The sequence below is a fragment of the Lissotriton helveticus genome (assembly GCF_964261635.1).
Source record: "Lissotriton helveticus chromosome 1_1 unlocalized genomic scaffold, aLisHel1.1 SUPER_1_unloc_85, whole genome shotgun sequence".
In the NCBI taxonomy this organism is placed as follows: Eukaryota; Metazoa; Chordata; class Amphibia; order Caudata; family Salamandridae; genus Lissotriton; species Lissotriton helveticus.
This window is the reverse complement of record NW_027611731.1, coordinates 362226-650583: the sequence shown is the minus strand read 5'-3', so window position 1 is coordinate 650583 and position 288358 is coordinate 362226. Positions and strand designations below refer to the sequence as shown.

The window sequence follows — 288358 nt, the reverse complement described above, 5'->3', positions numbered from 1 at the left end:
CGCTCACCCAGCAGTCTCCTACATGTGCTGCTGAGGAGAGTGTAAATGAGGTTGGGTTTATTAGAGAGCGCCTCACGATCACCCATCAGTCTCCTACATGTGCTGCTGAGGAGAGTGTTAATGAGGTTGGGTTTATTAGAGAGCGCCTCACGCTCACCCAGCAGTCTCCTACATGTGCTGCTGAGGAGAGTGTAAATGAGATTGGGTTCATTAGAGCGCCTCACGCTCACCCATCAGTCTCCTACTTGTGCTGCTGAGGAGAGTGTAAATGAGGTTGGGTTTATTAGAGAGCGCCTCACGCTCACCCAGCAGTCTCCTACATGTGCTGCTGGAGCGTGTAAATGAGGTTGAGTTTATTAGAGAGTGCCTCACGCTTACCCAGCAGTCTTCTACATGTGCTGCTGAGGAGAGTCTAAAAGACTTTGGGTTTATTAGAGAGTGCCTCACGCTTACCCAGCAGTCTCCTACATGTGCTGCTGAGGAGAGTGTAAATGAGGTTGGGTTTATTAGAGAGCGCCTCACACTCACCCAGCAGTCTCCTACATGTGCTGCTGAAGAGAGTGTAAATGAGGTTGGGTTTATTAGAGAGCGCCTGACCCTTACCCAGCAGTCTCCTACATGTGCTGCTGAGGAGAGTGTAAATGAGGTTGGGTTTATTAGAGAGTGTCTCACGCTTACCCAGCAGCCTCCTACATGTGCTGCTGAGGAGAGTGTAACTGAGGTTGGGTTTATTAGAGAACGCCTCACGCTCACCCAGCAGTCTCCTACATGTGCTGCTGAGGAGAGTGTAAATAAGGTTGGGTTTATTAGAGAGCACCTCACGCTCACCCAGCAGTCTCCTACATGTGCTGCTGAGGAGAGTGTAAAAGACTTTGGGTTTATTAGAGGGTGCCTCACGTTCACCCATCAGTCTCCTACATGTGCTGCTGCGGAGAGTGTAAAAGACTTTGGGTTTATTAGAGAGTGCCTCACGTTCACCCATCAGTCTCCTACATGTGCTGCTGAGGAGAGTGTAAATGAGGTTGGGTTTATTAGAGAGCGTCTCACGCTCACCCAGCAGTCTCCTACATGTGCTGCTGAGGAGAGTGTAAATGAGGTTGGGTTTATTAGAGAGCGCCTCACGATCACCCATCAGTCTCCTACATGTGCTGCTGAGGAGAGTGTTAATAAGGTTGGGTTTATTAGAGAGCGCCTCACGCTCACCCAGCAGTCTCGTACATGTGCTGCTGAGGAGAGTGTAAATGAGATTTTGTTCATTAGAGCGCCTCACGCTCACCCATCAGTCTCCTACATGTGCTGCTGAGGAGAGTGTAAATGAGGTTGGGTTTATTAGAGAGCGCCTCACGCTCACCCAGCAGTCTCCTACATGTGCTGCTGGAGCGTGTAAATGAGGTTGAGTTTATTAGAGAGCACCTCACGCTCACCGAGCAGTCTCCTACATGTGCTGCTGCGGAGAGTGTAAAAGACTTTGGGTTTATTAGAGAGTGCCTCACGTTCACCCATCAGTCTCCTACATGTGCTGCTGAGGAGAGTGTAAATGAGGTTGGGTTTATTAGAGAGCGCCTCACGCTTACCCAGCAGTCTCCTACATGTGCTGCTGAGGAGAGTGTAAATGAGGTTGGTTTATTAGAGAGCACCTCACGCTTACCCAGCAGTCTCCTACATGTGCTGCTGAGGAGAGTGTTAATGAGGTTGGGTTTATTAGAGAGCGCCTCACGCTCACCCAGCAGTCTCGTACATGTGCTGCTGAGGAGAGTGTAAATGAGATTGGGTTCATTAGAGCACCTCACGCTTACCCAGCAGTCTCCTACATGTGCTGCTGAGGAGAGTGTAAAAGACTTTGGGTTTATTAGAGGGTGCCTCACGTTCACCCATCAGTCTCCTACATGTGCTGCTGCGGAGAGTGTAAAAGACTTTGGGTTTATTAGAGAGTGCCTCACGTTCACCCATCAGTCTCCTACATGTGCTGCTGCGGAGAGTGTAAAAGAGTTCGGGTTTATTAGAGAGCACCTCGTGCTTACCCAGGAGTCTCCTACATGTGCTGCTGAGGAGAGTGTAAATGAGGTTGGGTTTCTTAGAGAGCGCCTCACGCTCACCCAGCAGTCTCCTACATGTGCTGCTGAGGAGAGTGTAAATGAGGTTGGGTTTATTAGAGAGCGCCTCACGATCACCCATCAGTCTCCTACATGTGCTGCTGAGGAGAGTGTTAATGAGGTTGGGTTTATTAGAGAGCGCCTCACGCTCACCCAGCAGTCTCCTACATGTGCTGCTGAGGAGAGTGTAAATGAGATTGGGTTCATTAGAGCGCCTCACGCTCACCCATCAGTCTCCTACATGTGCTGCTGAGGAGAGTGTAAATGAGGTTGGGTTTATTAGAGAGCGCCTCACGCTCACCCAGCAGTCTCCTACATGTGCTGCTGGAGCGTGTAAATGAGGTTGAGTTTATTAGAGAGTGCCTCACGCTTACCCAGCAGTCTTCTACATGTGCTGCTGAGGAGAGTCTAAAAGACTTTGGGTTTATTAGAGAGTGCCTCACGCTTACCCAGCAGTCTCCTACATGTGCTGCTGAGGAGAGTGTAAATGAGGTTGGGTTTATTAGAGAGCGCCTCACACTCACCCAGCAGTCTCCTACATGTGCTGCTGAAGAGAGTGTAAATGAGGTTGGGTTTATTAGAGAGCGCCTCACCCTTACCCAGCAGTCTCCTACATGTGCTGCTGGAGCGTGTAAATGAGGTTGAGTTTATTAGAGAGTGCCTCACGCTTACCCAGCAGTCTTCTACATGTGCTGCTGAGGAGAGTCTAAAAGACTTTGGGTTTATTAGAGAGTGCCTCACGCTTACCCAGCAGTCTCCTACATGTGCTGCTGAGGAGAGTGTAAATGAGGTTGGGTTTATTAGAGAGCGCCTCACACTCACCCAGCAGTCTCCTACATGTGCTGCTGAAGAGAGTGTAAATGAGGTTGGGTTTATTAGAGAGCGCCTCACCCTTACCCAGCAGTCTCCTACATGTGCTGCTGAGGAGAGTGTAAATGAGGTTGGGTTTATTAGAGAGTGTCTCACGCTTACCCAGCAGCCTCCTACATGTGCTGCTGAGGAGAGTGTAACTGAGGTTGGGTTTATTAGAGAACGCCTCACGCTCACCCAGCAGTCTCCTACATGTGCTGCTGAGGAGAGTGTAAATAAGGTTGGGTTTATTAGAGAGCACCTCACGCTCACCCAGCAGTCTCCTACATGTGCTGCTGAGGAGAGTGTAAAAGACTTTGGGTTTATTAGAGGGTGCCTCACGTTCACCCATCAGTCTCCTACATGTGCTGCTGCGGAGAGTGTAAAAGACTTTGGGTTTATTAGAGAGTGCCTCACGCTTACCCAGCAGTCTTCTACATGTGCTGCTGAGGAGAGTCTAAAAGACTTTGGGTTTATTAGAGAGTGCCTCACGCTTACCCAGCAGTCTCCTACATGTGCTGCTGAGGAGAGTGTAAATGAGGTTGGGTTTATTAGAGAGCGCCTCACACTCACCCAGCAGTCTCCTACATGTGCTGCTGAAGAGAGTGTAAATGAGGTTGGGTTTATTAGAGAGCGCCTCACCCTTACCCAGCAGTCTCCTACATGTGCTGCTGGAGCGTGTAAATGAGGTTGAGTTTATTAGAGAGTGCCTCACGCTTACCCAGCAGTCTTCTACATGTGCTGCTGAGGAGAGTCTAAAAGACTTTGGGTTTATTAGAGAGTGCCTCACGCTTACCCAGCAGTCTCCTACATGTGCTGCTGAGGAGAGTGTAAATGAGGTTGGGTTTATTAGAGAGCGCCTCACACTCACCCAGCAGTCTCCTACATGTGCTGCTGAAGAGAGTGTAAATGAGGTTGGGTTTATTAGAGAGCGCCTCACCCTTACCCAGCAGTCTCCTACATGTGCTGCTGAGGAGAGTGTAAATGAGGTTGGGTTTATTAGAGAGTGTCTCACGCTTACCCAGCAGCCTCCTACATGTGCTGCTGAGGAGAGTGTAACTGAGGTTGGGTTTATTAGAGAACGCCTCACGCTCACCCAGCAGTCTCCTACATGTGCTGCTGAGGAGAGTGTAAATAAGGTTGGGTTTATTAGAGAGCACCTCACGCTCACCCAGCAGTCTCCTACATGTGCTGCTGAGGAGAGTGTAACTGAGGTTGGGTTTATTAGAGAACGCCTCACGCTCACCCAGCAGTCTCCTACATGTGCTGCTGAGGAGAGTGTAAATAAGGTTGGGTTTATTAGAGAGCACCTCACGCTCACCCAGCAGTCTCCTACATGTGCTGCTGAGGAGAGTGTAAAAGACTTTGGGTTTATTAGAGGGTGCCTCACGTTCACCCATCAGTCTCCTACATGTGCTGCTGCGGAGAGTGTAAAAGACTTTGGGTTTATTAGAGAGTGCCTCACGTTCACCCATCAGTCTCCTACATGTGCTGCTGAGGAGAGTGTAAATGAGGTTGGGTTTATTAGAGAGCGCCTCACGCTCACCCAGCAGTCTCCTACATGTGCTGCTGAGGAGAGTGTAAATGAGGTTGGGTTTATTAGAGAGCGCCTCACGATCACCCATCAGTCTCCTACATGTGCTGCTGAGGAGAGTGTTAATAAGGTTGGGTTTATTAGAGAGCGCCTCACGCTCACCCAGCAGTCTCGTACATGTGCTGCTGAGGAGAGTGTAAATGAGATTTTGTTCATTAGAGCGCCTCACGCTCACCCATCAGTCTCCTACATGTGCTGCTGAGGAGAGTGTAAATGAGGTTGGGTTTATTAGAGAGCGCCTCACGCTCACCCAGCAGTCTCCTACATGTGCTGCTGGAGCGTGTAAATGAGGTTGAGTTTATTAGAGAGCACCTCACGCTCACCGAGCAGTCTCCTACATGTGCTGCTGCGGAGAGTGTAAAAGACTTTGGGTTTATTAGAGAGTGCCTCACGTTCACCCATCAGTCTCCTACATGTGCTGCTGAGGAGAGTGTAAATGAGGTTGGGTTTATTAGAGAGCGCCTCACGCTTACCCAGCAGTCTCCTACATGTGCTGCTGAGGAGAGTGTAAATGAGGTTGGTTTATTAGAGAGCACCTCACGCTTACCCAGCAGTCTCCTACATGTGCTGCTGAGGAGAGTGTTAATGAGGTTGGGTTTATTAGAGAGCGCCTCACGCTCACCCAGCAGTCTCGTACATGTGCTGCTGAGGAGAGTGTAAATGAGATTGGGTTCATTAGAGCACCTCACGCTTACCCAGCAGTCTCCTACATGTGCTGCTGAGGAGAGTGTAAAAGACTTTGGGTTTATTAGAGGGTGCCTCACGTTCACCCATCAGTCTCCTACATGTGCTGCTGCGGAGAGTGTAAAAGACTTTGGGTTTATTAGAGAGTGCCTCACGTTCACCCATCAGTCTCCTACATGTGCTGCTGCGGAGAGTGTAAAAGAGTTCGGGTTTATTAGAGAGCACCTCGTGCTTACCCAGGAGTCTCCTACATGTGCTGCTGAGGAGAGTGTAAATGAGGTTGGGTTTCTTAGAGAGCGCCTCACGCTCACCCAGCAGTCTCCTACATGTGCTGCTGAGGAGAGTGTAAATGAGGTTGGGTTTATTAGAGAGCGCCTCACGATCACCCATCAGTCTCCTACATGTGCTGCTGAGGAGAGTGTTAATGAGGTTGGGTTTATTAGAGAGCGCCTCACGCTCACCCAGCAGTCTCCTACATGTGCTGCTGAGGAGAGTGTAAATGAGATTGGGTTCATTAGAGCGCCTCACGCTCACCCATCAGTCTCCTACATGTGCTGCTGAGGAGAGTGTAAATGAGGTTGGGTTTATTAGAGAGCGCCTCACGCTCACCCAGCAGTCTCCTACATGTGCTGCTGGAGCGTGTAAATGAGGTTGAGTTTATTAGAGAGTGCCTCACGCTTACCCAGCAGTCTTCTACATGTGCTGCTGAGGAGAGTCTAAAAGACTTTGGGTTTATTAGAGAGTGCCTCACGCTTACCCAGCAGTCTCCTACATGTGCTGCTGAGGAGAGTGTAAATGAGGTTGGGTTTATTAGAGAGCGCCTCACACTCACCCAGCAGTCTCCTACATGTGCTGCTGAAGAGAGTGTAAATGAGGTTGGGTTTATTAGAGAGCGCCTCACCCTTACCCAGCAGTCTCCTACATGTGCTGCTGGAGCGTGTAAATGAGGTTGAGTTTATTAGAGAGTGCCTCACGCTTACCCAGCAGTCTTCTACATGTGCTGCTGAGGAGAGTCTAAAAGACTTTGGGTTTATTAGAGAGTGCCTCACGCTTACCCAGCAGTCTCCTACATGTGCTGCTGAGGAGAGTGTAAATGAGGTTGGGTTTATTAGAGAGCGCCTCACACTCACCCAGCAGTCTCCTACATGTGCTGCTGAAGAGAGTGTAAATGAGGTTGGGTTTATTAGAGAGCGCCTCACCCTTACCCAGCAGTCTCCTACATGTGCTGCTGAGGAGAGTGTAAATGAGGTTGGGTTTATTAGAGAGTGTCTCACGCTTACCCAGCAGCCTCCTACATGTGCTGCTGAGGAGAGTGTAACTGAGGTTGGGTTTATTAGAGAACGCCTCACGCTCACCCAGCAGTCTCCTACATGTGCTGCTGAGGAGAGTGTAAATAAGGTTGGGTTTATTAGAGAGCACCTCACGCTCACCCAGCAGTCTCCTACATGTGCTGCTGAGGAGAGTGTAAAAGACTTTGGGTTTATTAGAGGGTGCCTCACGTTCACCCATCAGTCTCCTACATGTGCTGCTGCGGAGAGTGTAAAAGACTTTGGGTTTATTAGAGAGTGCCTCACGCTTACCCAGCAGTCTTCTACATGTGCTGCTGAGGAGAGTCTAAAAGACTTTGGGTTTATTAGAGAGTGCCTCACGCTTACCCAGCAGTCTCCTACATGTGCTGCTGAGGAGAGTGTAAATGAGGTTGGGTTTATTAGAGAGCGCCTCACACTCACCCAGCAGTCTCCTACATGTGCTGCTGAAGAGAGTGTAAATGAGGTTGGGTTTATTAGAGAGCGCCTCACCCTTACCCAGCAGTCTCCTACATGTGCTGCTGGAGCGTGTAAATGAGGTTGAGTTTATTAGAGAGTGCCTCACGCTTACCCAGCAGTCTTCTACATGTGCTGCTGAGGAGAGTCTAAAAGACTTTGGGTTTATTAGAGAGTGCCTCACGCTTACCCAGCAGTCTCCTACATGTGCTGCTGAGGAGAGTGTAAATGAGGTTGGGTTTATTAGAGAGCGCCTCACACTCACCCAGCAGTCTCCTACATGTGCTGCTGAAGAGAGTGTAAATGAGGTTGGGTTTATTAGAGAGCGCCTCACCCTTACCCAGCAGTCTCCTACATGTGCTGCTGAGGAGAGTGTAAATGAGGTTGGGTTTATTAGAGAGTGTCTCACGCTTACCCAGCAGCCTCCTACATGTGCTGCTGAGGAGAGTGTAACTGAGGTTGGGTTTATTAGAGAACGCCTCACGCTCACCCAGCAGTCTCCTACATGTGCTGCTGAGGAGAGTGTAAATAAGGTTGGGTTTATTAGAGAGCACCTCACGCTCACCCAGCAGTCTCCTACATGTGCTGCTGAGGAGAGTGTAAAAGACTTTGGGTTTATTAGAGGGTGCCTCACGTTCACCCATCAGTCTCCTACATGTGCTGCTGCGGAGAGTGTAAAAGACTTTGGGTTTATTAGAGAGTGCCTCACGTTCACCCATCAGTCTCCTACATGTGCTGCTGAGGAGAGTGTAAATGAGGTTGGGTTTATTAGAGAGCGCCTCACGCTCACCCAGCAGTCTCCTACATGTGCTGCTGAGGAGAGTGTAAATGAGGTTGGGTTTATTAGAGAGCGCCTCACGATCACCCATCAGTCTCCTACATGTGCTGCTGAGGAGAGTGTTAATAAGGTTGGGTTTATTAGAGAGCGCCTCACGCTCACCCAGCAGTCTCGTACATGTGCTGCTGAGGAGAGTGTAAATGAGATTGGGTTCATTAGAGCGCCTCACGCTCACCCATCAGTCTCCTACATGTGCTGCTGAGGAGAGTGTAAATGAGATTTTGTTCATTAGAGCGCCTCACGCTCACCCATCAGTCTCCTACATGTGCTGCTGAGGAGAGTGTAAATGAGGTTGGGTTTATTAGAGAGCGCCTCACGCTCACCCAGCAGTCTCCTACATGTGCTGCTGGAGCGTGTAAATGAGGTTGAGTTTATTAGAGAGCACCTCACGCTCACCCAGCAGTCTCCTACATGTGCTGCTGCGGAGAGTGTAAAAGACTTTGGGTTTATTAGAGAGTGCCTCACGTTCACCCATCAGTCTCCTACATGTGCTGCTGAGGAGAGTGTAAATGAGGTTGGGTTTATTAGAGAGCACCTCACGCTTACCCAGGAGTCTCCTACATGTGCTGCTGAGGAGAGTGTAAATGAGGTTGGGTTTATTAGAGAGCGCCTCACGCTTACCCAGCAGTCTCGTACATGTGCTGCTGAGGAGAGTGTAAATGAGATTGGGTTCATTAGAGCGCCTCACGCTCACCCATCAGTCTCCTACATGTGCTGCTGAGGAGAGTGTAAATGAGGTTGGGTTTATTAGAGAGCGCCTCACGCTCACCCAGCAGTCTCCTACATGTGCTGCTGGAGCGTGTAAATGAGGTTGAGTTTATTAGAGAGTGCCTCACGCTTACCCAGCAGTCTTCTACATGTGCTGCTGAGGAGAGTCTAAAAGACTTTGGGTTTATTAGAGAGTGCCTCACGCTTACCCAGCAGTCTCCTACATGTGCTGCTGAGGAGAGTGTAAATGAGGTTGGGTTTATTAGAGAGCGTCTCACACTCACCCAGCAGTCTCCTACATGTGCTGCTGAAGAGAGTGTAAATGAGGTTGGGTTTATTAGAGATCACCTCATGCTTACCCAGGAGTCTCCTACATGTGCTGCTGAGGAAAGTGTTAATGAGGTTGGGTTTATTAGAGAGCGCCTCACGTTCACCCAGCAGTCTCCTACATGTGCTGCTGAGGAGAGTGTAAATGAGGTTGGGTTTATTAGAGAGCGCCTCACACTTACCCAGGAGTCTCCTACATGTGCTGCTGAGAAGAGTGTAAATGAGGTTGGGTTTATTAGAGAGCACCTCACGCTTACCCAGCAGTCTTCTACATGTGCTGCTGAGGAGAGTGTAAATGAGGTTGGGTTTATTAGAGAGCGCCTCACGCTTACCCAGGAGTCTCCTACATGTGCTGCTGAGGAGAGTGTAAATGAGTTTGGGTTTATTAGAGAGCACCTCACGCTTACACAGCAGTCTCCTACATGTGCTGCTGAGGAGAGTGTAAATGAGGTTGGGCTTATTAGAGAGCACCTCACGCTTACCCAGCAGTGTTCTACATGTGCTGCTGAGGAGAGTGTAAAAGAGTTTGGGTTTATTAGAGAGCACCTCCCGCTTACCCAGCAGTCTCCTACATGTGCTGCTGAGGAGAGTGTAAATGAGGTTGGGTTTATTAGAGAGCACCTCACGCTTACCCAGCAGTCTCCTACATGTGCTGCTGAGGAGAGTGTAAATGAGGTTGCTTTATTAGAGAGCGCCCCACGCTTACCCAGCAGCCTCCTACATGTGCTGCTGAGGAGAGTGTAAATGAGGTTGGGTTTATTAGAGAGCGCCTCACCCTTACCCAGCAGTCTCCTACATGTGCTGCTGAGGAGAGTGTAAATGAGGTTGGGTTTATTAGAGAGTGTCTCACGCTTACCCAGCAGCCTCCTACATGTGCTGCTGAGGAGAGTGTAACTGAGGTTGGGTTTATTAGAGAGTGCCTCACGCTCACCCATCAGTCTTCTACATGTGCTGCTGAGGAGAGTGTAAAAGACTTTGGGTTTATTAGAGGGTGCCTCACGTTCACCCATCAGTCTCCTACATGTGCTGCTGAGAAGAGTGTAAATGAGGTTGGGTTTATTTGAGAACGCCTCACGCTCACCCAGCAGTCTCCTACATGTGCTGCTGAGGAGAGTGTAAATAAGGTTGGGTTTATTAGAGAGCACCTCACGCTCACCCAGCAGTCTCCTACATGTGCTGCTGAGGAGAGTGTAAAAGACTTTGGGTTTATTAGAGGGTGCCTCACGTTCACCCATCAGTCTCCTACATGTGCTGCTGCGGAGAGTGTAAAAGACTTTGGGTTTATTAGAGAGTGCCTCACGTTCACCCATCAGTCTCCTACATGTGCTGCTGAGGAGAGTGTAAATGAGGTTGGGTTTATTAGAGAGCGCCTCACGCTCACCCAGCAGTCTCCTACATGTGCTGCTGAGGAGAGTGTAAATGAGGTTGGGTTTATTAGAGAGCGCCTCACCATCACCCATCAGTCTCCTACATGTGCTGCTGAGGAGAGTGTTAATGAGGTTGGGTTTATTAGAGAGCGCCTCACGCTCACCCAGCAGTCTCGTACATGTGCTGCTGAGGAGAGTGTAAATGAGATTGGGTTAATTAGAGCGCCTCACGCTCACCCATCAGTCTCCTACATGTGCTGCTGAGGAGAGTGTAAATGAGGTTGGGTTTATTAGAGAGCGCCTCACGCTCACCCAGCAGTCTCCTACATGTGCTGCTGAGGAGAGTGTAAATGAGGTTGGGTTTATTAGAGAGCGCCTCACGCTTACCCAGCAGTCTCCTACATGTGCTGCTGAGGAGAGTGTAAATGAGGTTGGTTTATTAGAGAGCACCTCACGCTTAACCAGCAGTCTCCTACATGTGCTGCTGAGGAGAGTGTAAATGAGGTTGGGTTTATTAGAGAGCGCCTCACGCTCACCCAGCAGTCTCCTACATGTGCTGCTGAGGAGAGTGTAAAAGAGTTCGGGTTTATTAGAGAGCACCTCACGCTTACCCAGCAGTCTTCTACATGTGCTGCTGAGGAGTGTGTAAAAGAGTTCTGGTTTATTAGAGAGCACCTCACGCTTACCCAGCAGTCTTCTACATGTGCTGCTGAGGAGAGTGTAAAAGAGTTCGGGTTTATTAGAGAGCACCTCACGCTTACCCAGCAGTCTCCTACATGTGCTGCTGAGGAGAGTGTATATGAGGTTGGGTTTATTAGAGAGCACCTCACGCTTACCCAGCAGTCTCCTACATGTGCTGCTGAGGAGAGTGTAAATGAGGTTGGGTTTATTAGAGAGCACCTCACGCTTACCCAGCAGTCTCCTACATGTGCTGCTGAGGAGAGTGTAAAAGACTTTGGGTTTATTAGAGGGTGCCTCACGTTCACCCATCAGTCTCCTACATGTGCTGCTGTGGAGAGTGTAAAAGACTTTGGGTTTATTAGAGAGTGCCTCACCTTCACCCATCAGTCTCCTACATGTGCTGCTGCGGAGAGTGTAAAAGAGTTCGGGTTTATTAGAGAGCACCTCACGCTTACCCAGGAGTCTCCTACATGTGCTGCTGAGGAGAGTGTAAATGAGGTTGGGTTTATTAGAGAGCGCCTCACGCTCACCCAGCAGTCTCCTACATGTGCTGCTGAGGAGAGTGTAAATGAGATTGGGTTCATTAGAGCGCCTCACGCTCACCCATCAGTCTCCTACATGTGCTGCTGAGGAGAGTGTAAATGAGGTTGGGTTTATTAGAGAGCGCCTCACGCTCACCCAGCAGTCTCCTACATGTGCTGCTGGAGCGTGTAAATGAGGTTGAGTTTATTAGAGAGCGCCTCACGCTTACCCAGCAGTCTTCTACATGTGCTGCTGAGGAGAGTCTAAAAGACTTTGGGTTTATTAGAGAGTCAAGTCAAGTCAAGTCATAAAATTTGTATAGCGCACTACATACCCAGAGGGTTTCAAGGCGCTTAGGAAGGGGAGGAGGATTATTTGTCAAATATCCACGTTTTAAGCTGCTTTCTGAACGCTAGGTGATTCTGGGTGAGGCGAAGGTAAGCGGGGAGTGAGTTCCATGTTTTGGCAGCCAGGTATGAAAAGGATCTGCCTCCCATGGTGGTCTTGTTGATGCGAGGTACAGTGGCGAAGGCTTGGCTGGAAGAGCGAAGTTGGCGGGAGGGGGTGTAGAAGGACAGTCGGGAGTTGAGGCAATCTGGTCCGATGTCGTAGAGTGATTTGTGTGCGTGGGTAAGCAGTCGGAAAGTGATCCTCTTATTGACGGGCAGCCAGTGGAGGTCTTTAAGGTGACCAGAGATGTGTTCGTTGCGTGGGATGTCTAATATGAGCCTGGCTGAGGCGTTTTGGATTCGTTGTAGTTTCTTCTGGAGTTTAGCGGTGGTACCTGCGTAGAGGGTGTTTCCGTAGTCCAGTCGGCTCGTGATTAGAGCGTGGGTGACTGTTTTCCTTGTTTCGGAGGGGATCCAGCGAAATGTTTTTCTGAGCATGCGAAGAATGTTAAAGCAGGAAGAGGATACGGCGCTGACTTGTCTGTTCATTGAGAGTGAAGAATCCAGGATGACGCCAAGGTTCCGTGCGTGGTCTGTCGGGATGGGTGCTTTTCCGAGGGCTTCCGGCCACCAGGAGTCGTCCCATGCAGATGGGGATGTACCTAAGATGAGGACTTCTGTTTTGTCTGAGTTCAGTTTCAGACAGCTTTGTTTCATCCAATCGGCGACTTCTTTCATTCCTTCGTGTAGGTTAGTTTTGGCGGTGCTGGGGTCCTTGGTGAGAGAAAGGATCAGTTGAGTGTCATCCGCGTAAGAGATGATGTTGAGGTTGTGATGGCGTGCGATGGCCGCGAGGGGGCTCATATATACGTTGAAGAGGGTGGGACTGAGAGAGGATCCTTGAGGTACGCCGCAGATGATTTCAGAGGCCTCGGACTTGAATGGTGGGAGGCGGACCTTCTGGGTTCTTCCGGTGAGGAACGAGGTGATCCATTCCAGTGCTTTTCCTTGGATTCCGATGTTTCTGAGGCGTTGTAAAAGGGTGCTGTGGCAGACTGTGTCGAAGGCTGCAGAGAGGTCGAGGAGGATGAGGGCGACTGTGTCTCCATTGTCCAGTAGAGTTCGAATGTCGTCTGTTGCTGCGATGAGGGCGGTCTCAGTGCTGTGTTTGGCTCGGAAGCCAGATTGTGAGGGGTCGAGTGATTTGTTGGCTTCGAGGAAGGCGGCGAGCTGGTTGTTGACAGCTTTCTCGATGACTTTGGCCGGGAATGGGAGAAGCGAGATGGGGCGGTAGTTTTTGAGTTCGGTGGGGTCTGCTGTTGGTTTTTTCAGAAGGGCGGTGAGTTCAGCGTGTTTCCAGTCTTCCGGGAAGGTAGCGGAGTTGAAGGAGCAGTTGATGACGTCTCGGAGGTGCGGAGCTATGACGGAGTCTGCTTTGTTGAAGATGTGGTGAGGGCATGGGTCTGTGGGGGATCCAGAGTGGATGGAATTCATCAGGCGGATGGTGTCCTCAGTGGAGATTGGGTTCCAGGCGTTAAGGGTGTTTACGGGGGGAAGATGGTCAGCAGATGGTAGGGTGGGTTGGCTTCCGGGTTGGTTGTCAAAGCTGTTGTGGATGTCAGCAATCTTGTTGTGGAAAAAAGAGGCTAGGGAGTCGCAGAGGGTTTGAGAGGGGGTGATGTCGTTGGAATTGGCCGAGGGGTTGGAAAATTCCTTGACGATGTTGAAAAGTTCCTTGCTGTTGTGGGCGTTGTTGTCAAGTCGATCCTTGAATGCTGTTTTCTTGGCTTTTCTGATCAGTTGGTGGTGAGTACGGGTGGCGCTTTTGAAGGCGTCCTTGTTGCTGGTGGATGAGTCTTTTTTCCAGGCCTTTTCAAGGGAGCGGCATAGTTTCTTGGACTTCTTGAGATCATCGTTGAACCATGAGGCCTTCTTGTTGCCAAGTTTGTGTTGACGTTTTTTCAGTGGTGCTAGGGTGTCGGCGGTGTTGGATAACCAAAGGGTGAGGTTGGAGGCGGCTTCGTTGGCGTTAGAGGAGAGGGCTGGGGAGGTTTGAAGGAGCGATGTGGAGATCTGTTCTGTGGTGATTTTGTTCCAGTTTCTTTGTAGAGTTGGTTGGAGGTGGATGATGGGTTTCGGCTTGTTGTAGGTGAAGTGAACACAGCTGTGGTCAGTCCAGAGGAGATCCGTAGTGTGGCTGAAGGAGACATGGTTGCTGGAGGTGAAGATGGGGTCGAGAGTGTGACCTGCGATGTGGGTGGGGGCAGTGACCAGTTGTTTAAGTCCGAGGTTGGAGAGGTTGTCTAAGAGGGTGGCGGTGTTGCGGTCGTTGATGTTTTCAAGGTGGAAGTTGAGGTCTCCCAGAAGGATGTAGTCTTTGGAGGGGAGCGCGTGTGGGGTGATGAAGTCCGTGATGTCTTCACTGAATTTTGCGCGGGGTCCTGGTGGCCTGTAGAGGAGGGTGCCTCTAAGAGTTGTCTTGGGGTCGGTGTGGATCTGGAAGTGAAGGTGTTCGGAGTTAGCGAGGTTGGCGTCAGAGCTGGTTGAGATGCGGATGGATTTCTTATGGACGATAGCGATTCCTCCTCCTGTATGGTCGGTGCGGTCCTTGCGTGTGATCTTATAGTCATCAGGGATAGAGATGGCGATGTCAGGGGCGGAGGAAGCGTTCATCCATGTTTCCGTTAGGAAGGCGACGTCTGGAGAGATGGCGTCTAGTAGGTTCCAAAGGTCGATGGCGTGCCTGTGGACCGAGCGAGTGTTGAGAAGGATGCATTGTAGGTGGTTGGGGTCGGGAATCTGTGGTGTGGTCGTAGCGGAGATGTTATCGGTGCCGCTAAATTTGCAGGAGTAGCAGGAGAACGGTCCATGGGTGCGACCAGGAGCGGCTTGGACGCAGGTGGGGGCGCGACCGGGGTTAAGGGCTAGGAGGGTGGCGGCAGCGTAGGTAATGCGAGAGGGCTGGACAGCGCGCGGGGCAGGGGGTATGGCGCTGGGCGCGGTCCAGGCGCGGACGGGCGTAGACGGGCTTACCTTTGGCGCACCTTCGGCGCGGATTGGGCGCGGTCGCTGCGCGTGAACGCTGCGCGCGGGAACTACTGTCATATATGGATGGTGGAGGGGGAGGGGCGAGGGCGGCTCAGCTGGGAGGCGGGGCGGGTTCACTGTGAGCACAACAACAAGTAAAATGGCAGCGGAGCGCTGGGGGATAAACAGACGCGCAAACAGATACAATACAATGGCAGATAAAGTACAAAGCAAAACAGAGCTAAAGCTGCTTATTTAAATTATACAGAGCACAAAGCGGCAAGCGAGGGCAGAAGGCAGATTGCAGGCAACGATACCAAACGCTGGGGAGCGACCACTCGGCTCGAGAGCTGAGAGCGAGTCACAGCGCTTAGAGGAGATCGAGCGCTGGAAGTAGTTTGTGGGAGGGCGGCTCAGCTGGGAGGCGGGGCGGGTTCACTGTGAGCACAACAACAAGTAAAATGGCAGCGGAGCGCTGGGGGATAAACAGACGCGCAAACAGATACAATACAATGGCAGATAAAGTACAAAGCAAAACAGAGCTAAAGCTGCTTATTTAAATTATACAGAGCACAAAGCGGCAAGCGAGGGCAGAAGGCAGATTGCAGGCAACGATACCAAACGCTGGGGAGCGACCACTCGGCTCGAGAGCTGAGAGCGAGTCACAGCGCTTAGAGGAGATCGAGCGCTGGAAGTAGTTTGTGGGAGGGCGGCTCAGCTGGGAGGCGGGGCGGGTTCACTGTGAGCACAACAACAAGTAAAATGGCAGCGGAGCGCTGGGGGATAAACAGACGCGCAAACAGATACAATACAATGGCAGATAAAGTACAAAGCAAAACAGAGCTAAAGCTGCTTATTTAAATTATACAGAGCACAAAGCGGCAAGCGAGGGCAGAAGGCAGATTGCAGGCAACGATACCAAACGCTGGGGAGCGACCACTCGGCTCGAGAGCTGAGAGCGAGTCACAGCGCTTAGAGGAGATCGAGCGCTGGAAGTAGTTTGTGGGAGGGCGGCTCAGCTGGGAGGCGGGGCGGGTTCACTGTGAGCACAACAACAAGTAAAATGGCAGCGGAGCGCTGGGGGATAAACAGACGCGCAAACAGATACAATACAATGGCAGATAAAGTACAAAGCAAAACAGAGCTAAAGCTGCTTATTTAAATTATACAGAGCACAAAGCGGCAAGCGAGGGCAGAAGGCAGATTGCAGGCAACGATACCAAACGCTGGGGAGCGACCACTCGGCTCGAGAGCTGAGAGCGAGTCACAGCGCTTAGAGGAGATCGAGCGCTGGAAGTAGTTTGTGGGAGGGCGGCTCAGCTGGGAGGCGGGGCGGGTTCACTGTGAGCACAACAACAAGTAAAATGGCAGCGGAGCGCTGGGGGATAAACAGACGCGCAAACAGATACAATACAATGGCAGATAAAGTACAAAGCAAAACAGAGCTAAAGCTGCTTATTTAAATTATACAGAGCACAAAGCGGCAAGCGAGGGCAGAAGGCAGATTGCAGGCAACGATACCAAACGCTGGGGAGCGACCACTCGGCTCGAGAGCTGAGAGCGAGCTGAGAGAGTGCCTCACGCTTACCCAGCAGTCTCCTACATGTGCTGCTGAGGAGAGTGTAAATGAGGTTGGGTTTATTAGAGAGCGCCTCACACTCACCCAGCAGTCTCCTACATGTGCTGCTGAGGAGAGTGTAAATGAGGTTGGGTTTATTAGAGAGCGCCTCACGCTCACCCATCAGTCCCCTACATTGACTGCTGAGGAGAGTGTAAATGAGGTTGGGTTTATTAGAGAGCGCCTCACGTTCACCCATCAGTCTCCTACATGTGTTGCTGAGGAGAGTTTAAATGAGGTTGGGATTATTAGAGAGTGCCTCACACTCACCCAGCAGTCTACTACATGTGCTGCTGGAGCGTGTAAATGAGGTCGAGTTTATTAGAGAGTGCCTCACGCTTACCCAGGAGTCTCCTATTTGTGCTGCTAGAGCGTGTAAATGAGGTCGAGTTTATTAGAGAGTGCCTCACACTCACCCATAAGTCTCCTCCAGATGCTCCAGGGGGTGTAAAAGTAGTTGAGATTACTATAAAGCGCCTCATTCTCACCTGTCAGTCTCCTACAGGTGATGCTGAAGAGCGTGTAAATGTGGTTGAGTTTAAATGAGTGCCTCACCCTCAGCTGGCAGTCTTCTACAGGTGCTGCAGGGAAGTGTGTAAAAGGGGTTTGGCTTTATTAGAGAGTATCTGACGCTCACCCAATAGTCTACTACAGGTGCTATGGGGGACATTGTAGAATAGGTTGGGTTTATTAGGAAGCGTCTCACACTCACCCCAGCAGTCTCCTACATGTGCTGCTGGAGCGTGTAAAAGAAGTTGGGTTTATTAAAGAGTGCCTCACCTGGCAGTCTCCTACTGGCACTGCTCCGGAGGTTGTAGAATAGGTGGTGTATGACTGAGAGAGTGTCTAGTGTTCATCTTCCAGGTGCTGCTGGAAAGGACGTTGAATCAGGTGGGTTTAACAGAGATTCAAGGCACAGATTACCTCTTTCATGAAGGGCACTCTTAGTGTATAAGTGTTTGAACTCCTGTTTAAAGTTCTTAATTATGAGGAGTCACACAGGACTTGGTGTTTTCCCCTTTCCTTTTTAATGCTTACTTGACTCTCCTAGCTAAACAACAAGAACTAGCTCTGTCAGTGTGCTATGTGTCTGTGTGGGAAACCATTTGTTTTTTTATGAAGGCCCTCACCCACCAAACTAGTTGGTGGCATGCTTCATCATCGGGCCCCACCCGAAGGCACCGAGTGTGCCTCAGATGTGCTGCGACGCCAGATTACTGTGGAGCGGGTTTTATTGAGTCTTGAGTGTGCTATGGATGTGTGTTGCGTGAGATTTTAAAATACTGTCCTTGGGATCCCAAAGATTGCTTTATTGGGGGGCCCCAGGGAGTAATTAAAAACAAAGACTTTGGACGTGCATGGTAGACATAGTTCAAGTTCAAGTTCAAGCATTTGTATAGCGCACTACTCACCCAGAGGGTCTCAAGGCGCTAGGGGAAGGGGTTCAATATTTGTCGAATAGCCAGGTTTCAAGTTCTTTTCGGAAGGAGAAGTGGTTCTGAGTAAGGCGGAGGTGTGTGGGGAGTGAGTTCCAGGTCTTGGCAGCTAGGAAGGAGAAGGATCTGCCCCCCAAGGTGGATTTCCTGATGCACGGGACTGCGGCGAGGGCTTGATTGGATGATCTTAGTTGGCGGGTGGGTTTGTAGAAGGACAGTCGAGTGTTGAGGCATTCGGGTCCTAGATTGTAGAGGGCCTTGTGTGCGTGGGTGAGAAGGCGGAAAGTAATTCTTTTGTTGACGGGAAGCCAGTGGAGGTCTTTTAGATGTCCGGTGATGTGATCTTGGCGCGGGATGTCTAATATGAGTCTCGCTGGCGCGTTTTGGATGCGCTGGAGTTTTTTCTGTAATTTTGTTGTGATTCCGGCGTAAAGTGTGTTGCCATAGTCCAGTCGGCTCGTGACCAATGCGTGGGTGACAGTCTTTCTTGTCTCGAGGGGGATCCAGCGGAAGATCTTTTTGAGAATACGAAGTACGTTGAAGCAGGAGGATGAGACGGCGTTGACTTGTCTGGACATCGAGAGAGAGGAGTCTAGGATGAAGCCAAGGTTACGTGCATGATCTGTGGGTGTGGGTGCTGTGCCCAGAGCGGGGGGCCACCAAGAGTCGTCCCAGGCTGAGGGGGAAGATCCTAGGATGAGCACCTCCGTTTTATCTGAGTTGAGTTTTAGGCGGCTTTGTTTCATCCATTCGGCTACTTCTTTCATGCCTTCGTGAAGATTGGATTTGGCGGTGTTGGGGTCTTTGGTGAGGGAGAGGATTAGTTGCGTGTCGTCGGCGTAAGAGATGACGTTGAGGTTGTGTTGATGCGCGATGGAGGCGAGAGGACTCATGTAGACGTTGAAGAGGGTGGGACTGAGTGAGGATCCTTGAGGTATGCCGCAGATGACTTCAGTGGCCTCTGAGTAGAATGGGGGAAGTCGGACTCCTTGAGTTCTCCTAGCGAGGAATGAGATGTTCCAGTCCAAGGCTTTTCCTTGTATGCCGATGTTGCTGAGGCGTTGTGTAAGGGTGCTGTGGCATACTGGGTCGAAAGCGGCGGAAAGGTCGAGTAGGATGAGGGCCACTGTTTCTCCGTTGTCCAGGAGTGCTCGGATGTCGTCGGTCGCTGCAATGAGGGCGGTTTCGGTGCTGTGTTTGGCTCGAATCCCGGATTGAGATGGATCAAGGGAGTTGTTGGATTCAAGGAAGGCGGTGAGCTGGCTGTTGACGGCTTTCTCGATGACTTTGGCCGGGAAAGGGAGAAGGGATATGGGTCAGTAGTTTTTCAGTTCTGAGGGGTCTGCTGTGGGTTTCTTCAGAAGGGCGCTGAGTTCGGCGTGTTTCCAGCTTTCTGGAAAGGTGGCAGAGTTGGAAGAGCAGTTGATGACATCACGGAGTTGGGGTGCGATGATGGAGTCAGCTTTGTTGAAGATGTGGTGGGGATGTGGTGGGGTCCGAAGGCGAGCCAGAGTGGAGTGGATGAAGCGAGTGGTGTCTTCAGTGGTGATTGAGTTCCAGGCACTGAGGTAGTTAGTTGGAGGAATAGGATCTGAGGGGGGTGGGGCGGGTTGATCGCTGGGAGAATTCTCGAAGCTGTTGTGGATGTCGGCGACTTTGTTGTAGAAAAAGGAGGATAGCGCATTGCAGAGGCCTTGGGAGGGAGTGATGTCGTTAGAAGCTGCGGTGGGATTGGTGAATTCTTTGACGATATTGAAGAGTTCCTTGCTGTTATGAGTGCTGTTGTCGAGACGATCCTTAAATGCTGATATCTTGGCGGAACGAATCAGTTGGTGGTGTTTGCGGGTGACTGTCTTGAGGGAGGCCATGTTGTCTGAGGTTGGGTTTTTTCTCCAATTCTTCTCCATGGTGCGGCATAGCTTCTTGGATTTCTTAAGTTCATCATTGAACCAGGGAGCCTTTTTGATGGTTGATTTCATCTGGTGCTTTTTCAGGGGTGCTAATTCGTTCGCACTGTGGGTAATCCATTGCCTGAGGTTGGTGGCTGCTTGGTCTGGGTCCAATGAGAGGGTGGGAGGGTTTTGGTTGAGTGATGTGAGGAGTTGGTCGGTTGTGATTTTGTTCCAGTTTCTCCGAGGAATAGGTAGTGGACGGTTGTGGGTCAGGGTGGTTTTGTAGCTGAAGTGAACACAACTGTGATCCGTCCAGTGGAGAGCTGTAGTGCGATCGAAGGAGATGTGCTTGCTGGAGGTGAAGATAGGGTCGAGCGTGTGTCCGGCTGTGTGAGTGGGGGTGTCAACAAGTTGTTTGAGTCCGAGATTGGCCAGGTTATCCAGAAGGGTGGTGGTGTTGCTGTCGTGTTTGTTATCAAGGTGGTAGTTGAGGTCTCCTAGAAGAATGTAGTTCTCGGAGGCGAGGGCGTGTGGGCTGACGAAGTCTGTGATATCATCGCTGAATTGAGTGCGGGTACCTGGGGGCCTGTAGATGAGGGTGCCTCTGAGTGTGGTCCTGGGGTCGGTGTGGATCTGGAAGTGGAGATGTTCGGCGGTTTTAAGATTGTCGTCGGAGCTGGTTGTGATTTTTATGGTGTTTCTGTGGACAATGGCGATGCCTCCTCCTTTTTGATTGGTGCGGTCTTTACGGATAATCTTGTAAGCGTCCGGTATGGCTATGGCGATGTCAGGGGCTGATGATGTGTTCATCCATGTTTCAGTAAGGAAGGCGATGTCAGGTGACGTAGTGTCGATTATGTCCCAGAGTTCTGTTGCGTGTCTGTGGATCGAGCGGGTGTTGAGCAGGATGCAATTAAGGTGGCTAGAGTTGGAGTTGTGTTTGGAGGACGTGGATTTGGTGAGTGTTCTGAAGCAGTTGAACTTGCAAGGGAGGCAGGCGAAAGGGCCGTGGGTGCGTCCTGGAGTAGCTTCGCAGCATAGTGGTGTACGTCCGGGGTTGAGGGCTAGGAGAGTAGCGGCATCATATGTGACACTAGTGGGCTGGGTATGGCGGGGACCAGGGGGTCTGGCGCTGGGCGCGGTCCATGCGCGGACGGGCGCAGACGGGCTTACCTTTGGCGCACCTTCGGCACGCATGGGGCGGAAGTGCATCAGTCATAAACAGATAGTGGGGGGAGGGGCGAGGGCGGAGCAGCTGGGAGGCGGGGTGGATATCCGGGGAGGGGAGGCTAAACAACAACAAGGTAGTATACAAGATGGCAGTCGGGGCACAGACTTACAATCACACGCTAAGAAACTACTATTTGGGCACAGGGAGATACAATGGTGAAAGCAAGGCAGCACACACAGAGCTCAGCGTTACAGCGCGCTATGCTAGTATGCTAATTAGTCCGATATGGACTAGCGCTACTCTTCTAAAATAAGCTGCTCAGGCGAACTGCACAACAGCTAATTTGAAGGAGCGCTATGTAATGAAATAAGTAATCAAATTGGGCGCAGCACAAAGCAGCAAAGCAGCTGAATGAACATATGGTCTCCAATGTCCAGGGCGGTCGACTAGTTTCAGTCTGGCTTTTTCTTCTACTGGCTTTCTTCAGGACCTATTATGTGTAAGGTTTTACAGGGATGTATATGTTTGTCAGTGCCCTGTGTGTAAAGCACGCGCTAAGGTGCTTGTATATGCAAGAGGTATTTCCTCTCAGTTTGTACCTTTTAGGGATTTAAAAGAGAGACGGACAAAAAACACATAATGTAAAGGCACATAGTATTCGGCCATATACACGAAGTGAGTCAGCGCCAGGTGCCTAAACGTGTCAGCGAATAAGGCGGTAGTGTTGGCGCTGGTGGCGGATCGTGGCATGTACCCGATCTCATTATATATGCGATATGGGTGCTAGTGCCTAAATGCGGTCAAACATTGCTGTGAAGGATTTATGAAGCACTGCTTACACCTATACTCAGGGGCCAAAGCTCCATGGACCACTGCCGGGGGCCGGGACCTTTTTGTGTTGTTCTACCGTAACATTAGAAGACGTATTTACATGAGAAACTGGAAAATACAGGTAAAACGCATAACTGGTGCAGGAAATCATAATACTGAGAAATAATATGAAACATAGAAAAACGATACATCGGATTGAGTTTTGACTAACTCTCTCACTATGGGGGTCTATTTTATACATGTCAGAAACAGTCTAACCGTTTCACCTAGGGGAGGACTTAGACAATCAAACTGGCTGACTTATTTTACTAGACCGGAGTTTGAGTTTATACTCCTGTTGCGGAGTTTTCTCTAACTGGGAAGGGTTCGTAGCAATGTCTTTTGCGGGACAGTCCTTAAAAATAATACTTTGGCAGTCCTTTGAATCCTGGGAAATGTTCTTTGAGACTGGTTTCAGTCCATAAAACTTCTTTATGTGCGAAAGGTGCACCCAGCCTTTGCGTCCCTCCAACTTCACGGCTGTACGGGTGGCGAGGAGGACCTGTCGGGGCTCCTTCCAGCGAGGCTCCAGCGGACTTGAGCGGTCGAAATTCCGGACAAGGACCATGGATCCTGGAACGATTTCATGCGGTGCCACCTCGGTATTGTCTGGAAATGCGGCGGCAACCTGTGAACGACAAGAGTTGAGGGCAGACATCAAGGAAGCTAGGTAATCTGTCAGCATATTACTTGAAACATCGGTAATACTTCGGGGTCTGGGTGTACCCCACATGTTAGGGGGGCGGCCGAAAACGACCTCATACGGGGACAGACCTGATCTGGAATGTGCGACCATGCGCATATAGAACAAAGCGACTGGCAGAGCTACGAGCCAGTCCACACCTTTCTCTTTACATACTTTGGCGATGCGAATTTTCAGGGTCTGGTTATGTCTCTCTACGAGACCTGCTGCTTCAGGATGGCGTACACAATGGAACTTCCACTGGTACCCTAACAACAGGGAAACATGCTTCATGAGTTCAGATGAGAATGGCTGGCCGTTATCAGAATATACGACCCTAGGGAGTCCATAACGGGGGAAGAACTCACGAACCAACTGCTTGGCAGTGGTCGCGGCTGTGTAATCTGGGACTGGATATGCTTCTGTCCACCTGGACAAAGCGCATACAACTACAAGGACATACTTGAAACCTCGACATCGCTCCATCTGAATATAATCCATCTGGAGGACTTCAAAAGGGTGGTCAGGGGGTTGGAATCCACCTTGTTCCACCGGGACACTTTTACCTGGATTAAACTGACAACATATCATACAGGTACGGACTTTCTGCTTGGCTGCAGCTCGTAAATGCTTGTTGAACCAAATGTTCTGGATACTGTCTAACATGGCTTTTTCTCCTAAATGTGCTGGACTATGTGCGGTATTGATAATGACTTGAACCATAGAGTCGGGGAGAAACCAAGTGGCTTTTCCTTTCGTTAACCATCCTTGATCTGTCTGGACCCCTCCTTGTTCGGACCATTTCTTGATTTCTTCGGGAGTAGCATGTAACTGGATATCTATGACATCTTGAGTAGGGTCTTTAACTGTCATACATGTAGTCGGATCTGGAGTGTGTGTCATGTTAACTGGAATGTCTGGAGTCTGTGCTGTAAGCTTGGCTGTGCGATCTGCTAGATCGTTACCCTGGGAAATAATGTCAGTAACTTTCGTGTGTTCTTTGCATTTCATGATAGCAATGGATGTCGGTAAATGTATGGCATCTAACAGAGCTTGAATAAGGAGACCATGCTGAATCTTGGTTCCATGAGAAGTCATGAAACCTCTCTCCTGCCAGAGCACTCCAAAGTCGTGTACGACTCCAAATGCGTAGCGTGAATCTGTGTAAACATTAACTTTCCGGTTCTTGGCGTGTATGCAGGCTTGAGTCAGAGCAACTAGCTCTGCTGCTTGAGCAGACAGGGTGTCAATACGGTGTGTTTCAATAACTTCAGTGTCAGTAGTCACTGCATACGCGGCGACTAGTTCTCCTGTACTAGTTCTCATACATGAACCATCCACATAAAGTGTCAGGTCGGGATCTGGTAATGGAATATCTGTCAGATCTTGTCTTGGCTTTGTCATAATATTAACTACTTCCACACAGTCGTGTGTGTCCGGACTTAAAGTAACTGATGGTAACAGTGTAGCAGGGTTCAGGATGTTGCAGCGTCTGATTTCTATGTGTGGCTGGAACAGTGTCAATTCATAACCTGTTAAACGTGCAATTGTCAAGTGCTGAGTCTGTGTTCGGTTTAAAAGAACTTCCACGGAGTGTGGAACTTGTACTGTCAGGGAGTGTCCTAATACTATGGAATCACTTTGTCTGATAGCTAGTGCTGTGGCTGCAACTGACTTGAGGCACGCAGGCAGAGCCTGGGCTACAGGATCTAATGTGCTCGAAAAATAAGCACAAGGCTTGTATTGTCCTGCTTGATCTTGTGTGAGAACAGATAATGCGGTACCTTCGCGTTCAGTGACGAAAAGTGTAAAAGGCTTATTGTAGTTTGGTGTAGCTAGAACTGGAGCTTGACATAGGGCTTTCTTTAGCTCATTGAAACTAAGTGTATGTTCAGATGTCCAAGGGAGGACAGTCGATACGGCTGCCTCCTGTGTCGTTAACTGTATCAGTGGTTTAGCTAGAAATGCATACTGAGGAATCCATTGTCTGCAATAAGAAGTAAGGCCGATAAAAGCACGTACCTCCTTCTGGGTCTTGGGCTGAGGAAGACTCGCTATTAACTGGATACGGTCTGGTGTCAACTGCCTACCCCTCTTGGACAGTAAGTGTCCTAAGTAGACCACTTGCTGGACACAGAATTGAAGCTTCGAAGGGGACACCTTGTGCCCCATCTCGGCTAGGAAATACAGAACTGTGAGTGATGCTCGCTCGCAAGCACGTTCAGAACGGGCTGTGATCAGGAGGTCATCGACATACTGGAGCAGGGCAGTGTCAGTTGGCATGTGAATGTTGTCTAGTTGTCTCTTAAGTGCTTGACTGTAAATACTAGGACTTTCTGTGAAACCTTGAGGAGCTCGTGTGAACATATAGCTCCTTCCATTTAAACAAAATCCGAAAAGGAACTGGCTGTCTGGATGAATGGGGACACTGAAAAATGCATTCTTGAGGTCTATGACAGTGAAAAATGAAGCTTCGGAATCAATGGCTGTTAATAGGGAAGAGATATCTGGGACAACTGGATACTGGGGAATAATACATTTATTAAGCTCTCGGAGATCAATCACTAATCGATATACTGGGGGTGCATTTGGATCAGTACGTTTCATGACTGGAATGATCGGAGAATTGCATACATTGGAGTCAGTTTCTACAACCACTCCTTGAGCGATGAGCTCGTCAATAATTTTGGATAAGGCTGCTACAGCCTCAGGTGGCAATCTGTACTGTCTGATTCGTGGTAACACTACACCTGGCTTGAGAGTCACACGATGGGGTGTGATTTGCATATAGCCAACATCAGTTGGACCTTGCGCCCATAGATGCTGCGGGACATTGGACAATCTTGGATCAAAATCTCGTAATACATAGTGACCCTTGAAGTCACGTAGGAACAATCGTATTCCCTCTGGGGAACAGCATATAACTGCACCTAACTCTTTCAGTGTTTTAATACCTAACAGATTTTCTGGACATGACTTAGTAAGTAACAGATCAGTAGTGCGGGACAATGGACCTACTTCTAGAGTAACTGGCTTTGATATTTCATTTACAATGGGTTATCCTGAAAATCCAAGGGAAACATTTCTTGAGCCTGAGAGCGGAGCCCCTGGAACTTCGGCGTGGCTAATTGTGGTCCTACTTGCCCCTGTATCAATCAAAAACTTTCTATCTTTCCCTAGTACTTGACTGTGAACATAGGGACCTTCTTGATCTACAGGTATCTCGATGAGAGGCAAGCCTACCTCCCTCTCTAGGCTGTTTCATGAATATGGCTGATACTCTGGATACTCAGACTGTGCATACTGGTACATCTGCTGTGTAACGTGCTGTGTTGCAGCGATGGGCTGCGGTGCTGTAACTGTCTGTGGTGCATTCTGTGGCTGAGGAATCTGTGAAACTTGTTCTTGTCTAGGCGGACGTGGTCTTTCTTTAGTCTTACCAGTAGCTATGTTGTGTTTCAGAACTGCACACTCGTTTATAAAATGACCTGGCTGTTTACAATAATTGCAGTTCCCTTTAACGGGAGCTGCAGGATGACTGGCTTGATTTAGACCCCTCTTCTGACTGTCTTGAGGAACAGATTGTGCAACTAGTACTTTCATTTTCGTGTCTTTCATACGTTTTCTCTCGTGTTCCTGCTCTTCTCTAATTCTATTCTGGTGGTATTGGAGCATCTGTAACATCTGGGACGGGGTATTAGCTTGCCAGGTACTTTCGACTTTCAAAACTCGATTTTTAATTTGTTGACTTGAATTCTCGACTAATTTAGTAACAAAAAGGTGAGGGTATGACTCACTACTTGTCTTGAGGCCACTATTGATGCTAAAACATTTCTCAAATCTAGAATAAAAATCACTAATGTCTTCGTCTTGTTTCTGTTTACAGGCTGAGATTGCATCCCAGTCTTCTTTTCTGGTTGTCAATAACCTAGGCAAAACTTGTATTAACAATTCTGGTAATTCTTTACATTTCGCTCCAAGACCGGTACCTGGTACTCGTGCCTTGTCTTCAGCTTCTAGAACTGCCCAATCGATCTTTTTCTCTCCCACCTCCCATTCTTTTTCCTTGAGCTTTTCATACACCCCTGCGGGCAACAGGACCTTTAACATTTTAATTATATCTGGGTACGTGTATTCTCCCATACGGAGCATGTCTTTTAATTCTCGATGGAACCCTGCTGGATCTTTATCATGACAGGGGATTAATTTTTTCATCTCTAAGAGTTCCATCTTTGTGATCGGGGTGTAAACAAACACTCGTTCTATTTTGCCACCCGTTCCTCTAACTGGGTGGACTTCTCGTAACGGATTCTGTCTCTCCATGTAAAATGGTTTACTTTCTGGGGGTGAGACATGAACAAAATGCGGGTTCAAAAACGTTCTATATTTGTGACGCTGTTCTAGAATGACACTAATTAAATCGGTACCTAAACCTTTCCATCTATACTGGAGTAACTCGTTCAGGATATCATGTAACGGGCCTGGATCAGAGTGTTGACCCTCATACAATGTAATGAGGTGCTAAATCATATACATACCCGCCAGTCGTTGCTCGGCTGGGGGCATTTTCAGAAACATTTGTGCCACTATTTCGTCTGGAAAAGTGGTAGAATCAGTAATCCATCGGACTGCTGATCGGGCTAGTTCTTGTTCATGCATAGTACTTAACTCGCTATAACCGATTCGTGATTTCAGAATGTGATCGGTAGCTTGAAACACTTGTTCTAGAGAACCTTGTTCTGGTGCTGGATGATGGAAAGTTGACTTGTGTTCTAGGCGTAAATGGCGATCTGGAAATCTAGATTTTCCTACATACGCTATTCTGTCGGGATTCTCGTCATCTACCTCTTCAGTATCAGAGTTACTTTCTTTCTCGCTTACTTGTGCTGCTTTACGTTGATCGTGTAACCTTATTATTTCTTTACGGATTTTCTTGTACATACTTTCCATAGCACTGATGGTCCTGTGCTTACCCTCGGCTATATTATCACTCCACTTTGTCAGGGTTCTCATTTCGGCTTGATCTTTGGACGGGTAATCTTGTTCTCTTATTAAACAATTAATCAAAAACTTTAGTATCATGAGCTGGATCTCGGCTTTTCTTTGAGACATGACTTCGCCAATGCTTTCTGGATCATCCCCTGTACGGATGAAACGATATATTCTGTCTAGATCTTCTTTCATATTCGGTAGGGTGACTAGATACTCGGTCACCTTTCTTACACGTAATGAATATAAAACCATATTATCCTCGCCTGGGACTGGATCATAGCCGCATTCATTAAGGGCTTTTCTTATTTCTGCTACAGACTGATGTCTGGGCGTACGCTGTGACGCTTGTGCATGTAATTCGGCTGTCGTTAAACGCTTATGTGGCGGCGGGGTCTGAGGAGGACCTCCTCCTGCGGCCCCTAAACTAGAATCATCGACTGATGCTCTTCGTCCTGGCAGAGTGGGAAATGGAAATGCAGGCTGGACTTGTATGGCGGGCTGGACCGGGGGTACCATAACAGGTACTCCGGTGTCTGGAGGAGCGGGAAGTGCCTGATTTACAGGGACTGGCGGAGCGCGAACAGGATTTGCATATTCTGGGACTGTGTCGTCCAAATAGGACGAAATGAAAATATCAGCTGCGGTCTGTTTGTGACGTAGCTTGGTCGGAACTAATGGTGGCGGAAAGTTACTGGATGCCTCCGGGGTCGCTTTTGGCAAGCCCTCGGCAAGAAGAGGATACATACCCTTAATAAGAGCATGCCTCTGTCTGTCTGACTGTTCGGTTTTAACTCGTTCACCAATCTCGATCAATTCCTTTTCTTGGGCTCGTTCCAAGGATTCTCTACTTAATTCTGACTTTCTGATTTCTTTTTCGGTTCTTTTATGAGATTCTTTGCGCCATAACTCGATGGCATCTTTCTGTGACTGTCTGGCTTTCTTTTTCCATAATGCTTCTTCTACTCGCATGATGCACTCGGCATCCCATGTGCCTGATACAGGCCATCTATACTTTTCCTCTAACTGTTTGGTATACTCTACCCATAAATCTAGATACAATATGGCGCTTATGCCATGCTTCTGATACATAAAATGACCTGGACTGTCCCTAGGCGGGACAGGAACTGCTGCTTCCAGCAGACCTTTTCTAGTTCTCAATTGACGCAGTTTTGAAAAGAGCGGCATGACTGAACTATGATCTGGACACAATACGATACACAATAAACACGATAACTACTTCACACTCATTCCACGACATCAAGATACATGAATAACATTCAGAATAACAGTTCGAACAGAATACTACCTGGAATACGGAAAACAGAATACATGAATTTTCTCGAGAACAGAACTGACTAGAACAGAAACTAGATGCACTGCTGAAACAGTACGAAACTTACCGGTCTCATACAGAGACACGTCAGGACCCGTATCCACCGGAGTGGACACTTCGTTTGTGGGACTGTGTACCACCAACCCACGGACCAGAGTCAATTAAATTGACCCTGTCTAGATACTACCCCAGTAACGGTACTCACCGGGCAGCAAGAACGGAAAGCCTCAGACTGGACTGGACTGCTACGACGACGGACGACGAACTTCGGACTTCAGTTACGGGTGGACCTCCGGATACCTCGGACCTTGGACTCTCGGCTTGGGCTCTGGTCGGGACTCGCCGCGTTCCTCCACCGTCTCGTCTGGATGCTGGACCGCCTCCTCCGTCTCCTCCGTGGGCCTGAGGGATACTTGAAGCAGAAATATCTGCCGGTGCGCAGAAGAGTTCCGTCACGACTGCAGAGGGTCAGGGGGTCGGCGTGGCTTCACCGACGCGTGGGGAAAGGGCAAGTGCCTATTCGGGCGCCATTATGTGGTAATTAAATAAATAATACCTCTATTTTTGGATGAATAAATGAATAACAGATAGCTCAATAAATAAGAGTCAAGATTCGAGGTAGTAGGAGTTTTGCAGGTTTATTACAGCATAAAGGACAGGAACAGGACAACCTGCATAGGAATAGGATGGCAGGGCCCAGCAGCTGCTGGGGCTGGATCTGGAATGAGCGCGCTAACATTTAATAACAATACACGATCATATATACTAAAACAGTTGCATTACAATACATACGATAGGCGTAGCAGTGGGTGGAGCAATAGGCGTGACGCGTAGCAGTCGCGAAAGATAAGGGTGAAAGTAGGTGTAACAGAGGCGTATACATAGACATGTGATGCAAACGTAACAGAATATGTCATGAATGGGGCGAAAACATGGAGGGGGCTACCTAAGGAGCCGGGACCTCTAACCTAATGGTGCGCGCAAACTGGCAATGACGTGTTACTAGGAGAAGCTGGGGGCTTCGAACTCTGTGCTAGGAGCAGAGACTGAAGTCTGGAGAGTCAGGGCGACATGTACCTAAGCAGTATCTAGTATCTGATGTTTAGAGAACATGTTGATAGAATCCAAATGTTATCGGGGTAAAGGCGAACAGACTCTAAGACTGGAGCATGCATTATTCTACATGTAGTGCGTGATGAAGAATATTGAATGACCATTAATACAGTATTTCTCTAACGTGGAGACGTAAAGGCTAGACAATGACGGAAACTATTGATGCGATTCAGTAGCTTTAGGAATGCAGAGAAGGAGGGCTGTACTGATAACTCGAATCATAACATACTCTTGGCAGACTCAGAGGCAGAGCCAAGCTGAGCCGGGCACTGCGAGGCAGGAAGTAGGTGAAGGGTCGAGGATACAGGTGGGGGCTGTATCGCTCCTCAGCGAGGCTCAGGAGACAGGAGCTGAATCTGATGTCCAGGCCCTTTTGAGGCCTAGAAACGGGGACTTTACAATGGAATAACGTGCACACTGAGAAACGTGGCAACGTAGCTTTACATAGGCCTGATATTCGTAGTATTCACGAGAACTGGAAACTGACATACTAGAGGTGGACACAACTGTAATTGCGTCATTAATCGAACATGGGGAATAACATATGCATATTAATCATGCACAGATAACATATGATGGAGGACGCGTAGGGACACAGAACATGGCAAAATTTACTTTTCCACACCTCGGGTGGGGCCCGATGATGAAGCATGTCACCAACTAGGTTGGTGGGTGAGGACCTTCATAAATAACCAAATGTTTTCCCACACAGACACATAGCACACTGACAGAGCTAGTTCTTGTTGTTTAGCTACGATACCCTAGGGGAAACAAACTAGCGTCTCTGGTTTTTCTCTCTCTCCTTTGATCATAAAACCTGCGTGATTCTCTTGCCTTTATTGGAAGTATGGGCGAAATCCGCGAGTTCGCAAATTTTCCCGCAAACTCACAGATTTTTGTGTCATTTGCACAAATATGTGACCACGGGTGCCTGTAACTTTGCCAGCGCGCCAAAAGGCGTCGAGGTCCCTTGAGTGAGCTGGACATTACAGTGGGGACGGGCGGGAAGACGTTTCATACCGCTAGTGTGGTGGACGGAACCAAACGGGCGGGGCTTCTATGCGAGTTCACATGCATCTTTTTTATAAAGGGTCAGAGACCGAGCAGAGCAGCAGATCGGGAGAAAGCAGCCTCGTGGTCACAGGAGCTACACAGGGATGGCGCTCGGGAAACTCATGGATGCAAAAATACATTTGGCACAGGACCCCAGAATCCTTCAGATGTCTAAGATAGCTCTGCTGCACGTGTTGGTACAAAGCCATTCTGATCCTGCTCAGTGAGTTCAGGCGCATGCAGCTGCTGCTGCTGGACAATGTCCCATCTCATACTAAACTGCCCCGTACAGACATATGCTGGCGCTGGGCAGTAGGGTGCAGTGGCATGCAGGTGCTCCAAGCCTGGTACATGCGCATACCGGTGCCAGGGGTGACACCTGTTTATTGGTGCTGTGTAGCAAGTTATGACTTTACATTTTGACTGCACCAGACGGTGGTACCACCTACACGGATCAGGAGCATCCAGGCACCAGACTTCATGGTGTAAGAGCACAATGGTGCTGTGCGGTATGGGTATATATGTACTGGGGAAAGGGGGCACTTAGCACAATGTGTGCTCACACCCAGAGGGCTCCCAGGCAATTGAGCACAAATGATTTTCACACTGAAAGGGCTCCGGGGCAGTTCAGTAGCACGTGGGCTCACAATCCCTGGCCGGCTCAGCAGCGCGGGGGCTCACTCCCACAGGGCTCCCAGGCAGTTTAGCAGCGCCACCCTCTGGCTCATCACTGCCACCCTCTGGTTCATCACTGCCACCCTCTGGTTCACCACTGCCACCCTCTGGTTCATCACTGCCACCCTCTGGTTTGCCACTGCCACCCTCTGGATCATCACTGTCACCCTCTGGTTCATCACTGCCACACTCTGGTTCATCACAGCACCCTCTGGTTCACCACTGCTACCCTCTGGTTCACCACTGCTACCCTCTGGTTCACCACTGCCACCCTCTGGTCCATCACTGTCACCCTCTGGTTCATCACTGCCACCCTCTGGTTCGCCACTGCCACCCTCTGGATCATCACTGTCACCCTCTGGTTCACCACTGTCACCCTCTGGTTCACCACTGTCACCCTCTGGTTCATCATTGCCACCCTCTGGTTCATCACTGCCACCCTCTGTTTCATCACTGCCACCCTCTGGTTCACCCCTGCCACCCTCTGGTTCATCACTGCCACCCTCTGGTTCATCACTGCCACCCTCTGGTTCACCACTGCCCCCTCTGGTTCATCACAGCACCATCTAGTTCACCACTGCCACCCTCTGGTTCACCCCTGCCATCTGGTTCATCACTTCCACCCTCTGGTTCATCACTGCCACCCTCTGGTTCACCACTGCCACCCTCTGATTCATCACTGCCACCCTCTGGTTCACCACTGCCACCCTCTGGTTCATCACTGTCACCCTCTGGTTCACCACTGCCACCCTCTGGTTCATCACTGCCACCCTGTGGTTCACCACTGCCACCCTCTGGTTAATCACAGTCCCCCTCTGGTTCATCACTGCCACCCTCTTGTTCATCACAGCACCCTCTGGTTCACCTCTGCCACCCTCTGGTTCACTACTGCCACCCTCTGGTTCATCACTGTCAACCTATGGTTCATCACTGCCACCCTCTGGTTCATCACAGCACCCTCTGGTTCACCACTGTAGATTATGGTCAGAAAGCACACCTGCCCAGCCTCAACCGGTGGCTGGTTAATGTGTTACTGAATTTGAGCTTCAAGTCCGGCACCTGCTTCCTTATCTGTAAATGCTTTCTGTTGTGCTTTAATTTTTGTGACAGCCTGGAGCATTGTGTCATACTTGTAACTATTCTCTGACCCTGCTTCGAGGGTCAGAGCAGGGTCAGAGAATAGTTGCAAGTAGGCAACAACTCTGGAGGCGCCGCTCAGGAAGCACTCACAGGGTTACAGCAGGTGCCCAAGTTGAAGTTAATTTCTTTGTAACCATTTTGTAAATGGTTACAAAGAAATTAGCTTCAACTTGGGCACCTGCTATACCCTGTAAGTGCTTCCTGTACTTCAGTTTTAAAAAATCAGTCCCGCATGCGATTTCGCTGATTTTTCTGCAATTTCACGAGATTCGCGGACCGCGAAATTGCAGAAAATCCGCAAATTCCGCAAACGGAACGGATTTTACGCCATTGCTTTCTTTATTGTTTACATCATGAAAACTGGATTTTCCAATGTATGCTGAACACCGCCAGCTAGTGGACAAGGGAGGAGGGATCCAGATCCAGTCACTTATTTCAATCAGTGAGGATGAGTAGCATTGATAAACAGGTATGAGACTAAACGCCCCCCCCAAGCTAGTGGACAAGGGAGGAGGGAATCAGCTCCAGTCACTTATTTCAATCAGTGAGGATGAGTAGTATTGATAAACAGGTATGATACTGACCCCGCCCCCCAGCTAGTGGACCAGGGAGGAGGTGACCAGACCCAGTCACTTATTTCAATCAGTGAGGATGAGTAGTATTGATAAGCAGGCATGAGACTGACCCCCTTCCCAGCTAATGGACCAGGGAGGAGAGAACCAGATCCAGTCACTTATTTCAATCAGTGAGGATGAGTAGTATTGATAAACAGGTATGAGACCGAACCCCCCTAGCTAGTGGACAAGGGAGGAGGAAACCAGATCCAGTCACTTCTTTCAATCAGTGAGGATGAGTTGTATTGATAAACAGGTATGAGACTGAACACCCCCTCCCCCCGCTAGTGGACAAGGAAGGTGGGAACCAGATCCAGTCACTTATTTCAATCAGTGAGAATGAGTAGTATTGATAAACAGGTAGGACCCAGCTAGTGGACAAAGGAGGAGGTGACCAGGAGGAGGAGGAGGTGACCAGATCTAGTCACTTCTTTCAATCAGTGAGAATGAGTAGTATTGATAAACAGGTATGAGACTGAACCCCCCCCCCCAGCTAGTGGACAAGGGAGGAGGGAACCAGATCCAGTCACTTGTTTCAATCAGTGAGGATGAGTGCTTGAGAGAGACCAGTTACGCGAGATTGCCTGAGACTGCCGAGATCAAGGGAGGAGCTACGCGCCGCTGCTATGAGCAGCGCTGGAAGCCGCTGCGAGCTGCAGCCCCTCTTAGCCCTGAAAATTGAACAGAGCCGAGCCGAGCCTGCCCTGGCCAAGGTTGCCAATTCTGCTGTGTCGCTGTCGGGCCACCAGGTGGCCAGCTCCGAATACCAGGCTGCCGCACTGCCGCATCACCGCTACCTGTTGGCCGACGGCTGCCCTCCCCTCCCCTGACGGCTGCTGCTCCAGTGTCCGACCGCCGCATCCCTGCCCGTATCGCCTTGCACCGCTTTGTTTGAGGTTGGCGGCGGCTGGCATTTTGGAGGTGCGGGCGGCTCCTTTGTGCACAGCAGGAGCAGACAGGCCGGGAGGTAAGCCATAGCGCTGCAGCGCTTTTGTTGTTGGGACAGTGAAATGCAGCGGTGGCAGGGGGAAGGATGACAGGAAAAGGGAAAAGGAGCCCCAAGGAGCCCCTAGAACATAGAGGTTTTTGACTCCAGTCCACAGTTTTCTAGTTCCTGTGAGCCAGCCCGTGTGTCGACGTGCCCAGCAGAGCGAGGTGTGCCAGAGGTGTTGTAGGCAGCTCCGCTGTGCTGATCGGGACCGGAACGGCGGGGGTTGGGGCCGGCTGAGGGCATGTGCTCTGCAAAGGAGAAGGAGTAGGGGAAGGAGTGAGGCGGGGAGATAGACGTGGGCATGCCAGGCTGCCCTCCCGCCCGCTCTCAGTGAATGGCTGTACTCGACCGCCGGCTTTCTCTTTGCCGCCCCGTCCCGTGCCTGGACTGGTGGCGGCGAGAGTGGCTGGAGTCGCCTAGCGGGAGCCCGGAAATCCAGCAGCAGTGGCATTGGGGGGCCAAGCAGCCAAGCAGTACCATAGAAACATCCCGCACTGCCTCGCACCACCCCGAGCCAGGGGGCCGCGCTGCCAGGTGCCTCGGTGAGGAGAGAAACAGGTGAGGCAGTTTCACCGTAGGCATTTAAGCTGTCGCTCCCAGGGCCACAGAGAAAGAGACCATCTGGCCCCGGGCAACCCAAGCGCAGAGCCCTAAGCCCCAAGCTCCAAAGCACTGTTTTCCGATATCTAAACTGCAGCAAGCCCTCCCCCCGAGCCCCCTTAAGCAATCTACTCCAGTAGCGGTGAATAGGGTGGCAAGGGAGGGAGCTGGGGGCATGTGCTCTGCAAAGGAGAAGGAGTAGGGGAAGGAGTGAGGCGGGGAGATAGACGTGGGCGAAACGACCAGCGGCGTAAATCCCACCACCGGTTGCTTGCAGCAGTGGTGGTACAGCTAAGACCGTATGGGGATGAAAGCAGGGGCCCAAGTAAACGCCTCAAACCCTCAAATCCTTCAGCCCACCAATCCTACAATCTGCTACGGAGCCCCCCGAGCCTTCAAGAAAACTGTATCAGGGATCCGCATAAATGATATCAGGAACAGTCGGTCAGGTGGCGACAGAAAAAAACCCAGGAAAAAAAGGAAATAAAAATAAAAAATCCAAACTTAAACCATCAAAAGAGGAGGACTCCCTAACCAATAATACACTAAACGGAGCGGGCCAAAGGGAGAGGCTGATTTCAGCACCCAGCCCAACATTAAAGACAAAGCCAACCCCGAATAATCAAACAGGGATTCGAAAAAAAATAATTCTAAAAGATCTAATGGCGGCAATTTATGCTTCCTCAAAAGAATCCTACATGCTACCAAGCCCATTGCAGCCTGACAAACCACAAGCCACTGTCCCGGGCACCCCTGCAATTTCTGCCATCGCATCACAGTATGAATCATTGTCGGAGAAAAAGTCGGTTCATACAGGTGCTAGGAAATCAGTGACAGTAACAGCTCAGGTCCATCAGATTGCACCCGAAACTCCAGTCATAACCCGCATCACAAAAACTGAAGCGACTGCTGAAGGTCTTAATGTGATAGGAATAAAAACAATTACAATCAGAGAACTAGCGGAACAAACTGAGTCTGAGACCCCACAGGGGGAAACAGAGATCGTGAAAAACTCAACTGCAGCTTTGAAGTAGCAAAAGCTGCATTGAAGGGACCAACATCCGCCGCAAATCCCAAGGTCGGCAAACCACCCTCTGGTCCCAAGGAAGAGTGCCGATCAAACACAAGATGGACCAAGGAGAAAAAAGTCAATCTAATTAAATCTGCAGTAAACGCAGCGCCTAAGGAAGCAGTGTGTAGTAAATCTTTCTCTAACATGAGTGACGCTAATCTGATTAAAACCCTGGAATCACTAGAAAGGAAAGGTCAGGAAAATGAATGCCAAACCCCCAGCTCAAGGAAAAGAACATCACAAAGGAGATCCAAATTGGTTTCATCTACTCCCCTAAGATATCCAGTACACAGATCTAGCGGAGGCTGGTCATAGCCCCATAAGAATCGAGCAACCAATTCTTTCCTCACCAATAACCATCTCCTCTGAAATCGGGTCAAGCTCTGGGTCGGCGGCCCCGGCGCAGTACATTGAAGAGAACTCCAACATGCAATGGGCCCAAACACTGATCCATACCCTTGAACAATCTATAAGGGTTTTAAATTTTCAGTCAGAGAAAATGGACGTCCAAATTGATCTTATAAATCTTATCGCCAGTCACATCTCTGGCGTAAATAGTAAATTAGATTTAATAACATCACTATTAACAAAAAGCGAACGTTTGGATCAGCAAAGATACAAAACAATCAATTATCCTCCTGCTGCTGCAGCCCCATAATTGAGAAACTGGCAACCCTTCAGGAAATTTTAGAAGACGTCCTAGGGGCATCAAAACAATCTTATAATAGCAAGTGGCACGTAAGACCCTAAAAATATATCGATCAAGAGGCAAGTGCAAATCGCACCAAAGCTAATACCGAAGGAACAAATGATACCAACGAAGCATTAGCGAAAACAGAATACGAGGCACAACTAAACCTAAGTGACCCCCAACCAGTGGCCCCTCATCTACCAGCAGTGGTGGGAGTCAAACCCACAAAACGGGAAAGAAAGCGCACAAGGAAGGCCCAGCTCAAATACAATAAACAGTCCAGCCTCGCCCCGGATAAAATGTTTCCTATTTTTACAGTAAAAACACCCAGGGAAAAGAAAAAAATACTCCCCCCCGTCCGAGGTGGCAAACCCTGCAAGAGACCAATCCCAAACCATTCAGCCCTCCATCTCAAAACAACAGGGCCCCAACCATGCCGCTAATTTTCATACTTCTCCCCAATCCAATCAAGGGGTTGGAAGCCTACCTTTAGAGGACAAAGTCACTCAAAAAGAATCCCAGGCAGCGCAACAACAAGGAAGAAAGACATCATCAAATAATGAAGTGGGTGAAGAAGAAAGTACAACAATCTGGTACACAGTGGGCAATAGAAGCCCAGGGAGCTGCAATGGTGCGAGTACACAACAATGTGTTTTTCAACAAGTAGCAACAAACAAGGGGTCAGATTTAGAAAAGCACAATCCTCCCTTAGTGAATATGTCAGAGGCCCCAACTCCATTCAACTCTCAAAACCTCCCCAAATTTATTGCTGTAATAATAAGGGGAAAGGATCGCCACTGTAAGCTCTTGAACCAGGATCAAGCGGAGCCGCGAACTGGGAAATCAGTCCAAAAATCCCCAGGGTTACCTAATGCGAGTTCAGAGGTGCCAACCACACACATCGCTGAGCATGATCAAGAACGTGGACAAAACATCTCATTAACTTCAACATTAAACGGTGGAAGAAAGGAAAACGAACCCTCTTCATATAAAGACCAAGCCCAACCGGATGAGTTCGAACTGAAATTGTCTTTCATCCCCGAATACTCGACAAAAGGTATACAAGATACATTAAATAGAGGAAACCTTTTGAGAATGTTTTATGAAATCCCAGAACTAAAAGGAATCCGCTTGTGTGACCTAACATCGGTGGAATTTAAAGGGGAGTTGAGGAGAACCTGACAACCTGGTCGTCTAAGGACCTGGTGGACAAAATAGTAGCAACGAGTGGAAGGTTTAGAGCATGGGGAATCAAGCTAAAGGCTCACCAATGCCCAAGGTACCCACACCCCCTCCATAAAAAGCCAAACAAAGCGAAAAGCTCTGGAAAAAGCCAGTCCACATGTGTACGTGGTGCGCTTTCCAACTCACCAGTAGCTCCCTCCAGCAAGAACAGGCACTCCATAAGAGAAAGCCCCGGTAAAACTGAGGGCAGTTCACAGGAAATAAGGGACTGGTCTTGGATCCCCAGAACACTAAACAATAATTATTCCTAACCAAGCAAAGAAAAGCAAAATAATAGCAATGGAGACAGCCCCCATAGTAGAAGATGTTCATAAAACCAACATCTTGCTCTGCTCGTGGAACGTGCACGGATTTAAGGACATGGGGCAAGACCACGAAACCGTATCGTTCTTCATGCAACAACACATAATCCTGCTCCAGAAAACCTGGAACCTGGGCGCAAGCCCAATTCCTGGTTTTATAGACTATCACTGCCTGGCAGAAAGGCATTCAAGCTATGGTCATCCGAGAGGGGGCCTATCAACTTTTATCACACAAAAATAGAATTGGGCAATGAAAGAACTAGACACGGGGGGCCAACTGGATCCAAGTGACCAAGGTAAGCAGCAAGGAATCAACGAGACAACTCCTATTAATTAACATTTACATCCACCCAGAGAGAAAAAAGCAGAAGGGAAAACATCTAACCCTAACAAAGTTATTAACATCATTGCAGAGAAGCCACGCGAATTGCCAAATAGTGATTTCAGGCGATTTTAACAGTGATCGTTTAATGACTCAACTGGTAAGTAATAGTAAAGCCACCCAGGGTGCGAGTGAGTTAGTGTGTAAACTAGCAGCCCTCGACTTGACAATCATGAATGGCAACGCTCCGGGGGATATGCCTGCCGCAGCAACATATCTGAGCGGAAAAGTCTCCTCAACAATTGACTTTACAATTATCAGCAACAACCTGCTCCCACAAATTAACAACTTTAGAATCATTCCACGAGCCGAAAGTGATCACCTCAAGCTTATCCTGAACATGAATAACAAAGTCAAGAGCGCTCAAAAAATCAATACCATCATGCAGCCGCCCGAAACGTTCAATCTTCGCAAGTTAAAATGGCGAGGAGTGGCTTCCCAATCCATTCAGGAGACAGTCAAGGTTTTCCAGGAAAATCAAGGCCCCCTACCAGAGAACGATCACAGCAGTTTCCCGGGGATGGATTTCAAAAATAGTTACCAGAAGGGACCTGTGGTTCAACCAAGATCTTAGAAAGCAAAAACGAGAGATTGCGAGAGAAGTGCGACGTCAATTTCAAGCAGGAAAAAAGGGTCTAAAACAAGAAAAAATAAAGTTGTACGCACTAAGGCGCACTTACAGGAGGAACCTGGGGAGAGCAAAAACAGCGCATAAAGGGTCCATCTGGCTGCAACTATTATCTGCCAGCAAAAAGCCCAATAGTAGAGATTTCTGGGGCATAATAAACAAATTAACATCCGGCCCAATACTTCGGCAAGAAGCAGGAATTTGTACAGATACATGGATTGCCCATGTGAAAACCCTGTATAATAAGGCAGAGACAGGTCCCGAAGGAACGCCCTACGGGCAAGACCTCGAACAGAAAGAAACTCAAGCCTTCTCCACCCCGGATCCTGCAGAAGGCAGCTCATTCCAATCATATTCACTCACAAACGAGCCAAACTCCCTGACGAACGTGAAAGAGCTAAGTGGACTTATAGCGAAACTAAAGTCTGAGGGAGCGGCTGGGCCAAATGGCATCCCCAACGCAATTTTTAAGTATAACCCAGAGCTGTGGTTTTCCATCCTCACCCCACTCTTCAATGCGATTTACACTCAGTCCAACATCCCGGCTTCCTGGAGGGTGAACATCGTCCATCCCATATTCAAAAAGGGAGTTCACCATAAGCCGGGAAACTATAGACTAATCTCACTGATAGACGTTGAAGCAAACCTGTATGCTTCGTGCCTGTTAATCCAGCTGCAAGGTTGGATGGAAGAAAAGAACATTATCCCAAAATTCCAGACAGGATTTAGGCAAGGCATGGGTACAATATCCAACCTTGCCATCCTATCACTTTCAACGGAAAAAGAACAAAAAAGGAAACTCCGTCTGTTCGCCTGCTTTGTGGACATTAAATCCGCTTTCGACAGAGTGAGCAGTAATCAGCTCTGGAAGAAACTAAACGCATGGGGTCTGCCAAGCATAATGCTTAACGCCATAATCTCTCTGTATACAGACACCTGGGCAAGAGTCAAGCTGGGTGATGGGTTGAGTACCACCGCAAGCATTCACACTCAAAGAGGCCTGAAACAAGGCTGTGTCCTTGCCCCCAGCCTATTCACCCTGTTCTTATCTGATATTGCACCATATATAGAAAAACCAGACTCCCACCCCCCGAAATTCGCCAACGAATCAGTTGCTATCCTACAATATGCAGATGAAATATTCTTGCAGAGCCAAACCCCTATTGGGTTACAGAGATCAATAAACAATCTCGTAGCCTACTTGGACAATCAACAGCTGGAGCTAAATAAAGAGAAAACAAAAATCGTCCGTCTAGTAGACTGCAAAAAATCAAAGTTCAAATGGATGGCCAAAGGGGTAAATGTTGAAGAACACAGCTCATATAAGTACCTGGGCATAATAATCGGGCAGGGTGCAGCTCATAAAGAACACAAACTGGCACTCAAAGCCAAGGCACAATCATTGATTTACGCTTATATATTAATACGCAAAAAAAATGGACTGCCCGAACCATTCCCACTGGCTAAAAGTAATGGCCGCCCAAATCCACCCCAGCTTGTCCTACGGCTTGGCCCCTTGGTGTGGCAAAGATGCGCACTTATTGAACGAGTTGCAGTCAAAGATTTACAAAGCTGTCTTTGATCTGCCAAAATGTGCCTCGCCCTCCCAGGTCAGATTGGAATTCGGCCCCAGCATCAGAAGTACCGGGGAATGAGCAGCTTTTTAAAACTTTGCCACACATTCTGCTCCTCAGACCCGGGCACCCTGAACAGTTTATGCTGGGACAAAATCAAGCTCCAAAGGGAGCAGGAAACGGCCAACTCCCGGGGAAGCTTTTTGAGTAACTCTCTGGTTAAGATGGAACTACAAACAGCATGGGACAAAGGGATGGATAGAGGAAGGTTCGTCAAAATAATAAACGTCGCAGCCAAAAAGAAATCTCTGCTGGAGGACAAAATGGCTCTCACCAAGAGGCGGCACGGGTGGACAGTTCTAAACTCGTACAGGTACTCAAAGCCACAAGCTTACTTATCCGCCCATTTCAGCTCTCAGCTAAAAATGAGCTTCATAAAGATTTGAATGGGCTTGCATGACTCAAAGTACTTATACCCTTCGTGGAAACAGGCCTTTAAATCAGAGTCCTGTCGACTATGCGGCTTCAAAAAAGAAACCCTAATCCATCTATTTTGCGCCTGTCCAGCCGTCCAAGACCAAAGGAGAAAGTACTTGAAATCAATCTTTAATAAACTGAACATCCGGTCCAGCAGGAAAGCAGTGATACGCTGGTTAGAGGGCTCGTCGTACATCCTGGCCTGCCGTGGAGTTAAATTCATGAAATCAGTTAATAGCCTCCTACTGCACGCCGACGTAGATCAAATATAAATTCGTGTAAATTCACCCCAACACACTCTTTAAGGGGCTCACATTTTGTTAAATTTGCTATTCGAGTTTAAAAATCGTCAAAGCGAGTTTTATTACTAATTGAATTGTATTGCTATGTATTTTTTATAACAAAAAACAGTGATGCGTATCCATTCTTTTATTGCACGATAACGCTATTCGCCTATGTTTTTATTCTTTTCTCCAGGGGGGTTTGTAATGATTTTAATTAATCAAACAATAAAATTTGAACGTGAGTAGTATTGATAAACAGGTATGAGACTGAACCCCCCCAGCTAGTGGACAAGGTAGGAGGGAACCAGATCCAGTCACTTATTTCAATCAGTGAGGATGAGTAGTATTGATAAACAGGTATGAGACTGAACCCCCTCCCCCCCCAGCTAGTGGACAAGGGAGGAGGGAACCACCAGATCCAGTCACTTATTTCAATCAGTGAGGATGAGTAGTATTGATAAACAGGTATGAGATTGAACCCCCCCCCCCCAGCTAGTGGACCACGGAGGAGGTGACCAGCTCCAGTCACTTATTTCAGTCAGTGAGGATGAGTAGTATTGATAAATAGGTATGATACTGAACCCCCACAGCTAGTGGACAAGGGAGGAGGGAACCAGATCCAGTCACTTATTTCAGTCAGTGAGGATGAGTAGTATTGATAAACAGGTATGACACTGAACATCCGAAGCTAGTGGACAAGGGAGGAGGGAACCAGATACAGTCACTTATTTCAATCAGTGAGAATGAGTAGTGTTGATAAACAGGTATGAGACCGAACCCCTCTAGCTAGTGGACAAGGGAGGAGGGAACAAGATCCAGTCACTTATTTCAATCAGTGAGAATGAGTAGTATTGATAAACAGGTATGATACTGAACCCCCCCAGCTAGTGGACAAGGGAGGAGGGAACCAGATCCAGTCACTTATTTCAATCAGTGAGGATGAGTAGTATTGATAAACAGGTATGATACTGAACCCCCCAGCTAGTGGACAAGGGAGGAGGTGACCAGATCCAGTTACTTATTTCAATCAGTGAGGATGAGTAGTAATGATAAACAGGTATGAGACTGAACCCCCACAGCTAGTGGACAAGGGAGGAGGGAACCAGATCCAGTCCCTTATTTCAATCAGTGAGGATGAGTAGTATTGATAAACAGGTATGAGACTGAACTCCCGAAGCTAGTGGACAAGGGAGGAGGGAACCAGATCCAGTCACTTATTTCAATCAGTGAGAATGAGTAGTATTGATAAACAGGTATGAGACTGAACTCCCGAAGCTAGTGGACAAGGGAGGAGGGAACCAGATCCAGTCCCTTATTTCAATCAGTGAGGATGAGTAGTATTGATAAACAGGTATGAGACTGAACTCCCGAAGCTAGTGGACAAGGGAGGAGGGAACCAGATCCAGTCACTTATTTCAATCAGTGAGGATGAGTAGTATTGATAAACAGGTATGAGACTGAACCCACCCAGCTAGAGGACAAGGGAGGAGGGAACCAGATCCAGTCCCTTATTTCAATCAGTGAGGATGAGTAGTATTGATAAACAGGTATGAGACTGAACCCCCCCAGCTAGTGGACAAAGGAGGAGGGAACCAGATCCAGTAACCTATTTCAATCAGTGAGGATGAGTAGTGTTAGAAATGTGGGTTTCTCTTTGGCACAGGTAAGTACTTGTGACAAGCAGGGACCCTCTCCTCTAGTCAGGGCAAGGGACTTACTCTTTAAAATAACCCCTGCTCACCCTCTAGGTTGTGTGGCGCGAGCAGACAAGGCAAATCTCAGAGCGTTATGGGTTAAGCATTTGTGAACACATACAGTAACTCAGTGACAACACCACAAAAGGATACCACACTAGGTTTTTATATCAAAAATAAGTATTTTATATAGGGCTTAACACAAGATCCAATAACGTCCAAAATATCCACAATACTATTTGCAGTTCTTTAAAAATGCGTATCTTAAACAGGCTGTGCGAGTCGTATTCCTTCAGTTCGACTCGTACGGTGATGAAATAACCAGCAGAGTCTCACATGAGCAGCGGACGCTTTGTGTCCAATGCGCTGCACACAAGGTGCGAGTCGTATACAGTACCTTGAATGGGGAAGTGCGTCATGGATGATGCGGTGAAGAACCAAGCGCCTCACGCGGCGGTGTCCTCCTTTTGCATTGCAAGCCACGGCTCGTAGGGCTCCAGGTCACGTTACTCAAGGGGACGATGCTTTGTTAATCCGGGTGCACTTCATTGCAGCGTCTGCGCCGGACCTGGAGAGGGGGGCGCCTGAGAGCAGTGCGAGGCGTCCCCGTGAAAGGACTGGCCTCTCGGCTGGTACTGCTAGGACTGTTTTTGTTGCCCATGCTGTGTCTGGGTGTCTGCCTGGTGGGCCTGTTGGAATGCCTGGTCTCCCGTTAGGTCTCCGTGACGGGGTGCCTCTTTTAGTACACCTGAACTGCAATGCCCCCATGGATCTTGCAGTCTCGTTGTCCTTCTTCAGCTGGCTGAGCTTCTCATCTACCGGGGCCCCGGACAATGTTTCTCTGTTGAGCGGGGTGTTGAGGATGCTGTGTTGTACCTCTGGCTTGAAGCCTGAAATCTTGAGCCAGGCTTTGTCTCCTCTCCGTGATTCCCATAATCACGAGCCTGCTGGCGGTGTCTGCTCCGTCCAGGGCTGTCTTGATGCAGGAGTTTGCCACATTCTTCCCTTCCTCGCCCAGGTTTTCAGCTCTCTCCTTGAATTCCTGAGGCATGTCCTTAATTAACTGGCCTAGTTCTTCCAGGATCTGGTACTGGTGTCTGTTGAGCAGCGCATTGGAATTTGCCATGCGCCAGTGCATTGCGGCATTCTGTTCAATACTCCTCCCCACGAGGTCCATTCTCTTGCTCTCCCTGTCTGGAGGTGGCCCTGAAGTAGTAGGCACATTGGCCTCTTTCTTGCCGTGGCTGCAATGATGGAGTCTGCTGAGACCGAGCCCTGGATGTAGGGTGGGTCCTTTGATGAATGTTTATACTTTTTCTCCGTCCTGGGAGTGACTGCTTTGCAGGTTGCAGTAGCTTGAAAGCCTCCTTTCCCGGTGCCATGAGGCTTTCGAGCATGGGCAGGTACTGGCTCCTGGTTTCCGTGGGGAGCATTGTCTCTGGAAGGAAGTCTGCCTTCTGCTTGTCTTCATCGAGTTTTACCTTGAAAACTGCAGCTGCATTCCTGATGACCGTGTTGTAAGCCCCAATGTCATCGGGCGGCGAAGGCCTCGAAGGGTACGTGTCGACGCTTTCCTCAGGGCTCTCGGTGTCGACGTCTTGTCATTCTATCTCCTAAGTCTCCGAGGATGCAGACCCGAGGAGCGTCCTGCGGCCGTCGTCCCCTTCATAGTCGTAGTAGGAGGCCTCTTCATCTTCTGCATCGTTGAAAATCTCGACGTTCTCCGACTGTCCTTTGACGTCGTACTCCTCCTCCTCCGTTATCTCGACCACCTGTTGCTTGGGCTTCACAGGGATTACGAAGCCTTTCATCCTGGCGTCGAACTCCTTCTTCCGCTGCAGGATATTTTCCATCTCGGCCTCGAGCCGTCTCTTCTTTTTCGACATTTCGGCAGCATGGTATGCGTCGAATGGTTCGGCCGGTCTTTTCGGCGGACAGGTCGGCTCCGAGCCGACTTTCGGCGTCGAAGGTTTCGGTGCCGAGCTGGCTTTCGGGTCCTTCGTCGGCGCCGAAGATCTCTTCGGGTCTTTTTCCCTCGGCATCGAACGCTCCTTTTCGGGGACGTTTTTCAACGTCTTTTGCTGTTCTTCAGCTCTCGGTGTCGGGGACTCCTGCTCAGAGGATCCGCTGGGCCTGGGTTTAGCAGTGGGCGATGAAGTCTTCGGCGTCGGCGCTTTCGAGCCACTGTGATAGAGAGGGAAATGAGCTGTGTAAGCCTAGTGTACGTATGTACATCGTGTCAAAAACCGTACCAACCAGCGAACCTTATCTTCTTGGGCTTAAAATCATCCATAATCATTTTCAATGACCCGGTTTCAGCTCAACCTCATACGCTTTACGTTTTACGGTTCGCTGTTAGACTCAGGTCAAGCTGCGATTAACTTCTGCACTGTAATTCATGAATTTTTATCTTGTGTTTTGATTAACTTGTACATATAATATTTGTCAATCTGTACCTTGGAAAATGTTTTATCATTTTATGTATGACTTTTATGGTTTTCTTTTATAAAACCGAATAAAGTTTGTTGATAATAATCACTAGGGGATTCATTTACAGGGTAGCACGGTATCCCTCACAATAACTCCAGGAGTCACAGTCCACACAATGTACATGCGTTGTTCCCCCTACTTCCAACTTTACATGTATCCCCAATCACCTGCCCAAACCTCTCCTTCCTGATGCCAATGTGGTCTTCCGTCAACCCACAGACCATATTTTTGGCCCCTTTGCAAGTGCCCATACAATTAAAATGCTGCAGTTGTAAATACATATCAACTACCATTTGTTGTGTTTGAAACATTTTATTGAATAATAAAACCTAATAAACATAAGCTGATTATTAAAGCAAAACAGAACATCAGTTGCCATACACATAAGAGACGAAAGCTGTACATAAAAATCAACAAACTGTAACACAGCCAAGTTATGTAGAGCACAATTCTTAATTTCGGGCAGTCTTTAAAGTTCAACAATAGAAACATTCATAAAGAACAGGAAAGGAAAGAAAGAAGGTGGGATACAGTGGTTTCATTAATGTAATGATTCCTATATAGCAATAAAGTCCTCACATTAAAATACTAAGAGAAATATATTGAACAATGAACATTTCATGTGTAATTAGAATTCAATTTGAATATTTTAACCTCCTCAGCATTATTTGACTCATGATTACAACCTGAATACTTTCTGGAAAGGAACCGCCTCATGGGGTTCAAAATCACATCTTTCCAACAATAGGATTCAAATGATAAACTTGAATTTCAATTTGATTTATTGATTTAGGCCTTTTTGGAGATCAACAATTTTAAATATATACAAAAGCCATACACTTTTGTAAAATTGTCACCTAAACTTGAATTCAATCCACCTTTTGATTAAACACTTCCCATTCCAGTAAGCATCACAGGACCACTTGTTGTTATCTTCCCAATTAGTGATAATGTGTCAGATGACAACAACAATAAATATGTTTAGAATTTTACCTCCGAAAAGCAAAAACATGCCATTTCTGAATCATGGTGCACAATAAAATGTAGGAACAGAAGGACATCTTTAGGTATAGCATTCATTAAGGTTTGACCAGGCTTGAAACTAGAATTTCTGAACTTTTGGACATTTAAATGTCATATTTTAAAAGAATTCACACAGACCTAGCACGAGCTCCGTGAAAAATTGAAGATGAGTGAATTGTACTTAGACAACAAATTGCTGATTAGCAATCTATTGCTGTAAAATACAGTGGTCAGGCAATGCTTGTGGATCTAATCTTTTCCAATTTTAACTCCACAGTTTGTTCAATAAATTGACTGAGCATAATACTTGAAGGTCCATCTCTCAGATCAGTTCTATTACAGTTTTATTTGCGATAAGACTAAAAGAGATCAATGATAAATTGGTTTTAAAAGCCATGGGTGGAATGGATCCTTGGTCTAAATCTAGATCATTCTCTGCAATAGAAACCAGTACAAACAGATCAAATCTAAAAGCATTGAATATGTTTATTATAGTGGTTTAGAGTAAACACAGATGACACACATTGTTCCTGAAACTTAGAAAATGTATCGAAAGATTATGATTACAACCTATTTTATGTCCAGAGACCAGTTTAGATTCTTTCCTGTTTTAGTGACAACATTTGCAAATATATTTAACAAAACATTAAAGACGGATGTCAGAAATTCTGTCTTTAAGCATTGTGTAAGAGTTATGTGTGATGGTTTTTATTTGATCTGAAGCAACACCAACACTAAATAGGTACGTGCACCGGTTATCATTCAACTAACATTATTAGCAAACTTAATTTGGAGGGAATTGAGAAAAATGGACTCATGTATGTTCTTTTTGAATCAATTGATATACTAGGTTTGTCTGACACCTGGGAATCATCTATAGATCTCCAGTCCTTTAAAAAACTGGCTAAAAAATCAGCACGCATTATCTCAGTGATTGAAGATAAGAAAGACCTTGCAAACAGAGCGCATGGATGGACAACCCTGAGTGATTATGGTAAAAAACCGCCAAAAGCATACCTTAACATCGGGATGAAAATACAAGTCAAAGAAAAGTTTCTAAAACTACGCCTGGGCGTAATCCCGCAATCCCGATACTGCCGCACCTGCCCCCTTGGGAGAGAACACCCGCCTCGCAACAGTGTCGCTTGTGTAAGTCCGGCAAAGAGGACATTGTCCACGTGATTTGTATATGCCCTAGACTGAGGGACTTGAGGCGCAATCTTCTGCTTCCATCCTTTAAGTCATATGCTGTTCGGACCTGCAGGCAGGCAGTTAAACTATGCTTTACCGCTAGTAATACAAAATTCAACGGCCAGGTCGTGAAGTTCTTTGACTCAATAAGAAAAAGACTTGATATCGTTTGAAGTTCCTCATTAGTACCTGAGGACAGCCTTGATCTGACCACTGTAATCTTTGTTCTTTTAAATCCTAACTACAGATTGGTTTTAATGTCTCTATTGGTGTTATATACTTTTGTAAGGATTTTAATTAATCGTATACAAATAAAATATTACTTACTTACTGACTAATGTACCAAGGGTTTTAATATTCAAAAATCCACTGGTTCGGTAATTCACAGAGTTTGCAAATGCTAAACCTCTTTTTGAAATGTACTAAGCCCATTTAACAATTACGAATTTGGAAGGGGAATGTTAATAGTGTCCCTTCTAAATACGTAATACATCCTTAAGGTATGTATTAAGCTTTGAAACCATACGTGGGCTGAAAAACAGTAACAGGAGGTAGTAACCAAAGGGGACATTCGTGAATCTGAAAGTAAAATGGGGTGCATTAAAAATGCCTTTATTTAAAAGCCATGGATGTGTACGGGTGCTGCACTCACTTAATCAATGCTTTAAATGTTTATCCTGTACGTGTGTTGCGCTAGACTAGTGCCTGCCCACTGTATAATAACAAAATATATGGCCTGGTACAGAAGGTAACCAGGACTCTAGCAGGCACAAACAAAAATTCAAATTCTCCAATAGTAAATTCAAGTTGGATTTTATCCCATCATCAAAGGTATAGCATCACAAATTCATTTAATTATCATTCAGTGTTATATGTTCAATAGACAAATTAAATATTTCATTGTATCATCAAATACATAAATCATATTCAATGGTTAACACAGTGGAATAAAAACCCAATGCATTTCGGGGCTAAAGCCCCTTCGTCAGGGGTCTGTTGCAAAAGAAAGAAATGAAAAAAGAGAATGAAAACTCAGTTACTCTTGATGCTTATGAGGAAAATAACTTTTCTACATGTCGAGTTACTTAATGGTTCTTACCACGAATATGGAGTCTCACGACCAATCATAGATTGGATAATTATGTTTCATGCGGCTGCGGATCATCTAAAGAATGGATATTAAAAGAATCAACATACCACCACTTGTGTTTAAGTAGACACAAGCAACCATGGGTGCTTAAATTAAAGAAATGCAGTTTACCTGAATTTTCACTTGTATGTAAACTGCAATGGAAAATATATAGTGTTCAAGGTTAGAGGAAAAACCAACCTAAGAAATCATACTCTACGAGGTGCTTACAGAGGCATGTTATATTGCTCACCTGAATTGAAATTGTTGGGAGCAGTAGATCCTGTGAGATTTAAAGAAAACTAATGAGCGTTGTTTAATACATTGAAGGAGTATTAGCTGCTAGGCTCTCTTGAATTGAGAAATGGGGTTTACCTGCGAGCCTTTAGACAGCGTGTGTCTCTCGCGTTTGATCAATCTACACGTTGCGCTGTAGATAGAAAAATAAATAAAGGCTTTCAAAAAATGGTTCCCGAGTACTTGGAATTCTTAAAAAGAAACGGATCTGATATCTGCTCTAAAGTTAGAGCTTACCGTTATACGCGGAAGCGTCTCCGGAAATACAATCTCCTCGGGCGTCTACATCGACCGGGTTCAGTCCTTTTCCTCTAACCTTGAACACTATATATTTTTCCATTGCAGTTTACATACAAGTGAAAATTCAGGTAAACTGCATTTCTTTAATTTAAGCACCCATGGTTGCTTGTGTCTACTTAAACACAAGTGGTGGTATGTTGATTCTTTTAATATCCATTCTTTAGATGATCCGCAGCCGCATGAAACATAATTATCCAATCTATGATTGGCCGTGAGACTCCATATTCGTGGTAAGAACCATTAAGTAACTCGACATGTAGAAAAGTTATTTTCCTCATAAGCATCAAGAGTAACTGAGTTTTCTTTCTCTTTTTTCATTTCTTTCTTTTGCAACAGACCCCCGACGAAGGGGCTCTAGCCCCGAAATGCATTGGGTTTTTATTCCACTGTGTTATCCATTGAATATGATTTATGTATTTGATGATGCAATGAAATATTTAATTTGTCTATTGAACATATAACACTGAATGATAATTAAATGAATTTGTGATGCTATACCTTTGATGATGGGATAAAATCAAACTTGAATTTACTATTGGAGAATTTGAATTTTTGTTTGTGCGTGCTAGAGTCCTGGTTACCTTCTGTACCAGGCCATATATTTTGTTTATTTAAAAGCCATCACAGACACAGTAGTGTGCTGACTCCACAAGCAACCACTTTTAACAAATGGATTATTAATACATGAACCTCAGTATTTCCTACATATTGCTGAAATGTAGTCTCTAATATTTTTGTCATGTGGTGTAAATATTTGTTTCTATTATTTTATTTTCTATTTCAATATTGTCATGAAATGTACCTATTCTTTTTATCAAGCATATTGAAATATCTTTGTCATAATTTTTGGTGCATTCTAAAAAGTATTTTCACTCTCTACCTTAAAGCTTCCTAAGAAAAATACTGACGCGCAGTCCTGGTTTCTCCTAGATCATTTAGCTTTCTCACTAAACCAAGTACAATATTGATTTGAGAGAGGTGGTTGTTGTAGTCATACGCACTGGGGTTAGTTTAGAAAAGACAAATATAGAACTTCCTTTATCTTTAGAAATAATACTTGTAAAAGTTTATGTCCAATAATTTGAGATAATTTACTGATAAAGATATCAGATAAAGATCCCCTAATTTCTTATACCTTGTGGTATCAAAAATCTGCTAGAATTAACAGACTTCTCTTCTAGATAAATCCAGGTATGAGAAGTTATTAAATGTGATTATCAATTTTCCGTTATTTTAACACATTTTCTCAGTGCACAGAGTATTTTTCCTACATTGATCACAACATTTCAAGCAACGGTCTGTGCTTAAACGTACAATGAAGGGGTAAAAATGTATTTCTACCACAATCAAGAAACCCTTGTGTCTATGAGGATTACTGCTGCAAATGAAGACCTAGCTAAGATGAAATATCCCTTTAAAGGGAAGATTTCCCTCACCCACCATAGTTGGCATGCTTCCTCATTCGGAATCTCCTCCCACCATTATACCTAGTTACAGTACAGGGTACAGCCCCCTCACTGAGAGGGAGGAGTTCAGGCATGTTTTGTTATAGAGAATGGTATACAAAATACCACAAAAATGAGCTCAGGGTAGTGGGGGCAGCAGAGTGAAAGTTAATAAGAGGTAAACATGTTTTAGCCTATTAACCCTCCAAAGAGGTGTTTGCGGCTTTCTTCAGGACCTAATCAAAAGTGCTGCTACTCATTGTACTCAATCAATAACAAGCATTGGCATAGCCAATAGGTCTCGCCTTTGGGACCTTATAAGTGTTTAGCCATGCAGATCCAGTAACAATGTGAAATAATTTCTCTTAAAAAAGAATACTATAAACTAACTAAGCTAGACGTGACTTTATAACTGGTTAATCAAATGTTTCTGGAGGTTTAGTATATATAAAAACCTCCTTTTTTCTATGGTGTGTCATATAAAATTGATGCTCTAAATTTTGGTAAGAGTACACAATGTCAAAAAATTCAATACTGCTTTTATATCAATTTACTTTTGAAAGCTTGAAGTAAAAGAGAATTCTAAATGTCATTTGCTTATGAGTAGGCGCTAATAACTATTTCCGGATGACAATGTAGTTAGCATTGTTTTGTAAAAGATATGTTAGAAGTATGGGTAGGGAAAATGGCTATTTTGGCCAAAGGCGCCCCTTTTTTATGCATGCTAGTTTTAATTTGTACACAGAATCACAATTTTTTTATGTGGTACACTGTAATGTTAGATGAATTTGTTTTACCCTTTTGATAAGCAAGAGATCACGATGAACCGTTTTTTCGTCCCTGGTTTTAAATGGATTCAGGTTGGAACAGACAAGGTGTTGGTTGACTGCCTCAGAAAATAGTTGTTTCCCGCATGCTGCTTTCATGCGACTTAAATCCCTTCCGTCGAAGAGGCGGCTGCATGCCTGCATATATGGCCTGATCAGTACTTGGCTGGTTCAGTTCACCAGTGGGGCTAGAATAGAAGCTGTTAAGAGCAGGGGCTTAGCTTCCTATTAGTGCAGCAGGGGCAGTGGCACCAGGTCCCAGACGCCTTAAAGGCCCACTGAACCCTGATAACTGCAGTTTGTCACAGTTCAAACAAAGGCATGAGGGGCCCACAGAACAATTATTGCTGTTTTCCACAGTCCAAACAGAGGGCAGGTGTCACATTTCCTTTCTTGCCTTAGGGCCCAGGGCACACTGGCTAGGCCACTGGTTAAGGATGCATTGGGGAAGAGGTGGGGAGACAGGTGGATATTTAAACAGCTCGACAATGACTTCATGCCTGGGTATTAAAGTATTCATTGCAATTAAGGACTGAAGCAGGAATAGATCTCATAATATCGGAAGGCCTACTTACAAATGCAGCTCGATAAGCGGCTGCCTTTTAACATCTCACTTATCACCTCTCCTAATTTTCAGTTTTATTTTAGATGCAGACTTAAATCGTGACCTATGAATATGTTTATCTATCTTTAGGTTCCAAATGGCCCATCTTTTCCATATGCAAGTATCAGACAGGTCGGGAACACCCAATGGCATTGAACTTCATAAAGCCACATTAATCACTGGTCTTGAAATGCAAATGGCAGCATTAGGCACACAGAGGTGTAATCTACGTAATCTCATTATGTACCTTAGTATACAAGTAGTACCACATTCTTTGTATAACTGAATCAAATAGGCACACAAAATAGTACCGTATTTAAAGGCCCAGTCCAGAATTACAGGGAAGGTGCACTGTCCCAGACTACACAACGGTGCAGTCTTCAGTGGGTGCTGTCATGTCCCACAGGGGGGGTACACCAGATTATGCTGGAAAAAGCATGTGGTGCCCCAATGTAGGCGCAGTTGTAAACCACCTGTCTGCTTACAAAGTAAAGCGTCTGGCAGCTATTAAGTGAGGTGGCACGTTTCCCCTGCAGGTGGTTGGGGTCTGTCACCATCCTGTCAGGTGGGGGTATACAATCAGTGCGCCTCCTAACTGCTTGTTTGCCCTTTCGCCCCTGTCAATAATACAGTGCAGTTAAATACAAGAGATTCGCCTATCCTTCATAACTTTTGTTTTTTGCAATTACTGAAAGCAACAATGATAAACACGTTTCTTCTGTTTACCATGGAAATTTAATTATCATTCCATTCATTATTTTCATTTTTTTGAACATATATTTGTACGTGAAAAAGATTACCATTGGCTTATCAACTTCTACTCACATACCACAATCTCATAGTTAATAAAAGAAATTATATCTATAACAAACAATTAACATACAGTGATGAAATGATAATTGTCAAAACACATATGCAGGTTGATAGAGTTCAATTCAACAATGCATATAGTAGATTTACAACAATAAAGTTCTTTTAGAAAAAAAGAGACCAGCTTGTCGATTCAAAATGAATATGAATAAATGCGCCTTGTTGTACAAGCCTCGTAGTACAACAAGGCGCATTGATTCATATTCATTTCGAATCGACAAGCTGGTCTCTTTTTTTCTAAAAGAACTTTATTGTTCAAAATGTATTAATGTTGTAAATCTACTATATGTATAAGGCTTTAGTCCAGTGTGAATTCTCTCATGTGAAGTGACATTGTATTCGTGATTAAACCTTATCTGACATTCAGAACACACATAAGGCTTTTTTCTCCCGTGTGAGTTTGCTCATGACAAGTGAGAAGTAATTTGTGACCAAACCTTTGCTTGCATTTCGAGCACTCATAAGGTTTTTCCCCAGAGTGGGATCTCTCATGAAGCATAACTCTGTCTTTCAGATTCAAGCTTTTATGGTATAAGGATTTTCTGCAGTGTGGAGTTTCTCATGGTGAGATAGCGTTTTTCTCAGCATCTTTTCTGGCATTCAGAGCACTCGTAAGGTTTTCATCAGTATGGAGTTGATTATGGGTAGTGAGGTTGTGCCTATCAAAAAATAGGAATTTCTGCCATTCACAGCATAGGCAATGTTTTTTTCCCTATGTGCGTCTGCTCATGTAGAGTGAGATTGCATTTAAAATTGATGCTTTTCTGGCACTTGGAGCACTGAAGTATTTTTGATGGTGTGTTTTCTTATGGTGCATGTAACCATCACTACCTCTGAATCTTTTCTGACATTTTGAGCACTGATAATGTTTTTCCTCCAGTGTGGATTCTCACATGTGCAGTGAGATCAAATTTACGGCTGAAACATTTTTGGCATTCGGAGCACTGATAAGGTTTTTCCCCAGTGTGGGTTCTTATATGGTGAGTGAGATTGATTTTTTCACTGAAACATTTGTGGCATTCAATGCACTGATAAGGTTTTTCCCCAGTGTGGGTTCTTGTATGCCGAGTGAGTATTCTTTTTTCACTGAAACATTTCTGACATTCAATGCACTGATAAGGTTTTTCCCCAGTGTGGGTCCTTGTATGTACAGTAAGGTCTCTTTTGTCACTGAAATATTTCTGGCATTCAGAGCACTGGTAAGGTTTTTTCACAGAGTGGGTTATTACATGTCGAGAAAGACTTTGTTTGTTATAAAACCTTTCCTGGCATTCAGAGCACTGATAAGGTTTTTCCCCAGTGTGGATTCTTATATGTTCAGTGAGATAAAATTTACTGCTGAAACATTTTTGGCATTCAGAGCACTGATAAGGTTTTTCCCCAGTGTGGATTCTTATGTGCCGTATGAGACTACTTTTTATACTGAAACATTTCTGGCATTCAGAGCACTGATAAGGATGTTCCACAGAATGGGTTATTGAATGTTGAGAAAGACTTTGTTGGTTACAAAACCTTTCCTGGCTTTCAGAGCACTGATAAGGTTTTTCCCCAGTGTGGCATCTCACATGTGCAGTTAGAAGTGATTTACGGTTGAAACATTTCTGGCATTTAGAGCACTGGTAAGGTTTTTCACCAGAGTGGGTTATTACATGTTGAGAAAGACTTTGTTTGTTACAAAACCTTTTCTGGCATTCAGAGCACTGATAAGTGTTTTCCCCAGTGTGGATTCTTATGTGCTGTGTGAGACTACTTTTTACACTGAAACATTTCTGGCATTCAGAGCACTGATAAGGTTTTTCCCCAGTGTGGGTTCTTATATGCACCGTGAGATGGCGTTTTTCATTGAAACATTTCTGGCATTCAGAGCACCGATAAGGTTGTTCCACAGAATGGGTCATTGCATGTTGAGAAAGACTTTGTTTGTTACGAAACCTTTTCTGGCATTCAGAGCACTGATAAGGTTTTTCCCCAGTGTGGATTCTTGTATGTTCAGTGAGTCTGATTTTTACACTGAAACATTTCTGGCATTCAGAGCACTGAAAAGGTTTCTCCCCAGTGTGGGTTCTTATATGATGAGTGAGACTGTTTTTGTCAATGAAACATTTCTGGCATTCCGGGCACTGATAAGGTTTCTCTCCAGTGTGGGTTCTTCTATGCCGAGTGAGATCGGTTTGGGTACTGAAACATTTCTGGCAATCCGTGCACTGATAAGGTTTTTCCCCAGTGTGGGTCCTTGTATGTATAATAAGTCCTATTTTTTTAATGAAATATTTCTGACATTCAGAGCACTGGTAAGGTTTTTCCCCAGTGTGGGTTAATACATGTAGAGAAAGACTTTGTTTTTTACAAAACCTTTTCTGGCATTCAGAGCACTGATAAGGTTTTTCCCCAGTGTGGGTCCTTGTATGTACAGTAAGGTCTCTTTTTTTACTGAAATATTTCTGGCATTCAGAGCACTGGTAAGGTTTTCCCCCAGTGTGGCTTAATACATGTAGAGAAAGACTATTTTTTTGTGACTGAAGTTTTTCTCAAATCTATTTTTATAGGTTCTTAGCAATGCAGTGATAAGGTCTTAGTCTGATATTTAATGATTAAACTGAGAAGTACCTTTTTGCACTGGCGTAATGGCAGTAACTGAGAACATTAGAACATGCACAGTAATATTGTGGCTCATCAGTCGCAGAACATCAGTTCCTTTTACCCGTTCTGTGTTTGGTGTAAGGTTAAGGATTGTAGATCTGAAGAGAAGGATTTATTTACATTAGCTAGCGCAACGGTGCTCATTTAATCCATTTTGATATTTAACAGTTTTAAATATCACTCCTGCACAACAGATAAGGTTGAGGCGATTTACATAGAATTACGGAACAGTACACAATAAAAAGGAAACAATCTGAGATGGTCATGAACACAATAAAGTGGTGAATTTTTAAGGTTTTCGCCAGAGTGAGCAGTGTGGGTCGAGGTGTTCTATCCCGAGGCAGATAGTCTAAAACTTGCATAACTGGTTAAAAACGGTTGTTGAACAAAGGTGATTTTCCAATCTTTTGGTTGTTAGCGTGTCAGCTTCGGAGTCTTCTTTCAGTGTCTTTTCTTTGATGATTTGCAGAAGAAACCTTGTGTTATATCTTTCTTTTATGCAGTGTGTGCTTCCACTCTGGAATTACATGATGCTTTAGATGATGCATGCTTTAGATGAACGTTATTCTGTCATGCTGAGGCAATTTGTCTTTCTGATAATATTTCAGATGAGGAAGTTGTGATTGGTCTTTCTGGCATTATTTCTGATGCTGTGTGGACAGATATGACTTTGCTCTGGGTTAATGAAATGCAAAATTAGAGACTTCACTTACAGGTATAGTACTTTCCTCAGCTCTCGCAACACCGAGATTTTGAAAATTGTTTAAACTTAGAATGCTGGATGTCCTTCAGTTTTTCAAAATAATCCTTCTTATAGCACTTACATTCAGTTGGCTGGTGCTAAATCTTGCTTTCTTTGTCCGTAATCACCTATAGTATTAAAATTAAATAGTTAATACATGTGAATATCCCCAAAAATAATTTACAAGCCATATCAATGCAGAATTGCAGAATTTTGAAAGTGTTGAGCTGTTCTTCAGACAGAGCAGAGTGTAGAATGGTAGCCTGAGAGCACTTGGATGTAGGGGTGAGTATTTGTAGAATTTGCAACATTTTATTCAGCTCAGAAAGGATACATGTACCCTATGGACTTGTAACAAAGAATCCCAAAAGCAGAAATTAAAGTCATATGGACTGGCACCAAACAGATATTTAAAATAGAATACTATTAATTAATTTTTAATGTAGATTTCTAGGATGGGAATTTCCCCTCCACGGACAACAGGTGTTTTCCCCTGCCCTGAGTTACCACCTACTTGTATCTGGTATCCTGACTTTTGAGCTCTGGCCTCTGCCGCACGCAAATCTATTGTGTATTGCGAGGACTATGCCTAGACATATCCCTCAACTATGGTCCAGAGTATGAATCAAGGGCAATGAAATTAAGGAGTACTTTCATGTGTTCATTTTATTCCACCTGATTATCAGTTGTTAGGCTTTTCTGCACCTGGATTTACCGGGTGCAGAAAAACGGGACATCATTTTTTCCAGACAGAAAAATTAGACTGAAAAGACCCACAAGACTCTGGGTGCAGCAGAAGCAGCCAAGACTTATGCTGTTTTTTTACTAACTGGGGGAAACACACAATTCTTCCCTCTGTTGGAAAATGCTTTCCTTTTCCCTCCCCTGCTTCACCCATCTCCCCCCAACCAAACACATGCATATATCTACCACCTGCTTAAAACAAGTGGTAAATACAAGCAGAAAAACACTATGAAATAGTGAATGGCATGTGGTTTGACAGGCAGAAGAATCCGTTCCTCGTGGCAACTCCCCAGTACATGGCGTCAAACTTGTAACTGCATGTTACTGGGATAAATCTACCACAAAACAATTACATGAGATTTTTCTGCCACCCCAGTACTGTGCAACCTCGAACAAGGGACTAAGAGAACTTGGACCGCCCTTGTGACCTGGAGGGTCACACCAAGTGTGCCCTCATTTAAGGCAGAGGACGGTCATGGGTTTAACAGCTACAGCGTTGATGGCAATACACCCTGTTGTAAGGATCAATAGCCTGATGAGATCTTTCCATCATGGTCAGTGGAGTGGCTTTCTACTGACACACCCATGTAATGCTCCATTTATATACCTGTGCCCAGACTTTGCGCTAACATCAAGTGCGTGTTTAGGGTGTCGGTGTGCGTAGCATAAATGCAATGTGAGAGTGCGACAGAGTAAACCGCATCTCCTGCCTTCCAGTTGTGTATGCAAGTGGGACTATCTATCCCTCTTTTATACCCCGTTCAAAGTCCTCTGTTACCAAGGAATAAAGTGCTCTACAAAGTACTCAGGTGCCTGCTGTGACACCAGGGATGGTGTCAGCCTGACAGTTTATCTAAGTTGAAGGGACATCACCTGCAGGCTGACTTACTTAATGGAGAGCCTAGAAGCCTGCCTGTCTGGTAAGAAAGGGAAGGGAGTTTGACTGTCCAGCAGGAGGACAAGTGTGAGAAGTTGGCCTGGTAGGGGATGTTTCCAATTCTGGAACCACCTACTACCTGACCAAACAATCCCTTATGGTGTCTGGTTGTAAGTCAACCTTATTAGACAAGCTATCCTAGGGGTAGCATGGACCAAGCAGCCTAAAGGCTTAACTTAAGAGGTCGTGTTAAGCGAGCTGTTTTACCACATACAATCCTGTAATACCAAATGAAAGGACACCACACAAGTATATATTATAAAAATATATGTGTTTATTACTAAAAACAATCCCCAGTATTCTTTATGAATAAAGGGGCACAAGCGTTAAATCAAAAGCACTGTTTAAACATACAAGTTGCACAATTATGGATGAGGGCGGGTGGCCACTCAAACCATATACTAAACAAGTGGTATAAGAGAGGCCACTCGAACAGTGGTTAGGCCTAGGGCCTAGGGAATCGCTGGGAGCAGTCAGGACAAGCAATGCTGAAGTCGGGAATGGCCCTCGGGATTCGGGAGATGTGCGGAAAGCGCACGCATGCACCAATGTTAACCAATGGTGCGTAAAAGTCATAGAGTTAAAGTTTAAGGACACTTCCGCTGAACCTAGAGGAACAAAACTTAACACACAGACCCTAGAGGTGTGCACCAGTGTGGGAACACCGGCGGAGCAAAGTTACCTCACCCACAGGAAGTGGGTGCACAGGGTCGAAGTGGCGTCGTGTTTTGACACGCAGGCTCTTGGTGCTTGAAGCTGAAAGGGCTGCAGGCGGGTTAAAGATGAAGTGTCCGGTGGAGTCCAAGGGTGGACTCAAGTTGTAGAGTACCTGAAAGCAGAGGGGACAGAGTCTGGGTCACTCAGCAGTGACCAGGGTGGAACCAGGACGGAACCAGGCAATGTCGGGCGCAATCAGGTGGTCGTCGAGGAGCTTCTCTCCGCTGTCACGTGGGCTCTGGGGCATCTGCGACGTCCAGGAGCAGGTCACGATCTGTCCCACGCAGGCTCTCACCGTCGGTGCAGTCGGCTTCAAGTTTGGAGCAAACAAGCCTTGGCAAGAGCAATCCACGCGGGATCGGAAGATTGCTTCTCACTCGGACCAGGAAGGTCAGAGTCGGGGCTCCTTTTCAGGGGAGCTGGTGTGGATCTGGAGCAACCAGATTCACGAGTCTTCTTAGGTAGTTCGTCGGCACAGGGACCACTAGCCAGCTGGCAAGTGACCGGGCCAACGCGTTGAGCCAAATAGAGCCAAAGGGCCCCACGCAGCACTCGTCGAGTGTGGAGGGCTGAACTTCGGCTCAGGAGCAGCTCAGGGTGGGGGCTTCTCAAACCCCGGTGCACAGCTTCGAGGGTTACTCGTGGGCTGCACGGTCAGCGTCTCGTGGTCAATTCAAGATGGCGTGCCCCACGCTTCCGGTCGCCTCCACGGGTCTCAGCTCTGCAGGGACTGTGGATCGGGCTGTTGGAAGGCAGGCAAGCTTGATCTCGTCGATCTCAGTCGCTCGAGTTCCGGCGGGAACTGCAACTAAGTAGACGTCGAGGGCTGGATGGTGCCTGCTGCTGCAGGGTGGTCACTCCTTGACCACAAGGGAGATTCTTCGGGCTTCCACGTTGAGATGGAGGTCCAAGGGTCCAGAGTTTCATTTCTAATGTTTCTTCCAGGAAATCTGATGTGCATTGGCACTGCTCCCACTCTTATTCCAATCTGGGGGGCGTGATTACCTGCTAGGTCCCTCCCTATGGGTGGGACCCAGGAAGGGGGTGGATACACCCCTTTCCTTTGATCCAGGCCGCCCTGGCACGAGGGCTGGAGTGCCCCAGAACCGGTTTGGCCGGATTATGCAAGGGGCAGCCTTGTGCGCCCCAGGCAGTGTCTGGTTTCTTTCAAACCTCCCTGCTACAATCCACTATCTCCTGTCTGGAGGGTGGTGACACCCTCCTGTGACAGGAAACCCTTTGTCCAGGCCCCATCTGCTGAGTTTCGGTCAACTGCAGGGGTCCAGACATTTGTCTGTGGCAGAGGCATCCATTTTGTGGATCTTAAGGTCTTTGGAGAAATTAACCGCATTTAGTAAAGGAACATGTCTTACCCCTCTAGAGGGGTGGAATGCCATCCCCGTCGCCAGAACTGGCGAGGGGATGGTATTCCAAATCGTATGACACCTTACACGACATGTTTTGATAAAGCCAAACCAAAGTTGCTATTTAACCGCGAGGATTATAAGGCACTTAAGAGTATATGGTATGGCATTATCCTGAAACAGCTTAGGGAGTTGTTCCCGACAGCTGCAGACAGGCTCAGCTCATGCTAGAGCTCCATCTCACATAAAACCACGCACCCTGCCTCCAGGATTGATGAGGCCTTCCATAGGAGTGGCTCACAGGTTAATATGTGTCCAGATATAGGTTTAGCTATAGGTATACTATATCTAAGCAAGGGGTGATTACACCACCTTACCCCAGCTGAGTGATCAGCCAGTTGTGTCAATTTAAGAACCAGCCAGGGGTGGCAAAAGATATGCTGCAGCCCCTGGTAGGCCTTGGTGGCTCCTATGCCCTGGGCACCTATAGTGCATTATACAGGGGCTGACAAGGAGTCCATTTCCAATTGTGGTATGTACCTAGGGTACATGGAATCCATTTTACAGAGAGAGCAGATGGCCTGGGGCCCTGATTAGCAGGGAACCAGGTCAACTAAGTCAAAAAACCAGCTAAACACAGGCAAAAAATCTGGGGTAACCATAGTCAGGTAGCCACCTTCCTACAACAAGGCTATCTGTAGGGCGGGCCGGAAAGCCATCCAGCAGGACCAGCTAGTCTGAGGGATGCCCCCCCGCCCCAAGACTCTCCCAACAGCTCAAGGCAGAAAATAAAACTCTACAACAACATGATTGTTGAGGCCCAGTAGGACGATTGTGTGCTGCCAACAGGCCGGTTCAAGGTTGCATTTGCCAAATTCCTAACACAACAGAGTCTGACTCTACTGACTTCCTGGAGAGCCTGTGTTGGGCTTTTAGCTGCAGAATTTCTGACTACTCTGTGTTAGAGGCCCATGAGGGACGACAACTACTCCAGTGTCGAACACCCTGTCTGAGCTTATACCTGTGGTCCAGCCGGCCAGGTGTGACTGCTACCTTGGGACTGCTGATCTTCTGGCAACTGCAATGAAAAGACAGAGTGGGTGCCCTACTGAATGCAGCACTATATCCAGGACAAAAGCGCTCCACAAAAGACTGCTGGTGGGTCACTGCTCTCTCGAGTCTTCGGGCGTGCCATTCAAGTGTCGGGAAACAGGAAAGAGACCCAGACAAGACTGACTCATCCGGTCAAAGGGTAAGACGCTTATGACAGATCATACACGCATTGGGGAAACTGGACTGACCCTATACTATATTCATGATACTCCTAAATGCCCATATAGGAGAAGAGGGTATCAGAACCGGACGCACCTGTCTGCAGCACATGGTAGTCTGGCATGCCTGCACTATCTTTTCACCCAGACATTCCATAAAGATGATTTTAGTGCCGCTACGCACATAGCAGGGGGAATCTCAGACCGTTCGCTGGTGGAGGTGCAACTCGATGGTCCGGTTGTGGACTTCATCCTACCCCCAAGGGTTGATCCGTGATATTTAAAAGACAAGACGTTCAAAGCAGGTATGAGAGATAGAGCAGAATTCTATTTTAAGGAGAACGGGTGGACTGTTGAATCAGCTTGCGTACTATAGGGTGAATTCAAGGCAGTGATTCGAGGCCAGACACAAGTCTTGATTGGGAGAATGTCAAAGGAACGTAAATTGAAGTGCGAGGCTCAGGACAAGGAATGTGCTTTCCTGGAGGTTCGGTTGGCAAGTGGGGAATCAGTTTCTCTCCCATTACACCATCAACTGAAGCAGCACACATTAAGAGCAGTAATGGAAAATAGCGTGCACTCATGCGCTGGCTACCCAGCATTGTCTATGATGTGGGTGATAAAGCCAATGAGTTGCTTACATGGTTAGAGAGACAAGACAAAGAACGGAACTGGATCCTTGAGGACACTGACAACAGGGGGACGGAAATACTGGGAGACACTTCCTGAAAGACCTGACCCTGCCAATGCTAACAAATAAGGACCTAGACGCACTAGACCAAGACCTGATAGAAGACTAAATAAATAAGACAATAGGAACCTTGGAAACAGGGCAAGCGACGGGGCCTGATGAGCTCCTGTTAGAATTATATAAAAGCATAATGGATAAAATCAGGGAGTACCTCCAGAGTATGTTTCAGACTGCCTGAAAATAGGGGTGTCTCCTGGAAGACCAAAAAACGTCTGAGGTGGCGGTCATCCCAAAAAGGCCGAACCAGCAACTGAGTGTGGGTCTTATAGATCTATCTCCCCGCTTAATATTGAGACTAAGGTCCTTGCGAACACCCTGGCGATCTGCCTTCGGACAGTAATTGCAACAGTGGTTCATCCTGATCAATCGGGCTTTATGCCACACCAGGGAACGCGCTTAAATCTCTGACACATTAATGGAGTACCATATGCAATATGGGATTCCTTTGCTGAACCAGTGACGCTGCTGTTAAGCTCTTGAATGAGGCCCCTCTAGCGAGCATGCGCGTCAATAATACAGCCTACCGAGTCTTTGCTGTCCGAAAGGGATGCTCCTTGTCTCCAATGCTCTTCACATATGTTTGAGTTCACCAGGACCTCTCTAATATAGGGTATTCCAGTTGATCAGGAGTGGGATGTGAGAATCTCCGTCTACTCTGACGTTTTGTTATATGACACGCAACCAGCCTTCTCGAGTGAACGAATCCTACACATTTTTCACATACTTGGAGATTATTCAGGATATAAGATCAACTGGAAGATGTCCTTAATATTCCTGCTGCAGGCAGTGACCCTGCGGCTGCACTCTAGGTACACAGTTCGAGTGGCACTACATGGCTTTAAATATTTGGTTGTGTTCATTACAAGAGAGCACAGGCAGGAACATACTCCCCAAATTAGACCATCTTCTCTGTGATGCCCCACACTTGCGGGCGCTCCTGCTCTCCTCACTGGGCCGGGTAGCCCTATTTAAATTGATGACCCTCCAGGGTCTCCTGTACATTGGGCAAAAAATGTCCTTTAAGATCCCACCAGACATTTTTTTTCAAAAGGTAGTCTGAGAACTTCGGCTCCTGTTGTGGGATGGCGGCACGTCACGCTGAGTAAGTTGCAGAGGGGAGTTTATTAAGATGGACTGGCAGTCAGGAGTATTCACAAGTTTTACTGGGCCACGCAGCTGGTGGCAGTCAACAACTGGGGTTTTGCGGACTGCGAGGATCCTGCTTACCGGGTAGATAGATTGGCCATGGGCAAGAGAGGTTACCCCACCCCGGTGCTTCATCGAAGAAAGTATGAGTGAACTCTACCTACTCATACCCAAACATTGGTAAGGGTGTGGAAAGAGGCTACCAAGTGTTTGGCTGAAAAGGTAAGCTGACTGAATTTACTCCACTGTATGATGGTGATCTCTTAAGTGCAGTAGGAGGATTGCAGGGCTTCCCAAAATGGGGATTGATTAGCTTAGAACGGCAGGGCGATGTGTGGAGGGGACAGGCGCTTGTGTCCTTCACGATCCTACAACAAAAGTATAAATTAGGTGACTTAAAAATGGTTCTGACATTTGCAGGTGGCCACGCTCTGCAAAGTCACATCCGGGAAGGGGGGCAGTTGCCTGATGCATCCCTACTGGAGGACCTGCTGCTAACTAATCCCCTGACCGAAAAAGCAATCTCAACCATCTATAGGAAATTGATCTACAATTCTCTGGATCCCTTCAGGACGCGGAGAGCGGTGCGGGAGAGGGATCTAGGCACGCTTGGCGATGGCGATTGGATTGAGGCCATTCAGGGTGTAACGGAGTTGGCAATTAGAACTCATGTCTAATTTAACTAAAGATTCTGATACTGCCAAATCAATTATTACCCTGTTTACATTGAAGGAAAGCTTGAACTCAGAGCTCAACAACAGACTCGAGTGAATAAATCACCAGCACACTGCTTATCTTGCCAAGATACAGGTACTTTGTAAAACTCCTTTTATTGAACTAGTGCTCAATCGATAGTGTTGACTCCGAAAATACGGTGCACTTTAGTGAGAGTGATTAGACCAAAAACGCAAAGTCTGCAAATATAGAGTGAGTGAGCAACATAGCTTGGCTTGTCCTGACACTCCCTGGCCAAATCCCACTACATAAAACTAGATTGCCCTTTATCGAAGGCAGGTAGTCCTCCCAAGGTTCTGGAGGTCGCTGGGCTGCAAGACAACTTGCCTTTTGGTTCGGGATCTTCCAAGGATGCAGACAGGCCAGTAGGACTGGGACAAAGTCAATAGATCTCTACAGATCCTCACCAGCAGAGAAGGCTGCAGTGCTCGGCTCTTCTTAGGTCGCCAAGAACTGAAATTCAGGGTCTGGGAATGCCACCTAAAATCTTGATTTAAGGGTGTTACAAGGGAGTGACATGTAGAGGCTAATGGGCCCCTTTCCTGGGGTGTCTATACCCTCTATCATGCCCACCTCCTGTGGGAAGGGGACACAGTCCTAGCCCTGATTGGATTAGTCCCACCATCTTCAAGATGGTGGGCACTAAAAAGTGTACTTCACCTCGCCTCCAGCATCTGAGGGGTGGAGTTGAAAGAGGGGGCGGGGGGCGTACCTCCTGTTCTATCTAAGGTTTCCCACCTGTCTTTGCGCGAAAAAGGGTTGAGGACAGGAAGATCACTTGCTCCCTCTAACAGGAGAGGCTGGGGTCGCATTACAAAGGCGGCAAGGTCTTTGAAAATCCCTGCCACAGATAGCTCTTCCTGACCAAGGGAGGTGAAAGGCATTGTTATCAACCTCAAAGTGCACAGGCACTCTACCCATGTGGTCAGAACACGGTCTGGTGGTAGCAGGCTGGCTTAGGACAGTCGATGATCACACTAAGGATTGGTAGATCTTAGGGGACCCCTCTAAGGGGCACTCTGTGTGCAATTTTTAATAAATCGGACACTGCAATCAATGCAGGTTTAATATGCTGAGATGTTTGGTAGCAAATATCCCATATTTCAGAGAAACCTTCATGGAGCTGTGGAACTCGTAATGACAAGTGTGCAGCCAATGTACTTACTATAGAGCTTCCCTGGTCACTTGCAATATCCCGGAATAGACAAGGATATTGATGGGGCATATCTGCTCAAGCAGATATGCCCTCAGAGGAGATATCCCTAAAGCAGCGTGCACTATAAGGCCTGCTAGAGGCGTGTCTTACCTATATCTCAGGTCAATGTTAACACAATAACATAATTGAACTTCAGTTATTTAATTCATATACTGATTCATTCATAATCATCACAATGTTATAACCAAATACAGTCCAAATTCAATTGAACACATTATCTTATAGTACTCAATGCTTTAAAGAAAACCAACATTTTTTGTTCATGTTATAACCACACAAAATTCATAGCACTTAATTTTCATATTCATGCCCAATGCATTTCGGCACAACATTGTGCCTTCATCAGGGGATGATCTCTGATAGAAGTAAGTCTGTTCAGTGAACTAAGTATATCTGAGACTTGGTACCCTGATCTGTGTGGAATGTTCCGATCTTAAGAGTACTATTTCCTGTCCTGAAGATAACGTCGCCAATATTTTAAACAGTAGGGTCAAACCCGCGTTCTCCTGCTTACAATCGGGTGCTCTAGATCACCCGATTGTAAGCAGGAGAACGCGGGTTGAATTTGGACTGTATTTGGTTATAACATTGTGATGATTATGAATGAATCAGTATATGAATTAAATAACTGAAGTTCAATTATGTTATTGTGTTAACATTGATTATGATTTAAAGTGTTGGATAACACGTGGTGAACAGTGCGCAACTAGATGAGATTAATCTCACCCAAACTAGCATTCGAGATATACGGGTCTGACACACCTGATTAGTTGCAGCACCGATTGAATAGGCTGAATATTCAGTTTAAAACGGAGTGCTCCCTACAAACCCTTTAAACTTTACCTATATCTCAGACAGTCCCTATGGGCATCGCATATAGGGATGTGTGCCACGTCGACTCTTCATTTTTGTCTGCACCAAGACACACAGCTGCAGTGGCAGTATGTATGTATGTATGTGTATGTATGTATGTATGTGCTTGGTGAAGGGTCCCTTAGGGTGGCATAATGTGTGCTGCAGCTTTAGAGACCCTCTTCAACAACAAGTCCCTTGGTACCAGAGGTATCTTTTACAAGGGACTTATAAGTGAGCTAATGCGGTGACAACCGTGGAAACAACAGGTGCACTTAAGGGAAGGAGATCGGGCTATGGGGACCTAGTTGGCAGGGACCCTGTGTACGTCCAGTAAATACTACATTTTCCAGGTAAAAAGTGAAGGCTAACCATGTCCAAAACAGGCCTTTTCCTACATTGAGACATTTTTCCTAGGACATCGAAAACTCTACAGCAGGTCTTGCTCACAGTCCTTATACTGTGACTGCCACTACTGAACATTAATCTTGAATTGTTAAAGCAGTGCCAGGGTCTGGACAGGAGCCAATGAACAGGAGGGCAACTCACCAGATAACAGAAGTCTTCTGTCTTCACACTCACTTAGAGAGAACAATGTCATCCCATGTATTGCATGAATAAGAGGCCACAACCCTCAGTGAAACACTCACCTCTCAGATGGGATTCCTTAACCACTTGGATGCTAAGCCTCTACTTAGACTTTCAATGTAATTTCCATTTAAATGAATGGGCACTCCATGGGGAGCTGAGCTCGTCATGAGCGTCCAAGGGGTTAATAAGAATAAAATGAACATAACGCGTCTCTGGGGACCCCACAGATACACCGTTCCTAACAGTACCATAAATGCTTGGGGTCCCGCAGGTAAACCTAACAGTGCTACAAAGGCTTAGGGGCCCTACAGGTAAACCTTTCCTTACCCAGTGCTACAAATGCTATGTGCTCACTGCAGCAGGACTGGGCGATCTAGGGCAGCAATTAAGTTGCTTGGCATTTATCTACCCTTAGCAAAGCCATGTGATAAAGGCAGTAGATCAGGATGATTATCCTCGATCAGGAATAGCTCTCACTATCGAAAAGGTGAAGACCCTGGTATAACACAAACGCAGACATGCGGTTAGGCTCTACCACGACATGTAGTAAACTATTAATTTATGTATCTGTAGGATTAGATTGCAATGCAAGTTAATTCTTATTTCACTATTTTCCGCACACAACATACAACATAGGTTCCTCACATGCATCCCCTGATGAAGGGAGAACCCCCAAAATGAATTGGGGCAGACTGAATTAGAATTTACTTGCGGAACAGTGGATTTTGAAAGTGATTCTATGAGAATAAATATGCTTAAACTGGAATACAAGTGGATTTGCATCCAAGGGAAGGAGACATTGATGCACTTTTACGGGTAAAAGCCGTGGAGCAGGAGACACAGAACAGATCTGGTCTGGCGCTATATAAACAACTGTAGCCACCCACATCTCCCTTCTGGCACGCGATGAGTGGATTACATAAACACGACAATAATGAATGAAAAATGGTTGTATGATGTTATAACGTGATCAAAATGATCGCTGTACATCACAACACATCTTTTACAATGCAAGTCGTTACCACAACTTGCGCTGTAGGGCGCTGGACTTAGGAATAGTAAGATTTACTATTCCAACTCCAGCCTACATACAGTAGGGAAGGTGTCGGAATAGTAAATCTACTATTCCTTAGTTTAGAGCACCCTCCAGCGCAAGTCGTGGTAACGACTTGCGTTGTAAAAGACGCATCGTAATAGCACCGCTGTGTTTTGACCGCGTTGTAAAGGATGTTTACCATGAAAAATACACGGCATGCATAGACAAGGTTTGCTATGCAACCTCTGGACTCCTGTAAACCTAAACAAACACCGGTAATCAGACACTAGGAACATCACCTGAAGCTCCTAAGATTCTCCTTTTGTTTTGTATCTTGTTTTTGGAAGGTGGGTTTTTAGGATAAGCTATTTTTAGGTGTGTCTTCTTTTATTCCAGGATGGGCACTAGTTTTAGCATTGTCAGCTTTTATACTCTGCATACCAAGTTGCTGACTTTCTTTCACGCAGCCCTCATTTCCCCGAACGGGAAACGTCTGGGGGTGGGGTGTGTCAGGTAGCCCATGTGGTAGACGATGGGATAGAGGATAAGGAGTGCCATGCCATCCCTTCATATATTTCTCCCCTCCTATATTCACAGTCCCCTTTTTACCAGTTGTCCGCTTTGCTGTCATCAAGAAGTGGAGGGAGGGGAATCAGCAGGCGGCCCCTTTAAGCCGGAGCTGAGGAGGGACATCAGAGAATAAACGCTTGAAGAAGGCGGGGTGGAGAGCGCGTCAGGTTGGTCAGTAGTTGGTCCAGCTACACGCGGCATGGGAACGCGATGCGGAGAAACCAGCGGGGGAAGACCGGAAAGACAGAGAAGGACTAACAGCCTTATGAGAGAGAGAACCGGCGCCCAGGGGAGGTCACAGCTTGTCGGCGAGCAGAACACCCGAACCTGGCGGAGGGAAAGCCGAAGCAGAAGACCAGACCTCACTGAAGGACGCGGAGTCACCACGCCACGTCCCCGGAGTGACGTGGCTCTTCCAGGTGCGTGGGCGTCTACGGGGCTTTCGGAAAGGGGCTGAGTAAGAGAGGGACGGGAGGGGAGGCTGAGGGGTGAAAGGGACCCAAGGAAAAGGAAATAAGTGAGACGGAAAAGAAAGGCATGAGCAGAAATCATCGGCTACTCTTTTTCTTTTGGTTGCTCCAACCTCTACCCCCTCCCTTCACATTTATGCATAGCTATTATTTATCCCTCACATCCTCCCTTGATTAAACCATAAAGCAAAAACACTTACCAGAGTCTTTTCCTTCTGTCTGAGAGACGGCGGCGGCCAAAGATCACCTAAGGGACTGAAGTGGAAGACCCTGTCGGAAAGAAGAATATAACAGAGACAATCAATCATTGTGATTTCCTGTAATACTAATAAAAAGTGCATACCAAGAAATTATTCAATGCAGTGTGCTCCCTCTTGACCGACTCTTCTACAATGGGGAGCTACAAACTCTCCCTACAGGGAATGGGAGACAGAAACACAGACACACACAGACAGACACAGACACACACTGGAAAGCATAGTAGGAAAACGCTACATAGTTTTTATATGCTTGCATATGTACATTGTTTTAGAAAGATGGTGGAACTATTTATTCTGTTCAATGTGCTTATTTTGCTCATTATTTTTATCTGCTTCTATTATCATTGCAGTTCGGGTTGGACTGTTCCCATTAGGTACAGGGTCAAGACTGATTTGCATATGGCCATGTCTGAACTGGGGTGGCATGGTGATCAAAATAATGATGGATTTAACCCAGATCTCTTGACTGAGGAAGAATGTTTTGATTTGTTCTGCATTCCGTCCATCAATTGTGTGTCTTTTGCTCTATTATCATTGCAGCACATAAAGTCTATACAAGAATTACGATGGTTCAATAAATAATGAAAATGCTAATGTTATGTTATTTTAATTTGATATCGCACATGAATTACCCCTAAGCAGAAACTACTTCAAGGAGAAATTTAGGATTGGTACGTAGAACCTTACCTTGTGACTGGAACGACTTCTTCAAAGAAAAACAACTTGCAAACATCCGGACCCAACACAAGATGGCAGGAGTATGAAAAGCATGTGCATCTACAGCACACATGCGTCGAACAGAGGATTAATGGTCCCAAATCCCTGCCGTGGTATCTTGTCATGTTGTAACTGAGTGTGCCATGTGATGTGGCAGGCTATAGTGCTTGGTGTGATTTAGTCATTTTTGACAAGGTGGAGTGCTGAATGGTTAGGCAATTTTTGATTTTCTTTGTTTTTGTGATCGGGGATATAGTGCGATACCTACCGTAAGTAAATAAATTACATTGCTATTATACGGTAAGGATGTGGGGGTGAGTGTTATTAGGGCCGAAGCCTTGCTGATTATATGCAGAATAAGAGGTCTGGGAGGTCACTACTGTCTAGGGCAGTTTAGCAGCTGCACAGGCCTTGGGCATTGATCCTATTGAGGATAATATGTGACTGGCCAATGGTGACTGGAGTTGGCTAGCAACAACGCTGGCCTCTGGTATTCATTACAAGCAGGGTAACAATACATGTCAATATTGACTGGAACTGGTTGGCAGCAGAGTTGACCTCTGGTTTTGAATATTTGCAGGATTTAAGGTACAAGGGTCACATCTTATGACACAACATCCTCTGTCCTACTATGCTCATCCGGCGTACTTAATAAAAGATCTGCGACAAAGTGCTTTCTTGTGGTACCCGCCAGGCATTGTAGCTCCGGCCTGGTGAGGAGTATAGCCCAATGATGAAGCATGTCACCTTCAGGTGAGTGAACGCAACTTGCCTTAAAAGCACATGCTTCCTAGGGTGTCTGCGTTCATTTACAGATAATGTCCCTGGGCTGAACCTCCGGAACAGTATACTGTGAATTGACTGTGTTTTATTTTAACAAATGTACATAGCAGATAATGGCGCTTACTCGTTTCACAAAAATGATCGGATACCTGCCTCGGAGCGCACTTCTTACAGACGAGTATGGGGCTATCATGTTGCTTCTAAAAGCTCCTTACCTTTGCGAGTTATCGGGAACGATGCAGGAGGCAGACCCAAACCAGCCACATGTGGAGATCAATGACAAATACTGAAGAATTAACAGAGCTTCCAAGCTGGTGACCATTACGTAATTGACCTTAAAAATTAAAGACACGTTTTTAGTATTCTGATGACTCATGACCATAAAAAACAAAGGTTATAAATTAAATATTGTGTCAAATACTTAAAAAATGGAACTGGATGTGCTGAATCGTATGTTGCCCCAGGTCATGCGTGACACCTTCCGCCACTATTGCTTATGGGACTTGTAGTTTTGTTTTTCTCATTAAAGGATGGGCTCTAAAGTCCCAGTATTCTAAGGGATGTTGGTCAAAATCAGAGGCCTGACGGAGGATGAAGCATGACACTGCTCTGCTTAGCAGTGAGATGAATGACAGTTCCCCAGCCCTTCCATTCTTTGACCTACAGAGGCTCGTCGGCCATTCATACTTTTTTTGCAATGAGAAAGAAACCTTTATTGCAGCTTGTGTCAACTAAAGAGATAAAACGCTTGGGCGTGTTTAATCAACTACTGACAAACATGAACAATCAAGATCATGAGTTTCTGGAAAACTATCAAGCACCCGATCAGAATCAGCCGCCCTTCACACCCAGGAATTCTTGAGGCTTTGGAGAGGGTGAATTGCATGTGGTATAAGAGGAACACTACATTGACTCAAAGCTCACTTCTCAGGGATGTACTGAACTGCCAGCTTCACCACACACTTAGCCAGCTCTTCACCTCCTCCTCCTCCAACTGTTGACCAGCTATCAGGGCAAATGAGCCTGCAGCAAAGCATCGCTGGCTTGGTTCCACACCGGACCAGGCAAGGTGGTCAACTTCATACTCCTCCAAGTCAGCAAGCACTCTGGTCGTGCCAGTCCTAACCCCACATGGATGTTCCCCATCACAACTATTTTAATGGTACTAAGTTATGTTTCTGCTAAATGTAGAAGTCAAAAATTGAAAGGTTTTACTATGAAGTGCTGAAAGAGAAATCATGACGTTTTTCAATATTTCTGAGTCTGCCACAGTACACAGGAGCGTTATTTCTCTACAGCAGCAAATCATGTATGCGCCCTGTAGAAAGCATGTTTGAATGAAACATGGAATGCATTGCAGCCAAAAAGCCATACAACAACATAGAGTGTAAGATAACTTGTGTTATTATTCCAGCAGAACGAAATGCCATTCCTAATGTGTATGTCATTTTAAAGACAAACCCAGAAAAATGTATGGTCAGTGTTGTTCTTCTGCCTGTTAAAAGACAATCTCCATTAATGTGTCAGGAAATAAAACACTATGAGAAATCCTACTCTATGGCAGGGTGCTGCCTGCCACTATATTGCAGGTTACTTCCAACATAATCTGATCTATACATACATATTCCAGGGTGCTGCCAGCTATCGGGTCTGCACACAGCAGACTGGAGCCACTCAGGAAGGAGGTAAGCTCTACATTTCATCTTAAGCCCTTAGGTTACATTCACAGCCTGATGGGTCTGAAGAACTTTATCCTCGCTCTAATTGCGCCGAGCAGATGGACTTAGCCCAACATAGGCTTTGTTGTAGGCTGGGTGATGCCTGGCATCTTATTATCGTTGGCGGGAGGATGAAGCTCTAATGGGAGCTGCTACAAGAAGAGCAGAGAAACAGGACCACAGATCGCCACAGAGCGACAACTGTCCAGAAGCTGAAGAAAGAACTCTTGAACAGCAAACCTCCTACACCTTGGAGATTCTCTAGGGTAAGAAAATGATTGTAATGAAATGCAAACTGCAGCATTAAGGTCACACACTACAACATCATTCCCTTTAAACCGAAGATAACAGCATACAATAAAAAACGAAACAAAAAGCAACAAAACTAGAAAATGCTTTTCCAAATGCTGCAAAAGAGAAACAGTTAATACAAATTAACAATATTAAACTTTGTTGGTACCTTGGTAATGTGCTTACTTCTTGGCTTCACTCCATCTGCAGCATTAACGCTCTGAAAGGAGAAATTACTGTTGTGAGTCTCAGAGTCTTCAGTATTACTGGTCTCAGTCACGAAGACTGCGGTGACGGAAGATAACTTTCTCTTATTTGGCTTTATAGTTCCACCAATCACGCCATCGCTTTTAGCAGACACACTACTGTCGGCAGCATCATAACTTCAGGCAGATCAGCAAAGCGGATATCACCACTCACATTGGGTGAACAGACTCGTCTCTGCTACATACATCCAATCTGTTCTCAAATTTGCTTGGAGCTGCCAAAATGCAAAGAGCTGCAATATATTTGCCACACTTTCCTGACTACCTTGTTTTTAAAAGGTGTGACATTCAAGCAGGATTCTTGGTTCATCTGCAAGCTGAAGTTTTTTAGAGGTTCTATTGCCACACAATACTCGTTCCATATTCCAATTTGTCCACAGGGTGCTTCAACCCTGGTAGGTTATCAACTGCCTGTTTTGCAGATAATTTTAGATAGTTTCTGTAAGAAACTGAATTATTATTTGCGGTAGATGAGGAACAATCACAACCGTTGTCAGAGTGAACTTTCAAAGCCATTCAATTAACCTAGTATCAACCCCCTGGTACCTAAGCACCGAAAAGGCAGGCTTAACTTAAGGTAATATGTCAAATATTTATGCAGAAACCAAACAAGTAAAAGTTAAAATGCAAAACAATAAAAAACCCAAACTGAAATTGAAAAATAATAAAGTAAAACGTATTGAACAAAATGACACTAAAATGACAAAATCCAATAAGGGGAATGAGATATGAACTGTAACGCTGTAAGAATCACCAGGTGCCAATGGGTGAGGGGCCCGGGCATGGATTAGTCTCTCTGGAGCTGACTGACAAGTCAGAGGAAACCGGAGACCATGGCCTGCAAGCACATAATGCAGGAATTAGCCGCAGTGGTACTAGAAAACATCTAGTGCTCCAGGATCAGATAGGGCTGCTGGCCTACAGGGGGATTCACGGCAGGTTCGGGCACAAAGTGCTTAGAGTACTGAGAACAAGCAGCAGATGCCCAGCAGGGCAATAGCAGACGGTCGAAGGCAGCAAGGCCCGGACGAGACTGAAAGGGAGTGACACCTCTGGCCCTGTCCATCATGCAATAGCGTAGTGGAGCTCAGCAGGAGGACAACCCGGTGACAGCCACCCACTGGGGCTGGGACCCCACGACAAGGCAGGCCAGTCTGGTGATGTGGTAAGAAATATAGCAGCCATGTCCTCAGCGAGAAGCAAGAAGGATCAGAATCTAAAAAAGATGCTGACCAAGCTCCCGATGACCGGCAGCGGAGTAGGGAGGCTCTCCCCAATGACACGAATCAGCCAAGATGCGGACACCTCTGAAGCCCCAGTTACCCACGCCTATTGAGAGTCGCTGTTCGGTGCATTACGAGGCGACTTGCCGATGCTCAAAAGGGAAATAGCGGGGGAGATGAGGAGATAACCGATGGAGGCAACACGTTCCCAAACTGCATCGACGTCCCGCCTTATGATAAGGCGGGTCGTCGATGCCGTTGGGGACCGTGTGGCCTCCATCGAGGATCAGGAGCAAGCCTGGGAAGAGGAGGTGGAGCATCTACAGCAAGAGATACTTCAGCTCAAGGCTCAACAGAGCGATCTCCAGGCACACACAGAAGACCTGGAGAATCAGGCGAAACAACATCCGCGTTAAGGGAGTTCCACCTAAAGAAGAAGGGCCAGACATCACGCAATACCTGAAGGGTCTCTTCAGGAGCATACTGGGCGCCCCCACCGGATATTTTGGCTTACATTCCAGACTTTCAACTAAAAGAGTGTATACTACGTGCTGCCAGGGACAAGCAACCACTAAGATATCAGGACCACTCCATAGCTTTGTACCAGGACCTGGCTCTAATACCCCTTCAAAAGTGTTGGGGGTTCCGAGTGGCAACCACACGTCTTCGAAATCAAGGAATACCGAATTCTTGGGGTCACCCTTTCCGGCTGATTTCCATATGGCAGGGCAAACTCCTCCAGCTCAGATCCATGCAGGACACTTGCCAGGTGCTGGGCATCGAGAATCCAATCCAGGAGGAGACAGAGGGCCCACAGACCAAAACTCCTCGAGGAAGATGGCATAAGGTCTACGGGAGGCGAAGCACAGAGCGAGCGACGAGACCGGACCCCAAGACCATGGCACAAGAAAGACTGGCAGTGCTGGAGACACTGTTGAAGGAGACATTCCCCCATGATGACACAGTGAACGACTGAGGGACAGATAAGTGACATTTGCAAGGCTGGGTGGGCGGCGAAGAAGTCTGCGGGGAGCGTAGAGACACAGGGAGTTTAGAGACACGGGGAACTGGCCACACACGTTCCCAACTATTCCGACTTCCAAGGACGCGCACGCACGAATGGCGGGCCATGGACAATTTGAGGTTAATGGGTTTCTAAGTTGGGGTTAGGGAGGGGAGGGAGGAGAACTGGTATGCAGGTTAAAGGCGTTGAAGAGAGGATCAAAGGGCAATGGAGGCCGGGCAGACGTTGGGAGCTCAGGGTGAAGAGGGATCACAGGGACCCAAATACTGGCCAAAGCTGGTGAACTCACTATGACATGCTATTTCCCAGCCCACACTGAAAATTCCCACTCTCAATGCGAGAGGTTTCAACAATCCCAATAAAAGGAGATCCATCCTTTCCTACCTGGATAACATGGAGGCAGATGTGTGCCTCCTCCAGGAGACACAGCTCCTCTCCAAAGATTGGCATAGAATGAGGTCACGCTCTTTCCCAAGCAGTTCTTTTCATCTAACCTGGATAAGAAGGCGGGTGGCTATTTTAGTAGCCAAACGTTTTAAGGGGGCAATGGGGGAAAAGGTGGCCGAAATCAAAGAGGTTGATGGGAGTAGGGCCATCGATAGTGTAGGTGTTGGTATGAGTATTTTAGATGCCGAAATTGTGTCGCAAACCGCCAGAGTTACTGCTCCCGCAATCCCCCTTCACCCGATATACGATCAATCCAGGGGCTGCGTCAATTGCCTTGTGGAAAAGTAAATTTTGCCATGTTCTGTGTCCCTACGTGTCCTCCATCTTATGTTATGTGTGCATGATTAAATATGCATATGTATCCCCATGTTTGATTAAAGACGCAATTACAGTTGTGTCCATCTCTAGTATGCCAGTTTCCAGTTCTCGTGAAAGCTACGAGTATTAGGCCTATGTAAAGTTACGTTGCCACGTTTCTCAGTGTGCACGTTATTTTATTGTAAAGTCCCCGTTTCTAGGCCTCAAAAGGGCCCGGACACCAGATTCAGCTCCTGTCTTCTGAATCCTCGCTGAGGAGCGATACAGCCCCCACCTGTATCCTCGACCCTTCACTTACTTCCTGCCTCGCAGTGCCCGGCTCAGCCTGGCTCTGCCTGTTAGTCTGCCAAGAGTATGTTATGATTCTAGTTATCAGTCCAGCCCTCCTTCTTTGCATTCCTAAGCTACTGAATCGCATCAATAGTTTCCGTCATTGTCTAGCCTTTACGTCTCCATGTAAGAGAAAATACTGCATTTAATGGTCATTTAATATTCTTCATCACGCACTACATGTAGAATAATGCATGCTCCAGTCTTAGAGTCCGTTAGCCTTTACCCCGATAACTTTTGGATTCTATCAACATGTTCTCTAAACATCAGATACTAGATACTGTTTAGGTACATGTCGCCCTGACTCTCCAGACTTCAGTCTCTGCTCCTAGCACAGAGTTCATAGCCCCCAGCTTCTCCTAGTAACACGTCATTGTCAGTTTGCGCGCACCATTAGGTTAGAGGTCCCGGCTCCTTAGGTAGCCCCCTCCATGTTTCCGCCCCATTTATGACATATTCTGCTACGTTTGCATCACATGTCTATGTATACGCCCCTGTTACACCCATTTTCACCCTTATCTTTCGCGACTGTTATTGACCACACCCACTGCTCCGCCTACTGTATTCATTGTAATGCAACTGTTTTAATATATATATTTGTGCACTGTTATTAAATGTTACGCCGATTCTGATCCTGCCCCCGGCAGCGCTGCCATCCCATTCCTGTGCAGGTTGTCCTGTTCCTGTCCCTTATGCTGTATTAAACCTGCAAACTCCTACTACCTCAAATCTTGACTCTTATTTATTGAGCTATCTGTTATTACTATGTGCAGTAAAACCTAGATCCGGTATTATTTATTTATATACCACATAATGGCGCCCGAATAGGGACTTGCCCTTTCCCCACGCGCCGGTGAAGCCACGCCGGCCCCCTGACCCTCTGCAGCCGTGACGGAACCATACCGTGCACGTGCAGATATTTCTGCTTCAAGTATCCCTCAGGCCCACGGAGGAGACGGAGGTGGCGGTCCAGCATCCAGACGAGGCGGTGGAGGAACGCGGCGAGTCCCGACCAGAGCCCAAGCCGAGAGTCCAAGGTCCGAGGTATCCGGAGGCCCACCCGTAACTGAAGTCCGAAGTTCGTCCGTCCGGCGTCAAAACAGTCCAGTCCAGTCTGAGGCCTTCCGTTCTTGCTGCCCGGTGAGTACCATTGCTGGGGTAGTATCTAGACAGGGTCAATTTAATTGACTCTGGTCCGTGGGTTGGTGGTACACAGACCCAAAAACGAAGTGTCCACTTCGGTGGATGCGGGTCCTGACGTGTCTCTTTATGAGACCGGTAAGTTTCGTACTGTTTTAGCAGTACATCTAGTCTCTGTTCTAGTCAGTTCTGTTCTCGAGAAAATTCATGTATTCTGTTTGAACTGTTATTTTAAATGTTCTTCATGTATTTTAATGTCGTGGTATGAATGTGGAGTAATTATCGTGTTCATTGTGTATTGTACTGTGTCTAGATTACAGTTCCGTCATGCCGTTATTTTCCAGACTACGTCAGTTAAGAACTAGAAAAGGTCTGTTAGAAGAAGCAGTTCCTGTCCCGCCTAGGGACAGTCCAGGTCATTTTATGTATCAGAAGCATGGCATAAGTGCCATATTATATCTAGATTTATGGGTAGAGTATACCAAACAGTTAGAAGAAAAGTATAGATGGCCCGTATCGGGTACATGGGATGCCGAGTGCATCATGCGAGTAGAAGAAGCATTATGGAAAAAAAAAGCCAGACAGTCACAGAAAGATGCCATCGAGTTATGGCGCAAAGAATCTCATAAAAGAACCGAAAAAGAAATCAGAAGGTCAGAATTAAGTAGGGAATCCTTAGAACGAGCCCAAGAAAGGGAACTAATCGAGATAGGTGAACGAGTTAAAACAGAACAGTCAGACAGACAGAGGAATGCCCTCATCAAGGGTATGTATCCTCTTCTTGCCGAGGGCTTGCCAAAAGCGACCCCGGAGGCATCCAGTAATTTTCCGCCACCACTAGTTCCGACTAAGCTACGTCACAAACCGACCGCAGCTGATATTTTCATCTCGTCCTATTTGGACGACACAGTCCCAGAATATGCGAATCCTGTTCCGCCAGTCCCTGTAAATAATGTAAATCTAGCTCCTCCAGACACCGGGGCACCTTTTGCAGTACCTGCTACGGTACCCCCGGTCCAGCCTACATTACAACTTCCCACTCTGCCAGCACGAAGAGTATCAGTCGACGATTCCAGTTTAGGGGCCGCAGGAGGAGGTCCTCCTGGTACCCCGCCACCACACCAACGTAGAACGTTGGCCGAGTTACATGAATGTGCGTTACAACGTACGCCCAAATATAAGTCCGTTGCAGAAATCCGACGAGCTCTTACTGAATGCCGCTATGATCCAGTTGCAGGTGATGATAGTACAGTAATATATTCCATCCGTGTAAGACGGGTGACCGGGTATTTAGACACCCTACCAGATATGAAAGGAGATCTAGACCGAATATATCGTTTCATCCGTACAGGGGATGATCCAGAAAGTATTGGCGAAGCCATGTCTCAAAGGAAAGCTGAGATCCAGCTCATGTTATTAAAGTTTCTGATTAATTGTCTAATAAGAGAACAAGACTACCCGACCAAAGATCAGGCCGAAATGAGAATCCTGACAAGGTGGAGTGATAATATAGCCGAGGGTAAGCACAAGACTATCAGTAGTATAGAGAGTATGTACAAGAAAATTCGTAAGGAAATACTAAAGTTACACGAACAACGTAAAGCAGCACAAGTAAGCGAGAAAGAAAATGACTCTACTGAAGAGGTAGAGGACGAGAATCCCACTAGAATAGCGTATGTAGGAAAATCTAGATTTCCAGATCACCATTTGCGCCTAGAACACAAGTCAGTTTTACATCATCCAGCACCAGAACAAGGTTCTCTGGAACAAGTATTTCAAGCTACCGATCACATTCTGAAATCACGAATCGGTTACAGTGAGTTAAGTACTATGCATGAACAAGAACTAGCCCGATCAGCAGTCCGATGGATTACTGATTCTACCACTTTTCCAGACGAAATAGTGGCACAAATGTTTCTGAAATTGCCCCCAGCCGAGCAACGACTGGTGTGTATGTATATGATCCAGCACCTCATTACTCTGTATGAGGGTCAACATTCTGATCCAGGTCCGTTACACGATGTCCTGAACGAGTTACTCCAGTATAGATGGAAAGGTTTAGGTACCGATTTAATTAGTGTCATTCTAGAACAGCGCCACAAATATAGAACGTTTCTGAACCCGCATTTTGTTCATGTCTCACCCCCAGAAAGTAAACCGTTTTACATAGATAGACAGAACCCGTTACGAGAAGTACACCCAGTCAGGACAACAGATGGTGAAATGCAACGAGTGTTTGTTTACACCCCGATTACAAAGATGGAACTCTTAGAGATGAAGAAATTAATTCCCTGTCATGACAAAGATCCAGCAGGGTTCCACCGAGAATTAAAAGACATGCTCCGTATGGGAGAATACACGTATCCAGATATTATTAAAATGTTAAAGGTCCTGTTGCCCGCAGGGGTATATGAAAAACTCAAGGAAAAAGATTGGGAGGTGGGAGAGAAAAAGATCGATTGGGCAGTTCTAGAAGCTGAAGATAAGATACGAGTACCAGGTACCGGTCTAGGAGAAAAATGTAAAGAATTACCAGAACTGTTAATACAAGTTTTGCCAAGATTATTAGCCACTAAAAAGGAAGACTGGGATGCAATCTCAGCCTGTAAACAGAAACAAGACGAAGACACTAGTGATTTTTATTCTAGATTCGAGAAATGCTTTAGTATAAACAGTGGCCTCAAGACAAGTAGTGAGTCATATCCTCATCTTTTTGTTACTAAATTAGTCGAGAATTCAAGTCCACAAGTGAAGAATCGAGTTTTGAAAGTCGAAAGTACCTGGCAAGCTAATACCCCGTCCCAGATGTTACAGATGCTTCAATACCACCAGAATAGAATCAGAGAAGAACAAGATCATGAAAGAAAACGTATGAAAGACACGAAAATGAAAGTACTAGTTGCACAATCTGTTCCACAAGACAGTCAGAAGAGGGGTACGAATCAAGCCAGTCATCCTGCAGTTCCCGTTAAAGGGACCTGCAATTATTGTAAACAGCCAGGTCATTATATAAACGAGTGTGCAGTTCTGAAACACAACATAGCTACCGGTAAGACTAAAGAAAGACCACGTCCGCCTAGACAAGAACAAGTTTCACAGACTTCTCAGCCACAGAATGCACAACAGACAGTTACAGCACCGCAGCCTATTGCTGCAACACAACATGTTACACAGCAGATGTACCAGTATGCGCAGTCCGAGTATCCAGAGTATCAGCCATATTCATGAAACAGCCTAGAGAGGGAGGTAGGCTTGCCTCTCATCGAGATACCTGTAGATCAAGAGGGTCCCTATGTTCATAGTCAAGTACTAGGGAAAGACAGAAAGTTTCTGATTGATACAGGGGCAAGTAGGACCACCATCAGTCACGCCGAAGTTCCAGGGGCTCCGCTCTCAGGCTCTAGAAATGTTTCCCTTGGATTTTCAGGAAAGCCTATTGTAAACGAGATATCTAAGCCAGTTACTCTAGAAGTAGGTCCATTGTCCCGCACTACTGATCTGTTACTTACAAAGTCATGTCCAGAAAATCTGTTAGGTATTAAAACACTGAAAGAATTAGGTGCAGTTATTTGCTGCTCCCCAGAGGGAATACGACTGTTTCTACGTGACTTCAAGGGTCACTATGTATTACGAGATTTTGATCCGAGATTGTCTAATGTTCCGCAGCATCTATGGGCGCAAGGTCCAACTGATGTAGGTTATATGCAAATCACACCCCATCGTGTGACTCTCAAGCCAGGTGTAGTGTTACCACGAATCAGACAGTACAGATTGCCACCTGAGGCTGTAGCAGCCTTATCCAAAATTATTGACGAGCTCATGGCTCAAGGAGTAGTTGTAGAAACTGACTCCAATGTATGTAATTCTCCGATCATTCCAGTCATGAAACGTACTGATCCAAATGCACCCCCAGTATATCGATTAGTGATTGACCTACGAGAACTCAATAAATGTATTATTCCCCAGTACCCAGTTGTCCCAGATATCTCTTCCCTATTGACAGCCATTGATTCCGAAGCCTCATTTTTTACAGTCATAGACCTCAAGAACGCGTTTTTTAGTGTCCCCATTCATCCAGACAGCCAGTTCCTTTTCGGATTTTGTTTAAATGGAAGGAGCTATAAATTCACACGAGCTCCTCAAGGTTTCACAGAAAGTCCTAGCATTTACAGTCAAGCAGTTAAGAGACAACTAGACAACATTCACATGCCAACAGACACTGCCCTGCTCCAGTATGTCGATGATCTACTGATCACAGCCCGTTCTGAACGTGCTTGCGAGCGAGCATCACTTACAGTCTTATATTTCCTTGCCGAGATGGGGCACAAGGTGTCCCCTTCGAAGCTTCAATTCTGTGTCCAGCAAGTGATCTATTTAGGCCACTTACTGTCCAAGAGGGGTAGGCAGTTGACACCAGACCGTATTCAGTTAATAGCGAGTCTTCCTCAGCCCAAGACCCAGAAGGAGGTACGTGCTTTTATCGGCCTTACTTCTTACTGCAGACAATGGATTCCTCAGTATGCATTTCTAGCTAAGCCACTGATACAGTTAACGACACAGGAGGTAGCCGTATCGACTGTCCTCCCTTGGACATCTGAACATACACTTAGTTTCAATGAGTTAAAGAAAGCTTTATGCCAAGCTCCAGTTCTAGCTACACCGAACTACAGTAAGCCTTTTACACTTTTCGTCACAGAACGCGAAGGTACAGCATTATCTGTTCTCACACAAGATCAAGCAGGACAATACAAGCCCTGTGCTTATTTTTCGAGCACATTAGATCCTGTAGCCCAGGCTCTGCCTGCGTGCCTCAAGTCAGTTGCAGCCACAGCACTAGCTATCAGACAAAGTGATTCCATAGTATTAGGACATTCCTTGACAGTACAAGTTCCACACTCCGTGGAAGTTCTTGTAAACCGAACCCAGACTCAGCACTTGACAATTGCACGTTTAACAGGTTATGAACTGACACTGTTCCAGCCACACATAGAAATCAGACGCTGCAACGTTTTAAATCCTGCTACACTGTTACCGTCAGTTAATTCAAATCCTGCCACACACGACTGTGTGGAAGTGGTTAACATTATGACAAAGCCAAGACAAGATCTGACAGATATTCCATTACCAGATCCCGACCTGACACTTTATGTGGATGGTTCATGTATGAGAACAAGTATAGGAGAACTAGTAGCCGCGTATGCAGTGACTACTGACACTGAAGTTATTGAAACACACCGTATTGACACCCTGTCTGCTCAAGCAGCAGAGCTAGTTGCTCTGACACAAGCCTGCATACACGCTAAGAACCTGAAGGTTAATGTTTACACAGATTCACGCTACGCATTTGGAGTCGTACACGACTTTGGAGCGCTCTGGCAGGAGAGAGGTTTCATGACTTCTCATGGAACCAAGATTCAGCATGGTCTCCTTATTCAGGCTCTGTTAGATGCCATACACTTACCGACATCTATTGCTATCATGAAGTGCAAAGCACATACGAAAATTACAGACATTATTTCTCAAGGTAATGATCTAGCAGATCGCACAGCCAAGCTTACAGCACAGACTCCAGACATTCCAGTTAATCCGACACAGACACATACTCCAGATCCGACTACCTGTATGACAGTTAAGGACCCCACTCAAGATGTCATAGATATCCAGTTACATGCTACTCCCGAGGAAATCAAGAAATGGTCCGAACAAGGAGGGGTCCAGACAGACCAGGGATGGGTAACGAAGGGTAAAGCCACATGGTTTCTCCCCGACTCTATGGTTCAAGTCATTATCAATACCGCACATAGTCCAGCACATTTAGGAGAAAAAGCTATGTTAGATAGTATCCAGAACATTTGGTTCAACAAGCATTTACGAGCTGCAGCCAAACAGAAAGTCCGTACCTGTATGATATGTTGTCAGTTTAATCCAGGTAAAAGTGTCCCGGTGGAACAAGGTGGATTCCAGCCCCCTGACCACCCTTTTGAAGTCCTCCAGATGGATTATATTCAGATGGAGCGATGTCGAGGTTTCAAGTATGTCCTTGTAGTTGTATGCGCTTTGTCCAGGTGGACAGAAGCATATCCAGTCCCAGATTACACAGCCGCGACCACTGCCAAGCAGTTGGTTCGTGAATTCTTCCCCCGCTACGGACTCCCAAGAGTCGTATATTCTGACAACGGCCAGCCATTCTCATCTGAGCTCATGAAACATATTTCCCTTTTGTTAGGGTACCAGTGGAAGTTCCATTGTGTACGCCATCCAGAAGCAGCCGGTCTCGTAGAGAGACATAATCAGACCCTGAAAATCCGAATTGCAAAAGTATGTAAAGAGAAAGGGTGTAGACTGGCTAGTAGCTCTGCCAGTTGCCCTATTTTATATGCGCATGGTCGCACATTCCAGATCAGGTCTGTCCCCTTATGAGGTCGTATTCGGCCGCCCCCCTAACATGTGGGGTACACCTAGACCCCGAAGTATTACCGATGTTTCAAGTAATATGCTGACAGATTACCTAGCTTCCTTGATGTCTGCCCTCAACTCTTGTCGTTCACAGGTTGCTGCCGCATTTCCAGACAATACCGAGGTGGCACCGCATGAAATCGTTCCCGGATCCATGGTTCTTGTCCGGAATTTTGATCGTTCAAGTCCGCTGGAGCCTCGCTGGAAGGAACCCCGACAGGTCCTCCTGGCCACCCGTACTGCCGTCAAGCTGGAAGGCAGGAAGGGCTGGGTCCACCTGTCACATGTGAAAAGATTTTTTGGACTAAAGCCTGTTTCAAAGAACATTTCCGAGGATCTTAAAGACTGCCAAAGTACTATTCTTAAGGACTGTCCCGCAAAAGACATTGCTACGAACCCTTCCCTGTTAGAGAAAACTCCGCAACAGGAGTATAAGCTTAAACTAAGGTCTAGTAAAATAAGTCAGCCAGTTTGATTGTCTAAGTCCTCCCCTAGGTGAAACGGTTAGACCGGTTTCTGACATGTATATAATAGACCCCCACAGAGAGAGAGTTAGTGAGAACTCTAGAAGTTGCACTATTATTTTATGTTTTCTGCTATATTTCAGCATTATGATTTCCTGCACCAGTTATGCATTTTATTTGTATTTTCCAGTTTCTCATGTAAATAAGTCTGCTAATGCTACAGTAGAGCACACGTTTAGTGATCTGCCTCCTCATGAACTCTCATATCGTCTCGCTATGCGAAATAATTCTTTTATCCGCATGTTACATTATTCACACCAGACCAGCAATGCCACAAATTGTTGGGTGTGTGGTCGACTCCCCCCTTTCCAGACACCGAAGGGAGTTCTGCCACTCTTTCCTTATCCATTTTCACTTAACGGTTCGTGTGGAGCATGGTCCACGTTAACGTCATCCTCAACAGATATGTCTTTTCTGAACAGTACATGTTTCCCAGACAAGCAAGGTCTTCCCCACAGAACAGGGTTAGATCTAGAAAATGAAGTTTATAATTTGGGTAATTATTCTTCGAATTTTATGGTCCTGAATGTTCAGTCTGATTCTACTCCAGACTTACCTGCTATGTCAGTACTACCAGTCAAAGGTGAATTATGTGTCCGAAATAATGGTTCCGTACATGTAGGCCATAGTGATTGTACTACTATTGTCAAGTATAGTGACAGTGGGAAATCTATTTTCAAAGCTTCACGTCACTCTTATTTTGTTTGTGGTCAGACCGCATATGTTCGTCTGCCCCTTGATTGGGATGGTACATGTTACATTGCCTTCCTACTGCCACCAGTTTTCCTAGCCCCACCTGACTATCATAGGAATTCCCACCTAGTACATACTAGACACAAGAGAAACCTCCCGATTGTCGATTATACTGAAACTGCTCTAGAACAATATATAGATATCAATAAAGGTGTCTTCCCCTACTTAGGTACTGTTGTAAATAGTAAACTGATACGTAGATTAACCAGAACCCTTGAAGCAGTAGTGATTGAGACTACTTCTGCTCTAAGTAACTTAACCGAAGAGCAATCCTTTATGAGAATTGTCGTGCTCCAGAATCGTCTCGTCCTTGACGTCATACTGGCCGATAGGGGCGGGGCATGTAGAGTCATCGGATCTAGTTGCTGCATTTTCATTCCTCATAACGCACCGTCTGTTTATTCAGCTATTACCAGACTCCATAAAATTGCCCATATGTTACACCAAGATCCAGGCACCTGGACGTGGTCCGGTTGGTTCTGGAATATAATTTCCGCCTGGGGATGGAAAGTATTGTCATTTCTAGGTATTGCAGTAGCGATCATATTCAGTTGCTGCCTCTGTTTACAATGTGGCCCTGCGATTTGCGGCATTTGTGCTACCTCTTGTATTCCTAGTCCCAAGTCCCGTTCTAAATCCCGTTCCAAGAAAATTCGAGACGAGCAAATGATACTGTATGAAATGATAGATGGTATCATGAATATTGATGTTTCCTGATGGAAACGTAGTGACAAGGAGGGAATGTGGAAAAGTAAATTTTGCCATGTTCTGTGTCCCTACGTGTCCTCCATCTTATGTTATGTGTGCATGATTAAATATGCATATGTATCCCCATGTTTGATTAAAGACGCAATTACAGTTGTGTCCATCTCTAGTATGCCAGTTTCCAGTTCTCGTGAAAGCTACGAGTATTAGGCCTATGTAAAGTTACGTTGCCACGTTTCTCAGTGTGCACGTTATTTTATTGTAAAGTCCCCGTTTCTAGGCCTCAAAAGGGCCCGGACACCAGATTCAGCTCCTGTCTTCTGAATCCTCGCTGAGGAGCGATACAGCCCCCACCTGTATCCTCGACCCTTCACTTACTTCCTGCCTCGCAGTGCCCGGCTCAGCCTGGCTCTGCCTGTTAGTCTGCCAAGAGTATGTTATGATTCTAGTTATCAGTCCAGCCCTCCTTCTTTGCATTCCTAAGCTACTGAATCGCATCAATAGTTTCCGTCATTGTCTAGCCTTTACGTCTCCATGTAAGAGAAAATACTGCATTTAATGGTCATTAAATATTCTTCATCACGCACTACATGTAGAATAATGCATGCTCCAGTCTTAGAGTCCGTTAGCCTTTACCCCGATAACTTTTGGATTCTATCAACATGTTCTCTAAACATCAGATACTAGATACTGTTTAGGTACATGTCGCCCTGACTCTCCAGACTTCAGTCTCTGCTCCTAGCACAGAGTTCATAGCCCCCAGCTTCTCCTAGTAACACGTCATTGTCAGTTTGCGCGCACCATTAGGTTAGAGGTCCCGGCTCCTTAGGTAGCCCCCTCCATGTTTCCGCCCCATTTATGACATATTCTGCTACGTTTGCATCACATGTCTATGTATACGCCCCTGTTACACCCATTTTCACCCTTATCTTTCGCGACTGTTATTGACCACACCCACTGCTCCGCCTACTGTATTCATTGTAATGCAACTGTTTTAATATATATATTTGTGCACTGTTATTAAATGTTACGCCGATTCTGATCCTGCCCCCGGCAGCGCTGCCATCCCATTCCTGTGCAGGTTGTCCTGTTCCTGTCCCTTATGCTGTATTAAACCTGCAAACTCCTACTACCTCGAATCTTGACTCTTATTTATTGAGCTATCTGTTATTACTATGTCCAGTAAAACCTAGATCCGGTATTATTTATTTATATACCACAGCCTATAGATAGAAACGGCTCCCCCCCCACAACCCCCTATACCAATAACCATTTCAAATACCAACCCCACCAGGGATGGTGCTACTAGGTTAAACAAGTCCAGGGGCTCGAATCAGAACAGGTTGTCTAGTACCTCGTGCATTAATGTTCCTGCCGCCCCAAGTATGAATGGCTAATCAGCATGTCCTGAATCTGCCGCCCGCTGCTTGCCCTTATGTGTTGGTACTAGCAGGGGTACCTACTTTAAAGAGGGATCAGCATGAGTCATGGGACCAGCTATGCAATAAATGTACGGACTGGCTATCAAGGCATAGAAGCTTCCATGTATCCGAAATAAAGGATATTATTATGGCACGCAGGGTTGGGTGAGTTGGTGCATCTACAAAAAATTTCAAAGGGGGCAGTATTATAATTAACTTCCGCCGACCTTCTTTGGTGAGATACCTACTAAGGGGTTGTGAATTCATAACATCTAATAGCACTAACATATGCGCACTACCCCATGGTTATTTCTACAAACCAAATCATGCTCCTTTCACCAATAATTCCTCTTGAATTACTACCTCTAATAGGTTTAAATACCGAACGGCATCATAGTGAATGTGCTGGAGTTTTTCGAGCGAATCGATATACACAACCCTTTTCGAAATATATGGTAAAACTGATAAAGGTGTGTTCTTTCATATAAAACTCTCCCTGACTATGGCCAACAGAACAAAGAAGTGAATTATGAAGATAGAATAGAGCCCAAATTTACACAAAATATAAGAAAATTCGTGCTGAAGAGGAAAAGTGGTTCAAAAGCTGAATAAGTGAAGTCGCTCGTTAAATAGCTTGGTTTAAAAATTACAGCTGTGATATGTGGAGCCCAACTTAATATGAGGTCTCCCTGGAAAGATTACGTAGTTCACAATCACATGAATTGGAGGATATCCTGTATCCACCCGATAAGCAGAAAGTGATTCTGTCAAGGTCCTGAGGAAGGTGGTAAAAGCCCACCGAAACGCGCGTCGACCTAGCGTGTAAAACTGATAAAGGTGTGTTCCTTCATATAAAACTCTCCCTGACTATGGCCAACAGAACAAAGAAGTGAATTATGAAGATAGAATAGAGCCCAAATTTACACAAAATATAAGAAAATTCGTGCTGAAGAGGAAAAGTGGTTCAAAATCTGAATAAGTGAAGTCGCTCGTTAAATAGCTTGGATTAAAGATTACAGCTGTGATATGTGGAGCCCAACTTAATATGAGGTCTCCCTGGAAAGATTACGTAGTTCACAGTCACATGAATTGGAGGATATCCTGTATCCACCCGATAAGCAGAAAGTGATTCTATCAAGGTCCTGAGGAAGGTGGTATAAGCCCACTGAAACGCGCGTCGACCTAGCGTGTAATCCTACATAACACTCTGTGGTTGTTACTCAGTCAGAGTTGTTCTCTGTTAAACCTTATGCACAGAAGGAGAAGTTGGTTGTTAAATGGTTTGTATGCAAGTATATGTATGAATGACTGGTGAATTTGGTGTGGGTATCGGGGTAGTTTTATTAAGTTTTTTGTATTGTATAAAAAAAATGAAAAAAACGTATCATGATGATGATGTATGTTTTTATATCTGTCCTAATTGACTAAAAAGAATACAATGAATTTGTAAGAAAAGAAATGTTGCTATATGAAAAGTTCTTGTGATATATATACTCACTTTTTACCCCAAAAAAAGAAATACATTTTGATAAATACATAAACACTTGTTATTGGCATATCTTGTAGGACATGTAATATGTATATGAACTAAGATACTATGTTTAAAATATGAAAGCCACAAGGGAAATTCGTTATTTTTTGTGTATTGATATTTTCCCCTCTTTTCCCTGGCTCTAAGTAAATTGAGAGGGGGTCCCCATTTTCATACTACCTCTAATAGGTTCCAGGTCTTGTCTGTATTAGAGACCCAAGACTGACTATCAACTTTTGGGGAAAATACTGATCCTGCTATTAGGTTACCTCATGCCCTGCCAGAAACTGAGGGTACTATTCCCACAAACCACTTATCCCCCCTATGTAAACGAAGGCCTCAGCAAGTTCAGACCTCAGTATCTTAAGCTGGAATGTTGCAAGGTTGTTCTCTAAACTTCACCAGCCAGATTGGGTACAACTTATTAAAGACCAAGATATCCTTTTATTTCAGGAAACATGGGTCACAAAAGAATTGCATATTGAGGGGTTTGAATGCCATAATATCCTATCAACAACCCCAAAGCAGGGTCGACCATTTGGGGGTTTATCAATCTGGGTCAATATTAAGACAGGGGGATGCATAAAAACTGTACATACAGATAACAATAATTTTCTAGGCATATTATTTAATAGTGGAATTTCCTTTTGGATAATTAATGTTTATAACAATGATTTTCATTCTGTTCCAAATATGCATTTTATAAATGTGATTAATTTTATTGCATCTATTGGAAAATCCAAAGACTCTTTCAAGTCAGTAGGAATCTGTCTGGGGCGATTTTAATGCTAAGCTATCTTACTCATGGTCAAGCGAATATTCACACAGCAGCAGACAAACATGCAATGGGGTAGAGAGCTAATGGACTATTTGAACACTCTTAACTTAATTAATGTTATAGAAATTGATGCAACTACAAAAGATAATGCCCCCCCTGAACCGACATTCAGAGGAAGGGGCTGTTCATCTACAATTGATAATGTTTTTATCTCCCCCGCTTTTGAAGCAGCTAACTTAAAGCCGAAATTATGGCCACAATCTTTGGGGAGCATAACCCAATACAAATAACGTTACGGATGTCTCCAGTTCCAACGCCTCAGACAGAATGTGGTGCTGGAGATCTATCACCATCCACAGATAATTGCAGGCATTAATAACGCAGAACGATTCAGTTCGATTCAGTTCTATGGTTAGTGGAAACATGAATCTTATTAACATCTGCTTAAAGGCCCTGTTGCACACCCAGTGGCTATCAGCGCTTTTACCGAACTCAGTAGAGCCATTAAATCCTTGCTGTCTAAACCCATTTGTACAGTACTGCGCGAACCTAGATGGTTCAATCAGGAGTGCTCAATTGTCAACAGGAAGCTCCGCAAGGCCCGATCTCAAAGCCCTAGGTGTAATGATTTGGTCAAGTCCTTAAGGTTGACATATAAGCAGGCTATTGCTAATAGAAGGAACAGTTATTAGATGTGTACTGGGATGCGCTCATTAATGCTCCCAGCTTAAATAATGGGAATATATTTTGGACTACCATTAAAGAGTTAAGATCAATGGGACAACCGTTAACTCCCATCAGCTGCAACATAATGAGCGCTACCTGGGAGAGTCACTTTTCCACTATTTACCAAGAGCCTGCTTTTTAATCCGACCCTTTTATTAACAGGGTGCCACCTGGAGTCTCATTATCAATAAACGAGGTTGAAGAGGCTATACGTCAGAGTGCGGGCAATAAAACTCCAGGCCCTTATGGGTTGCCCATCAATCTTATTAAATATAAACCAGATTTTTGGGCCCCACTGTAGTTAAATATTTTTAATATTCTAACCAAAGCCCCACTGCCTAACACATGGTCTACTAGCACGATCGTTCTCATTTTAAAAAGGGCGATTGTACACAACTTTGTTGCTGTAGACCACGGGTACTCATAAGCAGCAGCCCAGCAAGCCTTCCCTGGCGGCCCAGGGACCTTGCAGATTATTTAACTGTGTTTTTAAAAAATAAAACAATTAATGTGTCCTGCGTGCCGCGACTCTGAGACTCTGCAGCTCTGTGGGGGCCCGGGCATTCCAGTGATAGTCAGAGTGCAGCTGCAGGGGCCTAAGAGGTGAAATAAAAAAGCCTCATTAACATACAAATGGTCTTTTAAAAGACCTGTGAATTGCTCGAGTGTGACTGTGTGTGTGTGCCCGGAAGCTGTCTCAGCCCGGGCACACTCAGGCAGGGTCAGATGAAGAGGGTGATAGAGGGAGGTAGAGGTAGAGGGAGAGGGAGAGAGTGAAGGGGGGAGAGGGAGGGAGAGCAAGGGAGGGAGGGAAAGGGAGGGAGAGCGATGGATAGCGAGGGAGGGAAAGGGAGGCAGACAGAGGGAGAGCGAGGGAGGGAGGGAAAGGGAGGGAGAGCGAGGGAGAGCGAGGGAAAGGGAGGCAGACAGAGGGAGAGCGAGGGAGGGAGGGAAATGGAGGGAGAGCAAGGGAGGGAAGGAAACGGAAGCAGACAGAGGGAGGGAGGGGAAAGGGAGGCAGACAGAGGGAGAGCGAGGGAAGGAGGGAACGGGAGGGAACGGGAGGGAGAGCGAGGGAGGGAGGGAGGGAAAGGGAGGCAGACAGAAGGAGAGCGAGTGAGGGAGGGAAAGGGAGGCAGACAAAGGGAGAGCGAGGGAGGGAGACAGGGATGAAGGGAAAGGGAGGGGGAGGGAGAGCGAGGGAGACAGAGGAAGGGAGTGAAAGGGAGGGAAAGCGAGGGAGGGAGGGAGGGAAAGGGATGGAGAGCGAGGGAGGGAGGGAAAGGGAGGCAGACAGAGGGAGAGCGAGGGAGGAAGGGAGAGCGAGGGAGAGCAAGGGAGGGAGAGAAAGGGAGGCAGACAGAGGGAGAGCGAGGGAGGGAGACAGGGAGGGAGGGAAAGAGAGGGAGAGTGAGGGAGGGAGGGAAAGGGAGGCAGACAGAGGGAGAGCGAGGGAGGGAAGGAAAGGGAGGCAGTCAGAGGGAGAGGGAGGGAGGGAAAGGGAGGGAGAGCGAGGGAGGGCGGGAAAGGGAGGCAGACAGAGGAAGGGCGAGGGATGGAAGGAAAGGAGGGAGAGAAAGGGAGCCAGACAGAGGGAGAGCGAGAGAGGGAAGGAAAGGAGGGAGGGAAAGGGAGGCAGACAGAGGGAGAGTGAGGGAGGGAGGGAAAGGGAGGCAGAGAGAGGGAGACAGAGAAAGGGAGACAGAAAGAGGGAGACAAAGAGAGGGGGAGACAGACAGAGGGAGACAAAGAGAGGAAGAGGGAGGGAAACAGAGGGAGACAGAGGGAGACAAAGAGAGGGAGAGGGAGGGAAACAGAGGGAGACAGAGGGAGACAAAGAGAGGGAGAGGGAGGGAGACAGAGAAAGGGAGAGGGAGACAAAGAGAGGGAGAGGGAATGAAACAGAGAAAGGGAGAGGGAGGAAGACAGAGGGTGACAGTCAGAGGGAGGGAGGAGGGTGACAGTCAAGAGGGAGGAGGGTGACTGACAGAGGGAGGAGGGTGACAGACAGAAGGAGGGAGGAGGGTGACAGAGGGAGGAGAGTGACAGACAGAGGGAGGGTGGGAGGAGGGTGATAGACAGAGGGAGGGAGGGAGGAGGGTGATAGACAGAGGGAGGGAGGAGAGAGGGAGGCGGGTGACAGACAGAGGGAGGGATGAGGGTGACAGACAGAGGGAGGGAGGCGGGAGGGCGACAGAGTGAGGAGGGCGACAGAGAGGGAGAAGGAAGGAGAGAGAGGAAGACAGAGAGGGAGAGGGAAGGAGAGAGAGGGAGACAGAGAGGGAGAGACAGCGAGAGAGAGGGAGTGAGACAGTCAGAGTGAGTGAGACACAGGGAGTCAGGGAGGGAGATAGAGGGAGTGAGAGGGAGTGAGACAGTCTGAGTGAGAGAGAGAGGGAGGGAGAGAAGAAGAGAGAGGGAGAGAGAGAGATGTGTGTATGCTGGGTCTGGTGGCTCAGTGGACGAAGGCGTCCTCTGCAGGGACCTGTGTTCAACCTCACAGTTTTTTTGTTTCTCTAGCCCCGCCCCCTCCCCCACTGACCCCGCCCCCCCAGTGCGGCCCTCGGACACAAACCACACTGTAAATTTGGCCCCCGAGAGAAAGTTTGTGAGTACCCATGCTGTAGACCGATCTCCCTCATAGATAACACCCTTAAAATTTTAGGCAGAGTTTTATACACAAAAATTTTAACCTGGACAGAGGACAATCAGATTTTAGCACAATGCCAACTAGGTTTCATGGGTAAAGTTGGCACAAACGAGCAAAGTCTTAATCTTAATTTGATCATAGGGAAGTACACTATTGCCCAGCACTCGCCACTTAACTTAGCTTTTATGGACCTGTCCTCATCTTTTGATTTTGTCAATAGGTCCCGTCTAAGGTTCATCCTTTTAGAATATGGACTGGATGAGGCCCTTGTTCATTTTTTAGCCTATCTCCATACGGACCAGAAAGCACGGGTCAGGATTGGTGGTGGGGGAGAAGTTTCCAATTACATCAGTGTAGATAGAGGGGTCAGACAGGGGTGTGCTCTGACCTCTTTTCTATTTATCATATATATATAAACAATTTACATAAATCACTGATCACGCAAACTAATGATGTTCCCAGAATTCAAGGCAAACCTCTCCCAGTGCTTTTATACACAGATGATGCGGTTTTAATTGGTCGCACACCAAATGCACTACGCACTTTAGTTCGAGGTTTCACAGATTTTATGTCCGGCCTAGATTTATGCACAAATTTTAAGAAATCTTTTATAATGCCTTGTGGGCCAAGGAAATATCCTTTAAATGTTATCTCTGTGGGCGACCAAAAATTAACTTGCACTGCTACTTTCCCTTATCTGGGAAAGGTCTTCGCTGTGAACGGCACCTGGTGTGAACACTTGGCATATTGTAAAAGTAAGATCTCGAGGGCCTTTAACTCAATCCTTAGTCTCCTCCGCCCTAAAAGATCGGGAACAATTCCAGCCTTTTTAAAGATTTTTAAGATCCAGTGTGTACCAATAGCTACCCATGGGGCAGAGGTATGGGGTGTTGCCAAATGCTCTTGCGTCCCATCAGAGGAAAATATTTTGTAGAAAACTCTTGGGCGCTCCAATCTCCACCTCTTTGTACATATGCCAAGGCGAACTGAAATTTGGATATATTGAAGACATCACAAGGGCCTGCCCCACACTATTTTGGCTATCCATAATGAAGAATCCCGAGGCTTGTCTCACAAGGGACATAATAGATGATAGTCTTCACTGTAAGAAAGGGATGGCTATTCAATGGCTTCCTGGGGTAGTTAAGAGTCTGGAAAGTGTTAACCTTGGTAGACTGTTTGCCAATTCGAACACAGCTGTAACAATGAACAAAAAAGTTTTAACCCCTTCGCTGCGGCGGCAATTCCGCCGCAGCGCTAAGGGGCAGGGGGGGCCGCGCGGTGCTCCCATGCTCGTGACGGAACCGCTCCGTCACGTGCCTCGGGCAAGCGCTGTGCTTGTGATGGAGCGGTTCCGTCATGGCCCCGCCCGCTCAATAGAACGCGCCGCGCAGGTGCGAAATCAGCGCCGCGCAGGTGCGCCGAGCGGGCCGTGAGGGAACCGCTCCATCATCAGCACAGCGCATCCGAGGCTGGTGACGGAGCGGTTCCGTCACTAGCATAGGAGGGGTGAAAGACAGCATTGTACGTACTTTATAGTGCAGAAATACTAGAAAGGGAATTGAATAAACAAACTGTTGCAAAATGTATATCCATTGCGTACCCTGAGCATTGTCTACCAAGTTATATTGCACTACCCATGTCCCAATGGGAGAGAGGCCTCCTATTCCGTCTAAGAGCTGGGACAGTAAGATATTTGCTTTGTTTTCCCTATGGGTATAACGCAAAACTTGCCTCCCTGCCATGTCCATGTGATGGTCACAGCGGTCAAACACTTTTACACTTTTTATTCTTTAGTAGATACTATATGAAATATGCACAATGGTTGCTAATTCCGTATTTTCACCTATTAATTTAACAGACGCTCTTGACTGCAAATTTAAATTGGACAATGTTGAATTGATCTGGAGCATTGGCACCTTTTTGAGAGTAGCTACGGGTGCCCGGAAATCTATGTGTGATCTATGAAGTCATTCGTATAGTACTATTCACAATATGCACTTGACCTAGGTTTACTGTATTTTGCTACATTATGGATTGGTTATTGCTATCTATTTAATCTATTTATTTTTCTAATGTTTTTTATCCTGTACATGTGTTACTTTTATGGATACGTTGCTATCTGAATAAAGTCTTCTGGATTAGGAACGGATTGGCTACTCTCAGTCCTCTCACTCTTGAATGGGATTAGAAGTGTTTCTTTAAGTTAGCTGCTGCTTATGGCTTTCCCTGACAGTGCTCTGTGGATAACTCATGTTCCTGCAGCTAGCAGATAATTAATTTCCAAGTTCGGGGGCTCTCTGAGAGGCACAGTGACAAGAGCTGACACACAACGTTTTGTGTATTAAGTTTATGTGCAGGTCAGTAATGTAACAAAACTTGAGCCATCCCCCCACTCCTCCCTGCAAAAAACATGGACGCCCTCCTTCCCCCAGACTGTTAGGACCCCTCAGGCCAAAATGAACCAAGTGCTTGAAGGACCTTCCTCCCCATCTTGCTCTTTTTATTCTGCCCTGTTGCATAAGAAGATCCTCTGATGAGCTTATAGTCCTACTCGGATTTCCCCTATCCAGACTTAACACCCCCGCTGGCATCAGTGCGGCCCTCGGTCACACCATAAACCAAACTTTGCGGCCCCCGGGAAAATGTGAGTACCCGTGATCTAGATCAACAAAAGGCGGGAGTAGTTAGACGCTAGGACGAAACAGAAGCATGCATCTCTAAAAGGCACAAACAGGAACCAATGAAAACAAGCATTGGCATAGCCAATAGGTCTTGCCTTTGGGACCTTATAAGTGTTTAACCATGCAACAGTTGATGTTGTTGCACCAAGGATATTGTGCTGGATAACTAAACACTTTAAGGTCCCAAAGGCGAGCCCTACTCGCTATGCCAATGCTTGTTTACCTGATGGGCATTGGCTGACCGCTACCTGGTTACTGAGGTCCTAGTGAGGTTGAGACATATTTGAGGGAGTTTTAGCCAAATCAGATTCTGCCGTGCACGCCCAAGCCTAGGTAGCAATGAAGTGCAGTTGTTAGTGCTGACTGTGAGTGTGTTCTTTCACTGTGGGGAGAGGAGTTGGCCTAACGGCTAGGGCGCTTGACCTCGGATCTGGGTTCGAGTCTCGGTAATGACGCCAAACATCCTGTGATTCTGGGCAAATCACTTAATCTCCCCGTGCCTAACAAAAATGAATGTGTGTCCACATGTAACGTAACTGGTGCTATGTAAAGCGCTCTGATACCCGATTTGGGTCAAGTTTGTGCTATATAAAACTCTGCAAAACCCCCCAAAAAATCTGAGCTACTTTCAATCGACGTTTACTCTGGTGAAAGCCAAAAACGGAATTCAAGTCGATCTTCTCATCAGACAGACTTTTCAGGCGAAAAAAAAATGTCCCCGTTTGCTGAGGCCTTCAAAATAGTTACCCAACTCCAGCAGTGAGGGCCAATGAGCATTGTTGATACAAAATAATCATGTCTAATGATCGATGCAGACAACAAAAAATAAAAAAATGAATGCCGTGACAGCACGCTTGAGACCCTACCAGCACCAGACAATCGTTCTCAGGTAATGCGGCGAGAATCTGGAACTCGCTTCCTCCTTCGCTCCGTGCCATCTCCTCCATCCAGATCTTCAAAGCGGACCTCAAATCTCTTCTATTCCAGACACTTTCAGAACTAATTCTCTCCTCCAGACCCCGCCAGGAAGTTCTTTAGTCTTTGTAAATTTGTCACATATATTTATATTTTTGTTTGTACATCCTGTGCTTGCTGTGCTTGAGATTGTGTTCCTTTTGTCTGCGTAGTTTTGATTCTATGGCCTTCTATTTTTGTTTGTTCCATCCTGTAACAGTTCTCTCATGTAACGTCACTGGTTCTATTGGTTCTATTGTACGGTGCTGTGACACCTTCGGGTAAGGCCCCCGCTTTATAAGAATGCATTAAATAAATGACCTCACCTGGGGTTTCATGTGGGTGCTGTGCTCTCTGTTGTGAGTCGCGTTCAAAGGCCTGCGGATAAACAACTGCGCATGCGCCAAGGACAGACAGGCTTCCCACAGCGCAGGCTAAAGATACCTTGGATTAACTGCGCATGCGCTGAGGACAGATACAGTATCTTGTAGCGACGCGCGGGTTTAAAGAGGGCCTGTGGATGAACAACTGCGCATGCGCGGACGACGGACATCGATGTTACTACAATCCAACTCCAGATGTCGATGCAAGAAAGATTCACAGCCCAGGCCCCGACAGCACGGAGCAGCACAGGCCCCGACAGCACGGAGAGCAGTAAAGGGCGACAGTTCAGTGCCAGCACAGGTAGGACGGGGTCCGCGCAGGGACTCAAAGAAGCACAAGAATGAGGGACACAATGAATGAGATACAACTGAGATGTATTTAAGCGGAAAGCAAATCGGTTCGGCTCCTCTATGGGGGGTGTCTTTGCTGTGCGCAGGCGCAGTGAGACCGATATCTATCGTCCGCGCAGGCGCAGTGAGACCTAGCGCCCACTGCTCAGAGCAGAACACACTCCTCTATCTGGGGGTATGTGTCTTTCGTGTGCGCATGCGCACTAAGACCGAGCGCCATCTGTCCAGGGCAGTCACTGTCCGTACTCGACTCCTCTATGGGGGGGGTGTCTCTCCTCTGCGCAGGCGCTTGATGATGAGCAGATGATCCTATGGCCAAATCTGTGAGTTGTTATCTCTTGTGCAGCGGCACCACCAGAGTGGAGCTCTGGCGTATCCAGGGTGCCTTCGTGGGCGTGCAGCACCACCGCAGCCATCTGCCTTCTTCCCGCTTGATATAAGGATATGGTTCAGCAGTATGTTTTTATTTAAATACAACAATTGCAACTGCCAAGTCCCCCATGCCGGAATGCCAGTGGACAACTTAATTTATGGCCTTCTCGACACGTGCTGCCCTCTTTGTATGTGTGTGGAAGGTCACCTGTTTGTGTCCAGTGGTCGGTGAGAGCTTGCTGTATCTTTAAAAGGCACACAGCACGGGCCTGCCCTGAACTCCAGTGTGCAAAGACAAGAGCTCTCAGGATAACTTCTACAGTACTTCAGACAGAGATGAGAATCCGCAACTGAACGCTCCTATCTTCATCAGCAATTGGCCTGGGCATCTGTCGGCTGTGAGCATGTGCGATTCCACAGACTGCTGCTTGGATAGCATCAGTATGATGCAGTAATTATTTTTCAAGGCACTGCCTTTGTTGAGGGAGTTGGTAAGTGAAAGGAAACTCATGATTCATGTTATCGCTTTTGTCTAGTAGCAGTTGCCATAAAGTAACTCAGAGGATTAATGTAGGTGCTGCAAAGAACGTGTACTATGCATATAATGTGGATAGCTCAATGGGTTACTGCTTTTGTCACATAAATCCTTTTATTGCTTGGTGATCAGCCCCACCTGACGCTGAGCTGTGGTGAGGTGCTGTGCTTACAATATATGGGTTTAAAAGCACCAGCTGCATAGTTACTTATGTGTCTATCACTTTTCTAGGCAACAATAAACATTTCAAAGATAACTGATGATAAATGTGCCTGTTGCAAAGAAATCACAGTTTTGTCCACTGGCAGTTTGACTCCTCATAAAGCAGCACAGAGGGTTAATATGCCTGCTTCAAAGAAAGTGTACCACCAGCTAATATGGATAATTTCATGGGTTACTGCATTTATCACAAGGGACTAAGTTAGCGCCCTTCCATTTTAACTGCTTTGCAACAGCTTTAAGATCTATTTAGAGTCTCTTGTTGCTCAAATGGGTGTTATTTCTGCTATGTATCTTATTTCCATTGCTTGATTTTGCTTATGCGTAAGTGTCACTTAAAGTGTCACACATTTGGCCTTGAATGTCACTCATAAGTACACTAAATCATGAAAATGTCACACATAAGCAATCTGAAACCTTGGCAGCTATGTTACTGTTTTTGCTGCCCTTTGTTCAGTGTTGCTGCTGGGCAGGACACTGATTGGGCAATTTGGACACTTCAAACCTCAATGGAGATCTATATGAAGTGCTGACATTCTGTGAAACAAAGAGATCGCCCTTTCAAGTGGGGATAGCATGTAATCCTGACCTAAAAAAGTTAAAAGGCATCTCCTTTTCAACATTGTCTCTCTTAACATTCCTTTGTGATACGGACTGTAGAGCACCCAGTACTTGTAACTGTCATGCTGCTTTACTTCAGCCACTATCTTGCATTAAAGCTCCCATATTGCATCTATCCAGGATCCGCTAAATGAACCTTTGCCACCATGTGCTAATTTTCTGGTACATGAGTCAGAAGTGCCTGTTGAGGATGTGGGTGGGGCATCTAGAGTAAGTGGGTGGAGCCGATGAAAGTGGGTGTGGCCTCCCCCCCAAAAATTGAGCACCTGCACTTCATATTTTACAAATTAAGCACTGGTTATGTGGAATCAGAATGAATGGCAATTTGGTTGGGAGAATTATTTAAGGATTAAACGGCATGCAGGAAGATTTCAAAACAGAAATTAATTGAGATTTTTATGCGGAGGGCTCAGTATCTTCAGAGGGAAAGGAATTACAGAAAAAGACGGTCCTCGCATATCATTTGATTCCCCCGGGCAAGAGGGCGGATAATCCTATCGAGCAAGAACCACTACGTGCTGGATAGGAACTACTGAGATTTTGTCTGACTCTCCTCCCCTTGAGGTTAGGTTATACGGAGAGAAGATTCAAACACTCAGATTTGATCCTGTGCCCCTGTGACAACCATTCCCCCCAATGTGACCTGTACCTAGTCTTGTTTTGTGGGTTTTATAAGACAGGAAGAGAACTTTAGAGTAGTGATTGCAACAACAGTGAAAGCATTCCCTAGCGCACTGCTCAACGTTCTCCTGGACCACCCAGGATTCCTTATATGAATAATCCAAAAGGTCAATAGTTCAAATTATCCAGTACTCTTATTTTATTCATGAAGTGTTCGGATATTACTATTCAATTCTTTTGGCTTTAAATTTTAATTTCATCTCTGTTCACAATTTACATCGTCAGTCCAATGCATTTCGGGCATCTTGGCCCTTCATCTGGGACAATAAAGCTGAAAACAATGTACAGTAAACGTATAATCAATACCCATGAAAGTAAAGTATTAACCAAAGAATAATATATCATGCACACTTGGTGTGAAAACAGTTGTGTACATCAGTGAAATCCCCAAGTGACTCTGTGCACAAGTGTGGATAAAAACGGTAAACAGAAAAGATAGCCCTCAGTCACTCACACGTATATAAATTTCAAGTGAATGTTGTCTTAGACGCGAACAAATTACAAAGCTGTGAAATGCAAAATGTTGTTAGTTCATCTCCTGTTCCTATAATCGCATTCACTAACTATCGTTTACTGCACAGTTAAGCAAACTTACTTGTTAGATGCGAAAGCGTCTCCTTCAAAGTCTCTCCCGCCATACGGCCAGTGTGTAATGTTTCAAAAGCGACCGCGGTAGCTGCCACTCATCGTGTTTAATGCATTGTGTGCGTGTGCGAGGTTTGTAAGCTGTCCAGTAATTGGTCTAGCACCGATCACATGATCGGATGGCGGCCAATCAAATCTTAATGGACATTTCTCATAACACTACAGTGTGTGTGAAAACTCGGTCTAAATAAAGTTCTGTGATATCTAAACAAAGAGAATTGGAGTGCTAAAAAAACCGAATCAACGCAAACTCTCGAGAGAAACCCAATGATTCTCAGGGTATTAAACAAAAGGATAGAGTTCACATCCTACATACAGGTTCAAGGCTTGTTCAAAAAGTCATCAGTTATAAATAACAAGTAAATTCGGTCCGGTCATTCAGACCGAATGGCTTATGGGAATTTAGTAAATACATCCAGTTATTTTCTCGTTGTAATAAAAAACAGTTAACGTCCTTCTATCCTTTTGATTTTAAAGCGCCACAATTTTAAACAATGCCAGGTGGCACGTTACTTCTTAAAATCTCTTTCTGATCCCTTTGTCTGTTTTTCGGTAGCCACCTTTTTGTGGGCCTGTATGAAAAGGAGAAAATCGCGAGGTTGGTTTTAACTAACAATTATATGCAGAAATGAGTAATTTGATGTAAACTAACTGGATTCGGTCTATGAGGCACATGATGCACTTTATGGGATAAAATGTCCTGTACAAATTATTTGATGTTCTTTTTAGATAATTCTACTTGCTGTAGGATTTTAACTTGTTATGACTGGGGCTGGTTGTTGATCACTGATTTAAATTGTGCTTTTATGATCTGTATTTAAGAGATCGAATACAGATTTTATTGATTGATTGTTTGCATGTGTGTCTCAGAGTCTCACCCCTCTGTGCTCCCTCTACCTGCTGCTTGGAGCTGCTGCTGCAGTGTCCCTGGCATGGCAGTGAGGAGCTCATGGTAATCCAAGGCCCGGGAGCAGTGTCTGTCCTCAGCGCATGCGCAGCTGTTAATACAAGGCCCTCTTGAAGGTGTCTGTCCTCAGCGCATGCGCAGCTGTTAATACAAGGCCCTCTTGAAGGTGTCTGTTCTCAGCGCATGCGCAGTTGTTAATCCAAGGCCCTTCTTAGCTCGTGCTCCGCTGCGGGACGCAGTGTCTGTCACTAGCGCATGCGCAGTTGTTAACCCATCAAGACCTCTTTAACCCGCGCTCTTAGTTAAGTCCTGGGGTTTTCAGTTTTTCTGAATGGAAGACAGTGTGGACGTTCCCAGTTGCTTCCCCTCTCGGTTGGACTCTCCAGGCCGTGCTTCCCTGCGGGCTGCTCAATTACACACTCTTTATGTTTCATGGGCTCCGCTATTCTCAGCGCATGCGCGGCCACAACGAGCAGACATCCCGCGCATGCGCACGTGTGACAAAGTGAGTGTCCTGCGCATGCGCAGCTACAGATCATCAGGGCGGCCCTTGTCCAGCGCGCGCTTTGTTGTCACGTGAGGCCCTTGGTGTGTCCTCTCCACCAGGCCGACACTGCCCCCTCGAAAGGACTCGAGGCAGTGGTGGTAGATCATTAACTTATGATTCCTGAGAGGGGGCGGGGCCTGTGGGTGTCAAGGCGGGGCCTGTGGCAGTGGGGGCGGGGCCTGTGGGTGTGGATGCTCCGTCTCTGCCGGGGGCGGGGTCAGTAAATATGGGGGCGGGGCCTGTGTGTGGGGCGGGGCCTGTGTGTGGGGCGGGGCCTGTGGGTGTGAATGCTCCTACTCGGGCGGGGGCAGTGAATGTGGGGGCGGGGCTTGTGGGTGTGGTGTCTGTGTGGGCGGGGCCTGTGGCAGTGGGGCGGGGGCCTGTGAGTTTGGGGCGGGGCACGTGGGCGTGGTCAGTGGATGTGGGGGCGGGGTCAAAACAATACACCTACACAGCCTGGAGGCATTGACTGTTTCGTGTTCCTCACTGGAGACTAGTTTGTCCTTACGCTTCAACTCTGGAATGTGTTTTTTTGGAACCCTAATCGCTCCAACTTTAGTTTGTATTGTGTAATTTTTGGTGGATTTATACTCTGTAAATATGTTACCATAATATCTAATCCTATATACTTCGCTCTATTGTAAAGCGCTCTGACTCCGCTGGGTAAAGTATGCGCTATAAAAAATGCCTAAATAAATCCAATGCCCTACGACCAGGCAGTTGGAGGCTCGTCGAGGCCTTGGGGCTCCCAGTCACACGTCCTCAGGCCTGTAGAGTTAAGACTGTTGCAGCTTTCAACTCAGAACTGGCAATTTCTCAGGCCCCGGCGGCCTGCTTTTGGAGGCTTCAGGCATGATTCTGAATGCCGCCGTAGTCCGCGAATCTCAAGTTGCACATTCTTACCTTTCTTCTGAGCCACCGCAACCACAGACTTTACCCACTTGCTGACCGCATCTATAAAATACGTTTTTGACACAAGTGTGTCCACATGAGTATCTTTTAATTTGGCTGATCTGGAGTTTGCAGCAAATATTTTTTTTAACCCTTGCGTGCGTGCGTTGGACAACAGCCGTCGCAAGCACTACCTCAGTAGTGCTGCGCACGTCCGTTAGCCGACACGGCCCCGCCTGCGCATTCGAACGCCCACACCGCAGCGGAATTGCCGCTGCAATAAACGGGTTAAAGCCATGCTCTTGTATTTACAATCAACAGAAGCTTGTGCCGTGAGGGCTGGTGCTGTTCCTGACCTCCCATTCATTTTGTGGAAGTGCCTGGACCAGTCTTCAGCGCGTTCCTTGCTCCCAAAAGGTGCTTCTCAGGCCCTAGACCCTTGCTGTGGTTCGGTGGGCTCCTAAATCAAGCTTTTGAACTCTTCATGAGTGGAAATGAGCCCATTCGCACCGGAATCCCACTGCTCGCACGGAACTTCAGCACAAGCCCCTGCCGCCTATCTCCTTGCACGGAGAGCATCAATCGATCTGGAAGACCAACAACATAAAGCTCCAGCCCAATCTTCTGCGACACCTGGCCTGCTCTTTGTGCCATGTCCACCACCGCCATCAACTCTCTCCTTACTCCTTACTCCCTGCGACCCTCTCCAAACTTGGCTCAAAACTTGAGAAGGTAAACCTTCAGCTGAACTAATCTGGGGCTCTATCTAATTCGCGCTCCATCGTGATCAGCGTGAATTTTTGACTTTAACCTGGCCCAGCATGACCAGATTGCCTCGGTTGACGCTTTATGTTTTTACGTGCTATATAGAAGTTTATACTTTAAAAATTCATATCTCCGGTTATACTGATTGGATCTTTGTCTTTTGGGTTTCGATTTGTTGATTAAACTGAACTCTATTTTTCTAACCTGGTGTTGATTTTGTGTGCTGTTTACGCTGTTTTACTGTTTGAAGTGTTGCACAAATACTTACACATTGCCTCTAAATTAAGCCTGACTGCTCTGTGCTAAGCTACCAGGGGGTTGACCACAGTTTAATTTGTGGTTTGCTTGTGCCTTATCCTGACACGGATTGTCGAATTCTGAAAAGGAGCATACAGTTATTACTAGATTATTTCATCTATTATGCTCAACCATGTAATTAACCCTGATGGATTTAGGGTCGATTTTTTTAAGAGAGGTTTTACAGTGGCTTTTTTCCAGATTGAGGGGTAGTTCCCTGTCCGAAACATGGCATTACAGATGTTAGTGAGCACCGGGGCTATCAGATTGGATAATGGTTTGAGGATGAATGGGGGACATGGATCCAAAGGTGATCCTGACTTAATAGTGTTCATAAGTTCTTTCATAGCCTGTTGGGATAGTGGGGAAAAAGCCTCAAAGGTTGGCTTAGGAGACGTGAGAGGGATCTCCAAGCAGGCTGAATCAGTGATAGTTCTTTTAGTAAAGTTGTTAAAGATGTCTTTGACCTTTGCCTTAAAAAATTCCGCTACCTTATTGTAGAAAATTTGAGATGGCTCTATGGTGGCAAGAGCTGGTGGATTGGCTAATTTTTTAACCACCTGATATAGCTGTTTGCTCGAATTTTGAGCTAGTTCTATCTGTGTACTATAAAAGTTACATTTTTCTGCAATTATGAGTTTTTTGTAGCTTGACAAAGCTTTCTTGTATGTATCTCTGTCATTGTTGTCGTATTTTATACGCCAACGCCTCTCCAGATTTCGGCATCGTTGTCTTTCAAGCCTTAGTGGTTCCGAGAACCACGGCCCGGAGGGTTTAGTGTGGTTTGGCCGCATCTTTATGTTAGGTGCTAAGCGGTTAAAGGCATTGTTCAGCCAATGTCCAAAGTTATTAGATGCTTTATGTGGATCAGATATGTCTTCTGGTCTCGTAGACTCCAAAGTATTATGTAAAACGGTGGAATCAAGGTTTTTCCAGTCGTAACATTTAATCTGGGGGCGGATGGGAGGGGATAAATGTTTATGATTCCTGACTAAGATCGTGAATTTCACTGCCGAGTGATCCGTCCATATAAGCGGGAACACTGTAGGGTAAGTCATATGAGAATTGTTTGTAAATAAGCCATCCAGAATGTGGCCTTCTTGATGAGTGGCTAAGGAGACCCGCTGTTCTAAGCCAGCGGCCGAGAAGTCCGAGATAAGAGTGGACGAGTCTTTATCTGCAAGATTTTCTAAATGAAAATTAAAGTCTCCCAATATTGTGTAGTCCGAATTGGCGGCTACTGGTTCTAATAGGAAATTGAGGGATTTCAGGAAGGGTATGCGTGAGGTAGGTGGTCGATACAACAGAGTTCCCTTAAAGGTTTGTGTAGGGGAGAGAGTAATAGTGAAACCTAAAACTTCAGCAAAATCGCAATCTAATGGTTCTGTTTTTATAGCTAAATTGGCTCGGTGTATAATGGCTAGACCACCGGCCCTTTTGCCGGATGATCTGTCTAGTCTAATCACATGATAGCCGTCGGGGTGGCTATACTAAAATCTGGGCCAGATGCTAGATCTGCCCAGGTCTCAGTTATAAACAGAACGTCTATATTTTGGTTAGCTATGAGTTCCGCCACGTCTTACCTATGTTTTATAAGAGAACGTGCATTTATAAGTGTGCAGATTGTGTTTATCTTCGTTTCTAGGGACCAGGAGGGATGCTTGCTGTAAGTAAGGTAACGTAATCTTAAATGAGCAGTTCAGACAGGCGTTAGAAAGTAAGTTACAAAAGGAATCAGTTTCAAAGTGAGTACAGCTCTTGTAATTTACAGTGTTTCCTATACTCAGAAGCTGCGCTCTGGAATAGGTTGTTACCTTCGTTGTGTAGTGGGTTCTGCGGGGGCTAGGGGATGTGGCGCACAGCGCGATCCCAACGTGGACTGGCGCAGACTGGCACCCCTTTGGCGCGTCTTCGGCGCGGTAGCGGCGCTCCCGCTGCGCTCGACCGCTGCGCTCGACCGCTGCGCTTCCGTGTAGCCATTTTTAAGGTCTAAGCCCCCTCCCCCAGCTGGAACGCTAACTCCGTTCTGGTCGGGGAGCCGGCCCTGAGGCACAATGGAGCTCTACCCTGCCCTCCACACAAACGGCACGGAGCCGCGGTGGAATGGGGCTAGGGGTACAGAGTAATCACAGTATTGCTAGTAGGTTAAAATAAATTTTAAAATAACAGTTGTTACATCAATTGCATCGGATTGCAGAAGGTGCGCTTTTAACAGGGGGAATTTTAAAAATACTGCGTTTAGCACTGGGCTTAACAAGCATGCAGAGGAGGATCCCCTCGCAAACTGCACGAGCTCTTCACAACAAACACACAAGGAGCTGCCACCACCTTGCTAGTCGCCCGAACCCCCAGTCACGCTTCTTCTTAAGGTCTAAGCCCCGCCCCCAGCTGGAACGTTAACTCCGTTCTGGTCGGGGAGCCGGCCCTGAGGCACAATGGAGCTCTACCCTGCCCTCCACACAAACGGCACGGATCCACGGTGGAACGGGGCTAGGGGTACTGTAGACACTTGTTCCCAGTTTCCGCCTTCTGAAGAGAAAACTGGGGATTAGTGGGTCCGTGGCTAAAATGAACAACAGAGGCGACAACGGGCAGCCCTGTCTCGTGCCACGTGAAAGTGAGAAGGGAGCCGTCAATGTACCATTTAGTTGGAGTCGGGCCAGCGGTTGACTGTATAGCAGGGCAGTCGTGGCAATGAAACCAAACGGCATCCCCATGCTCTCCATGATGGATAAAATAAAAGGCGATTCAAGGGAGTCAAATGCCTTTTCTGTATCAAATAGGATTGCCGCAGCAGGGATTTCCGGGTTGATTCTATGCAGAGTGTTCAATAATGTGCGTAGATTGAAGGCTGTCGAGCGATGGGTTATAAAACCAGACTGGGCCGGGGAAATGATAGATTCTATTAAGAGAGACAGGCGACATGCCAGACCCTTTGCCATTATTTTGTAGTCTAGGTTTAAGAGTGATAACGGTCGATAACAACCACATAGCAGGGGGTCCTTGCCATGTTTGGGGAGAAGAATGACGGCTGCCTCACGCAGGGTGGGAGGTAATATCTGCCTCTCCAGGGCTTCTGCATATACTTTAAGGAGATGGGGAATCAATAAATCTTTATAGGCCTTATAAAAATCCGCCGTGAAACCGTCAAGCCCCGGGACCGAGGAACTCTTCAGGGCAGAGATGCCTCATCAATGCTGTCCTAAGAGATAGGCTCAGCGAGAAAGTCCTGCATAAACTTCTCGAGATAAACTAAAGCGACCTCGGACAAATAACTCTTCTGCTGCGCCCTGTCTTGACCCAATCTAGTGGTGTAATGTTTTAAAATAGGACATAAATTCCCCCTGGATATCCAGTTGGTCAGTGATCTGCTGCCCCGACGAAGTTCTCAACTCGGGGATGTATGCCTTACAATAGGGAGGTCTAATCATCTGTCCTAGGACTCGTCCCGGCCACTCGCCTTCGCCGTATTTCCTGGCATTGTAGTATTTCCGCATAAAAAAGGATCTCCCTCTCAGCGGTATCTTTGAATTCTGTGAGCAGGGACAAACGTTGCTTGTCTATTTTGGGACCTGTCACCTGGCGTTGTTCAGAGTCTAACGGCCCTAGGTTCTTTTCCAGGCGGGCTAACTTACTGCACAAATCCCGCACTACACCGGCATTTTTGGATATACACACGCCCCTCATGTATGCTTTAAAACCCTCCCATAACATTGCCACAGTGTCTACTGAACCAGTGTTAATGACGAAGTAGTCCTCTGTCGCTTCTCGTTATTCCTGTCTAAAAACATCATCATCTAATGCGCGGCTGGGGAATCGCGGGACCTGCAATATTAATAATACCGGGGAGTGATCCGAATATGTGCAAGGAAGCGTCCAGATCACATGACACCAGCTGATAAGTTCTGGGGATGCCAGCCAAAAGTCGAGCCTCGTCCATGTGGTATGACTGCCAGTGTAGTGAGTATAGTCAGTGCTATGCGGGTTTTGCATACGACCTATGTCAATTAAGGAGAATTGATCGCAAAGCAAGCTCAATGCCTTTCGTGCTCACGGTTTGGGATCTAGTGCTCTCGAAGTGGTGTCAAGTGACTGTCCCTGGACTATATTAAAATCACCCCCCAGTAAAAGGGGAACTGGGCCTAGCTGTGCCAGTTTAGAGAGTAGGGTATAAAAGTCCAGGGAGTCGCTATTGGGGCCATACACACAGACCAATGCCACCCTGTGACCCATTAACGTGCCCAGGACATTGATATACCTGCCTTCACTGTCACGTATTACAGAATGTAAATGGAAGGGGAGTCATTTATGTATAAGAATGGCAGTGCCCCCTGCGAAGTTGCTGAAGTTGGCAAAATATCGATGTGTTCCCCAATTTGCGGCAAAGTGGGCCTGATCACTAGGAGGCAGGTGAGTTTCTTGTAAGAAAGCTACATCTACCCTGTGACGTAGTAAATACTGTGTTATCTTCCTTTTCTTGCGAGTGTTGTTCAGGCCGCGGACGTTCCATGTCACCAGAACCACCTCTGAGGGTACAGAATTACGCCCTAACTGAGCCATGGTGGTGGTAAAAATTAGTGCTTAATGAAAATCAACCGTGCGTACTTGCCAGTTACATCTAAGTGTGTACCTAAGAACGTCTCAGTGTAGCTAAACAATGTCCCAGCCTCACCCCGCACCCAGCCTCTGTGGAAAAGTAAATTCTGCCATGTTCTGTGTCCCTACGCCTCCTCCATCATATGTTATGTGTGCATGATTAATATGCATATGTATTCCCTATGTTTGATTAAAGACGCAATTATAGTTGTGTCCACCTCTAGTATGCCAGTTTCCAGTCCTCGTGAATACTAGGAATATCAGGCCTATGTAAAGCTACGTTGCCACGTTTCCCAGTGTGCACGTTATTTCATTATAAAGTCCCCGTTTCTAGGCCTCAAAAGGGCCCGGACATCAGATTCAGCTCCTGTCTCCTGAGCCCTCGCTGAGGAGCCATCCAGCCCCCACCTGTATCCTCGACCCTTCACTTACTTCCTGCCTCGCAGTGCCCGGTTCAGCCTGGCTCTGCCTCTGAACCTGCCAAGAGTGTGTTATGGTTCCAGTTATCAGTTCAGTCCTCCTTCTCTGCATTCCTAAGCTACTGAACCGCATCAATAGTTTCCGTCATTGTCTAGCCTTCCCGTCTCCATGTAAGAGAAATACTGTATTTAATGGTCATTTAATATTCCTCATCACGCACTACATGTAGAATAATGCATGGTCCAGTCTTAGAGTCTGTTAGCCTTTCCCCTCCTGACTTCTAGTTTATATCAACATGTTCTCTAAACATCAGATACTAGATACTGCTTAGGTACATGTCGCCCTGACTCTCCAGACTTCAGTCTCTGCTCCTAGCACAGAGTTCATAGCCCCCAGCTTCTCCTAGTGATACGTCATTGCCAGTTTGCGCGCACCACCAGGTTAGAGGTCCCGGCTCCTTAGGTAGCCCCCTCCACGGTTTCCGCCCCATTCATGACATATTCTGTTACGTTTGCATCACATGTCTATGTATACGCCCTGTTACACCTCTTTTCACCCTTATCTTTCGCGACTGCTACGCGCCACGCCTTTTGCTCCACCCACTGCTACGCCTATTGCAATGTAATGCTATGTGTTTGCGTTATGTATATATGCTCATGCACTGTTATTAAAAAGTTATCCTGCCGTCATTCCCGATCCTGTCCCCGGCAGCTGCCATCCTATTCCCGTGCAGGTCGTCCTGTTCCTGTCCTTATGCTGTATTAAACCTGCAAAACTCCTACTACCTCGAATCTTGACTCTTATTTATTGAGCTATCTGTTATTCATTTATTCATTCAAAAATAGGGTATTATTTATTTATTTACCACATAATGGCGCCCGAATAGGGACTTGCCCTTTCCCCACGCGTCGGTGAAGCCACGCCGACCCCCTGACCCTCTGCAGTCGTGACGGAACTCTTCTGCGCACCGGCAGATATTTCTGCTTCAAGTATCCCTCAGGCCCACGGAGGAGACGGAGGAGGCGGTCCAGCATCCAAACGAGACGGTGGACGAACGCGGCGAGTCCCGACCAGAGCCCAAGCCGAGAGTCCAAGGTCCGAGGTATCCGGAGGCCCACCCGTAACAGAAGTCCGAAGTTCGTCCGTCCGACGTCGAGGCAGTCCAGTCCAGTCTGAGGCCTTCCGTTCTTGCTGCCCGGTGAGTACCGTTACTGGGGTAGTATCTAGACAGGGTCAATTTAATTGACTCTGGTCCGTGGGTTGGTGGTACACAGACCCACAAACGAAGTGTCCACTTCGGTGGATGCGGGTCCTGACGTGTCTCTTTATGAGACCGGTAAGTTTCGTACTGTTTCAGCAGTGCATCTAGTTCCTGTTCTAGTCAGTTCTGTTCTCGAGAAAATTCATGTATTCTGTGTTCCGTATTCCAGGTAGTATTCTGTTCGAACTGTTATTTTTAAATGTTCTTCATGTATTTTAATGTCGTGGTATGAATGGGGAATAAGTATCGTGTTCATTGTGTATTGTATTGTGTCTAGATTACAGTCCAGTCATGCCCTTGTTTTCCAAGTTACGTCAGTTAAAAACTAGAAAGGGTCTGCTGGAAGCAGCAGTTCCAGTTCCGCCTAGGGACAGTCCAGGTCATTTTATGTATCAGAAGCATGGCATAAGCGCCATACTGTATCTAGATTTATGGGTAGAGTATACCAAACAGTTAGAAGAAAAGTATAGATGGCCCGTATCGGGTACATGGGATGCCGAGTGCATCATGCGAGTAGAAGAGGCATTATGGAAAAAGAAAGCCAGACAGTCACAGAAAGATGCCATCGAGTTATGGCGCAAAGAAGCTCATAAAAGAACTGAAAAGGAAATCAGAAAGTCAGAATTAAGTAGAGAATCCTTAGAACGAGCACAAGAAAAAGAACTAATCGAGATAGGTGAACAAGTCAAAGCCGAACAGTCAGACAGACAGAGGCATGCCCTTATTAGGGGTATGTATCCTCTCCTTGCCGAGGGCTTGCCAAAAGCGACCCCAGAGGCATCCAGTAATTTCCCGCCACCATTAGTTCCGACCAAGCTACGTCACAAACAGACCGCAGCTGATATTTTTATTTCGTCCTATTTGGACGACACAGTCCCAGAATATGCAAATCCTGTTCGCGCTCCGCCAGTCCCTGTAAATCAGGCACTTCCCGCTCCTCCAGACACCGGAGTACCTGTTACGGTACCCCCGGTCCAGCCCGCCATACAAGTCCAGCCTACATTTCCATTTCCCACTCTGCCAGGACGAAGAGCCTCAGTAGACGACTCTAGTTTAGGGGCCGCAGGGGGAGGTACTCCTCAAACCCCGCCGCCACACAAGCGTTTAACGACAGCCGAATTACATATACAAGCATCACAGCGTACGCCCAGACATCAGACTGTAGCAGAAATAAGAAAATCCCTTGCCGAATGCGGCTATGATCCAGTCCCAGGCGAGGATAATATGGTTTTATATTCATTCCGCGTAAGAAAGGTGGCCGAGTATCTAGTCACCTTACCGAATATGAAAGAAGATCTAGACAGAATATATTGTTTCATCCGTACAGGGGATGATCCAGAAAGTATTAGCGAGGCCATGTCTCAAAGGAAAGCTGAGACCCAGCTCATGATATTAAAGTTTCTGATCAATTGTCTAATAAGAGAACAAGATTACCCGTCTAAAGATCCGGCTGAAATGAAAACCCTGACAAGGTGGAGTGATAATATAGCCGAGGGTAAGCACAAGACCGTCGGTGCTATGGAGAGTATGTACAAGAAAATCCGTAAAGAAATAATAAAATTACACGAACAGCGTAAAGCAGCACAAGTAAGCGAGAAAGAAAGTAACTCTGATCCTGAAGAGGTAGAGGACGAGAATCCCGACAGAATAGCGTATGTAGGAAAATCTAGATTTCCAGATCGCCATTTACGCCTAGAACACAAGTCTATTTTTCATCATCCAGCACCAGAACAAGGTTCTCTAGAACAAGTGTTTCAAGCTACCGATCACATTCTGAAATCACGAATCGGTTACAGTGAGTTAAGTACCATGCATGAACAAGAACTAGCCCGATCAGCAGTCCGATGGATTACTGATTCTACCACTTTTCCAGACGAAATAGTGGCACAAATGTTTCTAAAAATGCCCCCAGCCGAGCAGCGACTGGTGGGTATGTATATGATTCAGCACCTCATTACATTGTATGAGGGTCAGCACTCTGATCCAGGCCCGTTACATGATGTCCTGAACGAGTTACTCCAGTATAGATGGAAAGGTTTAGGTACCGACTTAATTAGTGTCATTCTAGAACAGCGTCACAAATATAGAACGTTTCTGAACCCGCATTTTGTTCATGTCTCACCCCCAGAAGGTAAACCATTTTACATGGAGAGACAGAATCCGTTACGAGAAGTCCACCCAGTTAGAGGAACGGGTGGCGAACTAGAACGAGTGTTTGTTTACACTCCGATTACAAAGATGGAACTCCTAGAGATGAAGAAATTAATTCCCTGTCATGATAAAGATCCAGCAGGGTTCCATAGAGAATTAAAAGACATGCTCCGTATGGGAGAATACACGTATCCAGATATAATTAAAATGTTAAAGGTTCTGCTGCCCGCAGGGGTGTATGAAAAGCTCAAGGAAAAAGAATGGGAGGTGGGAGAGAAAAAGATCGATTGGGCAGTTCTAGAAGCTGAAGATAAGGCACGAGTACCAGGTACCGGTCTTGGAGCGAAATGTAAAGAATTACCAGAATTATTAATACAAGTTTTACCTAGATTATTGACAACTAGAAAAGAAGACTGGGATGCAATCTCAGCCTGTAAACAGAAACAAGACGAAGATATTAGTGATTTTTATTCTAGATTTGAGAAATGTTTTAGCATTAACAGTGGTCTCAAGACAAGTAGTGAGTCATACCCTCACCTTTTTGTTACTAAATTAGTCGAGAATTCAAGCCCACAAATTAAAAATCGAGTTTTGAAAGTCGAAAGACCTGGCAAGCTAATACCCCGTCCCAGATGTTGCAGATGCTCCAATACCACCAGAATAGAATCAGGGAAGAGCAAGAACACGAGAGAAAACGTATGAAAGACACGAAAATGAAAGTACTAGTTGCACAATCTGTTCCTCAAGACAGTCAGAAGAGGGGTCCAAATCAAGCCAGTCATCCTGCAGCTCCCGTTAAAGGGAACTGCAATTATTGTAAACAGCCAGGTCATTTTATAAACGAGTGTGCAGTTCTGAAACATAACATAGCTACTGGTAAGACTAAAGAAAGACCACGTCCGCCTAGACAAGAACAAGTTTTACAGATTCCTCAGCCACAGAATGCACCACAGACAGTTACAGCTCCGCAGCCTATTGCTGCAACACAGCACGTTACACAGCAGATGTACCAGTATGCACAGTCTGAGTATCCAGAGTACCAACCGTATTCATGAAACAGCCTAGAGAGGGAGGTAGGCTTGCCTCTCATCGAGATACCTGTAGATCAAGAAGGTCCCTATGTTCATAGTCAAGTATTAGGGAAAGACAGAAAGTTTTTGATTGATACAGGGGCAAGTAGGACCACAATTAGTCACGCCGAAGTTCCAGGGGCTCCGCTCTCAGGCTCAAGAAATGTTTCCCTTGGATTTTCAGGAAAACCTATCGTAAATGAGATCTCAAAGCCAGTTACTCTAGAAGTAGGTCCATTGTCCCGTACTACTGATCTGTTACTTACTAAGTCATGTCCAGAAAACCTATTAGGCATTAAAACACTGAAAGAGTTAGGTGCAGTTATATGCTGTTCCCCAGAGGGAATACGTCTGTTCCTACGTGACTTTAAGGGTCACTATGTATTACGAGATTTTGATCCCAGATTGTCTAATGTTCCGCAGTATTTATGGGCGCAAGGTCCAACTGATGTAGGTTACATGCAAATCACACCCTATTGTGTGACTCTCAAGCCAGGTGTAGTGTTACCACGAATCAGACAGTACAGATTGCCACCTGAGGCTGTAGCAGCCTTATCCAAAATTATTGACGAGCTCATGGCTCAAGGAGTGGTTGTAGAAACTGACTCCAATGTATGTAATTCTCCGATCATTCCTGTTATGAAACGTACTGATCCAAATGCACCCCCAGTATATCGATTAGTGATTGACCTACGGGAACTTAATAAATGTATCATTCCTCAGTACCCAGTTGTCCCAGACATTTCATCACTATTAACAGCCATTGATTCCGAAGCAACGTTCTTTACTGTAATCGACCTCAAGAATGCATTTTTTAGTGTTCCAATTCATCCAGACAGCCAGTTTCTTTTCGGATTCTGTTTAAATGGAAGAAGCTATATGTTCACACGAGCTCCTCAAGGTTTCACAGAAAGTCCTAGTATTTACAGTCAAGCACTCAAGAGACAACTAGACAACATTCACATGCCAACTGACACTGCCCTGCTCCAGTATGTCGATGATCTACTGATCACAGCCCGTTCTGAACGTGCTTGCGAGCGAGCATCCCTTACAGTCTTGTATTTCCTAGCCGAGATGGGGCACAAGGTGTCCCCTTCGAAGCTTCAATTCTGTGTCCAGCAAGTGGTATACTTAGGACACTTACTGTCCAAGAGGGGTAGGCAGTTGACACCAGACCGTATCCAGTTAATAGCGAGTCTTCCTCAGCCCAAGACCCAGAAGGAGGTACGTGCTTTTATCGGCCTTACTTCTTACTGCAGACAATGGATTCCTCAGTATGCATTTCTAGCCAAGCCACTGATACAGTTGACGACACAGGAGGCAGCCGTACCGACTGTCCTCCCTTGGACATCTGAACATACACTTAGTTTCAATGAGTTAAAGAAAGCCCTATGCCAAGCTCCAGTTCTAGCGACACCGAACTACAGTAAGCCTTTTACACTTTTCGTCACAGAACGTGAAGGTACAGCATTATCTGTTCTCACACAAGATCAAGCAGGACAATACAAGCCCTGTGCTTATTTTTCGAGCACATTAGATCCTGTAGCCCAGGCTCTGCCTGCGTGCCTCAAGTCAGTTGCAGCCACAGCACTAGCTATCAGACAAAGTGATTCCATAGTCTTAGGACATACCTTGACAGTACAAGTTCCACATTCCGTGGAAGTTCTTTTAAACCGAACACAAACTCAGCACTTGACAATTGCACGTTTAACAGGTTATGAATTGACACTGTTCCAGCCACACATAGAAATCAGACGCTGCAACATCCTGAACCCTGCTACACTGTTACCATCAGTTACTTCGAATTCTGCCACACATGACTGTGTGGAAGTAGTTAACATTACGACAAAGCCAAGACAAGATCTGACAGATACTCCGTTACCAGACCCCGACCTGACACTTTATGTGGATGGTTCATGTATGAGAACAAGTACAGGAGAACTAGTCGCCGCGTATGCAGTGACTACTGACACCGAAGTTATTGAAACACACCATATTGACACCCTGTCCGCTCAAGCAGCAGAGCTAGTTGCTCTGACACAAGCCTGCATACACGCCAAGAACTTGAAAGTTAATGTTTACACAGATTCACGCTACGCATTTGGAGTTGTACACGACTTCGGAGTGCTCTGGCAGGAGAGAGGTTTCATGACTTCTCATGGAACCAAGATTCAGCATGGTCTCCTTATTCAAGCTCTGTTAGATGCCATACATTTACCGACATCTATCGCTATCATGAAGTGCAAAGCACATACGAAAGTTACTGACATTATTTCTCAAGGTAACGATTTAGCAGATCGCACAGCCAAGCTCACAGCACAGACTCTAGACATTCCAGTTAACATGACACACACTCCAGATCCGATTACATGCATGACAGTTAAGGACCCTACACAAGATGTCATAGATATCCAGTTACATGCTACTCCCGAAGAAATCAAGAAATGGTCCGAACAAGGAGGGGTCCAGACAGATCAAGGATGGTTAACGAAGGGTAGAGCCACATGGTTTCTCCCCGACTCTATGGTTCAAGTCATTATTAATACCGCACATAGTCCAGCACATTTAGGAGAAAAAGCTATGTTAGACAGTATCCAGAACATTTGGTTCAACAAGCATTTACGAGCTGCAGCCAAGCAGAAAGTCCGTACCTGTATGATATGTTGTCAGTTTAATCCAGGTAAAAGTGTCCCGGTGGAACAAGGGGGATTCCAGCCTCCTGACCACCCTTTTGAAGTCCTCCAGATGGATTATATTCAGATGGAGCGATGTCGAGGTTTCAAGTATGTCCTTGTAGTTGTATGCGCTTTGTCCAGGTGGACAGAAGCATATCCAGTCCCAGATTACACAGCCGCGACCACTGCCAAGCAGCTGGTTCGTGAGTTCTTCCCTCGTTATGGACTCCCTAGAGTCGTATATTCTGATAACGGTCAGCCATTCTCATCCGAGTTAATGAAGCATGTTTCTCTGTTGTTAGGGTACCAGTGGAAGTTTCATTGTGTACGCCATCCTGAAGCAGCCGGTCTCGTAGAGAGACATAACCAGACCCTGAAAATTCGCATCGCAAAAATTTGTAAAGAGAAAGGTGTGGACTGGCTAGTAGCTCTGCCAGTCGCCTTGTTCTATATGCGCATGGTCGCACATTCCAGATCAGGTCTGTCCCCGTATGAGGTCGTTTTCGGCCGCCCCCCTAACATGTGGGGTACTCCTAGACCCCGAAGTATTACCGATGTTTCAAGTAATATGCTGACAGATTACCTAGCTTCCTTGATGTCTGCCCTCAACTCTTGTCGTTCACAGGTTGCCGCCGCATTTCCAGACAATACCGAGGTGGCACCGCATGAAATCGTTCCAGGATCCATGGTCCTTGTCCGGAATTTTGACCGCTCAAGTCCGCTGGAGCCACGCTGGAAGGAGCCCCGACAGGTCCTCCTCGCCACCCGTACAGCCGTGAAGTTGGAAGGTCGCAAAGGCTGGGTGCACCTTTCTCATATAAAAAAGTTTTATGGACTGAAACCCGTCTTAAAGAACATTTCCCAGGATTTGAAGGATTGCCAAAGCACCATTTTTAAGGACTGTCCCGCAAAAGACAATGCTACGAACCCTCCCCTGTTAGAGAAAACTCCGCAACAGGAGTATAAGTCGAAACTCCGGTCTAGTAAAATAAGTCAGTCAGTTTGATTGTCTAAGTCCTCCCCTAGGTGAAACGGTTAGACTGTTTCTGACATGTATAAAATAGACCCCCATAGTGAGAGAGTCAGTCAAAACTCAATCCGATGTATCGTTTTTCTAAGTTTCATATTATTTCTCAGCATTATGATTTCCTGCACCAGTTATGCATTTTACCTGTATCTTCCAGTTCCTCATGTAAATATGTCTTCTAATGCTACTGTAGAACACACGTTTAGTGATCTGCCTCCTCATGAACTCTCTTACCGCCTCGCTATGCGAAATAATTCCTTTATCCGCATGTTACATTACTCACACCAGACCAGCAATGCCACTAATTGTTGGGTGTGTGGTCGACTCCCCCCTTTCCAGACGTCGAAGGGAGTTCTGCCACTCTTTCCTTATCCTTTTTCACATAATGGTTTGTGTGGAGCATGGTCCACGTTAACGTCATCCTCAACAGATATGTCTTTTCTTAACAGTACATGTTTCCCAGACAAGCAAGGTCTCCCCCACAGAACAGGTTTAGATCTAGAAAATGAAGTATACAATTTAGGTAATTATTCGTCGAATTTCATGGTCTTGAATGTCCAGTCTGATACTACTCCAGACTCACCTGCTATTTCAGTATTACCAGTCAAAGGTGAATTATGTGTCCGAAATTATGGTTCTGTACATGTAGGACATAGTGATTGTACTACTATTGTCAAGTATAGTGACAGTGGGAAATTCATTTTCAAAGCTTCACGTCATTCTTATTTTATTTGTGGTCAAACTGCATATGTTCGTCTGCCCCTCGATTGGGAGGGAACCTGTTACATTGCCTTCCTACTGCCACCAGTTTTCCTAGCCCCACCTGATTATCATAGAAACACACATCTAGTACACATTAGACATAGAAGGGAGTCCCCAATTGTCGATTATACTGAAACTGCTCTAGAACAGTATACAGATTTCAATAGAGGTTTCTTCTTCTTTATAGGACCTATCCAGAATAGTAAACTGATCCGTAGGTTAACAAGAACCCTTGAAGCTGTAGTAAATGAGACTGCCTCTGCTCTAGGTAATTTAACTGAAGAGCAATCTGCTATGAGATTTGTCGTTTTACAGAATCGTCTCGTCCTTGACGTCATACTGGCCGATAGGGGCGGGGCCTGTAGAGTCATCGGATCTAGTTGCTGCATTTTCATTCCAAATAACGCACCGTCTGTTTATTCAGCTATAACCAGACTCCATAAAATTGCCCATCTGTTACACCAAGATCCAGGCACCTGGACATGGTCCGGTTGGTTCTGGAATATAATTTCCGCCTGGGTATGGAAAGTCTTGTCCTTTCTAGGTATTGCAGTAGCGATCATATTCAGCTGCTGCCTCTGTATACAATGTGGCCCTGCGATTTGCGGCATTTGTGCTACCTCTTGTATTCCTAGTCCCAAGCCCTGTTCTAAATCCCGTTCCAGGATAATTCGAGACGAGCAAATGATACTGTATGAAATGATAGATGGTATCATGAATATTGATGTTTCCTGATGGAAACGTAGTGACAAGGAGGGAATGTGGAAAAGTAAATTCTGCCATGTTCTGTGTCCCTACGCCTCCTCCATCATATGTTATGTGTGCATGATTAATATGCATATGTATTCCCTATGTTTGATTAAAGACGCAATTATAGTTGTGTCCACCTCTAGTATGCCAGTTTCCAGTCCTCGTGAATACTACGAATATCAGGCCTATGTAAAGCTACGTTGCCACGTTTCCCAGTGTGCACGTTATTTCATTATAAAGTCCCCGTTTCTAGGCCTCAAAAGGGCCCGGACATCAGATTCAGCTCCTGTCTCCTGAGCCCTCGCTGAGGAGCCATCCAGCCCCCACCTGTATCCTCGACCCTTCACTTACTTCCTGCCTCGCAGTGCCCGGTTCAGCCTGGCTCTGCCTCTGAACCTGCCAAGAGTGTGTTATGGTTCCAGTTATCAGTTCAGTCCTCCTTCTCTGCATTCCTAAGCTACTGAACCGCATCAATAGTTTCCGTCATTGTCTAGCCTTCCCGTCTCCATGTAAGAGAAATACTGTATTTAATGGTCATTTAATATTCCTCATCACGCACTACATGTAGAATAATGCATGGTCCAGTCTTAGAGTCTGTTAGCCTTTCCCCTCCTGACTTCTAGTTTATATCAACATGTTCTCTAAACATCAGATACTAGATACTGCTTAGGTACATGTCGCCCTGACTCTCCAGACTTCAGTCTCTGCTCCTAGCACAGAGTTCATAGCCCCCAGCTTCTCCTAGTGATACGTCATTGCCAGTTTGCGCGCACCACCAGGTTAGAGGTCCCGGCTCCTTAGGTAGCCCCCTCCACGGTTTCCGCCCCATTCATGACATATTCTGTTACGTTTGCATCACATGTCTATGTATACGCCCTGTTACACCTCTTTTCACCCTTATCTTTCGCGACTGCTACGCGCCACGCCTTTTGCTCCACCCACTGCTACGCCTATTGCAATGTAATGCTATGTGTTTGCGTTATGTATATATGCTCATGCACTGTTATTAAAAAGTTATCCTGCCGTCATTCCCGATCCTGTCCCCGGCAGCTGCCATCCTATTCCCGTGCAGGTCGTCCTGTTCCTGTCCTTATGCTGTATTAAACCTGCAAAACTCCTACTACCTCGAATCTTGACTCTTATTTATTGAGCTATCTGTTATTCATTTATTCATTCAAAAATAGGGTATTATTTATTTATTTACCACACCTCCCCACCCTACCAGAGAGGCAAAGCCATTACTATCCAAAAACAGTGCAGTACTAATAGTTCCTCTGCATCGCTGAAAAACAACCATAAATAGTACTTACTAAATTCACACAACAATTATAAGGTGAACACCATTAGGGGTGGTGGCAGCGGCCCTACAGCTACGTGGCAATAAAAAATGATACTATAAAGTGATCGAATGAAATCCCAACTTATTAAATTCTCCATGTAAAGGAAGGCCATATTAACAGTTTAGCTATGCCCAGATCCCGAGAATAGTTCCATTCTGTCATCTGAACCACTCTGCTGAGGGGGAAGTCTTTTGTCCTCAGCTGGGCGTTTGTTGTTAAGTTTGTAAGTGTGACAGAACTCCTGCACCTCCATAGGATTGTCAAAGACACGGGCTCTCCCATTGATTCCAACACGTAACCGAGCTGGATAGAGCAGTCCTAGATTTCTGAGTGTTGCCTTAACTCCAGTGTATTTCTGCCTGGCCTCCTGTACCATGATTGTAAAGTCTGGGTATAGGGACAGCTTGGAGCCCTGCCATACCATTTTGCCCGGTTCTCGTGCCAGGCGCAGGGCCGTGTCTCGATCCCTAAAGTTCATGACACGGGCAGTGATGGGTCTGGGCGGGCATCCAGGATTGGGCCTTGGACCTAGTGATCTATTAGCGGGTCCTAATACAAAGCCCATAGTGAAGACTTCTCTACAAAACAAGTCTATCAGGATTGTTTCTACCAAGGTGTCCATGCGACCAGTGGCTGTCGATTCCGGAACACCCAAAATGTGCACGCTATTTTGGCGACTGCGTACCTCTACGTCCTCTTTCTTGATCACGACGTCTTTGAGGTAATGTTCCATTCGGCCAAGCCTTTTCAAGGATTGCGCCATTCCATCTCCTAGATCTGATGTATGCGATTCCACCACGTCGAGTTTTCTGTCGTGAACTTGGATCTTCTATCTCAGTTCCGCCATGTCTAGGGCATCAAAGCGCACATCTAGGGCTCTGAACCCCGCTCTCATCTCTGGTAGCAGGGAACCTAATTGGTTGGTATCACCCTCTAGTGTTGTGTCTTTCTGGCCACCTTCTGCCATGTTGTCAGGGGCTTCTTGGGCTACTTCGGTGACCTTTTCGAAGGGGAGAAGATGCTGTTTGGGGTCTTTGCGGCCCATACCGCAGTTCCACGCGCCAAGTATTAATTAAGCCCAATGCCAGAGTATTCTGGTTATGACCGCAGAGCAGGTGCAAGTAGCTGGCAAAGAGAGATTAGGCAAGCAGAACTGATCAGCAAGGAATGGGCATCCAACCCGTGTTTGTATTTTCTTGGCAACAGGGGAGGTTTTGGGTATTTCACTATTGTCTCCCACAATGGAGCTTGTGGCGCAGCAGTGGTCGAGGCACAGTACTTCCACGGAGCAGGTTGTTTGAAGACAAGGCAATGTGCAGTGGGCAGTTAATGTTTCAAGTTTGCTGCAGCATAAATTGGTGGCTGGGGCGGAGACACTGCTGAGGTTTGGATTCCGTTTTTCGCTCCGGGATCAGCGCAGCCACGCCAGGAAGCGTTACAGCAATGGAGAACTGTGGGGGAAGAGAGGGAGAACAGCGCAGGCCGCGGCCGAGCGAGTGCATATGCGGGGAGGAGATCCCCAAGGGCGCTTTGGAAATGCTGTACCAGGTGTCGACGGGGGAGCATCCCTGTGTGCCCCCGCGATCAGCGCAGACATAAGAGTGCCGCGCTTGGACCGTCAGAGGTCAAACGGACCTCCCGCCAGTACCGAGCGCCGCTTTGCCCACAATGCGGCCGCTCAACGCTCTGGCCCGTGGCCCGGTGACTCACAGCACCCCAGCTGCTGGCTCAGTCCCTCCTCCGCCGCACCCGGAGTCTCCTCATATCGTCGATTCCGCCATCTTGAAAGTCGTCCGTCCGCCTGGAGTCGCCGATTTCTGCCGTTCCGGTGGTTTTCTCGCAGCACCGCAGGGAGACTTTTAATCAGGATCCCTTCCGCTGCATTTAGGCGTCTTTTCCCTGCCTGGTAGCCTCGCTGGATAGCGGGACATCACGTTGTTTCAACGACTGCTGGCAGAGCTTCAAAGCCGAGCGACCATCTTGGTCTCTGCCTTGGCCTCGCCTCTTACCTCTTCTTCAGCCCTAGTGCCACTGTGCCTGCTGCACTAACAATAGATGTGCCTATGTTCTCTGTCCTAGGAGCATTTTGAACTTTGACCCCTAGCCTTCGGTGCCCTGAGAGTTGGTTGCACTGGGCTGTTTACATTTATGTGCCCTCATGTGACTCCATCTGCCCTCATATGAACCATACATTAGATAAGACCCTTTCAACTCTGCGACCTGGAAGGACCTCTCTGAAACCTGATATGCAGAGAATAGATAGAAGAAACTAAAGCAAGAGAGAAAATGGGGATATATAAAAGAGTGAATGTTGTAGAAAAACAGAACGGAAAACAGCAAAGGAGAAACAAAGGTTATGAAGTGCATGTGTGATTAGGGTGACCAGGTGCCCCGGATTTACCAGGACAACCCCAGTTTTTCAAATTTCAAGAAATTTGTCTTGTGTCCCTGTTTTCATAGAGGGCTAACTGAAAGAGGCACATTTTTATGTATTCCATTGGAGGACTGGCTAGTTTCTGTTATCAGAAAGCAATTTAATTAGCAGGTATGAAACGGTGTTTAAAATGGCCTTTTATTTATTTCCTTGGCGTTTCGATGTTGATAAGCACTGTCTTCCCATACCCCTCAGTTAACGTAAAATAGTCATTCTTCTTTTAGATTTTTTAAAATATACAGTTTTTTTGTTGTTTTCAAAATCTGGTAGTCTTATGTGTGACCGAAATAGCAAAAGAGATAGAAAGATAGAATAAGAGAATGTGAAATCGAAGTAAGAAATAGCATGAGAGAATGACATAGGGTAAGAACCAGAGCAAAAGAGAAACAAATTAACATGAAAGTGACTGCAAAATCAAGGGAATTATAGAATAGAGTGAAAAAGTCAAAGGTTAGCATTTAGAATTTGTGAGATGATGGATATCAGCCAGAGATTGTCAGATATGATGTCCCCCTTATTCAGAGTGCTTAAAGGTGCACACTCTGCAAGTAGGGTGGAGAGAGAGAAAGATGAGAATGGAGAGCAAGAGGAAACCCAAAGGTATCAGAGAACAGAGTGAAAAAGAGGAAAGAAAGAGGGTGATGCAGACAATGGTTGAGAAGAAGATCAAATAAGGCAAAAATAAAGAGAGATAAAAGGAGACAAAGATGAGGATGAGAGAAGAACAGAGGGATAAAAAGAGCAGCAGAGCTAGCAGAAGAGAACAAGATTAAGAGAGCGAAAATACAACAGACAGTGAGACATAAAAAGTAAATGCAAGAAAAAAAGAGTGAGAAAAAAACAAGATTGAAAGAATAAAAGGCTGTTGAAAAAGAGGAAGAGAGTTAAAAGAAAACAGTGAGATAATACGGGAAAAAGAAAGTGAGAAGCTAGAAAGAGAAAGTAAGTGATAAAGTAAGAGCATGAAGGACCACTAGAGTGAGGGAATGAGAGGCTGAAAAGGACCACATTTGTGAGAGACATGTAAGGAGAGAAAGTAAAGTGGACTGAGAAAAAAGGCTGCAGAGAAAGAATTTGTGATGTTAAAGGTTTTTATCTCATCAATTGACGTACTTTTCATAAATACTATAACCAGGCGCAGGTAGCAATGTCTTTTGCACGGGAATTTACTAATGAAAATCAAAACAATTACACCACTTGTAGGTGGTGGGAATATTGATCCATTAAAAAAATTCATGATAAACAGTTTTGAAGTTAACTCACAATAGAATGGTACATCGACTTTCAATGCCACCTAGTTTTCACAGGGAAATACTGTCTGTAGACTGCTGTTTTAGGGAAAAAGTATGCCACAGAGTAATCGCAGGCACATCTGTGAAGTATAAATAGTCCAGTAATCATAATCTATACAAGACTTTGATTGCCAACGTGCCGCACTCCAAAGAGTAGGCAGTCGAAGCAGTTACAAATGGAGGCTGCATAGATTGAGAGAGAGAGAATTTACTAACTAGCCTATGTCTTAACTGGAAGATCCTATTATAAATTGATATCTTTGAGCGTAGAGGTAAGGGCTGAGGAGCACATTGGGTGTCAGTGAGTACCCGAAAGTGGATAGGATCACTCATCAGTGAGGCAGTAAAGCCAGAGTCTCAGAAAATGCAGACCAGTGCCATTGATCACATGTGAGTTTTAAATGCGACAGTGCCCTGTCCCTCAGGGCCAACTAGCCCTCCTGTTACCTCCAGTAAGCCCCATACAGCTGGACTGCTGAGAGTGTTCAAAGGCCACGCCACCTTTTTACACCATTCTGCAAACGTGACTCCTGGCACACTGCTGCTCAGGGGATGAAGTTCACTTTAGTGCTGAGGGCCTCAGGGCACAACAGGACCTCATTGCCCCATCAGCAATGCGCCACAAGGCGCGTTTGCAAAGTGGTGTAAAAAAGGGAGTGGCCTCGGACCAACTCTCAGCAATCCCACTGTGTGGTGCTTGCTGCAGGTACCTAGTGGGCTAGTTGGCCCCTAAGGACCCATAAGATGCGAGGGGACTTCATCCCCCTACCCAAAACGCGCCAGAAGGCGTGTTTTCAAGTGGTACAGGGAGGGGGCGGGCCTACGGCGAGATCCAGATTCGGTTTTCTTTTTCGTTTTTTAGGAGGGGGCTGTGTGGCCCGCCTTCTCTTAATATTTGTTTTTTATTTCAAATCTTTTTTTATTAAAGTACAAAAACATAACAGTACAAAGAAAAGGAAGGACGTCATGCAATAATTAGCTCGCAAGATAGGTACAATGAACAATGCCTGGATAATTACATTCAATGTGGTCAGCAGGAAATAAGAAGATGCAAGTAACATAACACATCCGTGGGAAATACACCATCGAGTCATATAATTGTCAAGCAGAAGAAGCATTGTTTCAGATATCCAAACATACCTCTCTGTCTCTTGGAGCGGAAGGAACTAAGAAGACAAAGAAGACAAAGAGGGAAGAAGAGGGGGAGAGGTTAGACAAGGAGAAAGGAATGACCGCAACAAGGTTTGTAGAAATTGCTTGTGTCCGGACATCCGTCATACCTGTCGGGAGTAATGCCCAATGTAGCAGCAGCGGTCATGTAGAGACATAGCAAGCCCTTTGTCAGTGCATCTAAGGTGGGTCATAACAGAGTTCCAAGGAGTCAAGCAAACTCCAGAGTTTGGCGTGAGGCTTTTGCCAGGGGGAGGAATGTAAAACGTCGTTATCCGCACCCCTCAATGAAGCTAGCCATTCTTGCCAGTGCACAAAGGAGACGTCAGAAGCGTTCTTCCACTTGCTCAGGATAATTTTGCTAGCCAGCGTTGGCATAAGGTCTAGGAGGTATCTGTCATGTTCCCTAGTAATATTCGGATCAATCGCGCCTAGGAGAATATATGAGAAGTCCCTAGGTGGACTGAAGTGGAAGGTGCGATGGATGTAGGCATAGATCTTATCCCAGAATGTTTGGAGCAACGGACAATAAAAGAACATATGCGCCATGTTACCCGCGTGTGCTTTACAGTGCCAGCAAAGGGGACTGTCCAGAAGTTTGAGCTTGAAGAGTTTCTCAGGTGTCCAGTAGGATCTATTTATCAACATATGTTTGGTCTGGGATAATATCGGGGATATTTTATTGTAGAAAGGGGTGAGAGGAATCTTGTCCCAATCAAAAACCAGGTTAGAGGAGTTTGTTTCGTTTTCCCAATCCCTCTCACACTTTCTATGTATTTTCTGTGGTGACGGTGATATGAGTTTATATATTTTTGATACCATGTGGCCTTGTGACATAAGATGAGCTAGCTTGGTGCATAGAGTGGGTTGCTGCGGGACAATGGCTCTGGCAGAGACAAGTGCTTTAAGGCGTAGAAACCTGTAAAAGTTGAGCGGTTGGAGATCAAATTGCGATTGTAAGGTGGCAAAAGGTAGCAGGGAAGTTCTGTCGTAAAGGTCCCGCATCAAATTCAGACCCTTGTTAGCCCAGTCCTCCCAAAAGACAATTCCGCACTCATCCTTTATAGCCGGGTTAAACCAGAACGATGCTAGGTTTGATTTGGAGAATTTTATTTTAGCTTTACAGTGTCTCTTAAGGCTAAGTAGAGCCCGCCTAGTGTTGAGAAATATATATTTTGATTGAGTAAAGGCTGAAGAGTCCATAGTCATTATAGCGGAGAGAGGCAGGTTGTGAATGATGGATTTTTCAACATGAACCCACACAGGAGTGTATTCTTGTTGGTTAAGGAACCAATTTGCTCCTTGTTTGCACAAGAATGCCGTTTGGTAGCATCTAAAGTTAGGTAGACCTACACCCCCTTTGTCTTTTGGCAGTTGAAGTTTTTTCAGGGAAATTCTCGGTTCCTTATCCTGCCAAATAAAATTATTAAAGAGTTTATGTACCTTGGAGAGGAAATCCACAATCCCTGGGCCACTATTGGCCCCGGCGACCCCATCCCCCGGAGCCTGGTTTTGTTTTATTTATTTTTTTGCAGGGAGGGGGTCCCCATGCCCCTGGGTCATTTCTGACCCCGGGGACCCAATCCCCCAGGACCTGGCCTTGTGGTAAAAAATGTTGCCGGTAGGGGGACAGCGTGGCCTCAGTCCCCTGGGCCACCTCTAGCCCCCGGGGACCACATCCCCCAGGGCTGCCCTTCCATTTAAAAAAAAGCAATAAACTAAAGGGGAGGCGGCTTTGTGGCCCCCCTCCCATGCCATTTGTTAAAGTTCAAGTTCAGTAATTTATATAGCGCACTACTCACCCAGGGGGTCTCAAGGCGTTTAAGGGAGGGTGGGTGCATTACTTATCGAAAAGCCTGGTTTTGAGCTGCTTTCTGAAGGAGAGGTGGTTCTGTGTAAGGCGGAGGTGATTGGGGAGGGAATTCCAGGTTTTGGCCGCTAAGTAGGAGAATGATCTTCCTCCCATGGTGGATCTATGGATGCGCGGAATTACGGCGAGGGCTTGATTGGACGATCGTAGTTGGCGGGTGGGTGTGTAGAAGGACAGACGTGTGTTGAGGCATTCGGGTCCTAGGTCGTAGAGGGCTTTGTGTGCGTGGGTGAGGAGGCAGAACGTTATTCTCTTGTTGACGGGGAGCCAGTGGAGGTCTTTCAGGTGACTGGAGATGTGAGCTTGACGGGGGATGTCCAGTATGAGGCTGGCTGAGGCGTTTTGTATGCGCTGGAGTTTTTTTTGTAGTTTGGCTGTGGTTCCGGCGTAAAGGGTATTTCCATAATCCAGTCGGCTAGTGACCAGTGCGTGGGTGACTGTCTTTCTTGTATCGGTGGGGATCCAACGGAAGATTTTTTTGAGCATGCGTAGGATGTTGAAGCAAGAAGATGAGACAGCGTTGACTTGTCTGGTCATTGAGAGGGAGGAGTCTAGGATGAAGCCCAGGTTGCGTGGTGGTCTGTAGGTAAGGGTGCTGTACCCAGGGCCGGTGGCCACCATGAGTCGTCCCAAGCAGAGGGGGATGATCCTAAGATAAGAACTTCTGTTTTGTCAGAGTTTAGTTTTAGACGACTGTTCTTCATCCATTCGGCTACTTCTTTCATTCCTTCGTGTAGGTTTGTTTTGGCAGTGTTTGGGTCTTTGGTGAGGGAGAGGATCAGCTGGGTGTCGTCTGCGTAGGAGATGATGTTGAGGTTGTGTTGTCGCGCGATGGATGCGAGGTGACTCATGTAGACGTTGAAGAGGGTGGGGCTGAGTGATGATCCTTGTGGTACGCCGCAGATGACTTTGGTGGCTTCTGATCTAAAAGGGGGAGGCGGACTCTCTGGGTTCTTCCATCGAGGAACGAGATGATCCAGTCCAAAGCTTTTCCTTGTATTCCGACGTTGCTGAGGCGTTGTATGAGGGTGCTATGGCAGACTGTGTCGAAGGCGGCGGAGAGGTCAAGTAGGATAAGGGCAACTGTTTCTCCGTTGTCCAGTAGCGTTCTGATGTTGTCTGTAGCAGCGATGAGGGCGGTTTCAGTGCTGTGTTTGGCTCGGAAGCCGGACTGAGAGGGGTCGAGGGAGTTGTTGGATTCAAGGAAGGTGGTGAGCTGGTTATTGACGGCTTTCTCAATGACATTAGCAGGGAATGGAAGGAGTGAGATGGGGCGGTAGTTCTTAAGTTCAGAGGGGTCTGCTGTGGGTTTCTTCAGAAGGGCGCTGAGTTCGGCATGTTTCCAGCTTTCCGGGAAGGTTGCGGAGTTGAAGGAACAGTTGATGACATCGCGGAGATGGGGTGCGATGATGGAATCTGCTTTGTTGAAGATGTGGTGGGGACATGGGTCGGTTGGTGAGCCAGAGTGGATGGAGTTCATCAGGCGGATGGTGTCTTCGGTAGTGATTGGGTTCCAGGCGCAGAGGTTGTGAGAGTGTTCTTTTGGTTCGGAGGTGGGTGGAATGGACTGTTCTTCGGAATGGTTTTCAAAGCTGTTATGTATGTCGGCGATTTTGTTGTGGAAGAAAGAGGCTAAAGAGTCGCAGAGATCTTGGGAGGGAGTGATGTCGTTGGTGCTGGCGGTGGGGTTGGTAAATTCATTGACGATGTTGAATAATTCCTTGCTGTTGTGGGCGTTGTTGTTGAGTCGATCCTTGAATGCTGATTTCTTTGTGGATCGGATCAATTGGTGGTGTTTGCGGGTGGCGTCCTTGAAGGTGGTCATGTTATCAGTGGTTGGGTTTTTTTCTCCAGCTTTTCTCGAGAGTACGACATAATTTCTTGGATTTCTTAAGGTCATCATTGAACCAGGGGGCCTTTTTGCTGCCTTGTTTGATCTGGAGGTTTTTCAAGGGTGTTAGTTTGTCAGCGCTGTGGGTGATCCAATGTGTGAGTTTGTTAGCAGCTAGGTTTGGGTCCTATGATATGGTAGGAGGGTTTTGGTTAAGTGATGTGAAGAGTTGGTCGGTGGTGATTTTGTTCCAGTTTCTTCGAGGAATAGGTTGTGGGGGATTGTGGGACGTGGTCTTTTTGTAGCTGAAGTGAACGCAGCTGTGGTCCGTCCAATGGAGAGCTGTGGTGAGATCGAAGGAGATGTGCTTGCTGGAGGTGAAGATGGGGTCGAGCGTGTGTCCGGCCAGGTGGGTGGGGGTGTCAACGAGTTGTTTGAGTCCGAGATTGGCGAGATTGTCCAGAAGGTTGGTGGTGTTTCTGTCGTTATTCTTTTCCAGGTGGAAGTTGAGGTCTCCCAGTAGTATGTAGTTCTCGGAGGCAAGGGCAAGTGGGCTGATGAAGTCAATGATGTCTTCGCTGAATTGCGTGCGTGTTCCTGGTGGTCTGTATATGAGGGTGCCTCTAAGTGTGGTCCTGGGGTCGGGGTGGATCTGGAAGTGAAGGTGTTCGGCGGTCCCGAGCTTGTCGTTAGAGCTGGTCGTGATTCGTATGGTGTTCTTATGGACGATGGCGATGCCTCCTCCTGTTTGGTTGATGCGGTCTTTTCCGATGATCTTATAAGTGTCCGGGATGGCTATGGCGATGTCGGGCGCTGAAGAGGCGTTCATCCAGGTTTCTGTAAGGAAGGCGACGTCCGGCGAAGTGGTGTCGAGTAGGTTCCAGAGTTCAATGGCGTGTCTGTGGACCGAGCGGGTGTTGAGTAGGATGCACTTCAGGTGGTTAGTGTTGGAGCTCTGTTTGGAGGATGTGGATTTAGGGTTGGTCCTGATGCAGTCGAGTTTGCAGGAGTGGCAGGTGAAGGGTCCATGGGTGATTCCAGGGGCGGCTTGGTAGCAGTCGTGGAGTCGGCCGGGATTGAGTGCTGAGAGGGATGCGGAATCGTACGTAATGCGGGAGGAGTGGGTTTTGCGAGGACCAGGGGGTATGGCGCTGGGCGCGGTCCAGGCACGGACGGGCTTAGACGGGCTTACCTTTGGCGCGCCTTCAGCGCGCATGGTGCGTGACCGCTGCGCGTAAACGCTGTGCGCAAAAGCATCTGTCATAAGTGAATAGTGGAGGGGGGGTGGGTGGGGCGGTGTAGGATCAGCTGGGAGGTGGGGGCGGGGTGGAGGGGCGGGCTGGGGGGCAAACAAACAACAAAATGGATGAGACAAAAGCGAAACCAGGTGAGTGACTAAGGCAATGCGATGTAGCGCTACGATATAGCGCTACGATGTGGCACACTTTAAATGCTAATAATGAAGCTGACCAGCACAGTGCTACGATAACAAAATGCTCACTATGTATGCAGGCAATTTACACAGTTCTGCGCAGTAGTACTAAAATAAATTGTCACAATTTTGAATGTGATCAGTGTCTGGCGCAGCAGCGCTACGATACCAATCTGCCTTGAGGGAAGAGCCCGCTGTGAAGGAAACCAGCACTGCGGTGGCGGGGATCGTGGGGAGCGACCTCCTCAACAGGAGTCAGGATGGTCACAGCGCGAGTGCAGGCAGGGTGATTCCTATACTATCTGTGGGGGGAAGGATCAGCTGGGAGGCGGGGGCGGGGTGGAGGGGCGGGCTGGGGGCCAAACAAACAACAAAATGGATGAGACAAAAGCGAAACCAGGCGAGTGACTAAGGCAATGCGATGTAGCGCTACGATATAGCGCTACGATGTGGCACACTTTAAATGCTACTAATGAAGCTGACCAGCGCAGTGCTACGATAACAAAATGCTCACTATGTAAGCAGGCAATGTACACAGTTCTGCGCAGTAGTACTAAAATAAATCGCCACAATTTTAAATGTGATCAGTGTCTGGCGCAGCAGCGCTAGGATACCAATCTGCCTTGAGGGAAGAGCCCGCTGTGAAGGAAACCAGCACCCCGGGGGCCGACCCTCAATTTAGGGGGAGCCCCAATGCCCCCACGGTCCCTGCCGGCTCCTCGCCTCCTGCGGGAGCCATAATTGCTTTTGGGCAAGGGGAGCTGCTAACATGCAGCTCCCCTTGCCCAAAAGCAATTTTGCTTTGCTTCTTGAAAGCGAGAGCAGGTTTCCTGCTCTCGCTTCCAAGAAGCAAAGCAGAGTTTTCTATGGCATGGCAGGAGACATTGCAGCTGGCCCTAGGGGGTGATATTCCCCAGGCCATCAAGGGCTCTAGAATGGGGGCTGTGCGGCCCCCCCTCCCAACGAGTACAAAGCCCCTTGGAGGTGGTGGTCCCTGGGGCCCATGGTGTCACGAATTCACCCGCCTGTACTCCGGTTTGTTCCTTCCTTGATGCTTCTATTACCCAACTCACTCTGAACTCCACCAGAGAGGCAAGGATAGGATTCACTTGCTGCCCTGATCGAACACCGGGGGAGGGGGGAATAGGGACGCGAGAAAAGAGAAGACACACTGGATTCTTGTAGACCGACTTGACAATTCAGTCGTGTAGAATGTCTCTCGAGAAAGGCAAAGTGTTACTGGGCTTCAGTTTTCAGCTCGTGTATAATCTGATAAATGTACCCGATTAATCTGAACACCCTAAATCACTTTTTTAGGTCAAACATCTGCTTTGGAACTATTAATTAGGTATACCTGAATTACCCTTGACCTTTTCTCAAAAGGATTCTTGAAACTAAAAGAAAGAATAAACAAAAAAAACACTACAGGTGCACTAATAATCTGTGATTGCTCAAATTATCTCAAGAGTTACTGATTTCCTTTACAATATTTGCTCCGTAATTTCACATTAAATATATATAAATAATAACAACAATCGAGCTCTCTGTTTCCTTTCAGTCTTCTAATCAGACTCAAGGTATTTACACAAATGTCTGTTTTACTTTAACATTCTTCACTTACTCAATGTCCTTAAAGTCCTTGGATTGTTTCAGGAAGAGTTTCAAAACGTTCTCTTGATTTATAGAAGGTCAAGAGGTCTGCCACAGTTTTCATAAAGTTTAAATTCTTACTGGTATGTGTTCAAGCATGCTAACGCTTTACCATTCAGAGCGAGGTGTTGCTTGGCATCCCTTTGTTGTTTCTCTTTTCTTTTCTCTTTTGCAGGAAATCGGAAACAGTGCCGGGAGAGGATCTGGAGCCGGAAATTCAGAAACAGGAAGGAATGTCTGAAATGTGCTCCGGGGAGCAAGAACACAGCCGAAGACACTGAGTGAAGACAGGGAAGGAAGCAGGGTGGAGCGCTAAAGAGCTTCGGAGTATTTGCCACCAAGGTCCGGAGTCAGGTGAGTGTTTAGGCACGAAGCGAAGCATCGGGAACCAAGTGGGTGGGGTTTAAATTGCTTTGGGTCTCAGGTTTTCTCACGTGTGCATGTGAAGGTGATTTGGGCCTTAGATCTTTCCCAAGTAATTCACGTGTACATGCCAAGAACGTTTACACATGCAGGAAATGCCTCCTGCCCCCCCAAAGGTCTTCGTATGTGACAGGGTTTTTCCGGATGCAAGGCATGGAAAGATCTGACCAATCTTGTAGTATGTACATGTGTTCCTGTTTCCAGGATCTTTCTGACGCATCATAACCCTTCCAGTTAATTAAATACTGTAATCGACCATGTTTACGTTTTGCATCTATAATGCGATTTTCTTCATATGCAATATTGTCTCCAACTACAACAGGTAGAGGAGGGTTGTCTTTTCATGTGGACTGATGTAATGACTGATATTTTCCTACTTTTCTGGTGTTTCAGCTAGTTAGCTATAAAGTAATTACTCATCACAGTCCCTTCCCAGAATGCCTTACAACAAAACACCACATTCAGACTACCTATCTGAGAGAGGAGTAACATAAATAACTAAAGATACTATAGATCAAAGCTCAGAGGGTATGTATAGCAACGTCCTCCGACGAATCAGAATCAAATATCAAATCAGGTCAGCAACGTCTTCCGACGATCAACGCGCACTTACGCGAGCAACGCACCCTGGTGTGAATCGATATCAAATCAGCAACGTCTTCCGACGAATCAATATCAAATCAGCAACGTCCTCCGACGAATCAATATCAAATCAGCAACGTCTTCCGACGAATCAAATATCAAATCAAGTCAGCAACGTCTTCCGACGTTCAACGCGCACTTATGCGAGCAACGCGCCCTGGTGCGAATCAGCAACACCTTCCGGTGAAAATCAGTACATACTCCCAAGACCTCTGCGATGCGCTATCCTCCTTCTTCTACAACAAAATTGCAGACATCCACAACAGCTTCAAGAACACTCCCAATGACCAACTCACCCCACCCACCTCAGATCCCACCCCTCCAACTAACTACCTCAACTCCTGGAACCCAATCACCATTGAAGACACCATTCGCCTCATGAACTCAATCCACTCTGGCTCACCTTCTGACCCCTGCCCCCACTTCATCTTCAACAAAGCTGACTCCATCATCGCTCCCCAACTCCGCGATGTCATCAACTGCTCCTTCGACTCCGCCACCTTTCCAGAAATATGGAAACACGCCGAACTCAGCGCCCTTCTGAAAAACCAACAGCAGACCCCTCAGATCTGAAAAACTACCGACCCATTTCCCTCCTCCCTTTCCCGGCCAAAGTCATCGAGAAAGCCGTCAATAGCCAACTAGCAGCCTTCCTTGAATCCAAGAACTCCCTGGATCCCTCACAGAACGGCTTTCGAGCCAAACACAGCACCGAAACCGCCCTCATTGCGGCGACCGATGACATCCGAGCACTCCTGGACAACGGTGAAACAGTGGCCCTCATCCTACTCGACCTCTCCGCCGCCTTCGACACTGTCTGTCACAACACCCTCATACAACGCCTCAACAACATCGGCATACAAGGAAAAGCCTTGGACTGGATCATCTCATTCCTAGCCGGGAGAACACAGAGAGTCCGACTCCCCCCATTCTACTCAGAGCCCACCGAAGTCATCTGTGGCGTACCTCAAGGCTCCTCACTCAGTCCCACCCTCTACAACGTCTACATGAGTCCCCTCGCCTCCATCGCACGTCAACACAACCTCAACATCATCTCCTACGCCGACGACACCCAGCTAATCCTTTCCCTCACCAAAGACCCCCAACACCGCCAAAAACAACCTTCACGAAGGTATGAAAGAAGTAGCCGAATGGATGAAACAGAGCCGCTTAAAACTCAACTCAGACAAGACGGAGGTGCTCATCCTAGGATCCTCCCCCTCAGCTTGGGACGACTCCTGGTGGCCTTCCGCTTTGGGATCTGCGCCCACACCCACAGACCATGCACGTAACCTTGGCTTCATTCTAGACTCCTCCCTCTCAATGTCCAGACAAGTCAAGGCCGTATCGTCCTCCTGCTTCAACGTCCTTCGCATTCTCAAAAAGATCTTCCGCTGGATCCCCCTCGAAACAAGAAAGACTGTCACCCATGCACTGGTCACGAGTCGACTGGACTATGGCAACACACTCTACGCCGGAATTACAACAAAATTGCAGAAAAAACTCCAGCGCATCCAAAACGCATCAGCGAGACTCATATTAGACATCCCGCGCCAAGAGCACATCACCGGTCACTTAAAAAACCTCCACTGGCTTCCCGTCAACAAAAGAATTACTTTCCGCCTTCTTACCCATGCACACAAGGCCCTTTATAATCTAGGACCCGAATGCCTCAACACCCGACTGTCCTTCTATTATCCCACCCGCCAACTAAGATCATCCAATCAAGCCCTCGCCGCAGTCCCGCGCATCTGAAAAACCACCATGGGTGGCAGATCCTTCTCCTTCCTGGCTGCCAAGACCTGGAACTCACTCCCCACCCACCTCCGCCTTACTCAGAATCACATCTCCTTCAGAAAAGAACTGAAAACATGGCTATTCGATAAAAAGTAAACCCCTCCCTCCAGCGCCTTGAGACCCTCTGGGTGAGTAGTGCGCTTTATAAATACATGAACTTGAACTTGAACTTGAACCTCTTACGCTATGTTGGGTTGGTCTACCAGCAATTTAGGTATTCCTGCTTAGGAGCCGATTTCCCTTCCGTATCTACAAGTACTCATTAGAGGGGAACTAGCACATCCCTCTGTAAGCACTTGGTAAAAAAGGGGCCCGACCATCCTCCACAGAGAATAAGGACAAATTATATATTCTCCCATGTAGTCATCCCTAATTATGAGCAGCACACCTTCCCATCATCAGTTACCTGTAAGAAGGGAATCACTCCTCCTTCTATATTACAGCACCTGGTTAAGAAGAACCCACACTCTCTCTTAGTGACAACAAACAAATGGAATTAATGCAAATTGGGGTCTTTTATTAGACAATGATGAAAGGACATAGAAAGAAATGACTTATTAATATTCATACACACATATAGAACCTGAAAATAAAGGAATAATTAGATGAAATGAGTCATACATGGAACACCTCACCATATTATTAGACATCTGCAATCTGAAGACAGGTCCGTCTCTCTTTCCCTCTTCGGTTGGGTCAGGACTCTCTGTTCCACAAACACGACTGCACGTCTGCACTGTGATGCTTCACCAGACCGCCAAAACCACCAGACAATCCTCTCACCCTCACTTGGACCCGCTTTCACTAATATAGAATGTAGCTCTCTCTCGAAGCTTCTAGAAGAGCCCGCCTACCGTTCTCATGAGATTCCTGTACCTTTCCGTACCTGGCACACAACAGCAGCTGGCCAAGCTTTTGTTATGGCTCCAGCGCGAAGAGAGTACATTTCTCCGACAAGAACCGGTGCTTGCTGGTTCACTACTAGCGAACAACACATTTAAACTAAAACATTGCCTTTCACCTAAAGAGGCTTAGCAGGATGGTGTCAGAAAAGAACATAGCATCGCTCGAGCATAGGCCTTTAGGCCCGAAAAAGAGCAAAAAGCAGCATATAAGGGGACATAAAGCTGTCAAAGTCTATAGGCAAGCCCTACCAACTAGGTGAAATAAAGGTCGGGAATGGACAAAACACCATACATGTTCGATTGACAGCAGCATATATTGAGATGGTGGTGGGCAACGGTCATAACCGAGCCAAAAAAGCACCAATACCTCAGTCACTACACCGGATCATGTGGTTTGAGCAAAGATACACGAAAAACTGGGTGATTGGCATATTCCGAGGGCAAAGTTAATCTCATTGAAACTGGATTCAAAATGTTATTTATGGGAAAGGGGCCAATGAACCTAGGTTTTAGTTTCTTGGGGCCTTCAATCTGGATATTTCTGGTTGATAACCAGACGAGATCCCCTACTTTATAGGGTGATGCTGGTGTTTTGTGTTTATCGACTGATAATTTGACCTTTTTGTTTATTGTTGGCTAAACTACGCTTGGCTTGTTCTTGAAATTCCCCCAATTCTGTTAATCTTTTGGTCACAGCAGGCATAAATCTGGAAGGATGGCAGGAATAGATCGTGGATGTAAGCCAGTTATAAAAAAGAAAGGGGAACAGCCTAAAGCTGCATGATAGCTATTGTTGTATGAAAACTCTGCCAATGGTAGGACCTCATCCCAATGAGCCGATATAATGGAGGTTAGGCACCGTAGACTTTGTTTAAGGTATTGATTAACTTTTTCTGTCTGGCTGTCAGTCTGTGGGTGAGAAGCGGAGGATAATGCTATTTCAATTCCTAAATGTGTGCACAACCGACTCCAGAATTTTGAAACAAATTGAGGGCCCCTGTCGGAAATTATTTTACTGGGAAGGCCATGTAGTTTTCCAATATGGTTTCAGAACCCTTCACTAAATTCTGTAGCTCTTGGTAGTTTTTGTAAGGGAATAAAGTGCCCCATTTTAGACAAAAGATCCACAACTACTAAAATTGCAGTGAAGTTGTGGGATTTAGGCAAATCTGTGATGAAGTCCAAACTGATAGTATGCCAGGGAAGCAGCGGTATGGGCAATGGTTGTAGAAGTCCTTTAGGGGATGAATGGGAGGACTTTTGTCGTGCGCACACTGGGCAGGCTTTTATATATTTTTGGACGTCCTTGGTGTTTATTCCCTGTGTGTTAGCTTCTTTATTTGTCTGAATGCAGAGAACTGTTGTCTGAAGGCCAGTATTAAGGGCTACATAAAATAACTGGACCCTGCTGTAGCGCCTGGAAGCACCTAGATATGGGTGTGTAGGTGTGACCAGAATCACCTAACCCTCTGAAACTTTGTCTCTTTTAAATACCCAAGAAATTATTGGCATACCTTCCTGTACCATGTAGAAGCGATACAAAGCTTACCTTCGAGGGCCCCTTGGAATGACTGAAGGCATGAGTCACATAAGTGTACATTGAATGTGTGAATGAGTGTGCCTTACGGCTGAAAAGAACTGACTATAGTATCAAGCCTCTTGGGAGGACTTTCGATTTGCTTTTATCACAGTTTATCCCTTAAGCCTTATCGCCTGCTTCTGAGGGCATTAACAAACAAGATTAACGCCCTGCAAAGGATGTTAACTGCTGTTAAGTGAAAGAGCCAAAGGCGAGGGAATGCAACGAGGGGACAGACAATTAACAACTGTTAATGCCAGACGGCATGTTAAAAACAAGTTTATATCCTTTCTCCCTCATCATACCACACCCAGATAGGCACACTCTTACTTTCCGGTCGATGTCCATACTTCTCACTCTCACAGGGCCTATAATGCAGACAAATGACAGTATTAGTGGCAGCTTTCTAAGCATGCTGATTGGTTGAGCCGATCTCTTCACAGTGATGGCTGAAGAGCACGTGCTGATTGGTTGAGCCGATCTCTTCACAGTGATGACTGAAGAGCACGTGCTGATTGGTTGAGCCGATCTCTTCACAGTGATGACTGAAGAGCACGTGCTGATTGGTTGAGCCGATCTATTCACAGTGATGACTGAAGAGCACGTGCTGATTGGTTGAGCCGATCTCTTCCCAGTGATGGTGATTGCTGAAGAGTGCGTGCACTGTGATTATGCTTCTAGGTGCAGGAGAATCGGGGATAAGTTATCAAGTGAAGTACAGGTGTTATTTCAGCTACGTTTTCATTATATAAAATGAAAATATAATTATGTAAAAATAAGTTTTTCAGTAGGCTAGTTTTAGGGACCCCAAAGTTCTTTATTCTTCCCCAGAATCAGGACCTTAGTTTTCTCTCCACTGAGTTTGAGAAAATTGGCCTGCATCCAGTATGCAATTTTACTCAACCCCATCTGGAGAGCAGATGTCTCAGACACCCTCTCCATAGAGAGAGAGAAGACTATCTGGGTGTCGTCAGCATAGGAGAACAGGGTCAGCCCGCCTCCTCTGCAATGTCAGCCAGAAGTCTGACACTCATGTTAAATAACAAAGGGCTAAGAATGGAGCCATAGGGTTCCCCGCAGGGAGAGGAATGAGTAACAGAACTGGCCGTTGGGGCGAAGACCTGGAACGTTCAGTCGGTGAGAAAAGAGATAAGCCAGTTGAGTGCCGGCCTGGTAACACCCAAAGATCGTAAGGCTTTCACTAACACGGTGTCAGACACCGTGCCGAAAGCTGCTCTCAAATCAAGTAATATGAGGGCCATCGTGTCTCCAGAATCTAAACGATGTTGCAGCCTTTCCGTAACTCCAAGAAGGGTAGTTTCAGTTGAAAAGCTGGCTCTAAAGCCCGACTGAGATGAGTGTACAAAATGTTGTGACTCGACAAACTGAGATAGCTGTGAATTAATGTGTCTTTCTGGGATTTTCAAGAAGGCCAGGAGCAATGAAATAAAAAATAAAGACACACAATTGATGGACAGAATGCAGAACAAATCAAACGTTCACCCCCAGTCAAGAGATCTGGGTTAAATCCATCATTCTTTTGCTCACCATGCCACCCCAGTTTAGACCTGGCCATATGCAAATCAGTCTTGACCCTGTGCCTCATGGGAGGCCAAGTCATGTCCTCCCTGGACCAGAAACAAGCATCCTAGGACCGGTTTTGGGCTTTCAACCCCCATCAGCCAGGATAGCTTGATTCCAGTGGCACAGTGAGCCTGGAACCGCTTCTGGGCATACCCGGCGCACTTAGGGCGAGAAAGCAAAAGACACACAATTGATGGACGGAATTCAGAACGGGACTGTTCCCATTGTGTGCAGGGTCAAGACTGATTTGCATATGGCTGGATCTAAACTGGAATGGGATGGTGAGCAAAAAAAACGATGGATTTAGGCACAGATCGCTGTACTGGGGTGAATGTAAGACATTGTTATGCATTCTGTCCATCAATTGTTATTTTTGCATTTGTCACCCCAAGTGGGATGGGTATGCCCAAACATTGGCCCCTTGCTCTCCATGCCACTGGAGTCAAGCTATCCTGGCTGATGGATGCTTGTTTCCAGTACAGGGAGGACTGGCCTGGCAGTTCGGGCTGGACGGTTCCCATTGGTTGCAGGGTCAGACAAATTTACATATGGCTGGGTCCAAACTGGAATGGCATGGTGAGCAAAAAAACTATGGATTTAGGCCCAGATCGCTGTACTGGGGTGAATGTATGACATTGTTGTGCATTCTGTCCATCAATTGTTCTTTTTGCATTTGTCACCCCGAGTGTGACAGGTATACTGAGACGTTGGTCCCGTGCTCTCCATGCCACTGGAGTCAAGCTATCCTGGCTGATGGGGGCTGAAAGCTGGACACCGGTCCTAGGATGCTTGTTTCCATTCCAGGGAGGACCTGTCCTGGCAGTTCGGGCTCGACTTTTCCCATTGGGTGCAGGTTCAAGACTGATTTCCATACGGCTGGGTCCAAACTGGAATGGGATAGTGAGGAATAAAACGATGGATTTAATGCCAGATCGCTGTACTGGGGTGAATATAAGACATTGTTCTGCATTCTGTCCATCCATTGTTCTTTTTGCAGGGAGCAATGAAAGAGGCCGGTAGTTAGCCTTCTTCAGAAGAGGAAGCACCATTGCGGGTTTCCACTCAGGTGGAACCATTGCCTCCTGTAAGGAGGCATTCAAGAGTTCCATGATTATTGTGAGTGAAAGCGACTCAAGCTGCTGGTGCACCGAGATCGGAAGAGGGTCACAGGGTGAGCCAGATTTAATCCTGGCTATGAGTCGTATAAGGGAGTTCATATCTAATGGAGCCCACATTTCCAGTTTATTCGTGGATTCAGCGATCCTGTTGTCACTGTGAGAGATGGTTCTGGCTGCTTGAGGGGATGTAGGTGCTTGCTGATGGGGGGGTACCTGGTTTTATGCCCTTCATTTCAGAGTATATTTTCTCCACTTTATGGAGGAAGAATTTCTCCACGTCTTCACATTGTAAACCATTCAGGGAAGGGGGAGTAGATTGAGTTTCAGATCCAGAAAGTTCTTTGACCATTTTAAAAAATGTCTTGGAACAATTCAGCGCACTAGAGATGGTCGAGGAGACATATTCAGCACGAGCTGACATACAGAGAGTGTGGTATTCTCTTTTTTCCCTTTTATATGCAAGTTTGTTGTCAGGCGCATAGTTCCTCCTTCAGCATCCTTCCAAAGCTTTGCATTTGGCTTTCTCTGTTTTTAAATTCTCTGTGAACCAAGGGGCAGGGGGCAGTGGTTGTTCACCTTCTTAATAGAGGGTGGGAGACAGGTATCAATGGCATGTAAAAGCCACTTTTGGACGCCACCCGAAAGAGTGACAGACATTTGTTTTGTGATAGGAGCATTGGAAGACAGAATCTTATTGAGAGCTTCAATGTCCAGTTTTCCCCAGTTCATAGTTGGTTTCCTGATGCTAGGTGCGGCTACAGGTGAGTTCACTGAGATCTCGAAACGCAAGCCGATCGCAAAGTGATCAGACCAACATAAGGGAAGAGCTGGTGGGCTTTGAATGTTGGATAAACTGGAGAAAATAGGGTGGCCGGCCACATGAATGGGACCGGAGTTGCAAAGTGCAATATTCAATGCTGCCAGATAAAAGTAGCGCTATTAGTACATGCAGAGTCATCCAAGCGTAAGTTAAGGTCGCCCAAGAAGTAGAAGTTGGTGGCATTTAAGAGAAAAGGGGTTATTAGGTCATGAAAGGATGAAGCCCATGGACCGGATGGCCCTGGTGGACGATAAACTAGTATGCCTGAGAAGGTGAACTTAGGGGTCAGGGCAAGCTTAAATAAAGCTGCCTCACAGCTCGTAAATGGCAGGTCTTCAAATTTGCACATGTAGGACTTTTTATAAATTATAGCAATGCCACCACCTGTCTTGGAGTTCCTGTCTTTCCTGACTATAGCATAGTTAAACAGTAAAGCTGCAGCTACATCAGGGCGGGAGCTCATGTGCAGCCATGTTTCAGTAAGAAACATTGCGTAAAATAAATAGTAACTAGTAAATCCAGTATTTGTAAAGCGCACAGCTACCGGGAGGCATCCCGGCGCTTGGGGCCATTGGGAAAATTAAGCGAGCTGCACGCGTCCGATCTGGGGCCATTGAGTAGGGGTTAGGCAGGACGCCTGCAGCGACTAGAGCGCTTCCCGGAGGGAGAGTGTGGCCGAACAAAATGGCCACCCGGGCAGGAACAGCTCCTCAAAGTACAAGTGCAGGAAAAAAAGGAGTATAACACCCTCAGTAAAGCAGAAAAATAATGCAACAGCAAGCAACAAAACTATAAGCATCCCTAACCTAGAAAGGTAGAAAATGGTTTTGGCAGCCACCAAACATGACTTCCCCGTCTCCCTCCAGGAATTGTGGTAACAAATCTATAGCCCTTTCGCTCAGTCACTCGTGCTTTCTCTCAGAGAAATATATAAGGAATACACAGCGGACCTTGCAGGCAAATGAAAATAGAGCATTAGTACTTCTTAATACTTTTAAAGACAAAAACTTGGCTGCTTCTGATTTTATTGTATATACCATCTTTGTTTTTTTTTATAGACTGTGCTGTATCTTTTTGACATCCCGATCTGCAGCAGGACTTCCCCGATTGAGCAGAGTAAGTCTTTCAAGCCCCACATCCAGAGCTGTAGGGGCAAATTAGCAGACTAGTTGTTTGGAACCTGACTATTTTATTTAGCGACTTATGTGTAGTCATCACAAACATTTCTTCTACTTGGGGATTATAATTATTGTGGAGAAGATTTTTTAGATATGGAAGTAGCAAAACTATTATCAGACTTAAAGACTTGAGGACTGCAACAAAAGATTACGGACCCTACTCACTCGGCGGGCCATAATCTTGGACTTAATCTCCTCCACCTCTACTGCACTAACTTGTGAAGCCCATGCCTTTGACGTGGACTGACCACTCATTACTCTTCACCACCTCTACTGCACTGACTTGTGAAGCCCATGCCTTGGACGTGGACTGACCAATCATTAATCTTCACCACCTCTACTGCACTGACTTGCGAAGCCCATGCCTTTGACGTCTGCTGACCACTCATTAATCTTCACCACCTCTACTGCACTGACTTGTGAAGCCCATGCCTTGACGTGGACTGACCACTCATTAATCTTCACCACCTCTACTGCACTGACTTGTGAAGCCCATGCCTTGGACGTGGACTGACCAATCATTAATCTTCACCACCTCTACTGCACTGACTTGCGAAGCCCATGCCTTTGACGTGTGCTGACCACTCATTAATCTTCACCACCTCTACTGCACTGACTTGTGAAGCCCATGCCTTGACGTGGACTGACCACTCATTAATCTTCACCACCTCTACTGCACTGACTTGTGAAGCCCATGCCTTTGACGTGGACTGACCACTCATTAATCTTCACCTCCTCAACTGCACTGACTTGTGAAGCCCATGCCTTGACGTGGACTGACCACTCATTAATCTTCACCACCTCTACTGCACTGACTTGTGAAGCCCATGCCTTTGACGTGGACTGACCACTCATTACTCTTCACCACCTCTACTGCACTAACTTGTGAAGCACATGCCTTTGACGTGGACTGACCACTCATTACTCTTCACCACCTCTACTGCACTAACTTGTGAAGCCCATGCCTTGACGTGGACTGACCACTCATTAATCTTCACCACCTCTACTGCACTGACTTGTGAAGCCCATGCCTTTGACGTGGACTGACCACTCATTAATCTTCACCACCTCTACTGCACTGACATGTGAAGCCCATGCCTTTGACGTGGGCTGACCACTCATTAATCTTCACCACCTCTACTGCACTGACTTGTGAAGCCCATGCCTTTGACGTGGGCTGACCACTCATTAATCTTCACCACCTCTACTGCACTGACTTGTGAAGCCCATGCCTTGACGTGGTCTGACCACTCATTACTCTTCACCACCTCTACTGCACTGACTTGTGAAGCCCATGCCTTTGACGTGGACTGACCACTCATTAATCTTTACCACCTCTACTGCACTGACTTGTGAAGCCCATGCCTTGACGTGGACTGACCACTCATTACTCTTAACCTCCTCTACTGCACTGACTTGTGAAGCCCATGCCTTGACGTGGACTGACCACTCATTAATCTTCACCACCTCTACTGCACTGACTTGTGAAGCCCATGCCTTTGACGTGGACTGATCACTCATTAATCTTCACCACCTCTACTGCACTGACTTGTGAAGCCCATGCCTTTGACGTGGACTGACCACTCATTAATCTTCACCACCTCTACTGCACTGACTTGTGAAGCCCATGCCTTTGACGTGGACTGACCACTCATTAATCTTCACCACCTCTACTGCACTAACTTGTGAAGCCCATGCCTTTGACGTGGACTGACCAATCATTAATCTTCACCACCTCTACTGCACTGACTTGTGAAGCCCATGCCTTGACGTGGACTGACCACTCATTAATCTTCACCACCTCTACTGCACTGACTTGTGAAGCCCATGCCTTTGACGTGGACTGACCACTCATTAATCTTCACCACCTCTACTGCACTGACTTGTGAAGCCCATGCCTTTGACGTGGACTGACCACTCATTAATCTTCACCACCTCTACTGCACTAACTTGTGAAGCCCATGCCTTTGACGTGGACTGACCACTCATTAATCTTCACCACCTCTACTGCACTGACTTGTGAAGCCCATGCCTTTGACGTGGACTGACCACTCATTAATCTTCACCTCCTCAACTGCACTGACTTGTGAAGCCCATGCCTTGACGTGGACTGACCACTCATTAATCTTCACCACCTCTACTGCACTGACTTGTGAAGCCCATGCCTTTGACGTGGACTGACCACTCATTACTCTTCACCACCTCTACTGCACTAACTTGTGAAGCACATGCCTTTGACGTGGACTGACCACTCATTACTCTTCACCACCTCTACTGCACTAACTTGTGAAGCCCATGCCTTGACGTGGACTGACCACTCATTAATCTTCACCACCTCTACTGCACTGACTTGTGAAGCCCATGCCTTTGACGTGGACTGACCACTCATTAATCTTCACCACCTCTACTGCACTGACATGTGAAGCCCATGCCTTTGACGTGGGCTGACCACTCATTAATCTTCACCACCTCTACTGCACTGACTTGTGAAGCCCATGCCTTTGACGTGGGCTGACCACTCATTAATCTTCACCACCTCTACTGCACTGACTTGTGAAGCCCATGCCTTGACGTGGTCTGACCACTCATTACTCTTCACCACCTCTACTGCACTGACTTGTGAAGCCCATGCCTTTGACGTGGACTGACCACTCATTAATCTTTACCACCTCTACTGCACTGACTTGTGAAGCCCATGCCTTGACGTGGACTGACCACTCATTACTCTTAACCTCCTCTACTGCACTGACTTGTGAAGCCCATGCCTTGACGTGGACTGACCACTCATTAATCTTCACCACCTCTACTGCACTGACTTGTGAAGCCCATGCCTTTGACGCGGACTGATCACTCATTAATCTTCACCACCTCTACTGCACTGACTTGTGAAGCCCATGCCTTTGACGTGGACTGACCACTCATTAATCTTCACCACCTCTACTGCACTGACTTGTGAAGCCCATGCCTTTGACGTGGACTGACCACTCATTAATCTTCACCACCTCTACTGCACTAACTTGTGAAGCCCATGCCTTTGACGTGGACTGACCAATCATTAATCTTCACCACCTCTACTGCACTGACTTGTGAAGCCCATGCCTTGACGTGGACTGACCACTCATTAATCTTCACCACCTCTACTGCACTGACTTGCGAAGCCCATGCCTTGACGTGGACTGACCATTCATTAATCTTCACCACCTCTACTACACTAAATTGTGAAGCCCATGCCTTTGACGTGGACTGACCAATCATTAATCTTCACCACCTCTACTGCACTGACTTGTGAAGCCCATGCCTTGACGTGGACTGACCACTCATTAATCTTCACCACCTCTACTGCACTGACTTGTGAAGCCCATGCCTTTGACGTGGGCTGACCACTCATTAATCTTCACCACCTCTACTGCACTGACTTGTGAAGCCCATGCCTTTGACCTGGACTGACCACTCATTAATCTTCACCACCTCTACTGCACTGACTTGTGAAGCCCATGCCTTTGACGTGGACTGACTACTCATTACTCTTCACCACCTCTACTGCACTGACTTGTGAAGCCCATGCCTTTGACCTGGACTGACCACTCATTAATCTACACCACCTCTACTGCACTGACTTGTGAAGCCCATGCCTTTGAAGTGGGCTGACCACTCATTAATCTTCACCACCTCTACTGCACTGACTTGTGAAGCCCATGCCTTTGACGTGGACTGACCACTCATTAATCTTCACCACCTCTACTGCACTGACTTGTGAAGCCCATGCCTTTGACGTGGACTGACCACTCATTAATCTTCACCACCTCTACTGCACTAACGTGTGAAGCCTATGCCTTTGACATGGACTGACCACTCATTAATCTTCACCACCTCTACTGCACTAACTTGTGCAGCCCATGCCTTTGACGTGGACTGACCAATCATTAATCTTCACCACTTCTACTGCACTGACTTGTGAAGCCCATGCCTTTGACGTGGACTGACCACTCATTACTCTTCACCACCTCTACTGCACTGACTTGTGAAGCCCATGCCTTTGACCTGGACTGACCACTCATTAATCTTCACCACCTCTACTGCACTGACTTGTGAAGCCCATGCCTTTGACGTGGACTGACCACTCATTATTCTTCACCACCTCTACTGCACTGACTTGTGAAGCCCATGCCTTTGACGTGGACTGACCACTCATTAATCTTCACCACCTCTACTGCACTGACTTGTGAAGCCCATGCCTTTGACGTGGACTGACCACTCATTACTCTTCACCACCTCTACTGCACTGACTTGTGAAGCCCATGCCTTTGACCTGGACTGACCACTCATTACTCTTCACCACCTCTACTGCACTGACTTGTGAAGCCCATGCCTTTGACGTGGACTGACCACTCATTATTCTTCACCACCTCTACTGCACTGACTTGTGAAGCCCATGCCTTTGACGTGGACTGACCACTCATTACTCTTCACCACCTCTACTGCACTGACTTGTGAAGCCCATGCCTTTGACGTGGACTGACCACTCATCAATCTTCACCACCTCTACTGTACTGACTTGTGAAGCCCATGCCTTTGACGTGGGCTGACCACTCATTAATCTTCACCACCTCTATTGCACTGACTTGTGAAGCCCATGCCTTTGACGTGGACTGACCACTCATTAATCTTCACCACCTCTACTGCACTGACTTGTGAAGCCCATGCCTTTGACGTGGACTGACCACTCATTACTCTTCACCACCTCTACTGCACTGACTTGTGAAGCCCATGCCTTTGACGTGGACTGATCACTCATTAATCTTCACCACCTCTACTGCACTGACTTGTGAAGCCCATGCCTTGACGTGGACTGACCACTCATTACTCTTTTTTCAAATACCTAAAGCTGGGTTGCCTGAGAAACAAGACCTGAGCAAAAGAGTCTCTTGTCAATGGCCGCGCATTACTCGTATCGCTGAAAAATTGGATTTCTATGTAACCTCAAAGGAACAAGACATAAAGCACGCCTTGGCGGACTAGTGTACGGCTTTAAATTCTGCCTTAGATAACATTGCTCCTTTTAGAACGTATTCTAATAATAAACACAGGACTCGCGCCCTTTGGTATCCTACAGAGCTGAGCCCGGAAAAGTGACTATGTAAAAATCTAGAGTGGCATTTAACTACCAACCCTTGCGACAAAGACCAGACACATTTATTGCACTCTTTTTTTAGGTGCTAGATTGTTGGCTACTGTGAGGCATTTCACCAATTGTTTCTTAACGCTGATCCTATAACTAATGTCAATCGACTGGGAGATGCGTCTGGTTAACTGAATAAAGTCCAGAATGTCTTGGGTCCTTTTTGTTAAAAGGTAAGGATGTTTTATGGGATACAGCCATGGATTGTGGTATGCAGGCTGCATTTTATGTACTGCCTTGGTATGCAGAGTATAAAGCTGACAATGCTAAAACTAATCCCCATCCTGGAATAAAAGAAGACACACCTAAAAATAGCTTATCCTAAAAACCCACCATCCAAAAACAAGATACCAACAAAAGGGTAATCCTAGGAGCTTCAGGTGATGTCCCTAGTGTCTGATTTACTGGTGTTTGTTTAGGTTTACAGGAGTCCAGAGGTTACATAGCAAACCTTGTCTATGCATGCCGTGTGTTTTTCATTCATTATTCTAGTATTTATGTAATCCACTCATCGCGTGCCAGAAGGTAGATGTGTGTGGCTACAGTTGTTTATATAGCGCCAGACTAGATCAGGTCTGGGTCTCCTGCTCCACAGCTTGTACCCGCAAAAGTGCATCAATGTCTCCTTCCCTTGGAAGCAAATCCACCTGTATTCCAGTTTAAGCATATTTATTCTCAGAGAATCAGTTTCAAAATCCACTGTTCCTCAAGTAAATTCAAATTCAGTCTGCCCAATTCATTTTGGGGGTTCTCCCTTCATCAGGGGATGCTCGTGAGGAATCTATGTTGTATGTTGTGTGCGGAAAATAGTGACAAAAGAATTAACCTGCAATGCAATCTAATCCTACATAAACATAAATGAATAGTTTACTACATGTCCTCGTAGAGCCGAACCGCAAGTCTGCGTTTGTGTTATACCAGGGTCTTCACCTTTTCGATAGTGAGAGCTACTTCTGATCGAGGAGAATCATCCTGATCTACTGCCTTTATCACGTGGCTTAGCTAAGGGTAGATGAATGACAAGGACCTTAATTGCTGCCCTAGAGCGCCCAGTCCTGCTGCAGTGAGCACATAGCATTTGTAGCACTGGGTTAGGAAAGGTTTACCTGTAGGGCCCCTAAGCCTTTGTAGCACTGTTAGGTTTACCTGTGGGACCCCAAGCTTTTATAGTACTGGTTGGAACGGTGTATCTGTGGGGTCCCCAGGGACGCGTTTTGTTCATTTTATTCTTATTAACGAATCACATCTGAGAGGTGAGTGTTTCACTGAGGGTTGTGGCCTCTTTGTCATGCAATACATGGTATGGCATTGTTCTCTCTGAGTGAGTGTGTAGACAGAAGACTTCTATTATCTGGTGAGTTGCCCTCCTGTCCATTGGCTCCTGTCCACATCCTGGCCCTGGTTTAACAATTCAAGATTAATGTTCAGTAGTGGCAGTCACAGTATAAGGACTACGAGCAAGACCTGCTGTAGAGTTTTCGCTGTCCTAGGAAATATACCTGCGATGATTGCAGTGTCCGATTTATAAAAAATTGCACACAGAGTACCCCTTAGAGGGGTCCCCTAAAATCTACCAATCCTTATTGTGGTCACCGACTTGCCTGAGCCAGCCTGCTACCACCAGAGTGTGTTCTGTCCTCATGGGGAGAGTGCCTGCGCACTTCGAGGTCGATAACGATGCCTTTCCTGGGTGGAGGTGCTCACTCCTCCCCTGGTCAGGAAGAGCCATCTGTGGCAAGGATTTTCAAAGGCCTTGCCGCCTTTGTAATGCGGCCCCAGCCTCTCCTCTTAGAGGGAGCAAGCGATCTGACTGTCCTCACCCCCTTTTAGGCGCAAGGACAGGTACAAACCTTAGATACAACAGGAGGTGTGCCCCCGCCCCCTCTGTTAACTCCATCCCTCAGGTGCTGGAGGCGAGGTGAAGTACACTTTGTAGTGCCCACCGTCTTGAAGATGATGGGACTTATCCAATCAGGGCTAGGACTATGTCCCCTTCCCGCAGGAGGTGGGCATGATAGAGGGTGTAGACACCCCAGGAAAGGGGCCCATTAGACTCTACCTGTCACTCCCTTGTAACACCCTTAAATCAAGATTTTAGGTGGCATCCCCAGACCCTGAATTTCAGTTCTTGGCGACCTAAGGGCACTGCGGCCTTCTCTGCTGGTGAGGATCTGTAGAGAACTATTGTCTTTGTCCCAGTCCTACTGGCCTGTCTGCATCCTTAGATGATCCAGAACCAAAAGGCAAGTCGTCTTGCAGCCCAGCGACCTCCATAACCGTGGGAGGACTACCTGCCTTCGATAAAGGGCAATCGAGTTTTATGTAGTGGGATTTGGCCAGGGAGTGTCAGGACAAGCCAAGCTATGTTACTCACTCTATATTTGCAAACTTTGTGTTTTTGGTCTAATCACTCTCACTAATGTGCACCGTATTTTCGTTGTCAACACCATCGATTGAGCACTTGTTCAATAAAAAGAGTTTTACAAAGTACCTGTGTCTTGGCAAGATAAGCAGTGTGCAGGTCATTTATTCAATCAAGTCTGTTGTTGAGCTCTGAGTTCAAGATGCTCTTTAATGTAAACAGGGTCATTGATTTGGCAGTATCAGTATCTGCAGTTAAATTCGACAAAAATGACTTCTAATTGCCAACTCCCTGACACCCTGAATGACCTCAACACAATCGCCATCGCCAAGCGTGCCTAGATCCCTCTCCCACACAGCTCTCCGTGTCCCCAAGGGATCCAGAGAATTGTAGATCAACTTCCTATAGATGGTTGAGATTGCTTTTTCGGTCAGGGGATCAATTAATAGCTGGTCCTCCAGTGGGGATGCATCAGACAACTCTCCCCCTTCTTGGATGTGACTTTGCAGAGCGTGGCCACCTGCAAATGTCAGAACCGTTTTTAGTCACCTAATTTATACTTTTGTTGTAGGATCGTGAAGGACACAAGCGCCTGTCCCCTCCACACATCGCCCAGCCACTCTAAGCTAATCAATCCCCATTTTGTGAAGCCCTGCAATCCTCCCGCTGCACTTACGAGATCACCATCTTACAGTAGAGTAATTTCAGTCAGCTTACCTTCTCAGCCTAAACACTTGGTAGCCTCTTTCCACGCCCTTACCAATGTTTGGGTATGAGTAGGCAGGGTGCACTCATACTTTCTTCGATACAGCACCGGGGTGGGGTAACCTCTCTTGCCCATGGCCAATCTATCTACCCAGTAAGCAGGTTCCTCACAATCCGCAAAAACCCAGTTGTTGACTGCCACCAGCTGCGTGGCCCAGTAATACTTGTGAATACTCCTGACCGCCAGTCCACCTTAATAAACTCCCCTCTGCAACTTACTCACAGCGTGACGTGCCGCCATCCCACAACAGGAGCCGAAGTTCTCAGACTACCTTTTGAAAAAAAAATGTCTGGTGGGATCTTAAAGGACATTTTTTGCACAATGTACAGGAGACCCTGGAGGGCCATCACTGTAAATAGGGCCACCCGGCCCAGTAAGGAAAGTGGGAGCGCCCGCAAGTGTGGGGCATCCCAGCGAAGACGGTCTAATTTCGGGAGTATGTTTCTGCCTGTGCTCTTTTGTAATGAACACAACCAAATATTTAAAGCCATGTAGTGCCACCCTAATAGTGCACCTAGAGTGCAGCCGCAGGGCCCCTGCCACCAGCAGGAATATTAAGGACTTCTTCCAGTTGATATTATATCCTGATCAACAGGAATACCCCATATGAGAGGTCCTGGTGAAACCAAACATGTGTGAAGAGCATAGGAGACAAGAAACATCCCTGTCGGACGGCAAAGACTCGGTAGACTATATTATTGATGCGCATGCTTGCTAGAGGAGCCACATACAAGAGCTTAACAGCAGCGCCAATGGTTCAGCAAAGGAATCCCCTATTGCATATGGTACTCCATTAAGGTGTCGGAGATTTAAGCACGTTCCCTGATGTGGCATAAAGCCCGATCGATCAGGATGAACCACTGTTGCAATTTCTGTCCGCAGGCAGATCCCCAGGGCGTTCGCAAGTACCTTAGTCTCAATATTAAGCGGGGAGATAAGTCTATAAGACCCACACTCAGTTGCTGGTTTGTCCTTTTTGGGATGACCGCCACCTCAGACGTTCTTTGGTCCTCCGGGAGACATCCTTATTTTCAGGCAGTCTGAAACATACACTGGAGGTACTCCCTGATTTTATCCATCATGATTTTATATCATTCTAACGGGAGCTCATCAGGCCCCGTCGCTTGCCCTGTTTGCAAGGTTCTTATTGTCTTATTTATTTAGTCTACTGTCAGGTCTTGGTCTAGTGCGTCTCGGTCCTCATTCGTTAGCATTGGCAGGGTCAGGTCTTTCAGGAAGTCTCTCCCAGTATTTCCGTCCCCTTGTTGTCAGTGTCCTCAAGGATCCAGTTCCGTCCTTTGTCTGGTCTCTCTTACCATGTAAGCAACTCATTGGCTTTATCACCGACATCATAGAGACAATGCTGGGTAGCCAGCGCATGAGTGCACACTATTTTCCATTAGTGCTCTTAATGTATGCTGCTTCAGTTGATGGTGTAATGGGAGAGAAACTGATTCCCCACTTGCCAAGCGAACCTCCAGGAAAGCACATTCCTTGTCCTGAGCCTCGCACTTCAATTTACGTTCCTTCGACATTCTCCCAATCAAGGCTTGCGTCTGGCCTCAAATTACTGCCTTGAATTCACCCTATAGCACGCAAGCTGATTCAAAGAGGCCGCCCATTCTCCCTAAAATATAATTCTGCTCTATCTCTCATACATAAAGTGTGGCAGGGTATGCTCAGACATGAGTCCCTTGCTCACTTTGCCACTGGATTCAAGCAAGCAGGGCCGAAGACGGCTGAAATTCCAGAAACCGGTCCCCGGAAGCTTGTTTCCGGTCCAGGGAAGGCATGGCTTGGCTTGGCAGTTCGGGCTGGACTGTTCCCATGAGGCACAGGGTCAGACTGATTTGCATATGGCCATGTCTGAACTGGGGTGGCAGAGTGGGCTAAAGAACGGTGATGGATTAAACCCAGATCTGTGGACTGGGTGTGAGTGTTTGATTGGTTCAGATGCTCCGTCCATCACCCCACCCTTTTGTACTACTTTTGGCCGCCATAAGTGTGGCAGGGTATGCTCAGACGTGAGTCCCTTGCTCACTTTGCCACTGGATTCAAGCAAGCCGGGCCAAAGACGGCTGAAATGCCAGAAACCGGTCCCCGGAAGCTTGTTTCCGGTCCAGGGAAGGCATGGCTTGGTAGTTCGGGCTGGACTGTTCCCATGAGGCACAGGGGCAGACTGATTTGCATATGGCCATGTCTGAACTGGGGTGGCAGAGTGGGCTAAAGAATGGTGATGGATTAAACCCAGATCTGTGGACTGGGTGTGAGTGTTTGATTGTTTCAGATGCTCCGTCCATCACTACCCCCTTTTGTACCACGATCTCTCATACAAGCTTTGAACGTCTTGTCTTTTAAATATCACGGATCAACCTTTGGGGGTAGGATGAAGTCCACAACCGGACCATCGAGTTGCACCTCCACCAGCGAATGGTCTGAGATTCCCCCTTCTATGTGCATAGCAGCTCTAAAATCAACTTTATGGACAGTCTGGGTGAAAGGATGGTGCAGGCATGCCAGACTACCATGTGCTGCAGATAGGTGTGTCCGGTTCTGATACCCTCTTCCCCTCTAGGGGCATTTAGGAGTATCATGAATTTAGTATAGGTGCAGTTCTGTCACTCCAGTCACCCCAATGTGTATATGCTCTGTCGTAAGCGTTTTATCCTTCCACTGGATGAGTCAGTCTTGTCTGGGTCTGTTTCCTGTTTCCCGGCACTTGAATGGCACACCCGAACACTCGAGAGAGCAGTGACCCACCAGCAGGCTTTTGTGGAGAGCTTTTGTCCTGGATGTAGGGCTGCATTCCGTAGGGCACCCACTCTGTCTTTTCTTTGCCTTTGCCTGAAGATCAGCAGTCCCAAGGTAGCAGTCACACCTGACCTGTCTGTAAGTGCAGCCCCTCTGGAGGCCCGACCGTCAGCAATTAAGCCCACACTGTGGCTGGCTGGACCACAGGTGTAAGCTCAGACACTGGAGCAGTTGTAGTCCCTCATGGGCCTCTGACACAGAGTAGTCAGAAATTCAGCAGCTAAAAGCCCAACACAGGCTCTCCAGGAAGCCAGTAGATTCAGACCCTGTTGTGTTAGGAATTTGGCAAATGCAACCTTGAACGGGCAGTTGGCAGCACACAATCGTCCAACTGGGCCTCAACAATCGCGTTGTCGTAGAGTTTTATTTCCTGCCTTGAACTGTTGGGAGAGTCTTGGCGGGGGAGGAGGGGGTCCCCCAGACTAGCTGGTCCTGCTGGATGGCTTTCCGGCCCGCCCTACAGATAACGAGGATGTGTCGGACCTTGCTTCTTCAAGGACAGCCTTGTCCTCCTGCTGGATAGTCAAACTCATTTCCCTTTCTTACCAGACAGGCAGGCTTCTAGGCAGACTTCTAGGCTCTTCAGGACAGGTACATAGCTTCTCCATTAAGTAATACAACCTGCCGGTGATGTCCCTTCAACTTAGATAGACTGTCAGGCTGACACCATCCCTGGTGTCACAGCAGGCACCTGGGTACTTTGTAGAGCACATTATTCCTTGGTGTCAGAGGACTTTGAACTAGGGTATAAAAGAGGGATAGATGGTCCCACGTGTATACACAACTGGCAGGCAGGAGATGCAGTTTACTCTGTCGCACTCTCACATTGCTTTTATGCTACGCACACCAACACCCTAAACACGCACATGATGTTAGTGCAAAGTCTGGGCACAGGCAGAGAAATGGAGCATTACATAGGTGTGTCATCTATTCCAGGTGTAGCAGGTCTGAATAAACTCAGGGCATTTTCTTTTGACCGGAAGCTTCTCCTGGATGAGCAGTTTATTGTGTATATGCAGGCTTGGATAGCTGAATTTTTTCGTATTAATTGGGGTAGTACTGATCCTGAGTATGTTTGGGATGCATTCAAGGATGCTTTTAGGGGAGAAACCCTTAGTTATGGTTTGTATAATCAGAAGCAACAGGCATTAAAGGAACATGAGCTATATCAGGGTCTGGTCAGAGCTGAAGAGGCTCTAGTTCAGGGTATACATATGGGTAGGGACATTGGGGCATTTGTAGTAGAAGTGTCAAAGATCAAGGCGAAAATAAATCTCCAATGGAGCCAAGAGGCTGCTAAAAAATATGTAGTAAGACAGCGACTTAACTATGAATATGGGGAGGCTAGCGGTAGGTGCTTGGCGCAAAAATTAAGGATGAAGGACGCAGCTGAGAGAATCAATTACATTTTGGATAGTAATGGCCAGCGTGTTGAGAATGAGAATGGTATACTGGAGGTATTCAGAAGTTTTTATGAAGCATTATACACGGATGATCAATATGATGTCCAGAAAGTCAAGAAATTTGTATCTCAACAGTGTGAGCAAGATATTGGGGAGGAGGACGTAACGAGATTAGAAGCTCCTATTACAATGCTGGAACTCGAACAAGTTATTAAGGAACTTGCAATTAGTAAGGCTGCGGGCCCTGATAAATTACCATTGGAGGTATATAAAGCTTTCTTCGAGTTTATAAAAGATGATATGTTATTAATATTTAAAAGAGCACAAGGTGGATTGGCACCGAAATCACGGGGCGAAGCCAGTATTATTGTGTTTAGAAAAAAGGTAAACCAGCGTAGCTTCCAGCATCGTATCGCCCCATATCTCTTTTAAACGCGGATGGCAAAATGTATTCAAAAATGTTGGCCACTTGGCTTGCCACCGTAATATCGCCACTTGTGTCTATTAGACAACATGGCTTTATCCCTAAGTGTGGCACTACAAATCATGTTAGTAGAGTTATTGCATTATTAGATAACGCCAACGCTACTGGGGACCCGCTGAGCCTTATTTTGTTAGATGCCGAGAAGGCGTTTGACCGAGTGTCTTGGTGTTTTTTATGGGAAGTAATGCGGCAGCGGGGTTTTGGGCAGCAATATATAGTAGCAATACAAACGCTATACTGCCAACCTGTCGCTAAGATCTGTACCCTGGGCCTCGAGTCAAAAGCAGTGGTAATAAAGTGGGGTACTAGACAGGGCTACCCCTGCTCCCCATTATTATTTGCCCTGTATATAGAGCCTTTTTTGAAAATGCTTGACCATAGCCCACAAATACAGCCTGTTATTGTTCAGCAACAACAATATCGGGTTCTGGCTTACGCAGACGATGTTGCGGTGCTTTCTGTTACACCTGCAGCAGCAATACAGGCAGTAGAACATCTCGCTGCAGAATATGGGTCTGTCTCGGGATATAAATTAAACACCGCCAAAACGCAAATCTTGTGCCATAATGTTAGAGGTTTTAATGACCCAAGGGTCTCACAGGAAGTAACATATCTAGGAGTGCTATTAAGGACGTCGGCACCAGCATTAGTTGGCGCTAATTGTTGGAAGCTTTTACAAGGGGTGTGTAGACAGCTTGATCGGTGTGAATGCTTGCATCTGTCATTAGTTGGCAGGTGCAATATGCTGAAAATGATGATCCTGCCAAAAATACTGTATTTTTTTAGATGTGTTCCACTTGGAGTCTCACGCACTCATTTGACACAATTACAGTCATTATGTATGAACTTTATATAGGCACGAGGGAAGGCCCGCAGAGCTGCACGGTTTATGGTGTTACCTAGAGCGGTTGAGGGGTGGTCTGTACTGGACTTTCCACTCTACTACTAAGCATGCATGCTCCAACATATGAATATACTCTTTACTGGAATAGGGCCAAGTGTGGCTGCTGAATCTCCTGCTATATATCATATGTTGCTGGGGTCAGATGCAAAAAACTGTTTGTTCATTCACCTAGACTGGAGCTATTATAAGCGCACAAGATTCAAGACTGTATTAGCAGCTTGGAAGGTTTGGAAAGCTATTAAGAAAATGTTCATGATAGAGAAAGTCTCCTGGTATACCCCATTAACTGTTGCTACTTGCTTTCCGAGTGTATTTTGTGATAGGACAGTGCAGAACTGGCGGAGTAAGGGTATAAAAACAGTGGGGGATTTGTATACGGAAGGGGGTCTGAAATCGTTTAATCAGATCATGGAACAATACCATATACCCGGGCAGATTTTTTTAAATATTTACAAATTAGGAACTATCTCCTCACTGCCCGGTGGAATATTCAGACTAATTCTCTTATTGAAGCTAGCCGAAAAGCAGTTAGAAACAAGATCCAATGATTTGGAAGAACATAATCGTAAGTAGGAAAGCAGGTTAGGATGTTCTGATATTAGTTTGGAGACCTCCATTGAATTAGCTAGTCGATTATTTATGACTGCTAACCTGTCTGCCCAACATTATAAAACTATTTTTTATTTATATATGACACCTCATAAGATTGCCAAATGGGGTGGTGGACAGGAGGGGAAATGCTTTCGCTGTGATAACCCTGATGTAGATGTCATGCATATCTTCTGTACGTGTCCACTATTAACAGAATTATTAGAGCATGTTGATAAATTTCTAACTGCTATTTTGGGAACACCTATTGATTTGTTGCCTACGCAGCTTTTGTTGGGTGTAGAGATGGGGGTAAATGCTGATAGTGTACCAAGGAATGCTATATATTTGAATTTTCTAGCAACAGCAGTATTAAGGCTATGTATAGCTTCAAGCTGATAACAAAGGGATCCCCCATAGTTTGAGGCCTGGAGGGCTAGGTTCTAGGCTAAATTTAATTTAGAGTATAGTTTGTATGCATTAAAAGGTAGGCGTAAGCGAAAGTTGGGCTTACAAATTTGGGGTCCTGTTTTATCTTATTTGGATTTTATTTGTTTGTACTCTTGTGAGTTGAATACTCATGTATTGCTAATAAAAAACAAAAAACAAAAAAAATAAACATAGGTGTGTCAGCAGGACGCCACTCCACTGACCATGATGCAAAGATCTCATCAGGCTATTGATCCTTACAACAGGGTGCATTGCCACCACCGCTCAAGCTGTTAAACCCATGACATTCCTCTGGCTTAAATAAGGGAACACTTGGTGTGACCCTCCAGGTCACAGGACTGGTTCAAGACCGCTCATAGTCCCTTGTTAGAAGTTGCATAGTGCTGGAGTGGCAGAAAAATCTCATGTAATTGTTTTTTTTTAAACTTTGTGGTATATTTACCCCAGCAACATGCAGTCACAAGTTTGACGCCATGGACAGGGGAGTTGTCACGAGGAACAGATTCTTCTGCCTGTCAAACCACATGCCATTCACTATTTCATAGTGTTTTTCTGCTTTTATTTACCACTAGTTTTAAGCAGGTGGTAGATAAATGCATGTGGTTGGTTGGGGGGCGATGGATGAAGCAGGGGAGAGAAGGGTAAAGAAATGTCTAACAAAGGGAAGAATTGTGTGTTTCCCACAGTTTGTAAAAAAACAGCATAAGTCTTGGCTGCTTCTGCTGCACCCAGAGTCTTGTGCGTCTTTTCAGTCTTATTTTCCTGTCTGGAAAAAAATGGTGTCCTGTTTTTCTGCACCCGGTACATCCAGGTGCAGAAAAACCTAACAACTGATAATCAGGTGGAATAAAATGAGCACATGAAAGTACTCCTTAATTTCATTGCCCTTGATTCATACTCTGGACATAGTTGAGGGATAGGTCTAGGCATAGTCCTCGCAGCACACAATAGATTTGCTTGAGGCAGAGGCCAACATTCAAAAGTCAGGATACCAGATACAAGTAGGTGGTAACTCAGGGCAGGGGAAACGCCTGTTGTCCATGGAGGGGAAATTCCCACCCCAGAAATCTACATTAAAAATTAATTAATCGTATCCTTTTTTAAATATCTGTTTGGTGCCAGTGCATATGACTTTAATTTCTGCCTTTGGAATTCTATGTTACAAGTCCATAGGGTACATGTATCCTTTGTGAGCTTAATAAAATGTTGCAAATTCTACAAATCCTCACTCCTACATCCAAGTACTCTCAGGCTACAATTCTACACTCTGCTCGGTCTGAAAAACAGCTCAACATTTTCAAAATTCTGCAACTCTGCATTGATTTGGCTTGTAAATTATATTTTGGGAAATTTTCATGTATTAACTATTTAATTTTAATACTATAGGTGATTGAAATTACTGACGAAGAAAGCAAGGTTTAGCACCAGGCAACTGAAGTCAGTGCCATAAGAAGGATTATTTTGAAAAACTGAAGGACATCCAGCATTCTACGTTTAAACAATTTCCAAAATCTAGGTGTGGCGAGGAAGTGGGAGCTGAGGAAAGTACTATACTGTAAGTGAAGTCTCTAATTTAGCATTTCATTAACCCAGAGCAAAGCCATATCTGTGCACAGAATAACCTTCATCTAAAACATCATGTAATTCCAGAGAGGAAGCACACACTGCATAAAAAGAAAGTTATAACAAAAGGTTTCTTCTGCAGACCATCAAAGAAAAGACGCTGAGAGAAGACTCCGAAGCTGACACGTTAACAACCAAAAAGATTGGAAAGTCACCTTTGTTCAACAACCGTTTTTAACCAGTTACACAAGTTTGAGACTATCTGACTCTGGGTAGACAACCACGACCCACTCTGCTCACTCTTGCGAAAACCTTAAAAATTCACCACTTTATTGTGTTCATAACCATCTCAGATTGTTTATTTTTTATTATGTACTGTTCTGTAATTCTATGTAAATCGCCTCAACAGTATCTGCTGTGAATGAGTGATATGTAAAACTGTTAAATATAAAAATTGATTAAATGAGCACAGTTGCGCTATAGGTAATGTAAATAAATCCTCGTCTTCAGAACTAAAAACCTTAACCTTACCCCAAACATAGAAAGGGTAAAAGGAACTGATGTTCTGAGACTCGTGATCCACAATAGTACTGTGCACGTTCTAACGCCCTCAGTTACTGCCTTTACATCAGTGCAAAAAGGTACTTATCAGTTCAATTATTAAATATCAGACTAACACCTTATCACTGCATTGCTAAGAACCTATACAAATAGATTTGAGAAAATCTTCAGTCACAAAATAAGTTGCTGCCGGATAGGCTATAAACTGAAGACTATTATCTGCTAGAAACATTTCGACAGGTGTTACAGGGCTGCTTCTAGACATATTTTGCTCAATTCAAGTGTTGAGAAGATTACACACAATTTCTTTTAGAGATAAATGCTGAACATTATCTAAACAAGCCCAACTCTAAAATCGGGTACACTCTTACCGTGGCATATAAGCAAGAGAAAACTAAACGTAGAGATATTAACTCTAGGAATACACCTTATAAAAACACGGACTGTGAGAACAAATTCAGTGTTCAAAACCGCCTCAATCAAGGCAAAATAACCTAAGTTGGGGAAAAAAGTTATATGTGCCAAAAAAGATACAGCCATAAATCTTATCTCACAGAATTTGATAATGCACACTGGGGGAAACCACTCTCAGTGCAAAGTATGCAAAAAAAGTTTCAGGCGTACATCTTATCTCACTGTGCATATGAGAAACCACACTGGGGAAAAACCTTATCAGTGCTCTGAATGCCAGAAAAGGTTTAGTATCAAAGCGAGTCTATATCGACATGCATTAACCCACTCTGTGGAAAAACCTTACCAGTGCACTGAATGCCCGAAAAGTTTCGGCCTTAAATCTAAACTCACTGAACATATGAGAATCCACTCTGGAGAAAAACCTTATCAGTGCGCTGAATGCCAGAAATGTTTTAGTGACATAAGAGGACTTACTATACATACAAGGACCCACACTGGGGAAAAACCTTACCAGTGCTCTGAATGCCAGAAATGTTTCAGTGACAAAAGAGGACTTACTGAACATACAAGGACCCACACTGGGGAAAAACCTTACCAGTGCTCTGAATGCCATAAAAGTTTCAGTTTACAAAGCATTCTCACTCGGCATAGAAGAACCCACACTGGGGAAAAATCTTTTCAGTGCTCTGAATGCCAGAAATGTTTCATTGACAAAAACAGTCTCACTCGGCATATAAGAACCCACACTGGTTATAAACCTTTTCAGTGCTCTGAATGCCAGAAATGTTTCAGTTACAAAATCAGACTCACTGAACATATAAGAATTCACACTGGGGAAAACCCTTATCAGTGCTCTGAATGCCCAAAACAGTTCAAACTTAAATCACTTCTATTTGCACATTTGAGATTCCACACTGGGGAAAAACCTTATCAGTGCTCTGAATGCCAGGAAAGGTTTTGTAACAAACAAAGCCTTTCTCAACATGCAATAACCCATTCTGTGGAACAACCTTATCAGTGCTCTGAATGCCCGAAATTTTTCAGTGTAAAACGTAATCTCACACGGCATACAAAGATCCACACTGGGGCAAAACGTTATCAGTGCTCTGAATGCCACAAATGTTTCAGTGACAAAAACTGTCTCACTCGGCATACAAGAACCCACACTGGGGAAAAACCTTATCAGTGCTCTGAATGCCAGAAATGTTTCATTGACAAAAACAGTCTCACTCATCATACAAGAATCCACACTGGGGAAAAACCTTTTCAGTGCTCTGAATGCCAGGAAAGGTTTTGTAACAAACAAAGTCTTTCTCAACATGCAATAACCCATTCTGTGGAACAACCTTTTCAGTGCTCTGAATGCCAGAAATGTTTCAGTAGAAAAAATAGTCTCACACGGCATACAAAGATCCACACTGGGGAAAAACCTTATCAGTGCTCTGAATGCCAGAAATGTTTCATTGACAAAAGAACTCTTTCTAAACATACAATAACCCACACTGGGGAAAAACCTTATCCATGCTCTGAATGTCAGAAATGTTTCAGAGACAAACTCAGTCTCACTCAACATATAAGAACCCACACTGGGGAAAAACCTTATCAGTGCTCTAAATGCCCAAAAGATTTCACACTTAAATCACTTCTAACTGGGCATATGAGATTCCACACTGGGGAAAAACCTTATCAGTGCACTGAATGCGACAAATGTTTCAGGGTAAAAAGCAAGCTCACTCAGCATATAAGAACCCACACTAGGGAAAAACCTTATCAGTGCTCTGAATGCCAAAAATGTTTCGGACAAAAAAACAGTCTCATTATTCATATAAGAACCCACACTGGGGAAAAACCTTATCGGTGCTCTGAATGCCACAAATGTTTCAGTGAAAAAAACTGTCTCACTCAGCATATAAGAACCCACACTGGGGAAAAACCATATCAGTGCTCTGAATGCCAAAAATATTTCTGCCAAAAAAACAGTCTCATTATTCATATAAGAACCCACACTGGGGAAAAACCTTATCGGTGCTCTGAATGCCACAATTGTTTCAGTGAAAAAACCAGTCTCACTCAGCATATAAGAACCCACACTGGGGAAAAAAACATATAGGTGCTCTGAATGCCAGATATGTTTCAGTAAAAAAGGCAGTCTCACTCAGCATATAAGAACCCACACTGGGGAAATACCTTATCAGTGCTCCAAATGCCAAAAATGTTTCAGCCTTAAATGTAATCTCACTAAACATATGAGAATCCATACTGGAGAAGAAAATTATCAGTGCTCTAATTGTCAGAAAAGATTCAGAGGTAGAGATAATTTCAAGCGCCATAAGAAAACACACCATCAAAATATTTTAGTGCCAGAAAAGCATATATTTTAAACACAATCTCACTCTACAAGAGCAGACGCACACAGGGAAAAAACATTAGCAATGCTGTGAATGCCAGAAATTCCTATCTGATAGGCACAGCCTCACTAACCATAAGCGATTCTCCATATTGATGAAAAACCTTATGAGTGTTCTGAATGCCAGAAAAGCTGCAGAGAAAAACGCTATCTCACCATGAGAAACTCCACACTGGAGAAAATCCTTATGCCAAAAAAGCTAGTATCTGAAAGACAGAATCTGAAAGAAACACGTTAGTGTTGAATGAATGAATGAATGAATAGCATTTTTATACCGCGCAAAACTTAGCCCCAAGGGGCATCAAGGCGCCAGACAAACAAACAAAAGGTCCACATTACCAGATAGATGAACCAGGAAGCCACAAAAGGCGCAGTCCCTAATATGCCTGGGATAAAAGCCAGGTCTTCAGGTGTTTTTTGAAGACCGCTAAAGAGGATTGGCTAGTGAGCTCCAAAGGGAGAGAGTTCCAGAGTTTAGGAGCTAGAACAGAAAAAGCTCTGCCTCTCCACTTTGCCTTTGTGAACTTGGGGACCACAAGCAAATTCTTGGAAGAAGACCGGAGGGTTCTACTGGGGGAATACACACCCAGAAGGGCCCTGATACCTTCTGAGCCTGCGCCGTAAAAAGCACCATGGGCTAAGCACAGGAGTTTAAAGGTAATCCTAGAGGGGATGGGAGTTCCTGCCAAAAGTCTTGAATCATTTGAAAAGATACCATCCAGTGTATGGCCGGCCAAATGTGTGGGGCCAATGACCAGTTGACCCAAACCACATGCCGCTAGACCATCTACAAGTACTGCAGTATCCTTCGATTCTATGGCCTCTAAGTGAAAATTAAAATCGCAGAGAATACTGAAGTGGGGCGTATCAACGTAGGGCTCTATCAATTTAAGGATGTCATGGGCAAAGGTCGGTCTGGGGCCAGGAGGTCTATAACAGAGAATACCAGAGAAAGAGGCAGAGGGAAGGAAATTAATAGAGAAATACAAAGCCTCAAATTTATCAGAGGGTAAAGAAAGAGGCTTAGTGCTACAAGTAAAAGTGTCTCTGAAAAGGATACCCAGGCCACCTCCCTTTCGTCCTGACCTATCCATTCTGGCCAAAGAATAGCCCTCGGGGACTGCCTCTACGAAGTCAGGGCCGGAGGTTTCAGAACCCCAGGTTTCGGTAATAAAGACCCAAAGGGGCCTTTTTTGAGAGACAAAGTCGTTGAAGGCAACATTATTACGAGCCAACGACCTAGCATTAAGGAGCAGGCCAGCCTCACTTAAATCGTTAGGAATGGGAAACTGACTTCCATATCTCCTAGATTTATTAAGACAATAATGGCGAGGGTGTATGGATCTAGAAACCCCTTTGCAACAGTTGAGATTAACCAGGTTGTCAGGAATAGAAGAGAAATGACACGGTTTAAACCCAGGTCTAAGTGCAAGAAGTGCAGAGTGGGAATATAACTCACGATAGCCCCAGTACCGGTTCGGCGTCAGAGCAGCGCGTCTCTGACGTCGATGGGTGAGCCCTTCACCTATGACCCGGCTCTGTCATTTATGCAAGTGTGGCTCACTGGTTAGAGGAGGCGGACCCCGAAGCAGAGGTCTGACCTGGGACCAGGGTTCAATTCCCGACGCGGCAGGGTCTTGAGCCCAAATGTCCACGGACTCGACAATTCTCGCTTCGGTGCCTACTCGAATCACGGGTTCACACTCTGCAACTCTGGGCAATAGCTTGCTTAATCTCCACTACGCCCCCTCCCCCCCGCGGCGGGATGCCTGGCTTTCACCTTGGGGATGCCCAGTAGGGGTTATCTCACAGGGAACAGCCAGGTTTCCAAAGCAAGCGCCTTGAGACCTATCAGTGATAAGGCGCTATATAAGAACCTTTGACATTTTACATTTGACATGCCTGTTAATCAGGACACGGATCAAGGGGAGGACTGGGAGGGGTCTGAGGACCCTCTGACACAGTGCCAGTTAAGTCAGGACTGAGCTGGGGGATGCCAGTGGTCTATACACTTTGCCTGACACTGGTTTTGTCTCTCCTCCCTCCGTGACTACGGAGGAGGGGGCTACTTATGCTGTGGTGTTGCGCAGGGCGGCAAAGGCCCTAGCCCTTGAGCTCCCTGCAGCAGCGTGAGGACTAACTTCCTCACCGAGGTGCTTCAACCGCCAGTCACCTCTACGAAGCCTCTGCTGCCGTTTAATGAGGCCCTCACTGACTTTCTGATGTGCACTTGGTCCAAGCCCTCCACAGTTCTCCCTGTGGATCAGTACGTGGACCGACGCCAACGCCCGGCTCCGGGCGACCCCTGCTTTCTGTCCACCCACTCCACCCCCGAGAATCTGGTTATCCAGGCCTCCACGTCCCAGACCGCATTCCCGACCGCTCCGCCGGATCAGGAATCCAAAAGGCTAGATCAGTTTGGCAAGAAACTGTTCTTCTCGGTCAGCCTAGGATTGCGGTCCATTAACACTGCATGCCTTTTGGGCTGTTACACCCACTCTCTGGGATACGGTGGCGGACGTGCTGCCCCAGTGTCCGGGGGAGGCCCAGACACGGCTCGCCCAGGCTGTCGCTGACGGCCGAGACGCAGCACGGTATTCCATCCGATGTGGACTTGACACCACGGACTCACTGGGCAGAGCAAATTCAACGACTGTGGCGATTACTCGTCACGCCTGGCTGAGGTCCGCCAGTTTTTCAGGGGATGTCCAGAACACACTCATAGACATGCCCTTTGATGGCCGTCTCCTCTTTGGCGACAAAGCAGATAGCGAGCTTGAGCGCTTTAAGGACTTCAGGGCTATGGCCAAGTCCTTGGGCCTGTTGGGCCAGCGCCAGCAAACTTCTGCTTTTCTTCTCTTTCTTGGCCACGGAAGGGGCACCCCCTAACGTTTGTACAGCCTCAACGCGGTCGCGGACGAGCTGCCCGCCATGGCGGAGCAGGGGGTCAGAGAGCCGGTCAGTCCACATCAGCTCCCGCAGCTTCTGCCTCAAAGCCTTCCTAGTCCGAGCTTTCAGGCTCATTCCACGCCAGTCGGAGGCAGGGTTTGCCTTCACGTACTCCACTGGCGTTCCATCACTTCGGACAGGTGGGTGCTGCAAATCATCCGAAGGGGCTACTCCCTCCCCTTTGAGGCGACCCCTCCAGCCATGCCACCACAGTACCATGTCGGGGATCACTTGCAACTTCTGCGAGAGTAAGTTACGGCCCTCTTGGCCAAGGGGGCCATCGAGCGCATTCCTGGTCCAGAAGTAGGACGTGGTTGTTATTCCCACTACTTTCTGGTTCCAAAGAAGGGCAAAGGGGGCCTGTGCTCTATCTTGGACCTCAGGAGCGTCAGCGGCTCCCTCCTGAAGGAGAAGTTCAAGATGCTGACTTTAGCTCAGGTTCTGGCTGCCGTAGACCCTGGAGACTGGATGGTAGCGTTGGACTTGCAGGACACCTATTTCCATATTCATGTCCTGCTGGCCCACCGGCGTTACATGCGGTTCATGGTAGGCCACAAGCACTTTCAGTTTACCGTGCTCCCCTTCGGCCTTACCAGTGCCCCCCCGGGTATTCACTAAAGTGATGGCAGTGGTTGCAGCTCATCTGCGCAGATTACGGGTTCCAGTCTTCCCCTATCTCGACCACTGGTTGTTGAAGGCGGGCTCGCCCCAGACAGTCGTCTTCCACCTCCAGGGTACGGCCGGCCTCCTGCACTGCCTGGGGTTCTCCATCAACGTGCCGAAGTCACACCTGAGTCCCTCTCAGAAGATCCTCTTCATCGGAGCGGTTCTACACTCGGCGCAGTTTTGGGTGTATCCCCCCGAGCAGCGGGTTTGGGATATTCAGGCTCTGTTTCCAATCTTTCAGCCTTTATCCAGAGTTTCGGTCAGAATGACCCTGCGGCTCCTGTGGCTGATGGCCTCCTGCATCCTGCTGGTACATCACGCCAGGTGGCGGATGCGGGCTCTCCAGTTGGACCTGAAGTTCCAGTGGGCACAGCATCAGGGCAACCTGACTGACCATGTTCTGATCTCGAAGGGCACTGCGAGACAGCTGCAGTGGTGGCTCATGGACCGCGATTGGGTCAGTGGCAGATCCCTCTCCCTTCCCCAACCGGAGCACACAGTGGTGACTGGTGCGTCCCTCCTGGGATGGGGTGGCCACATGGGACAGGCGGAGATCTGAGGCCTCTGGTCTCCGGCTCCATATCAACCTTCTGGAGCTGCAGGCGATCCGACTTGCACTGAAGGCATTCCTTCCCTCTGTCCGGAGAAGTGTAGTGCAGGTGTTCACGGACAACACCACCGCCATGTGGTACTGCAACAAACAAGGCGGGGTGGGGTTGTGGACCCTATGTCAGGAGGCTCTGCGCCTCTGTACATGGCTGTAATATCAGGGCATCACCCTGGTGGTTCAACACCTGGCAGGTTCGTCGAACACCAGGGCGGACGAACTCAGCCGCCGGTGCATGATCGATCACGAATGGCGTCTGACGTGGCGCAAGGTCTCTTTCAGCAGTGGGGAGAGCCTTGGTTAGATCTATTCGCCACCGAAGAGAACGCGCAATGTCTTCAGTTCTGCCCGTTGGAATTTCCAAGGTGGCACTCGCTCGGCGACGCTTTTCGTCGCGAGTGGAGTTGCGGTCTGTTGTACGCCTTACTGCCTATCCCACTTCTGCCCAGAGTGCTGAAGAAGATCTGGCGTGACCGGGCCCAAGTCATCCTTGTGGCTCCGGATTGGGCACAAAGATACTGGTATCTCGAGCTACTCAGAATGTGAATCGATCCCCAGATTCGACTGCCTCTTCAGGAGGACCTTCTGTCGCAGCAGCAGGGAACGTCCTCCACCCGAACCTGTCCAGCCTCCACCTCCATGCGTGGAGATTGAGCAGCGACAGTTGAGGCAATTTCACTTGCCTCCTGAAGTCTGTGATGCTGTTCTGCCAGACAGGCTTCCCCCCACAAAAACGGTATATGCCTGCAGGTGTAACAAATTTGTGGCATGATGCACAGCAAAGGCTGTGGATCCTCTCTCTGCCCCTCTTTCAGTGGTTTTCCTCTTTCTTCTTTCTGTCGCCCAGCAGGGCTCTGTCCTGGACACTATCAAGGGCTATCTTTCGGCCATTTCAGCCTTCTTGTGGCTTCCTGGTCAGCCTTCTATTTTCAAGTTCCTTGTTGTAAATAGATTCTTGAAAGGCATCACGCACATGTTTCCTCCTGTTCCTTTCGTGATGCCTGAGTGGGACTTGAATCTGGTTCTTACCCTTTTGATGTGCGCTCCCTTTGAGCCACTTCATAATTGCCCTCTCCGTCTTCTGACCCTAAAAACTGCTTTCCTGGTTGCCATCACCTCGGCCAGAAGAGTGAGTGAGCTCCAGGCTCTTAGCCTACTTTCCTCTCTGTCCATCCGCACAAAGTTGTTCTGAGGACACGTCCTTCTTTTCTACCCAAGGTGGTTACTGCCTTTGCTCAAGCCTGAGATTGTGCGAGTTATGTATCATTGGTGAACTGTAGCTGCTCTCACATCTGTGGTCTTTCTATCACACCAAACAGACCGGTTCCCTTCCTGTAGTTGGTAAGGTTACTGCCTGTCACATCGGACAGACCATTATCATGCCCACCATCTTTCCGCCTCCACATCCCTCGAAAGAGGAAGAGAGGCTCCACCGTCTGGACCTAAAACGTGCGCTCTCCTTTTACCTGAACCGCACAAAACAGTTCCAGGTGGACGACCAACTCTTTGTTGGCTACGTGGGAGCTAAGAAGGGACAGGCAGTGCACAAGCGGACCATCTCTCGTGGGTCGTTTTGTGCATCAAGATCTGTTATTCCTTGGCTAAAAAGGAACCTCTTGTGGGGCTGCGCGCCCATTCCACTCAGGCTACAGCGGCTATTACTGCTTTGAGACGGGGAGTCCCTTGCAGGACATTTGTCAGGCAGCTACGTGGGCCTCGCTGCACACGTTTGCCAAGCATTACTGCCTGGAGAGCCAAGGCCGGAGAGACTTCTTCTTTGGCCGTTCTGTTCTCCAGGACTTCCTGGTGTGATTTTGGTTCGCAGACCCACCACCGGGGTTGGTATTGCTGGGGTATCTATTCTAAGGTAAGGAATCTTACACTAACGTGTTTCTTTCAGATGCACAATTTACTTACCATCGGTAACGATATATCTGTAAGAAACATTAGTTAGTGTTAGATTCCTTACCGCCCCACCCATCCTCCCCGTTTCTGCGAACCGATATCTAGGGTTCAGGAATTTCCCTGTCAGGGCCCTAGTTTCATGGTACCAGTGTCTGTTTCTTGCATGGCTCTGCGTTCGTGGCGCGGAAAGCTATGTACAGAACTGACGTCAGCGAGGGTGGCGTCTAAATACTCCAGTGACGTCATTTCGGTGATCACGATGACGGACGCGGAGCCGCAGACGACGCCTACCGACACGCAGGGGTACTGCTCACGAAAGTCAAATTCCACCAAGCAGTTCCAGCGCCTATTCGTCGTACCAAACAACTGCAGCCAATGAATCCTGGGCTCGCTGTCAAACAAGTTCAAGTGTGACTCCTGATGAGACCATCGCCATTGACTGTCTTGTCTGTGAGAAGCTGCTCCAGCCCTCCTATGATGGTGGGCCGGAAGATCTTCACTGCCAAGTGAAATGCTCGCAACTCCAACAGCTTGATGTGGAGTTGGGTATCTGCCGCTGACGAGGGTTCCCTAATCTCTGTCTCCCGTATGGCCTTCCCATCCCATTCCAGTAGAGATACATGCGTCCTTGTGCCAGAAGTAGGTCGTGGTTGCTATTCCCACTACTTCTTGGTACCCAAGAAGGACAAAGGCCTGCGTCCTATCTTAGACCTCAGGGACATCAACCGGTTTCTCCGGAAGGAGAAGTTCAAGATGTTAACCTTGGCTCAGGTCTTGTCTGCCCTCGACCCTGGAGATTTGATGGTAGCGTTGGACTTGCAGGACGCTTACTTTCACATCCGCGTCTTGCCTGCCCACTGGCGCTACCTACGGTTCATGGTAGGCCACAAGCTTTTTCAGTTTACCACGCTCCCCTTTGGCCTTACCAGCGCCCCTAGGGTGTTCACGAAAGTGATGGCGGTGGTCGCAGCTCATGTGCGCAGATCAGGGGTTCCAGTCTTCCCCTATCTCGATGACTGGCTGTTGAAGGCAGGCTCGCCCAGGCTGTCGTCTCCCACCTCCAGACTACAGCGGACTTCCTGCATTTGCTGGGGTTCACAGTTAACGTGCGGAAGTCGCACCTGATTCCCTCCCATAAGTCCTTTGAATCAGAGCGGTTCTGGCACAGCGCAGTTTTGGGTCTATCCTCCGGAGCAGCGAGTCCAGGATATTCAGACTATGATACCGAAGTTTCAGCATCCATCCCGGTTTTCTGTGAGAATGACCTTGAGGCTGCTGGACCTCATGGCCTCCTGCATCCTGCTGGTGGATCATGCCAGATGGCATATAAGGGCTCTGCAGTGGGACCTGAAGTTCCAGTGGGCGCAGCACCAGGGGAATCTTTCCGATGACGTTCAGATCTCGGAGGGGACTGCAAGTCAGTTGCAGTGATGGCTCACGAACCAGGATTGGGTCAACGGCAGATCCCTCTCCCTTCCTCAACCTGAGTTCACAGTAGTGACGTATGCTTCACTCCTGGGATGGTGCGGCCATATGGGAGAGGTGGAGATCCGAGACCTCTGGTCTCCGGCGGAGTCCAGGCACCACATCAACCTTCTGGAGGTCTGGGCGATTCATCTTGCACTGAAGGCATTCCTTCCTTCTGTTAAAGTAAGAGTTGTGCAGGTGTTCACGTACAACACCACCACCATGTGGTACTGCAACAAACAGGACAGGGTGGGGTTGTGAACCCTATGTCAAGAGGCTCTTCGCCTTTGGACATGGCTGGAACATCAGGCCATATCTCTGGTGGTTCAACAACTAGCAGGTTCACTGAACGCCAGGATGGACAAACTCAGTGCCTCATGGATCACAAATGGAATCTTCACTCGAAGGTGGTGCAAGGTCTCTTTCAGCAGTGGGGGGAGCCTTGGTTAGATCTATTCGCCACTGAAGAGAGCACGCAATGTCAGCAGTTCTGCATGTTAGAGTTTCCAAGGCGGATCTCGATCGGCTACCCTTTCCGTCGCGAGTGGAGTTGTGCCTGTACCACTTCTGCCAAGATTGCTGAAGAAGATCAAACGCGACAGGTCCCAAGTCATTCTTGTGGCTCCTGACTGGGCACGAAGAGTCTGGTACCCCGAGCTCTTGAGCATGGCCCTCGATCCTATTGTTATCAGATTTCTGAAGTGCATTACTCCTCTCTTTCCTCCTTCTCCTTTCGTAATGCCCCAGTGGAACTTGAATCTTTTCCTCACTTATCCTATGTGTGCTCCCTTTGAGCCCCTACATAATCGTCCACTTTGCCTCATTGGAAGACTGCTTTTTTGCTTGCCATCACCTCTGCTCGCAGGGTGAGTGATCTTCAGGCTCATCTTCCAGACCTCCCTTTCTTGCTGTCCATCCTGACAAAGTAGTCCTCCATATAAGCCCTCTTTTCTGCCCAAAGTGATTGCCTCTTTCCACATAGGTCTCACCATCGCATTGCCTACCTTCTTCCCAAAGAGGAGGGGAGATTCCACTGTCTGGACCCAAAACGTGCACTGTCTATCTACCTTGACCGCACTAATGACTTCCGGGTGGACGATCAACTCTTTACGGATTATGTGGGCACCAAGAAAGGTCGGGCAGTGCACAAAGATACCATCTCTCGATGGGTCGTCCTATGCATTAAGATCTGTTATTCTTTGGCTAAAATGGAACCTCCAGTAGGACTGCGCACCCACTCAACCAGGGCAAGGGCAGCCACTACTGCTTTGGGACGTGGAGTTCCGCTGGTTGACATCTGTCACACAGCCACGTGGGCATCCCTGCACAAATTTACTGTGCATTACTGCCTGGACAGCCAAGTCCGGAGAGATGGCTTTTTCGGCCGTTCTGTTCTCCAGGACTTCTTGGTGTGAACTTAGTTTGCACACCCTCCTACGGGGTTGGAATTGCTGGGGTATCTATTCTAGGGTAAGTAATCTATAACTAATAGTCTCTTTCAGATGAACTAGTTACCTTCGGTAATGATGTATCTGTAAGAGACGTATATTAGTTATAGATGCATTACCGCCCCACCCATCCTCCCCATTCTGCACACTGACTTCTAGGGATAGGGATTCTCTTGCAGGGCCCTAGTTTTGTGCACCAATGGTCAGTGTCATGCATGGGTCTGCGCTTCTGGCATTGAACGTTGTGTCAAAACTGTGGTTTGCGCTCAGGAGCGGTGTCTAAGTAGACGCCGTGGCTTCATCCCGGCGACCACAACGCCGATGACGGACGCGGAGTCGACCTATGCCACCTACCGACACGCAGGGGTACTGCTAAGAAAAAATTTCTTCGGATCCAGTATGACGCCTGGGGGTAATTGTAAGATAAGGAATATATAACTAATATAAGTCTCTTACAGATACATTATTACTGAATGTAAGTAACTTGTTCGTTTTGTGCCTGCCAGGTATGGTGCATCAATTGAGGGCAGATAATGAACAACATTAAGATATAAAGAAAACTGGGTGGGTGCCAGTGCACAGCCTTGGCGAACAGCTTAATTGATAAGAAATCGTTCAGTCACCTGGCCCTGGGTTCTCCAGCGAACATGGGCATAATCGTGGATATCTTCTACCTGAAGCCTGTCTGAAAAGGAAGATACGTTGGCCATAGCAGCAGTCCATTCCTCAATCTTGCTCAAGACCAATTGGGCAGAATTTTTCTTTGCACAGTTGATCAAGCTGATCAGCCTGTAATTGGCTGGATGGAATCTATCCCCCTTCTTATATAACGGGACGACGTCCGCTCCCTTCCAAGAGTCTGGTACTGGGGCACCACTGATAATGGCATTAGTTAAGAAAAGGTTATACTAAGACAATTAATCTCTTTCTAGCAGAAGGATATATGCTGCAGTGCTGTTTAATCCTGGAGCTCTACCTCTGGTTATTGCATCCAGAGCTGAGGATGTCGGCCAGGTTAAGGAAACTGCCAGGTTTAGCTATAGAGTTGTCTGTTTACACAGTCCTCAGCACAGTGTTCGGCTCATTAAATGGAGTTACTGAATAAAGATTGTAGAAATGATCTTCCCAGGTCTGGGGAGAAATTTTATTTTGCAGAAGTGAAGCAGAGACTTTGAGAAGTTGGCCTGATGTATGATGTTCACTAGTTCTAGTGACCACCTTGTATTAGTCCAAACAACCCTTATGGTGATTGGTTGTAAGTCAACCTTATAGACCAGCTATCCTATTGGTAGCATGGACAAAGCAGTCTTAGGCTAAACTCTTTTGGCATGTGAAGCCATATGTAACCCCTTGAACAACAAGTGAAAGGACGCCACACAGGATATATATTGAAAATATATATGTATTTATTTACTACAAATAGTCCCCTGAACTCTTTATGAGCACAGAAGCAAACACGTTAAAACAATTCAATTGATAAGTATACAAAGTTGCACAAAATATGGATAGGCCCGGGTGGCCCCTAAAACCATATACTAAAGAAGTGGTATAAGTACCACGAGTCGAAAGGAAGTAAGGCCCAGGGCCTTGGGAATCGCTGGGGCTACGAGGATCTAACTAAGGTTAGGATATAGGAGGCCCACGGGATCTGGTTTGCAGTGCGCAAAGTTAGAAGCAGTTCACATTGAAATCAATGGATGCGTAAACGTTTTAAAGTTAAAGGTAGGAAGTCTTCCGGTCAGTCTTGAACTTAACCCTTTGGAATCTGGACACTAGGAGAGTGGAACTACTCGGGAGCACCAGAGTACTCGCGTTACCTCACCCCCAGGAAGCGGGTGCAGTGGTGCCAAAGTGTGTCGGGATTCTGCAGGAGTTCAGATGGAGCATTGGAGTGTTGATGCTGCAGGCGACCTGATGTGAAGAGTTCCGGTGGATCCAAGGGTGGATCTGAAGTGATGAAGACCTGAAAGCAGAGGGGACAATGTTCAAAGTCACTAGCCAGTGGCTGGCATGGAACCAGGAAGGAACCAGGCGTTGTCGGGTACAAACAGGTGATGTCGTGAAGCTTTTCTCTTCAGCCACGTGGACCAGGTGACGATTACGACGACCAGGAGTCACTCACGAGCTGTCCCACGAAGGCTCTAGTTGATGGCGGCGTCGGCTTCTTGATCGGAGCAAACAGGCCTTGGCTAATGCAAGCCACGCAGGAAACAAAAAAGGCTTCTCTCTCGGACCAGCAAGGTCAGAGGGGTTGCTGCTTTTAGGAGCAGCAAGGGCCAGTCTGGAGCAACCAGACCAGCAGTGGAAAGTTGTCGTTTGGTCGCCAAAATGGCCACTAGCTAGCGGGTTAGCAACCAGGAAGGTGCGTCGAGTGGAACAAAGCAAAAGGGCCCCACGCAGATCTCGTGAGAGCTGGGGGGGCTGGTCCTTGGTGCAAATGTAGCTCGTGGTGGGGCTTCTCAAGACCCCAAGCACAGCGGTGAGGGTGCCTCAGGTTCTGCGCAGTCAGCTTCTAGTGGACTTTCCAAGAGGTCCGGTCCCACGTCTCAGGTCGCCTCCACTCGTCTCAGCTTTGCAGGGACTGTGGATCGGGCTGGTAGATGTCTGGGAGTCTGGTTCTTGTCGGGCTCTGGCTCGAGGCGGCGGCAAAGCAAGTCGTTGATCGCTGGATGGTGCCTGTGTTCACAGGGTGGTCACTCCTTGGCCACAAGGGAGATTCTTCAGTCTTCTGAGCAGCAGAATGTTGAAGGTCCAGATTATCTTCTTCTTCAAGCGTAGTTCAGGATAATCTAAAGTCTTGAGACACAGCTCCTACCTTTAAACCAAATCCAGGGGCTGGATTACCTACTAGGTCCCTCCTATGGGTGGGACCAGGAAGGGGGGTGGTTACACCCCCTTTCCTTTGTCCAGTTTCGCGCCAGAGCTGGGGCTGGAGTGCCCCAGCACCGGTTTGAACTGGCATATGCACGGGGACACCTTGTGTGCCCCGGGCATGTCTGATTCTATTCAGCCCTCCCTAACCCACTACACAAAATCCTGTCTGGGGTGGTGCTAGCACCTCCCAAGGCAGGAAACCTTTTGTCCAAGCCTCCCTCGCTGGAAGGACTCCCAGCAGCAGGAGGTCAGACTTGTGTCTGGTGGCAGCATCCATTTTGTGATGCTGAGGCTCTGTTAACTTTAACCAGGGTTCAAGTTCTGTACATGTCGTGTCCCTCTAGAAGGGTGTAATGCTACCCCCGTTGCCATAATTGGCGAGGGGTTAGTATTCCAATTCGTATGACACCTTACTCGACATGTTTTGATAATGTCAAACCAGAGTTAGCATTTAACCGCGAGGTTCATAATGCACTTAAGAGTATATGGTATGACGCTATCAGGAACCAGCTAAAGGACATCGTTCCGAAAGCTGCAGACAGGCTCAGCTCATGCTAGAGCACCATCTCACACATAACCAAGCACTCTGTCTCCAGGATTGGTAAGGCCTGCCATAGGAGTGACTTATAGGTTACTGTGTGTCCTTTGTATGTTAGATATAGAGATACTATACCTAAAGCAAAGGGTGATTACACCACCTTGCCCCAGCTGAGTGATCAGCCAGTTGTGTCAAAGTTGTGTCAAAGAGTAAGGCCAGGCCAGGGGTGGCACAATACGTGCTGCAGCCCCTGGTAGACCTCGGATGCACCTATGCCCTGGGTACCTAGGGTACACTGTACAGGGGCTCACAAGGTGATCCATGTTCCAATTGGTAATGCACCTAAAGTGCATTGGTATAAATTTAGAGTGAGAACAGCAGGCTGTGGGTCTGATTGGCAGGCCCACAGCCACATTAAGTCAAAAACCAGTGAAGCAAAAAGCAAATAATTGGGGTGACCATAGGATAGCAGACCCTACTCTCCTACACAACCCCCCCAAACGCAGGGACAATAGACTAACCTTGACCAGTTGTGTCTTCTTGTTCTAAGTGGAAGTGCCTGGAGAGACCATCTGCATTACCATGGTCAGTCCCTGGGCGGTGCTCCCCTGTAAAGTCCATCCCCTGTAGGGAAATGGACCACCTGAGCAGTTTGGGGTTTTCACCCTTCATCTGATTTAGCAACAAGAGGGGCTTATGGTCGGTCTGAATCTTGAAGTGAGTCCCAAATAAGTATGGTCTCAACGTCTTCAGGGCCCACACCACAGCAAAGGCCTCCCTCTCAATGGCTGACCAACGTTTCTCTCTAGGGGTCAGCCTTCTGCTATTAAAAGCAATGGGCTGGTCTTGACCATCTACATTAAGTTGTGAAAGCACAGCTCCCACCCCCAACTCGGAAGCATCTGTTTGGACAATGAACATTGTGGAGTAGTCAGGACTCTTTAAGATAGGTGCAGAGCACATGGCATTCTTCAGGTCTTCGAATGCCTTTTGACAGCTAACTGTCCACTGAACCTTCTTGGGCATTTTCTTGGAAGTGAGGTCATTAAGAGGAGTCACAATGGACCCATAATTCTTAACAAACTTTCTGTAGTACCTAGTCAGGCCCAAGAAAGCTCTGACCTGAGTCTGGGTAGTTGGAGGAGCCCAGTCCTGAATGGTCTTGATCTTACTCTCCAGTGGTTGAACCTGTCCTCCACCTACAAGGTGGCCCAGGTATACAACTTTACTCTGCCCTATCTGGCACTTAGTAGCCTTGATAGTGAGGCCTGCCTTTTGCATAGCCTCTAGTACTTTCTTCAGGTGGATTAGGTGATCCTCCCAGGTGGAGCTAAAGACAGCAATATAATCTAGATATGCTGCATAAAAGTCATCCAACCCAGTAAGGACTTGGTTCACCAACCTTTAAAAAGTGGCAGGTGCATTCTTCAGACCAAAGGGCATGACCACTAATTGGTAATGTCCTCCTGGGGTTGAAAATGCTGTTTTGGACTTAGACTCTGCAGCTAATCTGATTTGCCAGTAGCCAGCTGTCAAGTCAAACGTGCTCAAAAACTTGGCAGAAGCCAGTCTATCAATGAGCTCATCTGCCCTTGGAATTGGGTATGCATCTGTCCTGGTGACAGCATTGAGTCCTCTGTAATCCACACAGAACCTCATCTCTCTCTTCCCATCTTGTGTGTGAGGTTTGGGGACCAGAACCACTGGGCTAGCCCAGGGGCTCTCTGAAGGCTCAATGACACCTAACTCCAGCATTTTCTGCACCTCCGTCTTTATACAGTCCCTGACATGGCCAGGTTGCCTGTAAATCTTGCTTTTCACAGGAAGACTGTCACCAGTGTCCACCACATGGGTACACCAGTTAGTCTGACTGGGTGTCAATGAGAACATATGTCTGAATGACTGTAAGACTTGTCTGCAGTCATTTTGCTGGTGGTCAGTGAGGCTGCCACCTAAGGCCACACCATCAACTGAACCCTCTTCAGGGTTCTGAGACAACAGGTCTGGGAGAGGGTCTCTCTCTTCCTCCTGCCCCTCATCTGTAGCCATGAGCAAGCCCATGTCTACCCTGTCGACATATGTCTTTAGTCTGTTGACATGGACCTCCCTGTGGGGGCTCTTGGGAGTGCCTAGGTCCAGCAAGTAGGTAACCTCTCCCTTCTTTTCAACAATTGTGTGGGGTCCAGACCATTTGTCTTGGAGTGCTGCTAGAGCCACTGGCTCCAACACCCACACTTTCTGTCCTGGCTGATTTTCAATCAAGACAGCCTTTTGGTCATGCCAGGCTTTTTGGAGTTCCTGGCTAGCCTCAAGGTTTTAGTGGCCTTCTTCATGTACTCAGCCATCCTGAAGCGGAGACCAAGTACATAGTCCACTATATCTTGTTTAGGTTGTTTGAGAGGTAACTCCCATCCTTCCTTCACCAGACATAGGGGTCCCCTTACAGGATGCCCAAACAGAAGCTCAAACGGGCTGTAGCCAACCCCCTTCTGTGGAACCTCTCTGTAAGCAAACAGAAGGCAGGGTAGAAGGATGTCCCATCTTCACCTAAGCTTTTCAGGTAACCCTTTGATCATACCCTTCATGGTCTTGTTAAATCTTTCAACAAGGCCATTACATTGTGGATGATGGGGAATGGTGAACTCGTAGTTAACACCACACTCCTTCCACATTGCAGTCAAGTATCCTGACATGAAGTTTGCATCCCTGTCAGATACTACCTCCTTTGGAAAGCCCACTCTTGAGAATAATCCCAGGAGGGCCCTTGCCACAACAGGTGCTGTTGTGGTCCTCAGGGGAATTGCCTCTGGATACCTGGTGGCATGATCCACTACCACCAGTATAAATCTGTGCCCAGATGCTGTGGGTGGATCAATTGGTCCAACAATATCAATACACACTCTTTCAAAGGGTACCCCCACCACAGGTAGTGGTATCCGGGGGGCCTTTTTTGTGCCACCTGCTTTGCCACTGGCTTGGCAGGTTACACAGGAGCGACAAAACTCCTTTGTATCTTCAGACATGTGGGGCCAGTGAAAGTGAAAGTGAGGGACAAGCATGTCCCAAGTCTTGTTCTGGCCCAGGTGTCCTGCTAAGGGAATATCATGGGCCAAGGTTAGAAGGAAGCCCCTAAATTGCAGAGGTATGACCAACCTCCTGGTTGCATCAGGCTTGGGGTCTCTACCCTCTGAATAAAGGAGCCCATCATCCCAATATACTTTATGGGTACCTTGAGCATTCCCAGCAGCCTCAGCAGCAGCTTGCTGTCTGAGGGGCTCAAGAGAGGGGCAGTCTAACTGTGCCTGCCTCAAGTCTGCCCTTGAAGGTCCCCCTGTCCCAAGAAACTCAACCTGGTCAGGTTCAAGCTCTTCTGGAACAGTTCCTTCAGGGGTCTCACAATCAGCGTCCTGTGAAGGCTGATCATCACTTGTAGGAGGGAAGGCACTGCCTTAACCCTACTGCTCTTTCTCTTGGTAGGTGCATGGTCCATTGTTCCAGGATCCAAGACCTAAGGTTCAGTGAGGCACTTCTTGGACTGTGACCTGGTCATAGCAAGGACATGTGACGAAATCCCTAACATCTCAGCATGAGTCCTGTACTCCACATCTGACCATAGTGAGGATTCTAGGTCATTGCCCAACAAACATTCAACTGGGAGGTCTGCACTTACCACAACCCTTTTTAGGCCAGTTACCCCTCCCCAGGAGAAATTAACAACAGCCACACTATGTGTAGTAGTGACATTGCTAGCGTTGGTCACTAGGTAATTATTACCTAGTACAATCTGTCCAGGGTCCACAAATGCTAGTGTCACAATGGTGACACTGGCACAGGTGTCCCTATAGGCTTGAGCCACTTTGTCATTAATCAAAGGTGTCTGCCTGTACTTGCCCAGGTTACTGGGACTCACAGTGGTGCTCATGGCTATGTCCACATCACAGATCAAGACAGCCTGTGTGGGGATCCTGACTAGGTCAGAATTCACCTCAGTACCCAGGGTTAACCCTACTACACCCTTGGCTTGGGAACTACCACTGCTGACTGTACTAGGGGGTGCAGGTGCCTTAGGGGCTGCAGTGGCAGGGGCTCCGGTTTTTCTACAGTCACTGGTTCAGTGACTAGTGTTCTTACATGTAGAACACCATGGTTTCCTTTGGCCATCATTCTTCTTTTTCTTCTTGGATGTGGATTGTTGGGGCCCTGTAGAAGACTTCTGGTCTTTTGATTTCTGCTCCCCACCCTTCTGGTCTGCTTTCTTCTGATCACCACCTTGGACCTGGTTTTTCTGCTTAACCCTGGTGTTCTAACCCATTTGTCTGCCTTCTTTCCCAATTCTTGGGGAAAACAGATCTGAGTCAATCAGGTGTTGATGCAAATGCTGGTTCTGACAATTATTTAGAATCTGTTCTCTCATTAAAAGATTGTACAATCCTGTATAGTCAGTGACTTTACTTCCCAGTAACCAGCCCTCCAGAGCCTTAGTGGCACAATCAACAAAATCAGTCCAGTCCTGAGTCTGTGTCTTCTGGGTCTCTCTGAACATTAACCTGTACTGTTCAGTGGTTAAGCCAAACCCATCAATCAGAGCACTCTTCAGGACAGAGTAGTTATTAGCATCCCCATCACTAACTGTGAGGAGCTTGTCTCTGCCTTTTTCTTCAAAGTAGAGCCACAAGATTGCTGCCCACTTACTCTGGGGTACCTGCTGTACTTTTCAGGCCCTCTCCAAAGCAGTAATCCATTTGTGGATGTCATCCCCTATCTTGTAGGGGGGCACAATCTTGCTCAGGTTTCTATTGTCATAGGACCTGTCTTTATCCTTAGGGATATTGTTGCCACTAGTGGAATCTAATCCACTCTCTCTATGCTCTCTAGCACGAGCAAGCCTCTCTCATCTTGGCCTCATGTTCCTTCCTCTGAGGGGAAGTCATCCTCCTTTGAGTAGGGACCCAAGGGCCATTTGAGGCATTGGACTGCTGGGAGTCACCTGAGTGATTCCTGTTCCTCCTGTACCCCTGGTTAAGTCCACTTGGAGGCCTGAATGGGACTGGCCCATTCTCAGCTCCAAGGTGACTTAGGTTAGCCTGGCTAAGCCTCCTGACTTGGGCCTGGCTATGCCCTTCTCCCCCAGACTCGTCCCCTACCTGATCTGAATCATCATCATCAGCATTACTACTACTGTCATCATCATCAATGAGGACTTGGGGATCCCTAGCATCATCTGTAGGAGTTAGGACCTCTTCATCATTCCCTGTAGGGTTTGTTTCAGAGGTTTTCAGAGCTTCAGACTCTTCTAAAAGCTCTAGGAGATACAGAGTGGTAGGGTTAGACCCTTGTTTCAGCTTCCTGGTAGAACTCAAGTTCCTCAACTCCTGAAAGGTGAGGATAGCAAATCTGGATGCATCTCCTGAAAAAAGATCACCTGCGGATTAAGAGTTATTACCCATTCAGTAAAGCTCCATACTTCTGCTTATTAAGCAAACCGTTCGCATTTATGGACAGGATAACACTTGAATTATATTTCATATAGAAGCTTGTAAATTCTTCTACATATTCCGTACCAACCAATGATAAAAATCAAATTACAAAACCTACCGCACTTGTTCCTTTTTACTGCGTTTACCCCCCCTCCACCCTTGACCACCCCCTGAATGTGGAGCCCCCCTCCCCGTCCACGCTGCCCACATTCCTCCCTCTTCTTTCTTCTTTGGGTGTCCTCTTGCTACCCCCTGTTGTAACCCGTTAACCCTGGACCGCCCCCTTCTTTCTAATTATTTTGGTTTGATCAGGCAGACCTATAAGAGAAAACATTCTTTCCACTTCAAACATTAGAACCAGAAGAGATCTCTTTAAGGAGGGATTGTGCATCTTCAATGTCAGAAAACATATAGAACTTCCCTTTGACCAAAACCTTCAATTTTGATTGCTGAGCAATCGAAGCTTGGGTGCCATTGGCCATAAATAAATGTAAGATCTTAACAAACTCCTTGTGCCTTTTGGCAGCTACCGCAGTCATATCCGGGAAAATCCTGCATTTTATTGTTTCTGACACAGGGAACTGCCGTTGTTGATAGGCCTTGGACAGAATCTTCTCTTTAATCCTAAAATCATCAAAATTTAGGAGTATCGTTCTAGGAAATGGAGAATTTGCAAAACGTTGCGCTGGAACCAGATGAGCCCTTGTAATTGTCAAATCGCCCTCAAACTCGGGAAGAACTACTTGATGAATGAAGGAGCAGACCCACTGGATAGTATCGGAGCCTTCCACTCCCTCTGGAACCCCTACTATTTTTAGATTCGATCTTCTCGAGTGATTTTCAAGTTCTTCAAGTTTGTGCTCTAGCGTGACCTTCTTGGCTGACTCCCTAGCTTCATCCACAACCAAGTTCACCTTGTCTTCGAAGACTGAGATCCTAGTCTCCGCCTCCTGCAGTCTACTGGGAAATGCCAACATCGATTCCTCAAATGTATCCATTCTGGAGTGAAGAGTAGCTATCTCTACTTGTTGGCTATGCTTCATCTCGTGTATTTCGTCCAGAATCAGATTCAGCATCTCCGTGATATCCATTTGGTATCTAACTTCTGTCCCAGATAGATTTGTTTCATCCGCTTCCGGATCTACGTTCATAACTCTTGGGCTTTTGTTAATGCTCAGCTGGACCTCCTCTTCTTTTGGTACCTGTGCACCCTCTTGCGTACTCCGGTTTTGAGAGGAGATCTAGCCCGATATCCCCTCAACTATCAACTCATCTGGCACAGTTTGCGAGGATTGTACTGGGGATACCAGTAAAGACTCCGGTCTCTGTTCATGGGTCTGTGTCAAAGATGAAACAGATGGACCAGTGTCCTTAAATGACGCAATAGAAGCAGGCTCCTCCTGGGAGACAGGAGCCATCGGAGCCTGATGGATGATCGATTTTGGGGTAGTTCTTATAGCGAAAAGAGGAAAATCCTTCCTTTCCTTACTTCCATACCGCCAGATCCGTTCATATTCTTCCCTACTAAGTCGGGAGATGCAATCTCTGAGACTATAGGAGGAGAAGTAACCATCGGTGATGCTGACTTGGGGGATAGAGATTCATTTAAGGTGACAGTTTTGACCGCGGCTATTTTCTTAGGCTCTGTGCCATATAAAGAGGAGGATGAAAGATGCCCATCGTCATCTGAAGATTCAGGAAGAGTATCTTCGCAGAATTTTCTTCTTTGTTTTTCTCTTTATTTCTATCTTTATTTTTGGCTGCTTTTTGAGCATCTTTCCTGGCGAGGCGAGTTTTTGTATTCAGACGAGGAGCCAATTCTGTTTTATTCAGTTTTGAGGGCTCTTCCCCCTCCTTCTGCGGTTTGCCCATTGTAGCCTTTTTTTAACTTTTTAACTTTTCAACTTTTAACTGAAATCACTGCTCTCTTCCCCCTGTGCTCCTGAACTTCTGTACCTTGCCCAACAGGATTAGACCAGTTAGAAATAAATATATTAAAGTCCAACTCACTGTGAACCAAGAAATCCTGCTGCAGAGTTTTGATTTTATGCCCGGTCTGAAGGCAGTGATACCAGTAGGACAAGGTGATGTGAAAGGCGGTGTTCAGCAGTCTTCCCTGGGACTTGCAGATCTGTCCCCAATGTTCCGATTTTACCCAGACCACTTTTTACCCGGAAGAAATGCTGGGAAACCACCTCCTCAGACCTTTAGATCTCCATTCCAGATTAAGAACGGGCCGAGATGTTTGTCCAAACAGAGCAATTCAGCAGCGCCAGCAACAGTATTGGCAGCAGTGCCGGCGTAAAAAAACGCTTGGAAAATCCGCTACTCACTGCCACCAGCGATTTAGAACACTTTAACTCGAAAGAAATGGAGCTCCACTCCTGCCTTCCAGATTGAGTAGGGACCGAGATGTCTCTAAGGCGGAGCAATTTCAAAGTGAAAACACCGAACCCAGCAGTCTATCTTCTGCAGCCCGTTGCCGCACAGCGCATAGCCGAAAATCTGGGTCTCGTCCGCGGGTCCGCCGAACCGAGCGGCACACGATAATCAGAACAGGGGAAAATGCGGGGAAGACGTAGCAGCTCATCTGGCTCGCGTCTCGCGTCTGCACAAATGTCTGCACAAACGTTCCGCCATTCCTGGGGGCGGATCCTAGGATCACGGGTCATAGCCGGCTACTCAGAGGCGTGGAGCTCTGTAGCAGGCATCCGCCTGTCCGTAGCAGGCACTGAGCCAATAGACTCTTCAATAAATATTGTATGCTGTGTTTTTCTCTGCCATGCGTGTGAGAAAATGGCTCTATATATACTGGACTAGAATGAAGTACAGTGGGTATAGAGTCCACCAACCCCAGAGGTATAACAGAGGTTAAAGCCAGAACTGACCTTACTCTCCAAAGTGGTAGCTTGGTTGAGCAGTAAGGCAGTACCAGAGGACAGTGTAAAGCATTTGTTGTACACACTCAGTCAGCAAAAGGTTTCACACACACAAGGACTGAACTCCAGGCCAATTCTTTTATATCCATGATCTAGTTGTTTTATTTTTAGAACCAGCAGTTATAAAAATATACTTTTCTTGTTATGAGTACTCTCATGTAATTACTTTGCAAAGGAGCAATAAAGGTTGTGTACACAATGGATACAGTATTGGAAGTAAGCAATACAATCCTAAAACACACTATAGCATTGAGCTCAATGGGTTTTCTACATATAAGTACAGTTGAATACTTTATAGATTACTTTGATAGTTCCAGGACTAGATCCTAGATTCAGTCCTGGGGTCTAAAACCAGATTAGCAAAAACGTTTAAGTTGCTGTAGTGAATTTTCATGAATATAAAGCTGTTTTAACACTTAGAAACTTTTCAATGGAAATCTGACAATGTTATTCAAGGGGAGAAAATTCAGGTTGCAGGTAAAGTACGATTGCGTTACTTTTGTAATCCAGCACTGGTCTCCTAGGGCCAGCACTGGGGTCTTGACTTAAAACAGGTAGGTAATTGCGTTTCAGTATTTCGTGTGATTTTAAAGATTATTTCAAGTTTTCAAAAGTAGTCAGAAGAAATTTCATAGAAAAGCAGACAATGAGTTCCTTTGGAGAAAATACAGATTATTAGTAAACCCGGAAACAATTACTTTTACGGTTCAGTACTGGGCTGAAAGGTACAGTACTGACTTATCCACTGGTCACAGGTGAATACTTCGGAATTCGGACTTTGGCTGATTTTATGTGAATATTTTCAGTTTTCAAAACTACACTCAGAAAATTTTCGAGTCAAAATTGGTCAATGTTATCCAATGGCAGGTAAGTGAGCTACCGGTTTCCAGGTGAGTACGTGGTTGGTGAAGTTAAGGTTCTGGGAATAGACTCAGGGGTCCCCCAGGGTCAGGTAAGTACAGTTAGTTCAATCCCAGCAGCACAGGGGCGTTCGGGTGCAGAGGTAGGTAGGCCCAATGATATCGAATGAGGGAAAGGGGGCCTTCGGTTGGTGGCTGCTGGCTAGCAGGTCACACGGCTGTGGGAGCTGGGCTCCTGGTCACTTGCTCAGGGCAAGGGGGGAAGTAGGCTAGGACAAACGTGGCACAGCTAGCGGCTCTCAGTCGTCTGGGTGCAGGGTGCTTTTGAGCCGTCGGGCGCTCAATGTTATTCGATGGGAAAGGTCAAAAAGGAACAAAGGCTGCAGGCTCAGGGACGGAAACTCTCCAGGGCGACCAGCACTTCGAGAGGTAAGTTGGGGTCTTGGAGCACAGGTAGGTACCCCAAAGGGGGGCACAGGGAGCCGCCGGGTGCAGGAGTGTCTTTGTGTGTCGGAAAAGCTTACCCTCGGCTGGTCGCGGTTGGGGTGGCTCCTGGTTCTAAGTCTGCAGGCGTCGTCTGGTTCGTCGAGGAGGGTCTTTGGGCACTGGACTCCTGGTCCCAGTCGCCAGGGGGACGTCCTCGTGGTCTTGGTTCGGTTGGGCACGGCCGGGGCTCGGCGGGTGCAGAGTGGGCTGGTCCGGAGCTTCCTGGCTGGCACCAGGGTGGTTGTTGCAGCAGAGCCTCTGCTGAAGGGAGTCCCAATCTTCAAGAGGGTCAAGGCAGGCAGGTCCTCTGGATGTCCCACGGTTGCTGTCGCAGGTGTCGCCGGGGTGAGGCAAGAGCAGGTTCCAGGATCAACAGGCCGGTAGGGCTGGGGGCCAAGTCAGTTGTTGTCCTGTTGTTGGCAGCTGCACAGCGGGTCTTCTTCTTCTTGATCTTCTTTTTTCTTTGGTTATCGGAATCTGAGGAAGGAAGGTTCAGGGACTACATTTAGGGGTGTTACAGGTAGGGTAAGGTCAGGGACCAATGGGTCCCTGTCCTGGGGTGAGTACACCCCCTAGCCTGCTCCTCTCCTGGGGGAGGTGGGCAGGAGCCTAGCTGGGATTGAGCAGGGCCCCCATCTACAAGATGGCCGGAGCCCGGGGTTGTGCTTCACCTCACCTCCTCCACCTGAGGGGTGGAGTTGGCAAGGCTGGCACCCCCCCTTCCTGACATAGTTTTTCCCGCCAGTCTTCACGCCAGAGTGGGGGTTAGAACAGTTGGGGGCCAGTTGCTGGGTACAGCAAATGGTCTGGAGAAGCTCTCCGAGGCGGCATGCCTTTGAAGCTTCCCCCTGCCATTATGGTGCTGTGGAGTTTGTAATGACAACCTTCCAGCACCATATACTCTTAATGGCATCACTGCACTTACAGTGCCCAGGAATGGCCCCAGGTACTGTAGGGGCACAGGGCTCGTGCACCTGTGCCCACACCTCTGCCATAGGGCACCCAGCTAGAGGGGTGACTGAAGCATGCCAGGGCAGTAGGTTCTGTGGGCATGGCACACAGGGATGTGTGCCATGTCGACCCTTGTTTTAGTTCTGTACTTAGGGTCTTACCCTGTGTGAGAAGTTGGCCTGGTATATGATGCTCACTAGTTCTAGTGATCACCTTGTACCATGCCAAGCAACCCTTATAGTGCAGGTTGTAAAGTCAACCTTATAGACAAGCTATCCTAGGGGTAGCATGGACTAAGCAGTCTTAGGCTAAACTCTGTAAAGGCATGTGAAGCAAGCTGTTTTACCATACACAATCCCTTGAATACCAAATGAAAGGACACCACACAGATATATATTGAAAATATATATAGATTTATTATTACAAATATCCCTGATACTCTTTATGAGCACAGAAGCAAATGCGTTAAAACAAAACACAGTTAAAATACACAAAAGTTGCACAATATGGATGAGCCCTAGGGGCCACCTAAACCATATACTAAGAAAGTGGTATAAGAGATGCCGCTTGAGCAGGAAATAGGCCTAGGGCCTGGGGAATCGCTGGAGCTGTTCGGGACTAACAGTGAAGAAGTCGGGAAAGGCCCGCGGGACTCGGGTGCAGTGTTTAAAGTGCACGCACTCACCAATGCAAAGTCTATGGTGCGTAAAAAGTACAAAGTTAGTTAGAAAGGAACCTTCCGAGTGACCTAGAAGGATGAAACTTCAGACACAGACACTAGAGGTGTGTACCAGTGTGGGAACACCGGCGGAGCTGAGTTACCTCACCCACAGGAAGCGGGTGCATAGGGTCGAAGTAGTGTCGGGTTTCGTCACGCAGGTCAATGGTGCTTGGAGCTGAAGAAGCTGCAGGCGGCTCGATGTGAAGAGTTCCGGTGGATCCAAGGGTGGATCTGAAGAGGTGAAGACCTGAAAGCAAAGGGGACAATGTTCAAAGTCACTAGCCAGTGACTACAGTGGAACCAGATTGGAACCAGGCGATGTCGGGTGCAAACAGGCGTCGAGGTGTAGCTTCTCTCTGCAGCCACGTGGACACGAGGGGTCGAAGACGTCCAGGAGTCGGTCACGAGCTGTCGCACGCAGGCTTCTCGCTGTTGGCGGTGTCGGCAACTTGATTGAAGCAAACAGGCCTTGGCTAATGCAAGCCACGCAGGAATCGAAAAAGGCTTGTTACTCGGACCAGCAAGGTCAGAGCAGGGCTCCTTTTTACAGGAGCAAGGGCAAGTCTGGAGCAACCAGACCTGCAGTGAAAGTTGTAGGTTTCGTCGCCAAGATGGCCAATAGCCGCGTGGCAAGTGGACAGGAAGGCGCGTCGAGTGGCACAATGCAAAAGGGCCCCACGCAGATCGTGGAGATGCTGGGGGGCTGATCTTCGGTGCAAGGGCTGCTCGAGGTTGGGGCTTCTCAAACCCCAAAGCACAGCGTCGAGGGTACCTCTGATGCTGCACAGTCAGCGTTTCGGGGGTCTTCCAAGAGGTCCGGTCCCACGTCTCTCGATGCCTCCACGGGTCCCTTCTTTGCAGGGACTGTGGATCGGGCTGTGAGAAGTCTGGGAGTCTGGGTCTTGTCAGGCTCTGGGCTCGGGCTCCGGCGGGAGGCGGCGGCAAAGCAGACGTCGAGTTGCTGGTTGGTGCCTGTGTTCACAGGGTGGTCACTCCTTGGCCACAAGGGAGATTCTCTTCCGTCTTCTGAGCAGCAGAATGTCGAAGTCCAGTCTTCTTCTGTATTTCAAGTTGATTCAGGATGATCTGAAGTCTCAGGACACAGCTCCCACTCTTATTCGAATCTGGGGGGCCGGATCACCTACTAGGTCCCTCCTCTGGGTGGAACCAGGAAGGGGGGTGGTTACACCCCCTTTCCTTTGTCCAGTTTCGCGCCAGGACTGGGGCTGGAAAGCCCCAGCACCGGTTTGAACTGGCCTATGCACAGGGACACCTTGTGTGCCCCAGGCATGTCTGATTCTATTCAGCCCTGTCCTACCCAATACACAAAATCCTGTCTGGGGTGGTGATAGCACCTCCCCAGGCAGGAAACCCTTTGTCCAAGCTGCCCTCGCTGGAAGGACTCCCAGCAGCAGGAGGTCAGACTTGTGTCTGCAGTGGCAGCATCCATTTTGGGATGCTAAGGCTCTGTTTAACTTTAACCGGGGTTCAGGCTAGGTACATGTCGTGTCCCTCTAGAAGGGTGGAATGCTACCCCCGTCGCCAGAACTGGCGAGGGGGTAGTATTCCAATTCGTATGACACCTTACTCGACATGTTTTGATAAAGCCAAACCTAAGATAGCATTTAACCGCGAGGATTATGTTATGTTATGTTATGTTATGTTATATTTATCTTTGTATAGCGCGCGGCTACTCAAAAAGAGTGTCCCGGCGCTTTGAGTAAGGAGGATTACCATACAATAACACAACACAGTTAAAAGAAAACAGAAAAAAAATAGAGCAGACAGAATTTATACAACCTACTGGCTAAACAACCAGGTTTTAAGACCTTTTCTAAAAACAAGTAGGCTGGTGGCTCCCCGAAGTGTGAGCGGCAGAGAGTTCCACAACTGTGGTGCCAAAAGTGCAAAGGAACGACCTCCCAGTCGAGCTTTCTTCACTCGCGGGACCACCGCCAAGAAAAGGGATTCCGACCTCAAAGAACGGACTGGGTGGTAGAATGCGAGTCTCTTTTGGAGGTACTTTGCTCCGACCGCGTGGAGAGCCTTGTAGGCCAAAGTCAAGGCCTTGAAGGCAATCCGTTTGCGGATTGGAAGCCAGTGCAGCGTCTGCAACAGACCTGCTGCACTGGCACGTCTGTTTAAGCCAAAAACAGCTCTAGCAGCCGCATTCTGCACCACTTGAAGCCGCTGTAGCAGATACTCTGGCAGGCCCAGGTAAAGAACGTTGGAGTAGTCTAGCCTAGAGCCGATCAGAGCCTGCACAGTCAGCTTCCTATGCTCCTCAGATAGAAGGGGAAGAAACCTCCGCAGCATCTTGAGGAGGCCGAAACACATACCCGAGACCCCGAGCATCTGGGACTTCAACGTTAGCCCCTTATCCATCTTGACCCCCAAGTTCTTCGCCATTTGGGATGAACAAGACGGAGGGAACATACTAATGGGCCACCAAGCCTGCCAATCTGGCTCCGTTGTACACCCAAAGAAGAGTACCTCAGACTTATCGGAATTGCACTTGAGGCTGTTTAGTTGGAACCATTGAAAAACAGCCCCAAGGCAATCCCGGATACTCTCCCCATCAAAGTCCCCTCGTCTCTTACACGAGAAGAGGAGCTGGGTGTCATCCGCGTAGGATACGATCTGGGCCCCAAACGACTCCACCAGCGCCGCCAAAGGGGCCATAAAGATGTTGAAAAGGGTCGGGCTCAAAATAGAGCCCTGAGGGACCCCGACTCCCAATGGCGGCATCACGGCGGAATCTGGCGAGGCCCAGACCGTTTGCCGGCGGCCCGCTAGAAAGGAAGAAAACCAGCCGAGCACCGTCCCCCGCAGTCCTATCTCATAGAGTCTTGCGAGAAGGCCGTCATGGGGGACGGTGTCGAAAGCCGCCGACAGATCCAACAGCACCAGCATGGCTTTGCCTCCCGTGTCCAGAACCCCTTTAATGGTTTCTGAAACCTCGAGGAGCGCGGTCTCGGTGCTGAGATTTGGACGGAAACCAGACTGGGTGGCATGCAGAATCTCGTTTGTCTCTAGAAAATTGGAAAGCACCGATTGAACGTGCTTTTCCACAACTTTCGTGAGAGCCGGCAACAGAGAGATAGGCCTATAGTTGACTGGGGCCTTTGGGTCCTAACCAGGCTTCTTTAGCAGCGGGATGACCATTGCCTGCTTCCAGGCCTGCGGGACCACTCCCTGGCTCAGCGAGAGATTCAATAACGGGTTCGCCAGTGGGTTGATTACCTCCGCCATTTTTGCCAGAAATTTAGCGGGGCACGGGTCCAGCGGCGAGCCCGATTTAAGCTTGCCCATAAGTATTAGAGAAGCAGGGGCGGAAATGGGTGGAAACACGCCCAACGTCGGGGCTGACGAGGTCAGAGGAGACAGGTTAGCCTCACGGTTAGTCAACCCTACTGGAACAGCCGCAGGGAAGGAGTCCTGTATAAGTTGGATCTTACTAGTAAATAAATTAGCCAGATCCAAGGCCCAGGAGTCAACTGGCCTCTCATCCGAGATATTAGACCGTGGGGATGTAAATTCTCTCACAATGGAGAAAATCTCCTTACAGGAGTTGGTAGCGGCCTCTATCCTCCCTGCCAAATAGGCTTTTTTCCCCAGACGGAAATGCACTTAAGAGTATATGGTATGGCAATATCATGGAACAGCTAAAGGACATGGTTCCGAAAGCTGCAGACAGGCTCAGCTCATGCCAGAGCACCATCTCACATATTTCCAAGCACTCTGCCTCCAGGATTGATGAGGCCTTCCATAGGAGTGACTGATAGGAACATATGTGTCCATTTTAGGTTAGGTATAGGCATACTACACCTAAGTAAGGGGTGGTTACACCGACTTACCCCAGCTGAGTGATCAGCCAGTTGTGTCAAATATGGAGGCCAGGCCAGGGGTGGCATAATACATGCTGCAGCCCCTGGTAGGCCTTGGAAGCACCTATGCCCTGGGTACCTGGGTACACTGTTACAGGGGCCAATAAGGTGAACCAGTTGCAATTGTGTATGTACCTAAGGTACATGGAGTCCATTTTAAGGAGAGAGCAATTAGGCTGGGGCCCTGAATAGCAGGATCCCAGGCCAACTATGTCAAAAACCAGCTAAACACCAGGCAAAAAGTTTGGGGGTAACCATAGTCAGATATCCACCTTCCTACACCCTGCAATGGCATTGTGTGGGTGCCAGGGTACAGGGCCCCTGAGGGTGGCACAATGCGTGCTGCAGCCCTCAGGGGTCTCCTCTGGTCACCATGCCCTGGGTACATCGGGTACCATTTACTAGGGGCTGATAGGTGGCCAGAGATGCCAATTGGGTCTTTCGTTTCAGCATAGTTTTAGGGAAGGAACACAGGCCCTGGGTACCTGGTTGGCAGGAACTCAGGGCACACTCAGTCAAAGTACATCAGCAGTTCAGAAAAAAGTGGGGGCATACCAATGCAAGAAAGATGGCACTTTCTCACAAGGCGCAAAACATATAGACTGTTCACAGACTTTCTGTAGTAGGGTTCGTTCTGGGCAGATCAACGCTAAGCCCAACTCTACTTCTATCCTCGTGTTAGTGCAGCCCGATGTAAACAGTAATTTTAATGTATTTGCATTTATATAACGCTTACTACCCCTGACAAACTTTGAAGCGCTTTTTCGATGAGTAGCACACTTCTCCAGGATCCAAAAATGATTAGTGGCGAATTAGCATAGGGAAATATAAAATGTATTTGAGAGCTGGAATGTTGGCCTGTTAGTTGGGTTGAAAAAGATAGCTGAGGGATAGAAGAGGGAAGGTTTTGCATTTATATAGCGCTTGCTACCCCTGATGAAGTGTTGAAGCGCTTTTCGGCGAGTAGCATGCTACTCCAGAACCCAAAAAGATGGAATAGATAGATAAATCATGGTGGGTAGGTTGTTTTATTATATACACACAACTGTACGAAAATGTATAAAATTCTGTTGTTAAGTTGTATCCAAGAGGCAAGTATAGTCTCTGATAATAATATATACAATACTGATAAGTTTTAAGTTGGCTTGCCATCAAGACTGATGCCCCGTAATGTTGAAGCAAAGTCAGTTGTGCTGGAGTATCTTAGACTCTTGTTGAATTGTACCATCCACCTTGTAGGTACTGCTATTTGTATCAGGTCCACGTTGTAGGCAGACACAAACGCCGAAATTGTGCATTATTTATATTAAGCATAGTGTAGGTGAGCAGATGACAGTAACCACTGTACAAGCTGTGTTAGGTGCTTAGAAGTAGAGTGACATAGAGGGCAATAAACACTCACTAACTCTGTCACTCGCTTAGTACTGACAAACGCCAAAGCTTCGTACATGATGAAGCATCAGAGTGCACCCTTTCTCTGCGTCCCGTGGGCATTTTGGCTTTTGTTCTACAGAAGAGGCTGCAGACACTTACATAGCCCTTTATGTAGTGTGGATCACGTAGGAAAGATTCTCAGCGGGCATGCTTACCTTTGTATTGGGCATGTCCACATTCAAAAGTGGGTAAACCTTTTGTCTTGCGACTGCACTGTATTACTGATACGGGTGAAAGGGCAAACAAGCAGTCAAGAGGCACACTGATTGTATATCACCACCTGACAGGATGGTGACAGACCCCAACCACCTGCAGGGGAAACGTGCCACCTCATTTAATAGCTGCCAGGCGCTTTACTTTTAAGCAGACTGGTGGTTTACAACTGCGCCTACGTTGGGGCACCACATGCTTTTTCCAGCATATTCTGGTGTGCTCCCCCCTGTGTGGGATGATAGCACCCACTGAAGACTGCACTGTTGTGTAGTCTGGGACAGTGCACCTTTCCTGTAATTCTGAACTGGGCCTTTAAATACGGTACTATTTTGTGTGCCTATTTAATTCAGGTATACAAAGAATGTGGTACTACTTGTATACTAAGGTAGGACAAGGAAGATTGAATTTCTACGGTGGCAGCAATGTTTTTGTCAAAGTGCTTTATGCCCTAAACACCCTCCCGTATCCTGAACATAATGAGATTATGTAGATTACATCTCTCCGTGCCTAATGCTGCCATTTGTATTTCAAGACCAGTGATTAATGTGGCTTTATCAAGTTCAAAGCCATTAGGCGTTCCCGACCTGTCTGATACATGCATATGCAAAAGATGGGTCATTTGGAACCTAAAGATAGATAAACATGATTTAAGTCTGCATCTAAAATAAAACTGTAAATTAGGAGAGGTGATAAGTGAGATGTTAAAAGGCAGCCGCTTATCGAGCTGCATTTGTACATAGGCCTATATTATGAGATCTATTCCTGCTTCAGTCCTTAATTGCAATGAATACTTTAATACCCAGGCATGAAGTCATTGTCGAGCTGTTTAAATATCCACCTGTCTCCCCACCTCTTCCCCACTGCATCCTTATCCAGTGGCCTAGCCAGTGTGCCCTGGGCCCTAGGGCAAGAAAGGAAATGTGACACCTGCCCTCTGTTTGGACTGTGGAAAACAGCAATAATCATTGTTCTGTGGGACCCTCAGGCCTCTGTTTGAATATGACAAACAGCTTTTACCAAGGTTCAGTGGGCCTTTAAGGCGTCTGGGACCTGGTGGCATTGCACCTGCTGCACCTTTGGGAAGCTAAACCCCTGCCCTTAACAGCTTCTATTCTAGCCCCACTGGCGAACCGAAACATCCAAGTACTGATCTGCCCATTTCTGCAGGCACGCAGCCGTCTCTTCCACTGTAGGGAGTTAAGTCGCATGAAAGCAGCATGCGGGAAACAACTATTTTCTGAGGCAAAGTCAACAAACACCTTGTTTGTTCCAACCTGAATCTATTTAAAACCAGGGACAAAAAACGGTTCATCGTCATCCCTTGCTTATCAAAGGGGTAAAACAGATTCTTCTAACATTACAGTGCACCACATAAAAAAAATGTGATTCTGTGTACAAATTAAAACTAGCATGCATATAGAAAGGGAAGCCTTTGGCCAAAATAGCCATTTTCCCTACCCATACTTCTAACACATCTTATACAAAAAAATGCTAACTACATTGTCAACCGGAAATAGTCATTAGCGCCTACTCTAAAGCAAATGCCATTTAGAATTGTCTTTCACTTCAAGCGTTCAAAAGTAAATTGATATAAAAGCAGAATTGCAGTTTTTTTACTTTGTGTACTGTTACCAAAATTTAGAGCATCAATTTTAAATGGCACACCATAGAAAAAAGGAGTTGTTTATATATACTAAACCTCCAGAAACGTTTGATTAACCAGTCACGTCTAGCTTAGTTAGTTTATAATCTTTTTTTTTTTAATAGAAATTATTTCACATTGTTACTGGATCTGCATGGCTAAACACTTATAAGGTCCCAAAGGCGAGACCTATTGGCTATGCCAATGCTTGTTATTGATGGAGTACAATGAGCAGCAGCACTTTTGTTATATTTGTCTTTTCTAAACTAACCCCAGTGCGTATGACTACAATAACCACCTCTCCCAAATCAATATTGTGCTTGGTTTAGTGAGAAAGCTAAATGATTTAGGAGAAACCAGGACTGTGCGTCAGTATTTTTCTCAGGAAGCTTTAAGTTAGAGAGTGAAAACACTTTTTAGAATGCCCCAAAAATTGTGATAAAGATATTTCAATATGTTTGACAAAAAGAATAGGTACATTTCATGACAATATTGAAATGGGAAATAAAATATTAGAAACAAATATTTATACCACATGACAAAAATATTAGAAACTACATTTCAGCAATATATAGGAAATATTGAGGTTCATGTATTAATAATCCATTTGGTAAAAGTGGTTGCTTGTGGAGTCAGCACACTACTGTGTCTGTGATGGCTTTTAAATAAAGGCATTTTTAATGCACCGCATTCTACTTTCAGATTCACAAATGTCCCCTTGGGTTACTACCTCCTGTTACTGTTTTTCAGCGCACATATGGTTTCAAAGCATAATACGTACCTTAAGGATGTATTACATATTCAGAAGGGACACTATTAACATTCCCCTTCCAAATTCTGAATTTTTAAATGGGCTTAGTGCATTTTAAAAAGGGGTTTATCATTTGCAAACTCTGTAAATTACCGAACCAGTGGATTTTTAAACAAGAAAACTCTTGGTACAAGAGGCAATTTTTCTCAAATCCCTCCAAATTAAGTTTTCTAGTAATGTTAGTTGAATGATAACCTGTGCACGTACCTATTTAGTGTTAGTGTTGCTTCAGATCAAATAAAAACCATCACACATAACTCTTACACAATACTTAAACAACATTTCTGACATCCAGCTTTAATAATGTTTTGTTAAATATATTTGCAAATGTTGTCACTTAAATAGGAAAGCATCTAAAGCGGTCTCTAGGCTTAACATAGGATGTAATCATAATCTTTAGATACATTTTCTGAGTTTTAGGAACAATGTGTGTCTTCTGGGTTTACTCTAAACCACTATAATAAACATATTCAATCCTTTAAGATTTGATCTGTTTGTACTGGTTTCTATTGCAGACAATAATCTAGAATTAGACCAAGGATCAATTAGTGTTATCGCAAATAAAACTGTAATAGAACTGATCTGAGAGATGGACCTTCAAGTATTATGCTCAGTCAATTTATTGAACAAACTATGGAGTTAAAATCTGAACAGATTAGATCCACAAGCATTGACTGACCACTGTATTTTACATCAATAGATTACTAATCAGCACATTTTCTCTAAGCACAATTCACTCATCTTCAATTTTTCACGGAGCTCATGCTGGGTCTGTTTGAACTCTTTTAAAATATGACTTTTAAATGTCCAAAAGTTCAGGAATTCTAGTTTAAAGCCTGGTCAAACCTTAATGAATGCTATACCAAAAGATGCCCTTCTGTTCCTACATTTTATTGTGCACCATGATTCAGAAATGGCATGTTTTTGCTTTCAAAGGTAAAATTCTAAACATATTAATTGGTGTAGCCATCTGAAACATTATCACTAATTAGGAAGATAACAACAAGTGGTCTTGTGATGCTTGCTGGAATAGGAAGTGTTTAATCAAAAGGTGGATTGAATTCAAGTTTAGGTGACAATTTTACAAAAGTGTATGGATTTTGTATATACTTAAAACTGCTGATCTCCAAAAAGGCCTAAATCAATAAATTGAAGTGAAATTCAAGTTTATCATTTGAATCCTATTGTTGGAAAAGATATGATTTTGAACCCCATGAGGCGGTTCCTTTCCAGAAAGCCTTCAGGTTGTAATCAAATAATGCTGAGGAGGTTAAAATATTCAAATTGAATTCTAATTACGCATGAAATGTTCATTGTTCAATACATTTCTCCTAGTAATTTAGTGTGCAGACTTTATTGCTTAAGGAAAATAATTAGATTTCTTTTTCTATATGTAGGAAGTATTACATTAATGAAATCACTGTATCTCACCTTCTTTCTTTCCTTTCCTGTTCTTTATGAACGTTTCTATTGTTGAACTTTAAAGATTGCCCGAAATTAAGAATTGTGCTCTACATAACTTTGCTGTGTTACAGTATGTTGATTTTTATGTACACCTTTTGTCTCTTATGTGTATGGAAACTGATGTTTTGTTTTGCTTTAATAATCAGCTTATGTTTATTAGCTTTTATTATTCAATAAAATGTTTCAAACACAAGAAATGGTAGTTGATATGTATTTACTAGTGCAGCATTTTTATTGGGTGGGCAGTTTCAAAGTGGCCAAAAATATGGTCTGTGGGATGATGGAAACCACATTGGCATCAGCAGGGAGAGGTTTGGGCAGGTGATTGGGGGTATATGTAAGGTTGGAAGTAGGGGGAACAACCATGTACATTGTGTGGACTGTGACTCATGGAGAGATTGTGAGGTATACTATGCTATCCTGTAAATGAACCCCCTAGTGATTATTATCAACAAACTTTATTCAGTTTTATAAAAGAAAACCATAAAAGTCATACATAAAATGATAAAACTTATTCCAAGTTACAGATTGACAAATATAATATGTCCAAGTTAATCAAAACACAAGATACAAATTCATGAATTACAGTACAGAAGTTAATCGCAGCTTGACCGGAGTCTAACAGCGACCCGTAAAAAGTAAAGCGTATGCAAAACAGTGCCATTAGAGAGGAGTGGTAAAAACCGATGAAGAATATCACAGATCCTTCCTGGAGGATAGTGAGCCAGATCTGTAGAGTGATCCTGAGCATAAGTCTCCGGCAACGGCAGTGAAAACTCAAATTGGCTTAAAAGGACAGAAGCCCTCTCAAAGAGAGCTTAGCTGGGATCACTCCTCTGTAATGCCTCTGCAAGGGAGTCCTGGTGGGGTAGATGCCCAGATGTCGCTCTTGGAAGTTATCCATCAGGAGATCCTTGCCCTTAGAGAAGAAACCCAGCAGGACAGTCGTAAGTCCCAAGCAGCAGTCAGGAAAATGCAGGGTGTCGTTAGGAAACTCAGCAAGGTCTGCACCAACCTGGGAGATCGGATCTCGAACCATGAGGAGAGAGTAGTCTCAATGGAGACAGAGGCTGCCGCTGCTACCAGCAAGGTTGAAGCTCAAAGATCCCAAGTTACGGACATCCAGTGGAAACTGGAGGACATTGAAAATCGCCTTAGGCGGAATAATCTCCGAATCCTCGGGGTGCCCGAGGGAGTCGAAGGAACTGATGTAAGAGCCTACATTATCAAGCTATTTGAGCAGGCCTTCCCGGAGCTCTCAAGCTGGAAGTGGTCCGAAGAAATGCAGCGGGCACATCGCACTCCGTTTAAACTGAATAGAAACTCAAAAGAAAGAGATAAACCTAGGGCAATTTTAATTTTCTTGGGTAACTTTGTGCTGAGACAAGCAATCGCGGAAAAAGCTAGACAAGATGCCAAGAGGGTAGTCGAAGGGATGGCTTTTTTCGTCCGTCCGGACTTCTGTCATGTGACAGTCGAAAGACGCTGGAGACTTAGACAGCTAATTAAGCCGTTCCAGGTCAAAAAAATGCAGGCTTATCTGATCAACCCGGCTAAATTGAAAATAATTAAGGAAGGAAGGACTTTATTCTTCGCCTCAGAAAGCAAAGCCAAAGAGTACCTAGAATCCCAGGGGAAGTAATGTAAGAACATTGGTATCTCCTGCATAGGTAATTGAGCATCACATAAAAGGTTCTGTGGGTTGGAGGATTTTGAAGCACTGTTAGTTTAAGAGCTGTAAGTAGCATGGCGTCGGACGATATGTGAATCTACTGTATTTTTCTCGACTGCTCCAAATGTGACCATCACGTGCACAGACTAGGTCTGAGCACCTCACGAGTTAGGGTGCAGGGAAAGGGAGGGGGGGTGGGGATCAGGCCGAGTGGGGACTAAGGGGGGGGAGGGAGGGTGGCCGGGGAGGCCAGAGGGGTGTGGTTGGGGGGAGCTGAGGGGCAAGGGTAAAATAGCAAAAATTGAGATGACCTGGTTTTTTGAGGCATACAATATTGGTTTGTTAGTATCATTAAAAGCTGTAGCATCAGTAGCAGTCAAGGATCGCTTGGAAAGCTTAATTCTTAGACATGACAAGCATTAGAATCTTTACAGTTAACGTGGGTGGGTTGAACGACTGGAGGAATCGACAGAGGCTGGGATATTTTACTAAGCACAATAACATCGATATTCTCTGTCTACAAGAGACCCACCTTCCCTGGTCAAAAAGAAATCAAATGAATATTACGGGGAATGAGCTGCTGGCTTGCTCATCCCAAACATCGATAATAAGGGGGGTCGCTATTTTGGCAATGCCCTCATTGGGTGGGAGTAAGTGCTCTAAGGCAGATAGTTCAGGAAGGTGGGTAGTAGTGGAGCTCAATTTGGGCTATACCTTATGTGTAGTCTATGTTTCCAACCAGGATGAGATATGAACACACGGGAACCGCATTTTGGTTCCCAACTAGCTGCACAACCTATTTTGAAACAAATCCAATGAATTAAATCCATGTATTGCTTAATCCTCCATTTTATCCTTTCATTTTTATCACTTGTATTCTTCTTGTTTTGTTCAATTCATTTTACTCGTTTCTTTATATCTCCTCATTCTTCAAACAGGCACAAGAACACATCATGTTTCCACATGTCTCGTTTTATTTCATCAAGAACACAATGCATTTCAGGCAACATTGCCCTTCTTCGGGGGTATCAGATTAATGAGACGTCTCATTGCATTTTCGTGAGAGCAAAGGCACTCGCAAGGATCGAATCCACCTTTCGCCATGGCTGAACAGATCAGCTTGCAGCAGTCTGGCTTTTAACTTAGCCGTCTTAAGTTGGAAGAAGGAGATAATGTAACTGGTTGGTCTGGAAGTGCGGTGGCGTCCGGGTAGCTCTGTGCGCGGTGCCACACTCTGCCTCGGACTACGGCAGACGACAAAGCAAAGCACAAGCACAGCCAATCCCAGCGCGTCACCACCACTGTTTTGATTCGGTTGACCACGTCATTCTTCAGCACGAGACCAGGATGACCCAGAAATATATGATTATCTGGAAGGAAAATTAGCCGACTGGCCTACTCCTATTATAGTCTGTGGGGATTTAAACATCTCAGCGGACTGGAATATGGCGGCTGTTTATTCAGGGTGTAAACCCAGAGTATATCGTGCACTGAATGCTCTTATAAAATCTCACGGGCTTATAGACATCTGGGAGTCCAAGGAGCCTCTGGACCCTGGATACACATATTTTTCTGGCCCTTCCCAACGATATTCAAAGCTCGATTATATCCTGATCTCCTCTTCAGAGATAAACAAGGTGCATATTAAGAAATTACCTAAGTCAATTTCGGATCATAATCCTCTGATCCTGGTCTGTGAATTGACTAAGGTAGAGAGGAAGCACAACAGCTGGACATTTGAGAGGAAACTACTCTCAGATACCAGGTTTGTGAAGCATATTAGAAAATGGGCGAGAGAATTCTACGATGCAAACCGATACAGCACGTCGCGTAACGGTTTTTGGGAAGCATTCAAAGCCTCTCTCAGGGGCTAAACGATTAGCTGCTCAGCAAGGTTAAGGAGAGAGGATAAGAGAGAGATCGAGAACCTTATGAAGGATTAGTCAAGGGGTAGATGGTCAGGTAAACTTAAAAAAAATTATTAATACTAAAGCTGATCTCCAGAGAATAATAACACAGAAGGAAGTCAGCGAATACCATGCTTCTAGGGCAAGGCGCTATGAGACAGGGGAGCAGGCAGGGAGGGCATTGGCCTTATGAATAAGACAAAAGAGGACTAAGAACATCATCTCTAGCATTCAGGAAAATGGAAATGAGTATAGTGAGCCAACAGACATTCTTAGGGTTTTCAATAACTTTTATCAAGCGCTGTATGATGATGATGGAGAGATGTGTGATCAAAACCCGGTTTATGAAAACGTGGGCCCAGGGCTAGATGAGCTGGCCATGGAAGACCTTGATAGAGACCTGGCTCTGAGCGAAATAACTACAGCCTTGCAGGAGCTTGCTGCCGGCAAGGCTGCAGGCCCAGACGGGATCCCCCTCGAAACTTATAAATGTTTGGAAAAAGAGATTGCCCCTATTTTGTTGGATCTATTCAACGGTATCTTGTGTACAGGCATAATACCGGACTCTTGGAAGGAGACCAACATCGTCATCTTTCATAAAAAAGGGAAGCCCAAAGAGCTGCCGGGGTCCTATCGCCCAATTTAGCTCATTAACGCGGACACAAAGTTATACTCTAAAGTCTGGGCTAACAGGTTGGGGAGGATCATAGGTCAGCTCGTCTCCCCGTGGCAGAATGGGTTCGTGCCGGGTAGAGGTACGACGGACCATACTAGGCGAGCAATAGCTTTATTTGACGCCCTTGGTGCTGCGGGGAGCGATATGGCCATGATCCTCCTCGATGCGGAGAAAGCTTTTGACCGTGTGGTCTGGGACTTTCTGTGGGCTAACCTGGCCGGTAGAGGCTTCGGCAGCAAATTTGTGAGGGCTATTAAAGTCATGCACGCTGATCCCGTCGCTAGGGTCCTTGTTATGGGCCAGCGCTCAGATAAAACATTAATTAAGAGGGGGACGCGCCAGGGCTGTCCATGTTCTCCAATTCTGTTTTCCCTATACATAGACCCCCTCATACAGAAAATTTTAGCCTCCCCTCATATCAGCCCGGTGGTATGTAACGGCTTTACCACAAAATTGCTGGCTTATGCCGATGATCTGGCAATAATAACAACGGATCCTCATCGAGCTGTGCCTGTCTTATCACAATTGGTCAAGGAATTTGGGCATTATTCAGGCTATCGTTTAAACGAAGGGAAAACCCAGATCATATGCACTAAGAACATCACTAAGACGGATCAAAGATTTGTAGATTCGTCTATATACCTAGGGGTTAGGGTTAACGCTTCGGTAGATAAGATCATTGAAGAAAACTACCTACCCCTCATCGAATCAATTGAATCAGATTTAAAAAGAATTGATCTGTTACATCTTTCTTTGATCGGTAGGATCAATGTCCTAAAAATGACCATGTTCCCTAAAGTTTTATATCTCTTCAGGGCCATCCCTTTATTATTAGGAGACAGTTTGGTTAGGAAAATAGAAGCCACTTTTGTAAGATTTGTCTGGCAATATGGTAAGATCAGGCGCTCGACTAATCTTCTGTCACTTCCACTGGCAAGAGGGGGATTGGCTATGCCAAATCTCAGACTTTATCATCTTACCTGCTTACTAACACAAATGAACATACTGTTCCAACTCGATCCCGCTCCTCAGGAAGATCTTGCCGGGAATCAGAGCCTCCAATCTATTTCCGAGCTGCTGCTCGGGAGGAAGGCCCCCGGGGTGTTGAATTGTGAAATTGAGCGCAGATATTACAGGAAAGCCAGATATAAGATTTTGGAAGGGGTGTGGGGGACCTGGAAGGCCGTCAGAAAAATTCTGAATATCCCTAAAATTAACGTCAATACGAATTTGTGGAAATCCAGCCTTTTCCCCCACCTAGGACAGAGCAATAACTCCATGGTCTGGAGGAAGTGTGGGATAAGGTGTCTGGGAGATATCATGTCAGTTAGCGAAACTCTTAGTTTTGAGGTGATACAGCAGAAATATGGTGTCCCTCAAAGCCATTGGTTTTTATACGGGCAAATTGTTCAATCACTGTCGGCAATAAGACCAAGGCTCACCTACCTCCTGGCAACTCATTGGTCGACTATCTAACCGGAGGGGGTAAAAAGATAACAATAGTATATAATCATCTTCTTCTTGGTCTGCAGGACGACTTGGAGAAAACTGAAACCTCTCTGGCACAGAAGTTGGGGGACTCCGATGTCGATCTAGACCTTGCCCTGCTTTTAAATAAGAAACTATTCCGGTCCTCAAACCTAAAGGCCCAACACTATAAGACCCTGTTCAATCTCTATTATACCCCCGCGAAACTGTATGGATGGGGAGTAAGAGAAGATGATAGATGCCCTAAATGTAATAGCGGCCCGCAGATCTATTACACATGTTTTATCACTGCCCCAGTCTTATTTTAATTCGTAGGGAGATGACTCGGTTTCTGGAGGGGCTGCTAGGTCATAACATCGATTTATCCCCTACCCTGGTTTTAACAGGGACAGACGACAAGCTAAAGGCGGGAAGGGATGCTAAAGCCCTTGTCTTTATTGCAGTCGCTGTTTTGCGAATCCTAATTTCTGCAGGTTGGAAGCATACCACTGCCCCCACATTCCAGATGTGGCTCGCCAGATTCCTGGGCATGCACAATGTAGAGTCATATCTATACGAATTTAAGGGCAAAAAATCTAAAGAAATGGGCAGAACCATCTGGGCACCACTAAAAGACTGGAGAGACCCGAAATAAGTAATTTTTTGGTGCATATTTATTTGTGTTTATCAGGTCCCACCTATCTATCTCTTTATTGGATCTTCCTAGCATCCAAACTCTTATAAAATGTATATTCCCAGACTGTTTTATGCCAACTAAATTATGTCTATTTATAATATTGTATTTACTGGATTATGCTTTTAATGAACTGTATTTGTATTGATTTACTGTTTGGATTACACCATGTCTCAATAAAAAAAAATAAAAAAAAAGTAGTAGGTAAGATCCCCAGATCTTATCAAATTTAGCTAGAGATTTAGTACCCCTAAGCCTAGCCAACACTAGTTCCATACTATGAATTTCGTTAATCAGTGACCACCATTCCATAATATGTGGAGAGTTAGGAGAGATCCAGGCGCGCGCGATTATAAGTTTGGCGCACGACACCATAATAGTGATAAGGGATCTTTGTAAAGTGCTCCTATCATTAATATCTAACAGAACTAGCGCAGTATCTAAAGAAAATTAGACCCCTAGCTTCAATGTCATTATGTTCTCGAAAGATGTCCAAAATTCTGATATCTTGGGACAAGTATATAACATATGCACCAAATCTGCTGCAGCTAACGCACACTTAGGGCATTTAGTTTGTTCACTATAAATACTGTTCGAAGTCCATTTAGATATTCTTTCTGGGGTATGGTAGATCATGCATGTTATTTTAAATTGCAGCAATCTTAAACTTGACGAGGAGACCACATTGTTAATATTGCGCAGGTCTGGCTGCGGTAGCAGAGTGGATGACAGCTAACTGCTTACAACTTAACGCCGCTAAGACAGAGTTGCTATTGGTGGGTGGAAATACGGAGTTATGGGGAGACCATTGGTGGCCTTCTACTCTGGGGAAAGCTCCTACACCTAAGTCAGAAGTAAAGATCTTGGGAGTCTGGTTATATTCAGCATTAAGCTTCGGCACCCAAACAAAAAAAGTTGCCGCTACCTGTTTTGGCATACTACGCAGTTTGAAAGCAGTCTTGAAATGTTTTTACCCTGCTACTAGGCAACTAATTGTTCAATCTATGGTGTTGTCCAGATTGGACTATGCCTCTTCACTGCTCCTGGGTGCTAATAAAGTGGAAATTGCCTGTCTGCAATGCATTCAAAATGCGGCTGCTAGAGCCCTAGTAGGTCTGCCTCGTTTCAGTTCTACCTCCGGTACTATTCGGAAACTCCACTGGCTTTCTGTAGCTCAGCGGATACAGTTTAAGACCTTATGTATCTCATTTAAAATCTTAAAACAGTCGACCCCTAAAATGCTGTGGCCTTTGCTGAATATGTATGCGCCTACGCGGGCTCTACGTTCAGCTGGCCAGAATCTGGTTGAGGTCCCCGGTACAAGCGATGCAGAGCTGGTGGATGTTCTTTCCGTTTCTTAGCAGCAAAACTATGGAATACTCTACCAGTCAATATTCGGGAAATGAAGGAGCTGTATCAATTCAGGAAAGCCATCAAAACTCACCTATTTCCTTGAAAATAATCTTTGTTTCCTTTCTGCTCTCAGTTTTGTTTTACTCAGAATTAGCGCCGGAACGTTCCTTTGCTGGGGCAGCTGAGCGCTTTACAAATCACATAACATAACATAATGTATTTGTTAGACTTGGTATCATTGGCGTGAGTCTCCCTTCCATTTTTACTGATTGCCTCCTCTGTTTTTTATATGTTTTGCTGGTTATATGCTTTGGGCACTGTGCCACTGTTATTCAGTGCCACAGTGCACGTGCTCCCTATTGTAAATTGATGTACTGATTAGTGACTCCATGATTGAGGTATTTGATTTACTTGTCAGACCCTAGTACAGTGCACCATGTGTGCCCAGGGCTTGTAAATCAAATGCTGCTGGTGGGCTCGCAGTACTCGTGCCACCCACAGAAGCAGTTTGTAAAGTGTGTCTCAGGCCTGCCATTGCAAGGCCTGTGTGCAGTCTGTGACTGCCACGTTGACTTGGCAAGTTCACCCACTTGCCAGTCCCTAAACCTTCTGTTTTCTTCATATCAGACACGCCTATGGTAGGCCCAAGGGCAGGGTGCATTGTAAGTATAAGGTAGGACATGTCCTGGTGTGTGTAGCATGTCCTAAAAGTGAATTACAGCCATTTTAATTTTTCTCTATTGCAAGGCTACCCGTTCTCCATAGGCCAGAACGAGCAGTTTGATTATTACATCTTATAATCCTAACTGACTCAGGGAACATGGTAGAAATTCGAAATTAGTATGCCTGAACTTAGAATGCTAAAATACATATTTCAGTAAAGTTGGTTTTAACATTCTGTGTTTGAAAATACCACTTTTAGAAAAAAGGTATTTTTTTGCCTAACTGTCCAGGCCTGCCTCTGCTAGGTTGTGTATTCCTTGTCTGGAGTTTGAGTGACAGGGCAGGGGGATTCGAGGAGACAGGCTGGGACAGCTCAGTGGTGAATAGAGAGATCTGCATCTAGAAGGGAGGGGGGAGTTGCATCTGGGACCTGAATAGGGCTGGGCCTTCCCTCCACAGTGCTGGCTCTACCTCCTTTGGGGCGTCTGATGTTTCTGCCCTGCACTGTGAAAGGAAAGAAGGAGTCCTGTAAACAAAGTGCTCTAGAACTGGTTTGGACTAGGCAGAGGCCTCTCTGCCTTCAGAGGACAAATGATTTAGCGGTATAAATATTGGGACCCAGACCCAAGAACTTTAGATCCTCTGGGAACAAGACAAACCTTTTGCCAAGGAGAAGAACCAAGGAATCTGCAGGAGTTTAGACTGCCCCTCTGCCAGTGTGCTGTTTGCTGGGTTGGCCTGCAGTGGATTCTTTATTGCCAAGGAAAGGAGAAGGAACTTTTTAAGGACTTTCATCATCTTACAGAGTATTCTCCAAGGGCATTATCTTGTGCTTGCCTCTGTAGTGGAGCTGAGCTTTGCATTTCACACAGTGTTAAATTAGCATGGCTTATTAGAAGTTTAAACGCCATTTTTACTTTCCTGCTTTGCTTTGCACACGGCACGCACTGGCGCTATTGGTTAGAGAAGGCTGAGTATTTTACTTCACACGAGAATAACTTGTTTTTATGCACTTCTAAACTGTTTTGCGAGTTTAGTCTGTACAGTTAGTGCTGCGTCAGTCAAGGTCGTCTTGAACATCGTGTCTGTTGTTAGAAATGATCACTGCACGTTCTAGACATAATACACATGCAGCTGTGGCCAGCTCTGATACTGGCGCGTTTAATAATGCACTGTGCAGGCATGATCACACACACTTGAAGAACATTCACATGCTGAGAGCTTGTGCAGAACTCGATGTGATCCACTTCTGCTAATACCAGAGGTGTGGGGCCGCCCATGTAATCCTATGAGACCTTCTGTAGATATAAAATAACTTACTAGCAAGGGAACGTGAAATATAGGTATGTTTTAAACCTGTTTCCATTTAGCATTATAACATGCTTTCTCCCTTTGTATTTTATGGAATAGTAACTATTCTGACAACCTTGTTGCTAATAGTATGTTTGCTTGTACTTGCTAAGATGCTGCACTTGAGATCACGGCATTAGAAATAAATATATATATAAGAGTGTTCTTGTTTTCCACAACTCCTAAGGTACCCTAAGTCGCATGTTCTGGGTTGTCTAATCATTGGTATTTTTGCTATAGGACGAAGAGCCAATGAGACACTGATTCTAGTCAGGTAGGGAATGTTGGGCCCTAAGGTGAGTTTTGGCATACCCTAATTCACTAAGTTCCTACGTCTTTTGTGCACAGTTCTGTGTAGGAGCGGAATCCCTGCAACATGGTGCCCAACATGGTTGGTCGTATTTACAAGACACTTGTGTAGTGCTTATATCAGTCCTTAACTCCCTCACTATTGTTTCCGGTTAACAGTGGTGACGGATAAACCTACCTATAGTTACATAGGTCTTTTCAAACTTGATCCTTTCAAAACAGTTTCCTTTTGAATTACTACCCAGTTGTGCTACATTGTATTGCATATTACCCTTTCTTTGCGTGTTGAAATGGGAGACATTGACATACCGCAGCATAGTCGCATTGCGGTCAGCAATCATTTGCAGGCGTATAATGTCTCCTTGGAGGGCATGGCGGTTATTTTGGTTGTGAGTGCTGGGGTAGCATACCCGTTTGAGATTTTCTACTCATGGGTGACATTTCCGGCAGTGAATGCGAATTCTCGGATGTTTGACACTTATACTCACACAGGCGTTCCCGGGGACTATTTTCCTTATAGAACACAGGAAGTTCTGATTTCTGCTTGGCAGCACCGTGTTTGGCTTAATGGCGCCCTCCCCCACAGCCTAATACGGTCAGATTAGGTCCTTTGTCCATTCCAGGCGCTTCTTGGCCTGTGTTGGCTGGATTTACCCCGCATCCTCGTGCGGGGACTATCCCCGTTGCAGACGGGGATAGTATGGATCCTATATAACTTCGCAATTGGGGTTATAAGGGTGTTGGTTCTCTACATCACCTGCAATTTCCCGGGTGGGGCCCCTGGCGTTGCGGCGCTTCCAGGTGGACCGAGCGGGATAAAGATTCGTCCGGTAATGGTTAATGCAGTCATGGGCAAGCGTCCCCAAGATAAGGATGATATACCTTTCTGGCTTGCCGAGAAGTGTGACCAACTAGAGGCAGTATTTCCTAATTCGAGTCCTGTGGAAAAGCTCAGGATTCTTACAATTAGTTTGCCCAATGACTTGTTACCGGAAGCCGGTGACTGTGAATCTTGGGGTCGGGTTTTTGCGGCAGTGTACACGAGGTGCTTCGGCACTCCGTCAATGGCTGTCCTTCCCACGGTCATTAAACGCGTTCAGAACAAACACAGACCAGAGGCAGCGTTTGAATTGGGAATGAGACTCGTGGGCTCATTTGATGTGGTTTCCTTTCTCGTCCTTTCTAATATTAAGGGAGATGTGGTAAACTTTCAGGTGTCTAATGCCTTGCGCGAGGTTCCTGATGTCGATAAACCCAGTCACTTACCGAGAATTATTACGGCGGCTTACAAGACCATAGGCCATAATAGTTTAGGTGTGAAGCCCTTTTCTACTAAAGAGAAAAAACATCCTCAGGGCCAGAAATCTGATAGCGATGTTCAGCCCAAATCTCAAAAGCAAAATTGGAGTAAGAACAAAAAACAGGGTAAACAGCAACAGAAACAGGAGTCACATCCCGCTTCTCCAGTGCCTACGTCTACTGAGCACGCTTATGACTTGCGCGACCACGCTATGATTAAGTCACCTGATCGATTTCAGGTTCCTGATCAACGTTCTCCTCGTTCTTTACAGGACACATCGGCCTCATTGTCTGGTGGTAGAGGCGGCAGCAGAGGACGGGGTGGCCAGCAGAATCGTGACCACCCTCGCCTGAAAGACAGGGTTTGTTAAGTCCGACATGCGTCAGCAATCATATATGTTTGGCAGGTCTGGACCAAGGCCACTTCTATTGTGTAAAGGGCCAAAGCTTGAAAGTAGTGTTGGCGGTCACAGGCGGTGCAATTGAAAAATGATGACTTTACATTTGTGTAACATAGAGACAATATTTTAAATGCATCAATTATTGCAACATTTCTCAAACAGTTTCCCAGTGACCTGCGGTGCTCATACAACTCGTGATATTGCATTCTTGCACGCAGCAATAAAAACTGTAAAATCGTCGAGCATTCTCTGGTAAATCATGGCATGTTCCTTTAAAAAGGTTATTATCACATTAAACGGTTTGTATTCATGCATAATGCTGGCTGCCAAAAACAGTAATGAATCAACATCTTGTAGGGCTAGTATTCTGGTGCCCCTAGGGTATTTTTAACGTTCGTACTGGTATTCTCATATATATCAACTTTACATTTGTTGCAATAATAGAACAATATTTTAAAAAAACATCAAGCATTGGAACAATTTCAAATAGTTTCCTGGTGACATAGGGTGCTCATGTAACTGGTGACATTGCAATCCTGCACGCAATAATGACATTTAAAAACCGTAGAACATTTTTCAAGCAAACCATGGCATTCACTGATGACACGGTCATTATGACATTAAACGGTTTGTATTCGTGCATAATGGTAACTGCCAGAAGCATTAATAATTCATAACTTTGTAGGGGTAGTATTCTGGTGCCCCTAGGGTAGTTTAAACAATCATGCTAGTATTCTCACGTACATATGACCCAAACCAAACATATATTCATATATATGCAATTCTACGTTTGTATATGGTGTGGGCAGACATCAAAGTTTACAATATTACCATAGTTTACTGCATGACCATATGCCGTTTTCTGATGGAAACTAGAACTGCAACAGTTCTTTCGTAAAATTAGGTTGAAAATTTCTTTACGAAAAATACATTTACACCTAAGAAGGCTGCAACCGAGTTTAGACCGCCATCCAGATTTACACCAGCCACATTCATGATGAGCGACAGGATTCTGTCATTTAAAAAGATTGTCCTAGAGGAGTAATGCAGCTGATGGAGGAGAAAATATACATTAGATATAACACCAGCAAAGAGGAAAAAACAGCTCTGAACAACTTGGAAGAATGATGCAATTGTGATCAACTCGGCCGATAAGGGTGGAGCAATAGTGGTCCAGAACACTGAGAACTACATTACCGAAATTGAACAACAGCTACAGGTAGAGGAAAGCTACTGCAGGATTGATAGAAGTAACAACACAGGAGGGAATGGAATGTGGCTTCCTGAGCCGGCATGAACGGGATTTTCTAAACCAACAGGAACCAAGAATCCCAACATATATACTTTACCCAAGGTGCATAAAAGACTGGAGAAACCTCCCGGGAGACCAATAGTCTCAGGATGTGGATCAATCTTGGAGCCATTGAACACATGTATTGACCACTTCCTTCAGCCGTGGGTCCCCACGACAAAATCCTGTCAGGGACAGCATGCATATAATCCAACTGCTCGAGGGACAACCCTTTGATTACGAAAGCCAAATTTTAGTCACACTTGATGTATCTTCCTTATATACATCCATCCCACAGGATAATGCAGTGGAAGTGATTAGAACCACGTTGGACAAAAGACCCAGGCCACACTGGATCCCAACCAGTTTTGTGATATCATTGTCAGAGATAGCAATGAATAAAAATTATTTTGTTTTCAAGAGACAGTTCTATCTACAATGCAAGGGAGTGGCTATGGGGGCCACTTATGCCCCAAGTCTAGCAAACATGTTTATAGATAAATATGAAGAAGAGCACTAGTATGACACAGCACACCCGTACCTAGACAAGATCAATCTCTGGAAAAGATACATCGACGATGTGATAATGATATGGTCAGGTGGAGAAAACGACCTTATGGAGTTTTTAACTTGGATTAATAGCAGGAGTGAAGACATTCAATTCACTATGAACCACAGCAGGGAGGCAATTGATTTTCTAAACCTCACTTTCAAGACTGACGATAGCCTGCTTTATTGCGATCTCTATCGCAAACCCATGGAAGGCAACACGCTATTGATGTATGGGTCTCATCACCCTAGGAACTTAAGAGACAACTTACCATACGGACAATACCTGAGGATAAGAAGGAACTGCTCCCAGAGGAAAGACTTTTTTAAAGAATCAGACAATCTGACGACACGATTGAAAGCCCGTGGTTACCCTTCAGGACTACTGAAGCGAGCAAAGAAACGGGCATGGTACAAACCAAGAGACCAACTGCTGGAAGTGAAAGAAAAACCAAAGGAAACGGGTAATATGATATGTGTCACCACATTCAATACAAAGAGCAATGAAGTGAAGAGGATCATATGGAAATACTGGAACCTCGTGGCAAGGGAACTACAGACGGGAGGGGAAGAAATGTGAAGGATGCAGTGGTTAAAGCATTTTCGGAACCTCAACGACCAGCAGACATCAGGAGCTGCTTTGGCCTGCCGCCACTATCAGGACATCATAGGTGTGGCAGTTGCAAGGCCTGTGACTACTGCCAAGAGGGAACAAGTTTCTCATATTACTCAAGAACTTACAAACTCAGGAGCTTCACTAACTGTAATAGCTCACATGTGATTTACGCAATCAAATGCCCATGTGCAAAGGCTTACATTGGTCAAACAACCCAAAAGGTTAAAACACGTATTCTGCAACATATGAGCCGCATTAAGTGCAGAACCATAGGTGCTCCTTTAGTAGAACACTATGTCACACACAATCACAAACCGGAGGACATGAAATGGAGGGTCATTGAGAAGATAATCCCTAGCACTAGGGGGGGGGAATCAGTCACGAGGTCCCTTAACTTCAAGGAGTATAAATGGATATATTGTCTTAATTCTGTACAAGAATGCCTCAATGAGAAAGAGGAGACAGCAAAACAGATGGGTGAACTCGAACATACACATGGCAGTAACTGTGATTTACTAGGAGACTAGAGACTCACGAGTATTACGCATGACATCCTTCCATGCATTGCCCATGAACGCCCGACAGACACAATGCCACAAATGAAGTACTCCAATCTTGTTAATGTATGACTGTAACCAAAAAAGCCCCACATTTACATTACCATCAGAAAACGGCATATGGTCATGCAGTAAACTATGGTAATATTGTAAACTTTGATGTCTGCCCACACCATATACAAACGTAGAATTGCATATATATGAATATTTGTTTGGTTTGGGCCTTACGTACGTGAGAATACTAGCATGATTGTTTAAACTACCCTAGGGGCACCAGAATACTACCCCTACAAAGTTATGAATTATTAATGCTTCTGGCAGTTACCATTATGCACGAATACAAACCGTTTAATGTCATAATGACCGTGCCAGCGGTGCATGCCATGGTTTGCTTGAAAAATGTTCTACAGTTTTTAAATGTCATTATTGCGTGCAGGATTGCAATGTCACCAGTTACATGAGCACCCTATGTCACCAGGAAACTATTTGAAATTGTTCCAATGCTTGATGTTTTTTTAAAATATTGTTCTATTATTGCAACAAATGTAAAGTTGATATATATGAGAATACCAGTACGAACGTTAAAAATACCCTAGGGGCACCAGAATACTAGCACTACAAGATGTTGATTCATTACTGTTTTTGGCAGTCACCATTATGCACGAATACAAACCATTTAATGTGATAATAACCTTTTTAAAGGAACATGCCATGATTTACCAGAGAATGCTCGGCTATTTTACACTTTTTATTGCTGCGTGCAAGAATGCAATATCACGAGTTGTATGAGCACCCCAGGTCACTGGGAAACTGTTTGAGAAATGTTGCAATAATTGATGCATTTAAAATATTGTCTCTATGTTACACAAATGTAAAGTCACCTTTTTTCAATTGCACCGCCCGTGACCGCCAACACTACTTTCAAGCTTTGGCCCTTTACACAATAGAAGTGGCCTTGGTCCAGACCTCTCAAACATATATCATTGCTGACGCATGCCGCACTTAACAAACCCCGTCGAGCATTCTGTTAGCACCGATCGAGCGTGTTGGAATTTGGTTGCTAGGCAACACACCACGCCACGCACGGACGACGTCCTCGCGGCTGGCGGACCAGAATATACTGGTTTCGCCAGCAGCGGTTTACAGAAAACAGTCAGTTTGTATGCAGTCTGTCAACGAGAAGAGTCCATCCGTGACAGCGCGATTTTGAAATAACTTCGTAACGAAAGGTGAGCGTTCTACTGCTTCATTTCTCTGAAGCAAGCCCAGGTTAAATTGCCTTGCTTAGCATAGAAGAGTATTGCATTTAGCTTCTATGAACTTGGAATATTCAGTTTTTAAGGGGAACTCTAAACCTTCACGCGCGTTGGCGCGATTATAGACACTTTACTAAACATTTACCAAGAATGCATTTAGCCACATAGAAACTTCACCATGGGCATATTAATAATTGAAATGCGTTTGGCATGGTACTAGCTATGGTTTTCGGGTGCAAACTTTGGCACCCTTAGAGTAATTACCAACGAGATTTTATTTATTCCATGAGACAATTATCTGATGCCGCAGTGAGAGTTATGAGGGCAATTACTCTAGCTAAACAAGCACTACATGGGCGCATAACACATATTGATTGTTAGGTGAGCTATTGTGATCGATTATGGCGCCACAAACTACGTAGAATGTTAGAACGCGTTAGGCTAATTCCAGACTGGGTGGACTGTGTTAATTCATCCTCCATTTCTTTCTTTTACCATGCAGAGTAGACACTCTTGAAGGAATTGAACGAGCTATCTATCCTTGGACTAGGGTAAGTGGAGCCCAATTCAGGCTCTGGGCTACACTACTCGTTTAAATGGGTAAATGAATTAATATGCCCTTATGTATTTATATACATTCTTTTAGGAATCCTGTCCCCGTTGGAACTGAAAGCAATTTGCCTACCAGATTCAGCACAAGTCAAGTCTGGGTGTGACCCCTCTGGGTCCCCAGAGGTGAGTTCTGAATCACCAAACTATTAATCCCTTTTGACCTGGATAAAATGCAAATCCATACCTGATGCCTTTTTAAATAACTCAACTGGCGACATCACCCTTCCCGCACCACCCCGACCTGATGAAGACCCACTCTGACCCGAGAATCGGGCTGTACTAGGGTCGAAACGTCGACAAACCCCTGGACCAACAGAGAATATACCATAGAACCCGCCAAATATTGTGGCACAGAGGAATAACTCCAATTGAAAATTACTTTGGCCAACATTCTTCTACCCCCCTCCCTTCGTTCTCTCACTTGTATATAAGTCACTTATCACAACTGCACGATAGATCACTGCACTCAATATCACAATCACCTTGTTCTGATGCGCCGTTTTGTAAAAAATACTTATGAATGCAAGTTAAATTCATAAAATAATTTGTTTATACCCCAGCCTTCGTTTTTGTTTTTGTCTTGGATTTGCATTGGGTCTATATGTATAGCATCGCAACTTGAAATCATTGTATGAATTTAATTCTGTACGCTTGAATCACTCGTTTTTACCCGACAGAACTATTGTTTATATGGACCATCCTGGAGTTCCGTAATATAGTGTTTAGCTCTAGGCCTGTGTAGCATATCTCCCAGGGGTTTGCTAGCGCGTTTGCCCTCCCTGTACTATCTCGCCTGGGATTTGTGGATTAAATAGCGAAGTTAGCAGTTTGCTTCTTCCTCGTATTCGGTGATTTTCTCTCGTATGGACGCTAGTGTAGCAGAGGATCTCATGTCACAGAGTAGCGTTTCAAGTTCCCGCAGATCTTTTTCCAGCAAGTCAGGAATGGATTGCTTTTAGCACCCCAGTCTGCTTTGTGATACAAGCCCCTCTTACCATAGCCTTGAAGGCCTCCCATAGTATCTGGGGGGGATCTGACTGAGTCCTCATAGACTACAAAAAATTCTGTAATGGCCTAGTGTATTTCAGCCTAGAATACCTGATCACGCAGTGCGCAGCTGCGTGTGGCACCATGTGAAGGCTCAGTTTGTGGTCGAGAGAAGGGTACGCTCTAGAAGCACTAGAAAATGGTCAGACCGTGTCCGATGGTGGCGTGTCATGGCTGCTGCTGTTGACCATTTATTCACGTTTCTGGTGGTCAGCCAGTAGTCTATGCATGACCAAGCATCGTGTGCCAATGTCACGCATGTTCCCTCCCCATGGGTCCCGTTCTTATATCTAAATACATCATTTATGTTGAAATCTTGCATTAAAGCATGGAGTTGTGCTACTGCTTTAGGGTGGGGCCGTCGAGCAGCTCCCGATCTGTCTAGTTCCGATCTAGGATTACATTAAAATCTCCCCACCCCCAGGTTATAGCTCCGTGGCCCATTTTCACTATTTGGTGCCACAGCTCAGTGTAAAAGTCTGGGTCGTCTATGTTAGGACCATATATGCAAACCAGTATGAGGGATTGCTGTTGGAGTTGTCCTGCCGCTATAACATACCGCCCCTCAGTATCTTTTTTAATCTGACTGAGCATCCATGGGATACCTTTCCTTATAAGTAAGGATCCCGAAAGGCTTGTTGTCAGGAAAGCAACTGGGTGCACGGCCTAATGTAAGCGCACTGGATAATGGTTGACAATTATCAGGTGGTGCAAATGGGCGAGTGGAAAGCCCTTGGAATCACTCAAAATTAAGTAGACTAAGCTGCCAACTGTAGAAATTGCGGGGTTACCCAATGCACTCATTAACATGCAAAAGTTTTGTACAGAAAACACACCAGCCTGCAGTCGGGTACGACTTCAGTTGCTATCGAGAGGACGCCAGAATCTTAGTGTCTCCAAGAGCGGCATACAAGCGTTTACTCTCCTCGGGCCGTGTGTTGTGACAATAATGCCCCTTTTAGAACGCCACTATATGCAATAAGTGTTCATCACTACTCAATCAGAAGACCACTCGATCTAACGACGTTTCATCTGACATACAATACTTTTTTCTACAGCATCCTCACACTGGTTTGGAGATCAGTTCCCTGCGTTCTCTACGTTGACGGTCACAAGCCCGGGTGGGTCGGAATTATCACCAGCTGCGCGACCTTCTGGTTATGATACAGCCAATATAGAACTGAGGATTCGCAATAGCGATGAAACACGTGTCGGCTGGCTGTTTGACATATAAAGGACTCCCAACGGACTACTCTCCCTCTGGAGTTTCTGAGAATTTTCTGTCGCTTTGTTTTCTGTACAAAACTTTCGCATGTTATATAACATATGTTTTACTGTTAATGAGTGCATTGGGTAACCCCGCAATTTCCTTATAAGTATTGCAGTGCCCCTGGAATAGCTGGGATTCAGGGAGTTGTGTACCTCTGCATACCAGCGCACCTCTAGGTGAGTGGAGGTCGGTGGGGTCAGGTGTATTTTCTGAAGGAAGCAGATATCTGTGTGGTGTCTGTTGAGGTATGTAACATTCCACGTTAGGAGCCTAAGTCCTCTGGGTGCCATTGGTATGTTATGGGTATCTGGGTGCTGGTATGTAGGGGTAATTGTGAGCTCAGTCTGGTGCCTACCGTGTTACAGTAGGGTAGTAGTATGGGATCTGTCCTATAGACCGTCTGCTTCAGTGTCTTACCTATGTGTATTTGACAGGGGCCTCCTCTAAAACGTAGACAAAATCTAACACTCCCAAAACAGTAGAATAATGAAACCCCCTACCTCCCCCTCCCCCTCAACTTCCCCCTCAACTTCCCCCTCCAATCCCTGAACTTGGTTGAATAATCCATCCCCACCCCCTCCCCGGTCTGAATAGAAGAGCGGGGGACTCATTCCTGGGGGCGAAGAGGAGCCTCGCGTACACCCAGCCTTCCTCCAGCTTCGTGGGTGAAACAGTGGCTCATGCCTTGTGGATGGCTCCATCGGCGGTAGATCACATAAACTGTGTTAAGGAACCCTGTAGTGGGCTCTGCACAGATCTTCCCCGCCAGTTACAGTGCCGCTTTGTACTGTGGTGATTGTTTGAAGTGGATCAGAGAGGTTTAAGTTTAAAGTTCAGTCATTTTCGTCCAGATTCCCATGATCTTCATCCCTTGGAGAGTGTCTGGACAACTTTGCAATCAGTAAATCAGGAAATTTGAGCATTGCTTTGGCATCAGTAAACTGATGAGCTCTACCGCCATGTGCTATGCGTTGTTTGTCTGGGTAGAGAGAAGCAGATTTTATCACAGCTTTTTGGAGTAACTTTTTAGTTGGTAAATATTCCTTACGGTCAGTCTGAACTATAGTCGTGAAGTCCGGGTAAAAGGAGATCGTATTTCCTTGGAATTGTAGGTTGCCGCGTTCACTTGAAAATCACAGCACTGTGTCTCAATCCTTGACGTTTAGGATTCAAGGTATAATGGGGCGGGGCAGTGCGCCTGGGGGTGGTCCTGGGTCCAGCGTTGTGTGAGCCCGCTCTATTATCAATCAGGAGAGAGCACTTCTCGGAACAGTTCCTTGATCATGTTTGTTACGTATTTTTCCATATTGTCAATGGCCGTGGACTCCTGGACTCCAATAAATCTAGATTGTGCCTCTAGGTCTTCGTTTTTGGCTCCAATTATTTCAATTTATTTCCCCATCTTGAGTAGTTGTTCATTCCACTTTGTTTGGTCATTCTCTATGTCAGAGACTCTAGTTTCAAGGTGCTCTAGTCTATTATTGTATTTATCCACCTGTTCCTTCATTCTGTTGAGGTGACTGGCCATGAGCTCTAGTTTGGCATCTATGTTGCAGAGACTGGACTTAACTTCCACCAAGATTTCTTTGATGTTGACATCTTGGGCGTCTTCCTCCTAGGGGTTGTCTAGGCTGGTCCCGGGTTGTGCTGGGTCCACTTGGCCTGTCTTTTGTTCCGTTTTGAAAGGGAGTTTGGTCTGTCTATTTATGGTTTGCCCATGTTGTTGAAGATTCTAGTTATTGCTTTCACTTTCCAGCCGCAGCAGGTATCGTCTCTTCTGTATGAAGATTAGCAGGGGGCTCCCACGGACACTCACAGTGCAAGTTGCTCTGAACAACTTGCGAAGAATGATGCAATTGTGATCAACTCGGCCGATAAGGGTGGAGCAATAGTGGTCCAGAACACTGAGAACTACATTACCGAAATTGAACAACAGCTACAGGTAGAGGAAAGCTACTGCAGGATTGATAGAAGTAACAACACAGGAGGGAATGGAATGTGGCTTCCTGAGCCGGCATGAACGGGATTTTCTAAACCAACAGGAACCAAGAATCCCAACATATATACTTTACCCAAGGTGCATAAAAGACTGGAGAAACCTCCCGGGAGACCAATAGTCTCAGGATGTGGATCAATCTTGGAGCCATTGAACACATGTATTGACCACTTCCTTCAGCCGTGGGTCCCCACGAAAAAATCCTGTCAGGGACAGCATGCATATAATCCAACTGCTCGAGGGACAACCCTTTGACTACGAAAGCCAAATTTTAGTCACACTTGATGTATCTTCCTTATATACATCCATCCCACAGGATAATGCAGTGGAAGTGATTAGAACCACGTTGGACAAAAGACCCAGGCCACACTGGATCCCAACCAGTTTTGTGATATAATTGTCAGAGATAGCAATGAATAAAAATTATTTTGTTTTCAAGAGACAGTTCTATCTACAATGCAAGGGAGTGGCTATGGGGGCCACCTATGCCCCAAGTCTAGCAAACATGTTTATAGATAAATATGAAGAAGAGCACTAGTATGACACAGCACACCCGTACCTAGACAAGATCGATCTCTGCAAAAGATACATCGACGATGTGATAATGATATGGTCAGGTGGAGAAAACGACCTTATGGAGTTTTTAACTTGGATTAATAGCAGGAGTGAAGACATTCAATTCACTATGAACCACAGCAGGGAGGCAATTGATTTTCTAAACCTCACTTTCAAGACTGACGATAGCCTGCTTTATTGCGATCTCTATCGCAAACCCATGGAAGGCAACACGCTATTGATGTATGGGTCTCATCACCCTAGGAACTTAAGAGACAACTTACCATACGGACAATACCTGAGGATAAGAAGGAACTGCTCCCAGAGGAAAGACTTTTTTAAAGAATCAGACAATCTGACGACACGATTGAAAGCCCGTGGTTACCCTTCAGGACTACTGAAGCGAGCAAAGAAACGGGCATGGTACCAACCAAGAGACCAACTGCTGGAAGTGAAAGAAAAACCAAAGGAAACGGGTAATATGATATGTGTCACCACATTCAATACAAAGAGCAATGAAGTGAAGAGGATCATATGGAAATACTGGAACCTCGTGGCAAGGGAACTACAGACGGGAGGGGAAGAAATGTGAAGGATGCAGTGGTTAAAGCATTTTCGGAACCTCAACGACCAGCAGACATCAGGAGCTGCTTTGGCCTGCCGCCACTATCAGGACATCATAGGTGTGGCAGTTGCAAGGCCTGTGACTACTGCCAAGAGGGAACAAGTTTCTCATATTACTCAAGAACTTACAAACTCAGGAACTTCACTAACTGTAATAGCTCACATGTGATTTACGCAATCAAATGCCCATGTGCAAAGGCTTACATTGGTCAAACAACCCAAAAGGTTAAAACACGTATTCTGCAACATATGAGCCGCATTAAGTGCAGAACCATAGGTGCTCCTTTAGTAGAACACTATGTCACACACAATCACAAACCGGAGGACATGAAATGGAGGGTCATTGAGAAGATAATCCCTAGTACTAGGGGGGGGAATCAGTCACGAGGTCCCTTAACTTCAAGGAGTATAAATGGATATATTGTCTTAATTCTGTACAAGAATGCCTCAATGAGAAAGAGGAGACAGCAAAACAGATGGGTGAACTCGAACATACACATGGTAGTAACTGTGATTTACTAGGAGACTAGAGACTCACGAGTATTACTCATGACATCCTTCCATGCATTGCCCATGAACGCCCGACAGACACAATGCCACAAATGAAGTACTCCAATCTTGTTAATGTATGACTGTAACCAAAAAAGCCCCACATTTACATTACCATCAGAAAACGGCATATGGTCATGCAGTAAACTATGGTAATATTGTAAACTTTGATGTCTGCCCACACCATATACAAATGTAGAATTGCATATATATGAATATTTGTTTGGTTTGGGCCTTACGTACGTGAGAATACTAGCATCATTGTTTAAAGTACCCTAGGGGCACCAGAATACTACCCCTACAAAGTTATGAATTATTAATGCTTCTGGCAGTTACCATTATGCACGAATACAAACCGTTTAATGTCATAATGACAGTGCCAGCGGTGCATGCCATGGTTTGCTTGAAAAATGTTCTACAGTTTTTAAATGTCATTATTGCGCGCAGGATTGCAATGTCACCAGTTACATGAGCACCCTATGTCACCAGGAAACTATTTGAAATTGTTCCAATGCTTGATGTTTTTTTAAAATATTGTTCTATTATTGCAACAAATGTAAAGTTGATATATATGAGAATACCAGTACGAACGTTAAAAATACCCTAGGGGCACCAGAATACTAGCACTACAAGATGTTGATTCATTACTGTTTTTGGCAGTCACCATTATGCACGAATACAAACCATTTAATGTGATAATAACCTTTTTAAAGGAACATGCCATGATTAACCAGAGAATGCTCGGCTATTTTACAGTTTTTATTGCTGCGTGCAAGAATGCAATATCACGAGTTGTATGAGCACCCCAGGTCACTGGGAAACTGTTTGAGAAATGTTGCAATAATTGATGCATTTAAAATATTGTCTCTATGTTACACAAATGTAAAGTCACCTTTTTTCAATTGCACCGCCTGTGACCGCCAACACTACTTTCAAGCTTTGGCCCTTTACACAATAGAAGTGGCCTTGGTCCAGACCTCTCAAACATATATGATTGCTGACGCATGCCGCACTTAACAAACCCCGTCGAGCATTCTGTCAGCACCGATCGAGCGTGTTGGAATTTGGTTGCTAGGCAACACACCACGCCACGCACGGACGACGTCCTCGCGGCTGGCGGACCAGAATATACTGGTTTCGCCAGCAGCGGTTTACAGAAAACAGTCAGTTTGTATGCAGTCTGTCAACGAGAAGAGTCCATCCGTGACAGCGCGATTTTGAAATAACTTCGTAACGAAAGGTGAGCGTTCTACTGCTTCATTTCTCTGAAGCAAGCCCAGGTTAAATTGCCTTGCTTAGCATAGAAGAGTATTGCATTTAGCTTCTATGAACTTGGAATATTCAGTTTTTAAGGGGAACTCTAAACCTTCACGCGCGTTGGCGCGATTATAGACACTTTACTAAACATTTACCAAGAATGCATTTAGCCACATAGAAACTTCACCATGGGCATATTAATAATTGAAATGCGTTTGGCATGGTACTAGCTATGGTTTTCGGGTGCAAACTTTGGCACCCTTAGAGTAATTACCAACGAGATTTTATTTATTCCATGAGACAATTATCTGATGCCGCAGTGAGAGTTATGAGGGCAATTACTCTAGCTAAACAAGCACTACATGGGCGCATAACACATATTGATTGTTAGGTGAGCTATTGTGATCGATTATGGCGCCACAAACTACGTAGAATGTTAGAACGCGTTAGGCTAATTCCAGAATGGGTGGACTGTGTTAATTGATCCTCCATTTCTTTCTTTTACCATGCAGAGTAGACACTCTTGAAGGAATTGAACGAGCTATCTATCCTTGGACTAGGGTAAGTGGAGCCTAATTCAGGCTCTGGGCTACACTACTCGTTTAAATGGGTAAATGAATTAATATGCCCTTATGTATTTATATACATTCTTTTAGGAATCCTGTCCCCGTTGGAACTGAAAGCAATTTGCCTACCAGATTCAGCACAAGTCAAGTATGGGTGTGACCCCTCTGGGTCCCCAGAGGTGAGTTCTGAATCACCAAACTATTAATCCCTTTTGACCTAGATAAAATGCAAATCCATACCTGATACCTTTTTAAATAAATCAACTGGCGACATCACCCTTCCCGCACCACCCCGACCTGATGAAGACCCACTCTGACCCGAGAATCGGGCTGTACTAGGGTCGAAACGTCGACAAACCCCTGGACCAACAGAGAATATACCATAGAACCCGCCAAATATTGTGGCACAGAGGAATAACTCCAATTGAAAATTACTTTGGCCAACATTCTTCTACCCCCCTCCCTTCGTTCTCTCACTTGTATATAAGTCACTTATCACAACTGCACGATAGATCACTGCACTCAATATCACAATCACCTTGTTCTGATGCGCCGTTTTGTAAAAAATACTTATGAATGCAAGTTAAATTCATAAAATAATTTGTTTATACCCCAGCCTTCGTTTTTGTTTTTGTCTTGGATTTGCATTGGGTCTATATGTATAGCATCGCAACTTGAAATCATTGTATGAATTTAATTCTGTACGCTTGAATCACTCGTTTTTACCCGACAGAACTATTGTTTATATGGACCATCCTGGAGTTCCGTAATATAGTGTTTAGCTCTAGGCCTGTGTAGCATATCTCCCAGGGGTTTGCTAGCGCGTTTGCCCTCCCTGTACTATCTCGCCTGGGATTTGTGGGTTAAATAGCGAAGTTAGCAGTTTGCTTCTTCCTCGTATTCGGTGATTTTCTCTCGTATGGACGCTAGTGTAGCAGAGGATCTCATGTCACAGAGTAGCGTTTCAAGTTCCCGCAGATCTTTTTCCAGCAAGTCAGGAATGGATTGCTTTTAGCACCCCAGTCTGCTTTGTGATACAAGCCCCTCTTACCATAGCCTTGAAGGCCTCCCATAGTATCTGGGGGGATCTGACTGAGTCCTCATAGACTACAAAAAATTCTGTAATGGCCTAGTGTATTTCAGCCTAGAATACCTGATCACGCAGTGCGCAGCTGCGTGTGGCACCATGTGAAGGCTCAGTTTGTGGTCGAGAGAAGGGTACGCTCTAGAAGCACTAGAAAATGGTCAGACCGTGTCCGATGGTGGCGTGTCATGGCTGCTGCTGTTGACCATTTATTCACGTTTCTGGTGGTCAGCCAGTAGTCTATGCATGACCAAGCATCGTGTGCCAATGTCACGCATGTTCCCTCCCCATGGGTCCCGTTCTTATATCTAAATACATCATTTATGTTGAAATCTTGCATTAAAGCATGGAGTTGTGCTACTGCTTTAGGGTGGGGCCGTCGAGCAGCTCCCGATCTGTCTAGTTCCGATCTAGGATTACATTAAAATCTCCCCACCCCCAGGTTATAGCTCCGTGGCCCATTTTCACTATTTGGTGCCACAGCTCAGTGTAAAAGTCTGGGTCGTCTATGTTAGGACCATATATGCAAACCAGTATGAGGGATTGCTGTTGGAGTTGTCCTGCCGCTATAACATACCGCCCCTCAGTATCTTTTTTAATCTGACTGAGCATCCATGGGATACCTTTCCTTATAAGTAAGGATCCCGAAAGGCTTGTTGTCAGTAAAGCAACTGGGTGCACGGCCTAATGTAAGCGCACTGGATAATGGTTGACAATTATCAGGTGGTGCAAATGGGCGAGTGGAAAGCCCTTGGAATCACTCAAAATTAAGTAGACTAAGCTGCCAACTGTAGAAATTGCGGGGTTACCCAATGCACTCATTAACATGCAAAAGTTTTGTACAGAAAACACACCAGCCTGCAGTCGGGTACGACTTCAGTTGCTATCGAGAGGACGCCAGAATCTTAGTGTCTCCAAGAGCGGCATACAAGCGTTTACTCTCCTCGGGCCGCGTGTTGTGACAATAATGCCCTTTTTAGAACGCCACTATATGCAATAAGTGTTCATCACTACTCAATCAGAAGACCACTCGATCTAACGACGTTTCATCTGACATACAATGCTTTTTTCTACAGCATCCTCACACTGGTTTGGAGATCAGTTCCCTGCGTTCTCTACGTTGACGGTCACAAGCCCGGGTGGGTCGGAATTATCACCAACTGCGCGACCTTCTGGTTATGATACAGCCAATATAGAACTGAGGATTCGCAATAGCGATGAAACACGTGTCGGCTGGCTGTTTGACATATAAAGGACTCCCAACGGACTACTCTCCCTCAGGAGTTTCTGAGAATTTTCTGTCGCTTTGTTTTCTGTACAAAACTTTCGCATGTTATATAACATATGTTTTACTGTTAATGAGTGCATTGGGTAACCCCGCAATTTCCTTATAAGTATTGCAGTGCCCCTGGAATAGCTGGGATTCAGGGAGTTGTGTACCTCTGCATACCAGCGCACCTCTAGGTGAGTGGAGGTCGGTGGGGTCAGGTGTATTTCCTGAAGGAAGCAGATATCTGTGTGGTGTCTGTTGAGGTATGTAACATTCCACGTTAGGAGCCTAAGTCCTCTGGGTGCCATTGGTATGTTATGGGTATCTGGGTGCTGGTATGTAGGGGTAATTGTGAGCTCAGTCTGGTGCCTACCCTGTTACAGTAGGGCAGTAGTATGGGATCTGTCCTATAGACCGTCTGCTTCAGTGTCTTACCTATGTGTATTTGACAGGGGCCTCCTCTAAAACGTAGACAAAATCTAACACTCCCAAAACAGTAGAATAATGAAACCCCCTACCTCCCCCTCCCCCTCAACTTCCCCCTCCAATCCCTGAACTTGGTTGAATAATCCATCCCCACCCCCTCCCCGGTCTGAATAGAAGAGCGGGGGACTCATTCCTGGGGGCGAAGAGGAGCCTCGCGTACACCCAGCCTTCCTCCAGCTTCGTGGGTGAAACAGTGGCTCATGCCTTGTGGATGGCTCCATCGGCGGTAGATCACATAAACTGTGTTAAGGAACCCTGTAGTGGGCTCTGCACAGATCTTCCCCGCCAGTTACAGTGCCGCTTTGTACTGTGGTGATTGTTTGAAGTGGATCAGAGAGGTTTAAGTTTAAAGTTCAGTCATTTTCGTCCAGATTCCCATGATCTTCATCCCTTGGAGAGTGTCTGGACAACTTTGCAATCAGTAAATCAGGAAATTTGAGCATTGCTTTGGCATCAGTAAACTGATGAGCTCTACCGCCATGTGCTATGCGTTGTTTGTCTGGGTAGAGAGAAGCAGATTTTATCACAGCTTTTTGGAGTAACTTTTTAGTTGGTAAATATTCCTTACGGTCAGTCTGAACTATAGTCGTGAAGTCCGGGTAAAAGGAGATCGTATTTCCTTGGAATTGTAGGTTGCCGCGTTCACTTGAAAATCACAGCACTGTGTCTCAATCCTTGACGTTTAGGATTCAAGGTATAATGGGGCGGGGCAGTGCGCCTGGGGGTGGTCCGGGGTCCAGCGTTGTGTGAGCCCGCTCTATTATCAATCAGGAGAGAGCACTTCTCGGAACAGTTCCTTGATCATGTTTGTTACGTATTTTTCCATATTGTCAATGGCCGTGGACTCCTGGACTCCAATAAATCTAGATTGTGCCTCTAGGTCTTCGTTTTTGGCTCCAATTATTTCAATTTATTTCCCCATCTTGAGTAGTTGTTCATTCCACTTTGTTTGGTCATTCTCTATGTCAGAGACTCTAGTTTCAAGGTGCTCTAGTCTATTATTGTATTTATCCACCTGTTCCTTCATTCTGTTGAGGTGACTGGCCATGAGCTCTAGTTTGGCATCTATGTTGCAGAGACTGGACTTAACTTCCACCAAGATTTCTTTGATGTTGACATCTTGGGCGTCTTCCTCCTAGGGGTTGTCTAGGCTGGTCCCGGGTTGTGCTGGGTCCACTTGGCCTGTCTTTTGTTCCGTTTTGAAAGGGAGTTTGGTCTGTCTATTTATGGTTTGCCCATTTTGTTGAAGATTCTAGTTATTGCTTTCACTTTCCAGCCGCAGCAGGTATCGTCTCTTCTGTATGAAGATTAGCAGGGGGCTCCCACGGACACTCACAGTGCAAGTTTTGCAGGTTGAGTTTTGTGTGCTAGCGCCATGGTTCTGAGCGACCTCTGTCTCATCCGGGGGCCGTCCCAGAGTCCCAAGGGGCCTGCGCTCCCAGGGAGGGGGGCCACAGGACAGCGTACACACTCTGCCCCGGGTTCTGGATGCAATGGTGGGTCAGCTTTTCCTCAAGTGCAGCCCCATCAGTGTGAGCTGCCGGACCGCCGTCCCCTCCAACAGATGTCGTGTTGTAGGAGTTATAAGGGGCCTTGCCTGTCCCGCCTCGGCTTCCGCTTCGGCCGGTTTCTGGTCTTTGCGAGACCCAAGCTCGTCAGGCCTGTTGCTCATCCTCAGCTTCAAAGCCCCCTCAGGTGCACTTTTCGTGGTGGGCCGGCTTGTATGTTAGTATAGCAGGTTGTCTTCCCGGCATCAGTGTTGGGGGTTATTTAGTGGGTTCTCAATAGAATGGGGTGGGCAGCCGCAGCATCTATCTGCAACACTGAGGGGCATATTCTCAAGGAGCTATCGTGGAGTTAACAGCACTTTATCGCAGCCAAAGTAGTGATAAATGATGATGATGATGATGATGATGATGATTTAAGCCTTATATAGCGCAGCTTTGCCCGTAGGCGTCAAGGCGCTGAAGATGGAAAAGAAGCTAAGTGTGGAAGAGAGGAGGAGTGGCGGCTAGCGATAGGATTCCCTGAAGGACCAGGTCTTCAAGGCCATCCGGAACTGGAGATAGGATGGTTGATCCCTAAGCTCTCCGGGGAGGGAATTCCAAATCCTTGGAACAAGGGAGAAAAGGGAGAAAAAGGCCCTCCCACCCCATCTTGCTTTCTGAGTGCTAGGAACAGCAAGCAAGAAAGTTTTTGTTCGCTGAGCGGAGGTCCCTACCAGGGACATAGAGTGACACAAGGGAACTAAAGCCTTCTGCCCCCACTCCATGGAGGGCGCGGTGGGTGAGACACAAGGCCTTGAACTCTATCCTGGCTTGCATGGGAAGCCAGTGCAGATTTTTCCTAATAGCGGAGGCTGATGAACGCCTAGGGGCGTCAACCTTGCGGCCGCGTTTTGCAACGTTTGGAGACGCTGGACAAGTTGTTTATTAATTCCCAAATACAATACATTACAGTAGTCCAATCTGGAGGCTATGAGGGCTACCGTGACTTGTTGGCGAGCTTCGATCAACAGGTAATTTACGATTTTCCTCAGGATTCGCAGAACCCCACAGCAGGTGGAGGCCGTCCTGCTGACCTGCTTATCGAAGGCAAGCGAGGTGTCAAAGATAGCGCCCAGATTCCGGGCTGACTGAGTGGGCGTGGGGCAAGCACCGAGAGTAGAAGGCCACCAGTCCATAGACCAGATACCCTGCTTTCCTCCAAAAATGATCACCTCCGTTTTCTCCCCATTTAGTTTAAGGTAATTTCTTACCATCCACTTCGCAACTGCCTCCATACAGGCTTTAAAATTCAGGGCAGCGCTGTCAGTGGTTTGTGAAATAGATACCATGATCTGGGTGTCGTCAGCGTACGTTACGACTTCCAGACCAAAGGATCTAACAGGCCTGGCCAAAGGTGCTACATATATATTAAAGAGCGTGGGGCTCAGGGACGAACCCTGAGGGACCCCGCACTGCACAGGCTTGATGGTAGAAAGGTAGTTGCCCAACTTGACCCGTTGTTCGCGATGGGCCAGAAAAGATGTTAGGAGGCTGAGCGCCGATCCCTCCACTCCTATCTCTCCAAGGCGCCTAGCCAAGATGGCAGGGGACAGAGTGTCCAATGTGGCTGTGAGGTCAAGCAGGACCAGCAGGGTAACCTGGTCACTGTCGACCTTAGCACGTATGTTGTTGGTGACAACTGTCAGGGCAGACTCTGTGCTGTGGGCTTTCCGTTAGCCGTGTTTGGATGGATCAAGTAGGCTTGTGTGGTCGAGAAAGGCGCTCAGATGGGAATTTAAGTGGGCTTCCAATATTTTCGCAGGGGCTGGGAGCAGGGAGATGGGGCAAGAATTCTTAAGGACGCCAGGATCTAAGGAGGGTTTCTTTAGGAGGGGCTTGACGGCGGCCAATTTCCATGGCTTCGGGTAGACACCCTCAAGGATTGCCTGATTGATCAACTCTAAAAAAGGAGGAAGTAAGATGTCCCTGCATTCCTTAAAGATTTTGAGAGGGCTGGGGTCGAAAGGAGATCCTGATTGAAGGGTGTCCAGGTAAAGGGTGGCTTGTTCTGTAGTTAGCAGGGGGAAGTTATTAAGATGACCACCCTGCGGTGTGATGAGATTCTGAGCTGAGGGGAGACCTCTAGGTCAGAGGGGGGCCTTAGATCGAGATTGAGGGCTTCTAGGCCCGCCTGAATGTCCGTGATTCTGACGTGGAAATATGTGGAGATTTGATCACAGAGGTCCTGTGAGGCATCAATCGGGTCGGGAAATTGAAGGGCACACAAAGAGTGCACTATTTTAAATAGTTCCCGGGGAGAGCTAAGGGAAGCGGTAACCTTGGTGAAATGGGATTTCTTTTCTACCAACACCGCAGCCTTATACTCCTTGAGCAGTCTCTTGTGGATTACCTTTTCAAGGGAGTCGAGGTGAAGTCTCCAAAGCCTCTCCTGCTTTCTACAGCCCTGCCTGAGTACTCCAAGAGTGTCTGAGAACCAAGGAGCTGTCGGGCGTTTCCTTGCAGCATAATGCTGCTTAAGCGGGGCCAGAGTGTCAACGGCCTTAGAAATGGCAATGTGGAGGGCCAGGGCAGAATTATCGGTTCCCCTGGTAGACGGGGGCCTGGAACTGGACAGAAAAGGGGCTAGAGTTTCATTGTTTATCCCCTGAAAGTTTCTCTTTAGTTCCCACCTGCTGGAATCTCCCAGCGCAGCAGTGAGGGAGGGGATTGAGAAATCCAAAGGGACAACTAGGTGATCTGACCAGGACAGAGCTAGGGGGGTCCCTATCGTTATTCTAGGGTCGTTAGAGAAAACATCATCCAACGTGTGTTCGGCGGAGTGGGTAGTCCCCATAACTCTTTGTGTTAAGCCACAGGAGGTCATGGAGTCCAACAAGCGGATGGTGTCTCCGGAGGTGTCATCCTCCAAATGGAAATTAAAGTCCCCCAGGATGGTTAAGTTAGGCCTATCAATGTAGGGTTCCAGCACTTGCAGTAAGTCAAGGCTGAAATTGGACCTAGAGCCCGGCGGCCTATAGATCAGAATGCCCGCAAAGGAGATTGTAGGGGCGGGGTTAAGGGCAAAATACATAGCCTGAAAAGAAACTGCAGGCAGATGTTCGATACGGCATTTTATATGGGTTCTATGAAGGATTCCAAGTCCACCCCCTCACCGACCCTGCCTGTCCATTATGGCCAGGGAATATCCCTCAGGGATGGCATTAAGGAGTTCCGGCCCGGAGGACTCAGAGGCCCAGGTCTCGGTGACGAATGACCACGCGGGCTTTCTGTCCGCGATAAAGTCCCTAAAGGCAAAGTTATTTTGAACTAGGGACCTAGCATTGATGAGGAACCCGGACTCAACGGTCGGCAGGAGAGGCTCGGTTTTCCGTAACCTAGGGCGTTCGTGGCAGGGGACAGGGGGGGATAAATAGGTGCCTCTTTGAAAACAAGTAAGCAAAAAACAATTCCCAACAGGTATTATTAAGAGACAGTTTCAATTGAGCATGTCTTTAGGCATTACTAAGAACAGAAACAAGGAGTCAAATGGATTTGGCTCGTCTGGCGTGGCTGTTCAGCAATTAATGCAGTAGCTACTGCATTAATTGCTGAACAGCCACGCCAGACGAGCTCTTGCCTTCTGCGCCCTTCATTTCTTCAGACGCTGCCCAACTACGTGAGCAGTCCCAGGACTAGTCGCTACCAGCAACCGGCGCACCGTTCCCCCGAATGCCGCAAGCCACGCATCCCTGCTTGGCTTCCTCACTGTACTTACCGACAACCCCGTCCTGATGACGATCCCGACCAAAGGGGATCGAAACGCCGTCGACCACACAGCCTGAACTAAATGACGCATATGACACTTTAAGCTCTTACAAGAAAATAACCTTTTTCCAAGTGATTGTAACTTGTTTTGTAATTGAAGCTGTAATTGATGTATATACTATATTCTATGCGCCACCAATGCTGTTTTTAAAGCACTTGCACTTTCACTTCACTTCAACTGTATATAGCACCTTGCACCAAGTGCCACTGGGTTGTCACAAGATCTAATCTTTACAGTGCTGTCTCAAACTGTAAATGTACATTGAATGCCCCTTGTCCTTGGTGAATAATACCACCTCTCTTCAAAATCCATTTGACTCCTTGTTTCTGTTCTTAGTAATGCCTAAAGACATGCTCAATTGAAACTGTCTCTTAATAATACCTGTTGGGAATTGTTTTTTGCTTACATAATATACCCATCCCAACGTGGTTTATGGGTTTCCTCCTGTTTTTCCTATAATCTTTGAAAACAAGGACACTGAGGGGTATCTAAAAACATTTCTGGGGTAAACATGTGGTGACAGGTCTTTCCGGAGGGCTTAAGTGTCATTATCATTTGGGAGTTGTGGTGAAAGCTAACCTGACTATGCACGACTGTCCATGCAGCCGTCCCAGCCCCCGGCGCCTTCTTGGCGCTGACGGGCGCAGAAGGGCTGGACTCAGGCGTGACTGATTCGGTGCGTCCGCTGGTCACGTCCGCTGCGCGGAGGCGTGCCCTTCTCCTTAAGTAGGGAGGACTAGAGCACAGAGGGTGTTGCCGCCTCCCACTCAAGATGGCCGCTGCCGGAATTCACCGCCCGGGGCCCGGGACTCAGCCCCAAGATCGGCTGAAACCGCCCAGAGTGCGGGAAAAAGGTTATTAGGACTGCCCAATGTTATCAGGCTGAAAGTGAGAAATGTGGCAAGTGAAATAACATTTTATTAAAAGATGTCCGATTTTAAAATAGGTAGCAAGCTAAATACACCCACGCTAGTGCTCAGCAGTAGGCAAGTAATGAGCAAAACACACAAGCAGCCCACCTCCTGGCTTTCCGCCTCAGGAGGGAACACCAGTCACACAGTAGCAAACTTGCGTCTGCCTCGAGTGTGCTCCTTAAGTAGGGAGGACTAGAGCGCAGAGGGTGCTGTCACCTCCCACCCAAGATGGCCGCTGCCAGAATTCACCGCCCGGGGCCCGGGACTCAGCCCCAAGATCGGCTGAGACTGCCCAGAGTGCGGGAAAAAGGTTATTAGGACTGCCCAATGTTATCAGGGTGGAAGTGAGAAATGTGGCAAGTGAAATAAAATGTTATTAAAAGATGTCCGATTTTAAAATAGGTAGCAAGCTAAATACACCCACGCTAGTGCTCAGCAGTAGGCAAGTAATCAGCAAAACACACAAGCAGCCCACCTCCCGGTTTTCTGCCTCAGGAGGGAACACCAGTCACACAATATCAAACTCGCGTCTGCCTCGAGTGTGCTCCTTAAGTAGGGAGGACTAGAGCGCAGAGGGTGCTGCCGCCTCCCACCCAAGATGGCCGCTGCCGGAATTCACCGCCCGGGGCCCGGGACTCAGCCCCAAGATCGGCTGAGACCACCCAGAGTGCGGGAAAAAGGTTATTAGGACTGCCCAATGTTATCAGGGTGAAAGTGAGAAATGTGACAAGTGAAATAAAATTTTATAAAAGATGTCCGATTTTAAAATAGGTAGCAAACTAAATACACCCACGCTAGTGCTCAGCAGTAGGCAAGTAATCAGCAAAAAACACAAGCAGCCCACCCCCGGCTTTTTGCCTTAGGAGGGAACACCAGTCACACAGTAGCAAACTCTCTCCATTCACAAGCAGGTGTTAACAGCCCAGTTCAACAGCGATAGCAGCTGCAAAAAACATCGCCACAGATGACTCCCACAACTATTGCTAATGAGATGCAGAGTAGGCGTTACCGTGCCAAAAGCTGCGACAACACCACTCTACAACATTCACAACGACAAGCAGAACTGCAATATGAACATAATACAGGTGATAAGGCACATTAGCACCAGGAAAATAACACCTTCTCTGACCTGGTGCAAATTCAGACCACAGCCTGCACCACAAAAGGGGGCACAGCCCACAGCCACATCAGAAGGGCAAGAGATGCCATGGAGCCACTAGTCATGCGGCCCAGACACTCAAGAGGGCAACAAAACACCCACCGCCACCACCCCAGGACCCCAACGAACACCCGGAACACCCCTCCAGAACACCACAGAGTCAGCATAGACAAAGACAACTGACCCCCAGGAAATGCACCAGCCTCACAGACCCAACACCTGACAATGACATTGCCCACTACAGGCCCAAAAGGACAGCCATCCTACGCATCTTGGCCAACAAGGCCCAACAGGCCGACTTAACCAACACAGCGGACAACCAACATCCCACTCCACACAAAGCTGCTAGCTGTGCTGCACCTGTTGGCCCCTGGTACTCCCCAACCAACACCTGCAAGAGTCAGAGAAGTCACACAGCCAGCCACATCCAAGTACCTCACACCTGTCCTGGACATCACCACAGCCTAGTACCCCAGTCCCTATACGTCCAACACAATTCGCAGGATCTGATGGCCACCAAGCAGGGGCCATATGCCATAGATGGATGCATGCACATCTTGGGGGCAATCCACAGCACACATGTCATACCTGTACCCCCTTCCGACACAGCACACAATCACCGCAACAGAAAGCACATATCTCACATCAATGTGCAGGCAGCAACAGAACACCGTGGAACCTCCACCAATGTCGCCTCCAAATACCCAGCCAGTGTGCATGATTCCTCCATCCTCTGACAGTCCATCAGCAACCAGCATTCCCAGGATGGCACCAAGGGAAATGCACAATCCCTTGGCAATTTCCAAATGAACACTCCACTCACCTCAACTCCACAACCATGCAACTCACAACCCTGGCAATACACACGTCACAAATTCACAACCAACATGCAAAACAACATGTCCACCCACCAGAAACGACAGAACAACTCACAATGATAACCTGCACATGAGCCATCAACGGCATGGCACCTCAGCCACACACTACCTGAATGTGGGGAGAGGTGGCAACCAGGCTTGTGTGAAGGAGACAGGAGAACCATGATTGGGAGAGTACACAATGCCAAGTGTGGCGGAGATGTGCTGGACAGACCGCAGTATGCAGAACATACCCACATCCATGGCGACATACACCTCTGGTGTATGTAGTGTAGTGGACGCAACCATGTCTCCCCGGCCAATGGTGGAGTATGCGGAAATGTTGCCTGTTATGTCCTCCCCGTAAGCGTGCGCAGAGTGGGATGGCCCGGCGTACGCCAGGCCAGCGTAGGGGTGTGAATAAAAAGCACGTAGCACTGGGTGTGGTCCTCTTCCGGAAAGCCCAACGTCTCTGCCAGGGTGGCGCCGCTCACCACTCCACAAGGCCGTCCATGTGAGCGGAGTTGCCTGCGATCCTGTGCAGCTGCTGTACCCTGGCCCGCTGGTCCCCGAACCCATAAGGCCCACTCCTGTGCAGCCAGGCCACACTGATTACCTCCCGAAACCAGCGTGTGTCACATAGGGCCCACCACGTGCAGGCACAAGCTCCAAGCCCAAGGTCCACGACCCTGGCAGCCTCTCAGACCATCGCTGGCCCCCGACGCTGGCCCACATTTCTCCATCCTCATTCACATACTACACCGGCATCATCTTTTGCCCAGTAGGTACCATATATGAAACTGTGTCCTGAGGCCTGAATGGCAGTGACCCCAAAGCAGGGGCAGCGGACACAGCACCAGACCCCCCGATCAGTGAGGCATAGTTCCATATGGGCATCTTGTGACATGGGGTGCCACTAACCCTGTTCCTCGCTAGCCGGTGACATGTGGTGCCACTCGCCCTGTTCAACGCGACCCAGCGACACATGGATGAGGGACCAGGACTAACCTGCTGGCCAGTAGTTCCCACATCCAGCACCTAGTTGTGAATTGTGAATGGCAGAGTCCACATCAGTGGTCGAACGGAGAGGAGTAATAGGAAGATGGGGCTCAGTCCAGACGAAAGCCGGGTCACAGTCACGAGGTGACCGAACACTATCAACAACTGACCTGGTGCCATCAACCCTGTTCATCACAAGTCCACATGCCATTGTGCCACAGAACCTGTACTACGCAGGCCGTGGGGCCATCCAAACTATGCCAGCGAACCTCGGTGAATGGCCCGTGCTGACCGCTGCCACAGGTCCATTAGGTCACACATGTGGAACTGTGTCTTGGGTAAGATGTGGAGGACTCCACACCATTCGACACTCTGCATCGCAGGACGCTGCATCATGGGTGCCACTAGCTCTGTGCGCAATGAGTCATGGGCACCATCTGGTTGGGCCTTGGTGGCGTCAGAGCCCATTGCCTGGTGGTTTTCTGCATCTTCTTCTGGCTGGACTGGACTTGGTGTCCGACATGTGTCTGTTCCATTTATCTCCAAAATGGTGACTGTATCAGCGTGGGCCTGCCCTCTGCATCCTGCCCTGGGGGTACACCTTCCACTGTCCATCGATACACTCCGCGACAAGGCCCCTTGTCATCACATGAACCTGCTCTGCATCTGTGACCTTGCCCCAGGGCACCGCAAGTCAGCGGCCCGTGGCGGCAGGCCCATGCAGGACGCAGTGCATTCGTGGCTACTAACTCTATGCAGCACAAATCATGGGGCCTTTATGGTTGAATGGTTGTGTCCTTTATGAGATACACTGTTGTCGGTTTCTGACTGTACCAGGCAGCCCTTGCTGGCTGGTGTGCACACACCCCACACACATCCAACACAGGTGTCACTCTGGAAGTGTGCCTGATAATAAATGTGGTCGTACGCACATGCCCTTAGCCATTTTCTCCATCTGAGCAAGTGTTCCCGTGTGTTCATTGTGTCAGCATGATGGGCACAGGCCCTGCAACATCACAGTGTGCTGTCTTTTGCGGACGTTGCCTTGTCACCTCAGCATTTGTTTTGTTTTTGTTTTTGTTTTTGTACTTGTATAGCGCACAGCTACCCGCAGTGGGTTTCCCGGCGCTTGTACGAATACCGCAAGGGAACCCTTCCTGGCTTTCCCTGTGAAGTGTCCACTCCTGGGCAACCCCATGGTGCAGACCAGGCATCCCTCGCATTGTGGGGGCCGTTGTGGAGACTAAGCAAGCTATTGCCCAGAGTTGCAGCGCGGGACCCATGATCAGAACAGGCACTGAGGCGAAAATATCCAGTCAGGGGAATTAATGAGCCCGAGACCCGCCGAGGCGGGAATCGAACCCTGGTCCCTGGCCAGAGCTCTGCATCGAGGTCTGCCTGCTCTAACCTTTGAGCCACACTTCTCCAGCGTTGGCAGTGACCTTTGACATGTAGCCCCACACCTGCCCCTTGCATGCACAGGCTGCGTGAGCTGGTTCGGCAGGGGGGGGGGGGACAGGGTGTGGTCCGGACAAGTGCCGGCGCATGAAGTATGGTAAGTGTGTCTTTGTTTTGGAGTATTGTCACCACCAGGGCCACAGTACATGATGTTGCAATGTTGCATGTTCCAGGAGGGCGGGCCTGCAGGGCCCGGGACATGTAGGAGCACGAGGACACTTGGTTTATTGACACCTGCATGCCAGGTGTCATGTGTATCAGTCTTGCGGATGCATTAGTCTGTTGCCTGATCTCATTCACAGCACGATCCCAGTCAGCCATGGGCTGAACACCTGTGTCCGCCCTGTCCGGACCATTGGCCTACACCCAAGTGGGCGCACACCTTCAAAGGCCAGTTTTATTGTTGGCATGGCACTGGACATGCGCGGACAGACATTAGAATGGTATCCCATAGGAGTGCACATGATGCAACCGTGCAGTGCACACAAGTGTGGGTGCCCGTGGAAGGGAGGAGCAGCTGTGTGGGGTAACGTGACACACAGTGAGTCCTCACATGTGCATAATGCTGGGCATGTCATCCATGAATCCCAGGGTCGCAGACGTCCCACCATACCCACGACCGGCCTCTGTACGTCTACTGTTTGCATGCAGCTGTTGAAGTTACTGTAGGGTCGAAAGGTCCTTTTTTCTGTACTGTCAGGCGGTAGCACATCTGCAGCTCCGAGCAGGAACTCGCATGTGCCCAGCACCACCTGACAGAGGAACTTGCATGTGCCCAGCACCCCTTGACAGACACAATAGCTTTTGTTTGCGACTCACACACTATGCACTGCCCGACGTGAGACCAACGTGTACACATCCCACACACAGTAGTCCTTGGTCGTAGTTGACTTGCGTGAAATGGCATTCACACGTACTCCCACCCCAACCAAGGCCTGCACCCATTGCACACAGACACTGCACATTGCACCGAGCTGTGCCATTTCATCCACCGGACTGTCTCAGGGCAAGCCAGTGCCGCTTCATGCAGAGCCACTGACGCAATGGCAGACCATCCCAGACACATGCTCGACTCCAGTCACGTGGAGCTGTACCGTGCACGCCTGCTGCATGTACTGGGGGCACTGCCGTTGGCAGGGCTGCTGATCAGTTACCGGCTGAACATCCGCTTTGCGCACGTCACCTGCGTGTAGCCTCTGTTGCATTGTCGCTCGTGCATATTCGAGTGGCCCATGGATGTCTGCCTCTCCAACGTAACTGTAGCTGACCTGGATTACTAGGTGTGTGTGCACCCATGACCAGGAGTATCACCAGGATGACCGCTTATGGCATGCATGGATCTTTGGCATGCAGGCTGAAAACTGGACCTGGGAGATTGCACGAGTTGTAGTGTGCAGGGAGCACATTGAGCCACTACCCGATTGGGCTTTGGCGCACATTGGGTTCAGTGGTTGGAGTCAGTACGTCTGTCCGGGTCAGCTAATGGATTGTGTCGGCAACATGTCAGATGTGGTGGACGACAATTGCTCATTGGAGATGTTGGCCTACGCAGCTGCAGTCGCGTTCATGGGCGACTGACAAGGTACCTGCAGCCATAACTGGATGTGAGCCATTGCATGTGTCCCGACACATGGTTGCATGTTGTGGGTATGGTCACCTGTCCCAAGATGACAGTGGACATGGCTGCATTGGCCAGGACTCATGTTCCAGGCGCGGACAACCAACGTGGGTTGGCACTGACTTGTGTTGGCGAGGTTCTCCTTCCTCATTCAGACATGCTGCTGCTGTTGTGTACGTATCGTGGCACTTCTCTTGGCCGCACTGACTCGCACTTGTTGATAAAGTTTCTGCACTTTCACTTGTCTCCAACTGTGTCGTTTCTTGATTTGTATGCCAATGTGTGTGTCACAGACTCTCTGGCTCCCTGCCATATGTGCATTGCTACACCATCAGGACTGTGTGTTTATACTTGGGCATTATCATGTCCCTGTTTCATGCTTTGCCAGTTGTGTATGGCCATTTACCAGCCACAGGCGGGTGCACTTGTGTCCTGTGTTTGTTTGTGCACAAGTTGGTGTTTGTACCACATTGTGTTCGATGTTGGGGTGCTCTGCTTACTATGTGTGTGTGCTGCATTGTGTGTGAGATGTTCCTTCTGCTCTGATGTGGGTCACCCTTTTTCCTTTCAGGTGGTGTAGCCTTCACTTCTGTGCTTGTTCAGTTGTAATATGTTTACTATGGGAACTGTATCTATACTCCTATTTCTGACCCTTGTCCGGTTAATAAATCACTAATAGCCATACAACGGCACAGAAACCCGTTTTCTGATTAGGTCATAGCGCATGCTATCACATTAGGCAAGCACTATTCCTCCAGCCCCCCTAGAAAGCATACCGAGTTCTCAAAACAAATCAAACCTCCTGCAGACCTGGGAAATCCCCGCAGCTATTGGTTTGATTCAGCCGAGAACTCCAGTAAAGAATGTAAGAACGACCAGTTCTTATGACATCCTTATTGACGTATTATGTCCATCCTTACGTGAAACTCGGCACCTTTCAGGTATAAATAATACCGACATTGCCCTAAGCAAAGACACGGTGGTGACGAACTTGGAGCAGCGCTACTTGCCGGAGAGCCCAGCTGATGCAGAAAGCCCACGGACGCTGCCCCTCCCTTTTGACGCGCTGAGAGAGACGCTGCCTTTTCTCCTGCCGAGAAATCCAGCCTCCGGCGTTTCCAGCCGCCCTCGCGGGTAACTGGGATATCGAGTCCTGAGACAGAGATACCAACCCTCCAGCCTTCTAAATCCCAGGTACTGAACTGACTAACCCCTTACAGAGAATTCTTGAGTCAGATCCTTGGCAAAACAAACTTAACTTAAACTGCTACTTATTTACTCCCGCCCACGTATTAGGCTTAGGTCAGGTACACCGGGGTAGGCCTAGTTAGAAGCACCAGTTGAGAACGATTAGTCAATGTATATATGTATGTATATCTTTTATCCATTTTAAGTATCATATGGCTAAGAAACCATATAAATGCTTTTACAGTATTATTTTATAAGCCTGCTTTTACTGTAGGCACTTTACTTAACTATAAGTATTGCAATAATAGCGATTCATTTCTCTTGTATGAGAAAAGAGACTGATCAATAAATAACACCTTTTTATTGAAAACGCCCGTCTCTTCCTTTTCTCTACAATCTGGTGAAACTAAGTATGCACGTACTGACTGAGTGAAATAGTTGTCTTTTGTTTTCACACGACTCTAGAGATATACTCTTGATTAGGGGGGAGCAAAGTTGTCATGTTCTATGGTTGTCAGAAACTAAATCCCTTCTTGTCTATCCAGGGAGGTTAAACTCCTCCTTGCCTATTCGAGAAAGTTTCTAGTGAACTCTGAGCTAGCTGGCACACATAACTTTAAGTCTAATATCATCAGTAGAAGACCTAGTTAACCACAGTCCTACGTCTATACTATTTGAAGATATTATTCCAATGCGCAGAGCCTATTGGGAAAATAGGAACTACACTACATGGCGCCCAACGGTTTGGATAGGCGATAAATCTAACGCAAGACATTAGAGTAACTCAGTCGTGCTTTTTCACACAGACCCCTTTTTTCCCATAAAACTCCAAAGACGTCTGGAGTGGGTGAAAGGTTAAATCCGCCAAACTTAGTAGGAGGAGACTCCTATGTATGGTTTTTGGTTTATTCAACGTTGAAGGATATAGTGTTCCAAAATATTGTGCATCTAATCTTTGTTTCCATAGAAACCTGATCTGCAAACAAACAGAAAAACCTTCCTGTCAGTGAAATGTCAGACAGTGAAGTAGAAAGGGAGACAGCTAGAGTAGCAGCTCAACTCCTAGCGGATGACACAAGTCTCCTACAGCAAGACCCGGGTGCAATACTCATCCCGGTCAGCATAAGAAAAACTATAACTTTAAAACTTATAGAAAATGGACTAACACCGAGAGGTGGTACAGTCATATTCGTAATTGAGGCACACGAATATCGGCAGACAGAGGTATTCTATTCTTGGATAAACTTTCCAGCAGCAAACGCTGTAACAAAGGAATTCCACTATTACAAGATAGAGGAACCTCCGAATGAGTACACTCCTTTCGAGGAGGTGGAAATACCACTCAAATACCAAGAGCACCTGCTCTGGTTTAATGGCGCCCTAAAACATAATAATCACATCACCAGGTTCAGTCCACTAGGTAGACCAGGAGCAACGTGGCCGGTTCTAGCCGGCTACACACCACATCCAGACATAGAAAAAATGTCAATACCAGATCTTTTAGCACAGCTAAAACAACTGATTAAAATACACAGACAATTAGTCCAATATGTAATGCAGACCTCAACAGTCCAACCAGCTATTAAAATTCCACAGCTGACCACTCATCAGGGGAATATAAATAAAATTACACCACAGAACATACAGTCCTGTCTAGGTAAAGTACCCGTTAAACGAGAACAAATTCCATTCTGGTTAGCACAAAAAATCACTCAAATAGAGGCGGTATTTCCAGATACCACCCCTGTTGAGAAACACAGAATTCTGACTATCTGTCTTCCAATGGGGATCGCACCACATGTGGAGGACTGTGACACTTGGGGCACAGTCTTTGCTTCCATTTACACAAAAACACATGGTGTTCCATCCATGTCGGTAATACCAGATGTGCTAAAACAGATTCAAAGCGAATACGGTCCAGAACCTGCTTTAACTCTGGGTATGAAATTACTGAAAGACTTCAAGCAGGTCTCGGCAATATTACTAGCCAACATAAAGGGGGAAGCAGCAAATGTGGCAATCCGCAAAAGGTTGAAAGAAACAGATATAGCAGACCAACCATTTGAACTTGCCAGAATCATAGAAAAATCCTATGAAGAACTAGGAAGAGATAGTTTGGGTGGGAAACCAGTGAAACCCCAACTAATTGAAAATCCTGAAAAGGTATTTATTAAAAATAATCTAAACACTTCAAAAAAGAGCTGGGATGGAAATAAACAATCCACTCCCAAAGAAAAAAGATTCCAGTCCAGAGGAAGGTCTCCTCGGCGGAGAGAAAGATCTCCGGTCCAAGGACACAAGTCTCCCCAGAGGGAGCCCTCTGAGAAAAAATACAACCTTAGAAATAGGGATAATTTGAAGAAACCTGATAGATATCAAGATATTGATACACGTCCCTCTCGATCTTTTCAGACTTCCTTGCAGAAATCGGAAAGAAGAGGACGGTCAGAACACAGGGAAGAGCACGTCAAGTCCAAAGACAAAGAGCCTGCTCATCAAAGGAAAAAGTTACAATTTCCAAAGAAGAAGGTAGCCAGCATTAAAATAATCAAACATGCCGAGGATCCTGAGGACTCAGCTGAAAAACGGAGAGTGGGCTCAGACAATGCTAGACAGCGCAGCAGAAGTGAGCATAGCTCGCAAGATCCTGATGAATCATCTGGAGACAGTGGACACGAATGAATACATTCAAGTGGAAACTGCAGATACCAGAGTTAGCAAACCTCATAAAATATATGAAATAACTTTACGTATAGAGGGAGATAAGACTAGGAAAATAAGGGGTCTATTTTGGGATAATCTCTCCAAGGGCTTTGACATCCTTCTAGCTGAAAAAGACTGGCCACCAGAGTTTGTCAGGGAGTGCCCTCATGGCGAAGAAATGATTATGCCTGCCTTCTCAAATCATATTCCAATTCATAAAAAATATACACTTGCAAGAAAGTGGGCAGTAGCCCAAGCTCCTGCATTATATAAAAACCATGTGGGATGGGATGAGGACTCTCCTCCTCACAAAATCCAGTTAAAATCTCAACCTACTGCGCAGAGGCAGTACCCAATCAAGCAAGAAGCTAAAAAACAGGTAAAAGAGATCCTAGATCAACTTGAATACCAGGGGGTGATTGAAGCTTGCACCTCACAAATGAACAATCCTTTGTTTCCTGTCTCCAAACCAGATGATTCATATCGTCTTGTTTTGGACTACAGACACTTGAACTCATGTTGCAAGACCTTTGCAGTACAAAACTCACACAGTGCAGCACTAATGAATAGCATAGTGCGCAAAAGATATAAAACAACATTAGACATCTCTAATGGATTCTTTTGTCAAAATATAGCACCTGAAAGCAGATATTTGACCGCTTTCTCAATAAATGGCTCGCAGAAAAAATTTCTGTTGTTTGCCCCAGGGGTTCAAGAACAGCCCAGGATTAGTCTCAGCGAGAGTAACAGAGTTACTACAAATATATGATGACGAGGCATTATCTTATGTCGATGACATCTATCTAACAGATAATGACTTGGATACTCTCTTGAAAAGAGTGAACACCATAATACTTGGGTTCGCAGTAGAGGGTTACAAATTTAACTTCAAAAAGTCAAGAATTGCCCATCTAACGGTCCTGTTTTTAGGATATGAATTATCAAGTGAAGGCAAAAGCATGGCTGACAATTTCCTAGAGAAATGTGCTGTAATCCAAGCACCTAGAACACTGAAAAACTTGCAATCAATTCTAGGTTTCCTAAATTTCGGAAGAACTTACATTATAAATTATGCAGAGAGGGTTAAACCCCTCTATGATCTAATAAAACCAGATTTTAAAAGAATCAATTGGACTCAAAAACACACAGAAATTTTGAGATCTTTACAAACAGGCATGTTAGTTAAAACAAAACTGCAAACACGCGATAACACACGCAACCTTGTAATCCGAGTCATCCCAGGAAGATGCGGATTCACATACCTAACCTCTCATGAGGGAGAAACGGTACCAATAGCATACAAATCACATTTATACACAGAAGCTGAAAAAACATTCAGCATTAAGGAAAACATTGTTCAAGCGGTTCAAACAGCTGTAGCAAGAGAAAGAGACCAAGCTGACGGCAGACGAATTACAGTCAGAACAGCAGAATCAGCCTTTGAGGCATTAACAAGCCCATGTAATTTACCTACTATGGCATTAAATCCAAAATGGGTCCAATGGGAGAATTCTCTTGCTACGGACAAAGTAAAATACTATTTTGATCCAGAAATGAAAAAATTTAAAAATCTAGAATATGAAAGAGAATATCCTCTGCCAATCGACATTCTGCCCATACGACAGTACGCCTGTGTAATATATACAGACGGACATGCTCAACCCTCAGTTTGGGGAGAGCAAGCATACAACGCCACATGCGAGATTGTAAAAGACATGTGGCGCGGAGGTAAATAGAGACCTCTGTTTTCAAAAACACACTCAGTGGAAAATAATTCAGAAGAACAAACTGAAATAATAGCGTTAAAAATGTAAATGTAAATGTAAATGTATAGGCATTTATATAGCGCACTACTTACCCGTAGGGTCCCAAGGCGCTTCGACCGCTGCGAAACCCTTCCTGGCTTCCCTGAGAGATGGTCCCTTAATGGGTATCTCCAGGGTGAGACCAGGCATCCCCGGCGGTCTGGTGGGGCCGTTAGTGAAGATGAGGCAAGCTAATGCCCAGAGTTGCCGAGTGTGATCGCTGATCCGAGTGGGCACCGAGGCGAGAGAATTATCGAGTCCGCTGACCCTGGTCCAGAAACCTGCCGCGCCGGGAATCGAACCCTGGTCCCGGGCCGTCCTCTGCTCTCGGGTCTGCCGCCTCTAACCAGTGAGCCACACTACTTCACCAAAATGGCGCTAGATAATGCCGATCGCGAATTCCCGACACTAATAGTGTGCGATTCGTATTACTGCGTCAAAAAATACAATAACGATTTACAGAAATGGATTCAAAACGGTTACAAAGATGACACAGGTGCAACAATAAAGCAAAAATCGCTTTGGAAACAAATAGTTCTTTTAAAGAAAGAACTACCAAAGACTCACGTGATACACTCACTGAGTCATCAGCGTGATGGCGTTCACGTTGCAGGGAATTCATTGGCTGAGACAGCCACAGCGGAGACAACTAAATCGGCTTCCGTAGCTACAAAAAAGCGTTCAGTAAAATACATTGACGGGGAAACAATGCTGGCGGTAAAAACGTCATCAAAAGGCGACTGCTCAGCGCTACCCATCATGTATCCACTCAGTTATACATACATAATCGATGCAAACTCCGTTCCTTTTGCTCGAATCCCTGGAGTGGGGGATAGAGTAATTCCAAACATGAACAGGAGAGTTTTGTTAATAGCAGACGCACATATGGGTGAGGGTCTTAGACACCTTACACTTAAGGATTCTCTAGAAGAATTACAATCAACATACTGGTGGCCAGGAATGAGCCTGGAACATCACCTATTTGCAAGAAACTGTCCAAACTGCAACAGAGATCGCAGTGGTGACCGAGACGGTGTACTGCCATGGCGTTTCACCCAATAAGGATTAGGCTATCGACATAAAATACCCAGTATGAATAATGCGTCATATTAACATGTAGAGACTATTTTCACTTATAATGTAGGCCCCGGCGATCGGCTGACGCCAGAACTGTTATAAAAGATTTGCGAGTCTTTATCGGCACATACGCAATTGGCATGCTACATTCTGACCAGGGTTCTGCTTTTAGCTCTCGAGCTTATAAGGAGGCCATGACCAGCATGGGCATTGCATTGTGGTACTCTGTCCCTTTCATCCTGAGGGAAACGGAATTGTGGAAAGAAAAAACCGTGACATAAAGCAATCTATAACGGCAAAGGTATTAGGTTTGGGAGCTGAGTGGGTCAAACATTTAATAAGTGTCCAACGTAGTCTTAATAATCTGCCAAGAAATTCTCTAAGAGGTCTCAGTCCGTACGAACTATTGTTTGGGACTAGAATGTTAATCCGGGACCTCGAAAGTCAAACTTCAGTGGTTAAAGAAAAATGCTTTGATATCAAAGATCGTTTGGCTATTTTACAGGACTTAAATGAAACAAGAAAAGACCTGAGCAACATAAAGTTGAAACAGCAGCCAATAACCACTGAAGAGAAACAACCTGTCCCAGCAAGGCCTGTCTGGATTCCAAAAATCGGGGATCTGGTCAGAGAGAAGATCGCGGTGAAGAAGGAATTTGGGCCTTCTTACAGAAAAGCAGTTCCTGTCTTGTCTGTCAACGGGACAAGATCAGTAGTACTACCGCCCCTTGCTGGTAAAAAGGAGAACCGAGTGGTATCCATCGACCTGGTTAAACCACAATCATGTGGCCGATAACAAGTAGTCGGCCAAGTGGACTCCCAAGAAGTAGCAGAACACCAACGTTTGCTACAACCACAGAGGTTCAAACTGAAAGACTAATCACACCTGATAAAACTACAGTGATTCAACAAGGACTATGCAACAAAGCAATGGAACTTAAACCTCTTGAAACCCAAATCAAAGCTTTACATCAAGAAACTCTATTCTACAGTGATGTAACCACAGACTATGCTAATGAAACAAAGCAAATACCTAAAGCAAAAAGGAATCCAGAAGCAATTGAAACAATTGACAGAACAGCATCCGGCTACTTCATCAACTTCGATGATTTTTCTGAGGATCTGAGTGAACCTGAGGAACAGCCGACAACAAAAACTTTTAAAGACAAAGCAAAGGAACTCTTTCATCAACTAAAAGAAACCTATCTGATTTCTCCATGGATTGAAATTTGGGTGTCACTAGGTGTATTTGTCCTCATACTTTGGCTCATCATGGTACTATGCTTGGGACATTTCATTGAGGGAAAATATGCTACAATGGACACAGCAAGTCAGAATATCAACTTGGTCCTGAAACCACACAAGTCTTCACACATCGAGAAAAGAGAACTTTCTTCAGTAAACTTCACAGCCAATCCTATACCCAGTGGGGTAGCATGGGACAAAACTGATTACGAAATATATGGTCCGGTTGAGCTCCTGAAGTATCCTCATCAATTCAAGATTTCATTGAGTGACTTTGTAAAACCAAGCACATTCGCTGATGATTGGGACTTTGAAAGTATTAATGATATGATGTCTGATCTAGTAATGTCAGCTAAATTTACAGAACATGATTATTTGCAAGGTTCATCTAATTACGATCAAATGTTTTGTTACAACCATTATAGTAACCATTATCTGCATAAATCTACTTAACCTAGAAATGTTTTAAATTTTAACCAATGGGTGTAGCCTTCACTTCTGTGCTTGTTCAGTTGTAATATGTTTACTATGGGAACTGTATCTATACTCCTATTTCTGACCCTTGTCCGGTTAATAAATCACTAATAGCCATACAACGGCACAGAAACCCGTTTTCTGATTAGGTCATAGCGCATGCTATCACATTAGGCAAGCACTATTCCTCCAGCCCCCCTAGAAAGCATACCGAGTTCTCAAAACAAATCAAACCTCCTGCAGACCTGGGAAATCCCCGCAGCTATTGGTTTGATTCATCCGAGAACTCCAGTAAAGAATGTAAGAACGACCAGTTCTTATGACATCCTTATTGACGTATTATGTCCATCCTTACGTGAAACTCGGCACCTTTCAGGTATAAATAATACCGACATTGCCCTAAGCAAAGACACGGTGGTGACGAACTTGGAGCAGCGCTACTTGCCGGAGAGCCCAGCTGATGCAGAAAGCCCACGGACGCTGCCCCTCCCTTTTGACGCGCTGAGAGAGACGCTGCCTTTTCTCCTGCCGAGAAATCCAGCCTCCGGCGTTTCCAGCCGCCCTCGCGGGTAACTGGGATATCGAGTCCTGAGACAGAGATACCAACCCTCCAGCCTTCTAAATCCCAGGTACTGAACTGACTAACCCCTTACAGAGAATTCTTGAGTCAGATCCTTGGCAAAACAAACTTAACTTAAACTGCTACTTATTTACTCCCGCCCACGTATTAGGCTTAGGTCAGGTACACCGGGGTAGGCCTAGTTAGAAGCACCAGTTGAGAACGATTAGTCAATGTATATATGTATGTATATCTTTTATCCATTTTAAGTATCATATGGCTAAGAAACCATATAAATGCTTTTACAGTATTATTTTATAAGCCTGCTTTTACTGTAGGCACTTTACTTAACTATAAGTATTGCAATAATAGCGATTCATTTCTCTTGTATGAGAAAAGAGACTGATCAATAAATAACACCTTTTTATTGAAAACGCCCGTCTCTTCCTTTTCTCTACAATCTGGTGAAACTAAGTATGCACGTACTGACTGAGTGAAATAGTTGTCTTTTGTTTTCACACGACTCTAGAGATATACTCTTGATTAGGGGGGAGCAAAGTTGTCATGTTCTATGGTTGTCAGAAACTAAATCCCTTCTTGTCTATCCAGGGAGGTTAAACTCCTCCTTGCCTATTCGAGAAAGTTTCTAGTGAACTCTGAGCTAGCTGGCACACATAACTTTAAGTCTAATATCATCAGTAGAAGACCTAGTTAACCACAGTCCTACGTCTATACTATTTGAAGATATTATTCCAATGCGCAGAGCCTATTGGGAAAATAGGAACTACACTACATGGCGCCCAACGGTTTGGATAGGCGATAAATCTAACGCAAGACATTAGAGTAACTCAGTCGTGCTTTTTCACACAGACCCCTTTTTTCCCATAAAACTCCAAAGACGTCTGGAGTGGGTGAAAGGTTAAATCCGCCAAACTTAGTAGGAGGAGACTCCTATGTATGGTTTTTGGTTTATTCAACGTTGAAGGATATAGTGTTCCAAAATATTGTGCATCTAATCTTTGTTTCCATAGAAACCTGATCTGCAAACAAACAGAAAAACCTTCCTGTCAGTGAAATGTCAGACAGTGAAGTAGAAAGGGAGACAGCTAGAGTAGCAGCTCAACTCCTAGCGGATGACACAAGTCTCCTACAGCAAGACCCGGGTGCAATACTCATCCCGGTCAGCATAAGAAAAACTATAACTTTAAAACTTATAGAAAATGGACTAACACCGAGAGGTGGTACAGTCATATTCGTAATTGAGGCACACGAATATCGGCAGACAGAGGTATTCTATTCTTGGATAAACATTCCAGCAGCAAACGCTGTAACAAAGGAATTCCACTATTACAAGATAGAGGAACCTCCGAATGAGTACACTCCTTTCGAGGAGGTGGAAATACCACTCAAATACCAAGAGCACCTGCTCTGGTTTAATGGCGCCCTAAAACATAATAATCACATCACCAGGCTCAGTCCACTAGGTAGACCAGGAGCAACGTGGCCGGTTCTAGCCGGCTACACACCACATCCAGACATAGAAAAAATGTCAATACCAGATCTTTTAGCACAGCTAAAACAACTGATTAAAATACACAGACAATTAGTCCAATATGTAATGCGGACCTCAACAGTCCAACCAGCTATTAAAATTCCACAGCTGACCACTCATCAGGGGAATACAAATAAAATTACACCACAGAACATACAGTCCTGTCTAGGTAAAGTACCCGTTAAACGAGAACAAATTCCATTCTGGTTAGCACAAAAAATCACTCAAATAGAGGCGGCATTTCCAGATACCACCCCTGTTGAGAAACACAGAATTCTGACTATCTGTCTTCCAATGGGGATCGCACCACATGTGGAGGACTGTGACACTTGGGGCACAGTCTTTGCTTCCATTTACACAAAAACACATGGTGTTCCATCCATGTCGGTAATACCAGATGTGCTAAAACAGATTCAAAGCGAATACGGTCCAGAACCTGCTTTAACTCTGGGTATGAAATTACTGAAAGACTTCAAGCAGGTCTCGGCAATATTACTAGCCAACATAAAGGGGGAAGCAGCAAATGTGGCAATCCGCCAAAGGTTGAAAGAAACAGATATAGCAGACCAACCATTTGAACTTGCCAGAATCATAGAAAAATCCTATGAAGAACTAGGAAGAGATAGTTTGGGTGGGAAACCAGTGAAACCCCAACTAATTGAAAATCCTGAAAAGGTATTTATTAAAAATAATCTAAACACTTCAAAAAAGAGCTGGGATGGAAATAAACAATCCACTCCCAAAGAAAAAAGATTCCAGTCCAGAGGAAGGTCTCCTCGGCGGAGAGAAAGATCTCCGGTCCAAGGACACAAGTCTCCCCAGAGGGAGCCCTCTGAGAAAAAATACAACCTTAGAAATAGGGATAATTTGAAGAAACCTGATAGATATCAAGATATTGATACACGTCCCTCTCGATCTTTTCAGACTTCCTTGCAGAAATCGGAAAGAAGAGGACGGTCAGAACACAGGGAAGAGCACGTCAAGTCCAAAGACAAAGAACCTGCTCATCAAAGGAAAAAGTTACAATTTCCAAAGAAGAAGGTAGCCAGCATTAAAATAATCAAACATGCCGAGGATCCTGAGGACTCAGCTGAAAAACGGAGAGTGGGCTCAGACAATGCTAGACAGCGCAGCAGAAGTGAGCATAGCTCGCAAGATCCTGATGAATCATCTGGAGACAGTGGACACGAATGAATACATTCAAGTGGAAACTGCAGATACCAGAGTTAGCAAACCTCATAAAATATATGAAATAACTTTACGTATAGAGGGAGATAAGACTAGGAAAATAAGGGGTCTATTTTGGGATAATCTCTCCAAGGGCTTTGACATCCTTCTAGCTGAAAAAGACTGGCCACCAGAGTTTGTCAGGGAGTGCCCTCATGGCGAAGAAATGATTATGCCTGCCTTCTCAAATCATATTCCAATTCATAAAAAATATACACTTGCAAGAAAGTGGGCAGTAGCCCAAGCTCCTGCATTATATAAAAACCATGTGGGATGGGATGAGGACTCTCCTCCTCACAAAATCCAGTTAAAATCTCAACCTACTGCGCAGAGGCAGTACCCAATCAAGCAAGAAGCTAAAAAACAGGTAAAAGAGATCCTAGATCAACTTGAATACCAGGGGGTGATTTAAGCTTGCACCTCACAAATGAACAATCCTTTGTTTCCTGTCTCCAAACCAGATGATTCATATCGTCTTGTTTTGGACTACAGACACTTGAACTCATGTTGCAAGACCTTTGCAGTACAAAACTCACACAGTGCAGCACTAATGAATAGCATAGTGCGCAAAAGATATAAAACAACATTAGACGTCTCTAATGGATTCTTTTGTCAAAATATAGCACCTGAAAGCAGATATTTGACCGCTTTCTCAATAAATGGCTCGCAGAAAAAATTTCTGTTGTTTGCCCCAGGGGTTCAAGAACAGCCCAGGATTAGTCTCAGCGAGAGTAACAGAGTTACTACAAATATATGATGACGAGGCATTATCTTATGTCGATGACATCTATCTAACAGATAATGACTTGGATACTCTCTTGAAAAGAGTGAACACCATAATACTTGGGTTCGCAGCAGAGGGTTACAAATTTAACTTCAAAAAGTCAAGAATTGCCCATCTAACGGTCCTGTTTTTAGGATATGAATTATCAAGTGAAGGCAAAAGCATGGCTGACAATTTCCTAGAGAAATGTGCTGTAATCCAAGCACCTAGAACACTGAAAAACTTGCAATCAATTCTAGGTTTCCTAAATTTCGGAAGAACTTACATTATAAATTATGCAGAGAGGGTTAAACCCCTCTATGATCTAATAAAACCAGATTTTAAAAGAATCAATTGGACTCAAAAACACACAGAAATTTTGAGATCTTTACAAACAGACATGTTAGTTAAAACAAAACTGCAAACACGCAATAACACACGCAACCTTGTAATCCGAGTCATCCCAGGAAGATGCGGATTCACATACCTAACCTCTCATGAGGGAGAAACGGTACCAATAGCATACAAATCACATTTATACACAGAAGCTGAAAAAACATTCAGCATTAAGGAAAACATTGTTCAAGCGGTTCAAACAGCTGTAGCAAGAGAAAGAGACCAAGCTGACGGCAGACGAATTACAGTCAGAACAGCAGAATCAGCCTTTGAGGCATTAACAAGCCCATGTAATTTACCTACTATGGCATTAAATCCAAAATGGGTCCAATGGGAGAATTCTCTTGCTACGGACAAAGTAAAATATTATTTTGATCCAGAAATGAAAAAATTTAAAAATCTAGAATATGAAAGAGAATATCCTCTGCCAATCGACATTCTGCCCATACGACAGTACGCCTGTGTAATATATACAGACGGACATGCTCAACCCTCAGTTTGGGGAGAGCAAGCATACAACGCCACATGCGAGATTGTAAAAGACATGTGGCGCGGAGGTAAATTGAGACCTCTGTTTTCAAAAACACACTCAGTGGAAAATAATTCAGAAGAACAAACTGAAATAATAGCGTTAAAAATGGCGCTAGATAATGCCGATCGCGAATTCCCGACACTAATAGTGTGCGATTCGTATTACTGCGTCAAAACATACAATAACGATTTACAGAAATGGATTCAAAACGGTTACAAAGATGACACAGGTGCAACAATAAAGCAAAAATCGCTTTGGAAACAAATAGTTCTTTTAAAGAAAGAACTACCAAAGACTCACGTGATACACTCACTGAGTCATCAGCGTGATGGCGTTCACGTTGCAGGGAATTCATTGGCTGAGACAGCCACAGCGGAGACAACTAAATCGGCTTCCGTAGCTACAAAAAAGCGTTCAGTAAAATACATTGACGGGGAAACAATGCTGGCGGTAAAAACGTCATCAAAAGGCGACTGCTCAGCGCTACCCATCATGTATCCACTCAGTTATACATACATAATCGATGCAAACTCCGTTCCTTTTGCTCGAATCCCTGGAGTGGGGGATAGAGTAATTCCAAACATGAACAGGAGAGTTTTGTTAATAGCAGACGCACATATGGGTGAGGGTCTTAGACACCTTACACTTAAGGATTCTCTAGAAGAATTACAATCAACATACTGGTGGCCAGGAATGAGCCTGGAACATCACCTATTTGCAAGAAACTGTCCAAACTGCAACAGAGATCGCAGTGGTGACCGAGACGGTGTACTGCCATGGCGTTTCACCCAATAAGGATTAGGCTATCGACATAAAATACCCAGTATGAATAATGCGTCATATTAACATGTAGAGACTATTTTCACTTATAATGTAGGCCCCGGCGATCGGCTGATGCCAGAACTGTTATAAAAGATTTGCGAGTCTTTATCGGCACATACGCAATTGGCATGCTACATTCTGACCAGGGTTCTGCTTTTAGCTCTCGAGCTTATAAGGAGGCCATGACCAGCATGGGCATTGCATTGTGGTACTCTGTCCCTTTCATCCTGAGGGAAACGGAATTGTGGAAAGAAAAAACCGTGACATAAAGCAATCTATAACAGCAAAGGTATTAGGTTTGGGAGCTGGGTGGGTCAAACATTTAATAAGTGTCCAACGTAGTCTTAATAATCTGCCAAGAAATTCTCTAAGAGGTCTCAGTCCGTACGAACTATTGTTTGGGACTAGAATGTTAATCCGGGACCTCGAAAGTCAAACTTCAGTGGTTAAAGAAAAATGCTTTGATATCAAAGATCGTTTGGCTATTTTACAGGACTTAAATGAAACAAGAAAAGACCTGAGCAACATAAAGTTGAAACAGCAGCCAATAACCACTGAAGAGAAACCACCTGTCCCAGCAAGGCCTGTCTGGATTCCAAAAATCGGGGATCTGGTCAGAGAGAAGATCACGGTGAAGAAGGAATTTGGGCCTTCTTACAGAAAAGCAGTTCCTGTCTTGTCTGTCAACGGGACAAGATCAGTAGTACTACCGCCCCTTGCTGGTAAAAAGGAGAACCGAGTGGTATCCATCGACCTGGTTAAACCACAATCATGTGGCCGATAACAAGTAGTCGGCCAAGTGGACTCCCAAGAAGTAGCAGAACACCAAAGTTTGCTACAACCACAGAGGTTCAAACTGAAAGACTAATCACACCTGATAAACCTACAGTGATTCAACAAGGACTATGCAACAAAGCAATGGAACTTAAACCTCTTGAAACCCAAATCAAAGCTTTACATCAAGAAACTCCATTCTACAGTGATGTAACCACAGACTATGCTAATGAAACAAAGCAAATACCTAAAGCAAAAAGGAATCCAGAAGCAATTGAAACAATTGACAGAACAGCATCCGGCTACTTCATCAACTTCGATGATTTTTCTGAGGATCTGAGTGAACCTGAGGAACAGCCGACAACAAAAACTTTTAAAGACAAAGCAAAGGAACTCTTTCATCAACTAAAAGAAACCTATCTGATTTCTCCATGGATTGAAATTTGGGTGTCACTAGGTGTATTTGTCCTCATACTTTGGCTCATCATGGTACTATGCTTGGGACATTTCATTGAGGGAAAATATGCTACAATGGACACAGCAAGTCAGAATATCAACTTGGTCCTGAAACCACACAAGTCTTCACACATCGAGAAAAGAGAACTTTCTTCAGTAAACTTCACAGCCAATCCTATACCCAGTGGGGTAGCATGGGACAAAACTGATTACGAAATATATGGTCCGGTTGAGCTCCTGAAGTATCCTCACCAATTCAAGATTTCATTGAGTGACTTTGTAAAACCAAGCACATTCGCTGATGATTGGGACTTTGAAAGTATTAATGATATGATGTCTGATCTAGTAATGTCAGCTAAATTTACAGAACATGATTATTTGCAAGGTTCATCTAATTACGATCAAATGTTTTGTTACAACCATTATAGTAACCATTATCTGCATAAATCTACTCAGCCTAGAAATGTTTTAAATTTTAACCAATGGGAACATTGTGCAACTCCACCAAAAGGCAGTTCAAAGACAGTTTTTGATAAATATTCATACTTTTCAGGGTTTAACACAAGTAATGCAGAAACATTTTATTTCAAATTGTTAAATAAGACAAGAGTGAAAACCATGCTTACAAACCCAAAATTGATATATTCTGACTCATTTTTTGAAAAAATGAATACATTCGGTTTTGATTTCTGGAACAATAACATTGAAACGAAAACGATCTGGGGCACAAAAGATTGGCAAGTGCAAGGTATAGAATCATTATTTAGAGCCTGCATGATCCCAGAACAAATTATATTTTTGAATGACACAATTCAACAGACTACCTGTCTTGGCCTAGCCAAAATCAAAGACTTAAACAAACCGTCTATTCCAAAACCAACACCTAACAGTAATAGCACTAAGGATGTTGAGATAGACGTTTCCCATATTTTAAACCAAAACAGAACACATCCTGATTGGAAACAATGGTTGATCTGACCCACAGACACAAATAACTGTCAAGACAGATTCCTGAACAAAATACAGGGGTTCACATTGACCAGGCCAGACCCAAGATACTCCCAGAGACAACATCCAGGGATTGTAACTACTTACAGTGTGGGGAAACTCTGCCTTCAATGGCTACATACATCCACACTGTCAGAAATTAAGCAACACTTAACTTTACTTAAAGAAGGTGCTGACTTGCGTGATTTCATTATGGGACCACGCAAACAGCGTCAAAAACGTTTCATAGCGGCCTCTATATATGCAGCTTATAACGAAGCTTGGAAAGAAACTCAAATTGAGACAGCAGAAAAAATACGGGAAATTGACCGTGTTAATTTGGAAAAATCACTTTCTGTTGTGGACAATGGGTTAATGACTCTGTCTTCCAGAATATATTCACTGGACAGTATTGTATCTTCTGCAATCGATATAATAGAGCAAGACTTACTGATGTTGCAACACGGTCAGTCTCAATTACGTTCTATTGTACAGCTTGGCTGGACGTTACAAAATCTGCGTTCAGGCTATGTGCCTTGGCGTTTAATCAACACAATGTCACTATTTAATATCTTTAACCTTACTGATAAACAAATCAGTTTGGCACAAAAGGGTGCTGACTATACAACTCTGAGCATTGAAAAACTTGAGAGATTACCATTGACAATGTCAGAACGACCTGTCATTGAATGGATAATACATGGGGTAATAAATATTCAGATAACAACTTTCCAGTTTCAATACTGCCAAAAATATATACAGGCAGGCCAGTATGAAAGGTTGGGTAAAGGATACGTTAAGTCAACATGGAACTTGCCCTATACACACACATGTGTCAGTAATAAAGGACAGAGTGTATTTCTTAGTGGTAATAATTGTGAAAAATCACTAAGTGGTATACTTCTGTGTCAGGGTATAAGTTTGCATGGGGCCTGTGAAGGGACTTCAAATAACCTTTCATGTCACCAGTTAGGCACACCTGCAACACAAATAGAACCATTCTTTAGAAGACTTTCCAACGGGAGTTACATTCTAATTGTAGATCACAGATGTTGTGGCTTGCTGCCAGGAAAACCTTATCTTGTAAGCGTGACTTCCAGGGTCATGTGCTGTGAAAGAGTATTGTTCCCGAATGATGCTCCAGACAGGGAGGGAAGGTTATGGCCCAGTTTAAAAATCTCTTCTATTCGAATTGATACTTTAAGCAGAATGAAGACTGTGCTCCTACAGACGCCAACCCAGTTGACGTCATCAAAAGAAACGTATGATCTCCAAGTTGCAAGGACAACGGCAGAGATTCATTCAATGTTATCAACAAATTGCCCCCTACACTTCGCAGAAATGCTAAACGAAATCTTAAATATTTCTGATACAAGTGGTATCGCAAGTGTATTTAAGACAGTTTTTTCAGGAGCTTTAACCCCATTCAAAGCGATCCTGGGTATTTTTCCAAACTTCGTCCATTCCATCTTTGGCGGACTTCCTCTTCTGTTAGGACTAGTAGCAGGCATCCTATTTTTGCTACTATTGCTTCGCTATGGCAATCCATGTCACTGACAAGACTCCAGCAACAATGGAAGAAACGATCCTAGCTATCCGCTACCGGGACCGCATAACTAAAGTCCTTGGATTAGCCCGGCTACGAGATTTAAATATGACCTGGTTTCTTTCATTCAGACCCTTGTGGCAGAATTGTGTTATGCCTGTATTAAGGTGCATGCTATGCGGCGAGGAATGCGTGTTGGACACCTGTCTCACACTACAATCAGAAGTGCCATTGGATGCAGAAACTTTGTTGAGTCCAGTAAAGGCTCATGCATTGTGCTGTCCCCAGCGGCTACCTATCCTGATGACGGCATTCGTGGAGACTTCACCACTACGATTGAAGGGTAGTGAAGTACTAGATGAAAGCAGCATCGATCAGGTACGACCTTCTGTCAGCTATGCTGATGAAACCATCACTGAAAGCAATCATTTGCATGACTGCATGGTAGCGACATTTTCCAACCTAGTCGAACTTTCACCAGAAGCTGTAGACTGTTTTTTCGAGAGTTTATCTGATATGATGTTTTCACCGGAACAGAGAGAATAACTTTAAGCAACGTGCACACAGCGTTCCCTGAACTCTGAATTTGGCCTTCAACTTTAAAAACAAACAGCCTGATTCATGTAGGTAAATTGCACTCGCAAAGGGCCAGATTCTGAGAATCTGGCCCTTTGCGAGTGCGATTTTTGCATTTGGTATTCATGATACCAAATGCAAAAATCGCTATGTAAGAATTCGCATATTTGCGTGGAATGGCATTTAAGGAATCTCTAATAGAGATTCCTCAAATGCTATTCATGACACAAAACAAAATAGCGATTTTGGACTTTTGGGGCCGCTATTTACCGACAGGTCAGACCTGTCGGTAAATAGCAAAAACTCAGAAATATGCTTTTAAAAGCATTTTTCAAAGTTGCATGTAGCACACACACATGTCCTTTGGACATGTGTGTGCGCAACACCTGTCCAAAAGTGCATTTTAGGGGTGCTACAGGGCGTCCTTTGGACACCCCTGGCACCCTTAAAATCGCTATCTTAGTTGCGAGTAGCAAATTGCTACTCGCAAATCCCCATTCATTCCTATGGGCCTCTTGGCCCATAGGAATGAATGGGGAGTATTTGCGAGTAGCAAATTGCTACTCGCAAATAAAGAACATGTAGGAATCGCTATTTAAGTAGCAATTCCTACATGAATGCCGTTTTGCGTGTCCTCAATAGCGAATCGCTATGATTCGCTATTAGGGACACGCAAAACGGCATGTACATGAATCAGGCTGTTAGCCACCAAGGATTTGTTTTCCCCTTCATCTCCTGAAAATGAGAACTTATTCTCCAAATCCAAAATATTTACCTTTTTGGCACTTATCTTCTGCTTAAAGTAAAACTATTCTTAGAGAACAGAACTTCTATTTATAAGAACTCTAGAGACATTACCTCAACCTCTAGCTTGTTTACAATTAAAATTGTATTTTTATGTGATGAAGTGGACTCGCACTTTTTCTTCTGTATTAAGAGCCATTTCATGTGTTATTTTCGCTAGTCATTCATGCTGATATAAAATATGCATCCTTTTTGAATGATTACACTGCTTAAATGCATACTGTAGCTATACTCATTTTCGTGTATTGCGCGAAACCATTTTTTAAATGCAAATTAATGTATTTTGGGGTGGTTTAATATACACATACACTGTTAGTTATGCTTACTATGCTTAGGTTAGTAAATATGGACATAGATTCCGTGAAGTGGGTGTAATATGTTTACTATGGGAACTGTATCGATACTCCTATTTCTGTCCCTTGTCCGGTTAATAAATCACTAATAGCCATACAACGGCACAGAAACCCGTTTTCTGATTAGGTCATAGCGCATGCTATCACATTAGGCAAGCACTATTCCTCCAGCCCCCCTAGAAAGCATACTGAGTTCTCAAAACAAATCAAACCTCCTGCAGACCTGGGAAATCCCCGCAGCTATTGTTCTGATTCAGCAGAGAACTCCAGTAAAGAATGTAAGAACGACCAGTTCTTATGACATCCTTATTGACGTATTATGTCCATCCTTACGTCAAACTCGGCACCTTTCAGGTATAAATAATACCGACATTGCCCAAAGCAAAGACACGGTGGTGACGAGCTTGGAGCAGCGCTACTTGCCGGAGAGCCCAGCTGATGCAGAAAGCCCACGGACGCTGCCCCTCCCTTTTGACGCGCTGAGAGAGACGCTGCCTTTTCTCCTGCCGAGAAATCCAGCCTCCGGCGTTTCCAGCCGCCCTCGCGGATAACTGGGATATCGAGTCCTGAGACAGAGATACCAACCCTCCAGCCTTCTAAATCCCAGGTACTGAACTGACTAACCTCTTACAGAGAATTCTTGAGTCAGATCCTTGGCAAAACAAACTTAACTTAAACTGCTACTTATTTACTCCCGCCCACATATTAGGCTTAGGTCAGGTACACCGGGGTAGGCGTAGTTAGAAGCACCAGTTGAGAACGATTAGTCAATGTATATATGTATGTATATCTTTTATCCATTTTAAGTATCATATGGCTAAGAAACCATATAAATGCTTTTACAGTATTATTTTATAATCCTGCTTTTACTGTATGCACTTTACTTAACTATAAGTATTGCAATAATAGCGATTCATTTCTCTTGTATGAGAAAAGAGACTGATCAATAAATAACACCTTTTTATTGAAAACGCCCGTCTCTTCCTTTTCTCTACAATCTGGTGAAACTAAGTATGCACGTACTGACTGAGTGAAATAGTTGTCTTTTGTTTTCACACAACTCTAGAGATATACTCTTGATTAGGGGGGAGCAAAGTTGTCATGTTCTATGGTTGTCAGAAACTAAATCCCTTCTTGTCTATCCAGGGAGGTTAAACTCCTCCTTGCCTATTCGAGAAAGTTTCTAGTGAACTCTGAGCTAGCTGGCACACATAACTTTAAGTCTAATATCGTCAGTAGAAGACCTAGTTAACCACAGTCCTACGTCTATACTATTTGAAGATATTAATCCAATGCGCAGAGCCTATTGGGAAAATAGGAACTACACTGCACAGTGGTGTGACATTGCCGTGTTGAGTGACTTGTGCTCCTGGTTGGTTTTGTTACTGTTGGGCATGGTTTGTCTGCAGTTGTGCTGTGCTTAGGTGTGCATGTGTGCCATTGTGCCCACCTCCCTCCTTCCCCCAGTCCCTGTTGGTTCCTCTCCCTGTTGCTGTTGTGTCTGTTGTTTGGTGCAGTTTCCTGTCCCCGAGTCCTGCCACCGTCTCCAGACTGATGTGTTGGACACCATTTCCTCCATGTTATCCAGTTCCTGGTGTGACAAAGTGATTAAACCAATCATGGTCCCTTTGCAAACTGTAGATTCATCTGATGGGCCATGGTTGAAAGTACCTTTTGATATTATGGGGCCACTTGCCACGTTACCATCCAAATAGGCATATGCCATTGTTCTCATTGGGCATTACTCTAAGTGGGCGGCAGTTCATATGGTTGGTAGTGTGACCACGGAGGTGGTTATTGATTTTTTGGAAGATGTTTTTTCCAGGAAAGGTGTACCAGAGTTGTTGGTGTCTGATAATGGGGTGGTGCTTGAATCAAGTAAGATGCAGTCGTTTTTGGAAAAATGAAATCATGTAAGGGCGTCGTTGTATTATCCCGAAAGTAATGGCCTGGTTGAGCGGTTCAATGGAATTGTCAAAGAGGCAATACAATTGGCACTTAAGTCTAGGTTATAATGGATGAAAGCTCTTCAAAGTATGTTGTTATCGTACACGATTACACGTCATTCAGTAACAGGTAGAATGCTGTTTGAGTTGTTAAGAGGAGGAAACCGTCTTCAAAAATTGTACGTTAGTTGCTGAGGATTAAGAAGGAAGAGAAAGGGAAGTCAGAGGCTGAGCTTCAGATGAAGATGAATGTGGAACGGAGTCAAACTCATGTCATTTACAGAATCAACATTATTATTATTATTATTTGAAGCTTGTAAAGCGCACAGCTACCCCCAGTGGGCGTTTCCCTGCTCTAAGACAGGCGCCAGGTGCGGGTATTCATAGAGGGCTAAGAGTTGGAAAATAGCCAGGTCTTCAAATGGCATCAGAAAATAGATTCAGATTCAGCCATCCGCAAGGACATTGGCAGGCTGTTCCAGGCTTTGGCTGTGATCACTGCGAAAAATCTGCCACCCATTCTGTAGAGGCAAAAACAGGGAGTCACCAAAAGGCGAATATGGTTTGATCTGAGTGAGCGGTTAGACTGATCATGCTTAGGTCAGGCTGTAAAGTAGGCCGGTCCCTGACCCAGCATTGCTCTAAAAGCTAAAACCAGTGACTTAAACTGAATGCGCCTGGTCACTGAAAGCCAGTGAAGCTTCTTCAGGTGGGGAGAAATCGAGTGGCGATATGGGATGTTATCGATCAACCTGGCCGCCGCGTTCTAACCAATCTGTAAGCATTTGATCAGGTAGGCAGGAGCCCCAGCGTACAGACTGTTTGCATAGTCCAGATGTGAGGTGATCAGGGTGTGAACAATGATCCGGCGAGATTTCCGAGGGAGAAAAGGGAGAATTTTGCGCATCATGTGCAATTTACCGAAACACGCTGATGAAACCTGGTTGAATTGAGATTTACAGGATAACTCGTTGTTGAACCGGACCCGAGATTCCAGGCTGAGTCCACAGGTTCCAAAAGGGGGGTTTAACTCCAATGGCCACCATCATAGAGGTGCAGGAGGGTTTCGATGAAAAAACAGCACCTCTGATTTATCAGAGTTGAGCCTAAGCGTGTTTGATGCCAACCGGGTGGAGATGTTGCATATGCAGTGTCTAAAATTAGAGAAAGCTGCTTCAGAGCGATCCTTAATGAGAACACCAATTCTGTGTTGTCAGCATTAGAAATCACTCTGACACCACAAGATTCTACCACTGAGGCCAGAGGAGGGAGATATACATAAAAAAAATAGCAGGCTCCTCGGACACAAATGGCTGAAACGAGACCTGTTGAGTGCGGCCATCTAGAAAGGATCTGATCCAGGCTAGAGGGGTACCCTGAATCACGAGACTGTATAGTCTCTCAAGCAAAATATCATGAGAGACCGTATCGAATGCCGCGGACAGGCCGAGAAGCACCAGCATCGCTGCTTCACCTGCGTCCAAACATTCACAAATGGTTTCAGAAACCTCCAGCAGCGCAGTCTCTGTGCTATATCCGGATCTAAACCCGGATTGTGAGTCGTGTAAATGATGGCACGTCTCAAGATAGCTCGATAATTGCTCCTGAACTACTTTTTCCTGGACTTTGGCTGATTTAGGTAGCATGGAAATGTGGCGGTAATTTTTAAAAACGGAAGGATCCGCATACGTTTTTTTCAAAATAGGATAGGTATTAGCATGGCCTGTCTCCAGGTCAAGAGAAAGAGGGAAAGCCCCAGTTCACTGGGAGGTGTTCCAAATCAAGCTCAAACGAGAGGTAATGAGGGGGGCTAAAGAGCTAAATAATAATGCCGGGCAGGGGTCCTTTGTGGAGCTTGATTTACAGGCGAGCAATTTCTGGAGTGCTAAATCAGTGGAGATCGGGTGAAAAGTGGTGAATGGCTCACTATTGGTTACCACTGAGTTTTGAACCGGGCAATCAAGAGTAGGTCCGAACGTAGAGTAAATGTCTAAAATGTTATCTTGAAAGAAGTCCCATAGTCCATTGCAGAGTTCCTGAGTAGGGGGATTTATGCTAGATAATGCGAACGGTTTAGTAAAGTCTTTCACTATTTAAACAAGCCTTTACAATGCAATAGGTCTTGCATTTGTGAGAGTTAGAGCTATTGGCACTGAAAATGACAATGTTTTTATCTATGTTTTTTGGTTTTGAGTGGAGTGGATGTATGTGGTTTGGAGTAGAGCTATTTGGGCTGAATTGGAATTCTTAGTTGTGGAATTTTATGGGGTGGAATTGTGTGGTGTGCAGAATATTGATGTAGTGCAATTACGTCACATGTTGAATACGTGGGTGAGAGCTGTATAGAATAGATAGAAATTAAGATGTAGAGGGATAGGTAGTTTATGCAAGAAGTGATGAATGAACTCTAGATGGAGTAGCAGAAAATGTGTGAGGGAGAGAGAAAGAAGGGGAGAGCATGCTACAGATGCATAAGTGGGAGCACCAAGTGGCAAGAAGTGTTATAAACAAGTTACCTATATTCCACTTCAACCACACCAGTTAATCAAACCCTAAAACTCCCCCCACTTTTACAAATCACGTCCTCTGCTTACACAAGCCCCAGATGCTCACTCGTTAGGTTGTAGAATTTGTTTGTTTTGAGCAGTGCCGAAAGGCTCCAAATACCCCATTGTACCGCTAGATCAATTCCAGGGCAAGTTTCTGCAGCATTGCAGCACCAAGAAAGTGCAAGAAAACTGCTGACCAGACCTCACTCCTAGCCCGCCTCGAAAGTGCACTCCCCCCAATGTAATTCTGACATTGGACGTCTAGCCAGTAAGATGTGTACCTTGTTTCTTCACTATATCGCTGTTAATAATGCCTGCTGCCAATACATAATTAGAAAATACACGTCTATATTTTTTATAACTATTTATATGAATCCTTTTTTTCTGGTTTAGTGGCAGGTATATTGTATGCAAAAAAAGGTGCCATAAATCACAAAACTCTGATGAATAAATATAAGAACGTTTTAATATGATTGTCTAAATCCTATTCATGTTTTTTATGTATGCATTTTTCCTGCTTTTGTGTTTTTTGAAAGTGAGAATATTGGCAGTTTCAAGTTGGCGGGTTTATTAGCGAACCACACAGTAGGGTTTGTTCTCCAAATAAGCTACAAACATTGTACAGCTGGGATGAATTTGGATCTCATCCGGGCGGGAGGAGGTGGTGGTGGGAGGGCAGCACGGTCGAGATTAAGTGAATTGCAACAGGCACAAAAGCTTAACATGCACCCTCAGTGTAACACGAGCATGTCAAGGATTAGGAACACAAAACGGATGTAAAGCACAGCAGACTTGAAGTGTGCAGTGTCCTGAGCACAGGTGTAGCATGATGTCCTACCATCACAACAGTGAGCCCTGATGAAGACCCTTCATCAACTTATCACCTGTCATCACACAGAGGGTCGAAACGCATAGGCTTATCATTAAGGCCAGGAGAAATATATGCCTTATGACCAAATAAAATATTGGGACATCTAGTGTGAGACGCCTCTCACACCACGGCCTAAACAACTTTTCATAAGTACTCTCCGACCTTATACAGGACTATATTGATTGTTTCTTTGAGGAAAAGTACCCATACCCAAAGACAGTTAATTTTTGAATTGTTTTTTGTATGTGTAGGAATAATACACCAGGACAAAAAGTTCCTTCATATTTGTACATACGTTGAGTATTATTTAATGTTGTGTATAGTAATGTCTATGTAATGAATGTAGTGTTATTATTGTTTTGATTTTTGTCGAATGAGTTTCTCTCTAAGGAGATGATTATTAGTAATGTGCTAACACCCAATTGTGCACCATTGAATAACTTTGAATAAAACGCAAAAATAGAATTTGTTTACAATGTCAATAAATTAGGACATTGTACCAAAGTAAGTGCGTAATCTATGGTGTCAGAGGTAACCTTTTCTTGTTACAATTTATATTTGATTCCAGCCTCTGATTACCTTAACTGAATCAACCCCCTGTGATTGTTTGCTTAACTGTAGTGTAGACACCCGTCTACGAGGGAAACTGTGGTACTCAGTTCCACAACTGAATTTCAGTCTTCCAGCCAGTCGGAGCAACACACTCCCCCTGGTTAGATTTTTCCCATGGCACTTGCAGGTGTGGCACTAGAATAAATTCCATCATCGACTCATCCCTTTTCTCACTTTGTTTATTTAATTTCACGTACCCCGATAAAATAAGCTCTTACTCTCAATACCTAAATGTCTGAACCTAAAACCTTAAGTATTAGAGAGGAAGATATAGCAGCATTACTCAGGAGGCCATCAACATTGAATCCAGGAAACACAGCAATTAATGCCAGCCAGTCTACAGAGTTGGAGAAAATCACTCGCTTGAAAAAGAAACAAATTAGAACATCCCTACATGGAGAAGTACTACTGTAACATTTAAGGGCAGGTACCACACCGGTCGGATTGCAAGTCAAGAACGTGCCGGTAATATTCACAGACGATCCAGAATATTTAGATGGATTCAGCCACATTGGTACAAAATGTTCTAGAGATTGGATGTTCCACTCAATCAAAACTGCAGAGCGACTGGGACTAAAAGAACAACAGCTAATTCAAGAATTAGAAGATGCTTTTTTGAATAATAGAGCTATCGAGAACGCACAAGCACTCCTAGCTACAGTAGAAAAAGAAAACCAAACATTCCAAAAAACAAATGAAGATTTCAAAAGGCAAAAATTACAAAAAGATATTACAAACTACTCAGAGAAAAAAACGTATCCTTATTTGGATAAGGATTTCTACAAACAGCCACAAAACATTGGAGCTCTAAGAGTGTACGGAGGCAGAAGCAGGAGGCAATTCATAACATTCTCTGACGAATCCTCAGCGTCAAACAGTTCTAGTGACGCAGACGCACCCACAGACAACAGAGACGACCAAGCCCGCCAGCACTACCAGCCGGCACCTTTTTCCGACAGAGGCAGAGGCAGACTACGTGGCCGTCAGAGAGGAAACAGATGGTTCAATCGTTCCAACAACCAGTAACAAGGAGAAATCACCACGAGGAGACGAGTGTACAGATGGTGAATACGAATAATTGTGCAGTATTCAATCTTTCAAACCATACCCTCTCACCCAGTGAAATGAGTGTATTACAAAAGGGTTTAACATTTATTCCAACAGTAAAACCAGACATTTGCCAAACCAAATTGGAGATAATCCAACTCTTCAGAAAAATGAGACTGAAAATATTTTTCCAAGATCAACAAGACATGCCAGCAAGAAACTATTCAGGACTCAAAAACCCCTCTCCATTTTTCCCGCATTCGAGTCAGATGCCTGTAGAACTATTAACATTCGAGAAAAATGTGCTACGAGATCTTGATACACTCGAAAAGAAAAAGAAATGCTATACAAAATGGAATTTAAAGAAAGATGAAAAGACCGCCCTTTATGAACTTCGAGACAACAAAAGTTTAATTATAAAGCCGGCCGACAAAGGCGGAGGGATTGTTATCCTCCCACGGGAAATGTACGAAACAGAGGTTCAAAGGCAAATTTCGGATGAAAAATACTACAAACGAACAGACGAAAACTGGAACAAAAAACTGACAAACCGACTGGAGACACTTGTAGATGATGGCCGCAGAGAAGGTTGGCTATCCAAAAAGGAGGGAGAATACCTAATAAACAATAATCCCAGAACACCAATCATGTACGTCCTCCCGAAAGTCCACAAAGATCCCATGAACCCACCAGGTCGCCCAATAATTTCGGGAGTGAATTCCATACTTGAACGTCCAGCCAAATATGTGAACACCTTTCTAAAACCCCTTGTGGGCCAAACCACCAGTTACATTAAAGATACAATGGAAGCAATAAACTTCCTTGAGGGACAAACCTTTGACGAATCAATGGAAATCCTGGTCACCATGGATATAGTCAGTTTATACTCCAACATTCCGCAAGAAGAAGGATTGGAAGCTCTGGAATTCTTTTTGGACAAGAGAGAAAGACCGCATAATGTCCCTACAGACTGCCTCTTGAAATTAGCAGAAATCTGCTTGAAATTCAACTTTTTCAAATTTAATAATGTCCAATACTTACAAACTATGGGGACGGCCATGGGATGTCCCTTCGCTCCGGAAATGGCTATTATGTACATGGCGCTGTATGAATCTAAGTGGATTTACAACAACAATCCTTATGACGGCCATATTAAAATATGGCGTCGCTATATCGACGACGTCTTCATGCTATGGAGAGGTGGAGAAAAGCAACTGAAAGAGTTTGTCATCTGGCTCAATAATAGGAATCCGAATATCCAATTTACCTTATCATATGATAAAAGAGAAATCAATTTCCTTGATCTCAAGGTAAAACATGAGGAAGGTATTATCTACACCACTCTATACACAAAAGAGACTGATCGGAATACATTCCTACATTTCTCAAGTTTTCACCAACGAAACTTACGAGAGAACTTGCCCTTAAGCCAATTTATGCGATTGCGCAGGAACTGCTCAAGGAAAGTTGATTATTTCGCCAACGCTCAAGAGCTGATGCAAAAATTACTTGAGAGGGGATATCCAAGAAAATTACTGAAAAGAACCATGAAAAGAACGTGGTATATCCCTAGAGATACGCTCTTGACCCCCAAAGACAAAACCAAAGAAGAAACCCCAATAGTATGCGTGACAACATTCTCAGGAGCCACTACTGAAATCAAGAAGATCATCTCCAGAAATTGGAATACAGTAAAAGGTCTGAAACCATTTCAAGCACTGCCAATTTTCGCATTAAAAAGAATGAAAGCGTGAGAAACAAACTGGTACGAGCAGATACATCATTACCTAGACAAGAGACATCAATACAGGCGTTCTTGAATCTTCCACCAATTAGAGGGCACAACAAATGTGGAAACTGCGTATCATGTGAAAGTACATTGGAAGGTACCACATTCTCATATGGCCAGAAACAAATTAAACATGAGGACTTTACGAACTGCAACACACACAATGTAATATATTGTGTGGTATGCCCATGTGGACTCACATACGTAGGTAAAACTAGCCTACCCGTCAAGACACGAATATCCCAACATCGCTCGAGGATCCGATGTAAAAAAGAAAATGCCCCAATGGTATCTCATTGCATCGACAAAAATCATGGACCAGACGACATGAAATGGACAGTTGTTAAACACATCAAAGGCAAGAATGTGGCTAATAACTTATCCAGACAAGAAGCTAAAACCATTATGTACTTGGGCACAGTGGATAACGGTTTGAATGAACTTGCCGAAATAGCAAACTTCATATGACATGCAATCACACAAAAAACTTGTAAAATGGCGTCACTTCATCTAATGTTAAGAACGTTCATGGAGAAATCATCCTACAGGTCACCAACACGCTGAACTAAGTACATGAAAACAGCCAGCGATCAGGCGCCCGCACATCAGACCTCTTAAGAACCACCACATCCACAATCAACCCGGAGCAGCGTGGAGCGTCACGTATCTAAGCAACGCGACTACCCACAGGGTTACCCAATCAGAAAGAAGCTTCTACGCCGTGAATGAGCGCGACCAACCAGGATGAAGCTATACAGAAATCAGCCTTGTAAGAACCAATGACTGAGACTCCAGCCCCTAACCGGAAACGTTTGAGCTCGACAGCGGGGAGACGCTGTACAGCGAACATCACGCCTTCCAGAACGGACTGAAGCAAACGACTTCATACGGAAGGACGAACATGATGAAAAAAGCAGGTACGATGTGTGAGCCCGAAAATGCCCGCTTACACCGGACAGCGCCCATGAACCATAGAGCGGAGTACACGAAGCGTGCACTCTATAACATTTCACCTATCCTGCCATCCTCCTTTAGTGTAGACGGCTTGTTAAAACAAAAGAACACCCATAAAGAAAACAACCACTCTTAACTATTCACTGTCTCTTCTTCTCACCAGCGCAACTGTGATTCATTCAAATAAAAGAATTAACCCTGCCGGCCAATACAGAGAAAAACGCCACGACGCTGGGCTCAGCGATCGTTTTCATTTAAAGACACAAACAAGATACGAGGAACCCTTTCCTCACCACAAGGGTACGTGAACCTTAACTATTTCACAACAGTATGCACTAATAGTTTAGAAATTTTACATAAAACCCCCGATTTGTTTACTAAAACATGCACCCTTACACCCCCACAGGTGTAGCATGATGTCCTACCATCACAAAAGTGAGCCCTCATGAAGACCCTTCATCAACTTATCACCTGTCATCACACAGAGGGTCGAAACGCGTAGGCTTATCATTAAGGCCAGGAGAAATATATGCCTTATGACCAAATAAAATATTGGGACATCTAGTGTGAGACGCCTCTCACACCACGGCCTAGACAACTTTTCATAAGTACTCTCCGACCTTATACAGGACTATATTGATTGTTTCTTTGAGGAAAAGTACCCATACCCAAAGACAGTTAATTTTTGAATTATTGTTTGTATGTGTAGGAATAATACACCAGGACAAAAAGTTCCTTCATATTTGTACATGCGTTGAGTATTATTTAATGTTGTGTATAGTAATATCTATGTAATGAATGTAGTGTTATTATTGTTTTGATTTTTGTCGAATGAGTTTCTCTCTAAGGAGATGATTATTAGTAATGTGCTAACACCCAATTGTGCACCATTGAATAACTTTGAATAAAATGCAAAAATAGAATTTGTTTACAATGTCAATAAATTAGGACATTGTACCAAAGTAAGTGCGTAATCTATGGTGTCAGAGGAAACCTTTTCTTGTTACAGTGTCCTGAGCATGAGGCACACAAAATAAATAACCGAGGCAGACGTGAATTGAGTGCCGCGATGAGCCAGGAGAACAAAGGGCAAAACGGAACACCTATAAGAAGTGCTTCTGGCAGTCAGAGTAGAGAACACGCACCCACGGTTAAACATGAGCAGGCAAGAAATAAAAAAGGAGTCCCCAAAGGAACACATAAACACCTAAAGCATAAGGATACAGTACTTGGCCGGTGCTCCATGGGAGGAAACAAAAAAGCCAAGATATACAGGATGCTATATTATGAGATTGCCTTTTGGATGAAAACAGATAAAGTCAGCAGAGGATCACTAAAATAATCTCTTTCTTGGCAAACGTCAATCTAAATCAAACAACATCCAAGTTAGTGTGGCACCTGGTGAACTAGATCATGTCTAAAGGATCATAAACACACAATGTAACCATGAAACATTCCTTTAGTTGAACATTTCCAGTACTGGCCATATGTCGCATTGATTTCATTTTTGTTAAAAAAAATAGCCCAATGATGCAAGTCAGAAAACAGGGTCAGGCAAAAGCTAGTCTTTCCTCACAGCAAATGCTGTGTCATAAACATCCAAACCATCAGCTCTACAACAGTAACACCTGAAGGAAATGCAATGGCTGATAGACCATCATTCAGCTAGGAAAGGTGTAAAAAGATACTGTACCGCTACAGCTGGGCACTCGGAGACATGGCTGTCTCATGGAGAAGCAATACAAATCTGGGTACGGCTGTCCTTTTTCTCAATGCTGGTTGGTCTCACACTCCAAATATGGCCCAATGACAGTCAAGTGTTTATGTTTTTATTTTTTATTATCATAGTCCTTTTAGCTCATGGAAAAGGTGGCATAATGGTATGGGGTTAATGAGATTTTCTTTTAATACTTCTTAGTTCCCATGATGCCTGAATCTAGATTTTCACTGATTGCCTTGGAGATGGACTAGATGAGGCTTTTTAGCTAAACCTGTTATATGTAGAGCACGTTGAGAAGAATCAGAAGTAAAAATGCCTCCTCTCACCAACTCGACTAAGAGACAGGATTTCAGAAATACAGTGCTCTGCCTGGACTCATTTAGACGCCTCGAAATGTCCAGTGCTAGCTGTAGCCAAGCAGTTCTTATTGCTGAAAGTAGCGGGAACGTTGCAATGAACTACAGTGTGCACAGTTTATCACAAGCAACACGGGCAACGTCCACTATGCAAATAATATGTGTTTCATTTTTGGTTGAAGTGACAGAGTACATAAAGTGGTGAGTAAGGGAAATAATTTACGATTTTTGACCCCCAATCACATTTAAGAAAGTACAAGACGGGAAAAAAAACGTATTAATGCTTGCAACTGTACTGAAGTAGCCATCGGGCTTCAAGGAGCCTTCAAGGGGGATGTATGTCATTACGATGCGGTGTTTACACCACGCTACCATTATAACGCAGTTATCACAATGCAAGTCGTTACAATGACTAGCGTTGGAGGGTGCTGGATTGTGCATTATTTTAATTTTCTATTCCAACTCCAGCCCACGTAACAGTAGGGAAGGTGTCGGAATAGAAAATTAAACTATTCCTTGAGCAAGAGCGCCATCCAGCGCAACGACTTGCGTTGTGATGGCTGCGTCGTAAAGGCACAGAGGTCACTCAGGTGCAAATGTTTGTTAGACTACTAGAGAAGAAATAAAACAGCTTCTGGGATAGACGGTCTAGAACACCAACTGGACTTCTGCACATCGTAGTTGATGGCGGTTTAAAGCCCGCCGCTAATATCCTGATACTGACAGGTGTAAGAAGAAAAACCTGATATCTCACATAAATTGATATGAAACACTGAAACCTAAAGTGGTTGCCCCATCTATTCACTGGTGCAAGCTAACAAACGGCACACCATACCTGTGATGTCTTCGGTCCAGGGAGCCACTTCTCTGGTCTCTCCTACACGTATCCCTACCGCCTATGACGCTTTTGCTCGCTGTTCCAAAAGCGACTGTGACTTTGTTTCCTGTGACAACTCTCCGTCACGTTCTATGCAGTAAATTAAGGGATTAAGGGCCATATGTATCATCAACCGGATTTGCGATTATGAAATAGCGATATTTTAGAAATCGCTATTTCAGAATCGCAAATTGGGATGTATGTACAAATTCGCAATTTTTTTGCGAATTCTTAGTATTCCTAAATTGCGATTAGCAAATTGCGAATCGCAATTAAGGAATACTTTCCCATTCATTTCAATGGGCCAGGAGGCCCATAGGAATGAATGGGAAGTTATTCTCAATTTGCGATTCGCAATTTGAGAATCGCAAATTGAGAATAATTTTTAAGGGTGCAGGGGTGTCCAAAGGACACCCTGTTGCAACCCTGAAATAAGCATGGGTGCACATGTGGCACACATACATGCCCCAAGGGCATTTATGTGCGTCACATGGCACTTTGAAAAAAGCAAAAATGTGCCTTTTTCAAGGAATTCGCAAATTACCACCAACTTGAAGTTGGTGGAAATTTGCGATTCCTTCAGGACAATTTGCTTTTTTTTTTGCTTCATACATTGCATTTAAGGAATCGCAAAATTTGCGATTCTTTAAATGCAATTGCAAAATAAGGAATCACAAATTTTGCGACTCCTTGTTTTGCACCAGATTTTCCTTAATACATACCATTTAGCAAATTCGCATTCGCAAACGTTGAAATTCTGCGAATTTCGGCGTTTGCGAATGCGAATTTGCTTGATACATATGGCCCTTAGCTTCATGCAAAAATGCCATTCCATAACAATGGGGAAGATAACGTTGCTTAGATAAACTTAAGAGTTACTTTAAACATGTCGGGCAGATTTACAAGCCCCTTGAGCCAATTTTTCCATGTTAAAAGTGATTCAAAGGTGGTGCAAAGGGCTTGTAAATCTGCCCTGTCATCTCCAATCCATCGGACCATTGAGAAAGTTAAAACTTTCAGTACAATTGCTTAAAACGCCAATGATGGTGTATAACTGTTATTTGAATTGATTTGCTAGACTTAACTAATATAAGTCTGTGTGACTTCAGCTTGTTTCTACAGTAAACCTCCGTACCTGAAGATTAAACCTGGCACCCATTTTCAAAGTTCATTTAATGCAATGTGCCTCAAAGAAATTAAACGCACGATGTTTTCAGGCGACATGATTTCAAGTATATATCGTTATCCACTCCAAACAACACACACATTATGGTATCTTCAAATGTTACTTAACGAGTGCGTTAAGAAAAAATATAAAAACATCGTCATAATATACTAATAAAAAAAAGTGACTGGCTTTAACATCTGAAAGCCTGCACCCATAAAGCGTTGTACATGGCAAGGGTAAAACACTGTAGTTGTGCTCGCTTGCTTAGACCGAGAGTCATGTGCAACGACCCGCCAGGAGTTGTCTCACAGTTAATGGGAGAGGGGGAGGGTGTTTGCTGGCTACAAGCATTGGGAGGAATAATGAAACAAGTGTCGTAAATTAACAGCGAGTAGGTAAGCATTTGCTGAAGCCACTCCGCCTTCCGATACTATCTTGCCCGTATTTCTGTCAGCCATTTTGTATGCGATGTGCTTCCTCGTGTACACCATGTGCTCTGTCCTACCTTTCTGTTAACTGCTCATGTATTCTGCCTAGAGACAGATTATATTTAGCTTCTACCACTCCGCGCATGCTCAGTTGAGCTTGCAGCTGTCTTTGCTGCTGCTGCTAGAATGTAACTGTCAGGATGTGTTTACTCCAACTAGCCAACTGTTAGCTCCTCCCACTTGTCGACTGTGCATTTTCTGTATGACCTTATATGTACATAAAACCTGTATTTGTACTTGTACCGCCTTCTTTTGAGCCCCTGTGTGTGTATAAAAGGAGCATGTGCCTTCTATTCAGTGTGCTACTTCATGCATTACCGAAGGGTGTTTGCATGTACTTCCACCTCATGAAGTTTAATAAACTCCTGTTTTTCTATTCCAGTTTCTATGCCAACTTCTGTTCTATGGTCCGAGGACTCTGTGCAAAGAAGGGAGAACCCCTAGCACTAGTAGGCCTTGCTGAGGTTCACTACCACAAACGCAGCCAGTAAAGGTAAGTGTGCTTTACCAAGGGCACTGTTACACAGACTTCAACAATACACAACTGCTGCCAGCATGGGCTCAGCGATTTCATGCCACTCTTTCAACCTTCGTATTAAGCCTAGAAGTATTTCGCAAGAAGCCTCCAACCTACTTGAGCGCCGCCATTATCCCATCTTAGGCCGCAAATGTGACTTATCAGGACCGTTGGAGCCCTCTGTGCGCCTTGCGCTCACAAGTGGGGGAAAGTGGGAGGCACACAAAGCGTTTCCCTTGTGGGAGCGAGCTAGGGGCACCATGTGTTTGCAAAGTATTTACAAACATGTGGTGTCAAGCACGCTTCCGCAAGGGAATCGCCAAACGTGCACGTGTGGCAATTGAAGGCAATGGAACGTGTGCACGTTTTAAGGGCGAAAATTGAATCAATTGCAAAAGGTATTTTTGCCTATGCAGCGCATGCGTGCTGCGTAGGCGAGACCTAAAAAGGATTTTTGAAGAATTACTGGCAGAGTTCACTTTCTTGACAAAATACTCTCTCATTACTGAGCGTTTGAGTGTGTAAAAATTCTTCATCGCGGCTGTGTAAATTGATTTAGCCTCTGTCTCATAGGATAGTCTCCAATTCTGTTTGAGTTTCTTGCACTGACTTTTTTCAGCGCGCAGAGCGGGGGTAAACCAGGGGTCAGGGTTTTTTTTCTATTTTTTCTAGGGAAGACAATAGGGTGCTCAGGGACAACCGTATCAAGGGCAGAGGCGAGCCAATAAATGAAGTTGGATACATCTAGTTCCAACCCCCCCACCCCCAACTGCAGATGGGTGCCAGAAAGGGCAGGGTCCAAAGAGTTACAAGTGATTTTAAACCATTTCCTACTGTGATCCCGGCCAAAGAGGAATTAGTTGTTTGAGAGAGAGTAGCCACACTAAACAGGATTTAAAAAATGGTCTGACCATGTAAGAGGTACAGGCGGAGCCGTGGACAGATTAGGGTAAACAGTAAATCTAGAGTATGGTCGGCCCGATAGGTAGGGCCTCTAACCTGCAGGATTAGATTAAGGCCTTCCAGGGTTTTTAGGAGCTGCCCAGCTTTAGTGCACTGAGTATCATCCACACGTATGTTAAAATCACCAAGTAGTATAAAATGTGCATGTTTAAGCGACCGATCAGCCGCAATATTAAAAAAATCTGTAAGATGTTGAGGCGGGGAGCTAGGGGGTCTGTAAATAAGAATTCCAGCCATGGCTATATTTGATACAGCAGAGATGCTGAAATACGTCGCTTATAAGGGGCTGATGTTAGGGCTTTTCCTGGAAGAAATATCCCAGCCCGAACGCAGGATCACTGCAATCCCACCACCCACCTTGTTGTTATTCCCACAAAATGATATTCAGGGGGGATGCCAAGATTGAGGTCGGGATTAGAAATGTGCCTAACCCACGCTTCCTAGGCATGAGTGACAAGGAACGCAAAATGTCATCTGAATGGCGGGGTAGCGATCTACAATTGAGTAAACAGGCTTTAATGGGGGTGGAAGACAAATTTGCCCCTTTGCGGGTCCAAAACGCATTGCGTGTAGTCTAGGAGGGGCTACGGGATCTAACTTAAATTGAGACGGGGCCCAGAAAACTCATATAAGGTTGCGGCACCACAACACTTATCTCTCACTTTAAGCAGTTGCGACCTGGACCAAAGGATTTGGGTACCGGAGGGGCACCCAGCAGCGTGGCTGGCGCTGGCCACGGAACAGGCACGGACAGGCGCAGACGGGCTTGCCTTTGGAGTGCCTTAAGTGTGCCAGTGGGGCGCCTGATGCGTGCGTCTGCTGCGCGACGGAAATGCTAGGTTTAAGTAGTAAGCGGGCACTTGTGCGCTAACCCGCTTGTTCCGCCCCCAGAAGCAGCCAGAAGTAGAGAAGCTGGCAGTCCTCTATACTCTCCACTACAAATGGGCACGCCCGCCGTGGACCGGAGTAAGAGGAAAAGAGGCAAAGAGCGGCTGAGGTAGGGGCCCTACATACAAGATAACCAAAAGTGCAATGTGCCAGCAATTGATTTAAAAGCAGTTAAAAACACAAATATCAGTTTCGATTTCAAAATTAAAACGCAAATAGCGTGAGTGCCTTACATCTACGTGCGTCGGGTAATAAGAAGATGTCGAATATTTTGGTACGTCAGTATGTGCGAGTGAGGAAACCAGGCCTAGTGGAAAAGGGGGCACCTCGATGGTCTGATCCAGTGAGGATCGTAAAGGTGTTGGAAGGTGCAGTGAAACTTGAAGATGGGAGAGTGCGGAAATTATGCCATGTGAGTGAGTGCGAGAGAGTTAGCGGACATATTGGTCAGGAGTGTGGTATGCATGACATTGTAAGTGGATACTTGATGGGTGATGAGGTGTATTCAAGGGTTGAAGCAAACTTTAGGGTGAGTGAGGTGTGTGGGAGTTGTGGGGTGGCCAATGGTGGAGGTCATAGGGTTCCAGATGTGAGAGTATTTCGAAGTGCGAGAGACAGTAAATTTCCTGGTCGTATTAAAGAGTTTGTGATGGGATAATATTATATTTTATTTATTTACAGTGTGCATATTTATTTCCAGGTAGTTGGTGTTCTAAGGGGCAAATGAGCATGTGTCATTCATCTATTGTTGTTTTGTTGTGTATGTTATTTGTATTGAGGGGAAGGTGTGTGGGACATTGGAATGTTGTGAGTGGAAGGTTGATGAGGGACATGATCGGGTATTAGAATAGGAACATTGGGGGCAGCAGTTGGCCAGGAGTGGCTGTTGTGCTGGGTCTTGCTGGCATCACTCTCTATGTATGAGGAACCAGGAACCTATGAATAAACACGTTGGGGCAGATTTACAAGCCCCTTGCGCCACTTTTGCGTCACTTTTCCCATGTTAAAAGTGACACAAAAGTGGCAAGGGGCTTGTAAATAAGCCCCGTTGAAGTTAATCTTACCAATCTGCGGTGGAGTCGTTCTTAACATGCAGTGCACCGTTTATTATCACCACAGTATGCACAGAGCCTGCACACACCGCACTGTTGGATGTGTTCAGGAAACTGTTAATAGTGTGTTTAATGTGCACCCACGCATAAGCCCGCAGCACTGCATTGCTCAAGGTGAGTGTGCGGTGGAAGAGGAGATGCAAGGACAGAATGTAAAGGTATGGGTGTATCAGCCACAGTGTTTTTACAGTGTTTACTTACACGCATCAATACAGCTATGGGGGGCTTAAGACTTGAATGATGGATTCGGCAATATGGTGGTATAATAACAAATATGCCTGTGCTGGGGCGTCATGGTATAATCTCCTAGTTTCACCATGAATGATCAGACCAATGAGATCATCTTCTGGGCAGCTGTAGTGCCCCCTGCCCTCTGTGACTGAGAAGTGCAGTCTGTCTCTGGCTATTGCCCTTCCATTTCTGGGGCCTCATTTATGAGAAATGACGCATCGCTGCGTGAAAGCAGCGATGCGTCACTTCTCAGTGCGCACTCCTTGCGACATTCCTGATGCGTCATATTTAATGTATGATGAATCATGTTGCAAGGAGTTACAGATATGTCAGTATTTCTGATGTATCTGTAAGCGCAAAAGGGAGGCATTGCTGGAGTGTGTCACAAAAGTGACGCAACTCCAGCAATGCATCCTTTCACATGGGGAAAGCCCATGTGAAAGGGCCTGCGTCAGTCTTACGCCTTTTTCAAGATTTTGACGAAGATTTTGACGCAACGGCGTCCTAAAAGTGACGCAGTGAAATCTCATTGATTTCACTGCATCACTTCTACGACCCTTCCTTGCGTCAATACGCCCCCCTTGCATACATTATATCTGGCGCAGGTATAATGTGGCGCAGGGGTTTACAAAGTGACGCATCTACCCAGATGCGTCACTTTGTAAATATGACTCAACAAGGCGCATTTTTTATGCCACTGGTGCGTCACAAAAAGTGACGCACTGGCGGCGTAAAAGTGACGCACGGCCACATAAATGAGGCCCAAGGTGCTTTGCAGCAGTTTTAAGGTCTTCTTAGAGTTTCTTTTGCTCAAATGGGTGTAACTTCTGATATTTATATGCGTCCCTCGTCTTCATTTCTTGATTTTGCTCTTGAGTAAGTGTCACTCATAGCCATTGAAATGTCACTCATAACTACACTGAATTTATTAAAATTTTACTCATAGCGATCTGTAACCCTCAGCAGGCAGGCTTCATTTGGGTGTGGGTGAAGCCCAGTGATTTCTGGGTTTAATGTGCTGCTGCGGCAACTTAAAATAAAGCTGCTGCCTGTAGGTGTCTGACTCTGGTCAATCAGGCCTTGCAAGGTCACAGTGGGGCGGGTGGGTTGCCGGGGGTGAAAAAAAGGCAAGGTGCTGCCTCCAGGATCCATGTCTGGAATATTAAATTGTTGTGAAGCATTTTAGATTCCTCGTGTAATTTTCCTATTCATGCCCTTACATAAGTATAAATCACCCTATCCTTATACAGGCATAGAACAAACCTAATAAATATTTAGATATAGCTTATGCAGTCTAAATACGGTAGGGCTACTTCCACTAGTTCAAAAATCCACACCGATTCCTTAGAGATACCCACCTTCAGCAGTCAGGAAATTCCCCCTGCTGAATATTAAGTTATCTTAAGAAATCATGGAGTTTTCAAAGAACTAAGGGGCATATTACCAACAACTAGTGATAATTATCGCTATGTTGGCTTAGCGGCAATATTTTTATCGCCGAGCTGCGGCGATTTTTATCGCTTAGGAACTTTGCTATTATCAAGGTTTATCTCCTAAGCGATAAAAATTGGTCGAAATGCATGAATATCGCGGAAAAGTCAGCGATATTCATGCATTACCGAGCTAATGCTCTTAGCCATGTTATCCACGGATAACATGGCTAAGAACTGCTCAGGGGCAGGTGTTAGCTTTTGGAGATATTCTTGCTTAGCGCGAATATCTACATCTTGGCATGTCCACTTTGCATGTCATTAGTGATAAATTTCACTGACATGCAAAGCGGGGCCCAGGATGGTCCCTATCTCCTACTAGCTGTCGGTAACTGGTGTTAGCGACAGCTAGGTAATAGGGAGATCATTTTATCTACACTTTCTTGGCTTTTAAAGCCAAAAAAGCGGAGGCAAACCCCCTTGATAATATGCCCCTAAGTCTTTGTTGACGTTATTATGCCAAACCTTATGTTAAACCCATGGTATAAAAGGCCCGCACTTGTCTTAGCAAGCACACAGTGGTCTGGAGCAGTTTGACTATCACCTTGCCTGACTCAGCTCACTGCAACAAGTGCCGAAGAAGCCGACCCTACCCTCCAGCTGACACACTTATTTTAAACGGTGATAATGGGCTTGATAATATGATAATAATATTCCTATCAGAAACTAATCCTTTCTTGTTTATTTGAGAAAGTTTCTAGTGACCTCTGAGCTAGCTAGCACTCATAATTATGTTTAATATATTCATCTAACCTATAGGATATATTATTAAGGGTGGGCAGAGGTTTCCAATTATTATAACAGAAACCTCATATTTTCAAGGTAAAATAACAAGTATTTCTACATGCAAAAATGCTTATAGCTTAGCCTCTAGCAAGCAGTGAGAGAGGTGATGATTTTGAGATCCTCCCTAGTCTAGGGGGAGAACCAAGAAGATGCCTTCAAAACAAAGAGCACATCTTGCTGAACGATTGGAATCGGTGGTGGTCCCATCCTCTTAGGACTACCACAAGCACAGTTATGGGCACAAATACAGTCCCAATTAAAAGCCCCTGCAAAGCATTATGGGACGAGATTAGCAGTGGGAAGTGAATATTATAGTATCCAAATAATTCTACAAAGAGCTGCAATTCACCTCGTCATCCCCAGATGTCCATGATGAGGCAAATGCAATAGCATTTAAAATATTACACATCGAGCTGCAGTTCACCTCGTTGTCCCTAGATGTCCCTGATGAGGCAAATTCAATAGCATTTAAAATATTATACATCAAGCTGCAGTTCACCTCGTCGTCCCTAGATGTCCCTGATGAGGCAAATTCAAAAGCATTTAAAATATTAAACATCAAGCTGCAGTTCAACTTGTCGTCCCTAGATGTCCCTGATGAGGCAAATGCAATAGCATTTAAAATATTATACATCAAGCTGCAGTTCACCTCGTCGTCCCTAGATGTCCCTGATTAGGCAAATGCAATAGCATTTAAAATATTATACATCAAGCTGCAGTTCACCTCATCATGAGGCAAATGCAATAGCATTTAAAATATTATACATCAAGCTGCAGTTCACCTCGTCGTCCCTAGATGTCCCTGATGAGGCAAATGCAATAGCATTTAAAATATTATACATCAAGCTGCAGTTCACCTCGTCGTCCCAAGATGTCCCTGATGAGTAAAAAACATTGAAACCCATTCATGAGTGCTAATAATGATGCTAATCTTATCCCATAATGCTTTGCAGGGGCTTTTCGTTGCATTTTTGCCCATAACTGTGCTTGGGGTGGTTTTAAGAGAATGGGTCCACCACTGAATTGTTCAGAATGATATGCTCTTTGTGCTTAAGGCATCTGCTTGGTCCTCCCCCTAGGTTAGAGTCCCCCAAAATCATAAAAGTATTCCCACGAGGGTTGTGGACCTGGTGATTGAACCTCAATCACTGCGGAACGAGGGGGCCAGATCGATGGAGAATCATGCTCAGCACAGTGCAAAGGCCAGCATCATCCCACCCACTGGGGGAATACTTTGCAGCAAAAGACGAGTCAAAACGGCGCCCACTTGGGATTTACTCAGCAAGGGGACCACAAGTTCCAGCATGCCATGAGGCATACGCCCACAAGGGCGGGACTTGGTTTCACCATTAAAGGCCCCTTTGCATTGCCGCAATTTTGAACTTTGCCATTGCCCGTGATCAAGAGCACAGGAGTGCTTGAAACGCGTTGGGCTTTTTAACCACGAGGAAGAGACTGTCCTTCCACTGATGCTGTTGCTCCGCGAAATAAAGGTGTTAACCTCTCGCTGTGTGGCGTCTCCTCATTGAGCCAACTTTTGTTGAGGATATATATATATATATATATATATATATATATACTATACACTTTCAATGTTTACAAACTACATTGCACAAAAAAAGAGAATAAATACATTGTTTTACAAATATTATACAGCATAAGATTTTAACTAGAACTATTTGAACATTGATTTATAAAGAATTTTATATTATACAATGTTTAGGCATTATGTCTTTGTACTGTATATATTTTTACAAAATGTAAATAATAGTAGAAAAAAAGGAAAAAAATGTTTTTTACTTACATACAAAACTACCTTAGAAAACAAACATTTTTTTTATAATAACACTCATTTAGCTGTATATACAGAATTACCAGTACATCATGCACTTTCTTTTTTTGTGTTATCATTTTTTATTAGCAGGAAATACAAACATCATTAAATATTAAATAGTGGGGGGGGCGTGGCTTGCAGATAAGCATGGCGGCGGCTTAGAGGATTAGCTCCGTGACCAGAGCGGCCTCTCCGACCATCCGACTTTCCATCCGACACACCATCTGTCTCTTTTGGGGAGCGCCTGAAGCCCGAGGCCGGGCGGACTCAAAGGCTGCAAATCCGGTGAAGATCCGACACCGGGAGACCGACTGAGCACTGGCAACCTGCGCGGCCTGAGCGGCGATCCGAAGCCGCGGGAGCGAGTATCGAGCCACCCCGCCGGAAGTGCGGGGAGTGGGGACTGGCCGGACCGGAAATGCCCGGTCAAAGAACTGCGGAGCAGCGCCGGACCAGAGCAAGCCGAGGGGGACGACCGGGCCGCTGCTGCGACTCTGCCGCCTGCCGCGCCTGACCCCCATTGGGTCCTACACAATTTGCCGAAGAGAAGCACGGAACAGGGTGAGCGGCGCCGCCGAGCCAACGTGAACTCCGGGCCTGAGACCTGAGGCCCCGGAGAGTGAGGACCCTCCCGCGAGGGGCGGACGGGCAAGGGGCGCGAGGGCTCACTGCTGGTGGAAGAGCCCCCCCCACCCCCTTGAAACAATTGGCGGACCTTCCCCGACGTATCCGTCGAGGGGGGCGAGAGTGGCGGCTGGGTCCCTGAGGCTCGCGGGACGAACAGGGCGGAACTGCCCACCCGTGTGGAGATAAGGTGCGAGAGGGTGTCAGAGGAGTGGGCGCTTGGAGGCCGGGCGCGGTGGGCACCTAACAGGCGGAATCCGGTGACTCTGGCGGCGCCAACCCACCAACCGGACGGCGCATACCCCTGATTGAAAAGGCGCAACGCCCCGGGCACTGCGGGGAAGTACGTTAACTATAGTCCCCTACCCAGTGTACATGCACGGGGCACCTTGGACTGCTTCACGCATTGTCCCCCTTGGGCACCGGAGCAAGAAAGGGCCATAAGTCATAAGGCTGAAACAGGTGGCGCAAGACTGCAAAATCTCCGAGATTGCGTCACCGGAAACGGACATAACACACACACGCAATCCTCTCCTGAGTGATTGCCGGGAAGGGTTCCAGAGGGAATGTGACGCAGACCCGCCTCGAGAAGTACGCCTATAACAAGGGAGCGTCCTCACCAACTGAGAGCAGGCCACCCGGCAAACACATGGGGGAAGGAGCTAGTGGAGGTTCGAAGGCGACGTTGGATGATGTGATGCGCACTTTGCAACAGGTGCAAACCACGGTGGGCTCCATCTCCACAGAGATTACCTTACTGAGGGCGGATCTTCATAAAGTCTCGGAAAAGGTGGGCTCGCTGGAGGTAGTCACTAAATCTCTGGTGGAGGATGTGTCGGAGCTACAGACGGCGATGGAACGTGTCAAGGCAGAGAACAGATCGCTAAAAGACAAGCTGGACGACCAGGAAGGGCGGTCAAGATGCAACAACATCAGGATTTTGGGAGTTCCGGAATCGGAAGGCACAGAAGCGACGGACCTATTTGTTGAAGAACTGATCAAAGCCGAACTGAAGCCCAAGGGTCTATCGACGTTTTTCTCGGTGGAAAGAGCGCACAGAGTACCAGGGGGCAAACCACAGCTGGGAGCACCTCCTAGACCCATTCTGGCGCGCATGTTCAACTTCCGCGACAGGGACGCCATATTGCAGGCGGCACGGAGATCCCCTCCGATCAAGATCCAGAATGCGACGATAGCTTTCTTTCCGGACTACACCGCGGAGGTCGCGCGTCGAAGGAAGACGTTCCTGGATGTTAAAAGGGAACTGAGATCCCGAGAGATTCCGTATTCGATGATCTTTCCGGACAAACTGCGAATAATAGCGGAAAACAAGACTTGGTTCTTTGACAATCCTGAGGTGGCGCGAGAATGGCTTGATGGGTGGAGGCCGGCCGCCCAAAACGGCAGAGGGAACAGGAAAAAGGGTGACCAGGCAGAGAAGGGCCGCGCGGGCTCGTCGACCCCTGACCGCACAGACAGAGAACGGTCAGATGAGTCGGGCAGACTGGAAGATGTTTTTACGCCAGAATAATGATCACCCGGTGGCTACAAGTCGATGGATATGAGAAACTGCGGCATGAGAGACTGCCCTTGGACATTGGGTGAAGGGCCCCCCGCAGAGAGTATGAGGGGCCGCAGGTCGTGGGGCACTCCTCCCCTCAACGAGCAAGTATCAAGTTTTCTTTAGGGGCTAAGCACTCTGCTAGGTTGGGGAGGCGGGCAGTTTTGGGTCCGTTTGGCATGAGGGCAGGGAGGGGGGGTATTCAAGAGGGGACGAGTTTCACAGTTTACACCTCAGTGCAGGTGATGTTATTTGTTGTTAAGTTATTTCAGACTATACAAGCCTCGATACAGGGGGTGGATGCATGTTTAACGCAGGATGAAGGAACACAATACGAGATAGCTCTGCGCAAGGACACTGGCATCTCCCGCTATATAATTAGGATTTCCATAGTAGCGGTCAGGTTGGCTACACCCCGAACTGCACCATGGCATACAACACACGGGCAGACGCTACAGGGATAGACCCCCACCAGCTGGCACAGGTGGCTCCGCTGCAACTTATGACTTGGAATGTAAGAGGTCTGGGGGACAAAATCAAGAGGGGCTTAGTGATACAGGGCATCAAGAGGGCTGCACCAGCATTGGTGCTACTACAGGAGACACACTTGGTGGGCACAGTTAGTCAGGCACTGAATAGGAAGGGATACCACATGGTGGTGCATTCTGACTTCACTTCGGGTTCGAGGGGGACGGGGATTCTGCTGCGTAGGTCGTCACCGTTCCTACTCACCTCCACAAAAACGGACGATCAGGGCAGATTTGCGGCAGCTTGGGGCCAGTGGGAGGGTAAACCACTAACCATTGTATCGGTCTACATTCCCCCAGCACTACACAGCATAGCGCTTCCTGCATTGGGGAAGTTCCTACTGGAGCTCCCGGAGGGGGACATGATTGTGGGGGGGCACTTTAATGCGGTAATGCACAACGCTCAGGACAGATTCCCGGTGCTGCAGACTGCCCCGGTCACCTCCCGATTCAGAGAGTTTGTGGACTCGCAGGGATTGGTAGATTTGTGGCAAGCTATGCACCCCAGTGAGCAACAATACACATACTACTCAGCGACACATAACAGCCTCTTGCGCATTGACTACTTTTTCACTTTAGGGGGGGGGTCGTCTCAGCATAGATGCAGTTCAAATCAAACCAAGGGGTATATCTGACCATTCCCCCCTAACCCTCACGCTATCGTGTCAGGAACGGGTGTATAGACAAATGTATCAGTTACGACCGGGATACTTAGCAGTCCCAGCGATAAAAAAGGAACTGAAAAAAGTAACCCATAACTATTTCGCGGAAAACGCGGATTCGGTGGACTCCCCCACTACCCTTTGGGAAGCATATAAAACGGTTCTCAGGGGTCAAGCGATATCGACTATCGGTGGGTACAGACGCACACAGGAACTAGAAACCGCACACTTGGAGCTCCGCCTGGCCGAGGCACACACAGCACACGCGAAGGATCCGTCGCCCGACACCCTACACTCCCTCCGGTTAAGTCAACAACTCCACACTGACCACCTGAAGAAGAGGGCCCTGGAGCACATAACCGCCTCAACGCAGACAGTTTATGATGTGGGGGACAAGGCAAGTAAGCTATTGGCATGGCTGGAAAAGAAGGGGGGAGGAGCCAGGAGTATATTGCAACTGGCAGACAGGGATGGAGAGCTGCACACGCGACCAGCGGTGATAGTGGACCTGCTGGCGGATCACTTTCAGGAGGTGTATACCCCTGAAGATAGGGTCACGACGGAGATGGCGGAGGCAGCGCTGCGCGATGTGCCGACGCCAACCTTGTCACAGGATGCTGTGGATGACCTCGAATCCGACTTCACAGTGGAGGAAGTTCAGGGAGCCATAAACGTGATAAACTCAGGGAAAGCTATGGGCCCCAACGGTGTCCCAGTTGAATGGTGCAAAGTGATGTCGGACACGCTAAGCCCGCACCTGTTAGCCATGTACAAAGACAGTCTGGCCAAAGGGGTATTGCCCCATGATCAACGACAGGTCATCATTGTGGCGATCCCGAAACCTGGCAAACCGCCGGAGGACTGTGGCTCCTACCGCCCGATCTCACTCCTCAATATAGAGGCTAAAATATTAGCGAAACTCCTAGCCACCAGGTTGATGCCGCACCTTGCCCAACTCATTCACCCGGATCAATCAGGCTTTATGCCACATAGAAGCACAGCTCTGAACCTCCGGCGAGTCCATGGTGCAATGGCCCGTGCATCGCTGTTGAATGCACCGACGGTCATTCTATCCTTGGATGCTAGGATGGCATTTGATATGGTGGAATGGGGCTACCTTCTTGCTGTACTAGCTCGTATGGGCTTTGGCCCCAAGTATATAGCCTGGGTGCGACTTCTATATACCGATCCAGTGGCACGAGTGACGGCGAATGGACATATCTCCCGTGAGATACCTCTGAGCAGGGGGACGAGGCAGGGATGCCCGCTCTCGCCATTACTCTTTGCGTTGGCCCTTGAGCCGCTGGCGGTGACACTTAGGGACACGACAATGTTGCGGGGATCGCGTGGGGAGGCGGATGGGAAGACAGGGTATCCCTATACGCTGACGATATGTTACTCTACCTCACGGACCCCGACGACGGGATCCCTGCGTTTCTGGCAATTTGAGAGGCGCACGGGCGGACATCGGGATATCGGATAAACTGGACCAAGTCTGTCATGTACGTGTTGCGGGGTCCCCCCCCCCCACACTACCAACTGACTGCCCCTTACTAACGGCGGGCTCCTCCTTTAAGTACCTGGGTATACACGTCACGCGTGACACCACAGTCTTTTACGCGAAAAACTTACTGCCTCCATTGACTAGACTGAAAGGAGACGTCAGACACTGGAAGACTCTTCCACTGACGTTGTTAGGTAGAGTGGCGCTGTTCAAAATGCTGGCGCTGCCTCGCTTCCTATATGTGTTAGAGAATGCTCCTAGCGTGGTACCTGCAGGTTATACTCGGCAGGTGACAGCGGTGGTGAATAGCCTGCTGTGGGACGAGCGCCCGCCCCGAATAGCGCATGTTAAGCTCACGAGAGGCTGGTACGATGGAGGGATAGCTCTGCCTCACCTGCAACTTTACTATTGGGCGGCGCAATTGAAAGTTGTTAATCAATGGCTTCATGCCCCACAGAATGACCCTGCTTACATGGCGGACAGACATCAATTAGGAATGCCGGGTTTGCTGGCGCCGCTGTATCATAAAGGGAAGGCGAATAAGCTCATAGGTCCGACAAAACACACAGCGACACTCTGGCACAGCGCGCAGGCGAAGCTTAAATGGAAGGGAGTCATAACGAGAATGACGCCCTTGTGGGACACCAGGGCGCTTGGCAGCCTGAGGCAGTCCAAAGGGTTTGACGCATGGGATACCATAGGGATATCAACGGTAGGTGACATGTGGGCGGAGGGTGGTGTGATCCCATTTACGCAACTGCAACAGACATATCAACTAGGCCCCACTGAAACATATCGCTATATCCAAATTCGGCACGCACTCATGGCAGCAATACCAGCGGGGACTATAATACCGGAGTCTTCGCCGCTGGAAGACAGACTGTTGACAGATTTTATGCATACGGGCGCCACCTCCCTCACATACCGTAAGATATTGCATAACCTGCCGGACTCCTTACTCAAATTGCGAGAAAAGTGGGTGGGTGAGTTGGGGGACATGGATGAAACTGAATGGAACGAGGCGCTGGCTTCCCCCAGAGAGGCGGGCATCTCGGCGAGATTCCGTCTGGTCCAACTAAAGGTCCTCCACCGCATATACTTCACTAGGACAACCTTATACAAACTGCACAGAACTGATAACCCGAACTGTCTGAGGGGATGTGGTGGGGAGGGTACCTTCTTACACACACTCTGGGAGTGCCCGAAAATTGCAGACTACTGGAGGCGTATAGTGCGTACCATCGCGCAGACGCTTGCCACAACGCTGGTGCCAGAACCCTGTATGGCCCTGCTACACATATGGGGCCCGACGGACATCACACGACAGGGGAGGATATGGACGACGGTGTGTTGCATGGTGGCGAAGCGGGATATAGCACAAAAATGGGGGGCGGCGGGGACACCTACACTGGATCAGTGGTGCAAGAACATGGATGCGATTATGGTGACTGAAAGGGCGATATATAAAAAGAGGGCTAACTCACGCAAATGGAATGCAGTCTGGACGCCCTGGAATAAATACCGGGGAGACATTTGTGACCCTCTAACAGAAGATGAACTGGATAGTTCAGATGGGGAGGACTCGGATGAATGAAGGTGGTGAATGTGCGCGTAAGGGGCTCCTTAGCGACCCTGAATGACGGGACGGTCTCCTGACCGGAAATACTTACACTCGGAACAAACACGAAGGATAGAGCGGGAACACAGGTGTACAGGTCATATGTATGGGGCAGAGCGATAGGTTGTAATCCACTATACTGTATCGAAAGTTTTACGTTGGTTTATAAAATACAAAAGTGAGAGTTATTGATTCGTGCTATTGATACTTCTTTGACTGTATAGAATAATCCGATACTGTTGCTGCCGGACCGCTGGTTGTCGGCTGAATAGCTGTGTATCATAACGTATGAATATGAATAGAAATGGAGCCGGCCTCCGGGTTGTAGGCGAAGTGATTGTAATGATGTCAAAGGTTAATAAAACTCTTACGAATCAAAAAAAAAAAATATATTAAATAGTGAATATAAAATACTAAAGTATTAAACCATTAATTTGACAACAAATCAGTAAAAAGCGGAAAATGATAGAATGTCAAGCTAGTAAAACATAAGTTACATATTTCATTAAAAGAATTCATTCTGAATAATATAAGGGAATGCAATATAAAGAATACAGAATCACACCAGTAGTAAGTATAAATATAATAGTAAAAGGTTGACTAATTGAAGACAATACACCATAGTCATAAGTCAGTGAACTAACAGTACCCAAAGGTCAATACTATATAATGAACAAAATAATCTAAGAAGTAAGGTTAGCAAGCAGATTTAAAAAAAAATGTATACTTGTTACTGGAAAACCTTTCCTCCATAACTTATTTTATTCTGTCTACAAAAGTTAAACAAAACTTCCAATAAATCATGCACTTTCAATGTTTAAGAGCTACACTACAAAAACAAAAGTCAAAATTTTAAGAGGAGACAAATACACAGTTGTACAAATGTTATACGGATAATGTTTTGAAATATATTGGATAAATGTAGCTTTATAATAAGTATCAAATTTTACAATAGTTTGTATTAAAAAAAATATTGTTTTGAAAAAATCACAAAAAATCCTGCATATATTTTTTTAAGCCATTGCAAATGTCTTAACAGTACAACAAAATAACATTACTTATGCAAGTTAATAAAAGAAATTACAAAATTTAAAGCGTCATTAATTTTGTTTTTGATAATACAAGTAGGCAACCATTATATAATAATTAAAATGATGAATATTGTATACAGCACATACCAATAACATTGAAAGAATGTTCTTTAGTAAAAATGACACCACTTAACACAAAAATATAGAGAGACTGATTGACATTGCCAGTGCTTGTTTGAAACAATGTTTTTCCAGAATTAAAAGTTATACAAACAACATGACGCAAACAAGTTGTTACAGGAACAATCAAGTTGATCAGTTTCCATGTTACCGCTCCTGTGAAAGGGGCATCATTGTGGAATTATGAGGTACTCTATCATCAATGTTAACAAAGTTGTGTTCATAATAACGCACTACATACCCATGAGGGTCTCAAGGCGCTGAATAATGTGTAACCATAGAGACACTGTTGACAGTTGAGAGGTACCAGAGCGTCTATTCTGCTCACTTTGGAGCCATAACTGACCTTTGAACCCCTGCCATCCGTGTGACCTCCTGTCACTCCCTTTTTAGGTCTTGCTTAGGCAGCGCGCACGCGGTACTCTAGGAAAAATTACCTCTTGGAATCGCTCTGGACTTCCGGCCTATTGCTTGGTGTTATGTGCATCGGCTTGCAAGTGCTTGTGCACCACTTGCGGGACTTCCGGCCTATGGTTTGCTGTAATGAGCAGCGTCTCGCAAGCATACGCGCACCACTCGCGGGACGCTGTAGCTGTATTCGTGGCCGGGCTTGTTTTAGATCAAATACGTGAATTGTTCCCACTTTGCTGTGCCCTTCTTGTCTACATGTGTAAGTGAAGGCATTCCTCAAGCTAGGGAGGGCAGGTGTGTCCCTTCTCACTCTTGCTTGCTTACACCAGCTGTCACAATGGAGATCACCGGGTCAGTATTTAGGGCTGGCTAATCTTCACACTTCGGCAACACTGACCGATATATAACAGTCGGTACCTGTTGAACCACCAAGTGTCCACAGATGCTGGAAGGCTGCCGTGCTTTGCCGTCCATTGACTCTCTCAAAGATGACCTGTCCTGACCAGGGAGTTACTTTTGTCCAGTGTGAGTGGTGTGTGTGCTGAAGCTCTTGTTATGGGTGTTGGGATATGCGTGTCCTATCTGTAGGAGACTGCAGCAAAGAATACAGTTCTGTCCCGGGAGCTGGGCGCTATGTGAGCAGAAAACGAAGTCCCCTGACAACATGAAACCTCTTAGACTCTGTTCTAATTACGCACAGTTTGTTCTATTTTCTGACGTGTAAATGGCACATTTGGGATGCACTGACTTTGTACCCGTGTTCTTCAGTGTAGCACAACTTGGCAGGCGTAAAGTTCAAAAGAAAGAGCCAACTTTTGCCATTGCAAATGGTACATGTAGAGGGTGGCTTGGCAGGTGGTAAATATTGTCTAAGTGCTCCAGTGTGTTTTTTTTTTGCATCTGGGAGAAGTACGGGCTGGGAGATAAGCTCTTTGCTCCGAAGCCCACATTTTGGTCATGTGGAGATGAGTGGATTGGAGTCAATTGTTGCTCCCTAGCACACGTAAGGAATTTATACAGTCAAATACAGGTGTTTCCACATTACATTTCATACAGCAATACACTAAAGAAAATTTTCAAGATCCTTTTGTTCAGGGTTTTGTCGTTGTTTAATGAGGAGACGTCACAGCCAACACGTGTTTCGTCGTACTGGGGAATGTAACCCCCGACTTTTTCAAGGCTATTCTCCGTTGCTGTAGTTCGTTGTTGTTTGAGGTGATAATTCCAACCCTCAATGGGGTTCTGGTGTAGCTATCGTAGTAATTTATTGTTCCAGCTTCTTGTGGTGTGAACACCATATATTGGTTCACTCTCTGCAAGCTTTCCGGCGTGTTCTTAGCGGGGATTATAATAAGTCCCTTCTGCCTCTTACTCGAAGCAGAAGGGACTTATTATAATCCCCGCTAAGAACACGCCGGAAAGCTTGCAGAGAGTGAACCAATATATGGTGTTCACACCACAAGAAGCTGGAACAATAAATAACTACGATAGCTACACCAGAACCCCATTGAGGGTTGGAATTATCACCTCAAACAACAACGAACTACAGCAACGGAGAATAGCCTTGAAAAAGTCGGGGGTTACATTCCCCAGTACGACGAAACACGTGTTGGCTGTGACGTCTCCTCATTAAACAACGACAAAACCCTGAACAAAAGGATCTTGAAAATTTTCTTTAGTGTATTGCTGTATGAAATGTAATGTGGAAACACCTGTATTTGACTGTATAAATTCCTTACGTGTGCTAGGGAGCAACAAATGTCTGTGGCTTAGCCTAACTAGAAGAGGGAAGTGGTTCTCTTCTCCTTTTAGCACCGTTTAAACTATTACCCAACTACGCATATATTAGAAAGGAGTAACTTTCCCAGTGGCGCCAGAAACCTAGTATAATCTACCACTATTCTAGGAATATGGATTGGAGTCAAGATGCCCTTCGGCAGTCTTCAGTGTGGCCGCTCCACTCACTGCCTTTCTGTGTAGCCCACACATGGGTGCATGATAATGACCCCTATCTCCATAGGCAGACCATGCAGTATGTGCCCCAGTTTTTGTGTCTCTTTTAATTTCTGGAACTGGGTTCTTTAGATATATATTGGCGACCCAGTTAGCTTGTGTCTTAGGTGACTGTCTAGTACTCTCATACGGCTGCACCACTTCCGTGTAAACCTTCATCTGGGTGATTGCACCATGAAGGCAGAAACAAGCATGGTCCTTCATAACACGAAACTTAGAATTCTGTTTTTGATTGCATTTTTTTTTCTGTCTCTTGTTCGAACTAGCTTCTGTGAAGTGCCATTTTAGCTGCCTGCTGTTTAAGTGCTGGGTTAAGTGTGGTCTCCTTAACAAATGATAAAATGCATGTGAGCACTGACAGCATTGGCATTTGTAAAACATCACTAGTAAAACAACCATGAGTTGCTGTTTTTACACTGCACATTTTTATTGCAAGCACAAGGGGGCAGTGTTTATCATTTGCTTTCAGTTTGTGACACATGCTTCCAATAAAACTAAGAGTTCCACCTTCTTGCAAGGCTAGCACCATTGGTTTTGCAAATGCTTGCTTGATCTTGTTATTAGCTCCTGTTGGTAAGAACTCCTGCAGCAAGCTAGAGCCTCGAAGGGCTGCATGAATTGAGGGATTTGTTATTTGTAGACGTGCAATGAAGTCTGTGCTGGCCAGCCTGTGGCATGTTTATACAGACTCGAGGGTGTGCTTTTCCTACAGTACCCACTTTGTTTCTGGAACTCAGAGTGCACGGCGGCGCTCTCAGGGGGTGCTGTGGATGGTAATCCCCACCCCAGGTGACCCCTAAATGTACATCATTCAAGGTGATCAGTAAAAGGCGATGTTGATGAGCTTGTGTCTGAAGGGTGTGATCCTAACCTTGGCTTCTCCACTTGACCACAATTGCATGAACCTGTGACACGAATGTCTCGTCCTGCACCTCTCGCTCTCTACCTGGCGAGCACCGGCAGCAGACTGAACCTCAACATCAAGAGTATCTGTTTGGGACCAGCCATGCCTAGAAGTGTCTCCCTTGCCTTATATTGTACTAGTCTCACTGTTCACTATCTGGTGAAGTGAGACCACGAGAGCTGTCTCGTCTGCTACAATAATAACCTTTATGAAGTGCTGTGCCGGCGTCGAGGCACTGTTCATCGGGTGAGTTGCATGCTAGTTGGAGGCCACGATCATGAAAGGCTTCTGCTGTGTCTTAAGAGGTTGGCGAGATGCTGCTTGCTTGCGCTGCCGCAGTCC

The 288358-nt window shown here is 46.1% G+C and overlaps 2 protein-coding genes and 1 long non-coding RNA gene across 3 annotated transcripts; 1 reads left to right on the top strand and 2 right to left on the bottom strand.

Annotated features, from left to right (window-relative positions):
* Window positions 1–53766: 53766 nt before the first annotated feature.
* LOC144806558 (uncharacterized) lies at window positions 53767–56075 on the bottom strand (the record flags this gene model as incomplete). Its single annotated transcript, XM_078672895.1, has 1 exon — window positions 53767–56075. A coding segment is annotated over one exon (1701 nt), but the record flags the coding sequence as incomplete, so codon positions are not given.
* A 209-nt stretch (window positions 56076–56284) lies between these two features.
* On the bottom strand, window positions 56285–97416 carry LOC144806555 (uncharacterized). Its single transcript, XR_013605832.1, has 5 exons — window positions 97355–97416; window positions 73268–73318; window positions 71305–71423; window positions 69530–69599; window positions 56285–57057 (listed from the first exon to the last, which is right to left on the bottom strand). It is a non-coding gene; the product is annotated as an uncharacterized LOC144806555 (long non-coding RNA).
* A 682-nt stretch (window positions 97417–98098) lies between these two features.
* Window positions 98099–162099, top strand: LOC144806551 (uncharacterized). The gene is made up of 3 exons (XM_078672891.1): window positions 98099–98625; window positions 132149–132327; window positions 158353–162099. Exon 3 carries the CDS (start codon window positions 159656–159658, stop codon window positions 161612–161614), a length of 1959 nt encoding a protein of 652 aa, XP_078529017.1. The 5' UTR covers window positions 98099–98625; window positions 132149–132327; window positions 158353–159655; the 3' UTR covers window positions 161615–162099.
* The last annotated feature ends 126259 nt before the right edge of the window (window positions 162100–288358 follow it).

Coding starts and splice junctions, on each gene's coding strand:
- LOC144806551 (XM_078672891.1), top strand. CDS start 159,656: ATGCACACTGGGGGAAACCACTCTCAGTGCAAAGTATGCAAAAAAAGT.